This window comes from Suncus etruscus, chromosome 15 (assembly GCF_024139225.1).
Source record: "Suncus etruscus isolate mSunEtr1 chromosome 15, mSunEtr1.pri.cur, whole genome shotgun sequence".
Lineage (NCBI taxonomy): Eukaryota > Metazoa > Chordata > Mammalia > Eulipotyphla > Soricidae > Suncus > Suncus etruscus.
This window is the reverse complement of record NC_064862.1, coordinates 16,573,776-16,862,133: the sequence shown is the minus strand read 5'-3', so window position 1 is coordinate 16,862,133 and position 288,358 is coordinate 16,573,776. Positions and strand designations below refer to the sequence as shown.

The following is a 288,358-nucleotide window of genomic DNA, read 5'->3' as shown; positions in this document are numbered from 1 at the left end:
TTGGGACATTGGTGGTGGGAATGTTGCACTGTGAACGGGGAGGGTTCTTTACATGACTAAAACCTAATCACAATCATTTATGTAATCATGATGTTTAAATAAAGGAAAAAATAAAAAAAATAAAAATTACTCTTAGCATGTGTATCTTATTCTTTTTTTTTTTTTGGGGGGGGGGGGTCACACCTGGCAGTGCTCAGGGGTTATTCCTGGCTCCAGGTTCAGAAATTGCTCCTGGCAGGCACAGGGGACCATATGGGGCGCCGGGATTCGAACCGATGACCTCCTGCATGAAAGGCGAACGCCTTACCTCCATGCTATCTCTCCGGCCCCGTGTATCTTATTCTTACATTAAGAAAAATTTCATTTACATTTTATTTCTGTTTCTAGTAACCTGTAACATTTGGAAGACTTTGGTGTTTCTTTATTCTCAGGAGGCATTTATTGTTATTTTTTCTGATTTATGCCGAGCATTCTATGATTGAACCATAATTCTCAAGGTCATTATATAAAATTATGTAAATTATCCATAAAAACAGTAATAAAAGTTTTTAAACTTCTTGACAACAAACTAAAAAGAAGGAAAAATAAATGAAGTCATGAAATTTTCCTATGCATGGATGAACATGGAAACTATTATGCTGAGTGAAATATGTCAGAGAGAGAGAGACACAGAATAGTCTCCCTCATCTATGGGTTTTAAGAAAAATAACAGACATTATTGTAATAATACTCTGATTAATTTTCTTTTTTTTAATATATTTTATTTCATTTAAACACCTTGATTAGATACATGATTGTGTTTGGGTTGCAGTCATGTAAAGAACACCACCCATCACCAGTGCAACATTCCCATCACCAATGTTCCAAATCTCCCTCCTCCCCACCCAACCCCTGCCTGGACTCTAGACAGGCTTTCCATTCCCTTCATACATTATCATTATTAGGACAGTTCAGAATGTAGTTATTTCTCTAACTAAACTCATCACTCTTTGTGGTGAGCTTCATGAGGTGAGCTGGAACTTCCAGCTCTTTTTTCTTTTGTGTCTGAAAATTATTATTGCAAGAATGTCTTTCATTTTTCTTAAAACTCATAGATGAGTGAGACCATTCTGTGTTTTTCTCTCTCTCTCTTGACTTATTTCACTCAGCATAATAGATTTCATTTACATCCATGTATAGGAAAATTTCATGACTTCATCTCTCCTGACAGCTGCATAATATTCCACTGTGTATATGTACCACAGTTTCTTTAGCCATTTGTCTGTTGAAGGGCATCTTGGTTGTTTCCAGAGTCTTGCTATGGTAAATAGTACTGCAATGAATATAGGTGTAAGGAAGGGATTTTTGTATTTGTATTTTTGTGTTCCTAGGGTATATTCCTAGGAGTGGTATAGCTGGATCGTATGGGAGCTCAATTTCCAGTTTTTGGAGGAATCTCCATATCGCTTTCCATAAAGGTTGGACTAGACGGCATTCCCATCAGCAGTGGATAAGAGCTCCTTTCTCTCCACATCCCCGCCAACACTGCTTGTTCTCATTCTTTGTGATATGTGCCAATCTCTGTGGTGTGAGGTGCTACCTCACAGTTGTTTTGATTTGCATCTCCCTGATGATCAGTGATGAGGAGCATTTTTTCATGTGTCTTTTGGTCATTTGTATTTCTTCTTTCTCAAAGTGTCTGTCCATTTCTTCTCCCCATTATTTTGATGGGATTAGATGTTTTTCTCTTCTAATGTTCTGTAAGTGCCTTGTATATTTTGGAGATTAGCCCTTATCTGATGGGTTTTGGGTGAATAGTTTCTCTCACTCAGTGGGTGGCTCTTGTATCCTGGGTGCTATTTCCTTTGAGGTGCAGAAGCTTCTCAATTTAATATATTCCCATCTATTAAATCTCTGCTTTCACTTGCTTGGAGAGTACAGTTTCCTCCTTGAATATGCCTGTAGTCCCAATGTCCTGGAGTGTTTTGCCTACGTGTTGTTCTATATATCTTATGGTTTTGGTACTGATATCGAGGTCTTTAATCCATTTGGATTTTACCTTCATACATGAGGTTAGCTGGTGGTCTAAGTTCAATTTTTTTTGCAAGTGGATAGCCAGTTGTGCCAACACCACTTGTTGAAGAGGCTTTCTTTGCTCCATTTAGGATTTCTTGCTCCTTTATCAAAAATTAGGTGATTGTATGTCTGGGGAATATTCTCTGAGTATTCAAGCCTATTCCATTGATCTGAGGGCCTGTCTTTATTCTAATACTATGCTGTTTTGATAACTATTGCTTTGTAGTAAAGTTTAAATTTGGGGAAAATAATTCCTCTGTATCTAATTAATTTTCTATCTGCTGACTCCATATTGTTCCCTCAGTATAACATCACACCTCTCCTTTTTGTATCCTGAAATTCACTCAATATTTTCATAACACCAGCTCTCTTGAATATAGTCTTCTTTGACAAGTTTAACAAGTTTAATGAACAAAAAATATTTTTAAAGCTCCATGTCTTAAAAAAACATAGTTGCTAGAAGCCAACCTTTGTGTTCTTATATTTTGTATATAATATATGATGGCTACCTCCTTAAAAAATCTACTCTGGGGGCCAGTGAGGTGGCACTAGAGGTAAGGTGTCTGCCTTGCAAGCGCGAGCCAAGGAAGGACCGCAGACCGTGGTTTGATCCCCCGGTGTCCCATATGGTCCCCCCAAGCCAGGGGCAATTTCTGAGCACTTAGCCAGGAGTAACCCCTGAGCATCAAATGGGTGTGGCTCCCCAAAAAAATAAAAAAACAAAAAAATCTGCTTTGAAGACCTTATCAATTTGTTCATTTTTTATATGTAGTCTTATCATTGAGTGTTTTTTTGGTAATTAATTGGGGGAGGAATTTATTTTCTAAATGTAGTTACTATTTTGAAAAAGATTTTTGAAGGAATTCTCCATTAATAAGGCACAAGGGTGATATCTATAGTCATAAAGATATTAAATTTGCTTCTGGCAAAAAATGTATATCTCATTGAAGTGTGTTATGAACTCTGTTCTGACAGATATCAATCACCCTTAAACCCTAAAAATTGAGACAAAGGAAGACCTCCAGATCAGAGGCTGCCAAGTGAGAATAAAGTTGGGGCCTGGAAATTGGGTGAAGAGAGATAATACTTAAAAACTTCCAGATCTAGAATAAGTGGGGAGAATGTTAGGCACTGCAAGGTAATTCTAATTTATTACACTGAATACTTCTGGCCTTAAATATTCTCATCACAGGGGAAAAAATGGAAAAAGTAAGGGGTCTGAGAGATTATTCAAAGGGATGGCACTCAAGGTCCTGAACTCAATCCTCAATATTTATGGGTGCACACACTGGTCCAGATAGCACCAGGCCAAATCTTTAAATCATCTGATGATCATCTTGACCTTAGTATCACTGGGATTGGCCTCTAACAGCTCTAACAGCCCCCTCCAGCACTCGTCAGTAAGTCCCCCAATGACTTTGTAACACCCCAATCTCTTTAGGACTTGAAATATGCAACATACAACACCAAGTTCATCTACTTCTGTTCATTGAATTACAATTTTATTTGAAATAAAGACTAAAGACTAAAAGTTAGTAGGTATGAGTGAAAACATATCCCATATTTAGCTCCATAGAAAGATAGATGGTCACCTGTACTGACAGTCTAAAACTTACTGTGAACAGCTGGGCTCAAATTGTGGCACCCATTAAGATGGAGGTAAGTGTTCATTGCAGGACTGGTCCTCTGCCTGCACTGCAATTCAAAGCTTGCCAGTCAGCCTCTGCACCAGGATACTGGGTTAAAATTAAGAATGAGGATGGAACTCAGAGATATGCTTTTATTTTTTTTTAAAGATTCATCCTTAGTGTTTGGAAATTACTTTTGTAATAAGCAAATCTGCTCATTGGCGATCTAAATGAGAGATCTCATGCTAAGGAGATCAATTCACACTCAGTTTTCAGCCTCCATTACAAGTCACATATAAAATTTATCATATATTCTACATGATTTGACAAGTGTGCCATGGACCAGAGAAAAGCTTCAATAATTTCCCTGGGGTTATAAATATGCGCAGGTCAAAGCCAGAATTCGCAGTCACCGAATTTCTAGCCTGCTTTATGAGTGAGATCTGCTGTCATCCTTCATCCCATCTCTGGATAGTCAAGTGGAATAAGGGTAAAGAAAAACAGAAACACTGAGTTCCCTCTGGTAGGTTTTAGCCTACAACTTGCAATGAGCTCTGAGCCTAAGGAGTGCTTTAAAATGTTTGAGTCACAATGCAAATACTGAGACTATGAATTAAAAATAATTACAGAGCAAATGAAAGACCATAATAAGAAAAGGCACCAATGCTTGATTATCAAGCAAGAAAAGTGACAGTTTAAGTTTAAGCTAACAACTAATGACTAGATACAATTATTGGCCCAGAAATAAAAAGACAATAGTTGAGCAAAGGATGGATCATAAAAATAAGAAAATTTTCAAATCAAGCATATCCATTTCACTTTCAAAGAGAAAATATCCAGTCTCTGCACTGCTAAAATGAAGAAACTCTTGTTTGTCTATATGTGTATGGACATCTATATATATGTTCCATGCAATATATATACAATGGGATCTAACTCCCTCCATTAGTAAGATTTCTGGGAGACAATTTCAAATGTATTTAATTGTGAAACAAAATTTAAGGAATAAAAGTGCACTTGAAGTTGGGGCAAAGGACAGAAAGGTGGCAGAGCCAACTCTTGGTTAGAGATTTGGCAGAAGATCTTGAGAGAAAAGAAATAAAAAGAAATGCAAGAGTCATAGGACCAGAAATGTCTGTAGGGCTGTTGCAAAACATTTATCTGTCAAGAAATCTGCCGTAGTGTCTGGCAATTCATATGAAGGTGTACTAAGGGTTTTCTTGAGTCATGTCTTCACAGTCCCCAAGTCCACTCTTAAGGCTCAGACCTCAAGGGGGTGTCACAGTAAGGAGGGTGGAGCCACCCCTGGTTAACCAATCTCCAATGAGTGGTCTCCCTAGGGCTGAGGGGTGGAGCAAGCTACCTCCATTTAGGTGGACTCACTAAGGGCTGAAGACTAGGCCACCAACAGATTGTTGGGAAAGAAATTTAAGAGAAGCAAAGAAATCTATTAAGGGTGGGATGAAGATTACGGATCTAGGCTTACCCAAAAAAAAGGTCATGGCTCTGGCTTTGGAAGAGCACAAAGTAAAGAAAAGGTGTCAAGTGTGTTATGAGGAATAGAAGAGGGATGGACAAAGGAGAAAAAGAGATGGGTTTGTGTTTGAGGGTATATGTTTGGGGGTGCATGTAGAAGAAGATGGGGATGTGCCATGAAGGGCCAGTATTTTACCAATGTTCTATGCACTGGGGGCCAAATGCAGGTAGTGAAAAAGTCAATGAGGATAAGTGACTTTATCTTTGATAAAGACTCACCCTAAAAAACAAAAGTCAGGTGGGGTTTTTTTCCTTCAATAAGGCTCACTTTTAAATATTAGGTGTGCAGTGTGAGTTCCACTGAGCTCAAATTTCACTCCTCTTCATTCAGGGCAATGCAGCCTTTGACAAGAATTCTATTGGACCGTGGTCATCAGAGGGCCAAAGTACAATCTGTGCAGATTGCTCTCTGGGCAGCTGCATTAGAAAGAAGCCCATCAATCAGAGACAGAATGTGGGAAGTCAGCAGAAGCCAGTCTCGGCTGAGAGATCCGAAAGCTCGACAGTTTAGAATAGATGTCAGAGTCCTGAAGAGGCACAGTCAGGCACTGAAATGCATCTAATGAAGGAAGTATTTTTAAAGGAGTAGATGTCACCTCCTGAAGATAAATCAAGATTGTTGTACTTTTAAGGAAAGAGGATTATAGAAACCTTTGTCTTTATTCGTTATCTAGACCCTGTGAACTACTTTCCATTACCATTGAGTGCAAGAGAAAATGTCTTCCTGCTTTAATGGACATGAGGTACATTTTTTTCTCCAAAAAAGTTATTTGGCTTTCTGGGAATAGTCCAAGAATTTAAGAATTTTGCTCTTTCTCTAGAGAAATGCATTTTATATAATTTCTCTATATTTATAAATGTGAGAATTGGACTCAATTTCCTTTAAGTATTAAAAAAGAGCTAGATGGGGCTGGTGAGATAGCACAGTGGCAGGGCATTTACCTTGCATGTAAGGACGGACAGTTCTGGGTCAAATTCTGGCATGCCAGATGGTTCCCTGAGCCTGCCAAGACCAATTTCTGAGCACAGAGCCAGGAATAATCCCTGAGTGCCACTGGGTGTGGCCCCAAAATAAACAAACAAACAAACAAAAAAACTGGGAGGACTTCGTCTAGAAGTTATAAATATCAATTTAAATAGAAGAAAGGGGAAAAAAGAAGAAAATCATAGCAAAGAAGAAAAAAACAACACACACACACACACAAAAAGAAACCAACAACAACCACCAAATAGACAAAAAAAAAAAGAAACAAAAATCAAACAAAAGACCAAAACCAGTAACTACAAAAAGCACCGCCACAACAAATACAACAATCAAACAACAGGACACTTCCTACAGTATGGAGAGTTACAAGTGGTGGTCTGTGGGAGTCATGTTCTGGTATGTCTGTAGGCGGACTGAGCCCAGGACATCCCACGTGTCAGGAATGTGTTCCTATCTTCTGGCTATCATCGTCTCTTCCGCAGACTAAGTCTCAGAGAGAAAAAGGCTTATTCGGGCACGCGTAAACCAAACAAATAAAATTGAATTGTACTTAGGATAGAAATGTAGTTATATTTTTTCTGTCATAATGAAAACATTTTTTAGAGTTGCTTTGAACAGTGCTTAATTTTACCATGATCAACAAGTACTTTTATTTCAATGTTTGAACTAAGTAATTATAGTGACAAGAATGTTGGCAATAGACTAAGACAGACCAGCCATGTGTTCTGACTCGGGCTAAATTTGCTCTTGATCTCGGAGGAGTCAGCCCATCACTGGCTCCTTTCTCACTCACAACAGAGATGAAAATGATGGTTATTGACAAAGATTCTGGGTAGAAATGAAAGTACCAAATTTATTTTTAGCCACATGTCAGCATGCTGTCCTTTTAGCTCCTTGATTTTTTATTCATGTTCATTTGATTTCCTGTTTCCATCTCACAAATTAATCATACTTGTCATAAGCAAAACAATATAAGGGAACATCACGACTATTCTGGAATATTAGAACCTTTGTGTTCATAATGAAAATGTTTGTTTTTGCCAAAAGTCAAAGCTACTATAGTCATGACTTGCTTTGCCACAGTTTACAATCTTTATGGGCATTGGTACAAGTTAAGCTTGGACAGAGATCTCATTTAAGTCTTAGTTCTTCATAACATATGTGACTTATAAAATAGAATGTGATCATGCATGCTTTTTTAAAAAAGAAAAATAAAGCTGTTTCTTTTTTACTTGTCATTCCACTTGTCTCATCTTTCATTTAAACACAAGGCCTTCATTGCACTCTATCATATGTGATCTGAAATGCAGCATTTGTTCACACTTTTATGTCTCTGACATATCAGTGAATCTTAAGTCTCTGGGGTAATGAAGTATACTATTCATAGCTATACTGGGGTTGTTTTCCCTCATTTGTTGCTTTTGAGAAACAGGATTGTTCTATAAATTATTTTCTGCATCTTTCTTCCTCTTTTACTTTGTGCTACTCATTCTAAGGAACATAACTCTAATTCTTTTTTAAAAATAGGTTTTGGGGCCACACCTGGCGGTGCTCCGGGGCAACTCCTGACTCTGTGCTCAGAAATTATTCCTGGCTGTATAGAGGATGTCAGGACTGAACCCAGGTCGCCTGTGTACAAAGCAAATATCCTATCTGCGGTGCTATCGCTCTGGCCCCTAATTCTTTATAAATATACATTTTTTTAATATAGCCAATATTGGTGGTGAGAGGCCTCACTCTTATTTTTTTCTCTTAGTTTTTCTTTTTTATATCCTGTGATAAGGCTGCAAGAAGCCCTATTATTTATGTACCCTAAGTAATGGTCATCTTATTTCCTCAAGACAGGTTCAAAGAAGAGGAACTCCTGATATTAAGAGTGTTGCAGAGCCAGAGAGATAGCATGGAGGTGGGCATTTACCTTGCATGTAGTAGAATGGTGGTTTGAATTCCGGCATCTCATATGGTCCCCTGAGCCTGCCAGGAGCGATTTCTTTCCTTTTTTTTCTTTTTTCTTTGTATAGGGATTGTCAGGTCTTCATATTTTTGTTTTGCTTTATTAATATCTTTATTTAAACACCTTGATTACAAATATGATTGTAGTTGGGTTTCAGTCATGTAAAGAACACCCCCCTTCACTGGTGCAACATTCCCATCACCAATCTGTACTCTAGACACTTTCCTCATTCATTCACATTGTTATGGTAGTTCTCAGTGTAGTTAATTCTCTAACTGCACTCACCACTCTTTGTGGTGAGCTTCATGTTGTGCTGGACCTTCCAGCCCTCCTCTCTTTGTCTCTGAGGATTATTGCAAAATGTCTTTTATTTTTCTTAAAACTCATAGATGAGGGAGACTATTCTGTGTCTATCTATCTTCCGCTGACTTATTTTACTCAGCATAATAGATTCCATGTAGATAGATACCAAATAGTTTTCTGAGCTTAGCGCCAGGAGTAACCCCTGAGTGCTGCCTGTTGTGACCCCAAATCCCAAACTTCCCCCCCAAAAAAGAGTGTTACACAGTTTATTTAAATAGTTTCACCAGGTTTCTTTATATTATGGGAGTAGCAATTCACTAATTCACTCTTCTGACTGCTCACTGCTGCATGACAAGTCACTCTACATCTTAAGTACTGAAAAAGAACTCCAATCAATTACTTTACTCCCAGAACCATTGATGTGAATGGACTTCATATGGGGATGATCAGCTTTACTGTTCCACATGTTTTTGGCCCTACAGAGAGGCTGACTTACAAGGCACAGAGCTGGCCAAATTTCTCATTGCATGGTTTCTCAGGACTTTAACACATCAGTTCTACAACAGGGGTCTCGACAATCAACCAGTTTCAGGGCCCAAGTGGGAATTACTAAGCTTTTGATAACTCAGCACCTTTATTTATTTAAACTTGTAGTGCCAGGTATCAAATCCTGGGCCTCACATATCGCAAGGTAGTTACGCAACCACTCAGCCATATCCTGGGCTTCAGATCCAGCCTTTAAAACCCTTTTTCAGTTTTTGAGCTGAATCCATTTTTCAAATTAAGATCTGCTGTTCAGGTCAGGAGGAAGTTGAGGAAGGGGCAAACTGACTATAACCCTCATTGAGATGAACAATGCCCTCATTCCTGAATCGCCACTGTCAGACACCTAATCATGTATTTATTTGTTTGGAGTTATTTTCCATTTAAAAAAGTAACTTGCAGGAACTGATAGTATATTAGAAATGTCACTTCTGATCTTGTCATATTTGAGTCAAATAGTTTTTCTCTACATGTATAAAACTTGATTTGTTTTATGATATTTTGACTTTATAATAATAGTATATATAGTTAAATATGTTTGTTTATTGATTCATGGTCTTAGTTTCCTTTGCTGTTTAGGAAAAGAAAAAAATCACCCCATACATATACATATTTAAGATGTTCTTATATATTTGTGTTTTGATTATTATTGTTTGGTTTGGTTTGGTTTGGTTTTCCTGGTAGGTTTGGTTTGGTTTACCTGGTAGGCATACTCCCGGTTCTCCACTCAGCTATCATTCCTGATGGGGCTTGGAGTAATATTTGATGTGCTGGGGATAAAACCCATTTAGGCTGCAAGCACATTATTCTCTACACTAACTCTCTAGGCCCTTATTGTTTTAATTTAAATTTAATTCAAATCTATCTGACAATTATAGCTTTCCCCATATATAATAAGTTCCAAACTTTCTTACAGAGATGTAAGACAGTGAAAGCATTGTTGATAACTCAAATAAACAAAATTTTAAATTATTTTATTTATTTATTTTACTCCTGGCTATGTATTCAGAAATTGCTCCTGGCTTGGGGGACTATATGTGATGCCGGGGATAGAACCCAGGTCCATCCTGGGTCAGCCATGTGCAAGGAAAATGCCCTACAGGCTAATGCTCTGGACCCAGACAGATTTTTTAAAAAATAATATCTTTATTTAAGTACCATGGTTACAAACATGTTTGCAGTTGGGTTTCAGTTATAGAAAGAACACCTCCTTTCTTCAGTGCAACCTTCCCACCACCTGTGCCTCCCCTTCCCACCTCCTGCCTGTATTTTAGACAAGCATTTTATTTCTCTCACTAACGACCATGTCATAATAGTTGCTAGTGTAGTTATTTCTCTAACTACACTAACCACTCTTTATGGTAAGCATCACATCATGCTGGTCCTTCCATCCCCCATCTCTATTATCTCTAAGTATTATTACAATAATGTCTTTTATTTTTCTTAAATCCCACAGGTGAGTGAAAATATATTTTCACTGTCTGTCTCTCTCCCTCTGACTTATTTCACTCAGCATAATAGTTTCCATGTCCATCCATGTATAAAAAAAAAATCCATGACTTGATTTTTCCTGATGGTTGCATAGTATTCCACTGTGTAAATGTGCCACAGTTTCTTTAGCCATTCATCTGTTGTTGGGCATCTGGGTTGTTTTCAGATTCTGGCTATTATAAATAGTGCTGTGATGAATATAGGCATGAGGAAGGCATTTTTGAATGGTGTTTATTTGTTCCTAGGGTATATCCCTAGGAGTGGTACAGTGAATCATATGGGAGCTCAATTTCCAGTTTCTGAATAATCTCCATATTGTGTTCCCTAAAGGCTGGACTAGACAGCATTCCCACCAGCAGTGAATGAGAGTTCCTTTCTTTCCACATCCCTGCCAGCACTGATTGTTCTTGTTTTTTGTGATGTGTGCCAGTCTGTGGTGTGAGATGGTACCTCATTGTTTTGATTTTCATCTCCTTGATGGTGTGCTTCTTCAGGAGCCTTTTGGCCATTTGTATTTCTTCTTTAAAAAGTGTTCATTTTTTGTCCCCCATTTCTTTATGGGGTTAGATTTTTATCTTGTTAAGTTCTGTCAGTTTCTGTATATCTGATATTAGCCCCTTATTTGATGGGTATTGGGTCTTTTTTATTTAAAACCCCACTCTTCCTATGGCATTTTGGTTGTTGTAGAGTTAGGATTGAACAAGAGAGTCAACTGTTGTATATGTAAACATTTTATGGGATTATTATGTTACTGCCCCTACCCTAATTGGTGATTGTGCCCTACCCGAGAATGTGACCTACCATTGGGTAGTATCTGATTCTGGGGGATAAAAGCAAGGGTCTGTGGAAGGCGGGGGGCTTTTGGCTGGAACTGATGCTGAGGCTTTGGACTTCAGTCTTGTCCACTGAATAAAGCTAATATTTCCACAAGCCTGACTGTCAGCGAGCTGTTTACCCACCGCTTCACCTCAGAACCACTGGCTGAACAGGGTGACAGATGCGTGCTCCAAGCTGGAGGGGAAAGACCTCATCCTCCATCCTTCCATCATTCAACCTCTTCAGGGGCTGACTTGCAACATAATGGTGCCCAGACAGGCTAAACCTGGACCCTCAATAACTGTAAGTGAAATACTTCATTGGAAATTTCCTCTGCTGACCATTAAATGGTTTCTGTGGTTAGTCTTGTGGATTCTCTTATGCATTGGTTCTCTATTATACAAGTCGATTATTCCATTTTGTTTAAAACTAATTGGTTTTGATTTAAGGACAATCACTGCAGTTGGATGGCTGTGGTCTATATTTCAAATAAAAATTGCATTGTCTCCAGCCATCATAGTTGTGGAATTTCTGTGTTGGCTCATGTTGTTACTGTGAGCATAGTTATTGGCTGGTATTTAGGAAATAGAAAGTGTAGAAATGGTGAGGCTAAAACCAGTATGGATAATAAGGAAATCTTTCTGATGAAAATTCAGACTAAGGTTCAGGCTGACAAATCCAGCTCCACCATCAACAATATAGGAATTTTTGCTGTAAGAAAAACAACTCTGAAAGTTAAGCCTGATTCTAGCAAATTGCATGACACTAGTGACTCAGACAATGATCAACCTCCGGTGCTAACTCCACAAGTGAGGCCTGATTCTATTCACAAAATTGAATCGCACAACAGTACAGATTCAGATTATGAGCCACACTCACGGCCTCAGAGCTCTATTCAGAGTAATTTTGTTAATCCAGCCTCATCCCCTTTACACGAGGTAAATGTTTCTAACTATGTACCATATCAGATGGAAGAATTAGATCGGCTTAAAAAAGCATGTAAAGAGTATGGTCCAAAATCACCATACAGTGTGGAGTTACTAAGACTTTGGAGTCATAACTCATCTTGGACTTTGTATGATTTTAAAAGAATTGCTTAAATATGCCTGTCATCTAAACAGTGAACTGAATGGGAAATGTACTATTCAGAAGGCGTAAAAGCCAAATTATATAGCCCGGATGGTACAAAAAAACAAGTGGCAGGTGTTACTCTATCGTATGAATTATTGATGGCAGAAAATCAATTTGCAAATATTCAGACACAAGCAGCTTTACCTAAAGAAATCTTAAATTTAATTAGGGATTTTGCATTGTCATCATGGGAAAAGACAGATTCTAACAGCATTGGTAGAGGAAGCATTTTAAAAATTACTCAAGGCCCTTATGAGTCATATGCAGAGTTTGTAGGTAAGATTAAAGATGCTCTGAAGTTACAAGTTGAAGATGAGGAGATGTGAAACTTCCTAGTAAAATCTTTGGCTTATCATAATGCAAATTCGGCCTGTAGATTAGTATTGAATACATTAAATGAAAAGGCAGATGTGAATGATTTCCTTTATGCCTGTTGGAATGTCTATGGGGAAGCTCAACCCCCACCCCACTTAGACTCCGTAAAAACCTTCCTAGTTAACAAGGAAATGATGCTTTACTCCCCTTGGAGACAGGGCACTTTCTGTAAACCAGGTCTTTGCCCAAAATGCAAAAAAGGTCGCCACTAGGCGAAAGATTGCAGATCCAGAAACCTCATTGATAATAACTTAAGTAGAGGTTTCAACACAATCCCCAGGAGGCAAATCACCTGTTACCATTGTGGAAAACAGGGGAATATCAAAAGAAATTGCCATTTCCTTATAAATTCAGCTTCTCAAGGGCACACATACAAGATGTGGGAAACGCCCACAGGGCCTCCCCACAGGCCCTTTCAAATCAGGGGCAAAGTTCACATACAATAATCCTTCCAAGCCCAGCCCAAGAAATTCATCACGATAAGGGAATTAATTCACTCCACACCAGGGAGTGCCAGATTAGACATATTATGCCCAGAGGACATTACAATTTACCCAGGAGTATGCCCTTACATGTTAGAAACTGACATTGTGGGCCCGCCACCCCCAGATACTATGGGTTTGATTCTTGGCAGAAGTTCCCTCAACATAAAGGATATATCAATAACCACTGGTGTCATTGACTCAGAGTCTATGGGAGAAATCATTGTAGTTATTATTGTACCAGTTACATGGACCTTTAAAAAAGGAGAAGCAGGGGCCGGGCGGTGGCGCTGGAGGTAAGGTGCCTGCCTTACCTGCGCTAGCCTTGGAAGGACCGTGGTTCGATCCCCTGGCATCCCATATGGTCCCCCAAGCCAGGAGCGACTTCTGAGCGCATAGCCAGGAGTAACCCCTGAGCGTCACCGGGTGTGGCCCAAAAAAAAAAAAAAAAAAAAAAAGGAGAAGCAATTGCCCAGATAGTAATAGAGCCTTATGACAAATTTGGGACTTCAGATAAGACTAGAATTGGAGGTTTTGGAAGCACAGATCCGGGTGCTGCTCAAAACCCAATCGTGGCTCTGGTTGTTAAATTTAAAGATGAACACCCAATGATCAAACTTCACTTGGAAGGGCAACCCTTTGATGGCATGATAGATTCGGGTGCTCAGGTTACCATAATTTCTGATAAAGAATGGCCAGAAAATTGGCTTCTTCAGAAAATCCCGTATTCACTAGAAGGAGCAGGAGACCTGAGCTCCTGTCTGTTGAGTACAAGGACTATGATATTTTATGACCCAGAAGATAAAAAAGCAATAATCAGACCTCATGTGGGCCCATTTTCATCATCCCTGTGGGGCCATGACCTAATCAAACAGTGGAAAGCAGAATTCCACATCCCATTAGCTTCAGAAGAGCCCGAATCTTCTTTTGATTTAAAAATCCAAAATTTTTAGTAGGGGCCACTACCATAAAAACACCAGCACCAATAAAAATAAAATAGAAATCTGACGAAACAATTTGGACTGGTCAGTGGCCTCTTAAAACTGATAAATTAAAGGTGCTGACAGAATTAGTGGAGGAACAGCTAAGTTTAGGACATATTGAACCATCTTTTTCTCAATGGAATTCACCTATATTCACTATAAAAAAGAAATCTGGTAAATGGAGATTTTTGATGGATCTTAGAGCTGTAAATTTATCCATGATACCTATGGGCAAATTGCAGACTGGTTTACCATCACCTGTAGTTATTCCAAAGGAATGGCCACTAATTATAATTGATCTGAAAGACTGCATCTACCATATTCCTATCCACCCAGGTGATAAAAAACGTTTTGCGTTCTCAGTTTCTTCTCTCAATAACACCCATCCCTGCAGACATTTCCAATGGACTGTTCTCCCCCCAGGCATGCTGAATTTCCCAACAATGTGCCAGTTTTTTGTAGATAAGGTTTTGAGCCCTGCTCGTGAAAAATTTCCTCAAGCCATGATGATATTTCATTATACAGATGATATCTTGCTCACAATGAACAATGAAACAGATTTACAGGACTTATACTCTTATGTTATTGACTGTTTACAAACATCAGGACTGAAAATAGCTTTAGAAAAATACAGATAATGCCACCGTATCAATATTTGGGTTTTATTTTGGACCCGACGTCAATACATCCATAAAAAATTTCTATCAAAAAAGAAAACCTCAGAACGCTTAATGATTTTCAGAGACTTTTAGGTGATAGATAGCCCGAGAAACTTAACAACAGCTGCCAAAAATGAATTGGACATCTTCTTGAGCAGATTGCAAAAATAGTTTCTCTTAAGATTCATCCCAGGAGAAAAGGTATTTCTGTTAATCTTCCCTACTATAGAAACCCTCACAGGGCCTTGATGCAACAGACAGGACCTTTGGAATGGGTGTATTTACATAACAAACAGCCTCACTCAGTTGTTTCCTACTTACAACTGATTTCAGAGATTATTATCAAGGCAAGACTCAGATCTATATCTTTACTAGGTTTTGACCCAGATATAATAGTTTTGCCAATACCAAAAAAGGAAATTGAGTCAATATTGCCTCTTAATGAATCTCTACAAAAGGCCCTCTCAGATTTCACAGGAGAAATATCCTCCCATTATCCAGCAGGAAAAACTTGGGACTTTTAAGAAAAACTCAATTTGTTATTTCTCAGTTTGTTATGGCATGTGATAGCCACTGCTTCCCTTAATGCTAATAACCCAATCATACAGAACTTACTTAAACGATTACAGCAGCTTCTTCAAAAACGAACTGAGCCCATCTTCATCACGCATATTAGAGCCCACTCAGGTCTTCCACGACCGATGGTTCAAAGAAATAGAACTGCTGACTTGCTAGCAATGCCTATATTTAAATCACCTGTAGAGGAACATTCAGCCCTACACACAAATGCTCACCGTTTACATGTGAATTACCAAATTCCATGGAGGCAAGCTAGAGAAATTGTAGAAAACTGCAACATATGTGCACCATTAACAAAAAAGACTCACATAGCAGGAACAAACCCAAGAGGCTTACAGTCTAACAAACGTTGGCAAATGGATATAACTCAAACAGATTTATTTCCAAGAAAACCTTATCTTCATGTTGTGGTAGACACTTATTCTTGGTTTATGTAGGCAATTCCTATATCTTCTCAAAAATCTAAGGCTGTTTGTAGTTTTCTTTTACAATGTGATGGGTATTCCATATTCTATAAAAAACTGATAATTGCCCAGCCTATGTTAGCAAAACTTTTGAATTTTTTTGTAAAGAATGGCAGATAATACATCTGAAAGGAATTCCTTACAATTGTAGGGGACAGGCCATTGTAGAATGGACCCACAGAACCTTAAAAACTCAATTACAAAAAAATAGAAAAAGAGATTTACCACCAATGGATTTGCTATCTTTGACTCTTATCATACTAAATTACTTAAACTTACCCCAAGGGGAAAGTCACACTGCAGCGGAAAGACATTTTAAAGAAGATATTCAGAGACAAGAAACAACCAGTAAACCTATTTGGATCAAGGAGGATGAAAAATGGATAGCTGGATATCTTCTCCTGAGAGGAAGGGGTTATGCCTATGTTTCTACAAATGACAATCCTCCCAAGATATTTTGGGTTCCATTACACCTTGTTATAAATTGGGCTAGCACAAATGATCAGGTTCAGACTATAAACTCCCCTTCAGAGCAAAAACAGAATACTCAAGACATTAACAACAGTAATATTGCTGTCTCTGGGTCAGGGAACAAGGATTTAGCTGTCACACACCTTACATTGAGTGAGACTGATGGTAGTGATAAACCCATACACTCCGAGATGCAAAAGGAAAGACAGGAACCTGTCTTAACTGGGCTACAAAATATTGGAAATTCTTGCTACATGAACTCAATATTGCAATGCTTGTATAATATTTCAGATTTGACTCAGTATTTTCATCACGATCATTATAAAAAAGATATTAACAAGAAAAATCCAATGGGGCATGAAGGTAAATTAGCCAAAGAATTTGGTCGGCTCATCAAAACCATGGGAAATGAATTTCATAGATATATTAACCCTGAAAGCTTCATAGTAACAATTGGTTTACTTAATGACCAGTTTGCTGGACACAATCAGTAGTACCTACACGAACTACTGATGTTTCTAATAGAGGGACTACATAAGGACTTGCTTACTGTAAATCGAATGACAGACAAAACTACACATCTTATGGAAAATGAAAATTATGAACAATTTAGTCCAGAACATCAAAAGATCACAAATATATTATTTATGATTTCTTTGAAGGACAATTCAAATCTATACTACAGTGTCTCACATGCCACCAAAAGTCCGAGGTTTATGAGACATTTGTTCATTTGTCTCTAGCTGTTAAATCTACAGATAAATGTACATTACAGGAATGCCTCTCTGAATTTTTAAAGAATAAGAGTTAAGAGATGACAACAAAGTTCAGTGCAACAGCTGCAAAACTAGAAGAGATTTTTCAAAGAAAACGTTTTTATGGAAACTGCCACCAGTACTTATAATACACTTGAACGTTTTGCTTTTGATGGCAAACAAATAATAAAATTGCACACTTATGTGGATTTTTTTTAGAAGACCTCAATTTAGTAGAATTCACTTCAGAGAATAAAAGCAAGATTAAGAAATATAACTTATCATTAGTGTCAAACCATTATGGTAAAGTTCACTTGGACACTGTACTTCATACTGTAAAATTGCTGCAAAACAACATGGATCAATTTTGATGACAAAAAGATCAAAAAAGTCCCTAATACATTGGTGAAATCCACAACAGCATACATCCTGTTTTATACTTCTTAAAGATCTACAGTGAACACCAGATAATCATTTCACTTCCTTATCGGTTGCTATTAATGCTCTATGATTCTTTCCACAGCATGATCAATGAATATGATTAAAAATCATGGACCCCCAATGTGTTTCCTTGTATGGTGGATTTATGTCTTAATTTTATTATTGCTCTAGGTCTCAGTTAATCATAAAATCTTACAATTTAACTTAGTCAAGGTTCACCTGAAAGAAAAATTTCTCATCATATTAATGTTTTTCTTTCTAGATATACTCATTTAACGACTTTCACTCTTTTTATTTTAACATCATTGCTTTATTTCCCTCAATTTAATGCTGACACAATGATAATTTTAGGTGGACTTTCTTCACAGTGCTTCTCACCTATGATTGACTATCATAGAGTTAATGTTATACAATAACTTTGTATATATACTGTTATACACTTATAGTAGAGTTTTCCATGTTTGTATTATGCATGAAATTCTCTTTCAGATCTGCTCTTCTCTACCATTAAAATTTTTTTGAATTTGAAATGATTCATCTAAACAATTACCGGCTATTACATTTTAAAGTGCTTTTAGTTGATTCAGCTGAATTCTTTTTTCTTTTGCTCTATTTTGGATCCTTTCCAACAAATATTTTTTGGTATGAGTGAGTGTTATGGCCATATTTTTTGTGAAGTCTGTATGTGTATGTCTTGTTCAGTGTCTGTATGTTTTGCATATTTTGTATATAGTTTCCTTTCCCCTAACTTTATCTTCCCTAATTTAGTTTTCCTTATCCTTCTTTCTCTCTTCCTAGTCCTTAAAATTTAATTTTCAGGATTCTCTTCACATGTGCAACTCATCTCCTTCACCCACAACTACAAGCCTCCTGATCTCAGCGTGAGGAAGAAATCTATGACTGTTGGAGTTTTGTACCATGTTTGCAGCAAGCTTGTTGGAAATGAAGCCACCTGGAAGTTGTGTCACAATATAACCCCAGAGAAAAGATCCATGAATAAGACCCACTGGATCCCAGTTAAACTGTGCTATCTAAATTTCTGTTTTTCCATCCACATACACAGTGCTATTGTTGACCATTTCTACAATGGCTACCCCAAGATTGCACTGATTCCAAATGAAATGTAGAAGCTCAACCAACTCATGATGGTAATAATGTAACACTTGGGGATGCCCCAACACATGGATGACTGTACTGGCCTTTCTTCTTCATTCAGCTTGATGTTATCTTCTGTATCAGGCTTCAACCTGCTTTTCCAGACCCATCAAGTGCCTTTTGCCAGTCTTTTCGGAGTTCCAGACCCCTCTATCTTTACAGATTGGTATTGGACTCTGTAGAAATTTCACCTTTTGTATTTTTCTTATAATTATAATCCTTTGAATTTATATTTGTAACTACACTTCTTTTGACTATTGTAATTAATGTTTTTCTATTTTAGTTTTTAATATTAGGAATTGATGTTGTATTACATTAGGGTTTTGCTTTCTTGACTTTAGGTTAGTGGGTTAAATATTGTTGTCTATAATTTCCTAAATGATGTTTTTGTCTGTTCTTAGGGTTTTTTGCGTGGGCACATCATAGGCAAAATACTAGGTTTATAGGAGGTTCCACCATTTTGGATGGATCCTCAAGTTGTTTATTTACACAGGGAGGGTCTCTGCCTTAAACATTTTGTTTTGGTTTGTGACTTAAGCTCACATCTATAAATAATTGACCCTATTGGTACATCAATTTCTGACATCATATGGACTTCAGCCTGGATTAAGAACTTGGATTAAGTTCAGAAGCCTATTGATCATCATTGCAGTGGCCCCACACTGTGCAGGGGGTATATGCTTCTTCCTCCAAAATAAGGGACTAATTTAATGCCCTCAAAGATGGGCTTTCTGTTCTACCTAGACTTGAATGCAAATGGGTCCGGAGAGATAGCATGAAGATAAGGCATTTGCCTGTCATGTAGAAGGTCATTGGTTCGAATCCCGGTATCTGCCAGGAGCGATTTCTGAGCACAGAGCCAGGAGTAACTCCTGAGCACTGCCAAGTGTGACCCAAAAACCTAATACCAAAAACCACCACCAACAACAACAAATAAAGAAAAGGTGCTTTTTCTTGCCTGCTACACAACCTTTCTGGCGTCTCTTCGAAGGATCTATGTACATCTTAGATTTATCTTCTCAGGAGCTTGTAGTTGATTCCTTGATACATGTTTCTGGTTTTAGACACCCTGTGTTTAGATTAGAAGTTTTTCTTTACATTTTCCTGTGATGCGCTTATGCAAACAGCCGCTCTTTTATTATTGACTAGTTTCCTTTAATAATTGTAGACAACATTGTTTTTTTACTAAAAACAAATGGGGGAATTGTTGTGTATATAAACATTTTATAGGACTATTATGTTACTGACCTTACCCTGATTGGTGATTGTGCCCTACCCTAGGATGTGACCTGGCATTCTGCCCCCACTCTAGGGTGGTACCTGATTCTGCTTCCACCATTGGGTGGTATCTGATCCCACTATTGGGTGGTACCTGATTCTGGGGGATAAAAACAAGGGTCTGTGGAAGGCAGGGGACTTTTGGCTGGAACTTATACTGAGGCTTTGGACTTCAGTCTTGTCCACTGAATAAAGCTAATATTTCCACAAGCCTGACTGTCAGTGAGCTGTTTACCCACCGGTTCACCTCAGAACCGCCAGCTGAACAGGATGGCAGATGCGTGCTACGAGCTGGAGGGGAAAGACCTTATCCTCCATCCCTCCATCAATCAACCTTCTCAGGGGCTGACTTGCAACATAATCTTCAGGGGCTGACTTGCAACACCAACTTCCTGTTTCTATACTCTAATATGAAGAGTTAAAAAAGTATTCACTTTCTTATAATGAAGGTGGAAGCCTTCATTACTTCTGTGATGATCTTATGTCTAAGGTGATGCCCACTGTAGGACCATTTGAAGGGAGTGATTAGCTTATGTGGGTGGGCCCTCCATGTTAGTGTTTTTTCTTTGCTTTTCCTTTTTGGATTTTTGGGCCACACTGGATGGCACTCAGGGGTTACTCCTGGCTCTGCACTCAGAAATTGCTCCTCACAGGCTTAGGGGATCACATGGGATGCTGGGGATAAAACCCAGGCCCATCCTGGGTTTGCAGCATGCAAGGCAAACACCGTATTGCTATGCTATCTCTCTGAGCCCAGAGTTACTGTTCTTATCAGAGTCTGGATTTCACATCAAAACCCCTTTTCAGATATGAATATACAAGTAGGTGGCATTCTGCTTTGCTGGAGGGAGGGCTTGCCCATGCTGAGCCCTGAACTTGGACTTTATAGCTTCCAGAACTGTAATAAATAATTTCTGTTCTGCTTAAGTCAACCCACTTGTGAACTTCAGTTGAAACAGACAAAGCAGACAAAGTTAGTTCCCTTCTAGCAGGAGAGATATGTGTTAACAAAGGAAGGAAGTGAACCTGTCATTTGTAAGGTAAAGAAAGAGGACTGGAAGGACTCAATCATAGCAACTAGAAAAGGATATGGTTAGAATTTAGAGCAGAAGGATGCTAAGTAAGGGTCAGACCAAGGGATAAGGAATTTATCTTTTATTCTAAGTAGTTTGGAAACCCACCTGGTGTTTTATTAGGGAGTGATATCACTTTATTTAAAAAGTATACACTGCCTGCTTCATAGAGAACAGACACTGAAGAGATGAGGGTGGAGAAGGGAATCCTTCAGGCCATAGAAGACAGAGAAAATCTCAGGAGGTGAGAGAGGTTGACAAGTGGAGGAGAAACATTAGAAGTAAAAGAAATGGCAGTTACTCAGGATTTTGATTGAGGGAAAGCAGTGCATTTAGAAATATATTTGTGGCAGAACATTGAGGGAAGTCAAGGTTTGGCTGGAGGAAGAAAATGAATGTTCTGGGTTTTCAAATTATTATTGCCATTAGTGTCATTAAATTATCACCCAAAGAACATGTAATTAATCTTTTAAAAGTCAATTACTTGTGTGACTTTACAAGACTGTGTGATGACAACCGCTATCTAGTTTTCAAACACCAAAATTTTGCCATGAGCATATTAAATTTGTGATGTCACACAGACAACTTCAATGTCTTATATGATGCTCCGTTTTATGGAGAGATCTTGGCTGAAGAGAAAGTTTTGAGTTGTGGTTTTGAAGCTATCAAGCCATGTAGGATTCCTTGAGGAGAGGGTGTGTGAGTGGGAAATGTGTCCCACATTCTTTGGAGAAGAGGCTTAAACAGATGATGAAGGGGAGCAGCAGGCTTCAAGCCAAAAGAGTAAAGTGAGCGCTGCTGAGTGCAGAGTCCATTTGCTTGTCCTGGACATCACAGAGACAATGGTGACCTTGAAGGATTTTGAAGGTTTAAAAGAACAGAAATGAAAGCAGCTTGAGAAAGAAGGTGTGGGGCAGTAGAGGCTGACCCTGTTGACCTCCTTTTGTGACATGGTGACATCACTGGAGAGGCAAAGGCTCAAGGCTGGATTTGTTCTAAATATGGGAGAGGTGAAATAATCTTTATATGCTGGTGATAATGAGTCAGAAGAGTGAGATGTGGAGAATGACCCAGAGGACAGAGATGTGGATGCAGGACAGAGAGAGGAACATCAAGGACAAAATCCTTAAGGAGGTGGAAAGATGAGTTTCACCTCTTAGGGTCTGTTGAGGAAAGGGAAACTCAGATAACCATGAGACACAGTTTTAGTCTATGGTAAGATGTTGGGAAGGTGTCATCTCCTTGTTGCTTCTTTCCACAGAAAGAAGAAGAAGAGGGGTGATGGCCATTTTATTGGTAAACTCTGAGTCTGGGAATGTGAGCAGATAGAAGTAGCACCAAACGCAGGGGCAAACATGAGGTGGGTCATCAGGTAACACAGAGCCTTGGGAAAAGTAGATATGAGTGCAAGCAAACATGAAGAAAGAGAAGTGTGTGCACAGTGGTGTGCAGTGTGCCCTATGGCCATGAAAGTCCTGAGTGATCAAGTATGGCCTGAGAATTTTGGAGATAATGCAGACCTGGATTTGCCATCTGGTGGCAACCAAGGCATAGAGTTGGTGGATACCTGACTGTTAATACAGAAGCAGGATGCCGTCTTGCCCTTGGCAAGCTCTCATTTGAGTCCGAGCAACCCAGATAGTTCCCCAAGCATCCCTAAGAGTGATTGCTAAGAACTGATCTCAAGATAAGCCCTGAGCACTGCTGGGTGTGGCCCAAAACCAAAAACAGGGACAAGTGAAACCTTGGTCCTGTGTGAGCCTCAGGGAGACAGACAAGGACTCAGCTCCATTATAGGGATGCAGCCCGGTGGGAAAAACTCCTAGTGACACAATACTCTTCTCCGAATGCCCTGCTTAGCGGGACTGCAATGGCAAGGGCTGCAGACTCTGTGACTTTCAGTGATGAGAGGTTGGATGCTCTCAAGTTTCTCAGTTTTGGAATTCCTGACTCAAAAACTGTTGACTCTTTGTAAAGTCTGAGATGTGGCCAAGGGTCTTTGGGAGAACTTCCAGTAGAGTTGGAACACAGGAAAGCCTTTTTCATACAATTATTTCAAATTCTCTGTTGTTAACCTAAACTGTGTGTGTGTGCCTGCATACTTGTGTGCACATGCACTTGTGTGGGTAGGATAAGGTGTTTTTGGGGGCGGAGAGGTGGAGTGTGTGTAGGGATAAGGTGCTGTGTGTTTGTGAGTAGGGAGAAGGTGTGTTTGTGTGTGTAGGGGAAGTTGTTCTTTTGTGTGTAGGGGGAAGGTGTTGTGTGTGTGTTTAGGGGGAATATGGTATATGTTTTGGGGGTGGAGAGGTGGTGTATGTGAGGCCCAGTCCAGAGAAATATTGAGGTTCCCTCTAAATGCTGCCGTTGCTTGCTACATTACCCCAGACAAAGTCCTAAGTCATTTTCTTTAACCTTTCAGTTTTCTTGCCTATTTGGTGACTGAATTCTCTTCATGTCATTGAGGACTGAGCTCAGTGAGCTGGAGTGTTGCTTTGCATGTGGAGAGAGACCCAGATTCAATCCCTGGCACCACACCGGATCTAGAGAGCACTGACTGGAATCACTCTGAAAGCAGGGTAAAAAGTCTTTAAGCTCTACTGGTGGTTGTCTATCACCACCCAATTAAGTATTAAGTAAGGACTTTAGTAAGTACCTGCTATTGAAAAACAGATGAGTTTGCTCTTCTCTGTTAGAAATATGAAAGCATCATTTGCTAAAAATAAGGAAAAAAATAAAAAGTTGGACATAAGACATGTTTTTCTATGGCTGTTGCTTTTAAGCCAGGGGAATGTTCTGTAATGAGCTGGGCAGTGGGGAGTAGAGTTATTGGGAGCTGCTGGTAGGAAGGGCAGAGGTAGGAGGATGAGTAATAGGACTAGGGAAGCATGAAGGAAGTGGTACTGGAGAGGTAATTGTGCAAAGGAAACAAAACACACACATATTTCAAACCATGGCAATTCATTTGGGAAAGTGGCATTGAAATGGGCCAATGTAAAATATTAAGGCTGGGGTAACAACTCATACCAGAGAGGGAGGTTCAATGAGGATGAACACTTGAGCTCAAAGTCAGAGTGACTGTCTCCTTCCTCCCTCCCTTCCTTCCTTATTCCCTCCCTCCATTCTTCCCTTCCTATTTCCTTCCTTCCTTCCTTCTCTCCTTCCTCCCTTTCTCCCCGTTCCTCCCTCTTCCTCCCTTTCATCTTCCTTTTCTCCTTTTCTCTTCCCTCTTTTCCTTCCTTCCTTCTTTCCTCCCTTCCTTCCTTCCTCCCTCTCTTCCTCCCTTCCTCCCTCCCTTCTTCCTTTCTTCCATCCTTCCTTCCAGACCATGTTTCTCTTCCACCTAAACCTGATTCATTTTCTCTCCTATTGCCTACTCCTTCCAGAGTTTCACACCCATCTATTTGATAGGATTCTTTGGCTTCATTTGGGCAAAATTAGTACTTAAGTACAAAAGTTAATTCAAGAGAAAATACGCACTATGTTCATCACTGCACTTAGTATAATGGTCAAGATTCAGAATCAATCCAACTGTCCAACTATGAATGAATGTACCAAGAATTTGTTATTATATGTATACAATGAAATACAATGTAGATTTAAGGAAGAGTAAAATCCTGTAATTTACCATGACATGTATGAACTAGAGCATATCATGCTAAGAGAGAGCAGTCAGAAGGAAAGAAGTGGATATAGAATGATCTCTCTCATATGGGGCACTTAAAGATAACAATAAAGGGTCAAAGGCAAAACAAGAGAACCAATCCACAAATGCGAGTTAGTATGGGGGAAGGTGTGAAAGGGAGAGAGGGACATTGTGTTCCAGTGTGGTGCTGTGTGTGCACCACAATCATGTAAATCAAAGCACCTCATTCAATACAAATAAACAGAAGATGTCTTTCAGTCACGTAATTGCTAAGCCATGTACCAGATTCTGAACTATGGCACTGCAAATTAAAGAAAGCAATGGCCACCACCACATCTGTGACTTTAGGACACATGCAGCATTTGGCCTCCACCATAGCATGCAGTTATCATGGTCAGGAAAAGCAGAGTATTTAAATCCCTTTCCATTTATTTTTTTTAGTGTGCAGAGAGTAACAAGGGACAGGACAAGTGTGCTTCTTCTCATGCTTCCCATTTTTGCAGATGAACCAATGGCTTTGAGATTACATTTAGGCATGTGGGCTGATGCAGGGGTTGAACTGACAGCTTCTTATCTGCAAGGCAGAGTTATGTCTCTGAGTCACATACTGGGTACTATAGGGGTGTAGATTTTAGAGAGGCCCAAAACAGTGGGTTTGAAGTGAAATGAAATGTTTAGTTACATTCTATTTTGTTTTCTTGGCAATTTTTTTAAAGAAACACAGATTAAATGGAGGTGAAGAGTCAATTCTTTAGCTCTTTAAACTTCCTCCCTTCACTCGTCTTTTATAGTTGAATCATATTCCATTATTCTTAATAATGAAAACAATTAAATGAATTAAATATTAAACACATCACATCTTTTTTATTAGATCATGGATCAAAGGCACACCAGTAGCCTCCATCATTTAGCTATTATAAACATTAAGGCAGCTATGACTGGGTGGATGCAACTGATACATATTTAGAAGCTTTTATGATATTTCTCTTTTGTATATGTTTTTCTGCTTGCTTTCCCACCTATGACCTTTCAGGTACGAGACAGTATTTGGATCTGAATAAATAGGAGTAAAGCTGGGAAGATAGGGTCCTTTGCAGCAGGCTAGCTAGCCCTAGAGTTTGGAGCAGCCAGTGGGATGGGAAAGGATTTTGTATCCGACCTTCTTGCTTCATTTTACCCTCTGGCTGTGTGGATTATTTACTATGGATCTATACAACTGAAACTGCTTCCCCTGTCCTACTTGGACAGGGGAATGGGAATTGCCTTGGAGCAATCTCTTGGAGATTGATAAAAGTTTGATTCCCCCCTATCTCCCAGAAAATGTGACCCTTCAGTAACTTAGAATTTCTTCGAATGCTTTCTTTTGATTCTTCAGACTTTTATTATTACACAGACTGTTAGATCTTATCTTTGACTTGCTTTGTTTTGTTTTATTTTGGGGTCACACCCGGCATTACTCAGGGGTTACTCCTGGCACAGGGAACCATATGAGACACTGGGATTCGAACCACCATCCGTCCTGGGCTGCAAGCAAGGCAAATATCCTACCACTTTCCTATTTCTCCAGCCTCCCTATCTTTGACTTTTAAGGAAGCTCTAGTGCTTTTTGATATTTATTATTTATTTATTTATTTATTTATTTATTTTTGTTCTTTTGGGTCACATTCAGCAGCGCTCAGGGATTACACCTGACTCTATGCTCAGAAATCACTCTAGGCAGGCTTCAGGAACCATTTGGGATGCCAGGATTCAAACCACCGTCCTTCTGCATGCAAAGCAAACTTCCTACTGCTGTGCAATCACCCCAGCCCTGTTAGTCTTTTAAAAAAAAATGGTTCTACCAATTTATGGTATCACTATTGGTACAAAAGAATTCCTCTCCAACTCTTACTATTTGAGGGTGGGGGTCACACCCTGTAGATCTGAGGGCTTCATCCTGAATCTGCTCTGGAATCATTCCTGGTGAAGCTCAAGGCAACATTCTTCGAGGCCAAACTGATACCTTACATTTAGACTGTATTGTGTTTGCTTCCCTATCTCTGTCAAAAGATTTCTGATTCCATGACATCAAAAGCTCCATCTAATTGACCTTGTGCTTATGGCTGAATGTATTGCTAATTGCATATTGCTATGTCCATGTATTGTTGAGTTATAGGTGAATAAACAAGTAAAGAAATTACTCTGGCCATGCAGCAGATAGCTGGCCAATATCAGGAGGTGAGGGTGGGCCAAGCATCTACCCTGCTAAAGTCACTCTGCTGCCTCCAGAACCCAGAACCACTGTTTTCCTGATGGTACTGCCTCAATACCAACCCATTATACCTTATTTATTCGAGTATAACACACATCCATGTATAATGCGCACCCCTAATTTTTGATTAAAAATCGGTATAAAATTTTGTTTCACGCCAAGCATTGTAATTCACACGTTGTTGAACACGTGTGGCCATGATAAAAATAATTTATTGACCACATAAACTGGTATAAACACAACATCGAAATAAAATTACTGGTAACAATATTTATTTAAAATGCTTCCAAGTCATATTCATCATCAGATACACTAAAGAGTTGCTCCCATTTTTCTCGAGTTAATTTTTCAACAGTGTTCCAGTTGGCAGGAACATCTGTTTCTCCAGTTTCTTCACTTTCTTCTGAGTCTGAAAACCACAGCAGGTTGTCTTCTGTGCTGTCCATTTGATCGCTGATGCCTGTCTCCAAAAAACTCTTGATGATCATTTATTTTGGTATGTCATCCAATGATGTTTAACCCAGGATGCCACGAGAGATAGGCCAGGTTTCTTGAGGTTGCAGCCCGGAAAAGGCACAGTGCAAACTCACAATTCGCCTGCGCACTCATTGGACCGGCTGCCACTGCCACCCACCACACCCCTCAAACTTTGATTTCTTTTATTGGTAGAAAATTTTGTGCATTATATATTTCTCTTTCTTCAACTTCTCCTGTTTTGGTTCTGCTTGGTATGAAAACCTACAAGAAAAAAATCTTGCCTGAGATAAAAGCTCAGCTCAAAAACAGGAATAGAGATTGGCTAGACTATTATGCTATTTTTTATGTAATAATTTTTATTTTGACCAAAGTGGATTACATATCTTTTACAGTAATATTTTAGGTAGATATTAACATTGAATCAGGGGAATTTCCATTACCAAAGTTGTCCTTCCTCCACCCCCATCCCAAGCTTGCTTCCCAAATCCCCTACCCTGACCTCCCGGGCTGCTAGTATAAGTGGTCCCCTCTGTGTCTAGCTTACTACTTAGTAATCATACAACTATTTGGTCTTGGTACTCTCCATTATTTCCCCCTCAATTTGAGAGGTGGAACTAGATGGTTCAAGTTATGTGGTTCTGTTTCTTCAAAAGAAAAGCAATAAAATGGGGTAAAAATCAAATAAGCCAAAAATGGGTGGAGTCCTACTAGAGGCTCTCAACATCAGTTTGAGAGAAGGGAAAAAGGAAGAGAGATCACAACAATACAAAAAGATCAAACAAAAAAAATCTAGTGATCACTATAGCAATAAAGACAAGCACCACATAATAACCACAGTTCTGAAATAAAAACAAAACAGAGTGCGCACACGCACACACACACACACACACACACACACACACAACAACTGGAAACAACATATCAAAACCGAAAAAAAACCTAGCTATCCCCATGCTTTTTCATACTGGAGAGGGAGGCTACAGCTGAACCCAGAAGATCCCACATGCCAGGATTCCTGCTCCTCTCCTACAGGTATGGCTGGGAATCTGGGCAGACAGCTGGCCAATGGCCTCCTGGGCTGACCGCTTAGTCCAGGAGACCGAGATCCTCTCATGTGAGACTGGTCTTCAGGGCCAGGTCTGGCAACTGGGCTCTGGGGGGAGAGGGGAGGAAGGAAACTCCAATCCCATGTTTTTTCAAACTGGAGAGGAAAGCTGCAGCTAGACCCAGAAGATCCCACATGCCAGAATTACTGCTCCACTTCTACTGGCATGGCTGGGAATCTGGACAGATAGCTGGCCAAAAGCCTCCAGGACTGACCAGTTAGTCCAGGAGACTGAGAGCCCCCCATGCCAGGCTGGCTTTCAAGGTCAGGTCTGGCATCTGAGCTCTGGGGGATGGGGAGGAGGCAAGCTCCTCCCCCATGCTTTTTCATACTGGAGAGGGAGGCTGCAGCTGGACCCAGAAGATCCCATATGCCAGAATTCCTGCTTCTCTCCTATGGGTATGGCTGGGAATCTAGGCAGACAGTTGGCCAATGGCCTCCTGGGCTGACCTCTTAGTCCAGGAGACTGAGATCTCCTCCTGTATTCATACTGGACCTCCTGCAGCGGTGTCTTTTCTTACTAATACTCATTTTAATGAGGAATCAGCCTCAGCTCAAAGACACTATATGATCTCGTAATGCAGCAAAGCATCTCTCAAACTCAATTTTAATGCCTGTGAATCAAAAAGTACCTTGGCTTTTACTTCCCACAAGAATATATCAAAAGACCTAATTGGGAGTCTTATATTGCCTATGGAAGCTCAATACCTGTATAACAATACATCTTAAGATTTGTATTCCTAAATATACAAGTAGCCTCCTCCACTACTTGTTTTATTTGAATACCTTTTCTTTTTAACTCAGTTTTATTTATTTGTTCTATTTTAATATATACATTTTTCTCTATCCTTACCATTTTTGGTGCTGCTTGGTACAAAAAGCCTTGACTGGAATAAAAGCTCAGAACAAAACCAGACGACAGAGACTGTGTGTGCAACCTGTCATCCTTACCCAGAATAGCACCAGCAACACAGTATGACACCATACGTTTTTGTATGGCACAGTAAAAAAAGGGGAAACCATAGACACAGATACAAGATCTTATCTTCTAGGGATAAGAACTTACTTTTTATAGCAGAAGGGTGCCTCCCATCCTGAACATGTGTCATGTGGATACAACGCAGTCCCCAGGAGATTGGACAGTGTTAGTCCAACCTGAAACCCCAGATCCCAGACGTAGAAATAATACAGCTCCAGGCAATACCACCAGGAACTAAGCTCCATTGGGAGATTTATAACACTGCTCTGGTACCAACTTGTGCCAGTTTTGATATGACAATGAGGAAAGAAAAACTTAACCTAAGACCAGGCTGTCCTATCACATCACCTAACACTAAATGGAAATCAGAAGAGATATCGTCCTTTGAACTGTAAAAAATAAGAGCATCAACAACAGAAAACTGACTTTGACAACCATGACTTAACAGGACCTACCTTGGGACTAATAAGGAAAACCCTACCCTAGGCTGTAGCCCAGGACACATAAAACAACAACAACAACAACAACAAGATGTCTTATTGCAGAGGTCCAACTTGGACAACAGAGAATGAGCAGAACCTTTGGATCCATAATATCCTAGGCTTCGGCTTAGGGACTGAACAAAAACAGGGAGCAAGTGTTACAGAAGACTGAACACAACAACAATGATGGATAGGAACCTCTAGAACCTAGAGACTCTATCCTAGACCCTGACCTATAACCCACGCAAATATCAAGATCGCTAGCTACAAGGGCTTGATTTTCTCACACACAGCCAAGAGGAAACTTTCCTGGCATCACAAAAAAGCCTTTTAGGATGGGGTAATGAGTATATATGGAGCTAGGGGTTGATCCCATGATGGTATGCTACAAGGATGGAGAAACTCTGAATTTCTTAGGCCACAGGAATTCCCTTTCTTCCCCAATGCTTACTGTGCCTATGCAAAAAAAAAAAAAAAAAAAAAAGTGGGGGGAACGCCAAACCCTGCCACTCCAGCACCCATACTTTTGTTTTGTTTTGTTTTGATTTGTTAGTTTTTGACTTTATTTTCCTTCTCTTTTTTCTTCCACTTTTCTCTTTCTTTTTCACTCTTGTGGTTATTATTTATTTATTTTTATTTTTATTTGCTGGGTCCATTTTTTTCTTTTTTCTTCCTTTTTTTTTAAATTTTACATCTTTTTTTTCTTTTTTCTTTCATTTTTCTATTCTTTTTTCCCCCTCTCTCTTCTTTCTTTTTTTGGTAGTTGTCACCAAATATTTTTCTCCCTTTTTTCTTATCCCTTTTATCTCCAATGGCAGTGGAATAGATGCTCAATCTACAACAAGCTGTAAAGTGGAGTCCAGTTGCACTAGCATTCTGGGGGGTAGAGGAAGGAGATATGGGATGCATACTGGGAACAGGGGCGGAGGGAGAACAGCACTGGTGGTGGGAATGTCCCTCATTCATTGTCACTATGTACCATAAATGATGCAGTGAAAGTTTTGTAATGCACTTTGGTCACAATAAAAATTAAAAAAATAACTAGCTAAATAAATAGATAAAAATAAATAAGATGATTTTGTGCTGATTTTTTTTCCTGCATAGGCACAGTAAATATTGGTGGCATTAGAAAGAGAATTCCTTGGCCTAAGAGATACAGGGTTTCTCCACCCTTGAAGTATACTGTCATGGGAATAACTACAGACTCCCTACATGTTCACTTACTCTCCCCTAGCTGCTTTTGTGGTGTATGGAAGACTTCTGCTTCGTGATGGGTGATCAAATCAGACCTCTGTATCTAGAGATCTTGGTATCTGCACAGGTCAAGGAATGGAGCTTATAATGAAGTCTTTCTTTGCGGTTCTAGAAGTTCTGTTCCTTCACTGTTGTTTTAATCCGTCTTCTGTAGTTGGTGGTCTTGGTCATTGCGCTGATCCTAGGATGGAGCCTGGGATAGAGTCTTTTGTTATATTTTCAGAAGACCCGTTCAGTTGCAATTTTCTCAGTCAGACCTCTGGAATTAGGGATCTTGGTTGTTGTACAGATCGTAGGCCAAAACCTAGACTAGAACTTTTTTATTGGTCTCAGGATATGTTCTGCCTTGTCATAGTTGTCACAGTCAGTCTATCATTCTTACAGCCAAATCCACCAACAATATAATATGACACCATCCCCTTTTGCATAGGTGCTCTAAATAAGAAAAAAATCTTATGCACAAAAACAAGCTCTTATCTACTAGGGATAAGAAACTATACTTTTTATAATACAGGGATGCCTCCCACCCTGAACATGTGTCATGTGGACCCAACTTAGACTCTCAGTGGCAGCCCCGAAACTCGGAAGAACACCCAGACCCTACCAGCACTTGGGATGGGGGCATCCCCACAACATTATAGTTATTGGCTGAAGCAACAACCTGCCCTCCCACACACTGTTCTGAAAGCTTCTGGGAAATCGAGGGTGGTCAGCAAGTCCCGCCAAGGCCCCCTAAGCCCTCTGGACTCTCATAGTGATGACCAGCCCATGAGCCCCCTAATATTCTGCTGAGCTGGGTGGTCAGAGAAGGTGAAGCCCAGTGGTCAGAGACAGTGATGTCTGCCTGGCTGTCCTTTATAGAAAAGCATCTTCCCCAAATCACTATTTGTGCCTTTTTTCCAGGTCTGGTCCCATCACTGCCTGGTGTCCTCTGGCCTCATCCTCTCTCCTTCCTTCCTTCACCATGGGCACCGCCCCTGGGACCAGGGTGCTGAGGTGGAGGTGGAGGTAGGGCTGGAAATGGGGCAGGGGCTGGTAGGTCCTGCCAAGAGACCTGCCTGCTCTGAGCAGAGGCTGTGCTTTGCTGGTTTAGGTGCCCCAGGAGTTCAAAGGCAGATGCCCTGTCAGGAGAGTGAACTGAAGGTCCTACTTGCAGGCAGCTGAAGCCCAGACTCCTTAGGAACCAGCCTTAGAACAGCAAACAAGGCCTTCTGGGGAGCACCCACATGAAGTGAGAGCTGGAAGCCAGTGTGCAGTTTGGAAGAGCCCCCTCCCACCCCCCTCCCAGAAGTCCCCTTCCCATTTTCACGGGGCAATCTGGTGCCAAGAAGATCCAGCACATGGCACAAGCGAAGCCTCAGTTTGAGGTTTCCGGCAGTTTCCTTTGGAAGACTCAGAAGGGATTGTTTATGGAAACAGCTTCTGTTCATCCCAAAGGGTTGACCAGTGACCCCTGCACAGGCTCAGGGATGCCAGAGATGAAACCCAATTAGTATTGTGCAATGCCTCTCGTTGGTGGTGTCCTAAGGCTCTGGTTGTTAGTTTTTGGTCCTATTTGGGATCATCCACAGTGACTCCACACATACAAAAGGGTTTTGCAATGTATTAGCACAGAATTACTTATTACATTCACTTAAAACATGATGTATTTTTATCCTCCAGAAAGAATACGTTTTCTAAGACCATAAATGGTTTTGGACCAGACTTGGGTGGTTCTCAGGGTTTACTCCTGGCTCTGTGAATGCCCTGAAAGCTGACTGTGAAACTCCCATCATCGGTACCCAAGTGATAGCATAGCCGAAGGACAATTTGCCTTGTCCATGGCCACCTGGGTTCCAACTCTGGCCTCCCATATGGTCCCTGGAACACCTCCAGGAATGAATCCTGAGTGCTGAGTCAGGGAGGAACCCTTGAGGACTGCGGTGTGTGTCCCAAACACAAAACCAAACCAACCAAATCACAGCTGCTTTTCTGAGCACCCTGTCATAGCTGGTGGCGCATGAGCTGACTGGGAGGGTGAGCTCTTCGCTGACAGGGCAGAGTCTGAGCATCTCCAGTATCAAAGGCCATGCCTGCCCTAGTAATCCCCCTGTCTGTGTCCTCTTCTCAGCTGATAACTCCTGAGCAAAGGGGTCAAAAGCCCCCTGGCCCCCAAAACAGCTCTTTCGAGGCCCTCAAACAGGGTGACTCCTGAAGCCACATGGCCAGAGGGAGGGAGGATTCCTGGCCACTGGCGCTGAAAAGGGATGTCTCAGCCGAACTGGGATTCCTCAGGGCACTGGGGCCCTACCAGGTCTTTGGGCCCAAGCAGGGTCCCCAGAGACTGTGCATAAGGAGGGTGGGCCTGGGGCTCCTTGTCTATCAGTGAAATGTCTCAGGCCCATGCTGGGAGAGAAGCTCTGGGGTTGAGTGGGAAATGCCATTAGGGAGAGTTGAGCCTGGGGAGACAGAGCCCCAACTCTCCACCGTCCAGCCCTGGGGAATGGGCTGGGAAGCAAGAGCCAGGGGGTGTGGGCGGGGGTAGGGGGCCTCCCGTGACATTCTTTTGGTTGGCTCTTGATCGTAGCCAGAATCCCCACAGCGCCTGTTGTCCCAGCGCATCTGGGGACGGATGTGGGATGCATCCTTCATTCCCCAGCTGCTCTCAGGATTCCAGGGCTCCCGTAGTCTCTGGCTTGTGCTGCAGGGATCCCGGGGTCCATGTTGTCAGCTCTCCAAGCCCCAAATCAGCTCTTCTGGGCTTCTGCTGTTGGAGAGAGCAGCACAGACACCTGGGGATGAGGAAGCCTTTCCCAGGGAATGTCGGTCTGCATCTCCCACCTCTACTGCTCAGGCCCCCCTGAAGTTCACTCCTCTTTCCTCAGAGCCCAGAGCCATTTCAAGTCCTGCTGACTGCCCATCCTCGTAGCTAGCTCAAGGGTCCTTCTGTTGTTGCTCCTGGGACCAGTTGGGGATTTTTCAGAACCAGGGCCACCCCAAGAGGTGCTCAGAGGCCCAGTGCCAGGATCTGGGCTCAGCCCACTCAAATGCTGTAGGCTTAGAAACAGGGTGGGTTCGTGGCACCCCACAGGCACCTGCCCCCCGCCCCCCACATTCAGAGGGTCCGACTCAGAAGCACCACTGGGGGCCCAGGAAGCGAGGTGGTGTGTTTGTCTTACATTCTCCTACCCGGGATCTACCCTGCATCCATTAGGCCCCGAACATCAGGCAGGGGCCAAGAGTGATCCCTGAATGTAGAGTCAGACTGCTCCCTGAGTACTGTCGTGGCTCCCTACTAAACAGGCAGCTGATTGTCCTGAGTCCCAGAACTGGAGCCTCACCTGCTCCCCACTGAGCCCAGACTGCTGCACAGGACAGAACTTGCCAGGACTCAGCTCTCAGAGGGAATGGAAGTTGGTCCCATCCCTGACTGCCCCCAGCAACCCCTTCTATGAAAGAGCACCCCGTGTCCAGAAACAGGTTTCCTTGAAATAGCCCAATAAAAACGCAGACTCTCGTGAACAAGGAACAAAATGATCTTTACTGGAGCAACGCATCAGAACAATCCTTCTTTAATAATGCTGTGCATCAGGTCTGGCGCAGTGGGACCCTCGGCAGGTGCGCCCGGATTGGGCCCGTAGTCCCTGATCTCCTGGCACCTTCCTCCTCCTCCTCCCACAGGGGTCCATGATGCAGCTAGGTGCGTCTCCCGGGCATTGGTCTCTCACATGGCATGCGGGATCTGAAACGGGGAAACTTTCCAAGTCCTGGAGGTCCAAGGAAATAGTATGTCCCTGCACAGCCTCCAGAAGTCTCCCTACATCCCCCTAGAACAAGAGGGTCCTCTGGGAGTCCCAGGAGATTGCTGTCATCCAGTCTGGGGTACTTGGTGCTGGGCATCCCGGATGGTGATCAGAGGGACCAGCGAGGGGGTTGATGACTGAATGGGGAGGGCAATGGAGCTCACGCGGGGCCCAGGGATGAATGACAGATCTTGGAGAGGAATCTTTGTGTTTTGGGCAGGCCTCGGAGAGAAAAAAAACGAGTCAGTGGCAGTCTTGGGTGTGAAGCTTCCCTGCCTGGGGTGAGCACCGCACCCTATGGATCTGCCACTCAAGTCGAGTGGATCCATTAGATCTGGGGGTGAGTCCAACAACAGGGAAAGGACCTCCTGGGGCAGGAGGCCCGAAGCCCCATCATTCCAGGGAAGGAATACGAGAGTGTTGGGACCCTGAGCTGGGCTGAGGAGGGTTTCTGTTGGGGCATGAGAGGCTGAGTCTCAGCTCAGGGTGCCCAGGATATAAGCTGAGGAGCAGCAGGGAACCACTTACCTGCTCAGGTCCTGCCCTCATGCTCTTCCCCCTTCATGACCCAAATGTCCAACTGTTCCCCCCACCCACCTACCCCCGACCTGCTGTCTGTACACAGCTCAGACTCAGCCCTCAGCCCTGTGTCCCCAGCATGTACCTGGAGGGCCAAACAGCTCTTTTTCCATCTCCAGACCTAGGGGGAGCCCCGAACTGCTTATCTCCGGGCACTGAATCTCAGGTCCCAGCTCCTGCCCCCTGTTGGCCATGTGGCTCCGGTTCTCCCAAGGCCTAGTGCTCCTTTGTCAGTAGCTCGAGGCTTGAAGCTCCTTCCACCAAATGAGTGTTGGAGGCTCTTTGGCCTCAGACCAGAGGCTTCTGTTGCCCAGCAGCAACTGCTAAGTTCTGGGGCTCTGGGACCCTCCAATCAGGGCCTCCGGAATCCCTGATGTCATCATAATCCCCTGGCACTGACCTAGCAAAAAGTTTAAAAATAATCAACCAACTGTCTGTGGAGGTGGGGACCAGAGTGGGTGTGTGTCATGTGTCTGCACTGCTCTGGGTGACCCCCAGACCAGTGTTTATGAGGGTACTTTACCAACCCTGTGAGCCTAACACCCCCAAACCCATAAACTCATGGCCATTGCTGAAGTGAGAGTACACCAGGTGGTCTTTACCAGGTGTGTTTGTGAGGGTCAACTCTTCACCCCTATGGTCTCCTAAATCTTCCTGTTAGGTTCCTGAGCACATTATAAGAAGGACATTCAAAGCACTCTATGGTGTGTGTTGCCCCTAAATGAAAATATATATGAGTAAGTCGATCAGGAGGAGATCAAGAGAGAAATCAATCCATCGGCTAGAACGAAAGCTCTCTTCTGGGCTCAGGTAGCCAATAGGCCAGTTCCCTACACTGATGACCTGGGTTTCACCTTCTTTACCCAAGTCTGTCTTAAGGAATCCCCAAAGATATGGTAAGGAATATGCCCAGTGCACCTTTGGGCATGGCCCCAAATCCAGAAATAAAATATTAAATCAATCACTAAAGAGAGAAATAGAACAATCTATCCAATGGAAAAAATGGAAAGCTCTCGAGCTCAGAGAGTTGGCTGAAGGTTCCTGTCCACGCTGGTCAAGGTTCAGACTCGTTCACCTTCTATGGTTCCCTGAACACTGCCTAAGTCATTCATGAGTGTAGACCAGAACTTAACCCTGAGCATTCCTGTGTCTTGCTCAGAAACCCAAAGAAAGGACTAAGAACTCCCCCTTCCACCTCTCATGATGCTGTGAACAGTCAGTCACCATCCAACGGCCTCCGTCTCTATCACCATCTCATGCAGAAGACCCTTTTATTTTCCCCTTTTCTTTAAACATCGTGATTACAACGTTGTTCATGATGGCATTTCAATCTTACAATGTCCACCACCCTTTCCCATAAACATTTCCCACCCCTAAAGTCCTCAGTTTCCCTGCACCATTCTCCCTTTCTGCCTCTGGGCAGGCATTTAACTCCTCTTCCTCCTCCTCTGCTCCTTTCTCTCTCTCTAGCTCTCAAGTACATTCTTTTTATTTTCAGACACTGGTTTGCACGAGCGTGAATGGAGGGAATGCCTACTGTGCATACCACATTCTCTTTGTCCAACACCAAGTTATAGCCCATCTCTGTCCTTCTGGTTTCTTTCCAGCCCCAGCTTTTAGATCAAGCTTTCTACCATGGACTGGTCCTCCCGGCACTCCTCTGTATTGTCTGTGGAGATTAGTACCACATTATCCTTGATTTTTTTTTTGGGGGGGGGTTTCCAAATAATGAATACGATTATTCTGTCCTTCTCCCTCTGACTTATTTCACTCAGCATCATTCCATTTCCTCATGTCCATCCATGGAGAAGCAAATGTCATGACTTCACTTTTCCTCACAGCTGCTTAGTGTTCCATTGTGGAGATGGACCACAGTTTCTTTAGCCACTTGTCTACTCTCTAACACTTGGGTTGTTTCCAGATTTTGGCTATCGTGAAGAGTGAGGCAATGACTATAGGAGTCCAGAGGCCTTTTCTGCATGGTGTTTTTGGACCCCTAGGCTTCATTATTAGGAGTGGTATTTTTGGATTATATGGAAGCTGAAGTTTTATTTATTTTTTCTTTGTTTTCTCAGCCATACCCAGTGACACTCAGGGGTTACTTCCTGGCTATGTGCTCAGAAATTGCTCTGGCTTGGGGGACCATATGGGATTCTGTGGGATTGAACTCCTCTCTACCCTAGGCTAGCACATGCAAGGCAGAAGCCTTATGGCTTGAGCCACTGCTCCAGCCCCTCAATTTCTCTTTTTTTTTTCTTTTTTTTTGAGGAATATCAGTATTGCTTTCCAAAGAGGCTGGGCCAGTTGACAATCCCATGATCAGGGAACAAGAGTCCTGCTCTCCCAACATCTAATTCAGCACTGGTTTTTATTCTTTGTGATGTGTGCCAGTCTCTGTGGTGTGAGGTGATACCTCATAGTTTGTTTTTGACTTGCATTTCCCAGATGAGCAATTTTGTTGGCTATTTGGATTTCTTATTTGAGGAAATTTGTATTCATCTTATCTCTCGATTTTTCATTGTGTTGAATTTTTTTTCCTTTGCAAAATTTTACCAGGGCTTTATGTATCTTGGATATATCAAGATATATATCCAATATATATTTTATTGTGAGTGGTGTGCAAATTTCTCCTTTTTCATGGGATGTCTTTGTATTCTGGTTTTCATTTTTGTTGAGTTACATAAGCTTCATAATTTAATGTAGTTCCATTTGTTTCTGTTGGATTCCACTTGCTTGATCAGAGCATTTTATCTTTACAGATGCTTCTAGTTTCAATGTCATGGAGAGATCTGTGTTTTCCTTATATGCCTATGGTTTCAGGTCTGACGCCGAGGTGTAGAATGCATTTTGATTTAACTTTTGTGCATAGATAGCATCAGGAAAGAGGCCCAAGTTAATTTTCTGCATGTGGCCAGCCAGTTTTTCTTAGAATCACTTGTTAAAGAGGCTTTTCTTTTTTTTTTTATGGAGCAAATAATTTTTAATGATCTCCTTTATATTTCAGATAATTTCAGCAATGAATGTCATAATTGGCAGCAATCTTTGTTATTCGAACCTTGCTTCTAAAATAACAATCAATTATAAAAACAGTGAAAAAAATCAATGGGAAAAGTAGGTCTCATGTTCAGGAAAACCCTTTAGGCATGAACTAAAAATTTATGTCAACCCAAGAAAAATGGTGCTCTCTCCAACAGCACCATGTTGAGTTTTGAACCTTCCTGAGTGGTTGCAAAGAAGAAAAAGACATCTGATTCTGTCAGTTCCTTCCAATCACTGGGATGTTGTAATAAGTCTTCTGTAATTAGTGGTCTTGGTTTTTGCTCATATCCTAGGACAAAGCCTAAGATATAGTCTTTTGGTATGGTTCCAGAAGTTCTGCTCAGGCACAGTTGTCAAAGTCGGACCTCTGAAATAGATCTTGGTTTTTGTATGAATCCTAGGCCGAGGCCCAAGTTAGGAACTTTATCATTAGTACCTCTATAGGTTATTTCCAGTCCATGTTTGTCAACGTCAGTCTTGTGTAGTTAGAGATTTTGGTTTTGCAATAGAGCAAAAGATGACATATTTGTATCATACCGTTAGGTGATAAGATATTATTTTGAATATATTTAAGACACACAAGGGGCCAGTGAGGTGGCGCTAAAGGTAAGGTGTCTGCCTTGCAAGCGCTAGCCGAGGAAGAACAGTGGTTCGATCCCCTGGCATCTCATATGGTTCCCCCAAGCCAGGGGCAATTTCTGAGCGCTTAGCCAGGAGTAGCCCGAGCATCAAATGGGTGTGGCCGAAAAAAAAAGAAAGACACACAAAAGGCTATTTCTTATGTATTCAGCATTCTCATCTCATTTATGCCTGTACAATTTCTACTTCAATATAGAAATGGCCCCAAGGGGCCGGGCGGTGGCGCTAAAGGTAAGGTGCCTGCCTTGCCTGCGCTAACCTTGGACGGACCGCGGTTCGATCCCCCGGTGTCCCATATGGTCCCCCAAGCCAGGAGCAACTTCTGAGCACATAGCCAGGAGTAACCCCTGAGCGTTACTGGGTGTGGCCCAAAAACCAAAAAAAAAAAAAAAAGAAATGGCCCCAAAGCACTAAAGAGAATATGAACAGGAAATATTGCTTGTTTACATACATTCAAATTTCTAGTTTTATTACAGTATCATATAAAGAAAGGAGTTTTCTCATAAGATAAAACAAGCTTAAAATTTTAATTAGATCAATTAGAACTGTCTATGTAGATTTTTAATTTCATAGATGAGGAATTTGAGACTGACCCATTTTTGCAAATATTTCTGAGTACACATTTTCTCACTTATTTATATGAGCAACTGATTCTATCTATAATAAACTTTCACATATATTACTTGTTTATTTTTCTCAGTAGCCTTTATAAAGAAACATTTGTTGTCCCTGTTCTAAGGATGAGAATACAATTGGTGGAGCATACCGTAGGTGATATACCCAAAACTCAAAGATCTTTTGTCTTTTCTTTTGTTTTTTGGGCCACATCAGGTGATGCTCACGGGTTACTTCTGGCTTTGCTCTCAAAAATCACTCCTGGCTTGGGGGACCATATGGGACATGGGGTATAGAACACTGGTCGTCCTGGGTCAGTTGCTTGCAAAGCAAATGCCCTACCACTGTGCTGTCTCTCCAGCCCCCAAAGATCCTTTTTCTAATTCTAAGTCCAGTGCTCTTTCCTATCCCAGTTAAACTGGATCCCATCTCAGGAAGTCTGGGTTCTCTCAGTTCATTCAGGAAATGGATGTCCATGTGCCCGACTGACCCTACTCTGGATTTGGGATTACAATGGGGAACAAAATAAATAAAACCCTGAAGTCAATAGACAGAAGAGGTACATTATAGAAGAGGTGCATAAAAACAAAACCAATAAAGGAATAAACAAGACCATTTAATTTTATTTATTTAAGGAGGGGGTTTGCCATACTCAGCAATGCTCAGAGATTACTCTTGGCTCTGCACTCATAAGTAACTTCTGGCAGACTCGGGGGACCATATGGGATGTTGAGGATCAAACCTGCATCAGCCACTGGCCCCAAGGATGAATTATTATAAAATACCAGATTCAGACCCTGACGTCAATAAAGGCCTCTTTGAGAAGACGTTTAAATTGAAACTTCAGGCATGTGAAGCTACAGAACAAGAGTGCTTCTGGCAGAAGGTTCAGAACATGTCAAAGTGCTGAACTGGAAATAAATGAAATAAGGCTGGGATAAGGGGCTGTTGGAACAAGAGCCTGAAGTGTATTGGGATTTGTAGGCCACGATAATTTTGGACTTGGTCTAAGGAGTTTTAAACTTGCCTTTTTTTGCTAACCTTGGTTTGTTACAGACTGGCATTTTACTCTGAGTTCTTTTGACATCAAACTTTTCAAGACCAGAGTTTTAAGGAAGGGTATAAAATATTTCTACTTGAATCTGGCTCATAGACTAGAGAAAAGACCAGAAAAAAATACCAAAATGGTTTTATTTGTAGGTTACCCAATACTAATTTTTCACCTAAAAAGTCACATTTGAATGTTCTGAGAAATTGACTATTGTGAAGCAGACTGAGACATTCATTGCTCACTTCAAGTTTTCAGGCCATTAGCGTCACATTGCCTGGATTCTTGCCTCTAGTCTTATTAATCAGACAAGCAATCTTATGTCACGATAGATGTGCAGCAGAATGGGTTACAGATTTAAGAATAAGCTTGACTGTGTTGCAGAGTTAAGTAGGAGCTTTCAGAAACTGATCAGCTTTTAGAACCACTGGAACTATAAAAGCCTTTAAATGGAATATTAGTCCATTTAAAATAAAGAACAACTTTGCATTTATGGACCGATTTCAAGGGACAACTCATTAGCTACTGAAAGTTTGTGGCAGAAATAGAAAGTAGATAAAATGTGCATGTATGTAACGTGGTCGTTCTGGCATCCATGTAAATTATATATATGTGCTTAAGTATTTATATTTCATAATAGAATTTTGTAATTTATCAACAAATATTCCTACCACCTCTCTGGCAGCTATGAGGTCAGAAATTGGTGTTATCAAGGTAAATAAGTTTTTCTAGAAGTTTCTTCAGAAGTTCACTATATTGAGGGGAGTTGGGTACCTGAGCCCTTGACTAGAGCACAGTGTGCTAAGAACCCAGTTGCAGCTATGAGGAAATAGTTATTGCAGCAGAGGAGAGAGACTGATGAGTTATTCCTGGAGAAAAGAAAGATTTCTAAGAGTAAGGACACTGTCACAGAGCCACAAAGGACAGTTGACATAATGAAATGAAAGCATTGACCTTCACTCAGGATGGAGTAAGACAGCAAAGCTTCAAGAACAGCTTCATTGGAGCTGGAATTGAAATTCCTGGACAGGAAGACTAGAACAGGGACAGCAGTGATGGCACACTCAGTCAGAAATAGCTGAAGTATTTGGAAAAGGTGCTTAATAAAATTAGTGTGAGATGAAGTTGTGATGTCTTAAATGAGGTCTTCCCTCACCTCTGGGACCTTATCTCTGTCCCTGCTCAGGGAGTGAAGGCACATCCTTGGCCTGCCCTATTCAGAAACAGGACTAGATCATGGGTCACTGCATGAATATCCCAGGGCTATATTATTCGCTGTTAAAAAAAAAACCACCCGAATAGGACATATCCTAGAATGTAATAATTGTAGTTTTTTTTAAAGTTACCATTTAAATTTTTTAAAAACTTATAGATTATGGGATAGACAGGAGGAAACAAAAGCAGATGAAACAGAAGGAAGGAGTATTGAGTGAATAAAGAACAGCCTGGCTCTTCAGTTAAACATCAGGAGATGAGGTTTGACCTCAACTGGAATTGTCTGGAGTGGCTTTCCTTGAAACTAAATAATCATTTCCTAAGAAACATAACAAGTTTATGAGCTTATATGGAGATCTTGACTCCAAGAAGAATATAAGTGTGTCAGAATTCTTAAAAAAAAATACCTGGACAATCTAGGAGTAAGAAGACATGGGAATCTCTTAGCTCTGGGAATTCAGATTTGCTGCCCATCAGATGGTATGCCCAATGGGTTGGCTCTGTTGGGGTCTGAGAACTCCTCACAGGCCCCAGACCCCAGAGCAACACATCTCACCTGAGACAGAAGGTAGGAAGCTTGAACACATTTTTTTAATTACATACCTGGAGCCAGAGTCTAAGGAGAAAGCAGCAGAGGGCATAGTAAAGTCCTAGGCACTGGAAATCTTTGGAGTGACATTACAAATTCAAAAGGAAACAGATCCCAAGATGTGTGCTGTGGGCTTCAACACTCACTCTTTTAACATCTTCTGCGAGAACTGAATAAAAAAAATATATTTCTTCTCAATTTATTTATCATGTGCTTCCGGAAACACTGCTTTATTTATGGGGTAGTTTATAATCATGGTGAACAAGACTGAGGTGATCACACGATCACGACTTGTCTATGGGGATGGGGTTGGAGTGAAGTATGGTAGGTAAGATGTTTGCCTTGTATGCAACCAATCTGGTTTGACCCCCACCAACCTATATGGTCCCCCTTAGTTCCATTAGGAGTGGTTACTTCCTGAGTATAGAACCAGGAATAATCCCTAAGCACACTTAACTCCAAACCTAAACAAACAAAAAACAACCAAAAAGACTCATGTCTATGAAAGTACTTCATGGGAACCTTTTTAGAGTCTCTTTTCTACACATTAATTATGTGTGATTAAGAGCAGATGGAGGCAGTCTCTTAAGTCTCTCGTTTCTATTTCAAATGGTAAACATTTGAGTGATTACTACCATGTCTCACTAATGATCATTTCACAGTTTGTATCTTAAAATTAGACAATCTCCTTAATAACAAAATATAATTTACTTAAATTATGATTAATTGCATCAATGGTCTATCAGTGGTGTCTTAGCATAATGAAAAATTGTATGGATTAAATCTGATCCCGTGCATCCCCGATACAGTAACTTAATAATCACTATTGCTTTACAGAGAAGGAAACTGAGGCATGGGAAAGTTTGTCAGCCTACTTGAAGGCCATGAAGAGCATGAGGACAGGCCTTCAAAGTGGACTCTGACTCGTGCTCAGGGTCTATACTCACAGTGAGTCTCTGCTGAGTTATGTTACTTACATTGCTCCAGAGTGATTTTCAATCTACCTCCTATATGGGGAAAGTAAAATAAAACAAAAAAAGTTAACTCAAGGCTGGAGAAATGGCATAGCGGTAGAGCATATGCCTCGCAAGCAGCCAATCCAGGATGAATGGTGGTTCAAATCCTGGCATCCCATATGCTCCCCTGAGCCTGCCAAGAGCAATTTCTGAGGGCAGAGCCCGGAGTAAACCCTGACCAATGCCCGGTGTGACCCCAAAACAAAACAAAATGTTAACTTGACTTAAGATCATATTATTGGTAAAATTATTGACTTGGCCTGAGCCTATCTTTTTTCCCCACTGGTCAACTAGAAACGAAGTTTTAGAGATTATTTGTTCTGTGAAAGAACATGAAAGCAGTGTCTTCGGTTCTGACAATTTTTTATATTTATGGATTTATTTCATGAATGATCTGTGAAAATATCTAACTTGTAAAATATAAGTTAACTACACCATGACTGAACACCACAATTTATATCAGAGAGAAAAGCTAATCAACATTATAAATTTCAGTGTATTTGTTAAAATAAAACAACCTTGCCAAACACTGGGATTCTGGTTGTTTTATTTTTGAAAGGAAATTAAGTGTTGATTTTAGGAAGAATTTATACATACACAGATGATAGTTGCCATAAACATAGGACACTCAATTGGTCCTCTCAAGTACTGTGCCACAAAGTTCAATATTGGAATTCAAGATACTAAGAAAATGCAAACATCTTATTTCATTTCTTTTATTTATTTATTTATTTATTTATTTATCCTGATCTTAGCAGATTTAATCTTAATTTACTGACCCCCTAAATTAGAGTTGCTACTAGTTTTCCCTATTCAAGTGTTTACTTTATATATCACAGTGCTTTTGTGAGATTCATTTTTAGTATCGTAAAAATTGGTGTTCTAACGTTCTTTTCTAACTCTTTTCAGAGGTTATTTTAGTGTGTTCCAACAACTACTCTTGAGCTAAGGTAAAGTCAGTATTAATTTCAAGTTACACACACACACACACACACACACACACACACACACACACACACACACACACACAGAGGAAACAGATAAACGGGTAGAATAGCTTGAAAAAGGTCACAGGATCAATTAAATTGAAGAATGTAAAAACTGGCCTTCATACCGATATGCCAAGTCGGCTGAAAGATAATGTCCACATTTAAGTCTCAGAATGAAATACCAGACAAATCTACTTCTCAAACAATGGGATCATTTATTATGTATTGAATTTGGTTATCAGAAGTAAAAAATTGTTAAAATAGATTAACTCTTCTACCATATCAAGAAAAATTCTTGGTTAGAAGAACCCTAGTAGATATATAGTAAGGCTAGAGGGCTACCAGCAAAAATTTCTGAAGATGGCTGCTCACTCTGTCATTCACTCCACCCTCTTCAAAAGTATGGGTAAAGCTGAAAAGGAAAGACCAACTTTAGGAAGCATGCACTAGCAGTCCAAATTAGCAGTTCAATAGTGTGGGCTTCTTTTCCATATTTTTATGTATTCATGGTATTCAAGTATCTTTTTGTCCTTTTATTCTTTTTTCCTTCCTTCCTTCCTTCCTTCCTTCCTTCCTTCCTTCCTTCCTTCCTTCCTTCCTTCCTTCCTTCCTTCCTTCCTTCCTTCCTTCCTTCCTTCCTTCCTCTCTATCAAGTATCTTTTTGTCCTTTTATTCGTTTTTCTTTCCTTCCTTCCTCTCTCTCTTTCCTTTCTTTCTTTCCCTCCTTCCTTCTTTCTCTTTCTTTCTCTTTCTTTTTTTTTTTTTTTTTGATTTTTGGGCCACACCCGGTAACGCTCAGGGGTTACTCCTGGCTATGCGCTCAGAAGTTGCTCCTGGCTTGGGGGACCATATGGGACGCTGGGGGATCGAACCGCGGTCCGTCCAAGGCTAGCGCAGGCAAGGCAGGCACCTTACCTCTAGCGCCACCGCCCGGCCCTCTTTCTTTCTTTCTTTTCTTTTCTTTTCTTTTCTTTTCTTTTCTTTTCTTTCTTTCTTTCTCTCTCTTTCTCTCTCTCTCTCTCTTTCTTTCTTTCTTTCTTTCTTTCTTTCTTTCTTTCTTTCTTTCTTTCTTTCTTTCTTTCTTTCTTTCTTTCTTTCTTTCTTTCTTTCTTTCTGACATTTGGTTTTTAAATTACTAAAAAAGATGGATCTTGGAACTGGGCTTATTTTCTAGGCAGTAGTTCACATGGGAGAAGTGGAGAATAGTTTGAAAGTTCAGAGCTAGGATGACCATCCTGAAAAGGTTTCCAATACTTGGAGAACTTTTTTTCTTGATCTTTGGTGTGTAGCTTATAGGATTTACTTACTGAAATCCATTTAAGCATTATAAATCACATTTACCTCAGCCCATTGGTAGACCAAGATATCATGTTCACTTTAGTGTATATACAAGACCCATACATTCCATTAGATGGTAGAACATGCCTGAAACATATGATCCAAGAGCAAGCAGCTGGGCTCTATGTAGGGTCTGTGAACCACATTATCAGCAGTACTTAAATTTTTGGTTAGATTTTGTAGCCGTGGGCCCCACTTGAGTTATACAATTAAAAAAATTTAAAAAAGCTCAAACTCCAGTTTATGATCTAATAATGTTTCCGAACATTTGAGAACCATGACTTAGACCCGTGGCATGAAGGATGCAACATTTATAAGAATGGGCTAACCCCCACCACGTGTTAATACTTTCTAGGCCTCTCCTCTTCATTTGAACAAGACCTCAGCCTCTCATCGGAAACACTGGTGCAACAAGACTGTGCTCCGGCTGCCCACACCTTGACAATGTCATCCTGCTTCAGTGCTCACTCTGAAGGCCTCTACCTCAGTACAGGACTTCTTTTCTGAACTAAACTGCCTTTTTTTTTTCTTTTTTCTTTATTTGCCAAGAGTTTGAGAGGAAGAGAGGGAAAGTGAGAGGGGTAGACAGGGACAGAAAATCCATCCCAGAGTGATGTTCAGAGGAGTTTTGGAAAGAAGACAACTGCACTCACTTTTGAATAGCAGAAGTATTTTAGGGCTTCCACTGGAAACAGAAATTTGCAACAGATGATAAAAATTACAATTTGAGTTTCATAGTTAAAGGAGGCCTCAAATTTACTTTCTTCTACGAATAACAAATTTTGTATTATATAAATCTGTTTCTTTAACATCCTCATGGCTTCTGAAAGCAGTACAGAAACAGGTATTATTAGAAGAAAATTCACTTCCTACATTGTGAATAAACCTAGCACATAGCCAAGCAGATTTTCTCTGCCAACAGTCATATGATATGCGAACCTTAGGATATTCCAAGGACACAGGAGAAAAATCATGTAATTGTTAATGGCGGGGTGGGTTGGAATGCTAAGTCTAAAGCCCACTGTAGACCTTCATGATTAGAAAAAGGTTGGGGACCATGGATATTGGTGGTATACAAATTAAATTCACAAAAGTAAAATGATTTAAGTCTTTCTTCTTTCAAAGAACATCAATAGAAAAGATGGGGGGAAGGGAGTGCAGTTAGAGCAGAGATGACTATGACAAGAACAGATGGCAATGACCACTAAAGACAAGAACTGGATTCTGAAAGGAAGTGAAATGCATGGTCCTGTTGTTAGTAACAGTATTGTAAACCCTGGTGCCTAAAAGGAAAAAAGAGTGGGGTAGGGGAGAGAAAGAAGAAGGGGAGGAAGGGTGGTGGTCAATGAACATGGCGAAGGAATGGATGGTATTGGAAATTATAAATTTTTGGAACTTGGTAAAAATTTGCAAATAAGTGTTGGAAATTGAAACTCCACTATCAAAACTTTCTTAACAGTGATTTAATTATAATTAAAAAAACCATCTTTGTAAGAAAAGTGAAAAGAGCAAAACAAGGCAATCATGTTATCTGTAAAGTAACTGGGGAAAAAAACTGAAATCTTGCATCGATCTCATGAAAAGCCAGTGAAAAATTTATTTCCTTCCAAGTAGTGGAGGTTGATGTAAGAATTACACAGAACACTTCCTCATTTAAGGTCCTTATAAAGCTAACAGAGATAATCCAATCTTTCTTATAAATTATTCTATAGTTATAAAAACCATCTCATCTCCCCATGCTTATACTTCCTGGAAAAAAAGTGACATTAATTTTGAAAATAGATCCCTCTCCCCTCTTGCAGTCTAGGAAGGTTGAAAACCACCGATTTTATTCCTTTATGACAAAAAACTGAGTTAGATGTTTTTTCTGTTCCATATTTGCCACAAACACTTCTCTAGATAAGTGCCAATCCTAAAAAAGAATGACAAAAGATGTTGATTCCCATGTTACCAGCCTGCTAGCACAATTAGTCTCCAACCAAGTGAGTGAGGCACGACTGCCACCATGTGGACAGCAAGGTCATAGCTTCTCAACATTCAAGAAATCGATTAGTGAGTTCCCAGTCCTTATTCCGAAGTACAGTGGAAACGGTCATAAATGAGCACTGTTTGGTCTATTGGGCGCTGTTATTTTAGATCCGTTAAAGTGATGCTCATTTTGACATAGTAGTTGGGACACTGATACAAAACTAAAAATACAGAAAAATTAAGTACAGCTTTGTTACCTCAAAAAAAAAAAAAAAAAAAAAAAAAGCAAGCCCACTCACTTTTAAAGTAGGAACTGTTAGAAATGTCCAGGTATATTCAAACAGTAATGGTTAAGAACGGACTCTAGTGAACTCCTAAAGCCTTGCACTCACTTTCTATTACACCCCTGATTCAGTGCACTCTTACGTAAAAGACCCATTAACAAATATATCATCACCTGCCTTATACTTGAACTACGTGATGAAATGGAAACTTTCCCTTCACAAATGTAGAAGCAAAGTTGGTCCACTATTTACCTTACTAGGTTAAGCCAATGGATTAATTTCACAAATTCAGAGGAAAGGTTAAAAATAAAACAACAAATTTTCCAGAAAAAAGGGCTTGTTTAGTTTCAGGAGAGATTAGAGTATTTTATTTTGCCCAACCAGAGCCCTTCAGCATAAAGAGACATTCATATACATATATATGAACATTTTCCAGAAACATTAATTTAGAATACAGTTTTAAAATACCAGCTTAAAGGTATTTATTTACAAAAATATTTCATTACCTAATTTTAAACCTTTTGCTCTGATGACAGTTTGTAAAGTACAGGAATGCAAAATAGCTACAAAGTTGAACACATTTTGTGTTTGCAATAGTGCTTTTTTTTTTTGTCTTGTTTTTGTTTTAAACAGAACAGTACACAGAAATGTCTTCTTTAAACCATATTTAAAATGCATATGCCAGCAAGTATCATTGAGATAGTTCCTGGACTGAACAAGTCTTTAAAAAACTGAAGTGCAGCAACTGAAAACTACATCTACAGTTCAAGATATACACGAGTTAGAGCTCTATACCAAGCATGCTTGCCCTGAAGTGGACAATGGTAGAAAAACGTAATCTTGCTTTTTTTCATATTGTATCCAGTGATGCATTTACAGTGAACCAATAGTATTAATTAGAAAGCAAATTTTTATTTTCTGATTCTAACTACCATGATAAGCAGAGGTCACACCTAAAGTACTATAGTACCATATATTTACAACAAAAAAAATAAAAAAAATTTAAAACATGATTTACCCTCTTTGCATTGCTATTGATATGTTGAATATTTTCAATGCCTTACATTGCCGTATGTTGAAGTGAAGTTTAAAATGAAATACATTGTCAAAATAGGAAATGAAACTCCCAAATAAGTTCCATTGTCATTAGCCTATATCCCTTTTAAAACGCCTGAGTCAAACCACCCACCATAAACTAATACTGGTTTATTTGCATCTCATACATGATGAAATGTTGGTTTAAGTTATGAGCCTCCTTGAGAACTATTGGCAAAACTGACATAACATCTCTGATGTAAAGAGGGAAATAAAAAGAGCGCCTACTCATAGCCCTGGACTACTGTACTCAGTTGATAAATTAACTGTGCTGAATGATTTGAGACTAAGAACGGTAAGTGAACAAAGCAACAGTATGATCCTGGCAATTGGGAACTTATTAAAACCAATTCTGCAGAGAAAGGTAAGCTGGTTTGATCCTTTAAATTTTTGTTGTTGTCACAAAAACTTATTTTCTCCCCACAGAGCTGTTAAAACTTCTGTGGCAGTATTAAGATCATTAAATCTCCAAAGCACTTTGTAAAAAATTGTACAGAGTGGTGAAAACTGCACTTAACTAGAACTGTAAACAGTGATCTACACAATTCCCAATGAGAGAAAATGATCTATGGGCATCTATTTCATTCCAAGAGAACAAACACCCTAAGAAGGAAAAGAAAACAGGGAGGACGCTTAGGATAGAGGACGGTTGTCTTTTCAAAGTAAATACAGGTTAAAAAGTCTAGGAATATTGATCAAGTATCAAACTGATAAGGAACAAATTCTATAAACTACAAAATAAAAACCTTCATTGACAAAAATACATAAACTCTGTTTTTATTTTTGGAAATTTATTTTTTAAAAAAGGTAGAAGAAAATACCTGGAAAACTATTTGAAATATATATATGTATATTTTAAAACAATAGTTAAGGTAGGCATCTAACAGCAAGCTGCAGCAATTGAGAACGCTCTTGCAATTAATGTTGTGGGCATTTTCCCCAAATTAAATTAGTATCTGAAAATGCTCCAGAAAGGGTTCTTGAAAACCATAGTAATGATAATCCTCCTGCCACATGTGAAGACTTCTGAATGACGGCTATTTTCGATTAATTGTATCTCGATATGAGATATGAATATTTCTTATTATAAGCGTTGAACATAACTTTTTGTATGGATAATATACATACTTTTTAAGTACTCTGACTTAAACTTAACAAGTTCACCATTTTTTAAATTAAAGAATACATTTATAAAAATTCCATTTCAAAACTAAAAGTATATTCTCTAGCAGTATGTATAAATATAACGTTACTGTATGATCTGAAACCAAATCTGAAAGTGTTGCAATAATTTAAGACCTAGAACACTGAAACACGGAGCGAATAAGCCGACTGTTGTTTTTGAAGCCTGGAAAACTATATAAAATCCTAGTAAGGTCTTGAAGCTTATGATCAGTGTACTGGGTTTAAGGTACAGCTAGCAGCATATTCATGGTTTTGGTATGTTTTATACATATGTATCACTTGAATCAAACTGAAAAAGTGGATTAAATGACAATAAAAAGTTTTCTTTCCCTAAAAAAGTGCAGAAAAATTCAAGTTTAAAGTTCAGTGCTCTTTATTTTGCAAAAAACAAATGAACAAAATCCCCAAAGTTAAGATGTAAAATAAACATTTGCCACAAAAAATTTACCTTTGGATAATAGCTTTTCTAATGTCACAAGAGGAATGCCTTAAGCTAACACATAGAGAATAGAGAACTCAGGGAAAAACCTTGAACTCCATGGTGCTTTTCCTCATGCTTTTCCTCTCGAATGTGTCTCCACCCCCTAAAACCAAAAAAGTAAGTAACACTTTCAGACTTGTTTAAATCATTCACATATCTACATGAAATAACTTCAGCGGAACCTATAATTACAAACTTCTGAGCAAAAAAAAAAAAAATTAAATAAGAGCTTAGATCTTTACCTTTAAAACTACTGTAGTTAATTGCAACACACTACATGTAACAACACAAACAAGTAGCAGCATTTTTTTTCACATCCACAAAAAACAAAAATTTACTAGTAATAGCTCAGTGAAATGATAACTTTTCTGGAAACACACTGTAGAAGTGAAATGCAAACCAAGGGGGTTAAGATGATGCAAAACGTCTAGTGAGTACAATGTATAGAATATATGAATTCAGATAACTTCCTAAGCAAATGCAAATGAATTTTAGTTTGAAGCATAAAATGAACTAGGCATGCACCACATTTCCTATTGACAAACTGCTAATCAATTTGAGCGCCAAGGACAAGTGCGGCAAACAGAATGCTTGAGGATATGAAGGAAGCACAATAAAACCTTTCATTTTCTAATATCTTCTATTTTAGACTTTTTTTTTTTCCTGAAATCTGGTTTGCTGGTGACTATTACTTTTGTGTTTAAAAAGAAAATAATAGAAATGCTATCTCTCAAATAACAGTAAATTTCCCTGGGTTAGTTATTACTGCAGACTGTCTCTTATCTACAGACTGAATCAAGTATAATTCTGGAAACTTAGTTCCTATTCTTAAAAATACTTCAAGCTTTCTAGTTCTATGTGAGTTCCTAGTTTGTGCATACTTTGTAAATTTAAAAATGAAAAAAACTCAAAATATTGATTTCAGACTTTCTTATAAAATCCATCTTTGTTAAATGTATTCTTCTCTATTTGAAAATAATTACAATTTGATTCATTTTATATACAACAGTAAAAATGAAGTCAATATACAACTAACATAAAATAACATCAAATTAAATAACTGGAGTTAATATGCCCTTCCACATGAACGGGTAATCTACCAGTATATTATTTTACTAAGTGCTTCTCAACTTGAATCTGAAATTGCTGAACTTATTGATGACAATCACAGAACTGCGTCTAAAAAAAGGATCTTATACTTCCTGTGATATATAATGAACAATGGATTTATTAGGCTATACGTAATTCATATTAAACAACTTGTAAACTGCTGAGTATTCATCATATAACTTAGAACTAAACAGAAACATGTCACTGATAGGTACTTTAATCAAATTCAAACTTTTCAAAGTAAAATGTTTTAAATATGTCTTTTTGCTTGATCAATTATCTAGATCCCCTACATGTGATTCCCTACCCACTGATATTTAAAGCAATCGGAATGTAAACGTTTGTAACCTGTAGTGCACATTATAAAATGTAAACATAAAAGCATTATTACTTAAAAGAGGAAAAGAGGGAAAGCTGGACAATGAGATGCATGTGTCCAATATACCATTAGCGAACTAGAAAAACATTCTATGAACTAGAAAAACAACCATGGCTGCTATCAATTTGTACTCAGATTATCTCTTAATGAAAAATAAAACTTTAAATTTGGATAGAAGAAAATATTTCAATTTCATTAATATTAATTGTAATGCTTCTATTTTCCCCTCCTTGTTGCCTTAAGATCAATAATTCCAGATGAGCCTGTATTATGAGATTAATTACTTCCATACTGACCAAGTGATTCCTCTTTCTGCAATGCTATTCTAGTGTCCAGTCATTCACTCTCCATTGATGGCCTCAAAAGCATTAAATTCCAATACAGAAAAAATTTAGTTACCCAAATGCACACATTCCTTTTATTTTGGCTTTAAGAAAAACACCTTGAAAGGACATGTGCAATAGATTTCTACAGAAAATATTGTGTATGTTATCAGACTAGGCTCTTAAATAGATAATTATTGACAACAGATGCTACTCATTTCCCATGCGACAGCATGTACACTAAGATTTAATTGGCTCATCACCTGAGTGTACTAGAAGTGTTAGCGAATAAAGGACATTTTTAAAAGGGAGCTGAGCATTTTACTGAAATGAAATATTTTTTAGCAACTTTAATTAAATAATGCAAAGGTACAATTGGTTAAACATTTTATAAAAATTCAAGCCAAAAAAACCCATAAAACCAACCGATTTCAACATTTCTACAAATGGAACCAGCAACTGTTTGAGTCAAAATCCATCTTGAGCTGAATTAATGAGGACAAGGGACACTGAAGAATTCTCCTCACCACAATGGAGGTTTTTTTATACCCACTTTCCACATTGCTACCACTACATGGAAACTTCCAGAACAAAGAGCAATTCATTCATGCTCTGCACTTTTCTTCTCAATGAAAAGTGGTGTTTTGCCTTGTGCCTTTGGACAAAATATGGACTAAACAAAAGTGTACAATAACAAGAATCCGAGAGTAGCCCATACACAAATGAACTATGTGTATGCTGATTTTTTTTTAAATAATTTAAAGCCCACCGTTCAGCTTAATCTATCTAAATGTAGAATGACAATCAGTTTGTTTCTTTTTCACTAATGATGACCAGTCAGTTTAAGGGAGGGAAAAGTCCAGGACAGCTGTTATGACACAAACAGAGCTATTTCAGCTTCAGGACTTCAGACTTATTGCCTCTCCCTCAAAGAGGTCAAACACTGATGGCAGATACAACAGCACAGAATCTTTTGGCATATGAAAAGCTTAGTACAGGAATGATCCAGGAATAGTCTTGCCATGTGTCCTCCTAATCACCCTTGGTTGCTTGTTCTGTAGCAGGTGGCCTGCTTTAGTTCTCCAACTGTCAACTCACAGCAGGTCCACGCCATTGACTCCAGTTTGAGTGTATGAACACCCCTCAGTTAAAGCCACATGACTGAGGTAAAACAGTGCATGATTGTGCTAGGAAAGAACAGTATCCAGTGGTGAGCCTCCTTTAATGTTAACTTTCCTGAATTGAAATAAACAAGGAAAACATTTTTTCCTCGGACTGAAGTTGAACTTCCTAGGATTTCTGGTCGTCAGAACTGGTACCACTTCTTATCTTTGTATTTCAACATCATCTAAAGGGAGAAAAGATGAAAAATGATTTATTTTTTAAATACCAGGACAAATTTAACTGGTTTCTCTATTATTTCAAAACATTTTATCAGTCTCAAACTTTCTGTATAGTGTCTACTACAAAATCTGTTTTAAAAGCTGTCAGAAATGTTACATACAGAGGGAGAAACAAGCCCTTAACTATTAAGATCTTATCTCCAAAGTTCCTACATTTCTTACCGACATTACATGGATAAACACTGATTCAGCACTTATTTTTTGGTGAACTAATTTAACAATCTGTAAGTAGCAAAATTTTCATAATTTGAAACAAAAATAATGCTTAAATAATCAGGGGAATTTCAGCCAATTATTACAGTCACCAGCACGTTGCTGAACACTTACTCTGAACTTGGGCTATAAATACACCACTTGCCTACAGGATTTCATGAGGCCCTCAGAACACTGTGTAGAATTCCCTAAGACATCTTTCTCCCAGCTTTGTAAAGAAAGAAAAGGAGGAAGGAGGTTGGAGCAAAAGCAAAGTGGGTAAGTCATTTACCTGGTATGCAGCTGACCCAGGTTCAATCTCCAGTATCCCATATGGTTCTCTAAGCCTTCTAGGAATAACTTCTGGGCACAGAGCCAGAAGCAATCCCTGAAAACTGCCAGGTATGGTCCCCCAAAACAAAAACAAAAACAAAAGAAATGGAGGCTTGAAGGAGGTGATCTGAGGTAATTGGTATTTGGGCTCAGGTAGCCTAACCAAAGAAATCAGAACATTATTTCCTCAGTGGATGGCTGTCTTCCCTGTTCAAATGTGGTTCAAGAATTACATGTGCCACAGAGACTGGCACATATCACAAAGAACAAGAATAATCGGTGCTGGAGGGGATGTGAATAGGAAGGAACTCTCATTCACTCTGGTAGGAATGCCATCTAGTTTAGCCCTTATGGAAAACAATATGAAGATTCCTCAAAAAACTGGAAATTGAGCTCCCATATGACCCTGCTATACCACTCCTAGGAATATACCCTAGGAACACAAAAATACAATGCAAAAATCCCTTCCTGACACCAATAGTCATTGCAGCACTATTTACAATAGACAGACTCTGGAAACAACCAAGATGCCCTTCAACAGATGAATGGCTAAAGGAACTGTGGTACATATACACAATGGAATACTATGTAGCCATCAGGAGAGATGAAGTCATGAAATTTTCCTATACATGGATGGACATGGAAACTATTGTGCTGAGTGAAATAAGACAGAATAGTATCACTCATCTATGGGTTTTAAGAAAAATTAAAGATGTTTTTGTAACAATTCTCAGAGACAATAGAGATGAGGTCTGGAAGGTCCAGCTCACAATATAAAGCTCATCACAAAGAGTGGTGAGTGCAGTTAGAGAAATAACTATACTGACATCTATCATAACAATGTGAATTAATGAGGGAAGTTGAAAGCCTGTCTCAAATACAGGCAGGGGTGGGGAGTAGGGAGGTGAGTGATTTGGCGTATTGTTGATTGGAATTTGCACTGGTGAAGGTGGATGTTCTTTATATGACTGAAACCCAACTACAATCATGTCTGTAATTAAAGTGTTTAAATAAGGATATAAAAATACATAAGAAAAAAAAGAATTACATGTGACATAAAGGAAACACTGTGTGAGTTTCAGATTGGTATCATTGCTAAAGATTTCATGATGATATATTCTAAAACTGACTTAAGTGATTCATTATTGGGTACAAGGATTAGTCAAAAAAGAAATCTGGACTAAAGTAAAGGTCATTCACTGCATTCTATCTGAGGTCTTAGATGGTTGATTTTGTACAAATAGTCACTCAATAGGTCTCAGAACCTCTCTGTAGCACTGAAAAAACTTTTTTCTGGTCTAGTAATCTTTTGCACAAATGCTCGGTGTTATAATTCTTGAACATGATCATGAGTGACTTTTGACTAAAAAAATTTATAATAGATTAAAATCTAAAATATAAAAAATAAACAAATTGATTTCTTCAGACAAGAAAACAAACCCCAAACATCCTCAAGGAGTGTCAGACAGGCATGCCAAAACTAAGAATAGGAATTCTCTTGAAGGTCATCAATTCAGTTTATTAGGCTTGTATGATTGTTAACTTATTTATGAGAGGATCAGTCTAGAACTCCTAAATTTATATTTGTTTTATTTAAATTTTTTGTATTTTAATTGTATTCTACTTTCCCCATGTTTTTAGGAGGAGCGTATCTATTGGTGCTTTACTCTTGGCCCTAGGTTCAAGAATCACTCCTGGTGGGGTTTGGGGGGAGTCAATTGTGGGGACTGAATCAGAAATGGTTGCATGCCAGGCAAGTGTCCTACCCATTGTGCTCTCGCTCTCTCTCTTTTCAGTCCTTGTACTTTATTTTTCTAGTATAAAACCATCACATTATAATTATATTAGATAAATTTTATATAACTATAGTTATATAAGTCCATCGTTATGAATTTCTAACTCATCAAGATTATTTGACAGCAAAAACACACCTGGCTATTCCTCTGTATGAAATGGTGTACAGACAGACCTAAAGTTACTTACTTTAAGATAAATTTTTGCTACTTTTCATTATTTAGATCTACCTAATAAAACAAGAGAGGCAAATTATTTTCTTTTTTCAGAAAAATTTGGTAGAATTTGAAGACCTTACACAAAATTACCTGTTATTGCATTCCTGGAGGAACAGATGCAAAGGCAATTTTAAAATGACTCAAGATAAACTTGTTACTTCACAAAGTGTAAAACCTTAGTAAACCCAAAAGCTGCTGAGACAACATTCCTATATAATGGTTCCCTCTGGTGGCAAAACTCAGGAGTTTACATTTGTATAAAGGATATAAGAATAGGCCAGCACAGGGGCCAGAGAGATAGCATGGAGGTAAGGTTTTTGCCTTGTATGCAAAAGGTTGGTGGTTCGAATCCTGGCATCCCATATGGTCCCCTGAGCCTTCCGAGAGCGATTTCTGAGCATAAAGCCAGGAGTAACCCCTGAGCACTGCTGGGTGTAATCCAAAAAACAAAAACAAAAGAAAAGGCCAGCACAGAAATACAACTCTAACAGTGATTTTCATTCTTATTTGACTTATTTTTAAATTGTACACTTAAATTTTTATTAATAAGGTTTTCATAGGGTCTTGTGGTAGATGTCCCATTTTACAATTATATGATGTTTGGTTTAGGGCCACACCTGGCTGTGCTCAGGACTTAGCACTTGGCTCTGTGCTCAGGGATCACTCCAAGGTCAGAAGCAAGGCAAACAATTTAACGTCTTCAATCATCTTTTGCAAATTAATAACAAAAGTACTAAACAAAAATTCAACAGGACATCCAGATAAATGTGAATTATTCCTAATTACCTATGCAGATAGAAGGCTATTTTATAGAATATCATACTGTTAGTAAAATTATTGATCTGAAATAAATTATCTATCTCCTTACTTATTTTCCCCCCTGACTATGTGACTTGTTTTGCAGAATTTGCTTGTAAGATAGCTGGAAGTTCATTTATTTTCAAATACCATATTATAATTTCTACCAAGGTTACATCCGTATAAACTGAGTATTTTCTGTTTTGAACACACATTCATGAAGAGAACACTGCTGACATTATGTATCAGCTAGAAATCAGAATGGGGAGAAGAAAATCACCTCCAAGGACCATCCCTCTAGGATTTGGAGAGCTAGCTGACAGACATACCTCATGAGCATGCTTAGAAAATGAGTCTGCACTGGATAGCATTGCCGCCGTTCTCTCTTCCAGGTCACTGAGCTTCTGGCCTCGCTCATCAAGGGCCAACCGGGCTCGAGCTAGCTCGCCAACAACTCCAGAAGCGGCTCCCTTCACACCTTCAATGCCACCGGGGCCAGGGATGTGTTGGGCAAGACTCCTTGATGCCTTTCCTGAGGCCGATTCTCCAACTGAAGAAATTTGAAAAATAAAGATGAACTCAAAGAATGATCATTTCAGTGTTCCAAAACCCTCTCTTGTATGCAGCTGGCCTTGGACACACACACTTCTTGGATACCCCCGTTGTAATGACTGTTGAACCTGGAAATGTCCCCTTGTCATGACGAGTATAAATAAAAAAAACTTGAAAAACATTAAAAAAAGAAAGAAAAACTTGGACTATTGTAGAAGAGGGCCCAAAATAGTAACCAGAGAAGTACCTGCTGGACCCTGCGAGCCAGAGATAAAGCATTGGAGAAATGCTGCCTGCTTTGCAACTATTTGCTTTTATATCTTCTTTGAACCCTGGCCTCCCCTCGCCACTTCTGGCTGTGAATTTCCATCTAATTGTCTCTCCCTCTTTGAAACCCCTGGTCAGTGGTAGCAGGCCTCAGGAGGAATAAAACATATACTTGGTTTCTTCTCTTCTCTTCTCTCTCTCAGTCCCTGATGGGCGGTAGTTTCAGGTTGGCTTCTCTGGGTGGGCAACAGGCTCCACCCAAAAGCTGGGCCCCACCAGCCTCTGTAAGCCTTGCGGCACCGGGTCCTGGCAGCTTTGGGCCTCTGGAGCATGCAGCCCTGCAGCCCGGGGAGCTGCACTTCCTCAATGTGAACATGGGAGGGAGGAATGAATTAGGTGGCAAATTACATGCTTATATTTTTTGATCCGATAGCGTGATAAATTTTAGGTACCTTATCAAACAAGCTAAAGCAAGTTAATATTCTACTCTACACTGTTAAAAGTGTAGTGTAGACGTGTGCAGAATTTGTGCAAACAGGGAACTGATAATTCTATGCGATGGTCATAGTAAGAATCAAAATTACTCTTCAGAGCTCAAAAAGCTAAACATCACTTATCCTAAAATATTTAAAGTGGCATTAGGCAGTTTTAATTTAAATATACATATGTAAGTTTATTTACTCCACACTTTCTCCTAATTAAGAAAAATCCTATACGGCTATGCTTAGAAGAAAAACAAAACTTACTTGGAATTCCATTTCAGTTTCCAGAAGCTGTGGAAAGGCTGAACCCACCATTTACTTAATTATTTTAACAGTTATCAACTAGACAAAAATCCTCCATTGTCAGTGCTGATCTGCTCAATATGGGCCCAAGCTGCTAGAGTCCATGGGGCCTTGAAGGCAAGACTATGAAAAATCTCACAGTCTTATTTATTAGAGAAGCCCTGAGGCCTATGACAAACCCCTAGGCCAGCAGAGAGAAAAAGAGGAAGAGAGAGCTAGGTTGGGACTATCCCACTGTCTCCTCCAATTGCCAAGGAATTCTCCCCAATTGTCTCTTCTAACTGCCAACCATGAGGAGGGTTTTATGGACTCAGCAGTCAATCTGATCAGGCATTTTATTTAAAGGGGGTGGACTTCTTTTATGGATGGCTGGTGCTGGACTGTAGGACTAGACCCCTGCATAGATCCCAGTAATTCATTGCTTTCTTTCTCTTTGTAAGCCAGACCCTACTTATGTGACACAAAGATTCTTCTAAATGTCCAACATTGTATTCAAGTCTGATGCCAGTTTCCTTCTTCCCTTAGTGCTCACTTCTTTAAGAAAACGTATTTCACTTATAATGAAACATGCCTTTAAATAAAAATTTCTGTGACTTTTGCTTTATTAAAAGGGATGTAGAAACAACTGTACTCCCCTAAAGAAAACCATGCTGTTACTTCTCAGCCCTTGGCATCATTAGCTCTCTATCTCTACAAATCTAAGCTTTTTGTATAAATGAATTCGAACGCTACGTAGCCCTTGGTATCTGACCTCTTTCGCTTAAAATGTTTTCAAGCTACGGTTAAGTGGTAGCACATGTCAGCATACTTTATTCTTCTAATGACAATGATTTTCCACTGTCCACATACATGCCATATAGCCTATACAGTCAACTTGATGGAAATCTGGGTCATGGGTAGCTACTATCTAGCTAATAAATAATAATGGTGCAATGAATAGCTATATATGGTTTTTGGTGAATGCATTTTCATCCTTTTAGGTATAATTCAGGAGTGAAGAAAGGTTGAGTTACATAGCGATATCATGCTTAACATTTGGAGGTAGTGCCAGTGTTTACTAAATAAAGTTTTATCATTTTATATTCTTACCAGCAAAGTCTGAGTACCTATTTTTCCACATCTCTGCTAACATTTGATACTGTTTTGATTAAAGCTATACTAGTGAGTATAAAGTGATGTTTTATTATGTTTTTGATATATGGTTCCACTGGCCATTTAAAAAGGTGACAATCTGGGCTGAAGTGGTGGTGCAAGGGGTAAGGCATTCGCCTTGCACACGGTAACCTAGGACTGACTGCAGTTCGATCCCCTGGTGTCCCATATGGACCCCCAAGCCAAGAGTGACGTCTGAGTGCATAGCCAGGAGTAATCCCTGAGCGTCACAGGGTGTGGCCCAAAAAACCAAAAAACCAGAAGAAAAAAAGATGACAATCCATCTTTTTCTGTTAATCTATATGACTGAAGTTGTTTTAGTATTTTAGTACTGAGTTTTAGGTACAATTAAGTGTTCAAAATATATGAACAATTCATATGTATTTCACAAAGTAGTCAATACCAGACATGTAACCTATAAATACATCTAAAATAAAAATATCAATATATCTAAGTATATATATGTATGCTTTCTTTGGGGGGCATGTCATACCGAGTGGTGCTCAGTGCTTACTCTTAGCTATACACTCAGAGATCACTCCTGGTAGGGTTTAGGGGTTCATACAAAGTGTAGGAATTAAATCTGGGTCGGGGTATGCAAGGCAAGCACTTTCCCCTACAAACCATTTCTCTAGCTTCACAAATTTAAGTATTTTATATGATCCTAGGTATTATTTTAACTTTTTCCTTCTAGCTACATTTCTTGTCCTTCTTTACATTTTCTATATAATGTTCTTCAAGGCACAAAATCTTAAATTTTGATAATATCCTATTTAAGCATTTTAAAAATTTGATCGTGGCTTGTGTGTCATGTCTCAGAAAGCATTACTTTATTTAAGGTTACACAGATTAAAATCTGTGTTTTCTTCTTTTGTCATTTAAGTTCTTACATTGAGGCCTTTGCACCTTTTGAATTAATTTTTGTGTATGGTTTAAAATCGGGGTCCAACTTCATTTCCTTTGCATTTGGATATCCAGTTGTCCCAATACCATCTGTTGAAAAGACCATTCTTTCACCATTGTTTCCTTGGCATTTGAAATTTAATTTGGTATAATGTATGGGCTTCTTTTGGACTCAGATTCTATTTTATCAGGCTATATATTTGTAGTTATGTCAATACCACCCCAAGTACAGATTTACAGTGTTTTAAAATTGAAATATGTATATTTACCAGCTTTTATTTTTAAAAGGGATGTGTGTGTGTGTGCGCGCACGTGTATTCTGGATCCCTTGCATTACTACTACATGAGTCTTAGAAGCAGTCATTTCTTAGATATAGTTATTGTTTCTTGTTTTTGAAAAAAAAAAGCAGCTAAATTTTTGGAAGCGACTGTACTGAATATACAGATCAATTAGACAATGATGATGCAATATCTCATAATCCATAAATATGGGTTGCTGATTCTTTTATTTAGATTTTATGCATTTCTCAAATGGTATTTTCAAGTTTTAGGATATGCTATATATTTCTTTTATTAAAAATTCTTAATTACTTTTTGATGTTATTATAAATGATATTCTTTGGCTATTCGTTGCTAGTATATAGAAATGCATTTGATTGAGTTTGCATTCTATGGTCTTGTTGAACTGATTCATTAGCTCATCATTTTTCTTTGTAAGATTTTACAACCAACTGTTAGATATGACTAAAGAGTTTCACTTTTCCCATTTTCAATTTATATCTTTCATTTCCTTTCTTTAACTATCCTGTGTCCAGAATAATGTTAAGTATAAGTTAAATGATGTAATGTTAATACAAAATGGGTGAGAGCCTTTTAATTTCCATTTATTTTAGAACAGATTTTGATAAAGATTTTATTAAATACCTGTCAATACTCACATATTATATGCATATCTATTTATGATTATACACGCATGTAAAATAATGTGATACATATTTACTATCTTTCAGTGACTCGACTGTATAAACTATGTCCCAGCCTATCATTTATACTAACCCTTTATCTTCAGTTTCAGAAGTCTGTTGTTGACTATACAAAACTAATAATGTGATAAGATTAGTCAGAAGATAAAATACCAGATGTTTCCATTCATCTGTGTTATATACACAGTAACAGAAGGGAAATGAAAGTTATCAAGGTAGGAAAACCTTTAGTGCAAGATTATGAGATGGGAAGAGCAGGGAAGAAGAGAAATGGAGCAGGGAATCTGGAGGGGTAATATAGAAGCAAGAATTAGGGACATTGGAACATATCAATGACATAGAGGAAGGTATTCTGAAATCATTAGAGCCAATACAAGTCAAGCATGGGACTCAAATTGCAATAAGATTAAAAATGCACTTGTTAAGGAAATGAACTACATGCCTGAGATTCTAGTGTTGACAACTTTGTAAATCATAGTGCCTAAATTGAAGAAAAAAATAGTGCTCTATTTTTATTTTTTGCAGTGTGGGTGGTATCAAACCCAGAGCCTTACATATATGAGGCATACTCGACTTTTGACCCCTATCCCTTGCCCCTACAGTGAGATATTTTGAGAAAGAGGCCAAATATTTATTTAATATTTTCATACCTTCTATTATTAACATCCATTATTATTGTTGATCTTTGATTGAACCTAATTTTAACAGCACTAGTGAATCATTCTGATGCCAAACTCCGAACAGGAGACAGTCCTGCTTCAAGTCATTAAGTTTGTGACAATGTGTTACAGCAGACGGAGAAAATGAATACTACTACTAATTTATTAAACTTTGCTTTGTTGTAATTAATAAAGTTACTTTATACTGCAGTGATAGCAAGCAAATATACTACACAGGCTTTTTTTGTTTGTTTGTTTAACTATAGTTACTTTTTGGTTTTCTAAATATATCAGTATAGTAATTTTTTTGCCAAAAAAAAGTTTCGTTTTCTCTTTTGTATTATTGTACCACTGAATAATGTTCCATCTTTCCTTTTTTTCCCTCATTCTTGAGGACTTTCAATCAGTATTCTGAACATTTGTAGAAACAGACACACATTTCTATGCCTCACTGGAAGGGGATAACAGTATTTTTTTCTTGTTCTTTACTAAATGTAATCTAACCTTAAAATTTTAGCAGTTAAATCCTATATAACACTCTGTAGCCACAATTTATCTCCTAGGAATCATATAATGAATGACTACTGATATTTTTTTTGTTTGTTTTTAATTTTGGGGCCTTACCCAGCAGTGTGCTCAGGGGTTATGCCTGGCTTTGCGCTCAGAAATCGCTTCTGGCAGGCACTAGGACCATATGGATGCCATGATTCGAACTGGAGTTCTTTCAGTGTTGGCTGCGTGTAAGGCAAACACCCTATCTCTGTGCTATCTCTCTGGCCACTAAATACTGAATTTTAATTTTTTTCTTGCATTTTTTGAAAAAAATCAATTTACTTTTCTCCTTAAATCTGTTTTAAATGTAGTGATTTTTTTTTCTTTTTTACTGCTAAACCAGTTTTGAATCCTTGACAGGCTCAAACTTGGTCTTTGCATAGCATCTGAAACATACATTGATGGACTAACTCTAGTAGCATACCATTTGTAACTATAATCATGTGATATTTGCAGTTTTCATTTCTCATACTTTATTCATTTTTGGTACACAGCTTGTATGATCTACCTCTTTATTTTCTAGAGAATATGTGTAAAAGAAGAGTTTTTCCCCTAATAAATTTATTAGTACACATCTAATAACACCCAATTTAAACTAACTGTTTGCTTATGGGTAGGCTTTGAATGGCAGCTTCTAACATCTAACAACCATTCAGATTTTATATCTCCTTTGTCATTTTGATCAGTTATATATTTTTAGAATTTATTTCATCCATATTTTCAAGTTTACTGTAGTTATGACATTTCTTTACTATTTCTTTTCTAATGGCAGCAGGTTCTTTAGTGAGATCCTTTTATCACTCCTGATGGTGACTTGTGCTTAGCTTTTGTTTTCTTGTTCAATTTTACCAGAGATAAATCAATTTAATTGTACCTTTTCAAATCTTAAAAAAAATAAATCTATTGTGCTCGCTTCGGCAGCACATATACTAAAATTGAAATGATACAGAGAAGATTAGCATGCCCCTAAAAAAGAAAATCTATTTTGCAAACAGTAAATTCCAAAATTAAAGTCTAAAACAAAGAAAACAAATCCCAAAACTCAAAACTATTATAAAATTAACTACAAACAGTTTATATTTAAGTCAAATGTACCATCACTTATGTCCCACCTGTCTCCTATTCTTGCGCTTCCTCCTACATTGCCTTCTTATGGAAGGCAATTATTTTCTTGCTGTTCCACCAAAACTAATGTACTACCTTTCTGCAGATGTCTTCCAGGAAACTATAACATGTACTTGTCTTAATTTTCACTGCCAACAAGTACTCTAAGAAAATGATGAGCTGCTAATGATCTCAAACCCATGTACCTTTAAACCCCACTGGATCTGTGATTTTTATCATGTTGTTTATGTGTGTGGACACACATAAGAATTTGCATCTCAATTTATAAGTGTTATATTAATCACATTTATGTATATATACTATTTTACAAATCATGATTTCTGATAATGTCTGACAATTTATTTTGAATTCTGGGGCCAGAGCAACAGTACAACAGGTAGGGCTTGCCTTACATGTAGACGACCTAGGTTCAATCTGTGGTAATCTATATATATTCCTCTGAAACCTGTAGGAGTAATCCCTGAGCACAGAGTCAAGAGTTAAACCCTGAGCATTACTGGGTATGACTAAAAAAACAACTGTATTTGTTTTCCCTCTGGGTCAGAGAGATAGAACACTTGTTTTACATGTAGCCAACCTGGGTTTGATTCCTGGTAACACACTTACTCCACTTCTTGAGGTGTGATCTCTGAGCACAGAGCCAAAATTAAGCCCTTACAAGCAAGCACTCTCTGGTGTAGTCCAAAATTAAAAAAAAAATTTCCTTCCAACTTAAGTATATGTTCAAATTCATTTTAGTGTAATGTCATGTGTTACACTTTGTATGTCTAAATAGCATCTTTTGTTTGAAGAATAGATTGGGCATACTAAAAATATTGTATTCAAGATATTTTGAGCATATCTGCATGTACTGGAGATTCTAGGACTCTGTAAAATGGTTAGCTGATTGATTTCTGAACTTTAGATTTCAGTTCAATCTCAGAAACCTGTGAGAGCTAATTTATTTTTAGTTCATCATTATTTTTAAGCTATTGCCTTGGGGTTCTTAGAAAGAAGAGGAACTATTGTTCAGGGTTCTCAACAGTTCCATTTCTAGAGGCCTACTTTACTATGAGCCATCATGCAGTTTATCAGCTTTGCTTTCTATAGATTAGCAAACGCTTGTAAAAGTGGCTTCAGACTGCCCAGGTGAACTCTCTAATTCCCATCTTTCCAAGTGGACGTTATTCTTACCACATAAGTAGTTCTTTGAGGTGCAAATATTAAACAAATTTTTGAACCCTATATTACTATCAATTAAGTTTAATAAGAAGATTTACAAAGTATCAGTCCCCCCATGACTTGAAGAACAGTATTTACTTTAAAATTTAATCCAAAATGAATCTAAATCATGGACCAATCACCCAGGTAAGTACTTAAACTGAAATTGAACTAATAGCACTGTTACATATTCTTACAATTTTTCTAGTCAATAAGATGTGAAAATTCTAAAATGTTTTAGTAAAATACAAAAATTAAAATATATTCAAGGATGGATATTTCATATCTTAAATAGAATCATATTTACCATTTTATTCAAGAACAGTTACTAATTTTACCATTTATGGGAAAGGCAGCAAATGAATTTAATTTTTCAATTTTAAAAACCTTCTAATACAGTAAGAATAGTTCTAGAAAAGATTTATATGAAAAAATAAACAACTTAAGACTTTAAAGAAACTATTTCCCAAAGTTGACGTCTCATATAAAAGCAATCACAAAATAAAAATAAAAATAATTACATTACAGAGTAATAAAACTACTGAAATTTTAAAATTGACATCATATAAAGTTCCTTGAAGCTAATTCATTTTGGTTCTTTGAGAAAAATATTCTCCAAGCCAAATTAGATGATAAAAAATGCTTTTATGTAATGCAAAAACATGCGTACATTAAACGTAGTGACAAGAAATAAAAAGTGAGGATAATTTACACATGTAAAATTCTATGACTCAGAATGGTTCTTTTATCATTGTATTATCCAAATTAAATAAATCAACTTACATAGTTCTTCTCTATCAAGAGATTGTGCACCACCTCCAAATAAGCCTTTAAAGAATCCCCTGTTTGGTGCTTCGGGTGTTTCTACAGGAGTGAAGAGTTCACCCAACATTTCCTTTAAAATCAAAACAAATCGCAATTTTTAATTGAACCATAAAACTGCTACTATAAGTGCTTCCATTTAAGTATAAAACATTACCTATTGATAATAAGAACTACAAAGAATATTTTAAGATCAGATCCCATAGCCTCTTAAGGCTAACTTGTTACTTTACTTTTCAAGTGAAGGAGAGAATCCCACTTAACCTGTAAGAAGATCTAATATTGATAACAAAATTTCATACATTTTATTAAGAACTAGCAATGAAATCAATAACGGGGACTTTTCACACAAGGAAAAGGATAACTACTAGAAATTTGAGAAGTACAGTGTAACAGAGTTTTCAAGCTAAACCAGAAAATTATTAATTCAAAAAGGGATACTAATTGTTTCATAAATGTATGCTTGAAACAGAAATTTGACATTTTTTGGTTTTCATTACAGAAGCTTTTCATATTTTCATCAGATCATCTCAATGTATGTAAATGATATTTTACAAGTCACTATTTCTGAATGCTCATACCAATAGAGAAATAAATTTAGTTTTACATATTATTTCATATTCTTCATTTGATTGATCTTATTATTTTTAGTACTATTTTGGGGCAAATTTCATTAAATTTCCAGAATAGATGACTATTTAATATGTGAATAAGAAAAGGTTTATCTTTCCAATGAAAATGTCTTTTTCTTTACTTTTTTAATTATTGGAATGTATTAACTAGAATTCTAAATATCTAAATATTAAGTGTTGAAAGTGAATATCCTTTTCTAGTTACAGATCTTAAAGAAAAAAGAATACAGCAACTTAATCCTAAAATATTATGCAGATGCAGAATTTTCTTTGTAACCCCGCCACTGAACACCTTAACAGTGTAACTGACGCCCTAGTATAAGCTAGGAGCATAACGTGAACATTGACTGCTGTGTTTGGCTCAATTTCCTAGGTAAAAAATGTTCTTAGTTGGGGGTAAGAGAGTACAGCTGGTAGGGAATTTGCCTTGCATGTGGTCAACCTAGGTTCAATCCATGGCATTCTATATGGTGCCCACGCCCAGCCAAGAGTAATTTCTGAGGGCCCAGAGTGATAGCATAGCAGGTAGGATTTTTGCCTTGCACGGTCAACCCAGATTCAATCCCCAGTATCCCACATGGTCCCCAAGCCTGCCAGGAGTAATTTCCAAGTGCAGAGCTGAGCACTGTGGGCTATGGCCCCCAACAAAAACAAAACAAACAAAAAAGGAGTAATTTCTGAATGCAGAGCCTAGAGTAACCCTAAAACACTGTTGGGCATGGCCCCCAAACAAAATAAAATAAACAACAAAATATTTTCTTAGTTGTCCTAATTTAAGTCTCATGTCCCTCAGGTTCACTGAAATTTATTTAAGAAACAGGAATGGGGGCTGGAGCGAGAGCACAGCATTAGGGCATTTATTTGCCTTGCACATGGCCGATCCAGGACAAACCTTGATTCAATCCCTGGTCCCCCGAGCCAGGAGTGTTTTTTGAGCACATAGCCAGAAGTAACCCCTGAGGGTCACCGGGTATGGGCCAAAAAGCAAAAAAACTAAACAAAAATGAAAAACAACAACAACAAAAAAAACAAAACTCAGGAATGAATATGGTATCTTTTTCTCATTTTTTTTTTTAGTTTAGTATGGTGAATTGCTGGGAGTAATTAATTTATAAGTGCTAACTCAGTCCTCCTACTCTAGATCAAATTCAGCTTGGTCATGATGAATTACCATGATCAAAATCATGCTTCTAATAAAATGAATTTGCCAAAATATTATTGATCATTTTATATCTATGTTTTTCTACATTAATCTATATGTAAGTTTTTCTCTTGTAATATCTTTGGTCTGCAATCATGGTTTTAAATTGGGGTTTTAAATTTAAAATTTTAGAATAATTACATTGTAGTAGAATTAGAATGAAAATATTCCTGATATGCTGAGAGAATTAAACACTAAAGCAATCTGGGCTTCCCTCTGTCCATGATTTCTAACCTCAAATTTAATTTTTAAACAAAGTACTCATAAGGTTAACAATTTTTTAAAAAATCTGCTTTAGTAATTTGCATTTCCTAAAAAATTTGATTATTGAGGGTCCGAATAGTAAAGGGGTTAAGATGAAGGGCCTGCTAATGGCATGTTTTGAGTTTTAGCAATATGTATAGTCCCTAGAGCCACCAAGCCATCAACAGTCCCTAGGCAGAACTAGGTATGGCACCAAATCATCTCCTCAAAAAGGGAAAAATCTAAATTTTTCATTGTCATAAAGTTAACAATAGTACCTTATTTATTTTAATATCTGTTGAACTATAATAATGTCACCTCTCATAACTAGTCTGGCTTGAGATTAATTTTATTGATTACAGGATCAGTTTTTGGGGCCAGAGATAGCACAGTGATAAGGCATTTATTTGCCTTGCAGGTGGCTGACCACATACAGACCCGAGTCCGATTCCCAGCATCCCATATGGTCCCCTAAGCCTGCCATGAGTGATGTCTGAGCACAGAGCCAGGAGTAAATCCTGAGCACTGCTGGGTATGCTCTCCTTCCCCCCCAAAAAAGAACTAGTCTTTGGTTTCACTGATTTTTTTTTCTACTATTCTTCTGTTTTTTATTATTTGTTATTTTCTTTCTTCTTACTCTGGATTAAACTTCTTTTCTGTTTTTTTTTTAATATTAATAAATTTTATTTTGACCAAAGTGGATTACAAATCATTCATTCACAGTAGTATTTCAGGTACATAGTGACATTAAATCAGGGGCATTCCCACCCCCAATGTTGTCCTCCCTTCACCCCTGTTCCCAGCATGCATCCCATATCACCCCTCCTTTGTTCTCTGGGCTGCTAGTGAAACTTGACATTAATGATTTGGCAATAAGTTATTTCCCAGTACAAGTTTTTAGTACAATAGACTTTCCAAATCTAAATACTCAAACTGTTTTTCTTCTATTGCTATGCTTTCCAGTTACTTTCTCTCTTCTGCACTAATTGTTGTTCATCTTATATATCTAGTAATATTTTTTCATTTTAAATATTGTAGCTTTTCATCTCTACAAATTAAGTTTTGTTATTCTTCTATCTCCATGTTCATAAACTTTTGAACATATGGAATATATCTTAAAACACGGAGTTATAAAACTTCAATGTCTTGCTATCTGATTCTAACCTCTGTATATCAGTTATGTTTGGTTCCTACTGATTGATCCTGTAATTATCATATTTTCCTGATCTGGATGCAACATATTTGGATTTTTACCTTTTTGGGTGTTGAAAAAAAATTTTTTTTTGGTTTTTGGGCCACACCCTGCGGTGTTCAGGGGTTACTCCTGGCTGTCTGCTCAGAAATAGCTCCTGGCAGGCACGGGGGACCATATGGGATGCTGGGATTCGAACCAACCACCTTAGATCCTGGGTCAGCTGCTTGCAAAGCAAACGCCGTTGTGCTATCTCTCCGGCCCCGGGTGTTGAAAATTTTCACATGTTTTCAATGAGATTCATTCTAGGAAGGCTGGAAACATTTCGGTATATTTTGAGGTCCTGCTTTTATGAACTGTGTAGCCTGTGTAGTCTGGAGTAGTGCTGAATGTCAGGCTGTTTATTCCTCACTAGAGCAAAGACCTTTTTGATGTTGCTGTTTTCCAGATGTAGATGGATAAATATTAGCCAACCAAAGTCAGCTCTAAATATCAGAAAGCCAGTCTCTGGAAACAACCAAGATGCCCTCCAAAAGATGAATGGCTAAAGAAACTGTGGTACATATCTACAACAGAATATTATTAAGCCATCAAGAGAGATGAAGTCATAAAATTTTCCTATACGTAGATGTACATGGAATCTATTATGTTGAATAAAATAAGTCAGAGGGAGAGAGATAGACACAACATAGTCTCACTCATCTATGGGGTTTAAGAAAAATTAGAGACATTATTGTAATAAGGCCCAGAGACAATAGAGTTAAGGGCTGGAAGGGCCGCCCGGAAGGATCAGCTCACAACTTGAAGCTCACCACAGAGTGGTGAATGCTGTTAGGGAAATAACTACACTAACAACTACCACAACAATGTTAATGAGTGAGAGAAGTAGAAGGCCTGTCTCGAATATAGGCAGAGGTGGTGTAGGGGGACATTGGTGGTGGGAATGTTGCACTGGTGAAGGGGGGTATTCTGTTTATGACTGAAACACAACTACAAACATGCTTGTAATCATGGTGCTTAAATAAAGATTTAGTAAAATATATATATATATATATATATATACAGATATATATATACAGATATATATATATAAATATATATTAAATAAAGATTTAGTAATATATATATATACAGATATATATATACATATATATACATATATATATATATCTGAAACCTACAAATGTTACATTGTAAAGAGAATAAAAGCTCTGAGCAAATGTGATTACATTATCTTGTCATAGAAAAATTATCCTGAACTGTCTGGATGAGGCTGCTTTTGGGGGAAGCCCACCTGGCAATTCCTGGTCAACTGGACCTGAAGTTCAACGGAAGGGGGTCAAGGCTAAGGAGTTGCAAGTATCCTGCAATGCCAGACATTACCTGGGCCTCCTGAGATTGCATCCAATGATGCATTCAGTTTCTCAGAATGCTTGGGAATCTATGTATTGTCAAGAATTCAAAAAGAGTTGACCACATTAAAGGCAGCTCCTTACTCCCTATACTAACTCTCTGGCCCATAAATAGACATATTAAAAGATGAAAATAAAATGATCATTTTCTAATATGCATGCAATGCAACACAAATATTTTTGTTTTATATGTATAGAAATTTAAAGCTTCTCACACATTAGCAAAAATATTCAGAGGAAACCTCCATAGCATTTTTCTCTTGTAAGTATGACTCATGAATAGTCTAGAATCTACTTCCTATAAAAGATGATTGGTTTTCTGTACTACGAAATGCATTATAGAGGGGTGGAGGCTCCCTCTAAAAGCTGTGGCTGTTAATGCTTAGACCAGGCACTGTCATCTTGTAAAGAGCCACCATGGCCATCATGGATACCACAAAGATATTCAGGGTTTCCAGCCAGTCAGCAGTGCTCTTATAGTCATCAGGGGTCTTACAGTTCCAGGGATCAAACAAGGGGACCTGAATGTGCTCCAGCTCTTTGAACCATCTCTCCTGCTTCAAAGATGTAATAAATTTTACAATATGCCTCTTTAAAAATTAATCGTGTTTAACAGACAATTATTCCATGTATTTACATAACAGTTCATGTTTCTTTGTCATCACTGAGAATATGGATTAAAATAAATTCTTATGGTAACAATCAAATGAAGTCACTTTTCTATGTCTCAAGAGCATGTGCTCTGAAAGTATGATTAAAAGATTCTGTACATAAACTCTACACAGAGGCTCGTTGGCATGCACCAGTGTGTGTCAGAGACAGGCAATCTGGGATCTTTAAAGACTATTTCACAAACTCCAGGAATGACAAAATTATTCTTGTGATTTACCTGAAGGTTTTCACAGGTCTCTTGACTGTAAGTGAGTCTCTGTATTTCTGTGGGTGACACAAGATATAACGCCTGTCCATTGTTGGTGAAGCAGAACGTTCTGGCTATCCGCATATTAGTAAGAGGCAAGTAATATACATCCAACAGAGGCCTTAAACTTGGCAAACTGAAGCAAAAAATTAAACAATGTTATTAATACAAATAATTTTTAGTCTCGAACAAAGTATTACAAAAGGCTTGGCAGATTTTATAGACTATGATTTAGCTGAGTTGAGTGGGTAATATAATTGATCGGGATTCTCATCTGTTTATCTTCCACCAGACTGAAAAGAAATTCAGAGTATAGTATCATTATTACTGCCAACTAGTAAAAATATTTTTGAATAGATTCTGTAGTATAATTTAGGGTAGAAAATACTATATTGGTATTCACAAAAATGTAATCCTTACCTAAAAGTCATAATATGTCCATTGGCACAAAAACAAGCAAGGCAGACACTGTTACTCAAAGCTACAATATCTCCACGAAGCACGAATGAGGTTTCTGTAATGTTCTGCTTATAAGCACAGTTCTGAGTTGGCAGTGAGATTACTTTTGCCTGCTTTTCGGAACAGATCACTGCATACTGGTTTTCACTCATTTCCTGAGAAGAAGAGGGGGATACAGATACAGGCCGTCGTTTCTTCAATTTTTCCTTTTCATCTTTTTCTTCAGCAACATTGGGTTCTCTCCAGGGTTCATAAGCAGGTGGTACTAAGCAGCCGGTGGTGTCCAGGAAGGCCATTCTCAGGATTGCCCCTTTTAACCTTAATATAGTACCTAAGACACGGAAGGTTAGCAGACATAAATCTTAAATCTACAGAACAGATTTTCATTCCATTTTGTCACATATTAGAGATACAAAAATAAGTATTATATTGAACTGAAATTGTACACTGGCTTACTGATAGGATTCAACTTTTGGAATGATATTAGCATCTTAAAAACCCTCACATGTTATTTTCCAAATAGATAAATGATGCTGTATATGGAACTCTAACTTCCTTCATACTTGGCAAATGTCCTCCAGGAAGTATGAGTGTGTTGATGGTAACTACTATGTATACTACAGAGTTCTTGAAATCTGCTTCTTCTAACAAATTAACTGAGACGTGTCGTAGAAATATGTCAGATTTGAAAGTTTAGTACAAAATATCTTTTGAGTTAATATGTAATATGATTCTCTATTAAATCACAGACTGTTATTTCATTTCTTCAAAGAATCAACTTTTGCTTTCATTGACCTTTTGGATTATTTTGTGGGTGTCCTGTTCATTAATTTATGCTCTAAGTTCTATTATTTCTTTTTTGTTTGTCTTGTTTTGAGGGGCCACACCTGGTGACACTCAGGGGTTACTCCTGGCTATGCGCTCAGAAATCGCTCCTGGCTTCGGGGACCATATGGGATGCAGGGGATCGGAACCGCAGTCTGTCAAAGGCTAGCGCCTTACCACTCTGCACCACCACTCTGGCCCCTTCCCACCTGCCTACCTTTGACTCATTTTTGCTGATCATTTCAGGTTAAGCTGTGTCATTAAATAATTTATGTAGGCCTTTTTTTCCTTCTTGTATTTCCTTCTATACATTTCCTCTTAATACTACTTTTGCTGTTACACTGTTATTTTTTGACTTTAGACATTTATTGATTGATTGATTACTCATTTATATTTAAAATAAAGAATTTTTCAAAGAATTAAATAAGTAATGTGTAGACTGTTATTTTAAAATATGGCTGACATACTGAGATTATAAATATTTTGAACAACCAGGGCACTTTGTATTATTAAATTTAACTTCAAATGTTCTTTACTTTTAGAGATATGGCTTTTAGAAAGACTTTAATGTGATTCTAATATGTGGATAATGTTATGGTTTTGCTTGGTTTTTGTTTTTGGATCATGCATGGTATTATCCTGGTTCTGACTCAGTCCCAATCCTAGTGGGTTTGGAAGTACATGAGTGCTAGGGATTGAATCCAAATTGGCCTCATGCAAAGCAAGTTCCTTCCCTGCTGTACTGTGTCTTGGGCCCTATGGATTATAACATTTTAAATAAGCAGTATGAACCCAAAACAACAATGAAATAAAATTTCCACATCTTTCTAAACATTACTTTGAAAATATTAATTTCCTTTTAAAGTATTTATTAATACATGTCCGATATACTAAAGGCATTATTTTGAACAATTTGTCATCTTAATTTAGAACTTATATGTCTTTACTTCTTTTAATTAGTAAAAATCTTTTTCCCTCACCATCCTTAAAAATGTAAATATTCTTTGGACTCATTTATAAGAAAGGTAACAGATAACAGTAAGGATTTGGAGACCAATGGAAGGGAAATTTATTTGAAGTTCTAGTTCTTACATTTAAAGTTTTACTATTATATATTTAAATTTAATATTTTGCTAAAAAGTTTTTCTATTTACTATTTTTCTTTTATTTATAAGAGAATTTCTCTGTATTCCTTCAAAATTTCCTTAAAAGAAAAAAAATACTGATCTCTTTAAACATACTTACCTATTTGTGTCAATGGTAGGTCAGCCAGATAAAATAAAGGATGGCAGTTAAACTTAAGTTTTAGATAGTTAACACTTTTGGGGGTATAAATTAGGAACAACTACTGCATGGGATATTCTTATATTAATATCTGTTATCTAAAATTAAATTATGATCGGCTAAATTAGGTAACCTTAGACTGTAGGCTCTATGTAGACAAATTATTTTAAGCAATTTGTTATAGTTTATATTAATATAACTGTTGTTTAAATATAAACTTATAAGAATTTTAATACATATTCAAAAATACATATTTACATGTAAATAGCAATTAAGTATGTGATTTTCCAAAATATATAAAGATAACACTGAAAAAATACTGTCCTTCAAATTTTCTAGTAGACAGGTAGATACTTGGCCCCTTCTCATGAAAAAATAAATAAAAGAAAACATGCAGGGCCAGAGTAATAGCTCGCCTTGCCTGTGGCCAATCCAGGTTTGATCCCTGGCATCCCAGGAGTGATTTCTGAGCAGAGCCAGCCAGGTGTGGCTCCCAAACAAACAAACAAACAAACAAACAACAATAAAAGAAAAAATTCAACCACTGAGGCAAAATTTATTTCTATATCAAAGTTTATACTAAAGTAATTTTACTACAGGTTAGATAATACATTTTATGTTGTCAATATGTTATGTATATTTAATCCTCACTTTAACTGGAAACATATACATTGTTATTATAATATTATATTAATTCTAGAAACTGTAAAAGCTACAAATCAGAAAAAATAAGTATTTCCTCAAACTAACTACTTAGTAATCATTATTTATTAAGATTTTGATTTTTATCTTCTAGATTTTTTTGTATACATATTGGTTGCTTACTAATAAGTAATGAAATTAACAGTAAGAGCCTCTGGAAGCCATTTTTTAAAAATTCTAACAAGTTGACATATAATTTGTGAAGTTGAAGAAATCAATTAAATTGCTTCCTTTGGGAAGGTGTGTTGTATGGGCTCCATCTAGTGGTACTCAGGACTGGCTCTGTGATCAGGGATCACTGCTAGAGGTGCTTGGGAACCATGTGTGGGATCAGAGATCAAATCAAATCAGAGTCAGTCACATGCAAAGCAAGTTCATAAACTCTTGATAATAGCTAATAGATAATAATAGCTCCAGGCTATTAAATGGCTTCTTTAACATAAGGTATCTCAGAAATGAACATTAAATCGTAACTAATCTTAATTCTAAAGTTCTAGTACTATTTAAGCCACTATATAAATAAGAAATATGATAATAAAAAAATCAATGGGCTGGTGTGTCTTTTGACCTTTTCATTTTGTTTAATTGGGGGAGAAGTCATACTCATTGATGCTCAAAAATTATGCTTGGCTCTGTGCTTAGCGGTCACTCTGATAAGGATCAGAGGACCATGTGGAGACAGGAACTGAACCTAGGCTTCCCGCATGCCAAGCATGAGATGTAGCCTTTGCTACTATATTCTGGCCCAAACTAGGTATTTTTCTAAATCAACATAAATCAGTTATGGAAGCCAGACTTTTCCATCATTTCCAGATTTAAGAGAATCTATACACATTTCATAAAACTCACAATATTTTTAATTATTGTTTTTTATAATTTATTAATTTTTCTTTGTACTTAAGATAAAAATAATAATCTTTTGAAATTTCATACTTAAGATTAAAAATGACCAAATATAAACATTTAGAAATATGTTAATTCTTCTAAACACAGCTCCTTTTATTTGTGGAACATCATATTTTAAGATACTCTAGAATGCTCTGCTAGAACAAATTATTTTTCTCATTTTCTTATGTTGTAATCAATCTGGACATAATCTTAGGGTTTAAAAATAAAATAGAGAACCTGAATGGCTCTATTCGATGATATCCTAAAGTCTTATACCACAAATTCAATCCTGCATTAAAAGCACAGGACTGGAACTATCCTCAATGAGTTTTCCATGTTAAAATTTTCAGAAAGACACTCCCCCCAAAACCAAACAAACAAAAAAAGAAAAGCAGAAGTTGTTCATCCATTTCAGTAAATCACACCTCGAATGTAAGTAGGCATCAGGACATACGTACCACTTGGAGACACAATCACTGGCTGAAGAAGCCTTTGCTCTCCTCCTGGGGGGAGGTTCAGTGCAATGACAAGCACAGTACCCAATGTTGTACCAACCCACAAACAGGGAGAAGGTGATGTATCTGCCTTTCGAGTATAAGTTTCACAGAAATGAAGAGCAGAGATAGCTTCCCGGGTTTCTTTATCAATGCTGGTTACACTTGAACTTCGTGATCGACTAAAAGAATTATCTTTTACATCTGAAATAGTTAAAAAAGTTGTGGGTTATTTCAATTTATAAAGTATCACACTTTGGGATGTGCTAAGGTTTGGTCAAAATTTTTGCAGGAAGATATAGCATACTTAATTTTTATATCCTTTTAACTGAAAAGAAAAATAATTTAGATTTAGACTTAATTTCTCTTTATTTAAATATGAAACAAATCACACACACACACACACACACACAACCAAGATCAAGACAAAAACCAAAACCAAATCCCATGGAGAAATCACTATTGCTCAGCACTTGAGCTGGGAGTGTCCTGGGATAATTCTCGTGCATTGGATACATGATCTTCACTGTTTTAGGTGCAATTCTATGTTGGTATTTTTACTGCTTTTCTAGTCTTGGCCACTCACACTAATTTCTCACTGTTGTTTCTGTTTCTTCCTTCAGTGATATAACTAATGATGATGAAGAACCAGAACACTTGGCATTCTTAATAGTCTGCATTCAGACAGTGTATTTATGGTACTCTGATTCCCCTTCACACTGACCAGAGGAAGAACTTTTATTTTCATCGAATTTGTTAATTAAAATGAATAAAAACAACCTTAGCTCGGAAAATTTTCACTTTCAAGTTTTAAATGCAATTTTAACTATATCAGTTAAACTAAGGCATTATTAATTAAAGTGCATAATATATTTCTGGCTCAATGGTCCATTACTGTAACAATGCCCACAGACAATAGAGATGAGGGCTGAAAGGACCGTCTCACAATATGAAGTTCATCACAAAGAGTGGTGAGTGCAATTAGAGAAATAACTAGACTGACAACTATCATAGCAATTTTAATGAATGAGAGAATTAGAATGCTTGTCTTCAATACCGGGGTGGGGTGGGAGGAATGGAGGACACTGATGATGGGAATGTTGCATGGATGAAGGGGAGTGTTCTTTATATGAGTAAAACCCAACTACGATCATGTCTGTAATCAAGGTGCTAAAGAAGAAATACAAATGGCCAAAAGATACATGAGAAAATGCTCCACATCACTATTGAGGGAGATGCAAATCAAAACAACAATGAGGTATCATTTCACACCACAGAGACTAGCACATATCACAAAGAACAAGAATAATCGGTGCTGGAGGGGATGTAGAAAGGAACTCTTATTCACTGGTGATGGGAATGCCATCTAGTTCAGCCCTTATGAAAAACAATATGGAGATTTCTCAAAAAACTGGAAATTGAGCTCCCATGTGATCCTCCTATACCACTCCTAGGAACACAAAAATACAATACAAAAGTCCCTTCCTCACACCTATATTCATTGCAATGCTATTTACAATAGCCAGACTCTGGAAACAACCAAGATGCCCTTCAACAAATAAATAGCTAAAGAAACTGTGGTACATATACAAAATGTAATATTATGCAGCCAACAGGAGAGATGAAGTCATGAAATTTTCCTATACATGGATGTACATGGAATCTATTATGCTGAGTGAAATAAGTCAGAGGGAGAGAGATAGACAGAGAATAGTATCACTCATCTAAGGGTTTGAAGCAAAAGAAGACATTTTTGTAATAATTCTCAGAGACAATAGAGATGAGGGCTGGAAGGTCCAGCTCATGAGTGCAGTTAGAGAAATAACTACACTGACAACTAACATAACAATGTGAATGAATGAGGGAAGTAGAAAGCCTGTCTCAAATACAGGTGAGGGGGGGTAGGGAGGTGGGAGATTTGCGGCATTGGTGATGGGAATGTTGCACTGGTGAAGGAGGTGTTCTTGATATGACTGAAACTCAATTACAATCATGTTTGTAATCAAATTGTATAAAGATATTAAAAGGATATTAAAAATAAAATAAAATTGCATTTAATAAAATATAAAAACATTAAATTGAATCTTATTAGCAGTGCTCATAAAAAAAAAAGAAATAGTCCATTTCTCCAAAATGATTATTTACTTGAATGACATCCTGATATCTTAGTTAACAATACTTAAAATGACCCACATTTTTGGTCATTACCTTTTATTTACTTGTGTTATAATATTTCTTTTCTCCTTACCAATGTTATTACCTCTATATTAAGTGCTTTATCACTTTTTATCTAAATTAATGTCCACTTTCCATGTCATCTTCTTGTCTTCATCTCTTACTATTCTTTTTATTGGAGTGGGGTTGGGTTTTGAGGTCACACCCTGCAGCGCTCAAGGGTTAATCCTCATTCTGAGCTCTGAAATCGCTCCTGGCAGGCAGAAGGGGGACCATATGGGATGCGAGGATTCGAAACACCATCTGTCCTGGATTGGCTGAGTGCAAGGCAAATGCCCTACCTGTACACTGTCTCTCCAGCTCATCTCTTACTACTCTAACACAATTCAGTTAAATTTTATTAAGATGCAGTTATAACTGCCCCTTCTAATTTTAAAATTTTTCAAGAGTTATATAATCTTGTATTCAAGTTTTTAAGACTTTCTATAAAGTATCTTTGACTTGCCTACCGAGCCTTTCTTCTAAAGGAACCATATTAGGTCCCCCATGAAAACACAAGCAAAATCGACCTTGAACAGGAAACCCTACATTTTCCTCCTATAGGTTGTACTTGTGATTTCTGTTTCAATGAATGCCCACACTTCACTTTTCTTTACTTAAAATGTCTGTGCTCATTTCATATCAGGTATAGCAACTACAATGAAGATTACCATGATTTCTAATACATTTGCTTGAGATGTATTTTCTCTTATGATTATTTATAACATTTAAAAAATGCTTTCCACTTGCTCTTAAAGCCTATGTACATGTCCATCCATATATGAAAACTAGTATGCTGAGTGAAGTAAGTCAGAGGGAGAGAGATAGACATAGAATAGTCTCACTTATCTATGGGTTCTAAGAAAAATAAAAGACATTATTGTAATAATGCCCAGGGACAATAAAGATGAGGGCTGGAAGGATCAGCTCCCAATATGAAGCTCACCACAAAGAGTGGTAAGTGCAGTTTGAGAAATAACTACACTAACAAATACCATGACAATGTTAATGAGAGAAGTAGAATGCTTGTCTGGAATACAGGCAGGAGGTGGGGGAGGAGAGATATGGGGCATTGGTAGTGGGTATGTTGCACCAGTGAAGGGGGGTATTCTTTTTATGACTAAAATCAACTACAATCATGTTTATAATCATGGTGCTTAAATAAAGATATTATTTTAAAAAATAAAATTAAAAAATTAAGCCTAAAGAAATAAAGCCTATGTACAATTCCCCTTTGAACACTATTTCATTTGCTTGTCTCTATGTCTCTTTGCTTTTTTCCATTCTGGAGAAGCCTTATCCATCTCCTTCAGTATGTGTTCCCTTTCTTTTACTCCCCTCAGATCTTCCTAAATAAGTTTTGTTCATAAAGTTGACCCCGTCCCAGTGTTCCTCATACAGTGTTCTGTATTTCTGATTTGTCTTAGGCCTTGCTTAAAAGAAAATTTCTTTTTGGGGGGTGTCCACACCCATCAATGCTCAGGAGTTATTTCTGGATCTGCACTCAGGGATTACTCCTGGTGGTGTTCAGAGACAATATGGGATACTGGGGATTGAACTCAGGTTTGCTGCGTGCAGGGCAAAAGCCCTACCCATAGTGCTAACATTTGATCAGCACTTAAAAGGAAATTTCTTGAGTGCAAAGTTTGTGTCATTTTGTGGACCTGAAGAACTTAACTCAGCACAATGATCTTTGCATGTTGAAATAGTTAATAAGTACTTATTAATATTAAAGATAAATTTATAGTTGAGAGTAACTTAACTATGTTTCTGCCAGACCATGAAGATTTAATAAAATTTTGAGTACTTTCTCCTAATTTCTAATTGTTCATATTATTACTCAAATCAGTTTTTAATGCTACTATCAAAATGTCTCTTATGTGACAAACAATAAAACACACATTGAAGTTGTCTCGATTGTATTTTGTTAAACAAGTTATTCATATACCCTTTAGTTCCCCCAAATCTTTCTGCAGTCTAATTCAAGTTAAAGCTTAAAAATAGTTCCATGTAATAATTAGGTAAAAATAGTTTCTAATATCATCTGAATACATTAAAGCTACAAATATGACAATCAAAACATCAATGAGGTATTATCTAATGTCACAGAGACTGGCACATCTCACAAAGAACAAGAACAACCAGTGCAACCTATATTTATTGCAGCACTATTTACAATAGTCATGAAATTTTCCTATACATGGATGTACATGGAATCTATTATGCTGAGTGAAGTAAGTCAGAGGGAGAGAGATAGATGCAGAATAGTCTCACTCATCTCTGGGTTTAAAAAAAATTAAAGACATTACTGTAATAAGGCTGGAATGGCCGGAAGGACCAGCTTACAATTTGAAGTTCACCACAAAGAGTGGTGAACACTGTTAGGAAAATAACTACACTAACAACTAGCATGACAATGCTAAAGAATGAGAGCAGTAGAATGCCTGTCACGAATACAGGTAGGTGAGGGGGACGTGGGGGACATTAGTGGTGGGACTGTTGCAGCTGGTGAAGGGAGGTAAACATGGTGCTTAAATATTTTATATATTAAAAAACAAACAAACAAACAACCAGTGCAGATGTGACGCAGAAAAAGACTCCCATTCACTGTTGGTGGGAATGCCATCCAGTCCAGACTTTCTGGAAAATATGGTTATTTCTCAAAATACCCATATGGGAGTTGAGTTCCCATATGATCCAGCAATACCATTCCTAGGGATATACCCTAGGAATACATAAATGCACACACAAAAATGTCCACTGTACTCCAATGATTATTGCAGCATGGTTTTCAATAGTCAGAATCTGGAGGTAATCCAGGTAACCCAAAATAGATGAGTGGCTAAAGAAACTATAGTACATCTACACCATGGAATACTATGCAGCTATTAGGAAAAAAATAAAATCATGAAGTTTGCTTATACATAAACGGACATGGAGATTATTATGCTCAGTTTTAAAATGAGAGGGAGATGGAGAGACAATGAGAGAGAGAGATGGAGAGACACAGAATAATTTCACATTTTTATGGGATATAAGAAAAAATAAATGTCAGTATGGTAATAATTTCCATAGACATCAGTGCTGAGACTGGAGGACCAGGTCACGCTAAGAAGCTTGCCACATAGAAATCACTCCTGGCTTTGGGGATGCCAGGAATAGAACCCAGGTCCGTCCTGGGTCAGTCGCATGCAAGGCAAATTGAAATATGTGACTCCTGAAAAGCAAAGTGGAATAGCAATAAAAGGAAAGGGAAAGATTAAAATAAATTTTGTATAAAGTATGACACTGAAAAATAAGGACAGTAAAATGTAGATAGGTTTAGGGGATGTTACTGCTATTATTTCTTTTAACTGAAATAAAAAAGAAAAATTTGGAAAAATGCAAAATTAATGTATCTATGGTTAGACATGAATATAGTTGGTACCAATTCTACATATTACTTAACAAATTTAGTTACTGCTTAAGAAGTGGTTAAAAGTCACAATATAAATGACAGAATTGTTATGATAAATTTAAAATGTTTTATATTTCCTTAAATTCCAGTAACAATGTTACCAAATGCATTACAGTTACCAAATCCATAACATAACAAGCGAAATTCAAGTTTCACTTCTGGATCTTAGTAATACTTTAAATGGTTATTGTTAATTCCAGTTGTTACTTTCTTAACAGAGCAATTTCCCTAATTCAAAAAACTATCACATTTTAGTAACTTAGTAAATTGTATGTCATTAAGTTTTTGAATGGTTACATGAAACATGAAAATCTTTAATAGAAATTAACCTCTATTGCATGAATTTAATACTCAATTTTCTTTAGATATAAAGTATAGTTGTGTTGAGGATTAAATATAATGTTTTGGCTTACATGAATTTAAAATATAATTATCTTATATACAGATGTACCTTAAAGTTATCATTCTGTAAACATTTTACTAATTTAAAATTTTGTTTTTGATAAAAATTAGCCTCTAGGTATTTAAAAATCTTTTTTTTTTTTTTACTTATCTCCCTATTGAAGGAAGCTTACTAATTTTTGGGTTTTTGTTGTTGTTGTTGTTTGTTTTCTTTTGGAGATGCTCAGGAGTTACTCCTGGTTATGCACTCAGAAATCGCTCCTTGCTTGGGGGACCATATGGGATGCCAGAGGATCAAACCACGGTCTATCCTAGGCTAGCACGCACAAGGCAGGCGCCTCACAGCCTGCGCCACTGTCCCAGCTACGCTTGTTACTATTTTTTACTGATTTATTTTACTTACCTAAATCAGGCTTTAGGTCAGTAGGCAAGCTTAACTTCCTTGACATCTTTGCTGAAAAATAAAATGCATTTTTTAAATTCTGAATAGTATCTTCTCATAGTATTAAAACTAATCTTCAAGATAGAGGTGAATTTATTCATTACTAAATCTGGATGCTATACAATGGAAAGAATGTTAAATGATATTATGGGTGGAAAGTAAATCTTGCTTTCAACTTAACATCTACTTACTTCACATAAACTCTGTGTGTTTGAAACTTTTCAAGAAAGCTTTTTGAGTTCTGTTAAATTACATTCTTACTGGAAAGAGGTAGGCTTTTCTAAGAGAAGCAAGGTAATTTCTGAGAAGGAAGGTGTTACAGAACAACAGAATTATAGATAAAAGTTTGAGTAGGCCAGACAATAAAATCTTTCCAGTTACCCATTGTCCAAGCCACTGGCTTGCTATTTTTAAGTCAAGTTCCAGAGTACAGGACAAAACCTATATCCACAGTCCAATTAAAGTACTTGATTATATCGAAGTCATGTGGTTTAACATTTTTGACATGCTGTCACCATTTTCTGCATTTTAGTGGAAACAAAAGTATTATTCTATCATTATAATATTTACAAGAAAATCTGAAGAGCAGGTGTTTTCATTTCTATTTAGAACTCTATGTAAATTTACTGAAATTCACTTTCCATCCTCAAAATCAGTCATTGCTTTAACTGAAGAAGTGATTTAAAGTTAGGAGTTGCTCAACTATAACTATTATGTTAGTGATAGTGCATGCTCAACGAGAGTGCTTCCCATATGAAAACACATTTACATGTTAATACATGAAGGTATATATACTGTGTTACACTTTCGACTGTTAAAAGATATTGAAAGCACAGACCAGACCCTGCTAGTCCATAAGGGCGCCATGTAAACAAAGAGAAATCCAGTACAAAACTTCCACATCTAAAAAAATGACAAATCCAGCATTAAGAAATGGCATTAGGCAAAATGGGAAGAAAGGGTATGGGGAGCGGGGGGGGGGGGGGGTGTCAAGTCCTCACTTCTAAGTAGCAAGAATCTAATTACCATCCTTAAAAAAAAAATCAATGGGCCAAATGTGGCAATCAGTCTTATACCAATTTTATCAAAACTTTTCTCTCAGTTAAAAGATAAAAAGCAAAAATACATAACACAGGCAAATATGATTTATGGCTCATTATACATAACTGCATTTCTGCTACCTATTTCATGTTAGATTCTCTTACTATCAGAAAATAACACATAACCAAAGAATTATCCTATGAAATTCAGTTAACTGCTTTAAAGAGGTATGAGTGCTTAGACCAGGGGTCTCAAACTCAATTTATCTGGAGGCTGCAGGAGGCAAGGTTGGGGTGACACAGGGCCGCATAAGGGATTTCACAAAAAAAAAAGTCCTCAAACGTCATTATTAACAGTTTTAATTATTTCTTCTGAACATAAATAGAACATTGAGTGAAGATCATGAACAGTTCTTCTGAACATGGCATCTTTTGCCTATTCCTTGCTGCCAGAGACTTGACAGCGCTTCTTCTCACAAATCTGAACCACGTTTGGCTTTAGAGAGGAAGCAGTTGAGACCATCAGTATGGCTTGAAGATGACCAACATTAAGTCTAGACCTGTCCTTTGACTTATTGAAGTTCATGTGGAGAATAACTTTTCACACAAATATGTGCTCCCAAAAAGGCACATGGTGCACTTAAACATTCGGGAAAGCTCAGGGAAGCTGGGGGGCAATTCTCTCAAAAATTGCCCATGCATGTCTGCTTTTCCACTAATCTCCCTGAACTTGGCTTTGAGATCAGAGTTGCATTGCAGGTCAATGAGCTCCATTTGAAGCACAGGAGGGGCATCTTGCACATCAAAGGAAAAGGGGTCCACAAAAATTTGGAAAGTGGCTCTGTGCTTTTTGAACTCTGCAAATCTGTTATCAAATTCCTTCTCTAGCTTAAAAATAGCATCAACATATTTCTCACCACTGATTGGTATGCCTGCATCCACAAGTTCCTTGCATGCTGGGAAATGGCAAAGGTTTGTCTGAGAGAGCTGGGATTTCCTTCCCACAAGTTTTGTGGAGAATGCTCTCACGTTGTCATAGGCAGCACTGATAAGCTGCCCCGGGCCTTGTAACATCTTGTTTAGTACATTCAGCTTATGTGTGATGTCAACAAGAAAAGCTAAGTCCATGAGCCATTTGTGATCACTCAACTCAGAAACAGCATTCACATCCTTCTTCATAAAGACTTTCACTTCTTCTCTCAACTCAAAAAATCTTTCCAGGACATTTCCCCTGCTCAGCTAACGTATCTCGGTGAAATAGAGCACATCTCCATATTCTGACACCATTTCCTCTAAAAAAGCACGTAACCTCCTGTGCTTTAAGCCCCTGTACCTGATTTGGTTGATGCATTTCACAACAACAGACATCACATTGTCACACGGCAGGCATTTACTGCAAAGGGCCTGCTGATGGATAATGCAGTGGAGAGCAATGGCCTTCTCTACATCCTCCTCTTCAAGTGTTTTTTTAAACAAGTGCACCAGTCCATTTTTCCTCCCTGTCATCAATGGCGCTCCATCGTTTATTACTCTAAAAACCTCTTCCATGACAAACTCTACATTCTCAATGGCATCACACAAATGCCGAAATATCTCATTAGTGGTGGTCTGGCCATGCATTGGAATTATTGTAAGCAGCTCCTCTGTCCATTCAAAATTGCAATCAACACCACGGACATAAATTGTGAGCTGCGCAGTGTCTGTTATACCTGTGCCCTCATCAAGAGCAACTGAGTATGCATCAAAACATTTGTCTTTCTCACACAGTTGATGATAGATGTCACTTGACATGTCAGAAATATGCTCTGCCACAGTGTTGGCAGAAAGGCTGATTTTGCTCAACTGACCTTTTCTGGACAGATAGTACTTGCAGCCTGTAACATGCATTTTTTTTTTTAAACAAACTCTCCTTCTGTGAATGGTTTCCCTGCCTTAGCAATCATCTCACTAACCATGTAACTAGCTTCGACTGATGCAACATTCTCTTTGGTTGCTTTCTTGAAGAAATCTTGTTGCCTCATTAGACATGCTTTAAGACTGGCAACCCACTTGGCTCTCTCATTTACTTGATATTTTGCACATTCCTCAGCATGTTTAGTTGAATAATGGCATTTCAAGTTGTATTCCTTGTGCACTGCAACTTTCTCTGAACAAATAAAACATGTGGGGATGTCCCTGTGCTCAACAAAGAAATACTGTGTCTCCCACTTTTCCTGAAATTGTCTGTGCTCGTCATCAATCTTTCTCTTCACTTCAGGCTTTGATGAAGTCATGATGAAGATATGACAAAATCTAATTCTGTAATAAACTTCTCTCCCTTCTTTCCCTTAGGCCTCTGATAATGCAAGGGACAGCGGGCAGGAGCAACGGAAATGATGTCTGTGCTAGGCACAAAGTATTCGCGATTATTCGCTTACCGAATATTCACAATAAAAAATCGCATTAGTAAGAAAAAAAATCGCAAAAAATTGCATTAAATATTTGCATACCCTGAACGATAAGTGAATAATCGCGAATACTGTGATATTTGAAGACCGGCTGTGGGCCACAAAATATTATATGGAGGGCCGCAAACAGCCCACAGTCCGCGAGTTTGAGACCCCTGGCTTAGACAGATAGTATCAATACAACATATATCTATAAGAATTAGAAAAATGATCTTGAATAGTTGAGACTCTTTAAGAATCAGATGATGTGGAACCAAATCTCTTTTTCTCTCTCTTTGGGGTCACACTAGCTGGTGCTCATAATTACTCCTGACTTTGTGCTCTGAGCAGGTTCTTTATTGCTGTGGTATTCCTCAGGACTGTGACGACTCTCTTGACCCCACTACCTGATATGCCGAAATAAATGCCTTCAGGACCAAATTTTCTCAAACCTGAATGTGAGCACTTGTTACCTTGAACCTAATTAAAAAGTACAGTGATTCTGTACTCCCGAATTTGATCTGAGAGACTACACAGGCACCCCAGGATGTCAATGCTTATGGATCACACTTTGTGGAAGAAATGCTACAGTGTTGTGAGGATTATATGCAAATAAACAAAAGAATGTCAATGAGTGAGAGAAGTAGAATGCTTGTCTCAAATACAGGCTGGGGGGGAGGGAGATGGGGGACATTGATGATGGGAATGAATGCTGTACTGGTGAAAGGAAATATTTTTTTTGTGACTGAAACCCAACTGCAATCATGTTTGTAATCATATATATTGTAATCAATATATATATTGGTTTTTGGGCCACACCCGTTTGACGCTCAGGGGTTACTCTTGGCTATGCACTCAGAAATCACCCCTGGCTTGGGGGAACCATATGAGATGCTGGGGGATCGAACCTCTGTCCTTCCTACGCTAGCGCTTGCAAGACAGACACCTTACCTCTAGCGCCACCTTCCCCACCCCAAATAGAGATATTATTAAATAATGGGAGGCATCTCATGTTCATGTCTTAGGGGTCCTCAAACTTTTTAAACAAGGGGCCAGTTCACTGTCCCTCAGATCATTGGAGGGTCTGACTATAGTAAAAACAAAACTTATGAACGAATTCTTATGCACACTGCATATATCTTATTTTGCAATGAAGAAACAAAACAGATACAAATACAATATGTGGCCCGCGGGCCATAGTTTGAGGACCACTGTAACATTATTAAAATGGCCAAATAAATTGAGGGAATAAAGGTTGATGGTACCAGGAGCAAACAACAGCATGAACATTGAGTAGAAATAAAAAAAAATGAACAGGCCTAAACACCAAACCCAAAGTCAATGACAACAGAATCAAGATAACCCAATCTACAACAAGCTATACACAAAAGGGACCTGTTACACTAGCAGTTCAAGGAATTAGGGGGATGTATGTGATGCATGCTGGGAACAGCGTGGAGGTAGAAATGGCCCTAAATCACTGTCACTATGTACCTTAAATATAACTGTGAAAGACTTGTAATTCACATTGGTCACAATAAAAATTATTTTAAAAAAAGAATAAACGGGACGGAGAGATAGCATCGAGGTAAGGCATTTGCCCTTCATGCAGAAGGTCATTGGTTTGAATTCCAGCATCCCAGATGGTCTCCCGAGCCTGCCAGGAGCGATTTCTGAGAGTAGAGCCAGGAGTAAGCCCTGAGCGCTGCCGGGTGTGACTCCCCACAAAAAAAAAGAATAAACAAAGCACTGAGTATACTATCTGACAAAGTACAGATTTAAAAAGTGTTACAGTAAACAAAGTATCATTTTCATAACTATAAAAGCCATTAAGTTGAGCTATTGCTGAATTTTTTCTTTTAATTTCAAAAGTAATGTTCCAAGTAACTGAAAAGAAAAACATTTAAAAAACTTTACTAGCAATGGTCCTCAAACTACAGCCCACGGGCCACATATTGTATTTATTCCCATTTTGTTTCTTCACTTCTAAATAAGATATATGCAGTGTGCATAGAAATTTGTTCATAATTTTTGTTTTTACTATAATCTGGCCCTCCAACAGTCTGAAGGACAGTGAACTGGCCCCCTGTTTAAAAAGTTTGAGGACCCCTGCTAAAGCATAATAAGTACAGAATAGAATGCACCACTTTAAGATCAACTTTTATAAAAGTTCATTTCTAACATGAATTTCAATAAATAGCTAAGTTTAGCAATGAAGAGAAGTAATACAAGTTTATCCCTTATTAAATATGGTAAATATCTTATTAATTATAAATACATCTGACAAAGCTTTTAATAATTATACATGCACATATTTCTGTTGAAAAGGCTCCTCTCTATCACCTTTTCCCTATCCAGTTCTTGTTTCCTTAAAAACAAGAGAAATTTAAAACAACTGAAATACATTCACAAATCTTAAGTATTTCCTGGGTGGTCCTGATTGTCCCCAGCATGGCAGGGTCTAAGCAGCACCACATCCTTGGACCCTAGCACAGAAGCATCAAGGCAATAGGTCAATCACTGCAAGAGAGGCTCAGAGGTCTATTCCCCCCAAGCCACACAAAAATCACAAGCATGAAATTCTTTTTGAATTATGCCACAAGTGTTAATTTCCCCATAAGAAATCTAAAAATTTTTATGACTTCTAAAATATTTTTAAGAAACTAAGTTTATTCTTTACATAAATTTTACCTAATACTATCTTACTTACTGATTGGAGGGGGGTACAATTGGCTCTGCTCAGGGCTGACCCCTGTGCTCAGGGGTCACTCTTGGGATTTGGAGCACTACAAGGGATTGAACCTAGGCTGGCTGAAAGCAAGGCAAGCACTCTACCTGCTATACTATTGACCCAGGTCTTGCCTACCTAGCACACTAAAAAACTGAGTATGACTAAACAGCTCTAAATATTTTTTACTTTGTCTAATTTCAACAATTAAAATTTAACACTGAGAGGTTAAAGTTACCTACAATAATAACTGGGTATATCATGTAATTATAGTATCTTTCATATAATTGTCACAAAATAATTAACAAAGTCGATTATTTCTTCATGAGACACTTTCCTCTTGACCTATAACCCAATCAACTCAGTGTTCAATAAAACAATACTGGGGATAGAGTGATAGCACAGTAGGGCATTTGCCTTGCACACAACCGATCCAAGACTGATGGTGGTTCGAATCTCAGCATCCACTATGATCCCCCATGCCTGTCAGGAACCATCTCTGAGTACAGAGCTAGGAGTAACTTCTGAGTGCTGCCACTGGGTGTGACCCAACCCCTATAAAAAACAAAACAAAACAAAACAAAACAAAACAAAACAGAAACATAAAAATAACCCGTAAGCACACTTCTCTGACATATGGATACCAAGCAACCTTAAATATACAGAACTCAAAATGACAAAGGTGGTTGACCTTTTTCAATTTGTGTTTGCTTATTACACCTAAGTTTAAAAAGAGAGATAGAAACAAGTGTTTGGATGCATAGAAAGTTTTGTTACATGAAGAGATGATTGCTTATTGGATCAGAAATTTGCTCCCAAACAGATATTTTCAGATCTCCAAGAGCTCCTTGCCCATTGAAGGAAGCAAAAAATTGAACAAGCACTACTAACAGATTAGCACAAGGTACTGATTACACTTGATTTGTACCTATTTCATTTTTGAACAATTATCAAAAACTTTAATATGAAGACAACAAAGATTCCTTAGGCATGTTATATATTTGCAAAATAAAATGTTGTATATTTTTTGTTAAGTTATTTTATATCTTGAATGTTTACTCACTGAGCTTTGATAGTGCATGGATGGATTTAACTCAAACCCTCAGCAAGATATAGAACTTTATCATCATCACCATCCCTGAGAGAGCAGACTTACTCCTTCCCAATCAAGCCTTGCCTTCATTCCCAGAACAATTTACCATTGTTCTGAACTTTGGCCAGCATCAATGCTTTTTTTATGCTAAAACTCAGAAAATATAAAATGATGGTATAAGTGCTTATGTACGGCATTTTTTTCCTCAGGATGATTTAAATTTTTCCCCTAATTTATATACTAAATTTTTATAATTCCATAACTGTTCTTTTTCATTGTACATAATGAGAATTAATTTTTGGACCACACTAAGTGGTCCTCAGAACTTACTCTGGGCAGTATTCAGGAATCAAACTTGGTGGTGACATAACAAATGATGTCAGGGATTGAACCCATGCTAGTCACCTGTAAAGCCAGTGCTGTCTCTCTAACTCAGAGCAAGAGAATTTTTAATGAAAAAAAAAAATAGTTTCCCGAGAAGATCAGACTAATATTTTCCTTTTCTCCATATACCTATTTTAAATTTTATTTTCTTTACAGAATACTGCTTTGCAGTTTTATTTAGTTAGAAATAAAGTCTATTTTTACTTAAATAGTTCTGCTACAGTGGAGGAGTGTTTGCCTGGCATGCAGTTGACCCAGGATGGACCCAGGTTTGATACCCAACATCTCATTTGGTGCCCCGAGTCTGCCACAAGTGATTTATGAACACAGAGCCAAAAGTAATCCAAGTGCCACTGAGTGTGACCCAATCTCCCCCCAATAATTGTGTTAAATGTGTTTTGTTATTTTCTAATATTAAAACAAGCATTTTCCAACTTCAACTCTAAGAGTTTGGCCTGTATAAATGAACACAGTGATCAATAAAGTGTTTTCCAATTTTCCTAAACATACAAATATAAACATAAATATATGCATATATTTTAGATTATATCCTCAGAAGAGAGTTCCATAGCAAGCTATCATTGCCAGTACAATGTGTGTACTGTGGGGAGGGGGGGTTGGGCCCACTCAGCAATGCTCAGTGGTTACTCCTGATTCTATATGCTGAAATTACTCCTGGCAGTGCTTGTGGGGAGAATATGGGATGCCAAAGATCAAACCCAGATCAACTGTATGCAAGGCAGATACTTTCCCTGCTATACAATTACTCCAAACCCTATATATATTTTAAGCTTAGAAGGTATAAAAACAACCTTACTATATAAACACTTTTTTTGAAAACAAAATACACCCATGAAAAACTTTTTATATATAAAAGTCCTAGCTTACACACATATACCTTCAAAGTTCAAGTTGTTCTATATACTTCTTGTATTAACTGTAACTGAGTGATGAGAAGCCAGATTACCTTTTACTGTAATTTGCTCATGGGAAAGGAGAAAGAAAACTAAGAGGAAAGCAAGAAGGGAAGAGAATTTAAATCCTTGATATTTATCTATTCCCACATTTCCAAAGTCCTCCTGCTGTCTCTATTCAGTAATACTAAACTAGTCCAATAAATTTATCATTAGTCACTGAAACTTTAGTACTCAAGTTTTTATTCTACTCATTGTAAAAGTCTTGATATTGGGCCCGGAGAGATAGCACAGCGGTGTTTGCCTTGCAAGCAGCCGATCCAGGACCAAAGGTGGTTGGTTCGAATCCCGGTGTCCCATATGGTCCCCCGTGCCTGCCAGGAGCTATTTCTGAGCAGACAGCCAGGAGTAACCCCTGAGCACCGCCAGGTGTGTCCCAAAAACCAAAAAAAAAAAAAAAAGTCTTGATATTACCTGATATTCTTCATCTGATCACTAATGGCCTCTTCCCACCTGTGATTATAGCAATTGCTTTAAAATTCTTGTCTGCTAATTTCAATGCAGACATCATTTTAAAGTATACACCAGTTGAATATTATTGGCTATGATTTTCACTTCCTACTTCTGATGAGTTGTTTCACACACTTTACAGAACTTCTGATCAAATTTCTGGTAACCACTACTCTTTATAGTAATGATTATCTTGATCAGATCCCGTCAACCTTTATAGGAGACAAAATTTACTATGCACTCACCTAATTTTTCCTGAACAGCCCTGTACTACATGTGTTGCTTTATTAGCTAGAAAGAAGTATCTCAAACATACATTTGACCAGTTTGATGTTGGTATTGTTTATACATACATACATACATACATACATACATACATTTTATGTGTGTGTGTGTGTATGTGTGTGTTAATTTGGGGGTAACACACCCAGCAGTACTCAGTGGTTACTCCTGACTCTGCACTCAGGAATTATTCCTACTGGTGTTCAGGGAACCATATGCGATACAAGAATCAAACCTGGGCCAGGCAAGTGCAAATCAAATACAATACCCACTTTGGATTGTCAGGCTGGCCCATTTGATGTATGTTTTTTTATAGTTTAGGATATACAATTAGTATTACCATTTATGATTTTGACATGCAAATCACAGCATTTAACTACCACTGAGGTGTCCATGACCATCCATCACCACCCTATTTCCTGTCTAGTCTATTCTTCTTCCCTTCCTCCACTACTGGGTAATCTCAGTCTTAAAATACAAAGCAAAGGGTTGATCATCATTTCAGACTTTCGACTCTCTTATTCTTCTCTATATACCACAATCATGACTAACATCATCCAGCAGTGTTGGTGCTCTGACTTAGTTCACATGACATACCTCAGTTCCATCTAAGCTCCAGTGAACTTCAACATTTAAGTTTTAAAGTACAATATTCAAGTGTGTGTGTGTGCCTACATCTCAACTTCTTTACCAATTTATTATTAGACATTCAGAACGATTTATTATCCTGACATTATAGTAAATACTGAAGTGAAAAGGGGACTGCATATACCTTTTAGTGTCTTTTTGGCGCGATAGTTGCCAAGAAATAAAATCACTGAGTTGTCTTGCAATTTTTGGGGGGAGTGTTAAAATTTTATGTCCAAAGTCTAAAGCTGAAATTGGGCATACTTTTGAATCTTTGTACTTCTGGAAATACACTTATTTTTTTTATGTCTGTTTACTAGATCCACAAAAGGTAGCTCCACCTCTGAAAAACCCTTTAGTCAATTCGCCTGGATTCTACGTAACATTGTGATAAAACTTCCTAATGTACTAGGCCCAACAAACTTCTGATGCTCTTAATTTTACTTCTCAGGAAAAACAGGTTGACTCATCCATCTATTTAACTTGTTAGGTAATTTTATGACATTTATAAAGAAACTTGTCATCATACTCTGAAGTTATTCAACTTCCATTTAGGCTTTCAAACCAAAGATAAACTATTTAAATGAATTCTCAAAAGAAAAATTACTTTTTTTTTTATCCTCCTCAACTGTGTATCTTTCACCCTTGCCTCTTGCACTTAAGGTTCTCTTTGTGTCAAACTCCATCATTTTTCAATGCTGAGTATAAACTTGTTCTATGCTTTTATCCACAGAAGAAACAACTGGAATATCAAAATAGATATCACACAGTGAAATGACATTTCAAATGTCCTGAATATTTGAAATACTTTGAAAGATATGTTCCAGCAAACTTTTATCCTGAGTCTGTTTAATCTTCTCATAATTCAAAATGGGGATTTCAAATTGATTGCATAAAACAGCAAAGAGCTAATTTTAGCTTGTAGGTAATGAAGTAGCTCTACCTGATCACAGCGATCTTGCCTGCAAAGGCATCTTCAATGCTTAGAAGTATATTGTTTAAAAGAAGCAAATCTCAGGGAAAGAAGATACTTGGACCTTTATACCATCTGACAGTGCTAAAATAATTGAAGCTTTCCAAATTCCTATTCAAAATGGAGAATGCTTTGCAATTATGAAAATTGCTATAGCTTCTTCAAAATAAACAGCTGTGCAAAATTATTAGAGGGGGATCCCATGAAGTGTTAGTGGGGATCCGGGACCCCACTGATAATTCTTGGCCAACTGGGTAGGCAGTTCAATGCAAGGGCCTATGGATACAGAGATGCTCAGGCTTGCAGAGCTGGGAACTACCCAGACCACCCAGATGGTGCCCAGGAGCCTCCAAGGGCACACCCTGTGGTGCTTGGGACCCATTGTTGCCAGGAATGAACCTGGGCTGGGAACACACCAAACTACTATAATACTTCCCAGCCCCAACACTTTACATTTTTTTTAAATAAACTTTTTTTTGTTCTACTGTTATACTTCTTAATTTTCTAAGTAAAACTTCTTAAGACAACGAAAACACAGAACCACAACTTATGACTTTTAGAATATGATTTTTATAGAAAACATATTTATAAGGAAAATATTTATTATAAATCATTCAAAATGATCTTTGTTTTTATTGAGACATTATTATCCACCCCTTTTCTCACAACTTGCAGATATGTATCATCCCTTTTTGCAAGATAAATGTAGAAACATATGCACATTAAAATAAAAAAACAGTGAAAAATAAAAATACTAAAAGTCATCTTTAAGGATATGGCCAAGTGAGAATATGGGATCAGCTTAATATCCTTTAGAGACAAAAATTATTATCTATCTCTCATGTTCAGCCTAAGTTCCACAGATTTAGAAGTAGAATATATATTATAAAATACATCAAAGATACAATGTCTCTATAATATGACTAGTACACATAATGTATATTTAGTATATGCAGCAAAGAATAAATGAACAAAATATTTATTCCTGTACAATAAGCTAAACTTCTAAAATAAATTTAAAAAAGAAAAAGGACAAATTAAGTATTATGGCCCAATTAATAAAAAAGGATATCATTTGGAAATAACCACATTATGCTAACTAAATGGAGGTAATCTTCAAAGAGAGAGCAATAAATGGTAAAGATTGAACTATAATAAGTTCTCTATCTTCTCGAACCTTTAGAGCTTTCATCTTTTATATTTTTCATATTTCAACTTCTCTAAATCTTCTTTCCCTAAAATGTTAACATCTGTCACCATAATTCAACTTTGCAAATTCTCAAAAGTATTTCCTATGGTACAAAAGATGTCACATGAACTCAAACAGGAACTGTTAGACTTGTTCAATCCAACAAGTCCTAAAGTCTTAAGTCTTAATACTTCAGAAAACAACTTATTTGAAGGTAAGCCTTCCATTAGGTGATTAAATTATTAAGGATATTAAGGTGGGTTAAACCAAATCAAAGTACTAGAGAGATAAATAGTACAGTGGTGAGTAGAACGCTTGCTTTTCAAGATACCCCACCCGGTTCGATCCCTAGATGGTTTCCTGAACTCTATAAGGAAAATTCCCAAGTGCAGAGCCAGGAGTAACCCCTGAGCAAATATCACACACACACACACACACACACACACACACACACACAATCCAATACATGAATAAGTAAACCCAATTTACCTACACACACACACACACACTCACACTCCCACACACACAATCCAATACATGAATAAGTAAACCCAATTTACCTAAAGAGAAGGAAGGACATACAAAGGTACAGAGACAATGGGGCATACATGCATTTAAAAAAAAAAAAAAAAACAGGAGAGGGCACAGTGAGAAGGTAACCAAGCCCTAACTCCGGACTTCTAGTCTACACAATTATTCTAGAGAAAATAAATTTGCTGTATAAACCATCCAGTCTAAATTATTCTATTATATATTATATATGCTGGATCGACAGTACAGTGGGAAGAGTGCTAGCCCTGAAAACGAGTCAGGGGTATGTCCTCAGCACTGCCAAATGTGACACTACCTCTCCCAATTTTAAAAAAAAAAAACTGTTATGATTGGCTTAAATACATACAAAAAAATTAAAGCAAAAATTGATACATTTAGTTTTGTTCTAAAAACAACTGTCAAAGAAATTTCAATAATGTAACTTTAACTAAACTAATGTCTTTATACTAGGAAACAAACAGCAAGTTATTTCTAAAAAGATCACTATAAATCCTTCAAATGTAAAAATGAGATGATTTGATAAATGAATAAAAGGTGTTATGATACAAAAACAGACTGCTGAGCAGACTTTATTATGAAATTTAATGGAAATACATTCAGAAATAGAATCAAAAACTAATATACAACATTTTATTTTCTTCAGATTTGAGTCACCCTAAAAAAGAAAGAGAATTTATTAGACAATCTCAGGCTTTTATGTTTTAAAATACTAGACTATAATTTAGTTCTTGACCCATTAAATTTCAAAGCAGAAAATAAAAAAATTACCTTAAAAATGGTGTGACTGCATACAGGACTCAACTTTTCTTTTGGATAAGCTTCTTTCAACAGCCACATTGCAGATTAAATAAAAAATGAGAGGCTACACCCATGTTATCGTAGAATGTTGGGGGATATAAACCAGAAGTCTCAATACAATTTGGAGTTTGAAAATAAAATTAGAAATACCTAATTCAAATTTCCACTTAAATTAATATACATACCTTTTCATACATAATAGGTCCAAATCCAAATAAAACCGTAAGAATTTATTTTTCACTTTATAAATGAACTGTGAATATATTACAAGGAAAAGACACCACATAACATAAGAACAGAATATTTTACAGATATAAAGAACAGAATTTGGTCCTGGTTAGGTCAACACCATGAACCATTCCAAGGGTCTCAAACTCGGGGCCGCAAACAACATTTTGTGGCCCTACCCTAGAGGAATCTTTTTTTTTTTTTTTTGTTTAGTTGTTTGGGTCACAACCTCCAATGTTCAAGGGTTACTACTGACTTTGCACTTAAGGAGCACCCCCGACTTTGCCTCCTGCGGCCCCCAGGTAAATTGAGTTTGAGACCCCTGAAAGGCAATACAACTTAATTTCCCTTAGGCTCAGTTTCTCCATTTGAAAAGTTAGAGGGTTTGAGATGTCTTAAAATTGTATGATTTAATGCACTGCTGACTTAAAACATAACGACAGAAGAGCCTGAAGCTATACTAGATGACAAACTTAAAAAAAGAAAAAATTAAGGACTCATATGAGAACTAATGTGACTCACACATCAGAGAACTAGAGAACAGTTCTTGGATGAATGAAGAAATTATTCTAATTGAAATTCAATTCAGAAGTTACTTTGCCATTTGTTATAAAAAGAAAATCATTAAGTTAACTACAAAATCAAAAGCTGATAAATATCCTGTATTTAAAAATGTCATATAAAATATCTAATATAGTGCGTAGATCTTAGGAGAGACCCATTATACTGAGCTGTTATTTGTATGTTTTGGAACAGCACCAATTAATTCATCATACTTTTGAATGTTTTGTACTTAAACTTCCAATATCTCTCTCATAGGTCCCTGTAATCCATTTGGTAATCATTACTTTTACATAGAAATTAGTGATTAAATTGGACATGCATGAAGCTGTAGACTATTTGTCCAGTTAGGACTCTAGTTTCAACATGATGCAGAATAAAATAATTTTCAGGATAGATGGGCCATATAATTTCAAAATCTATCAAACAAATGCTATAACGAGGACCAGAATTCTTGTAGAGATCAGAAAAATTTCACTAATGCTTGGTTGATAAAAGATATATGTACTAGGATGACTATAATGCCAAATAAAAATAACAGAAATCTTTACCAGAATCTTATAAACAAATAAAAACATACATAATATTATTTTTGAAAGGAATTATAAAAGATGCCGATGTTGGGGCCGGGCGGTGGCGCTCGAGGTAAGGTGCCTGCCTTACCTGCGCTAGCCTAGGAGACGGACCGCGGTTCGATCCCCCGGCGTCCCATATGGTCCCCCAAGCCAGGAGCGACTTCTGAGCGCATAGCCAGGAGTAACCCCTGAGCGTCACCGGGTGTGGCCCAAAAACCAAAAAAAAAAAAAAAAAAAAAAAAAAAAAAAAAAAGATGCCGATGTTAAAGTTACCGCTCTTTCAAATAGGATATTTCAAATAGGACATTGAGAAACTGTAATCAGGTCACCAGGATATAAATTCTAGCTGTCATTTGCTTGCTGTAGAATCAATAGGTATGATGTACTCAGTTTCCTCATCTGTAAATCAGGGGTTAATAGTAACTGGCTCACAAAAATTAGTTAAATGCATTAAATAAGAAAAATAAATTTATAAAGGGCAAGCACATTGCCAAGAATATTGCAACTGCTAACTACTTTTTCAAAATGTTACTTTCTCAGCTCTCTTATAGAGTTGAACAATTAAAGAAAGATGGTGGGGACTGATTTTCCAGGCTTGGGTTTAGGCTTATTTGTTAAAATAGGATTGATAAATTGCATGTTTAACCCTGTCCTAATACAACATTAATTTCAAAGAATTAGGGGGAATTTAGGAATAGTTTCAGAGGCAAGTCAGCCTCTGTCAGCTTTATTAAGTTTCCTTACCAAGTTAATGCCTTTTTTTTTAGTCACACCTGGTGATGTTCAGGAGTTACTCCTAGCTATGCACTCAGAAATCGCTCCTGGCTTGGGGGACCATATGAGATGGTAGGGGTTTGAACTGCGATCCATCCTAGGCTAGCAGGCACAAGGCAGACGCCTTACCATTTACGCCACCGCTCTGGCCCCCTTTTTTTTTTAACACTTTTAAGAATAGCTGAGGTAATTCAGTGATAATATTGTTAACAGTTGTGATGCACACAGTCACTGTGCCTACTACTATCCTTACTCCAAGCCCACCCGTTAATTTCCTACCATACTTTTGTCCCAGTACTTGGTAGCCTCAATTTTGTAATTCAAGGTCAGGGGTTTGTCATTCTTAAATAGTTTGTTTCCTTGTTTTGTTTCTTTGTATACCACAGAGGAGTGAGACCATCCATATCGCACAATTAGTTCCTATGTCCTCCCTGTTAGGTCACTGCTTAACTGTCTAAGCAGGAACTCTAAGTGGTTTCATATTGAAGGAGAAGTCAAAGTCTTAAGAAGTTCCTGGCACTTCAGAACAAGGTCAGCACTAGACATAGGCAGGAAAGACTACATTTTGTTTGAATAGGGGGCCAGGGAGCTGAAGCACATGCTTTGCATATGAAGCCCAAGTTTGATCTTCTACATCATGTGGTCTTCTGTATAACAACCCCTACAATATCATAAGCCTTCACTAAATGTCATTGATAGGTTTGGGTTTTTTTTTGTATATATATATATATATATATATATATACATACATACATACACATACATATGTATATATATACAGAATACTCAGAACACTAATAAATTTTGAGAATATCAACATAATACCAAAAAATGTCAGCCACAATAGCGAAGTCCTTAGGAGATCTATAAGTTATTTTTGCTGTCTCATTGACATTCTGCTTTTGACTAGTATATTTTATACTACATCTTATAACAAAAGTAGGAATTAACAAAAACAGTGAAATAAATGTCTCATATTTTTTAACTTTTAGCAAAATATTAATGCCTAAAATGGGGCAGTCTTTGAGTGGGTCTACTTTTGGGGATCTCCACAAAATATAAAATATTAATTCAGAAAGAAATATGCACACCTAGGTTCATGTGGAATGACAGATAAGCAGGTATAGGAACAACAATATATTTTCAGAACAGAATATTACGCATCGACAAGACAAAATTTCACAGTTCACTGGAACTTAGCTGAAACTACAGGGTATATGTATATGTATATATATATATATATATATATATATATATATAAACACATATATGTAATGTTAAACAGAGGGAGGATGAATATGGAATTATCTCATCTGTGGTATATGAAAAAACAAAACAATGGAATAGTACTGAACAACGATAAACTAATGATAAACACTTGGTTTTTGATTATGAAACTGGCATTGCCAAGCAGTGTGGGGAGGGAGTAAGGGTGGTCAAGAAGTAACATAAGAAAAAGTGGTAGAGACTCTTTGTTACTTTTGTTTTAGTGGTGGGGTATATGACATTGTATAACACCACCATAAACATTAATATTATCATTTTCATCTTATCTAACTTTTTTAATAAATAAAGAAAAATGGAAAAGTGAAATTTTCTGCAATATAAACCTAACATTTAAATCCCAGGATATAAACCTTGGACTAAATCCTGGGATTTTAAACACTGAAAAATTCTAACTGAAAGTAAACTATACACATATATGTATGTATGTCAATATACAAATACAATAGGAATTTCAACAATGATCTCTTTAGGAAAATATCATGTATACCTGTTCATAATAAGTATCAAAAGATGACTAAAGTTAATGCTTTTTGAAAAATATGACTACAGAAATTTGCATGAAAAAACTAAACCTTTACAGTAACACCAAGAAAATTTTTAAAGAACTGCCATTCAACAATATCTTTCAACAAAAGTCCTAATAAATATGTACATTGAGTCTTTCAAATAACCAAGTTTAAATATTCCATGTCACATAAATCTACACAAAACAGAAATAATCAGGAAGACAGTTTATAAATTTACCAAAGCAAATAAAATCCCAGGATCAAAAATCAGGTATCATCTTAAAAATGTTAATCATGTGCTCAGTCTCTTTCATGCCAGATACTGTTCTTAGCTACATTTTTTAGTTCTTTGGTATATTTAAGTAGAAGTGTCCTTTTTAAGGTTCTATATCCAATGATGGCAATCTTTAAAGAGCTATTAAGATAGATGAGATTATTAAAGAATGTGACTGAAAAACTATTAAAGAGTATAGTTGAAAAACTATTTTGGAAAAATGCTAGCACATAATTAAGGCAATTTAACTAGTACCAAATGATTCATTGAAAAAACCCACAGATACAAAGAGATAAATGACTGAGTCTCCATAAATAGAGATCCCTTTGCCAAAGAATAAGACACATTTTTTTTTAAAATAAATGACCAAAGGCACTAACAGCCAATGTTAATATAACTCAACAGGGTTCAATTTATAGCACATAGTAAAAACTGATGTTTGTTTGGGCCACACCTGGCGGTGCTCAGGGGTTACTCCTGACTCTGTGCTCAGAAATCAATCCCAGGAGACATGGGGGACCATTAGGGATGCCAGGATTCGAACCACCTTACATCCTGGGTCAGCCATGTGCAAGACAAACACCTTACCACTGTGCTATATCTCTGGCCCCCCTGATGGTGCTTCTAAAAATATATTTGAAATTAAATTTTATTGCATAGTAAACTTATCAGTTAAAAATAAAAAATATTCAAATAATTTAAGAGGACTAAAAATTCTTCTAATTTATACAAGTCAGGTACATGTGGTTAGGAAATTGGAGAAAAATAATATATTAAGTATGGAACAGTAAATTAAAATTAAAATTAATTGAACTTGATAATAACTAAATGTATTCTTTTTTAAAAGTGGGTTTTTTAAGCTTTGAAAAATCTCTTAAGAATATTCCATTATAATGCCAAAATTTGAGATATATTATGTTCTCCAGTCTAGTTTAAGAACCTTGGGCATGTTTGGTAACAGCAATTGTGAAAAATAGTAAATAAAAAGCATTAATTAAAAATGCTTTTCATGCACTTATTTTTACACTGGGTAGGAGGTCCTTAAACAAAAAAAAAAATCACAATTAAGGGCTGGAACAACAGTACAGCATGTAGGGCATGTGCATTACATGTGGCTGACCTATTTTTCCCACCAGGTCTGATTCCTGAATGTAGAGCCAGAAATAACTCCTGAGCACTGCCAGGTGCGGCCCCCAAACAACAAAAAAAAAAATTCATTTGAGCCCAACGGTGTGAGGATTAAAGAATAAAGAGCCAGTCTTTTAGCAAAAACTAATTTCTTTAAAAATTGAGATCTTAAGCATATAAAAAAAAATAAAGATAGAAAAATAATCTAGGAAGAAAATGTTTACTCCACACTTGGGAACAGGGAGTCAGAGAGCGAGCTGAGGAAGAGTGTCAAATGCAAGAAGTCCAGATTTCATTATGTCTTCACGGGGTCCCCTGCACATTGTTGGAGCAACTCAGAGTACTTGGAGCTGCTCCCAAGCATGGCCAGGTGTGGCCCTATAACCCTTACAAAAAAAGTTCCTCAACAAAACCAACTGACAACATAAAATCATATCACTTATGATATAAATTGAACCTTGTTTTATTTTAAACTAAAGCAAAAATAAAAATAAGTAGTGGAAAAAGTCACATTGTAAGTCAGAGAAAGAGCTGCAACCCCAATTTAACCCATTTTTAATGATTGCCCCAATGAGTGAAGAAGAAACACAGCCCAAGAGATTATTGCTTAGCAAAGGATAACAAATTAATATACACAAAATGCAATGCATTAGATAATTTTCTGGTGTTGAGTTAGCATTGCATAGAGCAAGAATTAGAAACAAAATAGAAATTTCTATTTCCTACCTATATCACTGGCTACCATCTTGGAAAACTTTCTGCTTTTGGTCTTCACTGAAAATAATATTTTGATATAAAATGTCAAAATCTAATAAAAAACTAAATAAATTTAACATAAATAAAGTAAATATTTTAAAATAAATATACTATACCCTTTTCTATAAAATTATTCATTTTTTGTTCATCATCTGAATTGTGTGGTGATGAAGAACCTACACAAATAAAGACAATGAAAGGAACAGACACAGTCAGTCACAGACACAGGGTTGTTGCGGGGTAAAAGTACAAACACAGTCATCAGGTAACATGAAATACATACATTTCTAGGTCACTGGTGAAAATAAAAAGCCATCTAAGTAGCTAACAAAAATTCTTACGAACAATTCGTATAAGAATAACAATCATCTTGAAAGACAGATCAACTCATAGTGCATGTGTGACTGCATATACACAATTATTCCAATATAATTTGTCTTTAAATTACAACCAATGAGAAATTATATCTCTCTATATATATGTTAGAAAACAGGCTTATCTATTTTTATGTACACAGTAATGAATTAGCAAATAAATTATGTAGTGAACAAATATTATACTGGTGATTCTATTCTTGAGTTAACTTTCTAGCTATAATCTTTTTTTTTTTTTTCGTTTGTTTTGTTTTAGGGTCACACCAGGCAGCGCTCAGGTGGTTACTCCTGGTTCTATGCTCAGAAATTGCTCCCGGCAGGCTCAGGGGACCATACAGGAGGTCGGGATTCGAACCACCATCCTTCTGCATCTAAGGCAAACACCTTACTGCTGTGCTATCTCTCTGGCCCCACTATAATCTTGAAAAGTAAATACAAATTCTCTACTAATAGATACAGTTATTCATATTCTCTATATAATGCTTTAAGGATAATGCTTATTTTATATGTGTTTAAATATTTAAGTTTAATGAGGTAAAATGTAAACTTTTACTCTGGTTGTGTTAAATTTACGTGACATTGTATCTCATAGTTGAATTATGATTATATTAATCATAAAATTATACAATGTAATTGTACGATACATAATTAGTATATATATATATGTTTATAACTATAATTTTATAATTATACCTAATAATTAATATTCAATAGAATTGAGTTTTACCTATTTTTCCATGGTCCCAATTTACACAGTCATTACTAAATTTCTAACATAAATATTCTATTATAAATGCAATTTTCAACAGTATTCTAGCCCTAGTTTCTTAAAATGGGTTGCAACTCCACAAGGAATCACATAACTTAAAACAAAATTTTGAAATAGATTTAATTTTTTATTGATAAATGATTTGTATACCTATATACTGAGAAGTACATTAAAGTTTGGGAGGTGGGGAGTCTGAATGGAAAAAAGTTTAAGTACTGTTCTAGGAGGTAACTTTTTATCAACAAATATATTTTCACAGCACACAAATAATACTTTTTACTTTTTTCACAATCTTCTTAGTTATAATCGCCTTCATGACCTTAACTGTAATTTCCTTGGATGATGCTAACCACCTAATACTTTGCATTTTATGTTTACATAGAACAAATCTTTTTCATTGAACTTTAAAAAGCTGGGCTCCATCTAATTCGGCTTTATATCTTCCTTGCATTCAGTGGATTGTTTGCAGGTGAAAATATTGGAGTAAACTTCTGTTGAATGAATAAAGCTTTTGACAGTAAGTTAATACCTAGAACATTGCTGAAATCAACTTTGTTTTTCCTGTATATTTCCCATTGTTTATCCCAGTGAAACCACTAAATTGTAATGAATAAGATCCTAATTTGGATTCAACTCCCCTCATCAAAATGGCACTTTCTTAACTTTTGACAAAATAGAAAATATTGCTCAAGTGTATCTTCAGACAAAATAAAGTCTGTCTACATTGGTGGCTCCAATTACTGTTAGTATGGTCTTAAAAAACCTGTTGTTTAGGCAGTAAGGCATCTGACTTGCAAGCAGCAACCCAGGATGGATGGTGGTTCGAATCCCAGCATCCCATATGGTCCCCCATGCCTGCCAGGAGCGACTTCGAAGCACAGAGCCAGTAACCCCTGAGCACCACTGGGTGTGACCCCCTCAAAAATGTAACAACCCCCCCAAACCTGTTGTTTAAAAACCAAAATATTTTTGCTTAACAAAATACAAGTCCTTTTAAATCCTTATGAAGAATCTATTAAATTAAGTAATGTAGAATACAGTAACATTTTCAGGAAAATAGATGCATTTGTTTTTATAAAAATAAACTATTTTAGGAAGATAACTGCTAATATTCTATCCACTTATAATTTCACCTTAAATTACTGGGGGAAGTGTTACAGTAGTGCTCGGAGCTTACTTCTGATTGCTCACTGATCACTCCTGCTGAGAACTTAGTGAACATATGGGGTCCCAGGGATTGAATGTGGATCAGTCACATTCAAGGCAAGAACCTTAACCATTGTACTATCTCTCCAGCCTCTCCATGTCCTTAAAAGTCACTATGGATTCTTAATATCAGCAAAGTGATACACAATTTATCAATAATTATTTTCTTTAATATATTTTGTAATACATCTAAATAAGAATGTAAAAATACAATATCTAACATTCAACATTTTCAGCAGGCAATACGTTATACCTATAAGTAAAAACAGCAGATTTATTTCTCTTCTCACTGAAAATGCTGATCCTTGGTTGCCATAGCTTCTGTGAAAACTTACAAAAAAAAAATCAGAAATTGTTCTTATTTGAACATAGCTAATTGTTAAGATTACATAAACACAAAAAATGCCTACTGCTTTTAATTTTATTACATAGGATATGTCTATTTTAGAGAAATCTCTCTATCTCTAGAATATATTTAATCTTCGATGAAGTATGTAATGAAGCAACATGCATTCTTTGAAATAAAAATCAAACATTAGTAATTGAATTTTCAAGCAGATTCAAAATAGTACTATTAATTTTCTATTACAGGTAGATTGTCCTTAAAAAAACTGAATAGGTATATCATATGCTTTTATTTTCTTAGGCTATTTTAAAAAGAATTCTTACATAAAATTGTTTATCTTTTAAGATCTCATATCATGATTATAAAATTTCAAAGTTTTTCCAAAAAAATTTCTCTTTGTTTTTAAGCATTATTAAAGAGCATATACCTTGATTAAATTTCCATAATGTAAAGTTCATTCCCCTCCTTTCAACTTAAAAGAGTATCACATAAACTGCTGGTGAATTTTCTAAAAGCTGTATTTGTGTACTGATTTTGTTAATTTATATTACTTCCCTTATTTTCTTCTATTTAGACACTGCAGAATGCATTTTTTTTTTAATATTTGTTTCTGTTTTGTGTTGGGACCACACTTGGCATTGATCAGGGATCACTGCTGGCAGGATTCAGAGGACCATGTGGAAGTGGAGGATGAAACCTCGGCCAGCTACATACAAATGCTCAACCTACTATTATTTTTTGGGCCCTGCAGAATGATTTGAGACTGGTACTCTCATTACGGCTTTCCGCGGTTTTAATTATATTATTTTCTCGAGCTCTTCTAATTCATTTTGAACTCACCCCATCCATATTTATTTATTTTGAATAATCTAAGTTAGCTGAACATGCACATATAGGGAAGGAGAAATAACAAATTACGCCTTCATTTTCCTACTAGAATGACCAAAGACATTCTAATATGATCAAAGAAAAATACAACTTTGCAAATAACAACAAAATTGCCCATGGAAAGTAGTGAATATTAGTAACAACTAATTTTAAAATAACATTAAATGAGCAAAAGGTACAAATTTTATATAAAGTGACAAAAGGATAACTTTCTGAATTTTAGTCAAGTTTTTAATTAAATGCTACATTTCTTTCTTTATTGAAAAATAAATGAATTTTAAATAAATTTTGTCCACCAAAATCAAATTTATTTTTTATAAAAGTCACATTACTGCTATGCAGTAATGAATATAACTTTAAAAGTAATGAGTAATTTTTAAAGCAATTCTTGAAAAAAGTCTTATACCTTTCATAGTTCAACCAAAGATAAACTGGTTTTTCTAAAGATAAAAATTTTCAACTTATCATCAATAATTCTTAATGTTACAAATTTTCACTCTGCATTTCAAACTCACAGAAAGAAACACTGTGTTAACTACTATTCTAAACTTCTGCAACTTAAACTTTTTATATGGGCAAAAATGCACTTTTTATTTAAAAATATTGAACCATGTTTGAGTTTTGAGAGTATTAAGAAGAATTTGAAGGGGTTTTGTGTCTATGTATATATATGAAATTAAATACATATGTACATATCTACAGTTTTCTACTGCTATGCTATTCAAAAATGACAAATAAAGCTATGAAAGTTTTGCTTATGATGCAAAGAATAATTACTTCATTTAAACTAAATCTTGTTATATTTTTTTTGTTTGTCTTTGGGCCATTCCTGGTGACACTCAGGGGTTATTCCTGGCTATGTGCTCAGAAATCGCTGCTGGCTTGGGGGGACCATGTGGGACAACAGGGGATGGAACCATAGTCCGTCCTAAATTAGCACATGCAAGGCAAATGCCTTTACGGCTTGCACCACCACTCTGGTCCCCTTGTTACATTTTTGATGGTAATAATAACCCTGTTCCATATTATGTATTATTCTACCAATGTTCAGATTTAATGTTAGTTGCTAATTATGTGAGTTTTCTTTATGTTGCCATATGTTTTATTAACTTAATGAGTGAATTTAAATAAGGAATTTGAGAAAAACAGGAAGAGAAATTAATTTAGAAATGATTACCTTGTGCAGTATCAGTAACATGTAATTTTAAAACAAAAGCTTCAAAAGCTAATAAAGTACTAAAGAAAATATGAGAAAACTGAAAAATGTGCTTTTCAACATTTCTCACTCTTAAGAACTGTTTTATGCCATTGAACAAGTTATAGAAAGATCAAAATCTAAGGACAGTGTTCATTTATGCTAAGTATAATGGTAAAGAAAATTCTCAGCCAGAATAATTTAATAAATAAGGTAATTAAGAAAAAATAAAGTTTTGTTAAACTGGAGGGAGAGCACTGTAGGAGGAGCAAATCTTCATTATGAGAGGGGAGAGTTGGCCATACTCAGAAGTGTACTTCCGACTCTGTGCTTACTCCTGTTGGTGAGGGGAGGCCTACAAAGGGTTCCAGAGACTGAAGCCCCGTAGTAGATATACACACAGAAGCCAATCAGGTTGGTACCTTCAACTTCTGTCTAGAGGGTTCAGTTGCAAAAACATATCCAGGGAAGCGTTCCCAAATTATGAATTAGCCTAAACAGAACAGAACCAAGGGCTCTTTGGCCTTTTATCAAGCTCAAATTCCATACTCCCTCCCACTTTATCTCCTATGTTCTATACATGGTGATGGGTAAGCACAATGAACAGAGAAAGACTGATAGTGCAGCTGTGGCATGGGAGTGGGGTCCATAAGCAATGCCTGGAGGCTAAAGGAAAACTTGTTTTCCTTCTCACCTAGTTTTCTCTGCAGGGCTATCTAGGATAGGACTCAAGTTCTGTTCTCTCCCTGACCTGATTTTTCAGGATGATGTTCATATCCCAAGGTCTACAAATAATGGCAATCTCCCACAGATCCAGGGCCAACCATGTGCAAAAAAACAGCTGTCCACACTAATAATAAGGTTGTTTTTTAAGTCAACCTTATTAAAGATGAGCAATGTTCAACCTACTAAAGAGAAATTTCTAGTCACCATTAGATTGTAAGTGTTAAAAAATATTTTCATAACATTTTAATGGACAATATTTAAAGATAAGCAGGCTTTTTCTCCCCAAGATCTGACCTGGAATGGCTAGAACAATGGTGCTAACTATATCATTTGATCAAGTGGCAAGTAGGAACATTTACTGCTCCCTCCAATATAAATATAAGAAAATCAGATCAACATTTACACAGGTGCTAGTAATGAATTTTTAAACCTTAATAGCATTGGATTTTTATTTCTTTAACTTAATGAGAATGCAAATAATACACTGATTTTAAAAATAAACATACCTAAACTGACAACTACCATGACAATGGTAGTGAGTGAGAGAAATAGAATGCCTGTCTCGAATACAGGCAAAGGTGAGAGAGGAGGGAGATGGGGGACATTGGTGGTGGGAAGGTAGCACCGGTGAAGGGTGCATTTTTTTTAACTAAAATGCAACTACAAACATACTTGTAATCATGGTGCTTAAATAAAGATATTAAAATAAATAAAAATAATAAAAATAAACATGTGGAACAAACATTTCCTGTAAGTTTATCTTAAACTATTGGTCTAGAAATTCTATATGGGATTTTGTAGAAACATAGTCAAAAACAAAATAAAAAAAAAGTTACCAGAAGTTGGAGATTTGCAGCGATCCTCTGGGACTACAGTTCCTTCACTAATATCACAGAGACCTGCTGTAAAAAAATAAAAAAAAATTATACACCACAAATTTAAGTAGCTTTATTTATCCTACTAACAGGATAAATTCTACTAACATGCATCAAATTATAACCACTAGAAAAAGAACAACCACTGGAGCTCCAAATTTGTTCCAGTCACAAGATGGGTCATTTCATTTAATGATGAAGTTAACTTTATTGGGGAGAAGTAATCACCTTTTAGAAATTAGGACTCTACATGTCAGAATATTTTCTTCTGTATTTTCATACACATAAGGACTTAGCCAAGATCTGTCTGAATCGACAAACCTCAGAGCCTAAAGGAATATTATTGGAAAATAATAAAGGAATTTATTGGAAAAGAATATCCACAGAGGCAGTTTTCTGTTCATTGTAGATATAATACCTATTTATAATCTTATCATAGGTCTAAAGATCATTTTTGTTCTATTTTGGGGCCCTACTTGATAGTACTTAGGAATTACTGCTGACATTGTTTAGTAGACCCTATGTGTTATCAGGAATAGAATCTGAGTCATGCTAGACAAGCGGCATGCTAGACAAGCACCTAAACTGCTTGCACAAACTATTTTTCTGGCCAAGAGATCTCACGATATCAAGAGATTTATACTGACAAACCTCATTTCCTTTAAGTTGTGACTCCTTCTTAAAAATTCCTTTATGAATTATTACGAAGCCAACAAAATGTTTGCCCTTACATGGGGCAATTTTGATAAGCAAACCATCATTTTCAACTGTTTAAATAATTTACTCAGTAAAGTCATATTATTCAACATAATATATCAATTAACTGATAGCAAAATGAACTGATAAGGTCACATACTAGCTCACTAAATTAATCCAGGGGATGAAAAAATGCTTTCTATGAAAACTCAAAATGCTTTATTTGAACCTTATCTATCCCAACAGCTTAATTCTAGTGTCACAGTATAAAAACAACCATAAATAACACATAGCAAGTAGGTCTGGGTGCTATAGCAGAAATGTATATACAAAAGTTGACAGTTTAGATAGAGAGCAGTTTTCTGGCTCCTGGAATAGTTAACTTGCCCTCTTTAAATAAGCACCTTAAGGTAACTCTGATCTGTCTAGTGTCAAAGACAAACAACAATATTAGTTTCACCATTTGTTTTTAGTTATCATTTCAAGTTATTAATTGAGATGAAAATTCTTAAATGTTTTCAATGTAATTAAGCATGGTTTACTATCTTTTCCCCTTTTGGTAAATAAAACAATTCAGCAGATTATTCATTTGCAAAATGATTTCATTCATCCTATATCATACTTCTTATTTTGTCTGCAGTGACTTGGCTTCTTATCACACACAGACAACACATTTCAAAGAATACTAGACTCTGTAAGTATTCTTGTTCTTACGTCTAACTGAAAATACTTAAGATTTGAAAACAGTTATAATTTCATAGGGAAAATTTCACTTTTAGAGTCAGAAAGTCAGCTCAATGGGTTAAGTCTGAGGGTCTGCCTGAGGGAATTCCAGGTTCAATCTCTGGCACAACAAGATCCTTTAAACACAGCCATGATCAATCTCCCAACATAGACACAAAGAGTAGCTGAGTACTACTGTGTGCAGTCCAAACCACCCACTGAATAGTCCCATAATTTTTAGAATCTTCTCTGATTTCTGGCCATATTTTTCTTAAAGTCTAGATACTTTGGACCTCTAAATTTACTTCATCATGATAAGCTTCTAAGATTAAGCAAGCCCCCCTTACATTATTAATTGTATTTTGGGGGGAGTTTATAAATATATTCAAAATGAAAATTTCCCTTCTTGTACATTTTACTAAATGAAAGCTGATATATATATATATATATATATATCTGTAAGATATGTAAGATATATGAAATCACCTTTTCCTCTTAGCAAAATTTAACTTTTTGCTGATAAATTAGCAGTAGAAACAGTTTATCACTACTTGTCCCTGTAAGTTCTTTTTTTGTAAGTTTAATTTTTAACTACAAAAATATGGTACAGTTTTAGTCAATAGATAAACTGCATGTTCATGTGGCTTCAAAATATTAAACCAAATAATATTTTTATTATGAAATATAAAACTATTGTGTTACACTTCATACTCTGAAAATACGTTAACGTTCTTTATTTAAGTAAAATATTCCCTATTTTTAGGACATTGGTGGTGGGAATGTAGCACTAATGAAGGGGGAGGTGTTCTTTACATGACTGAAACCCAACTACAATCATATTTGTAATCAAGGTGTTTAAATAAAGATATTAATTAAAAAATTCTCTATTCAGATAGATTTAGTTTTATTCTTTTTGTTTTTGGTTTTTGGACCACACCCAGCAGTTTTCAGGGGTTATTCCTGGCTCTACACTCAGAAATCGCTCCTGGAGGGCTCTAGGGAACATATGGGATGCTGGGATTCGAACCACTGTCCTTCTGCATACAAGGCAAATGCCTTACCCCCATGCTATCTCTCTGGCCCCCAGATAGTTTTATTTTTAAAACTTAAGAACAATTTGATAGTAATTAGGCCATATTTCAAAAATATAAAGGACAATCATTAGACTGCCAAAGTTGCTTATCATTGCAAATAAAGATTTAAAGATTTTATTACTAATTCACTCATGTTTTAATATTTAAAATAAAAACAATATTTATAACTAAGGTAAAATACTATTATTTTACACAGCTACAAAGTTATTCATAATTGAGTTTAAGTCATACAATGCCCAATACCCATCCCTTTACCAGTGCACATTTCCTACCAATAACGTTCCCAGTTTTCCTCCTATCCTCTCTATTGCCTGACTCTGGCATTTTTCTTCTCTCTCTGTCTTTCTCTGTCTCTCTCCTCCTCCCTCCTTGTACTTGTCCTTTTAAACACTGCAGTTTGCAATACTGTTACTGAGGGGTATCACACATATCACTTTATCTCTGTTCAGCACCCAGTTTTTGTCCAGAATGATTATTTCCAACTATCATTGTCATAGTGGTTCCTTCCGGGTGATGAATGCTGCCTGCAGTTCAGAATATTCACCATGTTTGTGTCAACCCTGGAATGGACAGGTCAGCACCAAGAGCACTGAACAAGAAACCAGATGGAGTCACAGGAAAAAGTGCATTTTGGCCAGGGTTGAGCAGCCTCTTGAATCTTACTGAGCTAGCTAAGCTTCAAGCTCTCTGCTGCTTTCTCTGCCACTTTTATTAGAGTTTAACATAAATCACCTCAGGGGCAGGATAGACATGATTAAAGGTACTTGTTAATTAACTCAGAAAAGGTGAAAAGAAAAAGTGAAATTTGGGGAGGAGGGCACATTCAGCTACACACAGGAATAACTCAGGAATAACTAGGGGACCATTATGGGATTCCAAGATGGAACCTGGGTCAACTGTGTGCAAAGCAAATGCTCTATTCCCTACTGTGGTATCATGGCAGAAATAAAATAAATTCTTAATTGATCTGGGTTTATACTGAATAAGGACTATATGAGGGCACTTTAGTTTCATAGTATTCAAATTCACTTTTGCATCTACACTTCTTTCGATATGGGGATTCATTACTTTGAATTAAATAGTTAACACACAGCCTTTCAATATGTAAGAAATACAATTCTAAAATTAACTTTACTCATATTAATGAGATAGATTTTTGTTTGTTTTTGATTTTGGGCCACACACGTTTGACGCTCAGGGGTTACTTCTGGCTAAGTGCTCAGAAATTGCCCCTGGCTTGGGGAACCATATGGGATGCCGGGGATCGAACCACCACGGTCTGTCCTACGCTAGTGCTCGCAAGGCAGACGCCTTTACCTCTAGCGCCACCTTCCTGGCCGCTAATGAGATAGATTTTTAAAAAATCTGACACTGTTATTTTTCCAACGTAATTTATAAAAACAGAAGCAAAAACTACCAACAATCTAAAACCAAAATTAAGACTCATATTTTAACTATTCTTTAATAGTTTATATAAACTAAACTAGGCAAGATATTTACCTAACTTATACATACCAAATGGACTCGGCATTTACTCCCCCCCATTTTACCTCCTGAAGGCTGCCGAGATTTACGAGGAGATCGAGGTTCTCTACGATAAGGATCATTGGAGCCATATAATTCAATAGTGCCCAGGTTGAGGAGGACAGCTTTCTGAAGGTAGTCTACCAACGCAATGCCATTACAGTTGCCAAAAACTACCCTAAAACCATAAAAAGTCAAATATTTACCACAAATAATTACATGAAAATATGTTATCTATAAAACAGGAAGGTGGATTTTTCCAAAAAAATTTTTCCAAAACTAACTTACAGATAAATGTAAATATAAACTACATATGGCATCAAATGAAGTGTGCAGATCTGTTGACGGGGACTAAAATTCAGTATCATTAACTAAACTACTTGGTATAGGAGTTGAAAGATCAGTGAGGAGATTCTCCCACACTAGGAAATAGATGTTCTCGTTTTCTTACACCTCTGCTCAGGAACAAGTCCTGGCAGGTCTCAGGGGACGACATGAGATGCCAGGGATGGAGATACCAGATTGGTAGCATGCATGGTAAGTACTCTACCCATTATAACATATCTCTGATCCTATAAGGAAGAATTCTTAATAGATTCTGTTTGCATTTAATCAAGACTCTCCAGTAGCAATAAAATTTCATAAAATTCAAGTTCACTTTCGCATCTACTAACCCCTCTTCCATTTCTTCCTCAAAAGTCAGTATTTTCTGGTTGAGTTGAAGTCTAGCTAATCTTAAAAGGCATTGACAGAGCAGTGTTGAAATCTCTAACACTAATGTGTTGTTATGAATCTCCTTCTTCAAGTCTATGAGCAGTTGTGTTAAGTCTTCTGCTGGCCTCTTGTAAGATCCACATATGTTTAGAAGAGTGAGTTCTTCCTGAAGTTTATATCCCCTTCACCATTAAAAAATGACATTCTGGGGCCAGAGTGATAGCACAGTGGTAGGGCGACTGCCTTGCACATGGCTGACCTGGGTTTGATCCCCGGTGTTCCATATGGTCCCCCCCCTCAAGCCAGGAGCAATTTCTGAGTGCATAGCCAGGAGTAACCCTGAGCATCACTGGGTGTGCTCCCCACAAAAAAAAATGACCTTCTCTGTCTTTTATTAGTATGGCCACCCTGGTCTTTTTTAGGGGTTTGTTTATTTAAAGAACATTCTTTCAACCTTTGACTTTGAATCTATGTTTTCTCTGATTATTCAAAAGTTGTTTTTTGCAGGCATAGGCACATTAAAATGGGAAAAATCTTACACATTGAAAGAAGTTCTTATCTAATAGGAATAGGATTCATAAATTTTATATTGCAGGGGGGCTTAAATCTGAACATTTGTTACAGTGACTTGGCTTAAGCTTCAGTTGAATAGAGATTGGCTGTTCACCTCAGAACCTTAGATCCCATCTTTGGAACTGGCATGGTTTTCTGTACCAGCACTAGGTATCAGGGAAGGCCTCATGCTGCTCTGACATTGAACTGCTCCAGAGAGGGTTCATATGACATTCTGACAACTTCGAAACAGTAACAACCTGTTTTCGGGACAGGGTTCCCTGCATTGCCAGATAAAACCAGAAGACACTCCAGGACACCCTGACACAGGATATGTGCAAAAACCAGGATCTCTAACTACAGAAATCTGACTGCACCAACAGTGATTGAGAAGAACTTTTACTGGGATCACAAAGACATACTTTGGGGTTAGACAACTTAGTATGCATGGAACCTGCAGTTGGTATTATGGCAGGATGCTTCATGGGTTGGGTGTCACTGATTTTAAGCCAAAGGTTTTTCCTTTCTATTTTCCACATCTTTTCCTGTGTACAAAAATTTAAAAAAAAATCTGCGACACACACAACCTTTTTTTTTCTTTACTTTTCTTTTTTTTTTGGGGGGGGGGATGTGGGCTTGGGTCACATTCAGTGACACTCATGGGTTACTCCTGGCTATCAGCTCAGAAATTGCCCCTGGCTTGGAGGACCATATGGGATGCCAGACGCCTTACACCCTGTGCCACAGCTCCGGCCCCCTCTTTTTTTTTTCTTTTATCGTTTAAATAGGGGCTCCCACCTTTTTCATAGGACCTTGGGACACAGATCACTTTGTTTTGCCACATATTTCTGTATTTTTCTATAAAACTAAGAAAAAAGGAAAAAAGAAAAAGAAAGGCTGCGGGCCAGAGGCCAAGTGGTCTCAGCGCACTGGTGGTGAAAAAATAAGGATAGAACTAAATAACCAAGCCAAAGTCAATGACAATAGAATGAAGAGAACTAAACTTTAATAATAAAAACTTAAAGGGACCTATTTACTGGCAGGCCAGGGAGCAAAGGGTGGTGGTATAGGATGCACTCTGGGTTCTTTGGTGGAGCGAGGCTGACATGGTGTTGGGAATGGCCCTTATTCAGCATATATCTGAAATTCAACTATGAAGGACTTTGTAGATCACAATGGTTTCAATAAAATAGAATTAAAAAAATAAGTTTTTAGCAGGCAGAAGCATATTGAGTTCCATTTACTAAACCTTTCAGCCACTCCACGTCTCAAATAAGTGCAGTTACACTGTTGCCACTTAAAGAAATTACTGTCAAACTTTTGGTAGAAGATTGGCGTGTTTATGTATTGTCTTAAAGTAGCCCTTTGGTACTCCCCACCCTTCATATAATCCAGCATTGTCTTCAGGTCTGGAGACTCTCATTTAGTAAGTCCACTGTAAATCTTAAGATTCTACTTTGTGGGGCTGGAGAGACAGCACAGCGGTGTTTGCCTTGCAAGCAGCCGATCCAAGACCTAAAGTGGTTGGTACGAATCCAGGTGTCCCATATGGTCCCCCGTGCCTGCCAGGAGCTATTTCTGAGCAGATAGCCAGGAGTAACCCCTGAGCGCCACTGGGTGTGGCCCCCCAAAAAAGATTCTACTTTGTACGTGATTTCCTTCTTTAGTCTAGCTGTTTTCAGTATTCAGTCTCTTTGGTTTCATTAGTTTTATTGGGATGTGTTTTTACGAGTATTTTAAGTTGGATCTGTTTTAGGTGGTACATGTTCTGTTCAGCTCTGACGTTCTTATCAAGGATGATTTTAACTGTTGCTTCTTCATAAAGGTTCCTTTCCTGGCCTTCCAAGACCTCGATGGGTGATTTTTATGTTGTTCCTCCTGAATTCACTCTTAAGTTCTCTTGTCTGTATGCATGTATTTTAAGTCTCTTGAAAGTCTTTCTTTCGAGTAGTTCAAAGAACTGTTTCAATTATAAATGAGAAACCGCATACCAAACAAGCATGAAGAAAGAAGTTTTATATTTTAAGACCCCCTAAGACACTAAGTTAAAGACTAAAATGTGAAGAAAAACAGCACAAGCCAATTTATGAAAAATCTCGTAAGAGATGCAAGTTCCAAAAATTCACAAATACATCCATCTTTAGGCAGAAAACTCTAGGGTGACCTAGGGTGTGTTAGGGGTGGGGGGTGGCCTAAATCCCTGCCCTGCCAAAGCCACAGCAGCCATTACCCACATCTCACTACCACTGTGACATAAACTCACTAACCCAGTTTTAAAGATCCTGGATTAAAGATCTGGAGTTCCCAGAGCAGTAGTGGTGAATGTGCCTCATGACAATTCTAAATTCTTCAATAGTGACACTCCAGTAGGAGCACAACAAATTAGATGGGAAAGATATATCAGTTTTCTCAAATTTCTTTTCTTGAAGTATTTTTTTAGTAATTCCATTAGACATTTAGTTAACAAGCAATATGCACAAATTATTTTGTTACTGCCCAGTAGGGAGGCATAAGGATAGGGGGAAACTAGGACAATAGTGGAGGGAATGTTACACTAACGGTGGGATTGGTGTTAGAACATTGAGTACCATAATAACTTGATAAACCACAGTGCTTAAATAAAGTATAGAAAATATAAAGCATATTGCTCAAATAAGAATTGGTACATGAAATAGTTAATTTTGTATCAGGAAGCATATTCAGAGTAAATCACTCAGAACAGAAGTACATCCTAAAAAAAGGCACTGAATATAGCATGGAATTAAAGTTACACAATAAATATTTTTGTTTTATTTTAATAATTCTTTTTTTGATTCACCATAAGATACACAGGTACAAAGTTGTTCAAGACTGAGTTTCAGTCACACAATGTTCCAATACCCATGCCTTCACCACTGCACATTTCCTGCCACCAATTTCCCTAGTTTCTGCCCACTAGTCACCTCCACCAGCCTATATCTAAGGAAAACATTTTTCCTCAGGGGTGGCGAACAGGATTTTGACCCTCACTCAAAATGGAAAAATGCAATATGTGTTTAATATATTATTGTTAAAATTTATATATATATTTATTTAAACACCTTGATTACATACATGATTGTGTTTGGGTTTCAGTCATGTAAAATTATATGCTTTTGTGTGAGTGTTTGTTTTGGCAGGTCACTGTGTGGTGTGGCTCTATGACTCTCTCAGTTTAAAATTTGGGCTCTTTGTGTCGAATTTGTTCGCCATCCCTGCTTTACATCCTTTTAGCACCCATTTCTTGTACAGAGTGACCATTTCTAACTATCATTGCCATAGTGGTCCTTTCTCTTCAATAACTGTACTGTCCTACTCTCTGTGGCAAAAGTCCTACCATAAACCTATCCTCCTGCTCTTCATTTCTAAATGTCTCTGGGTATAATTACTATAGGTATTATATATATTGTAATTGCTTTTTATATTTCACAAGTGTGATCATTCGTGTCTATCCCTCTGCCTGATTCATTTCACTGATTCCACTCAGAACAATACTCTCCATTATCTATCCATGTGTTTCATAAATTCAATTTACCTAACAGCTATATAGTATTCTATTGTGAAAAGGTGCCGTAATTTCTTTTTTTTTTTTTTTTTTTTTTTTTTTTTTGGTTTTTGGGCCACACCCTGTGACGCTCAGGGGTTACTCCTGGCTATGCGCTCAGAAGTTGCTCCTGGCTTCTTGGGGGACCATATGGGACGCCGGGGGATCGAACCGAGGTCCGTCCTAGGCTAGCGCAGGCAAGGCAGGCACCTTACCTCCAGCGCCACCGCCCGGCCCCAGTAATTTCTTTATCTACTCATTTTTTCTTAGGCACACGGATTATGCAACAATTTTTAAAATGATACAATTTTATTATATTGATTCTTTTGCCTACTTTTAAAGATGAAGTATGGCACATTTTGAAGAGAAGCATAAATTATACTTACAATCCATAAGAAGAATTGACTGCCAGGCTGGTAATTTGTTGTGGTGGTTCTCCACTCACCCATACCAACTGAATAACTAGTTCTGTTTGATAACCTGGAGACTGTTTAAGTGGTAAGCTTTTAACTCTATAAAAAGAAAAAGCAAAGATGTTAACTAATATTCAATGATCTTGTTAGCTATTATAATAACAGTCATACATATTAAACTTAATAAATTAATTACATGTAAAATTCTGTGGTATAATATAAAAAATAAAACCTCTAGAAATATTCAATCTAGTCAGAGTCAAATATATTATGCTCAACAAAATAACAGAAAATTATAAATTCCACATACAATGTATAAGGGAGAAAAAGAAAAGAGAAAAGAAGTGAATGTAAAGAGGTTGGGGGAAATAAAATAACCATCAGCTTAGAATTTCACAAAAAGAAATGTGTATTACGTGAGAAAATGTGAAAGCTAGAAAAGCAGACTGAGGGGGCCTGGAGAGCTAGCACAGCGGCATTTGCCTTGCAAGCAGCCGATCAAGGACCAAAGGTGGTTGGTTCGAATTCCAGTGTCCCATATGGTCCCCCGTGCCTGCCAGGAGCTATTTCTGAGCAGATAGCCAGGAGTAACCCCTGAGCACCGCTGGGTGTGACCCAAAAACCAAAAACCAAAAAAAAAAAAAAAAAAAAGTAGATTGAGAAAATGATTGAGGATGGGGAGGAAAGCCTAAGAGATGGAGCACAGGTTTAGAACATTTAAGGCCTTGACTTGATATGGATCCCTGAGCAGCACACAAGTTTGCTATGGTTGGTACCCCAGCCAGTACCAGCTTTATTATCACCACTGGGATAGTGGGCTTAACTACTGTAAACAAGCATAGCTAAAATTAAGTGAAGAGTAATTTATTTGTATAAATGCTTTACTATAAAAACAAAATCTATTTTGATGGGGTATGAATGTAGCTCACATAGATATAGAACTCAGAAAATTTACCATGCATGTGACATGTCCTGGGTTCAATTGCAAAACAAAATAGACCCTCTCTAGCACTGAGAGCAACTTCCAAGATGAAAATAGTCCCTAAGAACTACAGCTATGCCACCTTCTCTTGACCTTTCCTCCCAAATCTAAGCTGACTTGACAGATTATTTATTGTATAGACACTTTCCCTGTAAGCTCTGAACAGTGCTAAAAAAATGTAACTTTTACAAAATAGTAAAGATGAAAATGGAGTAGAAAACCTGTATTCCAAGATTAATAAGTATGTAAATTTGGTCAGAGTGGAAGGTATGTCATAATTGTGATAAACCAGAACACCAAGATAGGTCAGAGTGATACTCTGGAAGGTCTTCACCTTTTTTTTTGGGGGGGGGGGAGCCCACACCCGATAACACTCAGGGGCTACTCCTGGCTATGTACTCCTAGCTTGAGGGACTGTATGGGATGCAAGGACTCGAACCGCTGTCAGTCCTGGGTCAGCTGCATGCAAGGCAAATGCCCTACTGCTGCACCATCGCTCCAGCTTCTGAAGGTCTTCAACTTCTTGTTTCAAATATTTGATGCTGGCAGAAAGAATTCAACTTCTGAACCTGGACCTGTTACTTTCTAGCTATGTTCTAGTCTATATTATGGAACTATCATCACCACTGTTCAAGGAATTTGTGAGTACCAATAAAATTTGTGTAACTGGGGGGGGAGGGGAGGAGGAGAAAGGAAAGAGAGAAAATAGCGGAGAAGAGAGACAGAGAGAGAAAGAGTATGTGTGGAAAGAGAGAGAGAACAGAAAGTAAGGTATTACAAGACATGTAGTAATGGCACTGAGTATGGACCCACAAGCACCTTCAGGTGTAACCTCTAAGCACAAACCCAAGAATAAATCCAGAGTTTCACTAGATATTGCCTAAAAACCCCTCAAAGTGCTTTTAACTGGATAAAGTATGAAAGTATACTATGATTTTGCATTAAATAATTAAAGGCATAAAAGGTTTATTAAAAAAGTTTGGATAAAACTTATTTAGCTGAAGAATGCAAGAAGCAAACCCAAGAATATGAAGTAAGAAATTCTGTGAGACTTTGTTGTAAAATAATAAGAAAACCATTTAGTTATGAAGATTCAAAGACAGATAGTTCCAGGAAGGAAGAAATCTTACTGCTATTTTAAATACGTGAGTTTACAGAGTCTTCAATATTTACTGAATGAATGATATGGGAGATCATTAAAAAAAATAAAAGAGTAAAAAAGACAGTGATTCTAAGTTCCAAAAAAAAGGAAAAAAAAACAGGAATGGTCAGGAGAGGGTAGGATACCAGCCTTGCTCACAGCAGTTTGTTCTCTGGCACCACATCTGGTCCCTGAGTTCTAAGCTACCAGGATTTCTAGCAGTAAGCAGAGTCAATATTATGTCTTGATTACAAGGGGTATGATCCCCATTGCTGGGGGGGGGGGAGAGGAGAGAGAGAGAGAATTGAAATTTAGACCTTTAAGACAACTTGAAATGTACATTAAATGAAATAGGACAGAGAATGAAGTGTCAGGAAACAAAGCAAGACATTAAACAATATCCAATAAAAATAAACCCTTGAATTCTGACAACAGAATTGATATTACCAAGTTAAGAGAATATTGGGGTTAAAAGGGATGGGAAGGCCTAAAGTGACTTAGTAACAGTGATACAGGGTTTCTGGCACCTTATGGTATACAGTACTTTGTTGCTAAAAACATAAATGTCAAAGATATACTACACATCAACCATAATAGCATAAAATAAACAATTTTTTACAGACTCAGAAGACTTAAAAAATAAAGTGGAGGGGTCAGAGCAGTGGCACAGAGGTAGGGCATTTGCCTTGCATGCAGTTGACCTAGGACACACTGTGGTTTGATCCCCCCGGCATCCCATGTGGTCCCCCAAGCCAGGAGTGATTTTTGAGTGCATAGCCAGGAGTAACTCAAGCATCACTGGGTGTGGCCCAAACCCACCCCCCCAAAAAAAATGTAGGGGTTGGAGTGATGGCATAGCTGTAGGGCGTTTGCCTTGTACATGGCTGAATCAGGACAGACCATGGTTCGATCCTCCAGCATCCCATATGGCCCCCCAAGGCAGGAGCGATTTCTAAGCACATAGTCAGAAGTAACCACTGAGCATCACCGGGCGTGGCCCAAAATCAAAAATCAATCAATAAATGAATGAATAAATTAAGTGTATTTGTTATCGGTGCATATTTGAAGAGATGCCTAAGTTTTCAAGTAAATCAACTGTAATAGCATAAAATTAATAACAATTTTAACAGACTCACAAGATCAAATCAGTGTGTTTAAAGTATGGCATATTTGAGGAGATGGCTAAGTTTTCAAGTGAAATTCTCGACAAGAATTTAAATAAGCTTCAAACCCCACTTACATGGAAAGATCACAAGAACTTTATGCATCAATTTATGTTATTTGTCTCTATGACTTTCTAAGAAATTGTTACTCAGCTATAATATAGTACCTAGTGTATCAGTAACCTTTAAAGTGAAATTGGCACAGAAAATTCTTAAGTGAGCGATTTATTTTCATAACTACATTCCTATTAAAAAGACCGACACTGCTACTGTGACTTTAACGTCAGACTTTTTTTTTTATCACGCAGTCTCTGTCCAATACATCCAAAGCCAGGTTACTTCAAAAAGGTGCAGAGGCACCTGCCTTTAGAGAGACCACATGAAAGAACAGCAGCAGATGGCTCCACACTGATTCTCTTGACCCGTGAGCTCAGAGGTCAATCACCTACTTAGCCCTTCCAGTGAAGTAGACTGCACTTCTAATTGTCCAGGCTCTTTTTTAGGTAAAAGAGTCATGTGGCTCCTCAGACCTCCAGGCCAGCCTGAATCGCAAGGAGCAGGCCTGATGTCTAAATTCAACTAGAGTGACTTCTCCCTGCCCAAGCTCAATAGTAGTAAATTACACTGCACATAGGCTATGCAGAACTTGAACAGGGCCAAGAACAGGGCAATATCCAACTCATCGGCTGTGATAGTACATCTGGAGATGCTGACATTTAGGCGAAGTGGTATGTCCTCTCCAGCCTGACTCAACCTTTACTCCCCGAGGTTGAAGAGCGTGATGTGCTCTTTTCTAGCCAGGTTCCTTCTGGCATCTTTAATGTACATTTAAGATGTACGTTTAAGATGTACATTTAATGTACATTTAAGCTAAGAGCCTCAAGAGGAGGAACAAGCATTTCAGGATAATTTTAGAAGTCGCATATATAGATAGGATCATTAAGACTTGTTTTGTTTTGTTTGGGGGGGGGATACACTTGCCTGTTCTCAGGAGACCATGAGGATGCCAGGGATCTGAACTCAGGCTAGCTACTTGTAAGGCAAGCATCCATCCCACATGCTCTCTTTATCTCTGTACTCAATTCTCAGTTAAGACTTAAGCGACAAAAACAAAAAGAACTCAAGAAATTCTTTTAGTTATTAAAAAAATATTCTTTTTTTTGGGGGGGGGGCACACCCGGCGGTGCTCAGGGGTTACTCCTGGCTGTCTGCTCAGAAATAGATCCTGGCAGGCACGGGGGACCATATGGGACACCGGGATCCGAACCAACCACCTTAGGTCCTAGATCGGCTGCTTGCAAGGCAACGCCGCTGTGCTATCTCTCCGGGCCCTAAAAAAATATTCTTAAGCAAAATTCAGTGGCTAAGATTTTCTGTAGACTGTCTACTGGTTAAATATTAAGAAATAGATCTTCCCAACAGAAAAACAGCACAGGTTGGCCACCATTTCAGAAAGAATAAGGGCACTGATACTTCCTAGATTTCTAGGTAGACTGGTTTGGACTAAAATCACTATAACTTTCTCAGAAAGAAGAGGGTAGATATCCCTTTGTGCATAAACCACAACAGACCAGTTCCAGCCACCCCTGAGACCCTCCAAAAAAAAGGGCCTAGTTCCATGAATTAGCCCTGTCCAATTTCCAAACCATGTAATTTGTTTCAGATCTATAAAATCCTGGACCCAACACCTTACTATTCTGTACTGTCAGCCAGTAGCATTGAAGGAAATTTGATGGGTGAGTGACAAAATCCTTTACCTGCTTCCATAAGCCTAATCAGTGGCACAATCTGGCTTCTGTCACAAACCCCCATTGTTAAACTGAATCTTCCTCAAATATTATGTCACTCTTCAATGATCAAACTGACTTCTCTGTAATTCTAGTACATGTTTTTCCTCATTTTTTTTTTTTGTGTGTGTGTGGGGGGGGGGAGGCAAGCTCGGAGGCTCAGGGGTTACTCCTGGCTCTGGACTCAGAAGTTACTCCTGGCAGGCTCACTGGACCATATGGGATGCCAGAAATTGAACTGGGGTCCATTATGCGTGACTGTGTGCAAGGCAAATTCCCTACCACTGTGCTATTGCTCCAGCCCCTTTTACCCCAGTCTTGAAAAATAAGCACTCAATGAAATTCGTACAGCAAAGAAAAAATAAATAAACTTGATTTATTCTTCCATAAAATGCATTAAAATCTTAAATACAACAATAAAGGTATTTAAATAGATACAATAAGGCTAGAAAAGATTCAGAAAGATACTAAAAAGTAAAAAGGAGTTACAAAATTACTGAGTCCCAGAAGACAGGCAAACAAAACCAACAAAGTGTTTCAGAGTAGTACAAAAGGGTCTAAATATATTTTATTCACATATAAATTCAGACTAAAATTTAAAAATGGATTCTGATGAAGATCTGTATTTCCAGGATATTGAGAAGTCAAACCTTATTGTAAATACAAAAAGATATACAATCATATTTCTCTTAATACCACAGTAGAAAGAGCTGGGCTACCCTGGTCCGAGCAACACTTAAGTGATCCTATTCTGGAGCTGGAGAGATAGCACAGCGGTAGGGCATTTGCCTTGCACACAGATGATTCAGGATGGATAGTGGTTTGAATCCTGGCATCCCATATGGTCCCCAGAGCCTGCCAGGAGTATCCTAAGAGCCCCAAATGTGGCCCAAAAACAAACAAACAAAAAAAGTAATCCTATTTTATTTTCTCTAATACAAGAAAATATTATTATCAGTTACTATATTTTTATCCTGATTTAAATAAAACATCAACACCCAAATGTGTAGTATTTCATAACTTACTTTAGACACGGGACATTGTCACGAAGTCCATCAGATGAACTACTACTGGTAGATGGATGAGACTGAGGAGGGATGGGCTGAGGGTTGGAGCCACCTACTGGTGTTGGTAAAGGTGGAGCCTGTTCACTTTCTGGGGTTTCCACGTCATTGATTTCATACAACAATCGAACTTCAAGCATCTGTTGAAAAACAGTCATTTTTAGAAGCTCCTATTTGTTAATTATCCAATTTGTTATGCTCAGCGTATACATATAACATACATATGCTTCAGTAGAAGAAACATTTCAAACAGTGATATTTCAGTAAATTTTTCTCTAAGTTTGAGCAAAGGGGGGAAAAATGACTCAGGCTGAATTTCTAAAAATGTAAGTACATGTGTTTGTAAATATACACAAAAACATTTTTAAACATATTTTATGATTTATTCAGTATTTTCTAACACCAGATTAAAGTGCACCCATACTTATATTAACTTTCCACAGTGGAAACATACAATGTATTTAAGGATTTAAATGCTCGATACAAAGACTTACATACAAAATTAAGCTACTTTTATAGTTTTCAAAACTTCAGTTAAAAAAAAATACTGAGGTGTTTTCAAAGTTTTCGAGCAGAAATCACTGTAAATTGCTTTCTTAAATAATTCACACACTTTAAAATATGAAACATCCGACACCGAAATAGTGAAAGAAGTATTACCGGAATGACTTCTGTAACTACTTCCTGTTTGCTAAACTTATAAATAATGACATGAGCTGAAACTCCTGCGATACACAGCATCCTGCTTTCGGGACACCAGGAGATGATCTGAATGGCGTACGGGTCCTCGTCAACAATATCTGTGTTTGGCCTGTCATCCTTATTTCTTGATTTCTCAAATACTTTAGATGTCTTTAGCTTATATAATACTTGCAAAGTTACTAGAAAAAAAATTAGATGTTTTAATTCAAATAAAAGTCAATACTAATCAGTATCAAAGAAAAATAAGTCTATTTATTTTAATTATATTTTCACTACTAGGGGCACAGTTCTCTTGTGTTTTATTTTTGTCAACTAAGTCATTGTATTAGTTGACAACAAATGCAATTACTTTATTCATTTAAAAATGATAATCATGATTTAGATAACCTGAAAAAATATGCAAGAAAAACATTTTAGAGGGGCCGGTGAGGTGGTGCTAGAGGTAAGGTGTCTGCCTTGCAAGCGCTAGCCAAGGAAGGACCGCGGTTCGATCCCCCGGTGTCCCATATGGTCCCCCCAAACCAGGGGCAATTTCTGAGTGCTTAACCAGGAGTAACCCCTGAGTATCAAACGGGTGTGGCCCCAAAAATCAAAAACAAGAAAAAAATTTTTTAGAATAAATTTTATAGTTAAAATAAAAATGATCTTTATCAAGTAATTTTCTGTGCCTTTTCTACAAAAGGCAGAAAATTTTCTAACACATTTGGATTCCTATTGAATCTTTGTTCCGTATGTTTGCAAACATTATTCAAAAATTAGTCAAGCTATTCTTTCCTTTCCATCATGTAACCACCACATATATTTCACAAAGAAAAAAGAGGTGTAGGAAATAAAAAGAGGAGAAAAATAAAAGAAAAAACAGGTGTAAAATCATATGCTAGCTAAAACTGTTATTGATTTTCACTGATTTAGGATACATTCCTGCTTTTCATATTTCTGAATCAGTCAGGAAAGTCTTAAAACAATTTAAAGCAAGAATTCTGGTAGTTCCGTTGAAATTATTCTCATTTACTTATAGATAGCAAGATTATCTTTAAGATATTAGGAAAACTTAAAAATATCTTAAAATGTTAAGAGTAAGAAACTAAACTCAAAAGGCTCAAGCTTTGCAAGCAGGAGGCCCAGATTCCATCCCTTGCACCAAATGGGCCTCAGAGCACAGCTGGAAGGAAGCAACTCCAAACAAGATGTCTGGAGTAGTCCCTAAATACTGCTCCCTGGTCCAAACACAGAAACAAATTTAAAAGAATAAAGAGGAATAGTTTTTATCTATTAAAATTTCAAACCTATCTGCTTGATAATCTGCTACTAAATTTATGCCCCAGAATTTCCAATTAAAAGTTGGCTATGACATTTTACAAAACAAGATGTATAAAAGTAATGGTTATGTAACATACACAAACACTATCCAAAGTACTTACTTGCAGAAGCATCCCAAAACTTAAGTGATCCATCAGCATGCCTATGAAAAGTAAATGAGTTAAAGAGATGATAAAATAAAATAAAAAATATAATATTTTTCTATCTGTAAAATATATTGCTATTTATTAAGATATTTCAATCTCCATAAGTGAGAAGTTAAATATTAACTATTAAAATAAATGGGCAGATTCATAAAAATAATTTATTTTTACTCACAGTATAAAGGAAAAGTACTATCAGTATAATCAATGTGCATGTAATCTTATTACATTTATATTACTGATTTTTTTAGTAAAAAGAAACTTACCCTGTAATAATTATCTCTGGATAACTTTGAGCACCCAAACCCCAATTACCTCCATTGATTGGCCATTCCTGTATGAAAAGATTATTATAAAACTAAGTATTAAGTTGTATCATTCTACTTCTTACTTATCATGAAAAGTAGTAAGCAAGATATTTTGTTTCCAAAATGGGTTATCAAATACTCCAAAGTAATGAACAACAAAAACACCTTAAGATGTAACACTGAATACAAAAAATTGTGTTCAATACCTTTTTGCTATAACCTTGACGCTTCTGTCTAGCTCCAACAGAATAAAGTGCAGGAATGAGGTCCACAGGACAATCAGCAAAATATTCACAACATGTAACAGGAGATTCATGTATTGTCAAAGGATAGGGATTTTCAAATATAGGATATCTGTAAAAGAAGATAACTATTCAACAATTTAATGAATTATAATGAATAACAATAATGATTCTAAAAGAATGGTAGAATGAAAAAAATTTAAGTTTGATCATGAAGTGAGCATTTGGGTAAGATTCACAAGACGTTTTCTGAGTTTATAATTTAACTTTTAGAACAGTTGGAGAGAGGGAGGAGGAAAGGAAGAGAGGGAGGAAGGGAGGGAGGGAGGAAGGAGGGAAAGAAGGGAGGGAGGATGAAGGGAGGGAAGAAAGGGAGGAAGAAAGGAGGGAGGAAGGAGGAAAGAAAGGGAGGAAGAAAGGAGGGAGGGAGGAGGGAAGGAAGGGAATAAGTTGGGAGAAAGGAGAGAAAGAAGGGAGAGAAAAAGGGAGGGAGGGAGGAGGGAAGGAAGGAAAAGAGGGAGGAGGGAGAAAAGAGAAAGAAGGGAGAAGGGAGGGAGGAAGGAGAAAAGGAAGAAAGGGAGGGAGGAAGGAAGGAGGAAAAGAAAAAGGGAGGGATGGAGGGAGTAAGGAGGGAAGGAAGGAAGGGGAACAGAAGAGGGAAAAGGGGAGAGAGGGAGGGAGAGAGGGAAAGAGAAAAGGGAGGGAGGAAGGGCAGGATGGAGGGAGAGAGGGAGGAGGGAAGGGAAGAATGGAGGGAGGGAAGGAGGAGGGAGGAAGAATGGAAGAAAGGGAGGGAGAAACTCTTTTCAGAAAGTTAGGGAGGGCGGGAATAGAGGGAAGAAGTAGGAAGTTAGGGAGAGAGTGAGGTAAAGGAGGGAGGAGGAGGAAGAAAGAAGGGAGGAGGAATGAAGGGAGAAGATAGGAAGGAGGGAAGGAAGAAGGGAAGGGAAAGAAGAGAGGAAGGGAGGAGGGAGGAAAGAGGGGGAGGAAGGAGGTAAGAGGGAGGGAGAAGAAAAGATACACAGTGATAGCAACAAAGGGTCAAAGGCAATATAATTGGAAAACTGATTCATAAGATTAAGTTGGAGAAGTGGAAACTGGGGTCTGTGGGGGATGAAAGGGGTGCACTGGTGATAGATACTGTGTTGAAATTATGTACATAGAAAATTATCATTAACAGTACTTGTTAATCTATGGATTGTAAATTGCAATCAGTAGAAAAAAGTTTGAAAAAGAAGAAAAAGTTGCAGCAGGAACTACATACCATGAATTTTACACCAGACTAAATGCTTTATATCTCTATATTTATGTTACTAACAACATCTTGCATCAAATTTATGATATACTTTATCTAATGAAAATTTCAAAAGATTTACAGACAGCAATGTGCTAAATGTATTCCAGGTAGCAAATAAGAGAAAAACAATTTACTGTGCTCTTAATCACTAAACTAGAAAGTTCCCAATGAATAATTATCTCATATTTGTATCAGTAAAGCTAATGCAATTCTTCTTTTCTCTCCATCAATTCAATACGTAGTGGAGTATTTAATTTCAAACCACTACTTTATTTTAATGATAATATAGATATATTTAGAGCATATATTCTTTATAAATAAAATTTTTTAACTGGGGGCCGGTGAGGTGGCGCTAGAGGTAAGGTGCCTGCCTTGCAAGCGCTAGCCAAGGAAGGACCGTGGTTCGATCCCCTGGCGTCCCATATGGTCCCCCCAAGACAGGGGCGATTTCTGAGCGCTTTAGCCAGGAGTAACCCCTGAGCATCAAACGGGTGTGGCCCAAAAAAACAAAAAAAAAAATTTTAACTGAATATATAATGATAGTTCTTTCTGATTTTAGTATCTTCAGAATGAATAATGATTATTTAATTATATGGAAAAGCAGAAAGTAGTTTAAAAGATTCATAAAACACTATATGACCACAGTGCAAATATAGGGTGTACTGATCAGACTACTACTAATATTTAACTATCGGAGAAGGGTCTGAGAGAGGGCTCAAAAGAAGAGCTCATGTTAGATCCATTTTCGATCAATAACACTGCTCACAGGTACCTCCCTCCCCCAAATACCAATTCCAGAAGCAGTGAGTATGGCTTAAGAAACCAAAATTAGAGGAGAAAATTTTCAAACTTTCAAAGACATCAAAAAGTATTTTTGAAAGGCCCACCATTTCATCTCTATTTTAGTAAAAGGAAGAAAAAAAAACTCAAGATCTCTTTTAAAAATAGGCACGTTTTTCTATTATAGTTAATTATTTAAGCAATGGTACACACAGATTAAATATTTTATGAATGAAATCATAAATGTATCTAAGTAAAAATTCTTTGATGCAATTTTATGTTCTCTCAATTCCATTCTCTCTCACTCAACTTTAAGACAACTACTTTCCCACCAAGTTACTTCCTTTTCTCCTACATAGTATTTTCTTTTACTAAAATATATACCAACAGGAAAACATGTGAAAAATCTCACTATTTTAAAGATGAACATATCAAGAACACGTTACTCTAAAACTGCCATTTTGAAATAACGTGGTAAAATTTTGTTTTAGAAAAATTACTTTGATTTACATACACATAAATCAAGTAGCTATTAGAAATAGCACATATTACATTGCTGTGAATTTAATAACATCTTACGATAAAGTAAATAATACCATGCATGTGTCCTGTAGGGATTCCCAATCTTGATACTATTGTGATTCAGAACAGTCAGTTCTACAGTTCTTCCTCAGAAATGTTAACACCTGCCAGTCCTCTACCACTAGATGTCAGCACCACCCTTCTTCTCAATCAAAAATACCACAGATTAGTTTGAAAGAATCTTGGGGAAAGTGAGGGTACTAAATTACCCCCACCTGAGAACATTGAATGTTTGTAAAATCATCTTTAATGAGAAAACCTCAGGTGATGCAAATAAGTACTCCAAAGTTCTTCCACTCAAAGAACTTCTAAGTAAACATACAGTAGAAACATAATGATAGAAAAAGCAGAAACTAGACATCATATCAAAAGTTGAGAAGAACTGTGGTCTGAGAATGGACATATTAGATATGATATATGTAAAGAATTAAAAAAAATCTTCCAGAGGAAAAGGAGAGTGACATTTAAAATTGGGGCTGAGAATAGTACAGTGAAAAGGGCACTTGCCTTGCACCTGGTCAACTAAGGCATCACATAGGATTCCCTGAACCCTACCAAGATTCTCGAGCACAAAGCCCTAAGTTTGACCTGAGCACTGCCAAGTATCCCCCAAAGCAAAGCTGAGTTATGTGACTTTTTGATGGCAAAGAAATAAGTGAAACATTTAAGTTTCTGGGAGTTATTTGAGAAAAAGACATGGAAGGAAGATGTCTACTTAACAGTAATTTTTTTAAAGGACCAAGGCACCTGCAAGGAGAAGAAAGTTCCTCAAATTTCTACTATGTAAATTAATTAAGTGTTTTGAAAATGGAACACCATGGGATAGAGCAGAGTAAAAGATTAGTGGTGCACATAAAATTAATCTGGCAATAGTATGCAATAAGGATGGGAGTCTAGAGGTAAGTGCGATGTGGTTTTGGATCAGTTTTGATTTTGAGTTCTTCCAGAGTAGCCAAGTATCATGAATTTCAGAAACTCAACAGGTCTTACTTTAAAAATATTATTAACATAATTAAGAAATCTGGCACACGTGTTTATTCAGAATCCTAAGCAGGTCAAGGTCAAAGATAAAAAATTTAATTCCTCAAATAATGAAGTCAATCCTATGCTACCAGTTTCCAATTAGCAATAATCCAGCATCAGATAAGCCCCATTGGTTGTAATGCTGCTACTGCATAAAGCTCTATGATAAAAGTACTCTGTGCTAAAAGAACAGTTTTGGCACAAACTGAATTCATTGTTCAGCAAATCTTCTTACCCATTTTGTGCAAGATCTATAAGTACTAAATCCTTTTCTAGAAGAACAACAACAGCATACGGTTCTTGAAAATCTGGAAAAGCAAAATAATGCATGAACAGTCATTTCAAAAATGCAAAAGGATAGCAATTATTTCTTGCTTGATGTTTATTTTATTTGGGTTCTTTCTCTAAGCATTTATATTCTGATCTTATACTACATAAAACTTATAGCTAATTTACAACTATTCTCTTTTAAACCAGATTCATCTACATGAAGACCCTTACGAGTTTTACTTCAATGTAAAAACCAAGATAGAAAGCTCGATAGTATTGCAACTCATGGCAAGGGAATGGGCAAAAGGCCCTTCAATTTAAATCTGAATATTTGTAAGATCAAATTTCATTACTGGATCTCAAAGCAACCTAATAAGAAACCACAGAAGGGGCCGGGCGGTGGCGCTGGAGGTAAGGTGCCTGCCTTGCCTGCGCTAGCCTAGGACGGACCGCGGTTCGATCCCCCGGCGTCCCATATGGTCCCCCAAGAAGCCAGGAGCAACTTCTGAGCGCATAGCCAGGAGTAACCCCTGAGCGTCACAGGGTGTGGCCCAAAAACCAAAAAAAAAAAAAAAAAAAAAAAAAAAAGAAACCACAGAAATACTACTTTGCCTTCATTATTTACATAAACCTGCAGGGGCCAGAGCAATAACACAGCAGGTAGGGTATTTGCTTTGCATGAGCCAATCTGAGTTCAATCCCTGGAATCCCACATGCCTCCCAAGCCAACTAGGAGTGATTCTTGAGCACAGAGCCAGGAATATTCCTTGGGTATGGTCCACACACCAAAAACAAACAAAAAGAAATGTTGTGGAAAATAAAATAATCAATAGGACTTTGCATTAGATGGGATTTGACTGTGTGGTCAAATCATTTATAAAACTTATCTCTACATCTCGAAGAGCTTCAAATTAAAAAAATAATATAAATTTTTCTGAAAATATTTTTATAGTATTTTCCTAACTGTGATGGTTAATTCTATGTGTTAATTTGTCTTTGCCATGTACCCAAATATTCATTTAAATACCTATGTATTTAATGTTGTTAAATGTTGTTAAAGATGTTGCTAAAGGAAGGCATTTTATTTGAAGGGATCAATAGATATATCAATGAACTTCAAGTAAAGCACATAGCCTGTATAATCTGTGTCTCATCCAATCACTTGTTGGCCTCAGAAGCAATTTCTATCTGAGACAGCAACAGAGCAGAATTCCTGATTTTCACCCACAGAATCTGACTTGAGTACAACAGCAACTCTTGCCTGCATAATCTGTCTGATGGCTTACTCTATAAGTTTTAGAGTTACTGGCCTCCACAACTGTCATTCCATTCCTTAAAATAAATTCTGTATCACACTGTATGCATATATGTATATATGCATATATATACTCCTATTTATAATTTTCCACCCAGAAACCATTAAGTTTCTGTTTCTATTTACCTAAAGACTCTAATATACGAATATTTTAAAATTTAAAAAAAAATCTCATATATGGACAGTTTTATCCTCCTAAAGCACTTATAACTAATTTCAGATACTAAAGCATATTAAACAAAATTAACCTCTAAAAAACAGCAAAGTCATCAAAACAACATAAGCAAATGACTTCTATACCATTCAAGGCTTCTGCACTGAATAACTGGTAATTGTATAGAATGAGTCTGAAAGATACAATTCTTACCATTAGGGTATGGTGTTTCACAAAGTGTCAAAAAGTCGACAATTGAATAGTCCATCTCTAGCACAGCGGTACTTTTCCCATGCATAACTGTTAAGCAAGGTCTTCTTCCAACAGTATCATAGGACAAACCTCCTGATAAAATGATAAAAGGTTCCCTGGAAATAAAACACATACCTATGGTTATAAATAGTATTGTGGAGACATTATTTGCTTATTATGCTAGCCTTTTTTTTTATTTAGTCCAATAAATTTAAATTCGAACATCTTTATACATGATTTGATTGAATACTCATGTGAGAATTTTTAATGCATTAGAGACAAATGATTTGCTGAATATTATTTTACAATAAAGTAAGAACATTAATGGCCCACATTTGATTATCTTACCTCCCTCTTGGCCCCTAAAATATTTTCCTTTATCATCTTTATATATATATGTCAAAAATATATATTGACAAATATATATATATATGACATATATACATGTCAAAAAAAGTCTGTGTTTTTGCTAGTATTTCTCCTTGATTACTGACTTGAATTTGATCCTAGAAAATATGAATTTTCAATAAACGTTTTAAGAGAGGACATTGATGTCCAAAGGCATTCACTGTATATAATTAATTTCTCAGGGTATGAAAAAAATTATACTAGATTGTCCTCCTGTCCTTACTGTATTAAGAACATTATGAAAGCAGTCAGTTAAGTCATTTTAATTAGTGCTGGGGGTGTTCTCCCAATCCATACCTGTCATGTACTGCCAGCCTGACTCTTCAACATAGTCCTACAATTCTATTAGTTATTATTAAATCTATCCAGCTCCACTTTTAAACACTGCATTGTAAACATATTTCGACATGTTTTGGTCTATGTATATTTTGTATGTTTCAGTATACTTGTACCTTTCATGTGCCTGTTCATATTTCTTCATATTTTATAGAATTAAAAAAATCATTTTCAAATTGATTTGTGCAACTTCTCTGTATTAAATAAACTAGCTGCATATGCGTCCACATTTCTTGATGGGTAATTTACTTACAATAGAGGATATTATAAGTTTTGTAGAACATTTTTTAAATCTTTCATTCATACTTTTCAAATAGTTTAATGTGTACTCTAGCCTGATAGGGATCCACCCACCCATGTACTAATCGACGCTCCCATCCATCCATTAACCATTCACTCATCCCCCCCACCCTCACTGTTGCTCATGTTTATTCTCTTTTATCCCCATTCAACTAATTTAAAAGTATTCACATCTAGTATAACCAATCTGTAATAATATGAAATGGCTAGAAGTACTAGCTCTGAAATGAAAATTCCTATATTTAATCAGCTTTGGATTTAGATACTGTATAATCTTGGAAAGGGTGCTTTTCTGTGGCTCTGTTTTCTGCAACTCTAAAATGTAGCTATAGTAATAAACATATACTTTCAGATAGTTACTGAATTAAAATACATAAAATGAACTAAGTACTAGGTATATAGCATTAGATAGTATTACCTATTATCATTATTATGAAATAATGAGGATTTCAGTATCATAATAGTTATAATCCATTATAAATTTTTTCTTATAGTAATGCATAGAAAAATCAAAACTTCTAAAAATAATTATTTTTTATCTAAAATGACTAAATAAGCTCAATTAAAAATTATTTAAGAGGGGCTGGAGCAATGGTGAGTGGTACATTTGCCTTAAACACAACTGACCCAGGACGGACCGCGGTTAGATCCCCCAGCACCCCAAATGGTCCCCCAAGCCAGGAGCAATTTCTGAGCACATAGCCAGGAGTAACTCCTGAGCATCAATGGTTGTGGCCCAAAAATCAAAACCCCCCAAAAAATCATTTAAAAGTAATAGCAATATAACTTGCAAATACAAATGCTAGTTTCATGACTGATTTATTTTTAATACTTTTAACCTTTTCTTTTAACTTTTAACTTCTTTTAACTTTTTCTTAACTTTTAACCTTTCCTTGCCATACTACTACTTAAAACACCATAATTACAAGTACATGTTCTAATGTGAATAGTATTTCCAATTTAAAACTGTGTCTCGTGCAGTCCTGTGTTTTCCTCCTAGATTATTTTCTTCATGGCATTTAATGCTAAAAACTAATTTATTTAGTTTATTTTTTTCCTCATGAAAAGACAGGAATTTGTCCATTCTTATAAAAACGCTATGTCACTTCTTTGTTTCTACTTTATTATCAGATAGGTGTCCTACCAATTTCTCACCATTCGAGTGATTTGGTCAATCTTATTTTTCCAGCTAAAACACAGTGATTGAAAATCATAAATGCAATTTAACTAGATAATGACTGTTTAAATCTCATGCATACCCATATTACTATGTCTGTATTCAGAAAAGTATACTTAATTTTCTTTCACTTTTTATCACATGTAATGAACGAACTGAATGTAATTTCCTTCTTTCCTATTTGCAATATAGCATACCACTAAAGTATGAAAAAGAATAAATGGTCCAGCATTGAAATTTTTACAAAATAGGAGGCTTGGACTAAATACTTTACATGAAGCTTTCTAGTGAGTGGCCAACCTGGGTTCAATCCCCAGAAACTATTTCTGAGATCCCCTGAGCATCACCAGGAGTGATTTCTCAGTGCAGAGCACTCCTAGTTATGGCCCCAAACTCCTCTTCAAATAAAATAAGTCACTTTATTTTACATCCATTGGTAAAAGAATTACTGAAATTACAAATAAACATTCCAAAGATTTAATGAAACAGCATACAAAACCTTATTGTTTATAAATCAGATTCTATATTATTAAACTTTCTTTAAAAAACTAATTCTTATCCAGGTTTGGGAGAGTGACAAAGGGTATTTACCGATATTTAAATTTTCAGCATATCTTTGAAAAGCTGAATTTTCTTTACATACTTCAATTAAAAGAATTTATAATAATAGCCTGTGGCAGCAGATCCAATTAGAGTAGGATTACTATTGAATACCAGCGTTCCTGAGTGTGGTAGTGACACTGTCCACCAGGAGGCACAGGAAAGCTACAGAGGAGCCTGCCACTCTTCTGTAGCATTGCTTTAAGAAATTAGATGGGGCTGGAGAGATAGCATAAAGGTAAGGTGTTTGCCTTGCATGCAGAAGGATGGTGGTTCGAATCCCAGCATCCCATAAGGTCCCCCGTGCCTGCCAGGAGCGATTTCTGAGCATAGAGCCAGGAGTAACCCCTGAGCGCTGCCGGGTGTGACCCAAAAAAAAAAGGAATTAACTATCTTAACAAATTGAATAGTTCATAAATTGTCATAACCTAAGAAAAATTATAAAGCTTCCTAATAGCCAATAAGACCTGATCATCTTTAGAAAAGCCTATATGATAAAGTTTTTTCATCAATGGCTTTTCTCAAACTCCATTTGTTTCATTTTCAGTAGTGTATATGTATACATATATAAACTATATAAATTAGTTATATATACTAACTAGATATATACTATATGTCGGTATATATCTAGTTATATATATATAAAACTGGATATATATAACCATTAAAATTTTACACAAACATATAAGGTTTGGAATTTCAAATAATTTTATGATATGGTGTAATTTTACGTATACATAAGCTAATTAAGGGCACACTAGCAATTCATATTTGTCACTTATTTTGAGTTCTATCATAAGAACAGAATTTAGCATATAACAACTAGACCTTGTTTCAAAACTAAATTTTCAATGTAATAATTCCATTTAAAATAAATTTATGATTAATTTAAATGAATTTATAAAGATTAAACATTATAAAATTAATTTATAAATAGTTCTTGAGTTTCAGTGTTAGAAGTATGATTTCAAAATTTGTCTGAGAGAACATAGCATATTGTCAAATCATATACTAAAGACAAGCTCTTACATGAATTAGATCTAAGTCCACTAGAAAGATATAATCTTAATTGTATATGTTAATATCAATATATAAACTGTTAAGTAAAGGTATTAGAACAATTAGGGAACCATCACCAATGGACTGTCTACAAATACAAATCACAAGTCAAAGCATCTTTAAAAAATGAAAAAGTACAGGTTCAGATGAATAATTATTGGGCTTCTATCATTAGCTTATTAGCTTGAATAACAAATATGATTCTATTTAAGTATATGCTGGAGAACAAATTTAGGTGATGTTGTTGTTAAGGTTTCGAGGCCACAATTAACTGTGTTCAGGGATTACACCTGGCTCATCTCACGAATCACACCTGGAGGTTCAACCAAATAGGGTTCTGGGGATAGAACCCGGATTAGCTGCATGCAAAACAAGAGCCCTATCCACTGTACTAGCTCTCTAAATCTAAGACAGGACTTTACAAATAACTGTGGCTAAGCTCAGAATGAACTTCTAAATAAGAATAATAAACTTGTGAGGCCGGAGCAATAGTACAGTGGGTAGAGCATTTGCCTTAGGCACAATGATCCAGAATTGATCCCCACTACTCAGTATGAGCCTCAAGCCTGCCAGGAGTGATCCTGAGCACAGAAGCAGGAGTAAACCTTGAGCAACACTGGGCATGCACCCCAAATGAAAGAAAACAATAATAAAAAGGATAAACTTGAAACAGTATAATATACGGATACAGGAGTATCTTAAACAAGTCAGAAAGATTTAAAAATAAATCTGAAACAAATCTGACTATAAATAACATTCAAAAGCTCCAGTATTTGAAATCTGTCTTGGGACTTCAGAAATAGAAGAAAAAATTGACAAAGTAAACATCAACTACAACTAATATACACTAATTTTATAAAAATCAATCAAATGATTTCTGGATACAGAGACAGAGACAAACATATAAATAATTCTGGTCCCTGCCAAAACACAAATGCTTTCCTGGATGATTGCCTGCAAAAAATAAAATTAAGTTGGAAAGTTTCTATGAATCACTGCTGCTTTGCATGCAGATATAAACAAATTTAATTTCAATTCCCTATTATCACAGCAGGGAGCCTTCCCAGTAACAGCAGTCATTTCGAAGTTCAGATTGTGGCAACAGAGCTCCTTATTCAAAAGCTTCAATGATTTTTTTTTACAGGGGCCTCCATTCAAGCATCCGTGGGGGGACTGGGGCCACGCAGGACATGTGTGTTTCATAGTGTGGCTGCAAGAGCTGAGACTCATCTTTTGGTACAGTAGCATTAAAGAGAAACAAGGAGAAAGGTGATTAATATTATGCCTGAGACTAGACTCTCCCTTCTTTAACAGAATAACTTTCTGCTATAAAATATCAGCCACGTAGTCTACCAATTTTAAGTCTTTTCCATATTTGCCACTATACTCTGCATATTAGTAGTGCCAAATTTTAGTTGATGTTGAAATATTTCTTCTTCATGTTTATGAATTCATGTTTCTATTAGGACAATAGATCAAATATGCCAAATTAAGTGCTTAACCTGGGCCGGTGAACTGGCCACTATAGTAATAATTAATAATTATAATTATTTGCCAACAATTAATTATATAGATTATTATATAATGATATATATATATGTATCTACAATTAACCATTCATTTGGGGTCCTATGTAACACACTGTTCAGGGCTTACACCTGTGTTCAGGGACCTTATGTGGTGCTGGGGTTTAAATCCACATCAAGCAACTACCCACTGTACTATCTCTGGCATCTCCTAAATCTTAAAACTCTTCTTTTTTAAAAAAAAATTTTTGTTTGATTTTTGGTTTTGGGTCCTGGCTCTGTACCTAGGAGTTATTTCTGGTAGGTTTGGGGGATGATATGGGCTGCCGGGAAATGAACCTGGGTTGGCTAAGTGAAGGTAAATGCCTGACATGCTGTACTATATATAGCTCTGGCCCCTAACCTCTTTCTACTTCACTCCATTTATCAGCTCATGATCACAAACTGCTACTTTGCTTTATGTCATCAGCAATATTACATTTCAGGAAACTCAGCTAATCCTAATCAATCATAATTCTTCTATTTTTGTGTGTATGTGATGTCAAAAATATTTCTACAGGGGAAAAGAGTGATAGTACAGTAGGGAGGGCACTTAATATATATATATATATATATATATATATATATATATATATATATATATATATATATAACATGGTTGACCTGGGATCAATCCACAGCATCCAATATGGTCCCAAAGCATTGCCAGAGTCAGAAGTAAGCTCTGAGCACTGCCAAGTATCTCCCCCACCCAAAAATAAAAATCTCCAAGAACATGTCTGTATCATATAAACACTTGGCATTTTTGCTATTTAAAAAGAAAAGCATTTTAGATGGGTATTGGACATTGTATGACTGAAACTCAATCATAAAGAACTCTGTAACTATTTCAATGTAATTCTATTCAAATATGTATTCTGAAAGAAAAGTAAAAGAAAAGAAAAAAAAAGCTTTTTTTTTAAATATGGAATGCTTCACAAATTTGCGTGTCATCCTTGAGGCCAGGTAGGGTACTTGCCTAGCATGTAGCTAGCCCAGGTTCAATACCCTGAACCATATATGGTTCTCTAAGCACCACCAGGAGTGATTCTTGAGTGCAAAACCAGAAGTAACTACTTAGTCATCCCTAAGTATGGCCCAAACACCAAAACAAAAAAAATAAGAATATAAATTTTTAAATTGTTAAAAAGAAAAGAGAAGATTTTACTATTTAAAGAGAGATCTTCTCTATCAGTAATTCTGATTAAACTATGAGAAATTCATTCTAAAACTTTCTTCCAAAATTATTCACTTTTCAAAGCCAGTGTTTCCATCGTTTTTACTTTTCTTTGTTTGTTTGTTTGTTTGTTTTTGGGCCACACCCAGTGACACTCAGAAGTCACTCCTGGCTATGCACTCAGAAATCGTTCATGGCTTGGGGGACCATATAATATGCTGGGGATCAAACCCAGGTCCATCCTGGGTCAACCACTTGCAAGGCAAATGCCCTACCGTTGTGCTATTGCTTTGGCCCCAGAGTTTTTACTTCTCTGTCTTTAATTATCAGGTCTTCCTCCAACACTTAAAAAATAAAAACTGTAACTTAATCTTCCTGATGACACATAATTGCTACTAGATCTTCACTGAATTTATGGATTCTGTTAATCCAATATTTTATGTTGTGAATCCATTCTGTTTGCTTGTTTTAACATTTCCTTACATCCCTAGCTCATATTAGAAATGATGTTAGCAATGTTTGTTTCAAAAGTATATCATTTTCATGTAATATGTAAGTAAATAACAGCTTTGTTATAGACATCACTATTTTAGATAGTTTTTTTCCTGTGGTGCTCATCAGTGCTGCTGAACAATTTTCTCATTTTATCCACATGTCAAGGACATGATATAACAGGTTTTACCCTATATCACTCATCCTACTCTTAAACTCTAATCCTTTCCTCATCCTTATTTTGCTGTCTTTCAAGAAAAAATTACCAGATAGCTACCAGATAGCTCTAAACCATTCTATATATGCTCCTTTTCGTTATCATTCAACAGCATCATTTCATTTACAAGAACCATCTCAACCATGCCTCAATTATTTCATTTCAACAACCACCTTTGTATGGTATGTGAGCTGGCTCACTGACTACAGCATATACTTTGCATGTGGGAGCTCCAAATTTAATCACTAGAACACCCTTGAGCACTTCTAAGAGTGATCTTGGTCTTAGCACCAAGTTGGAAGGAACTCCCACTGAATGTGGTCCCAAAAAAAAAAAAAAAACAACTGGGGAGAAGAGAAACAATCAGGGTTAGGAAGCTTGTCTTGCATGTAGCCTACCCTGGATTAATTGCTGGTACTATATATATGGTTTCCCCAAGCACTGCCAGGAGAAATCCCTGAACATGAAGTCATGTGCAAGCCATGAGCACACTGATGTGGTTCTAAAATCACACTGACTGCCCTTCCCTCCCAAAAAGATCCAGAAAATTGTTCTCATTCAACACATGTTTTACTTTCAAATAAAGTTTAACAAGTCAAACTTGTCAATCATGTAAAAAAATGGAGCAGTGTATCAGAAGACTAAAAGAAATATGGGATGTGTTTTTATTTAGTAGTATAAATCAAAACTAATATAGGGGAAAGATTAAAATAAAGTGCTAAGTTTTATCTTAATATTTCCTAACCGAAACTAATATAGGGGTAAGATTAAGATGGAACTTAGCACTTTAAATGTAGAAAACTCTTTTTGGATAAATGTTTAGTGACTTTTAAGTGAGGTACTTAATAGTTAAGGCCAGGGGCCGGTGAGGTGGCGCTAGAGGTAAGGTGTCTGCCTTGCAAGCGCAAGCCAAGGAAGGACCACTGTTTGATCCCCCAGCGTCCGTCCCATATGGTCCCCCAAGCCAGGGGCAATTTCTGAGCATTTAGCCAGGAGTAACCCCTGAGCGTCAAACGGTGTGGCCCAAAAAAACAAAACAAAACAAAAAAAAATTAAGGCCAAAAGACGGAACGCAATAGCTATTAGTCACCATTTTCAAGCTATTTATGATTATGCCAGAAAAGAATTAAAACATCAAAAGCCAAATCATATCTTACAATCAATAAAGTGATTAACTTCAACTTCCACCTAGCAATTTATTTTAGTTGAACTTTAGACAATGAGACTGGGGGTTCAATTTTTGAAAAAATATATGTAAATCTAGGGAGATTCATAAGAATATCATGATAAAGTGAGAATGATCCACAAAGAAAAAATAGAATGGAAACAGGGATTTCTATCTGCTTAGGCATTTGAAACATTAACAGCCCATCCAGGGGTCTCAAACTCAATTTACCTGGGGCCGCAGGAGGCAAAGTCAGGGTAATCCTTGAGTGCAAAGTCAGTAGTAAGCCTTGAACATTGAGGGGTGTGACCCAAACAACTAAAACAAAACAAAACAAAACAAAAAAAGATTCCTCTAGGGCAGGCCACAAAACGTTGTACAGAGGACAGTTTGTGGTCTCCAGTTTGAGACCCCTGCAAAAGGTCTCTCTCTCCAATTAGCTTCAACTAGGTATGTAAATCTACAGACTTGTCTGAAAAAGGTATCAAATCAATCGCCATAACCACAAAGAAATGCCATGAAATACAAACATAAGTGTCATCAGATTAGAAATGAATCTGCAGCTTAAAGTAATCTATGAAGGTTTTTAGTCCTTAAAATAGCTACAGATCTTTGCATGAAGTTACCAAGTTTCTTAGCACAGAGGGTCTCCCCTCAGTTCATATTAATGTGTTTATTTATACTAAGCATACTTTAATTTTAATTTATGTTGATGAACTGAAAAACTAAAAAACTTAAAAGGAAAACCCAGTTCTCAGCAAACTGAGCTGTGAGTCATTATTAGGATGGCATTATCCTGACCAATGATATCTGTGCAAAGGTTTAGAGGACTGATTTAAACATCCAATGATGTAGTCAACTGGGCTTAAATTCCAGTGTTCTTGCTTCTTGGAGCAAATTAACTTGTGTTCTTTAAGACCCTTTAATACAGGAGAAAAAAGTAACCATTTCACAGATCTATTACGAGAACTAAGAAAAAAAAGTATGTTTAAATTGGATAGCAGAATACCTGGTATTTACTAAGTAAATAAATGTCATTTTTTGTTGTTTTGTTTATAAAAGAACATTTTATTACTTTGGTACTGATTATGTAAGTCTCATATTCCCACATATCAAAGCCCAATCTCCCCATTACCATATTTCTTGGAATAATTCGTTACACAGGTCCCCCCTCGCTTCTGGTAATCCCCAAAGTTTTTTTTCAGTCTTAGTTTTTTTGTTGTATTTGCTCAACTCATATGTTTTGGTCATTGGAAAGAAACCATCCATTAATCATTTCACTTGGCAGTATTACCTCAAGAGCCATCTCTGTTGTTGCACAAAGTTCATCTCCATATTTTTTATCTGGGGGGAGGGGAGGTACATGTGGCAGTGTCAGGAGTGCCCCCTGTCTCTACATTCAGGAATCACTCCTGGCTGTCTCAGGGATGATATGGGATGCCAAGGATCAAAACATGATTGGCCCCAAGAAAGGCAAAAGCCCTGCCCACTGTCCTATTTCTCCACCACAAAATTCAGATTTTCCTAATGATATAGTAGTAGTCCCTGAGTTCATGTTTTGGCTTTTGTGAATCATGAGGCTCCTACTGTCAGACTTTAATCTCTGGGACCATAGCATAGGGCTTTGTGGCTGGTCATTATTGAACGACCTGTTTCTTCCAGGAGAGCAATGAAGGAATGTCATTTATCTCTTTTGTCTCATTTTTGTTCTTGGTGCTTAGAAATTAAGCCATTTAAGTAAAAGTCTTAAATTTAAGAAGTAAAGTACTATTTTTCAAGTAAATATCTTGAAAAAATATTAAAAAGTATCTTAGGATTTATATCTTAGCATAATAAAAGGAAAATATTTTGTGTCTTAAAGTGAGCATAATAGTATCCAAGTGAGTTTTTGTTGTTGTTGCTGTTGTTTTGTGTTTTTTTGGGGGGGGGCACACCTGGCAGTTCTCAGGGATTTATCCTGGCAATAAATTCCTGGCACTTAGAAATTATTCTGGTGGGCTTAGGAGACCATCTGGGGTGTTGAGGGTAGAACCCAGGTTGGACATGTGCAAGACAAGTGCCCTACTTGCTACACTATCACTCCAGGCCCCAAAAAAGTTTTTCTTGTAATTATGGTTCAGCAAGAATTGGGATGCAGAAGAAAATGAATATAGAAAAGTCTGTGACTCTATACACTGTTCACAATAGAAAAAAAAATAAAAGTCTCACTAATAATATATATACATCATATGTATAATGTATATATAGTCTATATATAATGTATATGTATTATATAAAATGTATAACCTGACAGTCCTCATCTGCAGTTTGAGTAAAAAGTTTAGAAAAGCAATTGTGAAATCTGGTTAGGTTGACTATGATTTATCAAAGGTCAAATGCGATTTATATGACTTTAGATAAGTTATTCCTTCCCTCTACTACAAATTCTTCATCTCTAAGACAGGAGATAGGGTTATTGCTAAGAAATAAATCATGATTGTTAAACACTTAAAAAATAGTCTGACGCATAACTTTCGCAATTAAATATTAGAAACAATTACTTAAAAAATGTAGAGTTAAGAACAAAAAACTATAGAAGATGGGCATGTTTTTAGAAAACAGCAACTTTGGGCACAAGTAATTTAGAGATCTTAAGGAGTTTTCTCACTAGAATCAAAGTTTGGGTAGTGATGGGGATAACACAACAGTAAGCTGATATGCTCTGTTAAGTATCAGATTCTGAACATCACTCAGGGATCATCACAACTTGGTATGCAAGGATATAGGAAAATAATCAAATAAACAATACTTCACTTGCTAAATTACACTGTTTTTCTGAGTAAAATGATTCTCAATCTAAGGGAAACAGTACTATGGTTCTTTAAGAGTTTTTTTGCAGCTTGTACAACTTTCCTTTTAAAAACAAAATAAGAGAACAGCTGCATTTCATATGTTTGTGAGGTTATCAAATGATGTTTTGTAACAAACAGTGTATGAGACAACTGGTTTGAGAGTATTTTTAAGAGCTTTGTATGTATTTAATAACCAAAACAACTCTGTTAAATGGGTATCTCTGGACCAGCTTCCAGTAAAAAGCATTCTGTAATGCTTCATTGCTTTGCCCAAGGTTGCAGAACGAATATAGAGCTGAGGCAGGATTCAGACTCGAGTGGCCTATCTAGCTTCAAAGTCCCTGTTCCAAGTGTCATAGTCAGAGAACTTCAGGGCTGGGTCACATGCATTTTTCAAAGATACAAGTTTAGCAAACTGACATTTAACATTTAACTTTTTAAGGCCTGTCCATGTACAGAATAACTCCATCATTATTTTAAATAGTATTACAAAATGCTACCATAACTCTATTGTCACAGTTTTCTCTATATATGTTTTATGATAAAAGTTGCTTTCAGACAATTCAAATAGAATTAAAAGTGTAGAGACAAAATCTCAGGTATACAGACAGTTCATTTTCAATTAAAGGAGCAAACAGTCTGAAGTGGAGCAAAGAATGCCTCAACAAATGGAGCTGGGAAATCCGGTTGTCACATGCAAAAAAATAAATTCAGACCTATTTTTGAAATTATGCATATAATTCAAATCAAAATGAATCAAAGACCGTGATTTCAGATCAGGATCCAGAGCTTACTTACATTGAAGAAAATACAGATCTGACACTGAATCTTGAGGTACCTTCAATAATCCAAGGCTGCTGGCCAAAAGTAAGTGGGACTACATCCCAAACTAGAAACTTACATACCACATAAGGAAACAACATATCTGGATAAAGGGTGGCTACCCAAGATATCTAAGGCTCTGGTAGAACTTTATAAGAAAAATATTAAAACAATATCACCCAAAAATAGGGGAAAGAAATGAACAAAACTTCCTCAGTAAATACTTATCGAATAGATGATGAAAAGGGGCATGTAAAAATGTTATGCATCATTTATCAACAGGAAAAATCTAACCAATGAAATATAATCTGACACAAATGAGACCGATACACATCACAAAGAAAAATAAGAACCCACATATGCATGGGTGTGAGGGAAAGGTACTCTCATTCAATTCTACTGAGCCAGCCATTGTAAAACAACATGGACCTTTCTATAAAAGTAGAAATTGAGGGGGTAGAGCAGTGGCACAATTGGTAAGGCATCTGCCTTGTGTGCACTAGCCTAAGATGGGCCACGGTTCGATCCCCAGGCATCCCATATGGTTCCCCCAAGCCAGGAGTGATTTCTGAACGCATAGCCAGAAGTAACCCCTGAGCATCACCATGTTTGGCCCAAAAAAAAAAAAAAAAAGTAGGAATTTAAAAAGTAGGAATTGAGCTTTCACTATGACCCAGATGTCCCCTTTTGGCATCTACCATAAGGGCGCAAAATGTCTATTCACAAAAGACATTTTTCATACCTATTTTCACCATAACAAATTCAGAATAGCCAAAATTTGGAAGTCCAAGAACAGATAACCTGAGTAAGAAACTATCATATAGCCAGCATCAGCCACCAGATATAACTACTATCTAATTATTATAAAATGATACTTGGCTTTAAGAAAAGATAAAAATCATACAATCTGATGCTTCATAGATGAATCTAGACAGAATGATAGTGAGTGAAGTTGTAAAGAGAGGAACAAACAAAGAATAATCTTCCTCGCATTCTGGATATATAAGTACAAATAAAGAAATAACAAATGTTCAAAGGCAACTGAAACTTAGACCTAGTCCCCATTAGGAAGCTTACTGAAGTGACAGGGGTTGGAGGGAGGAGACCTACATTGGAACACTAGTGGAGGGAGGTGGACATTCTACTAGAGGTGTATGATGCTGTAATGTTTGATGGATAAAACCCTATTTTTGGATGGATAAAACAATTCTGTAAACAATGGTGCCTAAAATAAAATTATTTTAAAGTTACACAAATATCTTGATGCCATTTTTGTAAAGTTTCCTTTGCCTCAGAACTCAACTATACATTTTTCTTATATATAATTTTTTATTTTAATAGTTTTTGTTTTGACCAAAGTGGATTACAAATCATTATTAACAGCTAACATGTAATTCTTCTGCTATGACTTTATATACACCAGCTTATTTTCCTCATATTCAGTAGAACCATAAGAGAAGTAGAAAATAAGAGAACTATGTCCCAGACTTTCATTAAGCAGAAGATTTAATGGGAAGGCAGGCATCATAAATAATTTCATTGCTTAAGACAGGCATAAACTCTAGAAAAGAAAAATTCAAGCTGCTTTTAGAGCAGAGGTCTCAAACTTGCGTCCTCCGTACAACATTTTGTGGCCCTGCCCTAAAGGAATCTTTTTTTGTTTTGTTTGTTTTAGTTGTTTGGGTCACACCCCTCAATGTTTAAGGCTTACTACTGACTTTGCACTCAAGGATCACCCCGATTTTGCCTCCTGCGGCCCCCAGGTAAATTGAGTTTGAGACCCCTGTTTTAGAGTATATTACTTGGAGACTTAACTGAATAACTGTGGCAAGATCCCCTAAAAGTTAAGGCATAGATTTGTATGTGATAAAATATGTTCTGCTGCCTAAAATGACTTCAAAGTAGACAAAAGAAAATGTGGAAAAACTTGAGGCAGGAAAGCTGGGCCTTCTAATAAGAACTTGTAATTTGCCATCAGAAAGTGACAGGATATTTACTGATGTCATCTGCTCAAGACTCTTCTGAGAGAAGGAAAACAGGAAAGCTATTAGTTTCGCAAACAGAAAGATTATGTAGGAGCTGAAAGAGCAGCAGAAGTTTGTGACAAAAAACTGTGTGTGGGTGGTGGTGGTGGGGCATTCTGAAGGTCAGAAGACATCAGAGGTCATGGAGTAAGAAGAACCCTAATTTGCTGAACGTCCTATTCCAAGTGGAAAAAAATAACAAAATAAAACAAAACAAAAAACCCACCCTGGAAACCAGAAGAAGACAACTACTGGGGGCAGCCTACAGATCTATTTAGCAGCATCTACAAAAGCTGACAAAGGAGTTATACCTTCCTAACGCCATTTCTAATCCTCTTAAAAAGGCAAAAACCTGCTGCCACTCCGAAGAGACCTGGAATTCACATGTACACCCAAGATAAGAATAAAAATAAAATCAGCAAACAGAAAAAAAAAATCCTTCCTAGACTTCTGCCTTTTCTTGCAGTTCAAAAATTTATAGATAAAAATTAAGAAAACAATCAGAGATGTTAGTTTGTGTTAATATTGTATTACATATGGGTTGTGCCCCTCCCTTTCACCTTGCCAACACACCACCTCAGTGTCTGCTGCCATGTTTTATCTATTCACATTCTTGTGACACAGAAAATAACAAATACAAATAGATTGTTTGTAAAGGAAATTTTTCTTGTAAAAGGAAAGGCAACCATTTATAGAATATGTATTTTCCATAACTCACTGTGAGAAATGTTTTGACTGAATGATTATCTCACTTAATCCATCATAGCAATCTCTTGACCTATTTAGTACATTCTCATAGATGAGGAAATGTGGCATAAAGAGGTCAAATGACTCTGCCACAAAGATCATACAGCAAGGGATGCCACAGTCAATTAAACAGATGCTACTACTCTCAGACTCCATTTAACCAATTACCTGAACAGACTCTATCTGCTGGATCCCAGGGGTAGGTTAAGAGGATCAAGGAAAAACAGCAGCAAGCTTAAGATTCTTCAGCCTACTTCTGTTTCCAAGTGAGAGGAGGGCTGCCTCAGATTGGGAGAAGAGAAGATAAAGAAGGGAAGTGATCAATTTTAATAACCCGGTGGTTTCAAACTTTAGGGAACAACAAAAATCTCCTGTGGATCTGTTTAAAATAAAAAAAACAGCTTGGACTGCTGAGGGCTATTCAAAGGAAGCCTTTAGAAGTTAGTATATCTGGGGTCGAAACTGAGAATTTCTACGTAAGAGTTTGCAGTTCATACAGCAGACCCAGATGTGTCCAATGACTATTTCAGAACCACAGGATTAGATATACGATACATGCTACCTAAATTCACTGTCACAGACATACTTCAAATAAAACCTCAATTCTCTTTTTCTCTAGAGAATAAAAATATGAAGAAAAGAGCTCCTTCAGCAGTTAGCAACAGGCGATTTTCATTGAAGTATTAAACTTATTTCTTGATTATTTAAGACATAATACTTGATACATGCAAAGTATAAATAAAGTATATAAACTGTAACTGATTCATTTTTCATACCTAATTCATTAAGTGGTAAACACACGTCTTCAAAGTACTGACAAATTTCCCTTAATAGTAAATGTATTTTTCAATTGCCACCTATCTTGAAATTAAATTTTGAAGTGTGATTTAAAAAAAATTAACCTTTCCAAGATAAAAAATAAACATATTAAAGATAAAACTCATAAAGTATTTTACACTAAATTTAGTCCTTCTGGCAAATAATAGATAAAATTTAAATAGAGTTAGATGATTCCAAAGTAGATTTTTGATAAATAACACAAAATAGTTTCCAATATGATTTCAGAAAAAAACAATAAATATTGTCAGTGAAATAAAATCTTACCCAGATCTAGTCGTTTTGAATTCCACCTTGAGGATAGGTTTGCATGGTTCTGGCTTCTTCCCATCCTTTAACTGTTTTCCTAAAATATATTTTCCCATGTTAAATTCAAAAATTCTTAGTTACTCTAAATTCTTATAATGATAGATTATAACACAAAAGTGACTTATCATGAAACTCAATATGAAACATTTTTGAAATAACTACTTGACACATAATAAGATATCTTAAATGAAGTAAATTTCTTATTTGAAATTCCATGCTGAAAAGTAAATAAAGTGAACAATTTAATTTCAACATATGTGTAATAGAACTAGTAAAAGAAATCATGGTCTTCCCAATGTTCTCATTTGCAGATAAGTGCAACAATTTCAATGAACTAAACAAAGTTAAGTTTTGAACTGGCTATATTTTAAAAAGATTAAAAGCATGACTGCTAAACTCTGCTAATAAAGCCATGTGTCTTTACTAGCATAACTTTCTCTGGTAAGTCTGTTTTCTGTAAATTTTAATGTTAAGAAAAAACAAAGATCATTAAGTTTTTACACTTTCTGTTAACATGTTCAACAACATAAATTAATTATATGACAATGACTAACAACTGGCATATAAATGTTGCTCAATGGTCACTTTATTGAGTAAATAAATAATATTTCCCTAGGTTTAATTCCTAAGAAAGAATATACAGGTTAAAATATACTCCTGAAAACTTGCTCCAATTTATACATCTATCAGCTATATAGGGCCAATTTCACAATATCTTACCTGTTAAACAATGCTCATTTTACAATGTGCATTATACTTTTCTAATAGCAAATGATTTGGGATTACTAGTCATCTGCATTTCTCTTTTTAAAAATAGTTCACATTCTTTACTGAAGCTAAAATATATTACCTTTTTTGGATTTGAGAATAAATTTAAGCCTTAAAAGTGGCTGATCCCGGTTTGATCGACAATACCGCATATGATCCCTAAGCACTACAAGGAATGATCTCTAAGCAGAAAACCAAGAGTAAGATCTGAGCACTTCTAACTGTGGCCCAACTATTCTCCCAACTAAATTTAATATTCAAAGGTTATTAGTAGTTTATAAGTATTTTCTCTAGTAATAATCCATGATAGAAATCTTTCAATGTTTTAAATGATACAGATAGCATTTAAATAAAGTATCATCTCATTGCCTTTGCAATTAAGGAAACAAAATACAATTCTAATTAAGTTGTATTAAATTTTGATTTTGACAGAATGGCATTAAAGTGGTAGGGCCCAGTATGTATAAAGGAATAAGTATCACCCTGTTTTGTTTTTGTTTTTGTTTTTTAAAGATAAAATCACACAAATTGCTGGGTGGATCTAGAGAGAATCGTGGTGACTGGAATCAGTTGAGAGAGGGAAAGAGATAGAATGATCCCTTTCACAAGTGTCATATAAAGAAACAAAGTAGGAGTACCCAAAACAGTACAACAGAAAGAGAGAACTGGTCTTTAGTATAAAGAATTACCAAAAGGGAGGAAAGATGGGGAAAATAGGATGAGGAAAGGAACATTTGAGACAATGGTGGAAGGAATTAGACACTCTGGTGGAGGGCATGGTATAGAAATGACTTCTATGTGAAACCCTATCATGATCAGTATTGTAAACCACAGTTCCAAAAATAAAATTTGAATTTAAAAAAGAAATTGGAAATAAAATGCCATGAAACTGGGAATGGAAGGAAATTGACAAAGTGACATTCAAAATTCAGACCAAGATAAGCTCTCTGGCACAAAAGCAAGTAAAAAGAAATGTAAGTTCAAAGACATGTAAGTAAAAAAAAAAGTCAAGTAATTGAAAACTCTGGAAACTCAATGAAGTTACAGAAAACAAGTTATGGCATTCTGGTGATCTCTCCCATGCTCTCATTCCCTAACTCCTGCTTTCAGTATCAGTCAACAGAGAACTGAAAAAAAAAATTTTTGGCAGTCCTTCAAAATTGGCATCTCTATGCCACAATCAATATTTAGTCCCAACTAACAGTTCCCTGGAAAATGTTCTATTTTTTTTTCCAGGATGTGATGGTGACAGTATAATTTGACATAGTTCTGGTCTCTATCATATGAACACCAAGTCCCGTATCATATAACACAGAGCTCAGTGAAACAAACAAACAAAAAAAGCCCATCTCCAAGGCATTAAAGAAAGACACAGATCAATCACTGGCAATTTTGTAGCTTGATGGTCAGATGAATTAAAAAAAAAAAAAAAAGAACTGGAAATAATGCTAGAGATGAAGGAAAGTCTAAAAATCTTCCAAGCTTTTGTCTTTCCCATAAAAGACTTTCAAAAGAAGTGCCAGTCAATCATCTGTGGTCAACCTTGAGAACCTGAACAACTAAGGACATTTTAATATGAGTAAAACGAGCTCTTACACCTATTGCTGGCAGGAATGCTGGGAAAGAGGCGCTCCTACAATTGGGCAGAAATGATAGACTTTCTGAAAAGAAATTTGAAATAATGAAAATTCTTGATATAAGCCAGAAGGATAACTAAAGGATGATGTCACTTATATGTGGTATTTAGAATAACTACATGACAGAATACAATGGTTTAGATGAGGGTTGCCTAGAACATTCTTGGCCCCAGAGTACATAAAGAAGAAAAGAAACAGAGTGGAAGAGGAGAAAGACAGATGTGAAATAATGGGAAAGAAGTTCCGGTACACTGGTGATATTAAGGAAAATGTCAATAGCACTGAAATCATGAAACCAAAATTTCATAACCAAACTTTAAAGGATGCCTGTCAAGATGGCAGGCTGGGGGAAGGGGAAGGTATTGGATGGTTTCCAGAAACATTGGTTGGCACTGGTGGTGAGTTTGGTACTGAAACATTGTATTCTAAATACTCAACTATGAATAACTTTGTAAATCATGGTGCTTTATATTAAAAATAAATTTAAGGTAAGAAAAGAAAACTCTTGCATGAGGACTAGCAATTCTAAGCATTTGTTCCCCAAAACCAAAAGGACTAATTTTTGTGGGAAATGTATAGGATAAGCAATTTCTGTTATGATTGATAACTGAAAAGGTAAAGAAGGAATATAGGCCCTGTATTGATCCTCAGCACAGCATGGTATATCAATAGGTAATGCTGGAGGCCACAGTAATTCTGGGTATGGTCATGGCACCTCTTTATTCTAATCCCTGTACCAAAGAGCCTACCAGCACCACATCCTAAGACCACTTTGAACTGCTGGCCCAATTGGTAAAAATGCACTGAGAGGAAAACCCAAGTTTTCTAAGTAGTGTCTGGAATCCCAACACTCCCCCCCCCACATACACACACACACACACACACACACACACACACACAATTCAAAAACAAAATGAATATCCATTCATTTTAAATGCCTGAATATACTGTGAAATTGTTGAAATAACTACTTTTATGAGCATTAAAGTAGAGGAACAGGGCTGGGGAGATAAGTGGAAACACTAAATGAGGAAGTCCTGGAGTCCATCCCTAGCACCACATGGTGCCTCAAGCAAGAAGAATGCGAGCATCACAAATAGGACCAAAAGTAGTCTGTGAGCTGCAGCTAATTGTAAACACCCCCCCAAAAAAGTAAAGAAAGTAGGATACTGAAATATAACAAACAGCACAGGGCTTTTTTCCTAAAATATAGTGAGTGGATTATAAAAATATTTTAAAAATTATTAACACAATCCTATTTTATAAAAACAATGACCAAATACTCTTGGATTTTGTGTGTGTACATGTGCTGCCACATGTGATTTTGGAAATCACATATAATTTGACATCACTTACCCAATGGGACAAGTAAGGCAAATGCAGAAAAAGTGGACTACTTATTAATCTACTTATATATAAAATGAAGTTTGTGTATGACAATTATTACCTGTTAGTTCTGGCTTCAATTTCAGACAGAAGTAATTCATAACAAAATATACAAAATGTTTTGTAATCCTAAAACTGCTTTATAATTCATTAAATTTACTTGATATCTGAAATATATTTTGGCATAGGAGCGGTATTTTTCTGCCACTCATTAAGAACCACACATATTCAATTGCCTTCCACTGAGTCATATAATTGCCACTCAGTAAAGTACACACATTTAAAATATAGATAATGTGACAAGTAATAGATACTGTACCTGTATCATAGATAACATGCCTATAATATAGGCCAGTATTATTGTCTGAACCATCACACATTGCCAATGTTAATATTAAATATAAATTTCATTGCATGAAGTTTTAGGCTCTGTACCTAAATTGCAGATGATATGCCTACAATATAGACCAGTACTACAGTTTAAGCCATCATACATTCCCAACTTTATTATATAAAATTTTTACACACAGTATGTCAGTATTATAGCTGTTAATCCTACCACAATTCCATATTTCTTAATTTTTGCCTTGCACAATATTTCTATCAGCGATGTTCTATTGTATCTAGCATTTAAAATTATAATGAAGTCTAAGACCAGGACGCTTTATACTTTTATACAAGTAAAATTTTTTGCCCTTGGCATAGTGATAATAGGAAAGTTTTATTATATATATATATCAAATATAGTGTAGTTTACATCAGTGTTTTTCAACCCTTTTGTGCAAAGGCACACTTTTTTAGGAAAAAAATAATCACGAGGCACTCCACCATTAAAAAATGTTTAAAAAATTTAACTCTGTATCTATATTGACTACATATAACATAATTCTCTTGAATAGGAATCAAATAAACACAAAACTTATTTTATAATTACTTTATATAATGAAATATTTTATAATTGTTCATATTTCTGTTTACTCAGTGCGAAACCTGGGCCTGTTTGGCTGAACACAAAACTGATATTCTGGCAGGAATCCAAGAAAAACACACACACAGCTCTTCGTCAACAGCTGTCAGTCTCTCTCTGTTTTTAGTTTTTATAGTCTGTAACATGCGCTTTAGCTCACAAATAGACCAATCATGCTGAAGCCATGTTACGGATGAAATTGGAATTTTTCCCATGGCACACACTAATGTGCCACGGCACAGTGGTTCAAAATGCTGGTTTACACTCATCTTTGCATTATTATCCTGCTTGGAAATTAATCTCTTAATCTGCATGCAACTATCACTTCTTTTTGTTTGCTTGGGACTTTTTTTTTTTTTTTTGGTTTTGGGTCACACCTGACAGTGCTGACAGGTTACTCCTGGCTCTGCCCTTAGAAATCGCTTCTTGCAAGCTCAGGGGGAACATTTGGGATGCTGGGAATCAAACTGGGATCTGTCCAGGTTTGGCCATAAGCAAGGCAAATGACCTACTATTGTGCTATCTATTCATTTTTTAACTAAAGTTTTCAAAATTGTATAATTCAGTATCACTATGTTTTAAAAAGTTGGATTTATTCTATAATCCTATACTAATCACTTTCTATATTCTGTTGAAGAATAAGACACTAGCTGTGATTGTATAAATCACATTAGAGAAGGATGTTCAGAGGACCAGTAGATATCACCACTAGATGCTCTTTCACATTTAACTGCTATGTCACCGGGTAGCAAATATCTAGCTGTCCCTTTTTCTTTTTATCTCATAAATTATTGTGTAAATCTTAATTTTTAAAAGTTAGCATTGAAATAACACTGGTTTGTAAATGTAAGAGATTCACGTTATTTGATAACCACAAAATAGTCTCTGATACGAGTTGAGGATAAAATATATAACACTATTTAAATAAAATGAACTAGACAGAAAGATAAACACCTACAATTTAATACATTGCAAATATAGTTTAAAATGAATAGGCTTAGGGCCGTATCGACAGCACAGCAATAAGGTGTTTGCCTTGCACACGGTCAACACAGGATGGACCCCAGTTCGAATCCTGACATCCCATATGGTCCCCCCAAGTCTGCCAGGAACAACTTCTGATCTGAGCGTAGAGCCAGAAGTAACCCCTGAGCACCACCGGGCATGACCCAAAAACAAATACAAACAAATAGGCTTTTTCTTTCAATTCCCTATAAATTGCAATCAAACTGCTGAAAATACCGAACTGACTTAAATCATATAAACTTCCACATTATATCTGGCTCCTTTTCTCTTACTATATCTTGCTTCCTACTGTAAATTATTCAGCCAAAAAATTTAGTCTAAGTTCTCTTTATTTTAATCCTTGGAGCATATTCATTTATGCCTTTTTTGTTTCTGTTTGCCACAAATGAAATCTTCATTAGTTACTATTTTCTAAAGCAAAAGCTTCTTCAGTGATCTGTCTCTTCTCTTCCCAATTCACTTGGTAACAAGAAGCATTTCCAAAAAAAAAAAAAAAAAAAAGGCATTTCCCAAATATATTTTTTACATTTCTCCCTGAAAAAAATCTTATTTACTATGTCACCTCATCATGAAATCTAAGTTTCAGCAAACGACACAATATATTCATATGGTTCTGTGTTTCAATTACTACCTGCTCAAAGGAATTTTAAAGTCTGACCATATTAAACTATTTGCAGTATTCCATTCTGTTTTTAAAGTGTCGTTGCACTTTATGATAAAATAATCTTGCTCTGATGTTTCCTATCACATGAATTCCACTCATGCTTTAGACAAAGCTCATTTATTTGGAATAGTTAAGTTATGCTTCAAAAATAACAGGGTAAAGCATCACAAGAATATGCATTTTTAAAGTTGTTTTTATCTATCATTAGTTTATAATACTATATAACCTTCTAGCTATATCCTTTATCAAATATAGTTCTTGCCCTTTTTATTTTAGTTCTTGTTATAATATACTTTATCAGTTTATAGATAATTTTTCTTCACTTGACTATGAGTTCTTCAAGGGTAAAATTTTCACAATATTTAATTTCTGATATAAGAGAAGAGCTCAAGTGCCTATTGAGTAAATAAACATACATTAAGAAGTGACTTAGTGGGGACCTGGGAGACAGCATGGAGGTAGGGTGTTTGCCTTGTATACAGAAGGTCGGTGGTTAGAATCCTGGCATCCTTATGGTCCCCTGAGCCTGCCAGGAGCAATTTCTGAGCATAGAGCCAGGAGTAACCCCTGAGCACTGCCTGTATGACCCAAAACCCAAAAACAAAAACAACAACAAAAAAGAAGTGACTTAGTGGAGATATCTATATTTTTTTGTATGTTTATTTCCTTAATAGTAAGAGTTGTAGTTTGTTTATTTCCAAATGTAGAGATAGACTGCTCCACCTGCCCCCCCCCCCTTTTTTGCTTGTTTTGGTTCTGTTTAGTAAGAAATTCTCTTAGAAAAGTTTTGCTTGGGATAAAAGTTTAAGTCAAAAGCAAGACACAGAGATTGTACAGTTTGCCATTTTTATCCCCAAATACACCAATAATAATGGCATCATTCCTTATTGTATAGACACACTAAAATGGAGAAATCTTATATATAGAAACAAGTTCTTATAGAAACAAGTTCTTAAGAGGCCATAAATTTTATAATACAAGGGCACCTTATACCCTGAACATTTGTCATGAAGACTCCACTTAGACCTCACGTGGTCAGAAAATGACCATCCAACCCTGAACACCAGATCCCAACCTTAGAACTAGCACAGTTCCCTGCAGCAGCACCAGGAATCAAAATCCCTCAGGGTAGTCCCTAATACTGCTCTGGCACCAACTTGTGCCAGGGTAGGTTCTAAAAGCCAGTTGCGGGGGCCGGGCGGTGGCGCTAAAGGTAAGGTGCCTGCCTTGCCTGCGCTAGCCTTGGACGGACCGCGGTTCGATCCCCCGGTGTCCCATATGGTCCCCCAAGCCAGGAGCAACTTCTGAGCACATAGCCAGGAGTAACCCCTGAGCATTACCGGGTGTGGCCCAAAAACCAAAAAAAAAAAAAAAAAAAAAAAAAGCCAGTTGCCATACCGCATCACCTAACGGTGAGATGAACTCAGAAGATACTCCATCCTAGGATCTGTGCAAAAACAAAGATCACTGATTATGGAAGACTGACTATAACAACCGCCACTGAGCACAACTTTTCCTGGGACCATAAAATAAAACTTTATCCTAGGCTTCGTCCTAAGACTGTGCAAAAACCAAGATTTTAAATTAGAGGGGACTGACTTTGACAACCATGACTGAGCAGAATGTTTCCTGGCACCATAAAGACCTTGTAATTTGATAAAGAACATGTCAAGAGTCTATAATTGTTCTCAAGACAGAATGCTTCAAGGGTGGAGATACCATGTATCTCTTAGGTCATTGGAGTTATCTTTCTAATTTCCCGAATAATTAAGTGTAGCTATGCAAAAAAACAAAAAACAAAAAAACAAAAAACCTTGCCATACCTGTACCCTTTTTTCCCCCTCGTTCTTTTTAAATAAATTTATTATGCTCAAAATGAATTACAAGTCTTTCATAGTAATATTTAAAGTAATTAGTGACAAAGAATTAGGGCCATTCCTACCATCAGTGTTGTCCTTCCTCCTTCCTCCACCCTTATCCCAGCATGCATCCCATATCTCCCCTCTTTGCTCCTTGGACTGCTAGTGTAAGAAGTCTCCTTCGTGCATAGCTTTTGCAGATTGAGTATCAACTGGTGTCGTTAACTTTGGGTTTGATGCTTAAATCTGATCATTCTTAATTTCCATTCAATGTTCATATGATGGGTTGTTCCTGATACCATCCTTTTTTATTTCCCTCAAGTTATAAGGGAGAACAAGATGATTCAAGTTCTGTGGTTCTGTTGGAAAAGAAAAGAAAGAAAAAAAGAAAAAAAAACATTGGGGGAATCCATCTAGAGGCTATAAATATCAATTCAGAAGAAGGAAAATAAAGAAAAGGAAAAACAAAAACAAACAAAAACAAAAGCAAAAATAAGAACAAAAAAAACAAGTAATGACAAAAAAAGAGCAGCAGCAACAAAAAAAAAATCATCACAAAAAACATAACCACAGAAAGTAAAGAAAAAAATAAGAAAAGAAAATGAAGGGCTGATATGGCAAGGCTTTGCCTTTTTTTTTTTTTTTTTTTTTTTTTTTTTTTGCATAAGCACAGGAAGTATTGGGGAAGTTAGAGCAAATTCCGTTGGCCTAGGAGTACAGTTTCTCCACCCTTGAAGCACACTGTCATGGGAACAACTATGGGCTCTATACACTATCATTCTCGAGCCCCAAGGTCCAGGAAAATTTCTGTTCAGTTGTGAATGACAATAGCAGTCCTCTGTAGCAAGAGATCTTGGTATTTCAATGGTTCATGGGACAAAGTCCAGGTTACAGTCTTTCATTATGGTTCTAGAAGATCAGTTCCATCACTTTTGTTGTAGCGAGTATTCTGTAATTAGTGGTCTTGCATAGATCTTAGGTCGAAACCTAGGATAGAGTCTTTCCTTATGGCTCCAGAAGTTCTGCTCAGTCACGGTTGTCAAAGTCTGAACTCTGGGATTAAGATCTTGGTTTTTGTACAAATCCTAGGCCAAAGCATAGGCTGGGATCTTTCTTATTGGTCCCAGAAAAACTTATGCCCAGTCGTGGTTGTCATATAGTCCATCTTTGTAATTAGTGATCTTGGTTTTTGCACAGATCAAAGGATGGCGTATCTTCTGATTTCATCTTACTATTAGGTGATGTGATAGGGCAACCTTTCTTGGATAAAGTTGTTGCTGTTTCCTCATTGTTAGGTTGTTGTATCAATCTGTCACAAATTGGTCCCAGAGTGGTATTAGGGAATTCACAGGGGGAGTTTCGTTCCTGGTGCTGTTCTAAGGAGTTGTGTTGGGTCTTCTTTCAAATGTATATTTATAGCTCTAGAAAGGGGCTCCCACCTGCTTTCTTTCTTTTCTTTGCTTTTTTTTTTTAACAGAACCATGGAACATGAATCATCTTGTTCTGCCTCATATTTCTATGTCTTCCTACAAATTGAGGAAAAAATAGTGGATGGTATCAGGGGCAAAGCAGTCTCATGAGCATTGAGTGGAAATAAAAAATAATCAGACCTAAATAACTAACCCAAAGTCAACGACAAGAGAATCAAGAGATCCAAACTACAACAAACTATATACAAAAGAGATCTGTACACTAGCAGTCCAGGGAGCTGAGGGTGGAGGTATGCGATGCATGCTGGGAACAGTGGCTGAGAGGGGTTCAACATTGGTAGTGGGAATTGCCCTAATTCACTGTCACTATGTACCTTAAATGTAATTGTGAAAGTCTTATAATTCACATTGGTCTCAATAAAATTATAAGAAAAAGAAGTAAAAATCACTTATAAAACTAAGCACTACCTAATTTTTTATTTTGTTAATTAGAATACAAACCACATTCGATAGCTGTTTTGCATTATAATTATGCTCTCAGTAAAGAAAAGGGTTATCAGTAAAAGCAGCCATAAGCACCTAAAACGTGGCTAACCCAAGATAAGATCTGCTCTAAGTATAAAATACAAGAATTCCAAAAAATTTAATACATCTCAAGGTTGTATATTGATCACATATTAAAACATTAGCATTTTGTATGTTTGAGGTTGACTATAATATTAAAAAATAATTTACCTGTTTTTTATGAATGGTATTTATATTATTAGAAAAATTACATTTACATGCAGTTTGCAGTTTATATTTTTCTTGAACCATGTAATTATAGAAAATCAAATTGGAGAATCATATTCTTATTTGTTTGTTTTGGGGGCCAACCTAGAAGGCTTCAGTTGTTGCTCCCAAAGGGGTGGGAACATGTGGTGTAAGAAATCAAACCCAGGATTCTTGCATGCAATGCCTACAGTTCAGCTCACTGGATCATCCCTGGGGCTCAAGTCAGAAATAGAAAAGAGGGGCCGGAGTGGTAGCACAGCGGTAGGGAGATTGCCTTGACGAGGCTGACCCAGGACAGACCCGGTGTTCGTCCCCAGCATCCCATATGGTCCCCCATCCTGCCAGGAGCAATTTCTGACCACAGAGCCAGGAGTAACTCCTGAGTGTCACCAGGTGTGCCTCCTCCCCAAAGAAAATAAAAAGGAAAGATTAGGTGTACTCATCTCAATGTGTATAGAGACCAAAGGAATTTAATACTAGATAGAAGGCATTTATAAATATTGGTGTTTAACTTTTGGACAAGAGACTAGGAACCTATCATATTCAAGTTCCAAAACTTCTTGGATGACCTTTGGTGTCATAATTTTACTAATGAATGGCAACTGTTCTAACCGGTTTGGCGCACCAGGCTTCATGATTTAAAGTCTTCCTGAGAGGCCTGGGATGTGAGTGTGTAGTCTTATGAAGAACAATTTAAATCAACTTATGGTAATTTTCTCACATAGTGTAAGGTAATTTAATAGTGCTTAGCAACATGGTTGATGGTGACTCATTTTTAGAAAGTCTTCATTTGTGTGTCTGAAATTATTGATGAGGTAATTTTTGATGAAAGTGCATAGTCTGCATTCATGAGACATGAGTTCAATTGCCTGGTATTAAAAAAGGAGGGGGAAATAAAAACAAAAGATAATAAAATCCCTTTTGGAGAGTTTCTTTAAAAACCTCAAAAGAAAAAACTTGGCGATTGGAGCTGGAGACTCAACACAATCCTTATATGAGTAAGTATTTATGTGAGTTTCCTTATGGGATATCTCACAAGACTTAGCTGAATTCATTATCTCCTGCTCTATTGTATTCTTTTCTTGAAATAAAAGCCTTATTTGAGTATCATCTATGGACTCTGATAAATCTTTCAATCATATAAACTAGAAAATAAACAAACTTATAATGAGCCATATATTAAAGTAAAGTATCATTTTATATTTACTAAATATTTTATGCTTCAGGTAAATACTAAAAAGAAAAGTGATAGAAGTCTTTATACATCATACCCTTCAAGTATTAAATTGACTTTTACTTAGTGAATTTTAATTTTATTTTTCCTTCAACAAACCTTGACAATAAAAATTCCCCCAATCTTGGTTTATTCTATTAAGTGCATTGGTTGTTCTAATATAAAATAGCAGTAACTTTTAAATAAAAAAAAATCCTTTCTGATAATGGATACTATTGATTCTGCTAGCAACTCCATTTCCTTTGAGAATTATCTTATTCTTCTGAAGAAAACAATATAAAAATCGTGCTTGGCAACATACACATACAGTGCTATCACTCTTTTCTCTCTCTCTCTCACTCTCTCTCTTTATCACTTACTCGCTCACTTTCAATCTCTCTCCCCTCCCTCTTCCACACATATACATCAAAACCATTTCCCTTTTCCCCCTTCAAACACACATACACAATGAAGAGATCCTCGGAGGCCCTGGACCGGCAAATCATTTATTTAACTATGACTGCTTCAGTATAGGTATGTGAGGCCTGCCAGAACTACCAAATAATTCACCAAATAATTATTTAAATTAAGAAAATTAGTTACTGTAAAATGCAATTAGGGACAATAAACTAAATTATTTGAGCTCTACCTTGCCAAATAATTAACATATCAAGGTTAACAATCAAAGTTCTTTCCTCCTAAATAATAAAAACTTATCTACCACAGGGGAAAAATAGAGCCAAAGACAGAAGCTTACCAAATTCCCTACAGTCACCACAGAGAAATACAGAATTTATGAACAACCAAATCTCTGCAAAATTAAAACAGAGAATCAAATTTTATCTTTCATTTCCACAAATTCATAATGCTGTATATACCTTAAAAATCATTTCCTGGGCCCGGAGAGATAGCACAGCAGTGTGTGCCTTGCAAGCAGCCGCTCCAAGACCAAAGGTGGTTGGTTCAAATCCCGGTGTCCCATATGGTCCCCTGTGCCTGCCAGGAGCTATTTCTGAGCAGACAGCCAGGAGTAACCCCTGAGCACCACCGGGTGTGGCCCAAAAACAAACAAACAAAAAAATCACTTCCTGAAATCCTAATGAGAAGTGCTGGTTACAGGAATTTTCCCCACAAGGTATTTTTTGCATTTTGCAAAGTTGAAATTAAATTTCATATTGTTTGAATGCTATAAAAATGTGACCAGATTTTCATGAAAACAAAATTAAAGGGAACTAGCATGTCTGGTCAAATATAACCATTTGAATAACTTCAAATATCCAAATGAAAACTTTCTTTAAAAAAAGTACAAGCACCAACCAACCATCTTGATAAATGGCATTAAATCATCTTATATGCCAGAAAATAATTGTAAATTAATTTCTTTTTTTCTAGCTACTTAATCATTACTCTCTAGAAACGTCAATTATCCCGCAGTCTATTATCAACTAACTTCAAAGAAAATGTCATTCCTAGATAATAACTGAACATAGCCAACAAATCTGGAGAACTGCCCTTTAATTCAATTATATTTCAAGATCCTGACCATTATTTATCAAAGTGCATTTCATGAAAATTCAGATGTTCCATGAAAAAATACTGAAGCCAATTAAGTTTAGAATAGTCACATAAAATAAATATACAAATACTCATAAAATAATAAACATAAGCATATATATGAACATATAATCATTTTTTTTTTTGTAGACTGAGAGAATGCAGCTAAGTTTAAGAAGTTCTACAGTGAGCTTTTCCTGGCAGCATAAAGAAAGACCTTGTGGGGGAGGGGGAACAAAAAAAAAAAAAGAAAGACCTTGGGGCTGGACAACTAACATGCTTGGAGCCTATAGTCGGTCTTACGACAGTATGTTTCAAGGGTGGAGACACCCTGTATCTCTTAGGCCAAGGAAATTTCCTTTCTAATTTCCCCCAAATTTACTACACCTATGAAAAAAAAATACTGCCATATCTGCCCATTGTTTATTTTATTTATATCTTCTAGATAGGGGTTCCCACCTTTTTCATAGAATCTTAGAACATGAATCATTTTGTTCTGCCTCTGGAGGTATGGGATGCATGTTAGGAACTATGGTAGAGGGAGATCAATACTGGTAGTGGGAATGACCCTAATTCACTGTCACTATATGCCTGAAATACAGCTGTGAAAGAACTGTAATTCACAATGATCTCAATAAAAATTTTTTTAAAAAAGTTCAGCAGTGAAGAAATAGCTCAACTTAATTTGTCATTTCCTGAAGTTCTTTGATCAAATTTTTTTCACCAAATAATTATTTAAATTAAGAAAATTAGTTATTATAAAATGCAATTAGGGATAATAATCTAAATTATTTGAGCTCTACCTTGCTAAATAATTAACATATCAAGGTTTATATCTATAGTCACATACATGTAGCACCTAATTTTTTTCCAGGTACTGTCACTTAAACTTGGCTTATTTAATTGAAAGGATAGAACAATGCTTTATTATAGTGTAAAATTCCAAAATTTTAAATGACTTTCACCATAATCAAAGAGCCAAAACTCCATTTTAGGATGATTTAATACTGAGTTTTGAGCAGATTTTTAAAAAGCATCTTAAAATATACTTAACACTAAATATTCAAACATTAAACATCAGAATAAAGCACTGGCTGGCATCTTAATATACAGTTGGTCGATGCCTCTCAAGATACTGATTATACTGCTTAACTATTAGATGTGATTAAATATTTAAAAGAACAGAACTAAAAGTCTATTATATTTAACTGATTCTTCTCTCTCATTTTTATTTTATTTTACTTTGTTGGCCTTTCTGGATTATAGCTGGCTGCAGTCAAGGCTCATTCCTAGTGGTGCTTAGGGCACAGTATGTGATGCCCAGGATTAAAGCAGGTATAAGGCAAACACCTTAACTCCTATACTATCTCTTTAGAAAAATTCCAGCACATTAAAAGAAATTAACTATTACTTTGCCAGAAAAGAAGAGACTTGACAGGTAATGGTGATGAGAAAAAAATAAAGATTCAATTTATCAGAATGGTTATATGTAACATATATATGATATACTGTACCATGGTATGGGGAACAAAACTGTATGCTTTAAAGTAAAATGCATTTTGTTTGTCTTAACATAAATTGAACACTAACAGTAAACATTACTACTTTTAAAAATAATTTGTATTTTTAAGTAAAGAATGATTTTGAGCCTCTACATTTTTAGGCTACTATGCTACTGAGAGACACATGTCACCCTACTTAATGATAGCTAAAATAAAGAACATTTTTTGGTTCATAGTTTTATTTTTAAAAACAATCAAATAACCTCTGTTTTTTGCTTAAAAGTAAATTTTGTTTTGTTTGTTTTGGTTTTGGGGACCACACCCAGTGGTGCTCAGGAGTTACTCTTGGCTCTGCACGCAAAAATCGCTCTTGGCAGGCTCAAGGGACCATATAGGATGCCAGGAATCGAACCGGATTCTGTCTGGGTTTGGTTGGCTGTGTGCGAGGCAAATACCCTAACGCTATGCGATCACTCTGGCCCTTAAAAGTAATTTTAATTTGTGAATTACTTTTGTTTTTGTATCACAAACTTAGAAACTTGTTTTGCTTCTGAAAACTTTCTCTCAAATATATAATTTGTTTTTATAAAACTATTATTAATATTAAATAGAATAAACAGTATTTGGTAACTATAAAAGTAATACTTAAGCAAGAAATGTTAAAACCACAGGTTGAAAATTTAAATTGAAGCAGTATATTTACAATCTCACTGCATTCCATCAAATCAAAATAACCACAAATACAGAGAAAAATATCATTTTAATAGAAAAAATGTCTGATATGGGGAGAACTGGCAGAGAAGCTTAATCAAGAAACCAAATCTAAGAGATGACCACTATAGAACAAACTGAACAAGTCCCTCCTAAGATGATGCAAAGAAAACAGGAACATCATTATTGAAATGACTAATCTCAATCTAATCAAGAAAAAAAATGAGACAAAATCAAAAGCACTTTTTATAGACTGATCTATCATTTTTAAAATTTGTTATTTATGAAAAATCAACAAGATTCTATAGCTGTTCCAGTTTGATGGAGACTGAAGAAACATTAAATCTAATCAACCCCTCTGCGGCCCCCCAGGGACTTCAATCCCAACCCGCGGGAGAGGCTTGGAGACCACAACAGTTATTCACGATTCACGAAGTGGATTCCAGTCTGAAAGAAAAAAGAGGGGTTTGGGAAGACAAAGGAGACTCAAGACGAAAAGCTCCGATCAAGAGTCCATTTATTTGGGGAGGGGGACGCCTTTTATAGTCAGGCCAAACAAAGAGAAAGGGGCAAGGCATTCTTGGAATAATTGTAACTTTCCACAGGCACATCATGTTTTTTCAAAATTAACAAGGCTGTACATCACGAAGCTGGTATTCATCAATCATGAGGCCCAAGTTGTTAGAGCAATAAAGTATAAGATCTAATCTCTGCCCAGGCCCACCAGCCTCTATTTTTATGGGGGCATCTTGGTGCCTGTGGCTGACTCCCCTAGCTCTGAGGAATGCAATGACTCCCCTTTTCTTTAGGTCCAAGGGCAAAGGCCACATTTTGCTACCTGCTCAGGCTGGCAGCCTGCTAATTGTCACGTAGGCACTTGTGCTCAGACTCTCAGAGACTCCATTTTGATTTTAGAATAAAGGGCTTTTAGTTATGCCAAACAGTCTCCAACAAACCCCTTTACCAAAAGATCAAATGTGATGAAAAGAAGAATCTTGTTGCATAAAATAGATATTGGAGTGCTGAAGACATAGTAGAAGGGTTAAGGTACTTGCCTTCCATGTTGCTGACTTGGGTTTGATCCCCAGGACTACATAAGGTCCCTTGAATACCATTAGAAGTGACACCTGATCACCATTGGGTATGGTCACTTCAATAAAAAATTTGTTCTCCTACAGATCTGATGACATAGTTTAGTGATAATGAGAGCAAAGGGAGAGAACTGGGAGGAAGCAGGTTCAATTTCCAAGGAATCTTCTCCCACCCAGTAAAGCAATGGGACAAGCTGAGTTTCTTTAATAATGAGTGAAATAAGATGAATCTCACCACAAAAAGTGAGTTAGAAAAATAACTACACAATCATACAGAAATAAAAACTATCCTGGTAAAATGCCTGTGTCAAATCAGGCAGGGTTGGGGAGGAGGGAGATGGGAGGCATTGGTGGTGGGAGGTTGCAATGGTGAAGGGGGATGTTCTTGTTATGACTGAAACAGAACTACAAACATGTTTTAATCATGGTGCTTAAAAAAAGATCTTATAAAAAATAATAATGAGTGAAATGCGTGAAATGGTATCTACCAAGGAAGCATACTTGAGCCAGTAGTCAAGAGTTACTACTAGAGCTGGTTTGTGGGTGTTCTTTGCTTCAAATCAGAGCAAATTCCAGATTCCCAGAAGGAAACCATGAGTACCATTTTGTGGTGGGCTGGGAGAGAGGAGTGCTACATTCTGATAATTTAATTTAAAATAATTTCTCCATTGCAATAAGTACTTTATGTTTTCTAATAAAATAACAATTCTTAAAGTCACAAACTGAAATACTTGGTTAGCATCATCTTCTGGAAAAGTCCATACTGTAATTTGTTACAAATCTCAGAGAATAGTTCTAAGAATTATAGGTTTCAGATTTAACATTTCCCGCCACAATCTCTAGTCTTGAGACATCTCCTAAAATCTAAATTCAAGAGAGTTCTCAGTAATCCCCAACTCGGTCAGATGTAGAATTGCAGAAAACCCAAAAAGTGAATGATTAAGTTTAGAAAGTTTATAGTTCCAGGTATCACATACACTGTTATACATCAATAAACAAAGAACTTAAAATAAATAACTTTAAGATGAAAACCTAAGTCAGAACTTATAATACTTACAAAGTTATTTATTCTTTGAACTATTGGAAAACTAATACTTAATAAATAATATGGCCCCCTGAGCCTACCAGGAGCAATTTCTAAGCATAGAGCCAGGAGTAACCCCTGAGCGTGGCCGGGTGTGACCCAACAATCAAAAAAAGAAAAGAAAGAAAGAAAATAACGAATGCCACTTTCCTCTAAACTTAAATTTGAGATTTTAATTATGAGAATAGTTAACTTGAGATGTAATTATTCCTTATTAAATATAATTAATATAATATAATGTAATATAATATAATTAATATAAAAATATAATATAGTAATGTAATATATTTAATCCATCATTAGGAAATAAAAACTTACTTTCAAGAAAACTTTCAAGAAAAAACAAATCCAAATGCAAACTCAAACAAAGGTACACAGCTCAAAACAACTGATATAAAATTCAAAGAAGATATATTCTTACCATGTGGGGTGATTGTCTGTACAGGCTTAGTAGGGGCCCTCACATTCCAAATAGTCAAAGTGCCATCTGAATGACTACAAATAAACTGCTTTCCTTCATGATGCCAAGCAACAGAATGAATAGCCTAGAGAGAGGAATGAAGAACTCCATGTTATAAAGAAAATGTAAATATCATAGCAGTCATAATTGATCCTGTAACTAATATTACCTAAATATTTTTGTCTCCCAAGTTAAAAATCAAAACATGCGTTTTCATTCTATGCTCTATATTTTACAACCTATGTTATATTTATATTTACATTCCACATCAATTCAGCCCTCTAATAATATTCATAAAGTAATTTGATATTGACACTAATTTTATGGGTTTTTGTTTGGTTTTGGGGCCATACCTAGCGATGCTAAGGGAACCCTCTGCGATGCCAGTGATGGAAACCGGGTTGGCCATACGCAAGGCAAATGAAGCCTCAGCCACTCACTATCACTCTGGCTCCTGATGATGGCACTACCTTAATTCTACTAGATTTACTAAGTTGGCAGAGGAAGAAAAATAGTATATATGCATTTGTGACATATTTGTAAACAAGTATATCCTTATTTCTTAGAATAGTAATTTATCTAAACATAATTTGTAATTATTTCTAAACATATATGATCTTGTAACTTTTCTGAAATAAACAAACTATCTAAAATTAATCTTGTAATTAATCTTAACATAAACACATAACATAAACACATTACAATGTGGTAATTACAACCACATTCTGTCAACAAAACCCAGCTGCGCTAACAAATTAAATAAACTTTTAAAAATTATTTCTATATAACTAAAGTTCTAAGAACATACTAATTACAGGGATCAATGGTTTACAATTATTCTTAGAAACAGACAGTAACAACAGAAAATATTCCCACATGGTGGTGGAATTAGTTTTATGCCTAAAATACAACTATCAATTAACATTATAAATCACAGTTCTTTAACTTAAGAAAAAAAAACTTAAAATAAAATTGGGGCCAGCGAGGTGGCGCTAGAGGTAAGGTGTCTGCCTTGCAAGCGCTAGCAAGGAAGGACCACGGTTGGATCCACCAGCGTCCCATATAGTCCCTCCAAGCCAGGGGCAATTTCTGAGCGCTTAACCAGGAGCATCAAACGTGTCTGGCCCAAAAAAAAATAAAAATAAAAATAAATAAATAAAATCACCAAAAATTATATTCCCACAAAAAAATAAGCACAAGCTTTTAGATGCATTTTACACAATATTTTCTTTTATTCCTGTGCATGCACCCATTTACACACACACAGATTGGAATATTCCATATAGTTATATGAAAGGATAAATCTTGTCTTTCCCTGAAAATTGGGTGAAACTGGAGGGCATCTTAATAAGCAAAACAAGGCAGAGGTAGGACCAATACATATAGAGCTCACCTGCGAGTGAGCAACAAAAAAGGAAAGGGACAAGAATAATGACAAACGCTTGGCACTGCATCACAAAATCAAGCAGGGAGCTGTGTGTGTGGGGAAATCATGATGTGAACTAAATTAATCTCAGGACCAGGGTAGAAGTTTGGTGACAGTGAGGTACAGTAACTGTTCATCACAAGTCTAAATGTCTGCGAACTGAAGAGATAGGATGATGGTACAGTACTTGCTTGCATATGGCTGACCCAGATTTGATCCCCAGCAGTTCTTATAGTTCCCTGAAGTTATATGGAATGATCCCTAGGAATATATCCAGGAATAAGCCTGGAGTATCCACAGGTGTGGCCCATAAAACAAAGAAAACTATAAATGCTATGTCACCTAAATTATCATAATAAAAAGGAAATTAATCGTATATTTAATTTTTAAAGAGGCAGAAGGAGCAGTAAAGATCAGAACAAATTGCAAGGAGAGTAGCATAATGAATGAGAGTTAAAGGAAATCTACAGAGTAACAACGTGAATCAGAATAGAGAAAAAAAAACAGAACAAAGATGATACAGTTTGTTTACTTTAACATAAAGGAACAGCAAAAAAAATTCTAAAAGTTCTCTAAAATATAAAGTATTTTATAAGAAGTCATAAAGAGGTCCCGGAGACATAGCACAGCGGCATTTGCCTTGCAAGCAGTCGATTCAGGACCAAAGGTGGTTGGTTCGAATCCCGGTGTCCCATATGGTCCCCCGTGCCTGCCAGGAGCTATTTCTGAGCAGACAGCCAGGAGTAACCCCTGAGCAACACTGGGTGTGGCCCAAAAACCAAAAAAAAAAAAGAAGTCATAAAGAGCTCAAGCAGTACTTGAGCATTAGGAGGCTGACATTTTTATTTCTGATAAAAAAAAATGGCCTTTTTGGATACATATCAAGAAAAATGTTTATTTCTTAAAGTAAAAAAGTTTCACATGTGTTTGGGCCACAGCAGTGGCGCAAGGGTAGGGCTTTGCCTTGCATGCACTAACCTAGGACAGACCATGGTTTGATCCCCTGGCGCCCCATATGGTCCCCAAAGCCAGGAGCAATCCCTGAGTGTGTGGCCCAAAAAAGCAAAAAATATAAATAAAAATAAAAAAAATTCACATGTGTAGCCTGCTCACCACTGCTGAACACTATTGCAAGGGCTGCAGCCTGACCATCACTGTGGGTTTTGAGACCAACCCCCGCCCAGAACCCCCTGCTGAAGCTGCGGAGCAGAGTAAACCAGAAACGCCAAGCAGGGTGGGATGGAGCCAGAGTAGCCCACATGCATCATCTAGCCAATGAACTCCACCATATCACGTAAGAAAAAAACACACAAGTGTGAGAATGGGGAAACAATGCAGGCGAACCTCAGGCATAGAGAATGAAGATGGCAGCTCTGATGACCCAAAAAGTGCCAACCACCTACCATATTTTCTGGCGTATAAGATGACTTTTTACCCATGAAAAACTACTTAAAAGTTAGGGGTTGTCTTTTCCACTGGTATATGGCATGCTGAAACATGCTAAAACTTACTCGAGCTTCAGGGAAGAGTAATCCACTCTTACTGCTGCATCCTGTCCAGCTGCCAGGCGTCATCACTCAGAACTCTGCTTATCCTGACTCATCTTTCAGGGCACACAGAGGAGCTGAGCTACCTAGTGCTGCATCCGATCTAGCCACTGGGTGTCATCACTGGTATGCAGCTTTCCAGTGCTCAGGTTCAGCGTTTTGTTTTTTGTTTGTTTTTTTGTTTTTCTGTTTCTTTTGGGTCAGACCCGGCAGCGCTCAGGGGGACCATATGGGATGCCAGGATTCAAACCACTGTCCTTCTGCGTCTAAGGCAAATGCCTTACCGCATTCAGCGTTAATGGGAGAAAGAGGAGGCGCACCGTCTCCCTCTAGTGGTCCTTTTAATCATTGTACTCCAGCAAGCTGCTCTTGGAGGAGCCCCCTCTCCCTGCTCTCAATGTAGATCACAATTTAAAAAAATCAGTCACTCACTACAAATGACAAATGTAAAATGATCCTTGGCATGCCAAAGTCTAGCTTTATTAAACATATACTGTTAACCATTGAGGGTTCTACCCTTTGTCTCTAACATTTTTTAATTTCCATTAAAAGACAGGTGGTCTTATACAGCAAATACAGCCCGAATCCTATATTTTAATAGGAAAAGCACAGGATCATCTTATATGCCCAGTTGTCTTATATGCCAGAAAATACAGTAATTAGACTCTCAGATAAGAAGTTTAGAGAAGAAATATGAAATAGAAATCATAGAAAGCATAGAAATCAAAGAAAGCATAGATTGAGCTGAATGGAATAAAAATAAGAATCAAGAAGATATGAATGTAGAAATCAGAAAACTCCAAACTTAGATAACAGGTCTGAAAATTTTAGCAGACAAAATAAAAACCTCAATGAAAAACCTCTCAAACACAGTAACAGCAACTGAGGATAGAATGAGTGAGATGGAAGATGAGATGCAGAACAACTCCATACAACAGAAGAGCTAAGAAAAAAAGCCTGGTCTCACTCATCTATGGGTTTTAAGAAAAATGAAAGACATTCTTGCAATAATAATTTTCAGACACAAAAGAGAAAAGAGCTGAAAGTTACAGCTCACCTCAGGAAGCTCACCACAAAGAGTGATGAGTTTAGTTAGAGAAATAACTACATTTTGAACTGTCCTAATAATGAGAATGTATGAGGGAAATGGAAAGCCTGTCTAGAGTACAGGCAGGGGTCAGGTGGGGAGGAGGGAGATTTGGGACACTGGTGATGGGAATGTTGCACTGGTGATGGGTGGTGTTCTTTACATGACTGAAACCCAAACACAATCATGTATATAATCAAGGTGTTTAAATAAAATATAAAAAAGAAAAGAAAAAAGCCTTAAAACAAATGATCAGACAATGAAAAGAGTACTTAAAGAATGTGAACAAGTGCCAGAGTGATAGCGCAGCAGTAGGGGATTTGCCTTGCACTCTGATTCAGGACAGACCTCGGTTTGATCCCAACATCCCATATATAGTTCCCCAAGTGAGGAGTGATTTTTGAGCATATAGTAAAGAGTAACCCCTGAGCATCACCGGGTGTGGCCAAAAAACAAAGAAGAATGTGAACAGATGAAAAGTCTTTGATAAACTGAACAGAAACAATCTAAGAATCATTGAAGTCCCAGACAACCAGGAAGAAAATCTCCAAGAAGAATCAACAGTCAAGGACATCATTGACGAGAAACTACCAGAGCTAAAGACTGCATCCAACCAAATCCTGCATGACCGAAGAGTACCAGCTAACAGATCCAAAGAGAAGCAACTCAAGACACATCCTAGTCATAAAGACAAATACCACAGATAGGGATAGAATAATGAAAGCAGCAAGATCAAAAAGGGAAATTACATTCAAAGGAGCATCCTAAGATTGACAGAAGACCAGTCACAAGAAACCCTCAAGGCCAGAAGGCATGGTGGAATATAGTGACAAAACTCAAGGAAATGAATGATTTGCCTAGAATACAGCACCCAGTCAGACTCACTTTCAAGTTTGAAGAAAGTATATATTGCTTCATGGATAAACAACAGCTCAGAAAATTTACAGACTCAAAACCAACCTTAAAAGAAAAACTGAAAGGTCTACTTTAAAACAAGACAGACCAATAGACACACCAAACGTTTACACAGAGATGACACTAAATCCCACGACAATTACATCTCTCAATGTCTATGCACCAGTTAAGAGACAAAAGTGGAAAAATGGATCAAAAAGCTGAATCCAACATTCTGCTGCTTACAAGAAATATGTGTGAATAGTCAGAACATACACTCAAAATCAAAGGTTGGAGGAAAATCATCCAAGCAAACAACTCCCTTAAAAAAGCTGGAGTGGCCATATTAATATCAGATGACACAAACTTTAGACTCAAAACAGTTATGAGACAAAGATGGACATGTCATAATAATCAAGGGATATGTACAATAGGAAGATTTCACACTCCTAAGAATATACGTAACCAATGAGGAACCAGCAAAATATTTAATATAATTATTGACATATATAAAAGACATCAATAGCAACACAATAATAGAGAGAGGCCTCAACATTGACTTGTCAACCCTTTGATAGGTCAACGAGGGTGAAACCCAACAAGAATATACTACCTCTGTAAAGAGAAATGGAATAAAGTGGACTTGTGTATATAAAAATATAAGCTAGTATATAGTGATATGTCTGTAAATGTATATATACATATATATCTCTATATGTCTGTATTCCACCCCCAGAAAACTGGATAAACATTCTTCTCCAATGTACATGGGTCATTTTCCAGGATAGACCACATGCAGGCCCATAAAACGTTATCTTCATAAAATCAAGAGAATAAAACTCATACAGATTACCTTCTCAAATCACAAGAAATTAGAAGTGAACTACAAAGGGACACAGAAGAAAAACTCTAACTCCTAGAAATTAAATAGCACACTACTCAACAACCAATGGGTGAAAGATGAAATCAAAGAGAAAATCAAAACATTCCTGGAAACAAATGACAATGAAGACACAAATGATCAGAATTTATGGTACAGCAAAAGCAGTACTAAGATGAAAATTTATAGCTTTGCAACTACACATTAGGAAGAAAGAAAGTGCCTACATAAATAGCTTAATGGTACATATTATATAAAATTAGAAAATGATTAACAAAAGGAACCAAAAATAGGTAGGCAGAAGGAAATAACAAAGCTTTAGAACAGAAATCAATTATGTGGAAATGAAAAAGAAATCCAAAAGATCAACGAAAGCAAAAGTCGGCTCCTTGAAAAAATAATCAAGATTGATAAACCACTAGCAAAATTCACAAAGGTGAGAGATGTAATAAACCGGATAAGAAATGAAAAGGGGGGCCGGCAAGATGGTGCTAGAGGTAAGCCTTGCAAGCGCTAGCCAAGGAAGGACCCCGGCATCCCATATGATCCCCCCAAGTCAGGGGCAATATCTGAGCGTTTAGCCAGGAGTAACCCCTGATCATCAAACAAGTGTGCCCCCCCCCAAAAAAAAAAGAAATGAAAAGGGTAGATCACTACAGATATTGCAAAGATTCGAAGGGTAATCAGAGACACCATGAGAAACTCTATGCCAGGTAACATGAGAACCTGGAAGACATAGATAAATTATTGGACTCATATAATCTTCCACAATTAAAACAGCATGATCTAGCATATCGAAACAGACCCATCACTACAGAGAAAATTAAAATGGTATTCAAAAGTCTTCCAAAAATCAATAGCCCAGGCCCAGATAAATTCAATAATGAATTCTTTCACACCTTCAAGAGGAACTACTAATCTTTCTCAGGCTCTTTCATAAAATGGAAGAAACAGTAACACTGCCAAATAGTTTTTGTGAAGCTAACATCACCCTGATACCAAAACCAGAGATGCTTCAAAGAAAATTACAAACCAATATCCCTGATGCATACAGATGCAAAGACCTTCAACAAAATCCTGGCAAATAGGACCAATGCCTCATCAAGAAGGTCATAATAAAGACCAAGTAGGTTTCATTCCAGGAATAGAAGGATGGTTTAAAATATGTAAATCAAACAACATAATACACCATATCAACAAAAATAAAAATAAAAACCACATGATCATATCAATAGATAGAAAAATTTGATAATGTCTAAAACCCATTTTTGATAAAAACTCTCATCAAGATGGGAATGGAAGAAAGTTTCCTCAATATAATCAATGTCATCTACCAAAAGCCAATGACAAATGTTATTCTCAATGGAGATAAACTAAAAGCCTTTCGTCTGAAATCTGGTACAAGACAAGGCTGCCCTCTCTCACCACTCCTATTGAACATAGTGCTGGAAGTTCTGGCCATAGCAATGTGTCTCCATTTTATTGTGTCCTCTTTTATTTCTTTAAGCACTGTTTTGTAGTTTTCTTTGTATAGGTCCTTTCCCTCTTTAGTTAAGTTGACTCCAAGATATTTGAGTTTGTGTGACATAATGTGAATGAGATTTTTCTTGGGGGGGGGTCACACCTAGCAGTGCTCAGGGGTTACTCCTGGCTCTTTGCTCAGAAATCACTGCTGGCAGGCTCATGGGACCATATGGGACACCAGGATTTGAACCACAAACCTTCTGATTGCAAGGCAAATGCCTTATTTCCATGCTATCTCTCTGGCCCCGATTGTTTTTTTTTTTTTAATGTCTATTTCTTCTCTATCATCATTGGTGTATATTTAAGAAGGCCATTGATTTTTTTCATGTTAATTTTGTAGCATGCCACTTTGCTATATGAGTATCTTGTTTCTACAAGCTTTTTGGTAAAAATTAGCGTTTTTCTAAGTATAGTAGAACGTCATCTGTGATCAGTGAGAATTTGACTTCTTCCTTTCCTATCTGAATGCCCTTGATATCCTTTTTTTGCCTAGTTTTCATGGACTGGAAAGATTAAGATCATTAAAATGGCAATACTCCCCCAAAGATTTGTACAGATTTGATGCTATCCCTCTAAAGGTACCCACAACATTCTTCAAATAAGTGGATCAAACACTCATGAAATTCACTTGTAACATTAAACACCCACAAATAACAAAAAGGAACATTGGAGGCATTACTTTCCCCAACTTTAAATTGTATTATAAAGCAATACTCATTAAAACAGCATGGTATTGAAATAAAGACAGACCCACAGATCAATGGAATAGACTTGAGTATTCTGACAATGTTCCCCACACAAATTAATCTTTGATAAAGGGGGAAGAAATCCAAAATGAAGCAAGAAAAGCCTCTTCAACAAGTGGTGTTGGGACATCTGGCCAGCCACATGTAAAAAAGCAACCAGCTAACACCATGCAGAAAGGTCAAATCCAAATGAATTAAAGACCTCAATATCAGACCTGAAAGCATAAGGTATATAGAACAACACAGAGGTAAAACCTCCATGACACTGAGACTAAAGGCATCTTAAAGGAAGATACATCACTCTCCAAGCAAGTGGAAGCAGAGATAACCAGATAGGACTATATTAAGCTGAGAGGCTTCTGCATCTCAAAGAAAATAGTGACTAGGCTACAAAGGCCACCCACAAAATGGAAGAAAGTATTCACCCAATTCTGATCAGATAAGGGGCTAATATCTAAGATATTCAAAGTACTGACAGAACTTAACAGGAGAAAAACATCTAACCCCATCAAAAAAATGGGGAGAAGAAATGAACAGACATCTCTTCAAAGAAGAAATACAAATGGCCAAAAGGCACATGAAAAAATGCTCCACATCATAATCATCCAGGAAATGCAAATCAAAACAACAATGAGATATCATCACATGCCACAAAGACTGGCACACATCACAAAGAACAAGATCAGTGCTAGCTGCGGGGATGTGAAGATAAAGGAACTCTCATTCACTGCTGGTGGGAATGTCATCTAGTCCAGCCCTTATGGAAAACAATATGGAATTTCCTCAAACACTACAGAGGGGATACTATTCTCGGAAAAATAAATCCCAGGCACTGCAAGAAACAAACAGCACTGTAGCCTCAGGCTCCTGTATGAAACACCAACCTGGCTGGCTGAGAGATAGTGGGTAAGTCACTGGGCCTCTGCACAACTGCCTGAGGGCTTCATACCTCTCAACATACAAACTCAAGTGGAGAAACTTTAGGTATTTTAGTCTCCTGAATACTGCTTTTTTGTAAAGGCTCTAACCCCTCAATAAATATCTCCAAATATAAGATATACATTAATATAAATATATAGCCATTGCACTAAAAAAGTATTAATTGCTAAATAGTAAAAATAAAAATACCTGTCTTAAAACAAAATGATGCTATTCCACTTCTTCCAACACTTTGGTTATGATAAAAATAACATTGGTTTTGTTTCTTAAGTTTGGTTTGTGGGCCACTCTGCCATGCTAAGGCTCTGTCTGTATTAAGGAATCACTCCTTACTGGTGACTTTGAGAGACATATGGGATACTGAGAAGCAGATTCAGGTCAGTCACCTGCAAGGCAAGTGCCCTACCCACTTGTCTACAGCCAAAAAATACAGATTTTTATGGAGACTTATAGCTGGTTAAAATAATTTTGCATAAACTGAGGTATCACAGGCAGAAACTTACTAATTGAAAAATAAAGGATATTTCCCAAGTATACACAATATCTATCACTTAGTCATCAGGTAAAATCAAAAGAAGGACCATGGTTACAAAATAAAAATAGGTTAAAGGCAATGTGAAATTTCTCTTACAACACACATCCAATATCTGTACCAAGTAGAATCTTTTTAGAAATGCTCTAAACTGATAATAGAATTCCATTAAATATACTTGTACAAATGTAATGAATTTGACTGTAATAACAATCATTAAAAGGAATGTAAGTATTTAGGTGGAAAGGATAAGTGTAGGAAAAGTCATTTGTGAAAATCTTAAATTCCAAACCCTCACTAAAAATTAAAAATATTTCTTTTTATTGTTGTTGCTTTTGTTTGAGGGTCATACCTGGTGGCTTACAAGGAACCAAATGCAGTGCCAGTGATTGAAACTGAGTCAGCAATGTGCAAGGCCAAACCTTACTATATGAGCTAATTCTTAAGCCCTAAATATATTTTAAGTATACAAGTCTTAGCTTATATACTTAGAAATATGTGTGATCTGGGGGCAAAAAGATAGCACAGCGATAAAGCATTTGCCTTGCATGCGGTCAACCTGGGAGGGACCTGGTTTGATTCCTGGCATCCTATAAGATCCACTGGCCTGCCAGGGGCAATTTCTGAGTGCAGAAGCCAGAAGTAACCGCTGAGCACTGCTCGGCCCAATCAATCAATCAAACAAGTTAAAAAAAAAAAAGAGGGCCCGGAGAGATAGCACAGCGGCGTTTGCCTTGCAAGCAGCCGATCCAGAACCAAAGGTGGTTGGTTTGAATCCCGGTGTCCCATATGGTCCCCCGTGCCTGCCAGGAGCTATTTCTGAGCAGACAGCCAGGAGTAATCCCTGAGCACCACCGGGTGTGACCCAAAAACCAAAAACCAAGAAAAAAAAAAAAAGAAAGAAAGAAATATGTGTGATCTGTTTGGCGGTGTCCAGGACAGCGTTACGAGGCAGTGATACCCACCAACAAGGACTAAGGCAGAAAGGGACATCTGTTTGGTGACACCCAGGACAGTGTTGCGCAACTTAAAATGGGAAAATCTCCAGCTTGAGCTTAGGGAGTGAGACAAGCAAGAGTGAGCCACCCCACTTCGCCCTGTGGCTGCACATTTCTTTCAGTCAAGGAATTGTACCACAACACTTAATAAGAGTATCATACATTGAAGTTCACCATGGGAAAACTATGCAGAATCTCACCACACCTTATGACTGAACAAGCTAGTTCTGTAGACCAACACCTTCCATTTACATACTTCTGATCAGGACTTAAGTGAACGGACAATTAAAGAATAAGCTGAATAGAAACAACTTGGAATCATTGGGGTCCCAGAGATTCAAGAAGAAAACCCCGCTGAAGAATCAACACTCAAGGATATCATGACTGAGAGATTCCTAGAATTAAAGAGTACATACAACTGTATTGTGGATGCTTGAAGAGTACCAGCTAATAAAGATCAAAAGAAAAGAACTCCAAGGTACATAATAGTCACAATGATGAAAACCACAGATAGGGATAGAAGACTGAAAGCAGCACGATCAAAAAAGGAAATTATATACAAATTATATACAAAGAGGCATCCTTAAGATTTATAGCAGATTTATCATAAGCAGCTCTCAAAGCCTGAAGGCAGTGGTGGAATATATTGACAAAACTCAATTAAATGAAACTTTCCTGAGGATACTTCACCCAGCCAGACTTTCATTCAGGTTTGAAAGAAGGATACACAGCTTCATGGATAAACAACAGCTCAGAAATTTTACAAACTCAAAACCAACCTTAAAGGGTCTACCAAGGCAGACACAATAAACAAAACAAACTCCTAAAATAAAGTAACACTTAATCCCATGAAAATCATCTCTTTCAAAAGCAATAGACTAAATGCACCAATTAAGAGACATAGAGGGGCTGGAGAGAATGCAGAGGTAAGGTGTTTGCCTTGTAAGAAGGAGGACGGTGGTTCAAATCTGAGTCTGCCAGGAGCAATTACTGAGCGTAGAGCCAGGAGTAACCCCTGAGCGTGGCCGAGTATGACCCAAAAACCAAAAAAAAAAGAAACATAGAGAGGCAAAATGGATCAAAATGATGAGTCCAATATTCTGCTCCCTACATGAAACACATCTGAATAGTCAGAACAAACATAGACTCAAAGTCAAAGAAAGGTGGAAAGAAAATCATTCAAGCAAAAACTTCCTTAAAAAGACTTGCGTGTCCATACTAATATTAGACAACACAGACTTCAAGCTTAAAAAAAGATTCTAAGAGATAGAAACGGACATTTCTTAATAAGCAAAGGATATGTTCAACAGGAATAAATCACACTTGTAAATAGATATGAATGCAATTGAGGATAGCAAAGGAATTTTTAAAACAGTTGCTAATAGATTTGAAGAAAAATGTCAATAACAATACAGTTATAATGGGAAACTTCAATACTGCCCTGTTACCCCTAGATAAGTCAACCAGGATGAAACTCAACAAGAATACACTGTTTCTTAAGAAAGAAATGGAAGAAAGTGACTAGGTACACACACACAGACATGCACACCATCAACAAGTAAATTTCAACACACCACACAAGCACACACATATACACACAGACACACACCATCAACAAGTACAGTTCATCCCAGACATGCAAGGATGGTTTAACATATACAAGTTAAACAATATAATACATCATATCAACAAAAGGTAAAACAAAAAAACATATATTAAAAGATGCAGAGAAAGCATTTGACAAGTTCTAATACCCATTCATGATTAAAAAAACTCTCAGCACAATCCGAATTAAAGAAACTTTTCTCAAGACAGTCAAGGCCATTTACAACAAGCCCACTGCAAATATACTCAATGGGGAAAAACTAAATGCCTTTCTTCTAAGATCTGTCACAAGACAAGGTTGTCCCCTCTAGATACTTCTATTCAACCTAGTACTGGAAATATTTGCCATAGCAATAAGGCAAGAAAAAGATTTCAAGGGCATCCAGATAGAAAAGGAAGAAGTCAAGCTCTCTATGTCTAGGTGACATGATACTATAATTAGAAAATCCTGGGCCCGGAGAGATAGCATGGCGTTTGCCTTTCATGCAGAAGGTCAATGGTTTGAATCCCGGCATCCTATATGGTCCCCCAAGCGTGCCAGGAGCGATTTCTGAGCGTAGAGCCAGGAGTAACCCAAAAACAAAAAAGAAGAAAGAAAGAAAGAAAGAAAGAAAGAAAGAAAGAAAGAAAGAAAGAAAGAAAGAAAGAAAGAAAGAAAGAGAGAGAGAGAGAGAGAGAGAGAGAGAAAGAAAGAAAGAAAGAAAGAAAGAAAGAAAGAAAGAAAGAAAGAAAGAAAGAAAGAAAGAAAGAAAGAAAGAAAGAAAGAAAGAAAGAAAGAAAGAAAGAAAGAAAGATCCTAAAGACTAACAAAATGCTTCTAGAAAATATAGATTTGTATAGTAAATGGCAGGTTACAAAATGGTCAATCAAAAATTCATGGTGCTTTTATATACAAATAAGAGAAAACAACCCTATACACAATTGTGCCTCAAAAAATCAAGTACCTTGGAGTCAATTTAACTAAAGAAGTGAAAGACCTATACAAAGAAAACTATAAAACACTGCTTCAAAAAGTAAAAGATGACACAAGAAAATGGAAACATATAACCTGCTCACAGATTGGGAGGATTAATATCATTAAAATGGCAATACTTCCAAAGCATTGTGCAAATTTAATTAAATCATGACATTTTTCAAAGAAGTGGGTCAAACACTCCTGAAATTAATGTGGAATGATAAACACCCACGAATAGCTAAAGCAATCCTTAGGAGAAAAGGGGTGGAAGGCATCACTTTCCCTAACTTTAAATTGTACTATAAAGCGATAGTAATTAAAACAGCATAGTACTGGAATAAAGACAGACCCTCAAATTAATGAAACAGACCTAAGTATTCAGAGAATAAGCCCCAGATAAACAATGAAATAATCTTTGATAAAGGGGCAACAAATACATGATGAAGCAAGGAAAGCCTCTTCAATAAGTGGTATTAGGAAAAACTGGTCAATTACATGAAAAAAGTTGAACTCAGACCTCTCTTTAACCCATGAAAAAAAGTCAAATCAAGATGGACTAAAGATCTTAATAGCATATCTAAAACCATATGGTACACAGAAGAAAACATATGCAAAACACTTCATGACATTGAGACTAATCTCATCTTCAAGGGGGAAACACCACTGTCCAAGCAAGTGGAAGCAGAGATGAACAAATATTTTTCTTAGCTACATTAAACTAAGAAGCTTCTGAACTTCAAAGGAAACAGTAACTAGAACACAAAGGCTACCTATTGAATAGAAGAAACTATTCACCCAATATCCATCTGATAAAGGCTAATATCTAAGTTATATAAGGTAGTGACAGAACTCAACAAGAAAAAGTCATCTAACCCCATCAAAAAGTGGGGAGAAGAAATTAACAGACATTTCCTCAAAGAAGAAATACATGGCCAAAAGGCACATGAATAAAAGGCTCTATACCATTAGTCATCAGAGAGACGCAAATAAAAAACAAAAATGTGGCATCATCTCACACCACATAGAATGGCACATATCACAAAGAACAAGAACAACCAGTGCTGGCCTGGATGCTTGGACTGTCATTCACTGCTGGTGGCAATGCCCTCTATTCTAAACCTTTCTGGAAAACAATATGGATATTTCTTAAAAAACTGAAAATGAGCTTCCTTATGCTCCATCAATACCACTCGTCAGGGATATCCCCTAGTAACACAAACACACAATACAAAAATGTCCTCTGCACTGCTATGTTCATTGCAGCACTATTTATAATAGCCAGAAACTGGCAACAACACAGGTGCCCAACAAGAGATGAGTGGCTTAGGAAAATGTGGTATATGTACACAATGGAATAATATGTAGCATTAAAAAATGAAGTCATGAATTTTGATTACACATGGATGCACATGGAAAGTATTATGAGTCAGAGGAAAAGGTGATAAACAATCTCACTCACTGAGATATGAGAAAAATAAAAGACAGTGTGAGGATGATATCCTTAAGGTGAAACTAAGTAAAAGCCTAAACAAAGGTTTTCCCCCAACTTCCTCCCCCCCACCCCACCCTCTTACTTTGAGATGTAAAAGCCAAGTGGATAGTTGCTTTTGTACCTGACTTAACCTTCCCCCAACTGGAATTGGAAGTTGGACCGAATAAAGAAAGGAAGGTGCTGGCTTTGGGCTCCAGAGAGCAGGTGGCTGAGAGAGGCTATGAAGTAAAAGCAGGCTAACTCCAAAGAAACTTTTGACTGGCTTGGTATTATTTCTCTGCTGCTACTCTGCATCATCAGATCCCTTCGCCTATGGGTTAAAAACATGATGCCTGATGCCTGGGGCAATCTCACCCAACTAGTGGATTGTTTCTTGATTTTACAATATCCAGAAACAATAGAGATGAAAATCAGGACCATTGCATGGTGGCAGATTGCCACAGAGTGAGGAGTTTGCAATGAGAGTAGAGAAGGTCTAATATGGAAAGGACATTCATGGAACTTCTTCATTTGTAGTAAGTAGTACAAACCAGAATGTCAGAAAAGAGGAGAATGAGAGAGAGAGAGAGAGAGAGAGAGAGAGAGAGAGAGAGAGAGAGAGAGAGAGAGAGTGAGTGAGAGAGAGAGAATGAGTGTGTGTGTGTGTGTGTGTGTGTGAGAGAGAGAGAGAGAGAGAGAGAGAGAGAGAGAGAGAGAGAGAGAGAGAAAGAATGAAGTAAAATGCCAGGGAGAAGCATTTTAAATGCAGGAAAAGTGAGGGTGGGAGGGAAAAGGGCATCAGAGAGTGTGAGAGTGAAACGGTTTACAATGATGATGGGAAATGCAATTACAACTATACAGTAACAGGTATTTAACTTAAAGTTCTAGTTGAGCAACTGTATTGTGAACAACTTTGTAAATCACAGTGTTTACATAGTTTCAAACATTAAAAAAAGATGTAATCGGGCCCGGAGAGATAGCACAGCGGCATTTGCCTTGCAAGCAGCCGATCCTGCACCAAAGGTGGTTGGTTCAAATCCCGGTGTCCCATATGGTCCCCCGTGCCTGCCAGGAGCTATTTCTGAGCAGACAGCCAGGAGTAATCCCTGAGCACTGCTGGGTGTGGCTCAAAAACCAAAAAAAAAAAAAAAAAAAAAAAAAAAAAAAAAAAAAAAAAAAAGATGTAATCAAAAAACCTTAGTCTTTGAAATATACTATCTTAAACAAATAATTGATCAAAAATGATTGATATAAGGAAGGAATAAGTTATAGCAGAGGCCTAAAGTTTAAGAAATAAGACTTATCAATTATTATATGAATAGTAAAGCAAGCAAACTATAACTGCCAACATTATCATTTGCAATGAAATTAGCAAGAAAAATGATTAACTTGCATTATGAAAGCCTAGAAAAGGAGGCTGCCAGAAGTAAACCCTGCATCATCAGATATAGCCAAAAACAAAAAAATAAAGGAAAAGTAAAAAGAAAGCCTAGAAAAATTAATAGTATCTGGTAAAAGAAAAATTAGATGGCTCAGTAACTGGGGTAGTAAAAATATTTCAATATTTGAACAATGTGAGTATACAATTTAATTGTATTATTGAACACAATTATTTCCTAAACTAAATTAGTTATTTCCTATACTAAACCCACCAAATAAGTTCTTAGTGAAGTTGCTCTAACCTAGAGAAATGGCAATAGCTTTTGATTAGCAAAAGTGTTCTTACCTCATCATATGTATATCTGTAGTCTGCTTTCTTTGATTTGAGGTCCCACAGCACTACTGTCCCAGATTCAAAGCCAATCAAAAGCTGTAATAAAAAAACATTACCTTTATCAATGTTAAAAAAAATTTGTTGACACACACGAAAAGTATCATTCATATGCAAAAACACAAAATTATAATGAAATATCTGTATATTAAGTAATCACATGAACAAATAATGAGAATCATGCATTATATGTGTATAAGTCTTTGAGGATTAGCAACCAAATAAAACAGTCAATTCATATCTTGAAAAAAGAAAAGAATGCCATTTAGAAGTTCTTAGCATGCAGGCTTATTAATATGTGGTAAATTATTAATATTTACAAATATTAATAATATTTCAAAATACTATTAAAATTTACAATTTTTTGGGGTTTTTGGATCACACCCAAAAGCGCTCAGGGGTTGTTACTCCTGGCTCTAAGCTCAGAAATCACTCCCGATAGGCTCAGTTGACTATATGGGATGCTGGGATTCGAACCAATGACCTTCTGCATGAAAGGCAAACGCCTTACCTCCAAGCTATCTCTCCGGCCCCCAAAATTTACAAATATTAATATTTACAAATACATTAAAATTCACAAACTTTTCTAATTCACTATATCATCAATCTCATTTACTTATTAATATATTTATAAATTGGTTCCATACTATGTTCATCCTAGACAAAGATCATGAGATTCAAACTTCTAATGGTAGTATTATTGTATTTTTCTTTATACTCCTTCTAGGTATTTTCTGTTGCAGACCATATATTAAGCTGATCATAAAAAAACCATAACTCTAGTCTCTTCCCTGACAAGAAAAAATATCAGTGAGTCATTTTTAAATTCTTTCAATATCTAATTTATTTTTGCCTCCTTTTAAAATCTCTGGTTTTCCTCAGTAAAATGAATGACCTGTTGTCTGATCTCTGCTTGTCCTAAAGTCATCTCTGATCATGCACCTCCAAAGCAGCCCACTGTCATTTTCCAATTCGTGCTCTCTCTCTTATTTTATGACCTGGAACATAATCTGGGACATTTCATTCAAATGTCATCCTATTTTTCTTTGCCACGCGTGCTGTATGCGTGCATGCATATGTGCGTGTGTTCGTTCATTCTTCGGCCATACTCAGGACTCACTCATATGTGTGTTTGTGTGTGTTCATTCTTAGGCCACATCCATAAATGCTCAGGATTCACTGTGTGTGTGTGTGTGTGTGTGTGTGGACACTCTGGGTGTGTGTGTGTTTGTGTGTGTGGACTCTGAGTATGTGTGTGTGTACACTCTGGGTGTGTGTGTGTGTGTGTGTGTGTGTGTGTGTGTGTGTGTGTGTGTGTGTGTTCATTCTTAGGCTACATCCATAAATGCTCTGGACTCACTCCTGACTCTGTCCTCAAGGATCAATCAATCACTCTTGGTGGTTCTGGGGGTGGGAGGAATATATTGAGGGGCCAGGGATTGAACCCAGGTTGACCAAGCAAGTGTAAAGCATGTGCCCTATCCATTGTACTATCATTACAGCCCCCATCAAATGCCATCTTCTTTTGTTTGACATTCCTATTAAACCTCATATTGTTTTAGGTCACCATATCCTCCAGGAAGCCTTTTAGGACAATTGTAAGTTAAAGCCCATTCCTATGTGCACAACAGCAAACCTTACTTCAATTTTTTTAAAGTAAAAATAGAGGCCGGAGTGATAGTACAGTGTATGGCGTTTGCCTTGTACATAGCCAACTTGGGACAGACCTGGGTTCTATTCCTTGTATCCCATATGGTCCCCGAGCCTGCCAGGAGTGATTTCTGAGTACAGAGCCAGGAGTAACCCCTGAGCACCAAGAGTGAGGACCAAAAAACAAAAATTAAAGGAAAAAAAAGGTATAAATAAAGGAGTAAAAATAATTCAAAAACTGTTTCTACCAGGATTATCAGCAAATCATTGGAAATAGTTTGAATAAGCCAATGAATAAATAAGTAGCCTTGAATTCTATTTACTGAGTTTTACTTGTTTAAAGACATTTGTTCTTTAAAAATGTCAACTCCTACAAGGCCAGGTGTTAGCACAGTGATAGAATATTTGCCTTGCACGCAGCTGTCTCAGGTTGAATCCCAGGCATCCCATATGGTCCCCAGTAGCCCTGAGACACCTCCAGACCTGAACACTGAAGAGACAGGCCCACACAGCTGTCCAGGCTGCTTAGAGCTGAGCTTACCCCCAAGCTAGAAGTGATTTCTGAGTGCATAGCCAGGAGTAACCCCTGAGCAACACTGGGTGTGGCCCAAAAATCAAAATATATATATATATTTTTGTTTTTATTCCATATCTATATGAAATAAAATATTTTATAAATAAATTTTTATTCTATATATATGAAATACATTTCCAAAATAATTCAGATTAATTTAATTGTTCTTCACAGTACATAAATAAGTATAAAAAATATATATATCCTTTGTTAGTCATCTTAAATTTACAAGATATAGCTCAGATAATAGCCTGCATATCTAAGTACCAAAAGTCATGTGACTCAAGTAATAAAATCATGTTTTTAAAGGGGAATAAAACTACCTTTCCTTCATCCATTGGATTATCACTTATATGGACAACAGGACCTGGGTGAGATTTAGATGACCTAAAGAAGAAAAACAGTAAATATTTTGGCTCAATAAAAATTTTATTACATACTTTTAATAATAATAATAATAATAATAATAATAGAAAATTAAATTATATCTTGAAAGGATGAAAACATTCTAATAAGGAAATAACATATATACGAACAAAATTCAAAATAGAGAAACAAATAGGAATTATAGACTCAAACAATAACTCTCAAATCGATGTTAGGCAGCAAGATTTACAATTAAGTATGCTTTCTGCTCAGGGAAGAATACTCAATTTAGAATCTAAGTACAAAAGATCTGCTCTCTTGGCAGAATATCATTTAATATTTTCAAATAAAGTAGAATCTATACCAGGAATTTTACTCATTCCTACAATTCCATCTAGTTCCAGAGTTCACACCAAAAATAGATAAAATTTTGCTTTCAAAAATACTAAAAGAAGCAATACCTATACTTGTGCAAGGGTGGGGGGAGAGTGCTATACAGCTAGAATGAGGTAGAACAGATGCTTAATATAGCACCTTATCTCATTAATATTAGCACCTTATCTCATTCATCAATCTCAAGGGAGTGTCAAAGTCCACACTTCAGAGTCATCGCGAAATCATGGTGTTATCCTGACAGCAGAGAACAGACTATTGTGATCACCTCCAAGAGCAACCACTAAAAGTCATGTTTGTAACAAGGGGCACAGATATGATAATCATATCCTGGCCACAGAAAGGAAACCAAGGCTTAATTAAAATTACAGCTGTACCAACACATACATTTGTGAAGCCACAATTTATCCTTCTGACATAGACTTAAAGAAAAATTCTGTGGAGTGCAATAATGAAAATTCTTTCTAAAAGCAAATTAGGACAAGAGAGATAGAGAATTCAAAGGAATGGATTACATATCTTGTATATGACAGCCCCCACAGTTCAATCTCTAACAACATTTCTTTGACCTCCGAATTACTGTCAGGCCAGCAGCAGTGGCCCATGGGTACAGAAACACAAATGAGGAGCCCTCCCTTACTCAAAAGCAACAGCAAAAATTAAAATAAATTCTGTCAATACGAGATGAAAATTTTATTTCAGCATCTAAATAAGAATGAAAAAGAACATAAAGAGAAAGTGAGTCAAGCATAATTTCCTTAGACAGTACAGATTAGCATGAAAGGTACATAGGATACTTACTGCTCAATCTATTATTTTTGTTGCTAATTTTTAAATCAATCATTATTATATAAAATTATGAAAAAATTAACTAAAAACTAGCTGCAGCAAGATATTCATCAGTTAGTAAAACCAAATAGGATTTTTGTTTGTATGTTTTGGCTTTGGCCAAAACTAACTCCTGAGCCCAATCCTGGCTCTATATTCGAGGATAATTCCTGAATATTGCACAGAGGACTATGCACAGTATTAGGAATGCACCTTACCTGCTGTACTACCTCACCAACATCAAATAGAGTTTTATTTATTTAATAATTTTGGATTGGGTACCACATCTAGTAGGACTTAGGGTTTAATCCAGATTTTGCACTCAGGAATTATTGCTATCAGGCTCAGGGAGATGGAATCTAGGTAAGTCCATGTAAGACCGTAGTGCCCCTCTTAGCCTCAAATAAGGATTTAGGCCAATGTTTTCAAAAAACTGATGGCCACCTAATGAGAGATTATTAAACAATTTAGTGGTACACAATTCACATTTGAAAGAAAAATTAGAGATTATTTTTATTCCTAATTAAACTTGGCACATTTTTACACTAGTAAACAGATACATATATTTCATGTACATTCAGCTATGCACATACTAAAAATAATCTGCTTAAATTTATAAACTGCTGGGGCTAGAGCAATTGCACAGCAGGTAAGGCATTTGCCTTGCACACTGCCGACCTGGGTTCAATCTCTGGCATCCCAGATGGTCCCCCAAGCCTGACAGGAGCGATTTCCAGTGCATAGCCAGGATTAACTCCTGAGTGCTGCCTCTGTGCCAAATAAAGCCATTTACAAACTACTGATAGAGCAGTGCTTACAAAGGACTAGCAAATCTATATTTAGTAAAAACAATATCTGAAATAAATTATATATAAATTTACCAATAATCTTATATACTATATTACACATGCTACTGATATTTTCAGATACGATTATCTGCTCAAACTCACAGTTCAATGGCTTTATTCCACATAATGACGTAGCCTGAGAGCGTGAAGGACTCCACATTGACAATATGTATATTGCCTCGTTCAGTGCCCACATAGAGCCACTTACTCTGGAAAGGCAGATGGCAAAATGTAACCCTGCAAGACAAAATATTTCCAGGAGAAAATGAAATGCTGAAATACTGTCTAGTAAACTATAGAGCTATAGATATGATTCTTTTTTGTTTTTTCGGCCATACCCAGTGATGCTCAAGGGTTACTCCTGGCTATGTGCTCAGATACCGCTCCTGACTTGGGGGACCATATGGGACACTGGGGGATCGAACAGTGGTCCGTTCTAGGCTAGCGCACACAAGGCCTTACTGCTTGTGCCACTGCTCTAGCTCCTGTATAGTTATGGGGTTTCTTTTATGTATGATGTATATAATTTAGGAAAAGCAAAAATGATATACAACCATCAGGTTTATGTGCTCATTGTGACAGACAGCAAAGCATGATTGAAAAGAAGATGAGTTTTCAAGTTAGCAAGTGTTTCAAATCTGGTGAAATCATCAGCTATGTTACTGTGGTTCCATCCCAGATTTAACCACTGAATCACAAACTACAGGTTCAAAACCCACATTATCCCACACTCTATTTTATTATAACTATTCTCATTCTCAGTAGTCATTTTGTATCAAATTAATACCAGTACTTTATATCTTCATCAAATCTGAATTGTAAAAGAACCACCTTCCTCACTAAGTTGTAAGTTCTTTAAAAGTTAGCAGACTTTTAAACTAAGGTCTAGATTTCATGAAATGTACTTGACCTATCTCCTTCTTGATATGACAGGGTTTCACTGACATATTAAAACTTATATACATGTATTCAGTTCTATTATCATTCCAGTACTTTTAAACATTTTAAACATTCGACTTCTAAAAGAATGACAAATTATCTATCCTTTGGTAGCACTTATTTAGTTAAAAAAAAAGTATGAAGTTATACAGCAATATAATGTTTTTTTTCTACAATCCACATGTCTCTTACAGTATTTCATGTTTCTATGAAATAGAGGTCAAAAGAACACGTAATAATAATAATCACAATTGAACTGTCGACACTAATTCAATAATGAAGCAAGATAAAACATCTAGAACAACTGCTGTTCCCATTAACAACTTCATTCTGGATATTCAAGAAGAAAACACGGACCAACTAAATACACATGCAAGCCATATTCTATTTCCTAGAGGAAATGCCCATTTAGACAATTACTTAAGGTTCATCATCTGTATTTTCAAGTAATTTTAAATGGCAAGGTAATTTTTCTGAAGGACTCATTTAAATGTACTCTACATTTTCTTCTTTTCGGTGTTATCAGGAATAAAACTAGGCCTCGGATGAAGCATGTGCTCTTTCACTGAGAGACACTCTCTGTCTTAACTAAATACTAGAGAATAGAAATATTTATTGGACCAGAGAAATTAGCTTATAGTATCTTATGACTTCACAAATATAGCAAGTAATATGTGTCTTTTGAACAATTAAAGCAACAGAAGCTCAGAATTCAGAAATTGCCCAAGATTTGAGTCACTAAGTAAGTACTTTTATATTATCAAAGGAGGTACCACCTTTCAAACACATAGAATATTTTTTAGATATAATATCTACAATTTTTTCAAGGGACATCTAGTTGTCATTTAACACTAATAAATTTTAGTTGTACAATATATTTACATACTGGAAGATAATCTCTACCAAAAGCCTAGTTAGCAACCCACAGACACCATTGTGCTCAGGGATCATTCTTGGTGGTGCTTGGGAACCATATGGGATGCCAGGGATTGAACCCAGGTCAGCCCCATGCAAGGTGCCTACTCACTATACTATTATTGCTCCATATATTTTTTCTTGTAATGAAAACTGAAATATTCCCTTAGCAAATATACACATGGAATTAAATATATGTAAATATAATCTCAAATATTAGTTAACAAATTATAAACTAATTATTAACTTCAGCTTCTCAAAAGAAGTTAAATATTTATCACCAGGAATGAATTATTACATTCACCTACATATTTATCCATCAGAAAGAAAACCATATTTCAATAAAAACATAAAAGTTTATAGCAGTTTTCTAATAGTCAAAAACTGAAAACAGTCAAATGTCCATCAAGAATTGAAACAAATTGTGTGGTATACTTAAAGGAATAAACATGCAATGGTATCAGTGATTCTCAAAATCTTTTCAAGTGAAAAGAGCTATACTATAAAAAAAATAGTTATTTCGCTTAAAAAATAAAAGATAATTCACAAATTAACAAAAGAGCTATATTAAAATATTTATTCTAATATTTATTTCTTTTATATGTAATTTAGATGGTGTATAAAGACAAGCCAGTCTATTACAGGGGAAAGATCAATAGTTACCTAGATATTGTGAAATAAAGGCTAATAACAGAAGACAGAAGGGATCGCCACATGGAAATATTCTGGGGGAAGGGGAGGTTAGTTATCTTGGTCATGTTGTTTCAAAGGTATATACAAGTGTGTCCAATCTTATCATATTGTACACTTCAAATATGTACACTTAATCTTATGTCAATTATATCTCAATAACTTTTTATCATTTCTTATACCTCAATAAATTTTTTATCATTTCTTGCTTTCAGGTATTTGCAGATTAAATAATTATGAAAACAAATTATTATTCTGATTATTCTATAGGCACAGGCTCTTCGAAACAAGACTGCCAGGACTACATTTTCAGCTCTGTCACTCACCAGTTTACCACCTTATGTAAACCACTCAATCTCTCGGTCTCAGTTTCTAAGCAGTAAGCACACCTACCTTACAAGGGTCACCTGAAGAGCAAATATGAGAAAACACAGAAAGCTTAAAATAGACCTGACATAGGTTAAGTGTTCAATAAATGTTAGCTACTTATTGTTAATACAAAACTGTATAAAAGGTAGTAACAGAATGCAATAGATTAAAAAAAAAGAATTAAAATAGAAAATGTAATAAACATCATAAAAAATAACTCACGCCAAAGTTTCCTTATAAAAAAGAGAAAAACATTTTGAACATTCAAAAATATTTTAAAATAAGCAAAAATATAATGTAGCTCCCCACAAAATGAGAAATGAGAAATATGATTCTTCATTTTGCAAAAGCAGTAGCTAAACTTTATTAATACATTTACATTAATTTTCTCTAATACTAACAACATTATCTAAATAATGTGCTTAATAAAATGTAAATGTAACTTTTTCACAGTCCCTGAATACAAATAATAAACAAATGTAGCTCCTAAGGTTAAGTATTTTGTTATATATCATACAATATTATCTGTTTCTAATGTAGCAGCACCATACTACAGTTGGTTCTCAAATATTTAAAAGATTAAAATCTTCATTGTTAAAAAAAAATCAGAAATTTTCTCTTGACTGATTCTCAATATTCCAAGAAGTTTTCTCAATTAGCTATAAAACCAATGTATATTGCTGAGAAACTGCAGGCATTTTATATACATTTATACAAGCTTTCCAAAATAAGTTTTCTTTTAGAAAGAAATTCTAAGACTTCTAATATCTAAAATGTTCATTATTCTTGGCACCAAGACTTTAAAATGGTTCCTAGAAACAAAAAAAAAAAAACCACAAATCATAGAAGTACAAATATTTAAGTACCACCAAACTTAAAATGTATTATTCTCATTATTTAAGTAAGTTGAAAGGAAGTAAAATAATTTCTACAACAACTAACTTAAGAACTCCTTAATGCTAGCAAAATTTAATATATCTGAACTTGTGGGAATGAGTAAATTCTACAACAAAATAATAACATAGCAGCAATTTAGAGAAAGGTAACATAAGAAAATGTGGATCCCTAAAATATAAAACTAGAAAAGAAAATCAATGGTACCAGAGTGATAGCATAGTGGGTAGGACGTTTGCCTTCCACATGATCAACCCACGTTTGATCCCTGGCATGCGATATGCTCCTCCGAGACTACCAGGGCTGATTTCTGATATCAGAGCCAGAGTAACCCTGTGTGATATCAGGTGTGGCCCGAAAATAAAAACAAAACAACAACAAAAAACTAAGACACTAAATTATACACAATTCCATGTCCTTTAATTATTAGTAAGATTTTGTATAAACATGACTTAATTCCCTCATCTTCAAAACAAAAGTCTTAGCCATCTTTGTAGAAACTTTAAAGAATAATAACTATACAATTTTACATTAATAATTAGTAGAAAAATTATAATGATTACTTAAAAGGAACATATGCTAGGAGCTGCTAAAATTATAATGTGTATGTGTGTGCACTATATAAAGAGACTGAGATATACTATTAATTAATGACTAAGAGAATAATCCACATTAGAAGCTATTCATTTTTAATAACAGTTATAAAACAGAGGGCAATGAATAATCTGGAGAAAAACTGATTTTAACCTTCAGAGTTCAGATCAATGGATACTAAAACCACTGACTCTAAGTAGAATGTCTCAACAAGAAATGCATGCAGCATTTTTCCCCAATAGTCACAAACCTATCGTCTTCCTCTACAACCTAGGAATTATGTTTCTCACAGTGGCCAACAGAACGTTTGCAGTTATCTCACAAGCAAAAGTAGGAAAACTATCTTTACATTTAAAGTTTACTGTTTCATTTGCTCTTGAAGTCCTTGTGTTATTTGAGGAAACTTGGACTAACCTGGTAAAGATACTGCCCAATCCACTGCCATTTTGTAATCAAAAGGCATGTGAATAAGCAAACTAGAATTCAACCAAATTGGACAGTAAATCTTTCTCTAAGTGACTGAAGGAGAAGCCTGTCATGCTGAGCTCAACTCAACTTGCTGACCTACAGAAATGTAAATAAAATGGTTCATTTTTCTTCTTTAAATCTAGGGATGCTCAGAAATAACTTATATTATGGAATGTAATAAATCCACTGAACTAACACTGTTTCAAGAAAAGTTATCCAAATCATAAAAATTGAATTATTTTTTAGATTTATACAACTGCTTAAAAAACTATTTAGAAATACCCTGTATCAGAAGCTAAAACAATACTTTGGTGGTATAAACCTATGTTCATTTACAGCAATATTTATGATAGTCATGATCTGGAAACAACCCAAATACCTAATGACAGAAGGAAGAATAGAGGAAGATATTATATATATATAATGTAATACTTAGCTACAGTAAAAGAAGAAACCTTGTCTTTTGCTACAATTTGGATCGAAGTAACGATGACTGAGTTAAACAAATTAGTAAAAGAAGGAGATAAATGCCTGATGATTTCATTATATGGTATATAAAGAAAGAGTGTCAAAATGCAAATAAACCCTTGGACTTTGACAACAGAAGTTAGGTTATCAAGTTGGGGGGTGGGAAGGAATAAGTGGGAGAAGGGAGAGCCATGGTAGATGAGAAGAAACTTAAGAATAATGGAGAAGAGTTTTTTAGCACATTGATGGTGTTGTGGCACAATCACATTATATGCCAAAAACTATTATATGCCACTACTATAAACCATATTACCTCAATAATAATAAAAATTATTTAATCAGGGTCTGGAGTTACAATATAATGAGTATAATGTTTGCCTTGTAGGTAGCCAAGCCAGGTTCAGTTTCCAGCATCCCATTATAGTCCCTGAGTAGACTCAAGTGAGACCAGAGTTCAGGGACAGCAGTAAGCCCCAAGCACCACTAGGTGTGGCCCAAAACACCCAAATAATAGTAATCTAATCAAATTCATGATTACTGTTTATCAAACACTTTTACTAAAAAAGATGCATTTTAAGATGATATGGATCATTAATGATAATAAGCAATACTACTAAGAGGCAAAGTTAATTTACTATGTGCCAACAAATTAGTAAAGGCTATGCTAAAAATAGTATTAATGCACATATTCTGACTTCCATCAAAGACAAAGCAAGCATCAAGGATATATATTTTCCTACTACAGAACGGAACGTTCAATTGTGCCTGCCAGCTTCTGGGGAGCTAGTTTAGTAGGATGCAAGTGCACACCTGCATGCACAGATCTAGGTTCAACGTGGCATAAGACAGGCTCCCCACTCCTCAGTCAGCACCAGCAGCACTGACAGCTCCAGAATTTGTGAAAGACCCCCCAAAATAAAAGAAAATAGAGTGACCCTGATGAGGGGCCTCAAACTAAATGTGCCAATGAGAAGATTGAAGCCACATGCTTGCTTGTTTGCTGGCTGGCTTGGCTTGTATGGTTCTCCGAGCATCACTGATAGGAACCAACAACAGCAACAACAATAAAAAAAAGATCTACTGAAAGGTCTGACATGCCATCTGTAGAGCACATGGCCATATGACTAATGATACCCTAGGTAGCTGGAGTGGCTAAAACACATGCATTATAGAAATACATAATGGAAAATAAAAATAAATGAAGAGTGTATGAGGTTATAGGGAAGCATAGAAATTTTTTGGAAAAGTGCTATGGTCTTAACAATTGCATATGACATTGTACATACATGCGTGCAAATATGTTTTGTGTGTCAATTATAATTATTTTCATAAATGTTCTGGAAAGCAGAATAGTCTAAATACACCTGTATATTTAAGTGAACCTGATTAAGAACAATATATATTGTAATACCTATAATGGAAAGCACTTCATTTTATATGTTATGTGATTTTTTTTGATTTTGAGAATAGGGAAAAAGCTAAATAAAATACAGAAAGTACACTATAAGCCTGGGGCTAAAGACAAAGTTACATCAGAAAATACTTACAATATATCTGCTTTTCTAAAACAAAGCCTAACTAAATCAAGCTCATTGTGTTAACAAGACCCTTCTTATGACCTTTAAGACCATTCAATGACATGACCATGAAGGTTGAAGGGCTTTGAATCTACACTTAACTGAGAAAGTATATCTGACAGAGTTTTGAACAATTTCATAGTTTTTAACTGTCCAATAAATCATATGAGCATAGAAATATTAATAATTTTGTTTCTCTAAAATTAAGAGATAAATTTAAAAAAAGAAATATGTAATGAAGCTGAATAGACACAATGTGCCACTAAACAGAATTGCATTTTTAAACCCTGAAATGAAGTTAAGCATAGTTATATAGTTACGCATAAAGAATTTTCTATACAAAGTATTACTGGAAACACAGTAATTTGTTTAAAGAATTAAAGAAACGTACTATCAAGTGGTAAGCAATGTGATACTCTCTCCATTCAATATAAAACTATTATCCTCAATAGCAGTCTGTCAAACATTATGCAGTCAAAAGGCACCAAATTTGCAAGACTTTACTACTACTTTTGTTCTTTAACAGGAGAAGATGCAGAGCCTCCTGAGAAATACTGAAGTCAATCATCTTTACACAAGCTTAAAGTACAACAGAGATGATTAAAATTTTATAATTTAACTCACAGGAAGGAGTAGGAAGCAATAAGCCTATTTCATCACCTTGCACCTAATAAATATTCATTAAATATCAGTCAAATAAACAAATGGACAACAAATGAGAGAATTTATCAGATTAATCAACAAAACAGGAAGATATTCCTGACTTGCTTCCTCTCCATACTCCGTCTAACTTAAATCTTCCTCTATTGTCAAGTCAATTCTAAGTAGCCACAAGACATCATTTCAAAAGCAAGAAAGATCACATCATGGCCTTACTTGAAGGAATCTAAATGTTTCCTATCTTCTAACAGAATGCTTAGTAAGCACACTTTAGTAGAACCTTGTAGACTGTACATCAAAGGAAATAATGTGAAATGATAAAGTGTGTTGGATCTTGTTATCTGGTACTCAGTAGTCTTTAATACTCTTCCTAGGTGCCTTCTGGTGCTGCTGACGTTAGACAGCTATCCTGGTTCCCAGTCCCAGTTCCTGCTACTTGATGAGATTAAAGATCTTTTAATAGGATATTCTTGAAATGGTTCATCACAAATAAGGCAGAGACCATTTTTCTGTGTTGCTTCTTCTGACCAAAATGTCCAGAGGCCTGAGCTGAGAGAAATATGGACCAGACATAACATGTTCAAATCTGCCCTGAATGGCACATGATGAAAAGCATTTGTATGACAGCAATAATTAAAATAGCACCAATTTCTTTTTTTTTTCTTTTCTTTCTTTTTCTTTTTTTGGTTTTTGGGTCACACCCAGAGGTGCTCAGGGGTTACTCCTGGCTCTGTGCTCAGAAGTTGCTCCTGGCAGGCACAAGGGACAGACCAAATGGGATGCCGGATTCGAACCACCATCTGTTCGAATCAGCTGTGTGCAAGGCAAACGCCCTACCACCATGCTCTCTCTCCAGCCCCACCAATTTCATATCCTTGAAAAATAGAGACAATATGTTCTAAGACTCAAAATACATCCAAATATATCATCAAATAACTTGAACTAAGTTCCTTTATGCTTAAAATATCAATTGTGGTTTCTGTCCCTATATTGGATCTTGACTAACACAACAAAGTTGTACCTATACTTCAATTTATATAATAGTGACCAAAATAATTCACTTTCAAAGTATCTTGTAAAAAATTATGTTTTGCTGTTGTTGCTGCCCAATATTGGAAATGGTCGAGAACTTAAGTGGTCTTTAATGGTCTTAAGTGGTCTTTAATGAAGTGAACCTTTACCAAATTGATGCACAAGATCTAATCTGATTTGGTACCCTAAACATATCACAATGTGTATCTGAACATAATAGGATGTCCCTCAACTTTCTGTGAATGTAAGAATTTCCAACTAATCCTGCGAATCTTTTCAGAAAGATGTTTTTAAAATACTTGCCCAAAATTTTTGCAAACTGGGTATTACATCATAACATTCATATATCATATTTCCTATTGCATTATAATTTGCTCTTTCGTTTATCATAAACAATTATAATGCCCACATATCTCCAGAGATTATCAAGGTTCTGCATGAAAGAAAGCCTCAATTAAAATTTATCAAATAAATTACTATGCAAGATATAAAGGCATGAATTCATACTTCTGTAAAATTTATTGTACCTTACACAGCTATTATTATATGAAAATTTAAGTCTGCATTACTGAACATGAGGTATATTAAAAATAACAGCAGCTGCTGAGTCTAGAATGTATGGGGGACCAGATTCCAATCCCAGCCAGCACCACATGGCCTCCCCACTCCATCATAGGTAGAAAGGGCCGTCATCCAGCAACCTCCCCCACAAAAAATCAGCAAAGTAATAGCTACCAAGTACTATTTATAAGTCTCTTTGAAGAATTTCTCTTCTATCTGTAGTTCCATATATATTTCCTGGTAAACTGTCATAGCTACTTGAAAAAGATCTTTATTGTTTCTATATCACAATACAGGACTACAATAATCTCTACAATAGAATATATTTAATATCACACTCAAACATTCTAATCTTAGTATAAATATGCCATGAATGCATTCAGAAAAGAACAGGGAGAGAAGGAAAAGAGAGAGAAGGGAGAGGAAAGAGAAGAGGAGGGAGACAGACAGGTAGGGGAGGGAAGGAAAAGGCAAAAGGGGGAAGGGAAGGAGAGGAAAAAGGGAACAAAGAAAGGTCATAGACTTCCTAGTCTACCATATTAAGTCTGGTAATAAAAAGCCTAAACCAGCAAAACTCTGCATGAGGGGAAAATGACTAAGTGGTCTTAAATGAAAATAATTCCCAAATGAATTGTGACCCACTTGAAGTCAAAAGTCTCTCCAGAATATATAAGCATTAATTTACTTAGTCTTCTAAATTACACCAGCAGAACAAAAAAAAAAAAATACTCTCTCTTACTAGATTTCTACTTACTACAATTCAGGTAAAAATTAAGATAGAATCTGGAATGGAGTATCTCCTTGCCAACCAGAGACTCCAGATTTCTGGTTTCAGATGACCAGGCTTAAACTGGAGGTTGTACCTCCTCAGGAGAAAATTCCTTAGGACCAAAGACTCAGATAAGACTAGTCTGATATACCACTATGATCTAATGCCTTAGCAGAAACCCATCTCTGCAAAGACCTTCAAACCTAGGCAGCTTCCAAGATACAAATAATCAGCTTTCTCTGGAAACTTGGTGCACTCCATTCCAGGTTCACCTATTTCCCAGCTGGCTGCATACTTTCTTTTCACTTTAAATAACCCTATATGGGGTTATATGCATACATCCTACTCAGAGTATAATTGGGGTATATAAAAATCAAAAGAAGCATCTCTCTGTCTCTGTCTCTGCCTCTGTCTCTGCCTCTGTCTCTCTCCCCCCATCTCTCTCTTCCTCCCTCCCTCCCACTCCCCCCACTTCTGCTTCAATGTTTCCTCCAAATATTCTTTTCTGCAATAAAAGACCAGAAAACCTGGAGGACAGGGAATGTTTTCTTTCTTGACTTTCCTGAAACAGGAATCATGTCATCTAAGCCTGAGAAGCCCAGATCCCCAAAAATATGGTGGAAAGAAACTCCTTCCTACCAATGGATCAAGGGCATCTTAGCATCAACTCATGGCTGCTGCCTAGTGAGACTGGCAGTATTTCTGGTCCCGCACTGCACCCGACAAGAGCTGGCACAGACACCTACCAGCTCTGATCTCCCCAGCACTCACTTCACTGGCAACATCTGGTAGTTCTATCTGCCATGGCTACCTCCTTTGGCTCTCTTGAAATCCCCTTTGTAATGGCAAGAGGCACAGACCCACAAAGGAACCAAAGACCTTGCCTTTTACCCCCCACTTCAAAACCACAAACTCATGTCCCTATAAACATATACAACCTGAAATTTGATAAAGAAACGGGAACTGTTCCATTTCTTTCCACGAATTACATACATCTTCCTTCCTTTCCCACTGCCCTTTTCCCTTCTTCACTTTTCATTCCTAAAATAGCAGCTCAGGAACCTGCCTCTGATCATCTTTTCTACAACTGACAATGTCAGTTTACTTCCCTCCATCATGCAAAATAAACATTCAAACAAATCAAAACCACCAACTTCTGAAGCGATTATCATCGATGAGGTACAAAAATTCCATAAAAGTATTAGCAGCTCAAAAACTTCAAATTTGGGGGCCGGAGAGATAGCATAGAGGTAAGATGTTTGCGTTGCATGCTAGTTCAAATCCCGGCATCCCATATGGTCCCCCAAGCCTGCAAGGAGCATTTTCTGAGCGTAGAGCCAGGAGTAACCCTGCACGCTGCCAGGTGTGACCCCCCCAAAAAAAAAAAACCCAAAAAAAGAAAACAAAAAAAACTTCAAATTTCATCATCTACATTACTGCAGATGAGAGTCTTGAGTGTAACCCATGAACTATAATTCTCAAGCATAAAAGCTTTTCAACAGAGGACCTATAAAACTAAAGAGATAAATGATCTACCCCTAACATTGCCACATTCAATTATGGGAGAGAAAAGTGGCAAAATACACTTCAAATAGGGCAATACTGGAAAGTTAAGTTTTAAAAATCAAGTTGGCAAATGCTGGGGCTTCTCTTAACTAAATTTCAAGACTTGGAAATATGCCTCTGTGGTACTCAGGTCCAGGCATGAAATCACCCTTTTTTCATGAAACATAACACTAATTTGTCATTGAGTTGTATTGCCCTCCTTCCTGTTGTAGCCTTCCTTTGATTTCAGACTGTCTCTCATCTCAACTCAAATTTTATATGAGAAGTTTCTACTACGGAATTTCCTCTAGAGGGCCAGAAAGATAGCATAGCAGTAGGGTACTTTCCTTGCAAGCAGACAATCCAGGACAAATGATGGTTCGAATCTCAGCATCCCATATGGTCCCCTGTGCCTGCCAGGAGCGATTTCAAACTGCAGAGCCAGGACACCGGGTGTGACCCAAAAACCAAAAATAAAATAATAATAATAATAATAATAATAATAATAATTTCCTCTAGAAATGTATAGGTCATAAATAAACTTCATTCACTGTCATTACATTAGATGCACCAGAAGCATCATAGCCACAAATCACTAAACAGTTCTCTGCATTTCCAAAATTTGTTCTTCTTCCCTCTGAACATACCCTGGCAAGTGTTCAAGGCCACAAGTCCTACAACATACCAATACAAAGCAACTGAGGTTTCACTATTATGCTCCTCAAACTTCTTCCCATCACTACATTCTCTTAAGATGGTCTCTACATTTTTACACATTTTTAATAGCATCCCACTTGTTAAAAAAAAAGATGACAGGACAAAGTGATCTTTCTTTTTTTTCTGATAACCTCTTTCCACTTTCTTCTGAAGTAGGAAAACCTGCCATTTGCGCATCTCTTCCTACTCTTTCTAACGTGCAAAATAGGATCACACCCAATTAATGAACCACTGAAACTAATGAACCACTGAAGCAGTCGATTAGACCCTCACATTTTTTCTAAAAATATTTAAAAGTATTTTCTAAAGTATACTTTTAGTTACCAAAATCAATATCAGTTTTTATCCCTCTGTAACAGTATTTCCACAAAATGAATGGTTTCAGCCAACATCATTGGATTCACTATTGGATTCTATAGGTGAGAAATTCAGTCATAGTAGTACTACACTTCTGCATCAATACTTCTCTACTCAGGGTCTCCCAAGATTGAAATCCAGATTACTGGTCACTCAGCAGTCCTCTTTTCTTAAGATATGGTGGCTTATCATTGTGTATCAGCACACAGTTCTTTACACTTAGAATTTGCTAGCTGACTTGTCACTTCCAATCACCAGTTTTCCTTGAGATTAAAGTTCAATTCACAATAAATCCCTCCCTGTCTTCCAAAGAGGCCTATCACTTAACTCATGAAATTCATTCCAACTAAATCACTCTTATTTACAATGCTTGCACATTTTATTCATTAAACTGCATTCAAGGAAAAAATATTGGCCAATATGATGCAATTACCACAAAAACTCTGATTCTAAGTCTCTAATTTTTTCTAATAGTACAATTAACTGTTTTTCTTATTAAATATGTGCAGTGAATTAACTCCCAATCTCTGAACCTGCAGAGATATTTGAGGGCTGGTATCTAGCCAAATACCCTGTTCATATACATAATGAGGAAATTAGAAACCTCAAATATGTAAATCTCAACATTTACATAATATCATAATAAGAGTGTAATAAGAGATTAGTTTTGTTTCCACATTAATTTTTTTATGCTACTAAGAAAACCTGATACTCTGGCAGCAGTTAACTCCTGAAACACCTAAAGAAGCAGCCCTTTCCCAAATGGAGAATTTACTGTCTGAGAAATAACTCCACTAGTCATATAATTTGCATTTCATATAATTTGCATTTCTTTGGGTTTCTTTGTTTTGGTTTTTTTAAAACACCATGGTTACAAGGTTGTTCATACTATAATTTTCCCCACAGATAAGGTTGTTCATGATTGAGTTACAGTCATACATCAGCACACACTTCCCTCCACCAATGTCAAGGTTCCCTCTCACCCTTCCTGATGCCCTCTTCTCTCCTACCCACCCTCCCCCGACTCTGCAGGCATTTTACTTCTCTCTCTTTCTCTCTCTCACTCTCTCTTTCTCTTCTCTCTTATTCTCACTCTCCTCTCCTTTTTTGACACTGTGGTTTGCACTACTAGTAATGAAGGGATGCCATGCATGTCCCTTCATAGCAGACCCTTCCCTTACTGTACTCTGCTCTTTGTGGCAAGCTTCCTACCATGGACTGGTCCTCCTAATCCTCATGTCTTTAAAGATCTCTATCTCTAAGAGACAGATAGAGATTCTTATTATAGGATCTTTAGGAGTTACAAATGAAGCTCTGCAACAGAGTATTTGCCTTTCACCTGTGATGTCCTGGGCTTGATCGTTGGCTCCAGGGAAGGGGAGATCTCTGAACACTAATATGCCACAAATAATGTAGTCAGGATGCTTGTTATCAATGTATTCCAAGGCATAATGTGTTGTCTGAATTATCAATTCAGAATGCATGAGTGTTTATTTTATTCTCTAAAAAATCTAACAGATGTATCCTTAGGAGAAAATGAAAAAGCTGTAAGTCAGTGTTAAAATAAGCTGTATACAGAGTGTTGAAGGTAAATACGCCTTTTAATAAATATAATTTTATAGAGACAATTGAAGCAACATCATGTATGTAGTAGGTCCTAGTCCAATATGGATGCTGTCCTTATAAGAAAAAATTAAGACAGAAATGTAGAAGTCCAGAGGCAGACAATGAAAGATAGGGGGAAAATGGTCATCAACAAGCCAAAAGAGGTTCTCAGGAAAACAAAAACAAGTCTACTCAACTAACAGGTGCTCTCAGATGTTCAGTCTCCAGAACTGAGGAAATAAATGTCTATCAGTTAAGTCATCTAGTCCTTGATAAGTGGTATGATATGCTATCCATTAACAGCCAGTGATTTTTTTTTACCCTCTGTAGTGAGTGGAAATACTATAATATGGTAAAGGTTGACAGAACCTCAGTCAGGATTCCAGATTAGAGGATTTCCAGTCACTACAGAGAATGAAAGAGATTGGGGTGTAATTAAAGCATTTAAAGGCTTTTAAAACTTCTGCCATATATGATAACACTGTCTTCCATCCTCATTTTATGGTTAAAACGAATTTCCACTATTTTGAGTTCTTAAGATTTTCATAGTATTTACTACAGCACAACCCAGTCTATCCTAAAAGGAATTAAAAATATATATAAATGTAAAACTGCTGTATAAAGAAAAGAATGGTTTCCTACATATGAGGAAGATAAGAAGGAGGACAGGATTAGAGAATCATGAAAAGACCTGAATGACAGAAAGCGTGGGTTGAAAAGTTTAACATGTGTATAGAGCTGTGGACAGACTAACAGAGAAAGGAGGACGCTTCTGCTCTTCATGCCCATCTCTGTCTGAAGCTAAGTGCTAAGAAAAACTAGGCTCCTTTCACATTAATCTCTCCCTCCCTGACTCTGAATGAAATTTTAACTTTGGTCTGGACAGAATATAAATAGACTTGTCTATGAAGCACCAGGCCCATTCCTTAAAGGTTTAACCGTTAAGTCCAAAGCTGCCATACAAGATTTCAGTCATCCCAGAGGACTTGGGCCAAAGAAGATATTCTAGTCCAGGTTGTCTAAGGGTGCTCTAATGAAAGAGGATGTGGGACTTAACCAATATCAAATAGTTCTACTCTTCTGAAGGGTACACTATTAACATAATTCCTAACTAGGTATTCCATCAAGCTCTCAACTAAAGAAGGTTTGGGAGAATTTTGGTGAGGTTATTTCTTACAAAGATCTTTTGTTTTCATTTGATATAAAGTTTTCTTCTAGTTTCAAGAAGGGAAGTGCTAACAGACTAGCTTATTATCCTCACCCACGTCAATCAAAACTTCTTTAAAAATCATAGGTAAAGGGACCTTATCAAAGAGACTTACTTTTCATCCACCTTCAATGACTCCTGACTCTAAATGTCTGATGCTTTTTCCATGAATACTTAGCATCACCTGCTGTGCTATACACAGACATATTCTGTGTCCTCATGAGAAATATACATGTGCCTCCTACAAACAAGGTATCCAAAGTATTCTTATGCTAAAATTCTACATCTGGGCAGAACCCTTTAATACATGATGGTGTAAGACAACTTTCACAGCACCACAGATATCAAAGGTATTCCAATGATATTATTTTTTTATTTTTGATTATTTGATATTATGTCAATAATAATGATTCTAAAGGTATTAAATTGTTTTAAACCACATCATTATCTTATTATGGAAGATATGTGCATTATTATTTAGTAATACTTATTTAATAACACTTATTTAGTAACATAATAGCATATCTGGACTGCTAGATATAATATTCAGGAACTCCCATCTGTGGCAACAGAAAGATTCCTTGCCATTGTCAAGTAAGTGCCCTCTGCAGATTAAACTGAACAAGTCAGTAACTATTCCGCTTGATATATACTTCCATCTAGCAGGGGTGTGAGACTGACAATACCGTACGACCTATGTTGGGACAACCGTGCCCATCACTACCTCCACTAGAATAGATGGAGGGGTACCATCCCCCGCAGACCGAACAGACAAGAAAATTGAGAATGTCAGCCCAGCAAGCAGACAGGCTGGTATAGTCCTATTACCAGCAGGTATAAACAAACTAAGGTTTGACTTTTCACTAACTCTTCCCTTCCTCCTTCCATCAACATCTTTATCTCTGGCCCTCTTCTAGAAGTAAAACCACAAACAATCTAAAGATACTTTTAAGTCACCTGAAAGAATTCTCTTCCCAGAAAATACATACAGTACAATAGCAAACTTTGCTAGTGACTTCATGCCAGTTCTCTTCCCTGACCACCACACAATAGAGACATCCCGAGCTGTTGACAAAATCAAGTCTGAAAAGCTATTTTTCTCAAATGACTCATTTTTTTTAGCAACTTTGTACAATGCACTGAAAATAGAAGCCAAGGGTCATAGTCTTTCCCATTTATAGAATCATAAATAATCACAGAACACGCTTGATTCTTGAACATGAATTAGACAGTCTAATGCCAGTCTTCCCATAGCTGTGGTTTCAATAAATTAATCCCATTACATGTAGATACTACCTAAAGCTCAATTTCTTTACTTCGACACTTCATATGCATAATATACAGATAAATTATGCATATAAAATTGTACTTAAATATAGTAATAGTGACTCATGAGCAAATGGAGAAAAGGAAAGGTCATTTCATGCCAAATGTTTCATATGAATCAAAGGTTGCAAGAAAAAAAGCAGGGTGAGTAACCCCTGAGTATTGCTACATGTGGCCCAAAACCTAAAAAATAATAATAAAGAAAAAAAGAAAAGTAATATATCAATAGTAATATAATAAAATGTGAGACTAATAATCTGAGCTAAATAGGTCCCTTCCAATCAATAACCATATAGATTTGTTTTATTCCTAAAATTGACCTTTCAGAGATACTTATGTGGAAAAATAGCAGATGCAACATAGTATCACAACAGAACAAAACAAGTAGCAGACTGAAAATGATATAAATGTCCATTAATAAAGGTTCAATTATCATACTTCCACAAAGTAGAATAATTGCAGCTAAGAAAATGTTTAAGATTTAAATATGCCTGGGCCGGAGCCATAGCGCAGCGATAGGGCATTTGCCTTGCATGCAGCTGATCCAAGATGGACCTCGGTTCGATCCCTGGTGTCCTATGTGGCCCCCCAAGCAAGGAGCAATTTCTGAGTGCAGGGCCAGGAGTAACCTTTGAGCATCACCAGGTGTGGCCCAAAAACAAACAAAGATTTAAATATGCCAATATGGGATAAACTTTCAGATATATCATTAAATAAAAATTATAGAAAGAATATGTAATACCATCCCTTTTATGTAACAAAGGAACTGTGCAAAAAGATTTGTTGTATGTATTCAGACTTTAAGTATTTTCTAGAAGGAAAAAAGAAATGGGTGTCTACATGGGGGTTATGGAGGGGTGGGCGAAGAGGTCTGTAAAGAGAATTTTCTTTTCATTATATACCATTTTAAGTTTTATTTCATAGTTTTGAGGTTGTACATACAGGTAGTAAATAAAATAGGAAAAATTTTTTTTTGAATTTTGGGTCATACCCAGCAGCACTAAGGGGTTAATCCTGGTTCTGTGCTCAGAAATTGCTCCTGTCAGGCTTGGGGGAACTATACGGGATGCCGGAAGGGAAAATACTTTGAATTGATAAAATCTCCTCTAAATAGAGGAATAGAGAATTCTTACCTTTCTCTGCAAAATTTAAGTGAATGTAGTATGGCAGGTCTCTTTTGACGTAAATTCCATAAATGTAAGGTATCATCAGCCAAGGCAGTCACAAGAGCTCCCTTAAATACAAGGCAGAGTATTATTCTGTAAGAATCAGAGTTTATAAATAGCCAAACAACTAAATTCTTCAAAAAATAATCCTCCAAATTTCAAAATTTTGTCAGTATTTTAATTTTGAGCCACAGCTGTCTCACCCAAATTCTAAATAGCAGATACAATGAACTATGTAATCTGTATGTGTACAACGTCCTAACTTCTGCATTCAAGTGGGATTGCAAGCCACCACTGCAATGATGGGAGCCTGCAGAGTCACACCTGGTGATGCTCAGAGATCTCTAGGATTATATGATGCAATGCTGAGGAATCAAGGAGGTACAAGATGGGGCCGGAGAGATAGCATGGAGGTAAAGCGTTTGCCTTTCATGCAGGAGGTCATCGGTTCGAATCCTGGCGTCCCATATGGTCCCCTGTGCCTGCCAGGAGCAATTTCTGAGCCTGGAGCCAGGAATAACCCCTGAGCACTGCCGGGTGTGACCCAAAAACCAAAAAAAAAAAAAAAAAACCAAAAAAAAAAAAAGGAGGTACAAGGAATGGAATCCAGGTCAAGCACCCAAAAAAGTTCTATTATCTTCTGGCCACAATACTAGCATTTGAAAAAGCACTTCCTTTGATAGTAAAAACAAACAAATTCATAGAATCATTGTATCAGTTTCTCTGAACAAATTTTACATTATGAAATTTACCATTTTTTGGGAGGTGGGGCACGGCACATTCAGAGGTGCTCAGGGTTTATTCCTGGCTCTGTGCTCAGGGATCATTCCTGGTGGTCTCAAGGGAGTGTAGATGGTTGGCCATATTCAAGATAAGTGCCCTAGCATATGTACGATTGCTCCAGTCCCAAAATTTCACTCTTTATATCCATTATACTCTTTTAAATCCTGTTATCAAAACATAAAACTAGATACATTTTTAACATACACTTTTAAATGTTCATGAACTTCAAAAATTCAGAAGACAGGAGTCAGAGCGATAAAACAGAAGGTAGGGCATTAGCCTTGCACACAGCAGACCCAGGTCCCTGGAAACCCATATGGTCTTCTGAACCTTTCAGGAGCAATTTCTGAGCACAGAGCCAGAAGTAATCCCTGAGTACTCCCAGGTATGGCCCCACCCCTCAAAAAAAATTTAAGAGACAAAAATAAATGTACACTACCTGTATATCTAAAGAATCTATATACCAGTGTGGTACAAACACTCTACTCACCTCATTAATCAGAAACTGAAGCTGGATGACAGCAGACCCACTCTCATGTTGGCAATAACATTCTACTCCCGGGCGACCAAAGCTGTCAGTAATTCAATTAAGGAGCTTGTGTTACATATTCTGATGACCTGATATTCAACACAGGTTATCTTTTCTGCTCACTCAGTGTTAGATTTATCAGATAATCAATCTAGATAATCAGAAGTCTCAAAAGATCACAGGTTCAAAAAAATACAATAGTTACTTCTAGAGGGAAGAAAGTACAGATAAAATTATTTTACATGCTTCTGTTTTTATTTTGTTTTGTTTTAGTTAAAATAAACAAAGGAAAGGAGCCTGAGAGATAATTACAGAAGGTAGAATTCTTGCCTTTCATGCTGCCTTCCTGAGCACTGTATGTGGTATTTTGGCCAGGAATAATCTCTAAGAACAGAGCAAAGGTAAGCCCTGAGCTCCTCTAGGTGTAATCCAAAAATTAAAATAAATAAAGGTAGTTAATCAATAGAGCAGAATAATAATTTTAATCAACAGTTAATAATCAATCAATAATCTCAATCAATAGTTAATCAATTTTTGCCCAAATCTGCAGGTAATTATAAAATACACAAATGCTATTTTAAATACTGTTTTTAGAAATGATAGTATTTTCATGAGCGTTTTTCATTCCTCTGGCATCCCTTTTAAATACTGTAGCATAAATATATAATCAAAAGCCAAGCAAATATGTTATATAATGGCATGATGTCTATGACAGTGATTTTCAATTTTTAACAAAAGTTTCCAATATGTATTTTCTAAAATCTTGCATAAACAATTTCAAACACACAGCATTTTTGTTAGGCATTATATGATAAATGTTTTCTCATTTTCTCTTTAGACTCCATAAGTAGTGTATTACCCTCCATATAAACATATAAGAAAACTGAAACATAGGCTGGGGCAATAGCATAGTGGTAGGGCATTTGCCCTGCACCAGGCCAATGCAGGAAGGATCCCATTTGATTCCCAGCATCCCATATGGTCCCCCAATTTGCCAGGAGCGATTTCTGAGCTCAGAGCCAAGAAAAACCCCTGAGCATCACTGGGTGTGAACACCACCCCCCCCAAAAAAAAAAAACTGAAACAGAAGAAAAGAAATTTTACACAAGTCAAACAGAAATAAGTAGAGCTAGAATCAAAGTATTTTGGATTTTTCCTTGATACAGGTTAGGTTTTAACTTAAGGCTAACTTAGCTATTCTTTGCTAGCTATAAATATATATAACAACATAAATGTGTGTATATCTTATGTATAATACAAATATAAACATATATAAAATTAAAATACAAAATTTGATAGGTCTTAAAAAATTATTCTCTATTAGTTTCAAAATGTGAAGGAGAAAACCACTAGCAAACAGTGGAAGGTGGAAAATAGTCTGAAAAGAAATGAAAAGCAGAAATAAATAAATAAATAAATAAATAAATAAATAAATAAATAAATAAATAAATAAATAAATAAATAAATAAATAAAAATGAACAGCAGACCAGAGAACTACCAGAATAACATAAGCATCAGAGTCTCTGAAGAACATGAAGACAAGTCAGGAGAGACAAGATTTTCTCAGAGTTGAAGATTACAGGCACCAAGATCTAAGAGACCCAATGGGTCTCATCAAAAATAGACTCAACAAGTAAAACTCCAAGACATATTGTATTTAAAGTGACAAAAATCCAAAGATAAGACACAGAATACTGAAAACAAGGATAACAAAAGAACTTACATACAAAGGAAAAATCTAAGATCTATAGTAGATCTATCAAATAAAACTTTGGTGGGGGAGGAGGGAAATGGGGGGCATTGGTGGTAGAAAGGTTGCACTGGTGAAGGGGGGGTATTCTTTTTTTATAACTGAAACTCAACTATAAACATGTTTTTAATCATAGTGCTTAAATGAAGATATTATTTAAAAAACAAACAGGGGGCGGGAGAGATAGCATGGTGATAAGGCATTTGCCTTGCATGCAGAAGGACGGTGGTTCAAATCCCAGCGTCCCATATGGTCCCCCGAGCCTGCCAGGATCGATTTCTGAGCATAGAGCCAGGAGTAACCCCTAAGCTCTGGCAGTGTAACCAAATCAAAAAACAAAAAAATAAATTAAAAAAGTAAGTACATAAATAAAAGGGACCAGAGGAGTATTAGAGAGATGTAGTATAAAAACTCAACAAAAAAAAAAATACTCTAGCTAGATTATCATTCAGCTCTAAAGGAATAAAACAGAGCTTCATGGACAGGAAACAGTTTAGTGAATTCAGTTTTGAGCCCAGTTTTTTCGAGAAGCATTAAAAGAGATTTTCTAAAGAACAGGACACTTACCAACAACACGTGGCATTAAGTACAGTCCTCACTAAGAGTGCATATAATTTTCCTCTACTAGATTAAGAAACATACGCCAAACTTGCTAAGGGATTTTACTGAATTAATATCTTATTTATATTGTTATTTGGTTAAAATCAATCATCATCACAAATTTATTTTTATTATTTTCTACTAATTCCATTTGCAATTCCTTTAAGTTTTGCTAGAGCAAACAATGGGAAATAAATTTGTTATATACTTGCCAAGGGCGGGGTGAGGTTGAGAGGAACCTGGAAACACTGAAATCCTGGTGGCAGGATTGGTACTGGAAGATTGTATGCCTAAAACAACTCTATTATGAACAATATTGTAAACTGCACTGTCTTAATAAAAATTTAAAGAAACAAGATTAATACAGTCTCTGAGTTAATTTAAAAGTAGAGATATTTGTCACTGGAAATTAGAATGTCAATGCTTAATTCTATCTGAGTTTTAAAAAGATTGTGTGGGGTCAAAAAGATAATTGGGGAACCGAAGAGACAGCACAGCGGCGTTTGCCTTGCAAGCAGCCAACCCAGAACCTAAGGTGGTTGGTTCGAATCCCGGAGTCCCAAATGGTCCCCCATGCCTGCCAGGAGCAGTTTCTGAGCAGTTAGCCAGGAGTAACCCCTGAGCAACGCGGGGTGTGGCCAAAAAACCAAAAGAAAAAAAAAGATAATAGGGCAGATAGGGTTCTCATATTGCCTGCAGTCAACCTGGGTTCAATCTCCAGCACCATATTTGTAACTGAGCCTTCCAGGAATGATTACTGAGTGGTTCAATCTCCAGCACCATATTTGTAACTGAGCCTTCCAGGAATGATTACTGAGTGCAGTTAGGAATAACTCCTAAGCACAACTGAGGAGTTGGGCTCAAAAGCAAAAAAAAAAAAAAAAAAAAAAAAAGTTGTGCACACATCATATTCTACTTTTAGAGATCATAATAATATTTTTAATTTAACTTTGAAAATACTATTTCTATAATAAGTCTTATAATCAAATTTGATTCTTTAAGAACTGGTTATCCCATTTTACAGGTAAGGAAACAAATTCTCCTTATCACTATTCTTATAAAAAAAATAAAGTCATGATTTTGAGAACCAAATTGTATTGTTTTGTGTAGTCTTTAAGATATTCTGAATTGGGGCTGAAGTGATAGCACAACAGTGGGGCATTTTGCCTTACACCTGACAACCCTGGAGGACCCAGATTGGATCCCTGACACCCCATATGGTCCTCTGGGCCTGCCAAGAGTGATTTCTGAGTGCAGAGCCTGGAGTAAACACCTGAGGGCATCCAAAAACAAAAACAAAAACAAAAACAAAAGAGATATACTGAATTGTTCTTTGTCTCCATCACCTGACCTTCCTTGCATCTCAATTCTAACTCATTATCAACTGCAGGCCTAGTGGTTGCTTTGACCTCCTTATTACTGAAATATTGTGAAGAGTACAGCTAACTCCAGGGAGAAAAGCTGAGACTTCCAACCTCAAAAAGAGGAGATCCTTATCCTGAAGATTTCCAGTTACAGCAGCCAGAAATCTTATTAGTTCAATAGCACTTCTATTAATTCTGTGATCTCTGTGCTTTTACTACAGATGTGTTAGGGGTGCCGGAGAGATAGCAGAAAGGTAAGGCGTTTGCCTTTCATGCAGAAGCTCATCAGTTCTAATCCAGCTTCCCATATGGTCCCCTGTGCCTGACAGGAGCAATTTCTGAGCATGGAGCCAGGAGTGTCCCCTTAGCACTGCTGGGTGTGACCCAAAAATCACAAAAAAAAAAAAAAAAGGGCAAAACTACAGATGTGTTAGAACAAGTTTGAATATAATTTTGTAATTTGTATCAAGCTACTTGGTGCACAGAAAACAGCACGGTCAGAAAAAAAAAATAAATAAAGACCAATTTCCAAGATCTGTGGTGGTGTCAACAAGTTCTTGGAAACAGAAAGCTCTCTACAATATAAAAACAATCTATAGAGCCCAGGCTCTGAGGAGAAACTGTAACTCAAAAGGAGGAAGAGAGATTCAAACACTGTCCCTGCATGTCTCCCCATGGGAGAGCCACTAGGAAAGATGTACAAGACAAAACCCATTTGGTTCTGGAGGCAGCACCTGGCCAAAAGCAGACAAGGGGAAAAGGCTTAGGGATGGGATTTTGTAAGAATTTTGTCAAAGTACTGCAACTATCCCGGACTTAATATGCCTCCTGGGTAACATAAATTTCTGAAGAAACTCAGTAATAGTTAGTCCACCTCATTTTCCCATCCTGGGCTTGTCCAAGAAACACAATTGATAGGGTTTTCAAAGCATAAAAAACAATTACAGTCCTCTCCTAGTAGAGGGTTCTTCTTAGAACCAATTCATCTTAAACCATGAATGGAGAGACAGCTCAAAGGACTGGAACACAAGCTAGAAATGCAAGAGGCCTCAACATTTTTTGTTAGCACTGCAGGGTGTGTCCCTGGGCACTGAGAGAATGGATGGCTAAGAAGACCTACCTCAGGGCTAGAACACTGGACAATCCAGCTCAACTAACTATCCCAGGGAGAGGGCCCTGGGGCTCTCAGCTCTGCCTGCTTCTCCCAAATAACTATGGCTGAAGCTAAATTCCTATTTTCTATGCATTTTTTCATCTGATTTCTATAAATCTTAATGATATGTATTTTCCATGAGGTAGTTAAATTGTTATAAATTTTATAAATGGCTCTTTAGCTCTAATATAATTTTATAAACTAGCAGGCTATTTAAACAGAACTGTTTAGCCTATCGATAGCACCCTGCTCTTTAAACACCTGGCATTTATAATAACAATTTACAATATGACTATTTCTATTATTATTGTTATTATTATTACAGTGGTAGTACTTTGGCCATACCAATAAAGCAAGTACAGGAAGGTAGATTTCAACCTATTATTACTGGCAAATAAAAGTACCAAATGACACAGTGCCATGCCAAATGAAATAAATGCCTACATTTCTGTTCATCAACTTAATTTGTCAGATAACAGCATAACTTCTGTTATGTTGTAATCTATTAGCCAGTAGAATTATTCTAATCTATCCAAACTATTCTTTCTAAAAGCAATTAGTGCATTCTACAATTCCCACTTCATGAGAATATAGTTAGAAATGTTTATATATCTGACTAGAATAGAATAATTAACATTTTTAATATAAGCAATAAATGTCCTGGAGAGATTGTACAGTGGCAAGTAGTAGCAATTGCCTTGTATGTGGCAAACCAGGATTCAAACTCAGTACCCCATTTTGCCCCATAAGCACCATTGGAAGTGAGCCCTGAGTACAGAGTTATGAGTAAGCCCCTGGGTACCACTGAGTGTGGCACAAAAACAAATAAATAACATTTTAGCTAAGGTGAAGAATAATAATTCTATAGTTATCATTTCATAATACATTATTTCTAATCTTCTTATGAGTCAAGCATTTAAGAATAGATGTAGGCAGTCACCATGTATGCATTTGGACAGATCAATATACTCACTCTACTCTAAAGAGCTGTAAACCAAACCATGAAAGTTTATAACCAGTCACACAGCTGAAATCTAGCAGTCTCAAGAGGAGAGGGTGGGTCAAGTCACACCCTACCAAAGCCATGCCTGCTGCACCTATCACTCACAATCACTGCTTTGTCTGTGACCCTGCTTCACTACTCCTCTATAGCTCTCTACAGAGACACCAATCTGACCAAAATTCAAGGTATGCTGGTATTTGAACTAATATCACCTGAATATTTTGGAGCAAGTGAAGGGACCCTTCCCCTTGTCCTCCTTCTCATACTTCAGGAAGCCCTGGTAGCCAATAACACACCCACAAAAGTCACAGTATAAGTAGCATTGCTTGGTTTTCCTGGAAAATCTGGCAGCACAACTCAGATTTTAATACTGTCATCCCAGTAGGAACACACCAATGTAGATTCCAATGTGATCTGAAGCCATTTAATGTTCAGAAACAAAAGTAACAGAATGATCAACTAGCAATAAGAAAAATGATGACCTCAGTATAAGATACAATAATTTTCATAAATTTTCTTGTTGCTGTACTTTTTTCTCTTCTTTTTTAAATAATGTTCCTACCTACCTGGAAACAGATGTTTTATGAGCAACTATGTCAACTATGTGATATATGGTCTTTATGTAAAGCTATTTGTATTTAAAAAAAAAGAAAAAGAAAAAAGAATAGATGAACAGGAGTAATAGCACAGCTGCAGAGTGTTTGCCTTGAACGCAGCTGACCCAGGATGAACCTCAGTTCGATCTCCAGCATCCCATATGGACCCCAAAGTCAGGATCAATTTCTGAGTTCAGAGCCAAAAGTAGACCTGAGCATCACTGGGTTTGGCCCAAAAACAAAAACAATGACAACAACAAAAAGAATGTATCTATTGTCTGAAATTTAGACTAAAATCTACAAAATATTGTTGAAAAACAGTAGACATCTCATATTCAGAAAATGAACTTAATATTGTGATATGACAATATTCTGATGTACATATGTACAAAGTGATACACAGAATTGTTCTGACAGAATTCAGCAGTCTCTATCCGAACACAAATTATTTGCAGAAACTGAAAAGCTGATCCTAAAATTCATATGAAAATGCCAGAGATTCAGAATAGGAAAAATAACCTTGACAACGGAGAAAAGAGTTGAAGGACTCACACTTTGCAGTTTCAAAAGCAACTCTTATATTACTACAATTATGGCAATGTGGCTTTAACATAAGGCTAGAAATGATGATCAGTGGAAAGAACTCAAAGTATAGAAATAAACATAAATGAACTACTTTTTGACAAAAAAAAAAAAATCTAAAAAAACGTAGGGCAGTGGCTTTGCTTTAGGACAGCAAGCTGAACAAATATATTTGTCCCAAGCACCAGAAACAATTTAAAAGATACACTGAAAGATAAAGAACTTGAAATTTATAATTAAAACATATATAAAGATTTCTTTATTTTAAAAAAATCTAATATCATAAGAAAAAATAAAAGTTCTCAAAGAAATAACAACAGTAGATATTCTTGATTTCTAAGGATAAAGGGTGGAAATACAATGGAAATACCGTAAGTATAAATGACCCACATCTAAATATGTCACTAAGTTTCCACATGAACACTTTTAAAAGAAGATCCTGGAGGCTGCCACCTTAAAAACACACACACACACACACACACACACAACAACAACAATAAAACAAATTAAAAAGGTGCACATCACAGAAATAAGGATCAAGTGGATAAAATTATTTCTAATAGTACTATTGCTAGAAGAAGTGAAGCAGTAGCCCAGAAATGCCAGGAGAGACATTTTCATTTAATAACTCGACATTCAGGGACTCCACTCACTCCTTTTGCATCACCCTTTTGCATCAGCCCAGGTGAAATGGACAGCGTCATGTTATCAACTCTGGTGGCCCTCCTATGTGACCCCAAACCAAAAGTTAAACTACCTAATGCAAATTTTTTATTGTAAGAATTTATTCAAGAAACAAAATTGATTAACATAATGAGGTAAACTAACATAACATAATATAGTGACATAACATAACATATAATTGATATAATAATAATACATGTAAGTCAAAGAAAGTTTCTGATTAAAAACACAATTTTTTCCATTATGGCTTACATATCTTTCACAGTAGTATTTTAGGTACATATTAACATTGAATCAGGGAAATACCCATCACCAACTATGTCCTCCCCCCATTCCAGTTCCCTTTCTATAACCCATATATCCCACCATCACTCCCCGGGCTGCTAGAGTAGGTGGACCCCTCTTTGTCTGGCTTACTATAAGTGATCACATATCTGTTTGGTCCTGGAACCCTCCCTTGTTTCCCCCTCTATTTAAGAGGCAGAGCTAGATAAATCGAGGTATGTGGTTTTGTTTGAAGGAAAGAAAAGCAATAGATTGGGGTACAAAATAAAGAGGAAAAAAAAAGAAGTCAAAAGTCACATACGCTGAAAATGGGCAGAGTCCCTCTAGAAGCTTCCAACCTCAGTTTGAGAGAGGATGTGAAAAAGGTAACTGAAACACAATACAGAAAGAAATATCGAATAAATAACCAGTGAGCACTATAGCAATAAAGACAGGCACCACACAATAGTCTCGGTTCTGAAATCAAATCATGCTAAAGTGCAAAAAGAAAGAGAAAGACAAGATAAAATAAATAAAATAATATTGGAGACATCAACCTTAATCTCCACACCAAAATAAAGACGTCAAAAAAATCGATCAATCGATAAATAAACATGTGGAAATTTTAATCCTCAAAATCCAAGTGCCAAATATGCTAAAAGATAGTGTAGACACCACTAATATAGAGACAGATTGATTAGAAAAGGTAAACTCATTCACAGATAATACCGTCAAAACTCAGTTAACTAAACGAAATAACTTAAGACTCCCTTGTCATACTCAAATGCATTACGTAATAAGAAAAATAATTTGAACAATATAAGTATTATTCATAGCCCTCTGTTATAAACAACTGAAAAGATCAATTCTTAAATAACTGAATGTCTAAAGCTCTACCATTAACATTCATAATATTCAAAGAACAATAGGGAAACAAAGGAACTCAGATGCTACACCAGACAGTAAGAGATCTTTAGGCAAAACCTCAAGCTCATCAAAACACTCCAGCCATAACAAAAACAGTCTTTGTTGGTGGGAATTTGGTGAAAAAAGAATCTGATCCTTTGCTGATGGGACTGTTGTCTGGTTCAACCCCTGTGAAAAACAGTGTGGGGAGTCCTCAGGAAACAGAATTGAGCTGTCATATGACCCATCTACTCTGAGGACATAAAATGTTCATTCCAAAGGACATATGCACACTATTACTCATTGCTTTACTTAGCTAAGATATGGAATCACCTAAGAGTTCAAGGACAAATGAAGAGCATGAAGATATGGTATATATACACAATGAAATAGTATGCACCTGCAAGAAATGATAAAATAATGCAATTTGCTTATAGCAATTTCTAGTTGGATCTGAAGACAACATCTTGAGTGAAGTATGATGGAGGAAGAAAAACCAGGATATCTCATTTATCTGTGGTATACATGATAACGAATGAGTAATATAATGCAGTAAAGGAAGAATGCCTAGATCACCTTTGGCCCCAGAGTGAGAACAGAGAAGAAAAGAAATAAAGGATTAGAAGGAAGAAGATGAGAAAGGGAAATAATGAGGGAACAGGGATCATGGTTTTAGTTATACCAATAATATGTAAGAGTGGTATAGCTATAAATCCAAAGCACACACTCAACAACACTGAAACATGAAATTTAAGCTGAAATCACTAAACTTGTAATGTACCTTTCAAGGTGGCAAGTTAGAGGGGAGGAATAATAAAGGCTGGGATAGGAATGAAAGGAGGAAAGTTGACATAGTTGGTAAAACTAGTGTTAAAATATTATTTACCTAAAATGCAGCTATCAATAACTGTAAATCATGGATCTTTAATTAAAAATATTTAACGAGGGCCAGAGAGATAGCATGGAGGTAGGTCATTTGCCTTTCATGCAGAAAGATGGTAGTTCAATTCCCGGCATCCCATATGGTTCCCTGAGCCTGCCAGAAGCAATTTCTGAGCATAGAGCCAGGAGTATCCCCTGAACGCTGCCAGTGTGACCCAAAAACTAATATATATATTTAAAAATTTTTAAATCTTCCCCAGCATAGTTAATGATATGTACTGCACTGGCAATGGAAAGTAAGCAACCATCAGCAGTGAAATTAAGAAATCAATTATACTAGAAAGTTAACTAACTCAAAAGAACTAATTCAGAGGATAACAGATTCCATACAAGCTGCACTAAAGGAACTAAACAAAACAACAGCAAGTCATAGAAGCAAGATTGCACATGTAGAAAACTATATAGACAATATAAACCCAATATACATGCTATCACTGGTAACTGATTTCATCTTACCAATAGGTGATGAGATAGAACAAACTACTCTTAGATCAAGTTGTTGCCATTTCCTTGTTGTCAGGATGTCATATCAAAATTGGCATAAGTTGGTGCCAGAGCAGTATTAGGAATTTCCCATAAGAAATGTGGTTCCTGGTGCTATTGCAGGAACTGTGTCTGTGATCCGGAGTTTGGGATTAGATGGTCGCTGTTTGATCATATGGAGTCTAAATTGGGTCCACATGACACATGTTCTGGGTGGGAGGTGGCCTTTATTATGAAATGTATGGGTTCTTATCCCTAGTAGATTTTCTATACATAAAATTTCCCCTTTTTTAGTATGCCTTTGCAAAAAGGAATGATGCCATATTATATTGCTGGTGCATTTGGGGATAAGAATGACAGACTACACAACCTCTGTGCCCTGGTTTTGACCTGAGTTTTTATTTCAGACAGGACTTTTTCTTCTAGTTTTTCATTCAAAGCAGAACCAAAACAGGTGAAGTTAAAGAAAAAAAATATATGTAGAAATATAAAACTTCATAGCCAATATTATCCTTTTTTTGTCAATATTATTCTTAATAGTGAAAAACTAAAAGCATTCCCACTGAGGTCAGGCACAAAGCAAGGATGTCCACTGTCTCCACTCTTTTTTTTTTTTTTTTTGGTCTTTTTTTAACCACACCCGTTATGCTCTGGGGCTATTCCTAGTTTTGCTCAGGACGCCTTCCAGGCATGCTGGGAGGCCATGTGGGATGCCGGTGACTGAACTCAGGTCAAGCGCGTGCAAGGCAAGCGCCCTACCCGCTTTTCTATCTCTCCGGCCCCTCACTGTCTCCACTCTTATTCAACCTCATATTAGAAGTCCTAACAACAGCAATCAGGCAAGAAAAAAAAAAAGGCAAAGAGATCCAATTTGAAAAAGAATTCAAATTATCTCTCCTTGCAGATGATATGAAAATATACATGAAAGACCATAGAGTACACAAAAAAGCTATTAGAAACAATAAACACACAGCAAAGTGGCCAGCAACAAAGTCAAATCACAAAAACTTCATTGTGTTCCAATATACAAATAAGAAATCAGAGGAAAGAGAAACCTAAGAGTCTATTCCATTGAAGTGTCCCAAAACATCAAATTCATAGGAATCAACTAAACTAGGGATAGAAGATCTGTACCATAAAAACATTAAACACTTAAAGAAATACAAGACTTTAGAAATCAGAAAAATATTCTACGGCCATGAATTAGAAGAATCAACATAGTCAAAATTACAATAATACCTAAACTACTACATAGATTCAATGCAATCCCTATCCCATTCACGTAACATTTGTCAAGGACTTGAAACAGTCAATAATAGTGTGGAATCATAGCCAAAACCATCCTGAAAAATAAACTAGGAAGTTTAAACTTGAAACTATACAATAAAACCACAGTGATTAAATCAATGTGGTACTAGAATAAGGATTCACACTTTGACCAATTGGTCAGTACAGTAGGTAGATTGCTTGCCCTTCATGCAGCCAACCCAGCTTCAATCCTCAAAATTTCCTATGATCCCCAAGCACACCAAGAGTGGTTCCATAGTGCAGAACCTAAACATCGTCAGGTGTAACCCCCAAACAAAACCAAAAATGAAAGTCCAAGGACAAAACCCCACATTTATGGTTAGCTAATTATGAGATGGAGTAAAGAGAGTGTCTTCAACAACTGATCCTGAGAAATCTAGATAACCATGTGCAAAAACTTAAAAGTGAATTCCTATCTTATATATCATATAGAAGACAATTCAAAGCGAATCAAAAATCTGAGATCAGATCAGAATAAGGCATACTGAGGAAAATATAGGCTACATGAACTGACTGCAAAGGTATCTTTAATAATATAATACCATTAGCAAAGTCAAGAGAGTCAAAAACAAAACTGATTATATCATCTTAAAAGAGTTACTGCATGGCAAAAGAAACACAGGCTAAAACTAAATACATGGGAAAAATATTTGCAATCAACACATCAGATAAAGGATTGATATACAGGATATATAAAGTACTCACTAAGATCAACAATAAAGAAAAACGAAAACCCAATAAAAAATGGGGAGTGGAAATGAATGGGGACTTCTTTGAGGAAAACTAATGGATGGCCAATAGTCACAATTATCAATATCATTTATTATTAGGAAAATCCAAAACAAGACAGCTATCTCACACCAGTGAGAAAAGCACATCAAAAATATTAGAAACAATCTGTGTTGGCAGGGATGTGTTAAAAAGGAACTCTCCTCCACTGCTGGAAGGAGTGTGGTCTGGTTCAACTTTTATGAAAAAGAGTAAATGAGACTGTAGCTGTGATATGACTCAGCAATTCTACCTACAGGATGGAAAAACATTCATTCAAAAGGACATATGTACACCATTATTCATTGCAGTACTTAGTTCAATAGCTAATTCATGGAATCAACCTAACGTTCTGATAGGTAAAGTGGATCATGAAGATGTGGCATATGGAATACACAATGGAATACTGAACAGCTGTCAGGAACAATAATATCATGTAATTCACTGCAACATGGATGGAACTGGAAGATATCACGTTAAATGAAGTAAGCCACAAAAAAAGACAAACACAGGATTGATTTTTACCTCACTTCTGCGTGGTATATAAAATAAATGGATGAGAGAATTCAATGTTTTAATGGGCATTGCCAAGACTACTCTTGGGCCCAGAGAATATGGAGAATCGGGGAAGAAGAAATAGAATACAACAGGAATTGGATTAAAGGGATTCAAGTACATAAGAGGTGTAAAAGAGTGATATAGCCGAATATACAAACCAGAGAATCAACAATGAAAACTAGAAATCCAAACTTGAACAAACAAACATAAAAGTGTATCTGTCAAGGAAGCGGTCTGGGGAGGTGAGTGAGATGATGGGAGAAAAACTGGAAATCCTGGTGGAGGAAATATGACATTGGTGATGGGACTGGTGTTGAAACGCAGTATGTTTAATTTCAACAATGAAAAACTTTGTCAATCATGGGCCTTTAATAAAATATTTTAAAAAGAATGCTTTATTAACAATTAAAAAAATAACAACAGAAGGATTTGGGAAGGACAATAAGTTTTCAAACATAACTTTCTTAACAAGCTAAAAACAAATTCCAAAGGAAGCAGGGGAACAGTTTAAAAAAAATAATAAAAGGAACAGCAATGATGTAGACCTAAGAAATACTGACTTCAAGGCAGAAATAGCATAAGGCCAAATCTAAGAAAGTAGCATTTGACACAAACAGCACTGGTCAAGATTGGAGAGGAACAATGGGTTGAGTAAGGACAGATTCATCAAAGCAAGGGCTCATAGATGAAACTGCAATTTTTGAAAAGTCTGAGAAATGTAAAAAGGGGATCAGAGCAGAAGAATTAAGAAGTAGAGAAAGACAAACTTTAGAAATAATTTCATAAAAACACTACTTAGATTTGAAATTTAGGTTCGCATTCTAGTAGAAAAATAAATCAGAAAATATTTTTAGTTTTTAGAATCAATCTATGTGGCAGCTCTGGTAAAGAAAAAATAAAAACAAAGTCAATCTAGGAAGAATAATGGGTTAATACTTTCATTCTAGAAAGTATTCAAGATTTACTATGTATAGATGGAACAAGATATTAAGAACTCAATTAAATATTATTTAATGAAATATTACTCAAAGTTACAAAGGTAATTGAGAAAGTCAGAAATAGTTAAGTGTTTCTAATAGGAAGGAACTTAGGAATCAAATATGTACCAAGGCAGGAAATTAATGGTATTTTCCAAGAGGATGAATTAAGAAACACTGGCAAACATTTTTTTTAAACATTTGGCTATGAGTAGAAATGATTAGAAATATTTGACTATGATTAGAAATAGTTGGAGATCACAGGCAGGTAGCAGCTCAGTAGAGAAAACTGCTGCTTTACATCTTAACCTTTTCAATACTACGTACTTTTGAAACCAGTGGCTTTCGTATCTTCACACCTTCAACCTGACACAGGGGCCATATTCAATATTTGAACAGGAATGAAAAACCACTTATCTTTACACATTTGGTTTCTTTTACTGTATTTTTAAATATAATCAAACATCTGCTCAGAATCAAACTGACCATTAGAAAAGCGTGCTTTAGGTTTCCTTCATTAAACTGTTGTATTATTATAGTCACATAATTCACAATATTATTAGAACCAGTAAGCCAAGAGTCTCTGCAGATCTATACAAGAGTAGAGAATCATCTTCATACTACCTTAGATTCTGGAAAATTAAACCACCTGCCTACTCTGTCCTCATGACCAGGAGTTTCTAACCAGATCTACAATTTTACATTCATGTTTTACATACTTTGATGGGGAAATTATGAGAAAATAAAGTACTATATTAAATATCTTTGTCTCCGTGTATCCTGTCCTATAGCTCTTAAGACAGGGGTCTCAAGCTAGTGGCCCGCGGGCCACAAACGGCCCTCCGTACAATATTTTGTGGCCCTGCCCTAGAGGAATCTTTTTGTTTTATTTTGTTTTAGTTGTTTGGGTCACACCCCCCAATGTTCAAGGCTTACTACTGACTTTGCATTCAAGGATCACCCGACTTTGCCTCCTGCGGTCCGCAGGTAAATTGAGTTTGAGACCCCTGTCTTAAGATGTAAAAATGGCAAGGAACTGAATGGCATTTCTTAGTTATGTTTACCCCATTCCTTTTTTCTTAATTAAGAACTTTAAAAAGAGCTGGGGTTATAAACCATAGTCCCTAATCTCAAAAGCTCTAAAACCTATGAAGAGATAGAATAGCAATTGAACAGTTAGATTTCACTGATTCCACCAACTACTGTTAATTTTTAGAACTAATATAGCTTAACATGAAAAGTTTTTCAATTATTCTCATAAACATGAGTTCATTTGGGCTTCAGCATGACCATAACCATACTAAGTCTATACCATTCCTTTTGTTTTCCCCTTATTTATAATAGATTTTATAGATACTTCCATGTTTACTTCAATAGGGACCATTGAACTGTGTGGCTGATTTGAAAGTCTTCAATATAAGTTAAGACTTTGGGTAAGAGGAACATTAACCTCATGTTACCCTCAGAGCCAGAATAGTGTTTGATTTAAAAAAAAAAAAAAAAAAAAAACAGGCACTGGATACATATGAATCCAATCAATGAATGAACAGACTTTCTACAAACCTCAGACAATGTCTCACATACCTTCTAATGCAAAAGTAGAATCACACTTCAGAAATGCAATAAAAATACAGGATAGTGGGGCCAGAGTGATAGCACAGCAGCAGGGCATTTGCCTTGCATGCAGATGACCCAGATGACCCACGATGGACCTGAGTTCCATCACCTGAGCCAGGAGCAATTTCTGAATGCATAGCCAGGAGTAACCCTGGATCGTCACAGGGTGTGGCCCAAAAACAATCAAACAAACAAACAAAAAGCAGTATAGTGAGAGCCTACTTATTCAATTATCCAACCATTTATTAGGTATATAATAAATAAGTGAGTATATAAGCAGATTAATAGTTCCCATTTCTGAAATTGCTACTATACTATCAGTAAAGAGTATCAATCTATCTACATTTACTAACCTACCTATATTTTGCTTCTAGACAAGTTTTCACTACTGCCACTATCAGTATTATTATATTTTGACAACCATAACATTATGAAAAATGTGACAATATCAGTACTGAGATATACTCAGTTAAACTGTTAAGATTTTCTTATTTTATTTTAAAAGATTATGTATCTTCTCAGAAAATCTGTCCATCAATTCCTGTCAACAACCACCAAAATAGGTAAAGAAAGTCTGGCATTCTTTCAACATCTAAAAATGTACTTATTCAGAGCTGGAAGAATAGAACAGCAGGTTGGATGCTTGCCTGTCATGTGACCAATCAGGATTCAATCCCCCAGCACCCTATATGGTCCCCTGAGTATCACCAGGTATATATCCCAAATAAAAAAATTTTTTTAAATGTGTTACTACCTCACTGTTTAATTTTAAGACATAAAATTCTGATTAAATCACTATGAAATAGTTACAAAGCTGTTCATGATTTCAGTCATACAATGTTCCACTCCCATTCCTAAACCAGTACCCATTTCTCACCACCAATGTCCCAGAGTCCTCCCTCCTCCATCCTTCCCTCCCTTCTTCCCCCTCTCTCCTTATTCCCTCCTAAACACCATGGTCTGCAATATTGTTATGGAAGGGGTGCCATACATATCACTTTACCTCCTTTCAGCACCCACTTCTTGTCAAGAGTGATCATTTTCAACTATTAATCACAGTGGCCCAGCCCAGTCTTTGCTCTAACTGTACTCCCCCACTCTTTGTGTCACATTTCCTAGCAAAATGTCTAGTCCTCCTGGACATTGTCTCTATTCTTTGAATATTAGCATACTATTTTTTTATATCCCACAAAGAAGAGAGATGATTCTATGTCCATTCCTATCTCTGACTCATTTCGCTCAGAATGTTCTCCATATCCATCCATGCTTAAGAAAACTTCACAACTTCATTTCTCCTTATAACTACATAGTATACCATTGTACAGAATGTACCTTAGTTTATTTATCCAGTCATGTTTGTGTAATATAATATAGGAAATATAAAATATAAAATATAATATAGGAAATATAAAAAAATAAAAAGCAATTAGAGAATGATGATATCCAATGTATTTTTTAGAAATACATTTATATTTTATAAAGTTCAAAGATAAAATGTGCACGATAGGGGGCCGAAGAGATAGCATGGAGAGAGGGTATTTGCCTTGCATGCAGAAGGACAGTAGTTCGAATACCGGCATCTCATATGGTCCTGAGCTTGCCAGGAGCGATTTCTGAGCGATTTCTGAGTGTAGAGCTCAGTAGTATAAAATAATAAAATAATAAAGAGGCCCTTTGGATGGGCTTGGATGGTGGTGGATGGTGATGGAGGCCTTTATCCTCCTGCCCAGGACCACGTCTGTGCACCCCCTCCAGCCAGTGGGTCAGCAGGTTCAAGTAGAGGTGAGGAAATAATCCACAGACAGGTTCAAGGAAATACCCGCTTTATTCATGCCCTAGCCAACATGTGTGGCCTATCATAACCATTTACACTGGATACTTATTCAGCCCTGCATCCTAACTTGTCTTTCAGCCATCTCTCCTCCTGCTACCTTCTCCATCCATGCAAATCCCCTTTTGCCCCTCAGGCCAAACCTTTTGTAACCTCCCCAAGACCCCTCCCAGGTAGGGTTACATGAAGAATGGGGGGATGGGGCTGCAGGAGTGACCCCTGAGCACTGCCGAGTGTGACCCAAAATCCAAAATAAAAATACAAAAAAAAGAAAAAAAATGTGCATGATATATACTTTTTATAAACTTTTGACTGTTAAATTTTTCTATAGTACTATATAGACATTTAATTCGACAATAGTCTGTGAGTGTAAATCTCTTTGAACATAGATATTCTGATAATAAAACAAGAATACTTTATTTTATTTTATTTTTTTTAACTCAGGGATAACTCTTGGCTCTGAGTCAAAAATCACTCCTGGCAGGCTTGGGAGAGCCATATGCGATGCCGGACTCGAACCCGGGTCTGTCCCGGGTCGTCCGCATGCAAGGCAAATGCCCTACCACTGTGCTATCTCTCCAGCCCCTTCAAGAATAGTATTTAAGGGAAAATTGTTCTTTTATTCCATAATATAAAACTAAACACATGAGCATCATTTTAATGCATTACAAACTCTGAAGATTTCCTCCAAGTTCTATTACCATTTCTTTTAAATACACTTTTATACTTTCAGCAAATGATAATTTATGCCTCAAAGTATTGTAGTAAACCTTCAAAGTATTGCTGAACATTAGCCTACCTACCACTGTGTGAATAAGTCAGTAGAGGATTTTTAGTTTTAAAGACCTAAGTCTTGAAAAGATTGATCATAATGTGATTATTTTTTCAAAAGCAACAAGAAAATCTTAAGATCAGCGTACTATGGTCAAGACAGAGTGATGAAAGCATTCACATAAGAATCAGATCAACACTATGTTGACTCTGTGAACATAAACAAGAAATCACTTAGCACCTGAGAGCTTTGCTATGCCATCCTGTTATGAGGAATAAAATTAGTTAACAAATTAAAAAGAGGACAGCATACTTTAATTCTACTCTAGAAAAACGCAACCCATCAAAAATATATTTCTAAGGCAGACTGTCAGAAAAACATATGAAAATATGTAAACTGATAATGTTATCAGCTTAAATGTTAAAACAGCCTATGCATCCAAGGTCTCATCTGTGAACACCTTTAGCAACCTGATGGAGATGAGGATTACCTGCATGTATAAATCTATACTCTAACCTCCTAATCAGACTATGTGGTCTTTTTTGTTTTGCTTCTACTCATGTCCAGAAATACATAGCTAGTAAAGAGAGACAATGTCACTTAATCCTAGAACCTAGTTCCTTTGCATTTGTATAGTATTCAGGCAAAAGTGCTTCATACCCTGTCTCAAAAGGCAATGCTAGAGTTAAATACCAGCAAATTTCCTCATGGAAAAATCACAAATTCGATCTAAAATCTGATGACTGCTTTAAAATGACAACCTCTCCACACAAGCAGCACTGAGTATGCTTATCTGCCACTGAACCCCCTAAGAATACTGCTACCAAGCCTGGCCTACTACACCAGTATCCCCTCTCAGGCATCAATATGTCAATAGAGTTTCAAAACAAACAAACAATCACAAAGAAGTCTTCATTCTAGTGAGCCAGAATCTCTGGAAAAGAAATCCACCCAGGCATATATTTATTTGGGCACTATCTGCAATTCATTGTTTCTTGTTAGATTATCTGTTTTTTTACCATCTCCATTAGTAATTCTAACAAAAAAAAAAGAAAAAAACAAAACTGGAAAACACTGAAAGCTCAAAGTATTAAGAAGCATAATTTCTCATAGATTGATACATATTACTCTTTAAGTCCCCAGACTTCCTTTTCTTAAATCAAATTATGACTCTAATTTCTCATTGTAGATCTTATTTTCCAAATTTCTAATAATTTAATACTTCAATCTTGAACTAGCTTCTTATAACTTGATAGGAATATATGTATAAGGAGAGCTCAGTGAATCATCATCATATAATATAATGAAAAATATTTTATTTTATGAGCTATAAATGAATTAATACAAAGCCTTTGTCAAATAATCATTTGGAAGTATCATTTTTCCATATCTTCACTTACTTAATAAACAATTATAAAGCCTTCATGAAAACACCTAAAAAAAATAGATGTCAAGTTTCTTGTTCAGAAAGAATGAAATTATGAAATTACCATTTTCTTTTTAACAAGTGTAAAAGAGAATAAGTTAAAGATCTAGAACTTTTCTTACATCCTTATAAGTCAGAAACTCTGCCCATCAGTTCCCAACAGTCTTATGTTTCCCGATGTGTCTCTGCAACAAAGATTTACAACTTACTCAGGAAACTAACCAGCAGAAAACCTCTCAGCAAGAAAGATTGTCTAAGTGGAAAAATTTATAAGTGATGAATTACAGGAGGGTTCAAGTAGATATAAGAAAGGGTCAGAAATTTCTAGGGAAGATGATACAGATTGGGATTATTGAGGTGGGGTGGGGGAAGGCTCTACGCTTTAGTAACATTACTTCCAAGAGCTCTACCAGGTTTTCTTGCAGCTATAGGAAAAAAATAACTATTCTGCTTCCAACAAGAAAAAAGGGGCAGCAAACTTTTTAAATACACTGAACATTCTTCTCTGTCCTCAGAAGAGAGAACAGAGCCTGAACTAGTAGAGACTGAACAGCCTGGGGATGATGGGATGGAAGACACTGAGCCCCAAACCTACTCAAGTCATCCAGTCTCACTCAATCAAGAGTAGTAGCGAGGGACTGAGGCAGTAGGAAAGCCCACAGTCCAAAAACACAGCTCACTGACAAAGTAAAATTTAATCCTTGGAGTTCAGAAGCATTTTCACTCTATGAACAGGTTATCAGAAAGGAATCTGGACAAAAAAACTTATACCCTTTTCACAAAAACAAACTCCAAAAGGGGCACAGACTGAAAGTAAAATACAAGAACACAGATTAAAAGTCAACAAAATACGTATGGATTAAAGACAATGATATCAGACCTGCAACCATAAGGTATATAGAAGAACACATATGTAAATCACTCCATGACACTGAAACTAAAGGATGCTTAATGGAAGAAATACCACTGTCCAAACAAGTCGAAGCAGAGATGGGACTATATTAAGTAGAGAAACACCTGCACTTCAATGGAACTAGTGACTAAAATACAAAGGCCATAGACAGCATGGGAGAAACTATTCAACCAATACCCATTGATATGAGGCTAATATCTAAGATATACCAGATACTGACAGAACTTAACAAGAGAAAACATCTAACTCCATTAAAAAATGGAAAGAAGAAATTAACAGATAATTTCTCAAAGAAGAAATACAAATTGCCAAACAACACATAAAAAAATGTTACACATCACTAATCATCAGGGAGATGCAAATCAAAACAATAATAAGGTACCATCACACATCACAGAAATGGCATAATTCACAAAGAACAAGAATAATCAGTGCTGTGTGGGAAGAATGGAACTCTCATTTACTGCTGGTGGGAATGCCGTCTAGTCCAGCCTTTATGGAAGGCAATATGGAGATTCCTCAAAAAACTGGCCGGAGAGAGCATAGAGATAAGGCATTTGCCTTTCATGCAGAAGGATAGTGGTTCGAATCCCGGCATCCCATGTGGTCCCCTGTGCCTGCCAGGGGCGATTTCTGAGCATAGAGCCAGGAGTAACCCCTGAGTGCTGCTGGGTATGACTCAAAAAAAAAAGAAAAGAAAAGAAAAAAACCCTGAAAATTGAGGTCCCCTATAATCCAGCTATCCCACCCCAAGGAATACAAAACACAATACAAAAATGCCCTCTGCAGGCCTATGTTCATTACAGCTCTATTTATAATAGGCAGAATCTGGAAACATCCCAGATGCCCAACAACAGATGTGTGGCTAAAGAAACAGAGGTCCATATACATAATGGAATACTATGAAGCCGTCAGGAAAAATGAGGTCATGAAATTTTCCTATACATGGGAAGACATGGAATCTATTATACTGCATGAAATAAGTCAGAGGGAGAGAGATAGACCCAGAATAGACTCACTCATCTGTGGGATTTAAGAAAAATTAAAGATAGTATGGTAATAGAGATAAAGTTTGGAAGGATAAACCAAGAATATGAAACTTACCACAAAGATTGGTGAGTGTGATTAGAGAAATAACTACACTAACAACTATCATGATGATGGTAGTGAGTGAAAGAAATGCCTGTCTCAAAGTAGTCAGGGATGCAGGAGGAGGGAGATGGGGGGGGGGGGGAGACACTGGTAGTGGGAAGGTTGCACTAGTGAAGTGGGAGGTGTTCTTTTTTATGACTGAAACACAACTACAAACATGTTTGTAATCATGGTGCTTAAATAAGTATATTAATAATACCAAAAAAAAGTCAACACAGAAAGAAACCAGAATGTCTCTGTTTACAGATCCTACAACAAAAGCTTGATCCATAAAACAAACAGCTGATATCCTGGACTTCATTAAAACTTAAAATGTTTTGCTCAGTATAAAGAACATGAGAAAAAAGAAATGGATTTGGAGGAAATGTCTGCAAAATACAAATCAGAGAAAATATTACCGCAAGTATATAAAGAACTCTAAAATTCCACAAGTAAGAAGACAAAATTCTGGGCCTGGAAAAAGCTAGGTGCATGCCTGACATAGTCACCAACTCTAAATGAATGCCCAGAATCAGATGGTCTCCTGAGGAACCCCAGGTGTAGCTCTGGAGACACCTAACCACTGGAATAACCCAGGTAATTCCCAGCACCAAGAGGCCTGAGCAGCAACATATCAGGGATTTGCCAGAGACAGTACGAGGAACAAGGCACTTGTCTTACATGTAGCTGGCCTGAGTTAGGCCAGTTTGGTATATGGTCCCCCAAGCACCACTGGAAGAGACTCCTGAACACAGAGCTAGGAGTAGATCCTGAGCACTTCAGGTCTGGTCCAGAAAACAAAAAAGAAACAAAAATCAGGGGTTGTCAGGAGTCACTGAGAGAAAGGGATAATTAGGGGAAAATAGGGAGAACTTTTAAGGAAAGGAAACTTTTCTACATATCTCACTGGGAATTAAAGAGCATTATCTTCAAAACCAAGGATAAAACCTAATGTAAATTGTAGACTTAGTATGACCATTATGATTCACTGCTGACTCATTGATTCTAACAAATGGATGAGCCCACTAAGGGAATACAGACAACAGAAAAGATATATTGTATAGGTACATGGGTATGAAACATAGGAAATTTAACACTGCTCCAAAAATAAAAATAATCAAAGTATGAGGCAGATGAGGGGAGGGGTGGCAAGAGGGTAAATGGTGACATTCCTGACAGGTGAAGAGATAAGTGTTGGAACACTGACTGGCTGAAACTCAATCATGAACAAATCTGTTACTATGTAGCTCATGGTGATGAAATTAAAAATTATTAATTAAAAAGCCTATGTGTGTTAAAACATTAATATATTAAGAAATGAAGCTAGCCTGTTTGAGATTATAAAGCAGACAGACTTAAATTTGCTAACTCACAATTCTAATGTTCAACTAGTATACTATGAAAGTGGAACTGGAATGTATATTATTTCTGCAACTAAAAGAAAAAAAATAATAAAATTAACTATGGAAGTATGTTTCTTAAACATTTAAAATTTCCTTTAAAAGGATATAGCATTTTTAGGCTTGCCTCCCAGTTAGAGGGGGAAATTAGGGAGACACCTAGACCAACCAGATGCAAGACTACTATGTAGTAGGATAGGTACATAGGGGACCACATATTCTAGCAGCCCTGGGGGTGAGGGAAGAGGATACAGGAGATAGGACAAAAACGGAGGTGTAGGGAGGACAATTTGGTGATGGAAATCCCCCCAGATGTTATGTAAATATTTAAAATATTATTGTCAACAACATGTAAACCACTATGATCAAAATAAAATTATATTTAAAAAAAGGATATAGCATTTTGTAAGAAATGTCTAATAGTATTTGAAAAATTGTCAGTCAACTGCCTTAATGTAAAAAATAAAAATCTAAACAAAATATTGCCACAATTAGATTAATATTTAGTCATTTTATTAGGTAGGCTGAAATATGCCTTTAGATATTTATTCTGCAACTACTCTAAATAAAAATTACCTCATTATTTACAAGCTAGGGTGGCTGAAAATATTCTAGTTTTGCAGTTAGGATTACCTCTGAAGGGGTCAAAAGGAACTACACCTAGAATTATAGTTCCTTATAATGACTTCTAATCTATCAGTCTATACATACAAGTATACTTTTAAATGAACTATTCTTGCTCAACATTGTCTTAAATCTGTAAAACAGGAAAAAATGCAATCTCACATAGCAAAATGTCTACAACTAAACAAGTTTTTAAGCCCAGCATCCATTATCAGATAAGTACTGACCAAGTTCTTTTCTCAAGTATGGCAAAGTAAAATTTTTTTAAAAATATGTATCGGGGCCAGAGCAATAGCGCAGTGATAGCACATTTGCCTTGCACATGGCTGAGCCAGGATTGGACCTCGGTTTGATCCCTGGCATCCCATAAGGTCCCCCAAGCCAAGAGAGATTTCTGAGCACGTAGCCAGGAGTAACCCGAGTGTCACCAGGTGTGCCCCAAAAACAAACAAACAAAAAATATATATATGTGTGTGTATGTATGTATATATACACACATATATATGTGTAATTATAAAATAAAGCACAAAGACTGAATACATGAAAGGCCTGTTCCAACATTTTTTCTTCTTTTCGAAAGAAAAAATAAAGAAAAAAACACACAAAAGGAAAGCAATTTAGGAGAAAGTACTGCAATGTGGCTGATACCACTAGATTTATAGTCAGCTTTGGCAGAGTACTGCTGTGGAAAAAAAAACAAGAGGTGCTGCCATACAAGAAAAGATTATACACTTTCAAGAAACGGCAGGAGAGTTAATCACTCGCCAACCGACAACCTCACCAGGAAAGGCTTCCAGAAGTTCGAGATTGCACTTACTAAAAAGGAAACAACACTGAAAGCTATAAAGCCTCTCCTATTTTAAAAAGAAAACCTTACTCCTTCACAATAACTACTGTGTAATTTCTAAGGCAGTGTTTTGTGAGTAATATGTGTTAAGCAAATCTTAATTTTCAAATAAAGATTATTGTAAAACCAAACTATCCATTATTTACTTGGCTCAAAAGCTCTTACAGTCTCCATTTTAAATGAATCTAAGTTATTTTATATCAATGCTCATTTTGGTGTGGAGAGGGGGCTCCAAAGTACTAACCAGTGGGACCTCCAACAATGACAGGTCAGTAGTTCAAAGCACAAGATGCAGCTCAGGCCATACAGTACCAAGGATACCCTGGGTCAGGGGTCAGCAACCTGCGGCTCTTTTGAAGCTTTGCCACAACTTTGACAGAAGGGCCTATAGCAGCGGGAAGGGGAGTGGCATCACTTAAATATTTTAATTGGCTATTAATTTGCACAAATATATTTACATTGTTAAGTGAAAAAGTTCTTTTTTTCCTTCAGATTGACAGCTAACTGCAGGATCCTGTATATAGCATTAAGATAAGAAACAATGTACACAGTGCTATATTTGTTTTAAATGTCATGATGGTTTTGCAGCTCCCTGGTTTTTTTCCTTGGAAAGGAGTCCAAGTGGCTCTTTATGTCTTAAAGGTTGCAGACCCCTGCCCCAGGCGATGCTAGGGAACTCCAGAGTCACACGAGGGTACCTCTCTTGGGCTACCAAGACTATCCATAAACCTGTGATGCTCAAGGTTGTGCTGGAAACCAAAGCTGGTCAAAATACTGTACTTCTCTCAGCCCGATATGGCCTTTTTCACTGAGTGAAATTACACGTATATATGTATACGTGTAATAGACATATATGTATATACACACACATGCACATATACATATATACATATGTGTGTAAGGCATTTCTATTCTATCAGATATATAAGAACATGATGTTGTACACAACTATAAAATTCTTTCAAAAATGAAATATTTCAATTTCCAACTAAAGCACCCTGCATATTCTTTCCAACAAGGAACAGGCTAAATGATCTACCTTTACGAAAGGTAAATGTGCACCTGATTTTGCTTCTAGAAGAGCTTCATAATATTTCATTTTTTAGTTTTTTCCCCACAGATGAAAATGAGTTACTTTCAAAATAAAGAAAAAGAAAAAAAATGAGTTACTTTCTAATCAAAATATGCATGCATCAAAGAAATCATAACATGCTTCTAGTAATGCCAATCTTGAAAGTAACTGAATAGATCTACCTAACTACTGATGAAAACATTTTTAAAAATCAAGTTTTAACTATGTTTTTAATTAAGACTTGCCAAACTGAATACTTCAATACTATCACTACCATTACTAACTATAATTTCAACAATACACAAGTCAAAAAATTAAGATCCTTACATTTAATATACAGATGTAAACCCATTAAGAATTTATTATCTTTCTAGAACATATCTGAGATATTTGAGAATATCTAAAAATGACTAAAAGGTTAACTTTAAGCGGATATGAGAATTTGCTTTACCAAAGGACTATCAAAAGGTCAGTAGTAATTCCTTCCACAATTAAGTTAAAAAGAGGGACTGTCTAAAACTAAAGTAAGGCACTGCTTATCTTTATAAAGTTTTACTGAAACAGATGCACTCCCTTCATTTACATACTGTATATGGAGGCTTTTATTACATAGGCAGAGTTGAGCTGTTCAATCATAGAATGCAGAAATTTACTCTAATTCTCTGGGGAAAAAAATCTACTGATTCATGAGCTGAAGATTTAGTTCTTCAGTACTTTACAAGCGTCTTCTAGATTCTCTACAGATGATCACAGAACAGATTAAATTGATCATTTAAGAACCTATATGGGGCTGGAACACAATCAGTGATGGTACACTTGCTTGCATATCCAAACTGTGGATTTGATCCTGGCACCTAAATTATCTTGTATGATCTGTACAATAGTACTGTAGTATCACTCTACAGTTGCTCCAGTCCTGTTCTGTTTTTATTTTATAATTATATACAAAGTGCTGTTTAGTTTCTGGACTCCTAATAAGGCAGAGTCTACTGACTAATCCTGCTTGTCATCTTTATCATATCTTTCTCATATACTGTAGACCATTTATTTAAAAAGATAATATCATTACTATAATATTTCAATATATAAATTTATATATTTAATATTTACTGGATATTAGTCATACAAAAATGGTTATACAAAAAATTAAATGTTAAGTGATTCGCGGCACCCCATATGGTCCCCCATCATACCAGGAGTGATCCCTGAGTAGAGCCAGGAGTTAAGTCCTGAGCACTGCTGTGTGTAGGTAGTCCCAAACCAAAAATAATATATGAAATAAAATCTATCTTAATAGGAGCTGGGCATTTAGCTCAATGGTAGAGCACCTATCACCTATGTGTAAGGTCCAGAGTTCACTCAAGGACATTAAACACACACCAAAACTACAAAGGCATTCAAACCTGAAAGTAGTATATAATAAAAAATTATTCTCTTTATGTAAATTTGTATATGTTTACACAGATGCACATAATTTAGGTCAAATTTAAAACATTTCATCAATTTGAATTCCAAAAATACTGAGTAAATCTTCTGGTAATGATATTGTTTCAAATTAGGACAGAGATTTCACATTTTAACACTATAAATCAAAACTTATACCACAAATATTAATTTTCTTCTTGTAAACTATGTGTCATTTCAGTACATGATGTTAAAGCTCAAACATCAAAGGATATCTTTTACTCAGTGATAGCACCATAGTTCAAGTATTTATATGTACATTTCCCATTATCACTATTAAATTTTTTATGCAGTTATAAAATTCAACTCAACATGCCTGCAATTCAAGGGAAATTGTCCCTATATTAAAAAGTCTTATAATAAAAACCAATAAAAAAGCATGTAATTAAGCAGAGAATTAAGTTATTTCATTTCCATTTTGCATCCTAATCATTAACTCCTAGAAATGAAAAAAAATTCTATGTATTTTTTAAAATCACAAATTTTCTATATCATGAGGCATCTCAGGTTCACCTAGATAGTGTAACTTAACTGCCAGTAATCTTTGCATTCAATATGAGTTCTGCTATTTAACAATGAAAAACGGTTGTTATTCCCCTGCTTTCTGAAGGTCCCTTTTATAAATAAAAGTTAACATTTGCATTCATTGACTTGAGTTCTGAATGTAGTTGACCAATACACACAAGTTCAACACTTCATCACCTTTGACAGGGACTCTAACCAACCAATCAGATCACCTTGGACAGGACTGACCCAAAACATCCCCAAATCTGCCACAGAAAAAAAAAGTTCTAAATCTTAGAACTTGAAAGTACTCTTGAAAATCATGCATTCCAATTTCCTAATTTTACAAGAATGGAAATTCAAGCCCAGAAATTTTAGCTGGTTGAAGCAAGTTAGCCTAAAGTTGAAAACACAAATCTTGGAATGGAATCCCTTTCTTCTTAGGACAGAAAAGTCAGGTGGCAATTTTAAAAGAAAACTAAACCACAAAGGAAGATGAAAGACAAAAAATATCCAACAGAAATAAAAAAACCACCTTAATAAAAGCAGAAATACCAATCAAACAGGTGCGGTTCCCTAATAATTAACATAACCTTTTCCGTTCCTTCATTTTGCCTCAGAAATGACTCCTAGCAGAGCTTTGGGCGCCATGGGATGCCCATGACTGAACCAGGTAGGCCCCATGCAAGGCAAGCATACCATCTCTCTGGCCCCAAATCCTTTGTTTTTCTATCACAGCTTGCATCCCTACGAAAAGAAATCCAATAAACATAACGGCTTCCAAAAAGATACCCTTTCCTTGTAGTTTTTAAAATAAATATACCTAGAGCCTCCCAATGCAGTCATTTATATAGGAGTCACAACCTATCACCAACATATTACACTCTCCTTTCACACAAAATTCACTTCACAATGAGGAGCAAAGAATAGGAAGTAAAAGTAATTCCAAATCTCCTTTTCTCTTCTCTATCTAGAATTCCAAAGAACTAGAATTCTCCCAGTGACTTCTATGAACAAAACAGAAGAAAAGTAGGTAATGTTTTGATGGCAACTTCTAGCTAAACTGTTCCACATTTAACTACTTTGAATAAGAATCCTACTTCCAAATCTTTTTTCCAAAAATATTTTTTGTAAAATAATAAGCATCAAGTCAAACATTCTAATGTCCTCTGACAAGTGAAAAATCAGTAATCATTTATTTATAAAGTACTAATTATAAAAGCTTCACATGTACTATTTTATTACATCTACACAGCAATTTTACACAGTACAGTCAGAAAGAACAAAACCATTTTAAACACACTATTTCTTCAAAGACTCTATCAGCTGCCAAAAGAAATAAAATTAAGGATTCCCTACATACTGTCTGAAAACTAGGTGTCTCTATGATTTTCTGGAAAAAAATAAAGGACATTAAAATCAGAACCAGAAACTGCCATACTAGTAACTACCATTCATCTTAATAAGAGGATCATACACAGAATGTTTCCAAAATCATCATCCAACTTTTTAAAAGCTACACATACAAGTGATTGTATTTGTTCAGATATTAATTTCATTAATATCAGCATCCTCCTACTTAATGGGCAAAGAACTTGGGCTAAGTACAAGTACATCTTCTAGAATCAACTAGAAGATTCAGGAAAAAACAGCGAGATGTGTGTATATGTGTGTGTACATATTTGGGAGAACATATGTACACAGGAAATGTGTGTATGCATATTAAGTGTGTGTACATGTTTAAGTGAATGTGTGTGTACATAAGTATGTGTGCATTCAAGAGAATATGAGTAAACAAGGGATGTGCGTAGACAAATTGTGTGTTTACACGTATATGAGAGCATGCGTAGGTAGACACATAAGAGTGTATGTACACAGAAGAAAACTGTGTACACATATAATAGGAGAGTGAGTGGATGTGTGTAAGTATATATACATACATATGCAGAAGTGGAGGAGAGGACATTCATGCTGCCTTACAGACCGCATAAAGAACTCTAGCATTCCTAACGGGTAGGGAGCAAAAATATTACACAGGCTACAATGTGTTGATTATCCAAGCCAAATGATAGCCACCATGATAAATTATGAAATCAATGGTAAGTGAAGGGAAAAAAAAATCAAGTGACTTGAAGCAAGTATCATTCAATCAAAAATACAGGAAACTACCAAGGATTTATCGAAAAGGACAACTGATGTAAAACTGCATCAATTCTCATGTTAAAATATCTAGGCTACCTGCTCAAAATGGCAATATGACAAATTGAAAGATGATATAATTCCAAACTCACCAAACCTCTATCACTGTCTCTCCAACATTTTAGTTTGTCTTTGTTAATAGCTTCCATGCAATATATGCAAAATACATCCTCTTCAGTCTGTTATTACTCTCTCCAGCTCCCATTCTGCTACTCCCATTTTGGATCCACATTACTATCTCTTTATATTATAGTCCCCCATGACATTTCTCTTGGTCTATTCTTTTCATTCATGACATCATGTCCCGCCAATCATCCTAAAAATTATACTTTCTCCCATCAGCATTTCCTTATAACTGCAAAGATTCATCACTGAAAACCACCCAGAAAGTGTAGGTTAAAATCACAGCTCTCCAGGATCACTATTCCAGTCAGCATCTTAAAAACTCTACCAGAACTACCAGAATGATTCCCTTTCCTCTTCTTTAACCAAAAGTTTATGTTGGGCTAATTTCGCACTTCTTCCATGACAAGCTGAGTCTCAGCAACTGATGTGCGAAAATGGCATCAAATAAAATCAAGGAACCTGCGATCTGACTTGCTTAATAATTCTCTAATTTTGCTGATGTCATTCATTCTGATCCATTAGGACTGGAGACACTGAAAAGAAGTCTCACATTTCCATCTCTTTTGTGTACTCACCTAGAATACACAGAAAACTACTCAGAATCAAAGAATTTTTCCCTGAAGAAATCATATAAAAATGCCCTTTGTTTTGAAAAATAAAAACTAATCCAAGGGCATATCATTCTTCAGTGGCCAGAATGTAGGGCACAATTTATCATCTAATGCAACACTAAAGTGCAAGTTAAATGAACCCCAAGATACAGCCTTCACTTATAAGTCTCCATTCATCGAATCCCGGTGTCCCATATGGTCCCCCATGCCTGCCAGGAGCTATTTCTGAGCAGACAGCCAGAAGTAACCCCTGAGCACCGCTGGGTGTGGCCAAAAAAAAAAAATAAGTCTCCATTCAGCAACATTACACTGCAATCTAAAATTGCCCATGCCCGGTCAAAGCAAAGACTGCCTATTATACGAAATATTCCACATGTCCAACACATGATAAATGAGATTCTTTGCTAATTCTAATAAAAATGAATTCATTAAATTTAAAACTCCATTTTTCTGCTTTGTGCCTGAAATATCCATCCCTCAAAATATGACCTCATCGTGTTTCAATAAAAATACTGTGTGTGTGTGTGTGTGTATGTGTGTGTGTGTGTGTGTGTGTGTGTGTGTGTGTGTGTGTGTGTGTGTGTGTGTGATGCTTGTAGCTGACTCAGGTTTGAGCACCCAAACCATCAAGTGTGGCACCAAAACCAAAAAATAAAAATTATATTAAAATGAACATGAAAAAGTTAATATACTCCATAGCTAGAATACAATACAAAGCAATTCAAAATTATACTAGTAAGTCACAACTGCAGATAAAACCAGCAGCCCTTGCTTGAAACATTATTCTATAGTTAACTTTTATTCAGATTTCTGGTCAATACCCAAGGGTGCTCAGGGATTATTCTCTTCTCAGTATTTAGGGGTCACCTCTGGTGAGTCTCAGGAGACCATGCAGTACTGGGGACAGACTCCTGACTTCCTAAATGCAAACTATTGGTGCAAAGTCTGCATTCAGACCTACTGAGCAATCTTGTGGCCCAGTGGACTTTTGTTCTTTTACATATCCATGAGAATAGTTAAATCAAATTATCCCAATAGGTCAGACCTCCAGATTACTCAAATGAGTCTATTTACTCTGTGGCCCAAAAATCATAATAATGTTAACTACTACATAATTTGGTCTATAAAATTACACTTGTCTCTTGCCCATCCATCTTCCTATTCCCACCAGAAGTCAAAAAGATTGAATCTGAGGCAGAATTTTAATGATATAAGCCAAATGCTATGCATTATATTACTACAGTACATACATAAAATTTTTCCCTCTGACTATTAGCAAAATGTTTTTTCAGAATTCAGGTTTTCATCAATTCTTATCCAAAATCATTTATCAGATAAAATTTACTCATTCTTTTTGCCTGTGTTTTATTGTAACCTCAAAGCAGACAGACTGATGAGAATAGTCTACCAACATTACTAAGTCATCCTGTTAGTCAAGTAAAATAGTCTTTTTGGAATTCTAATAGTCCAATCCTACCTTTCGATTGCCTGCTTTGTCCTCTGCAGTTCAATGAAATAAAGGATTTTGGATCTAGATAGTATTTCTGCTCTAAAACATCCTTTGTGATCAATGTATGAAAGATTTCACGAGTCTAACAGGAGAAAACAATGAAGACAGACCTTTTGGTCTTTTTCTTTTGAAACCAATTGTTAGATAGAAAAAATGTCCAAATGTTAAACCAATATGGAGTACTAAAATTAGAATCTATAAAATTTAGATGTCCAAATATTTAGATTACTTGGAAAGTAACAAACAATAAGGTAGAAAAATAGGGTAGAAAATATGTATTTTAGATGTTGAATATAGTGTTGAATATAAGAAAGAACAGAGTAAATGAACCATATCTTAACTCAAATACGTGGAAAATCACATAAAAATAAAAAAGACCTTAGTCATTTTCCATAAAGCAGAGCCATCATAAACCCAGCAAGTCTACTTAAGCTTAACAAAAGGAATGATTAGGTGGTATTAATGGTAGGCAAACTAATTTACCACTCTCATTTTCATATAAATCTCATAAAAAAATAAAGAAAGAAAGCAAAAAGGATTTAGTAAATATTTTTCCTGATTTCTTCTAAAAAGATATTTTTTGCTGAGAGTATGATTGTAAACTACAACTTATATTCATTTTCAGTCAAATGGTTTTAACTATAAAAATATGTAAAAGGAAAAATCACATAAAACTGATCATTTTGGACACCTAATTACAGATTTCATTGGGCAGCAGGTATTAAGCTTAACCTTTAGCCCTCCCTTTTGTGTCAAGGGGTTAATTAACAAATGCACTGAGTTAAAAGTACTGCTTGAAATACATATTTGGTTTTATAGAATGAAACTTTCTGGTGGTCCTCACAATTATATTAGATCAGTGGTTAAAAGAAGGTGAAAAAAGTTATTCCCCGTGAGAAAAATTGAGACTATATTGAAAAAACAAGACCAAATAAGAAGGGAGTTGGGGGTGAAGCAATTTAAAAAGCAAAATATTATAAGGCAATTCAACTTTCATTTTTAATCAAGTGTTTAAAATTCTCTTGATGGGATAAAAACTATGGATTCCAAACAACACAACTAGATGCAGCAATGAACAACTCTTGTCACCCACCAGTTTCCTTGACTACAGGGCACCCACTCTAAGGAGATTAACCTTCCTCCTGTCTCCACAAGGTTAGAGCAGGAACCCTAATGTAGAAAGGATTGATCATGAAGCTTAAGAGTAAAAATTTCTCAGCAACTGAAGCCTAAGAATATTTCTCTCAAAAGCCCTTTACAAATACTGCCTTGGAATTTCTAAGACTTAAGACTGAGCCTGTTCAGATTTTACCATTAGAGCTAAGAGTACACTACTTAAATTTACAAGCAATGGGAGATTTCTCTTAGTAAAGTTCAATGACCCAGCTGAAAATCTTTATTAGCGATATGAAAATAGCACACTAATTCACAAATGCAACTGGAGGCATGTCTTGAGACTATATAGTAACTCTTTGAAAAGATTTTTCAAAGATTACCAGGAAAAGGCAAGGCACATGTCTTCGCACAAATTCTTTTCCCCTCCCTCTTCTCAGGAGTCAGGTAAGTCTAAAATGGAAACCTCTCTCATTTTGTCATTTTTCTTTTTCTTTTTTTGACAATAATAATGCCTGTGAGATCATCTTTTTTTTCTCTTTATTACTAACACTAGCTCAAAATAGTTAAATATCATGGTTAGTTATATCAATGTCAAAATAAAAGCAAACACGATTTTTCATGATAACTAGATCAAAAGAATACGTAGTTTCTACTTTTCAACCAAAGAAATAAAATTGAATGACACAGTAATTTAAAAAAATATTACAAAACTAGTTCACGCATAAAAGGAAAGATAATTTTACTACACTAAGAGTATACAAAGGTAACCTAACCATATATATATACACACATAGATATTCATTTGCAATATATTAACAAAAAGTTCTAAAACTTCTAGAAATAACAATACTCCCACACATTTATGTGAAATTAACCAATGGCATCTGTAGTTTGCGTATGATTTTCTAGAGGAATGACAGAAATAACCAAAGTTAAATTCAAAGTCCAATTCACCTAAATAAATCGATGACAAATCCATCATCTACCATGAAAAAATATTCCTTAAAACACTACGAGGAGCTCAGTGCAACCATGCTTAAACCTCATCCAGTAACATTCCATTCTGACTCTTAAGGATGTTCCTTTAGAAACTTCTAGCTTCCTGAAAAGAGTAGTGACTAGAGCAAAACTCAACACCTTTCTGTGGGTACATGTTTCACTACTAAAAACTGAGAGCTGAGAAACATCACTGAAACGTAAAACCTGAAGCAGCTCTGTAAAACCCAGGGATGAGGCAACATCACATCATTTTTAACCTAATCCAAGACTTGTTCGGACCACGTACTTAAAATTAAACAGGAAAAGAGACTCATTGGCAACACAGCGTTACTGGGAAGAATATATATTGATAATTGTTCAAAGATGCCATGAAAGGATACAGCCTTAAAGCACCAGTCTGTGTTCCTACTGCCAGGATCTTCTGTACAGGATCGAAGGCCAAGGCTGAGGGTTGATAGGGAAATCCATGGCGAACAGTCTAGCGATGGGTGGTGACATCACAGCAACCAGGACAGCAAGCAAAATTTAAAAACAGAAAGTCAATAGGGGCATAAGACTCCCGGGTCCATTAGAACGGATACCAACAAATTCACAGGCACTGACAGCTTTCAAAGGCAACAAACTTGCAATCTACCTAACAAGTTGAGAATAAAATAAAAATTAAAAAAAAAAAGTCTCGTATTAACACTTTCCTTTCCACAACAGCATTCTACTGAAGAAAAAGTGTCCTATTAATTTTCCACAATAATAGCTCCGAGACCAAATGAATACGTCTGCAGTGGTCCAAAATTTTATAATTTCACTAAAAAATTGCAAATCATGCTTTGTCCCTCCCCACCCCACCCCCCCAAAAAATGAGTGATAACTGCATTATTACTTTATACAGGTAGCAAATGCAAGACTTCTAAGGAAAAGCTATCATGGTATTATTTTAGTCAAGAATTTAGGAAAGAAATGATCAGATGTTCTAAACCCAACATTTTGTATTGGTACCAGGATGAAAATAAGTGCAGAGTGTGCGTTGCTTTTTACTATTAAAACCCTTAAAAGACTGGCTATGAGAAAATAAAATAGGTGCACGCTTTAAAAAAAAAAAATCCGATATATAAGAATCCATAGTATTTGGGGTGGAAAAGTCAGGTGAATACTAAGAGTGTTTTTCTCCCTGAACAGCTGGACAATCATCAATTCGCTGCATCATTCTTTGGGAAACACAAACCAGGCGCTATGACACCTGCCCTGCCGTTTAAATAGGAAAAAATTAAAATTTAGAAAAAAAAAAAATCCCAGTGCTAGCTTTTTGAATTCGAACCTAACTGTGGCATATGTCAAGGCTCCCAGAACTCCCTCTGAAGAAGAGCCAAAGTGCTGAGCCTTAAAAAAAAATGCACACAGGAGTGCCAGCCAGGGTGGGCTTTCCATAAAGTTTCTGAAAGGCTGTCATTCCAGGTATTTAATTCTCTTTGCTGCAAAATCCCCTTCAGAGGCTTGGACTGGAGGAGACTTTCCTTGGGCGATGTAGGATGCATTCCAACTCTACCTACGAGGGGCATCAATGAATACAAGAGCGATGCCAACAGCATAGAGGGGCGCCCTGGGGGTGGGGTCAGGGTTGGAGGGGAGGAAAAATGGAAAATAAAAATGGAAATGATCGGTGCTAAGTGAAAAAAGGGGGGATCCCAAAAAGGATCGAAAGAGGAGGAGAAGGAGGAAAGGGATGGATGTCAAGCTGCAAAATGAGATGAAATAAAAATGCAATGCAATGAAATGAAAACTACAAATCCCCACGTCGGTCGGGAGGAGGAGCAGCACCTCAGCCCCAAACGTGGGGTGAGTCGAGGCGAGGCACCCCGTTCTTCACCGCCGCTCCTCGGCACCCCGGCAGGGCAGGGCAGGGCAGGGCGACCCCGACCCGGCTCTCTCCCCCCCCCCTCCCCGCCCCGCGACGCGCCCGCTCGGGCCGGCGGGCGCCCACCTTGCAGAGCTGGAAGTGCTCGGCCTGGAGCGTCTCGGGCACGTCGGGCTCGCGGGCGCCGGGCGGGTGCGCGAGGTGCGGCGCCTGCTGCTGCTGCTGCGCCGCCGAGGCCGCCGCCGCCGACGACGAGCCGGCCGTCAGCCCGTCCAGCACCTTCCGGATGTTGAATTTCCGCATGGCCGCGCGCGCCGGGCCGGCGGGTCGGCGGCTGTCAGGCGCGATCGCGGCCGGGCGGAGGGTCGGAGTGCGTCTGTCAGTCCGTCAGTCGGGCGGGCGGGCGGCGGCCCCGCACCGCGCCGCGCCCAAGCCCGAGCCGAGCCCGAGCGACGCGGCTGGCGGGCGGCTGTCTGTCTGTCTGTCCGGCTGGCTGTCAGGGCCGGGGCGCGGAGGAGCCGGAGCCGGAGCCGGAGCCGAGGACCCGCGCCTCCGTCCGCGGCCGCTGCGCGTCTCCCGGCCTCGTCGGGCGGAGGCTCCGCTCGGCGCCGCCCGCCCGCAGCAGCCTCCCTCGTCTCCTCACCTGGCGGCCGGCGGACTCCGCGCCAAGCCGCCGCCGCCCCGCCTCGCCCCCATGGCCCGCGCGGGCCCCGCTCCGTCCCCGCGCCCGACGCGACGCCAAGCGCTCCCAGCCGCCTCCCCGGCGGGCCGGCCTCCGCCGCTCGTCCGGCTCTCGGCCTCGCTCGCTCGCGGTCCCGCTCCTCGCGCCTCGCGCGGCGCCTCCCGCGGCTCCCCGACCGCCCCCAGCGGCAGCCGCGCGCCAGAGGCCGGCCGGCAGCGGAGCGAGCGGCAGCCGCGGGGTCCAGCAGCGCCCGCCGCGGCTGTGCAGGAGCAGGAGGAGGCGGCGGCGGCGGCGGCGGCGGCGGCGGCGGCGGCGGCGGCTGGGCCTCGGCTGGGCCTCGGCGGGCGGGCGGGCGGGCGGGCGAGCGGGCGGGGGCCGCGGCGCGGAGTGCGCATGCGCGCTGCGCTCACTCACTCACACATAGACACACACACAGTCTCTCTCCCTCCTGTCTTCTCCCTCCGTCTCAATCGCAATCTCTCTCAATCTCCGCCTGTCTCAGTCTCTCTGTTTCTCTCCCAATCTCTGAACCTCTCTCTGTCTCTCGCAATCTCTCCTCTTCTTCTCCCCTCTCTCTTCTTTCTCTCCTCTCTCTCTGTCTCAATCTCTCAACCTCCCATCTCTCTCAACCTGCCTTTCCCTCTCCAATTTCTGTCTGTCTCAGTCCCTCTGTTTCTCTGTCTCTCTCTCCCTCAATCTCTGAACCTCTCTCAGTCTCTCTGTCTCTGTGTCTCTCAATCTCTCTCCTCCTCTTCTCCCTCTCCTCTCCTCTCCTCTCTTCTCTCTCTCTCTCTCTCTCTCTCTCTCTCTCTCTCTCTCTATATATATATATATATATATATATATATCAACCTCCCGATCTCTCTCTCTCAACCTCTTTCCCTCTCTCAATCTCTGGCTGTCTCAGTCTTTCTGTCTCTCAGTCTCTGTCTCTGTCTCTCTCTCTCTGTCTCTCTCTCTCTCTCTCTCTCTCTGTCTCTCTCTCTCTCTCTCTCTCTCTCTCTCTCTCTCTCTCTCTCTCTCTCTCTCTCTCTCTCTCTCTCTCTCTCTCTCTCTGCTTGGCAGCTGGCGCTCCCTCCTTGCAGCTGGAATTGGGGAAATGTGCACTAGCCACGGGGTGGGAAAAAAAGAAAAATCATCCTAGCAAATGGTCACTAAAGAAGGTGCTAGTGTGTGTGTGTGTGTGTGTGTGTGTGTGTGTGTGTTGGGCATGCGTTGTCACCTCTTGATGAGTAGTAACACACACACACACACACACACACACACACACACACCTGCATACTGCCGCTGGCCGATGGTGGCAGTGGGATTGTGGTCGACTTTGCTTGAATTTTTCGCTTTTGCAAAGCAGAGGGAGACCGACCCACAGTATGGGGACTGACCGGGCTAGAGGATGCCACTTGGGGACCAGGAAAGGAAATCCGCCTCCTTCCTCCAGGGAGGCGAGGCGAGGCTAAGAGAGGGCCGTGCAGGTTGCTGAAGCTCCCTCGATTCCAACAGTGGCCTCCTTGGTGGCCTCGGCAGGCAGGGAGGGTGTTGCTGGGATGGAAAGGAAAAAGAAAAAGAAAAGGCTGCCAAAGGAGACACGCTCCGGGGCTAGGTGTCTGCTTCAGACCCAGCAACTTGCATGGGAGAGAGAGGGTGGAAAGGAAAACCCGGCTCTGACACACACACACACACACACACACACACACACACACACACACACACACACACACACATTTTCTGCAAAACCCGAAATCCCTGGGAATGCTGATGAGCTACTGAATCTGCCCGAGTAGCTTCTCCACTCTTGCTAGGCGAAAGCAAGGTGGTGGGAATGAGGTTTTTTTTGGTTTTTCTGCTTAGACCTTTCCTAACACCATCTCCTAATCATGCTTAGAAAAATTCTTGCCTCGGAAGCCCTTCGGGAGGGTGCATCCAACAAGGAAAGATAGTGGGGAGAGTACCTGATTTGGAAAGATGTGAAAACTGGGAGGTGAAGGGGAGGGGATGGTACTGAAGGAGGGGTGATACACAGAAGGATTCTAATTCTTGGGGCACAGGGGGTGCATGCAATGGAAAACTCCTGGGCTAATGATTCACGCCCTGGAGGTCCTAGTAGGGACCAGAAGCGCCGTAAAGGTGTTTCTAGATTGGGGGAGGAGGGTGTTTGTTTGGCTGGATTTTCTTTTCTTTTCTTTTTTTTTTAATTCTCTTTTGGAATAGGAATCAGAAGGGCCCGCCTTCTTCTTTATGATTGGCCAGGGCTTAGGTAGTCTCTGTTATTATTGGTTGACAGCAAAGTCCGTCAAAAATATAAACCAATCACTACGACCGTGGCTCAGGGATGTCGGGAAATGTAGTTCTCCGCGTGCTTCCGCATCTCCTGAACAGGTCTTGCACATCATTGAGTCCCTGAAACTGGAGTTGAATATTTATAGAATGACTCTGTTTAACTACTGGGGATGTTTTGCAGTGAGATAAGTATGAGGACTTTCTTTTTTTGTTTTTTGTTTTTTGGTTGTTGTTTTTGATTGAGGTGGGGGGTGGGGTCACACCCGCCAGCGCTCAGGGGTTAATTACTCCTAGCTCTATGATCAGAAATATAATCCTGGCAGGTTCGGGGGACCATATGCGATGCCGGGATTTGAACCACGGTCCTTTTGCATACAAGGCAAACTCCCTGCCTCCATGTTATCTATCTCTCCAGCTCCATGAGAACTTTCTTACGCTGTTCACAGGTAGCTTTGAACTTTTTGTCTGCTAATTTCATGTGAAATTCTGAAGACATAGTAAATTGAATTCTTGTTTTTGAAATACTAAATACATAGTAAATTGAATTCTTGCTTTCAGCCAGCTCTCCACAGAATAAAAAGGGTAACCCTCATTTGATGAGTCCTTTGGTAGAATTAGAGAAGAGGAGGACTGAAAGAGGATTGTGTAGCAAGCCTAGACATGATCACACACCATAGTTGAGCCAGTAGATTAGGAGGTGAGCAGGTGAAAGGAGAGACATTTTCTAACTAATTATCTAGGTGATAATAAATCTACTGACTAATTTTTTTTATCACAGGATTAGAAAACTAACCTAGAACAAACGCCTTACTTATTCCTAAGGACCAGGTTCCAATATACAATGTGAAAAAACAAACAAAAAGAAAAAAAACCTCCTTTCTTCCTAGAGTTTTAGAAGAGAAAATGGAATATTTGCACTACATAGATTAACACTCAGAAATGTTTCTTTTCTATCAGAGCCTTTGATGTAAAAAAGTTTGAAGTTAAAAGAAAAAGTTTAAAGAGATCACTAATTCAAACCAGTTGTGTACTTTTGACTTCAGAAGTTTTATTTTGACTTCCATTCCTGATCACTCTCATCAGATTATGAAGTCATTTACTTCATAAAGTAAAGACATCAGAGAAAAATATAGGATGAATACAAGCTAATTAATGTTAGGGTCATCCTGTCCAAACTCTGGGAGACTCAAGATTAACCAGAACTTCCATTATGTAACAAAAACAATGATCCTTAATGGTCCCTTTATGTTGTCAAAAACAAATGCCAACATGCCCTTTCTGTCCATTTCAATTGATTAATTGACTTTAAAATAGAACTTTATTAAGATAGAATTTCAGGGGCCGGAGAGATAGCATGGAGGTAAGGCGTTTGCCTTTCATGCAGGAGGTCATCGGTTCGAATCCCGGCGTCCCATATGGTCCCCCGTGCCTGCCAGGAACAATTTCTGAGCCTGGAGCCAGGAATAATCCCTGAGCACTGCCGGGTGTGACCCAAAAACCACAAAAAAAAAAAAAAAAAAAAAAAAAGATAGAATTTCAAAATAGACTTTAAGATCATTTAGCCATTGAAATTAAAATTAAAGAATTTGGCTTTGGAGCTTGGAGAGACAGCTCAATGCCTGAGCATATACTTTGCATTCAAAAGTCCCAGGTCTGATCACATTTACTGCTTGGTTCCCTTTGGGGCCCTTGGCTCCCTTGGTTCCCTTAATCTTAGAACAGTGAGTAGCCTCCCAAGAGTTTCGTTCTGTGTGGTCCAAAATAAAATAAAACAAAAACAAAAGTTTAGATTTGTAGTTAAATTGAGAATATCAGTTTTATTTGGAGGGAGGATTTACCATACCTAGCAGTGTCCAGCTTACTCTGTGTTCAGGGATTACTAGTGTCATTGATCAAGGACGCAGCAGAAGATCAATACAGGGTCAGCACCTGCCAAACAAATGCCTTATCCTCCATCATCTCTTTCAAGCCCAAAGAATGAAAAATATAACAAGTTACATTATTCACTTTGAAAACTAGCGCCTAGGGCTGGAGGGATAGAACGGAGGATAGGGCATTTGCCTTGCACGTGCCTAACCCTGGTTCAATCCTAGGCACTCCCATGTGATTCCCTGAGCCAGCCAGGAGTAAACCCTGACTCCAGAGCCAGGAGCAACTCCTGAGCACTGCTTCGGTGTGGCCCAAACAAACAAAAAAAATTAACATCATATAGCAGAAAGTTTGACCCATAATCATCTCTTAACATTTTATTTCTTTGTTTTGTCTTCATGAATGGTTTGCTGATTCAAAGCAATTCAATACATTTCTGCCTTTGGGCAATTGACATTCTGCCAAATGGCTTCTTTCTTACCTGCTTATTGAAGAATGGACCAAGAGATGATGACATAATCGCCATTATCGGACAACACTGACAAATTTAGATAGCTCTATCTGTTACATTTAGCTGAGTCAGAGCAGCTCTAAACAATATCAGTTAATAAAAAGTAAAATGAAAAGAAATAAAATACAATTGACCTACCTAAAGAAGAACGACTCATTAATTAATTGGTATAAAGAGTCAGAGAATGAGTGTATAACTTTTCTGAATCTAGCTGTTCTAATTATCTGGCTTAAAGGCTCCATGGCTAGACGAGGCTCTATTGTTGATCTCATAGGACTAGCTACTTGAAAGGAATAAAGTAGATGCTGAAAAACATTAATGAGAGGTCCCATTACTGGTGGCAAAAAAAATTTTTTTCTGCAATGTAGACTGACTCTATCTTATCTGCTGGCAGCCATGTACATGGGCTTATTTTCAGTTTAGTAAGTCCTAGAGGAAGTGTGTGACAATAATTGATTCACTACAATATTTAACAGAATACTGCATTTAAAATATTTGTCAGTTGCAGGGGAGGTGTTAATTAGTTAGTATGCCTACTCAGGCCCCCTTTTAGGAATTCATCTTTGGATATTTGCTGAAATATTAAGCCCTAATAGCTATGTTTTAGTTTTTACCTTTTTTTTAAATTAGGTCATCATAGGGCCAGAGCAATTATTAGCCAGTAGGGTGTATGCCTTGTATGCAGCAGACCCTAGTTTGATCTTCAGCATCCCCAAGCAATGCCAGGAGTGATTCCTGAGCATCTCTAGATGTGGCACAAAACTAAATCGAACAAAATAAATTAGGGCATCATGATTTATAAAATTGTTTATATTAGGGTTTCAGGCATAAAATATTCCACCACCATTCCACCACCATAATGACTTTGGTTTCACTGGTGTTTTCAGGTTCTGTTTTGCTCCCTAGCCTGCCTCCTTGGCAGGTACATTTTTAAGTTTGGTAACTGTGCTTTAAAGAGGGTGGTCCTGTACTTTGACCCAAACTGATTAATTGGATCACACACAGATAGATACCTTAAGTAAGCCCAGCCAAGAGAGCATCTTCTTCTAGGAATTTGAAATTGAATAATTGTGCTGCTGATTAGTTTTATTGAGGGAGCCATGTAGAGCTGGAACTGGTGTCATGTCCTTTCTTACTTAACTGGAACAGAGGAGAATATGCATATAAACTTTGGACAAGTCATTCAAGGAAGGTAGAGAGTGGAATCTCTATTCCTGAATTTCCAGTTCCCTGTCATGATGCCTTATGAAATCTGGTTGTACTTCCTTTCCTTCTTTGTTTTAATCGTTTATATGGGGTTCTAGTTCTTGCAATCCAATATTTTGGCATAAATTTAGACACATTCTGAGCCCAAATGTAAAAGACTATAGAGTTATTAAAATCTTCTTTCACTGATACTGTTACTTTTATTTTCCAGTCTCTTTAACTCTAATCTAGCAAGTAACTGAGAGCTGGACTAGAAATGATTTAAAGTGCTCCTTGTGGTGAGAAAGGGTCTATAAGATGGTATTTTAGTGGTGGAATCAAGAGGCATACAGGAATCAGAGAAAGAAAAGAAGCTGGGATTCTGGCTTGGTCTGAACAGTTCAAAGAGGAATGCTTCAATTTAATTTTCACATTTATGACTCTTGGATAAATTCCAGTTACTATTTGTACCTGAATAGACTTGACAAATATCATCAACTAAGTAAGCAAATCTTGTCTGGGAACAAACAAGACCCACTACTTCGTGATCTTTCTGAAGCTCTGTTCTTTCTTAAAAAAATAAAATAAAAAGAGAAAGAGAGAGAGAGAGAGAGTGAGAGAGAGATATTAGTGAACTTCCATTATTCGGTAGATGCCTCTGTCACTATTTAATATTATCTGTTAGAATATCATTAATGGGACTCGAAGAATAGTACAGTGAGTAGAGTACTTGCCTTGTACATGGGCAACCCATGTTTGATCCTCAGCATTCTATGCTCTCCACTGAAAACTTACAGGAGTCATTCCTGAGTTTGAGTCAGAAGTAACCTCTGAGCACTGCTGGGTGTGACAAAAAAAAAAAACAACAAAAAACCCACAAAAACAAATAAAAAAAATAGAGTATCATTAAACTGTAGGCAAAAAAATAATAATAGTAGGGGACCGGGAAGGTGGCGCTAGAGGTAAGGTGTCTGCCTTGCAAGCGCTAGCATAGGATGGACCTCGGTTCGATCCCCTGGCGTCCCATATGGTGTCCCCCCCCCCCAAACCAGGGGCAATTTCTGAGGGCATAGCCAGGAGTAACCCCTGAGCATCAAATGGGTGTGGCCCAAAAACCAAAAATAAAATAATAAAATAATAATAATAATAGTAGAAAAGAACCAAAAAGTTCAAATGAAATGTTCAGAATAAAACTAATCAAACCAAATGAACATTTATATGTAAAACTTGAGACATTACTTTATGTGATTTTTTTAACTTGTAAACTGATCTGACAGTCAGGAAATCCTCAATAAATTATTGCCTCTCACAAATAGCATGGCCACTATGGAAATAATACTTCTATAATAGGAACAATATTTTAGATAAAGAATAATGCTTCCTATTTTTTATATTTTATTTTTGATCAAAGTGGATTACATATTTTCATAGTAAAATTTTAGGTAATGCTTCCTATTTTTATTTCAGTATGTATATATTTTATTTAAATGTGGTTACAAGTAACTTGAGAATTATGACAAAAATGTCTTAGGAAAAAGCTGATTTTTTCCTGAAAGAATTCTTTAAAATATTATTTATGGACTGAAGAACTATAGACAAAAATCTGCTTTGTTGTTCTTCAGTTGCTCACACTTATTATAAGCAAATGAGTTCTGTAAAAGTTAATATTTTGATCCCAGGACCTCCCCACTAATTTCTTCTGGTTTACTCCACCAATTTTTCCCACACAACTACTAATACTATTGTACCTGCATTAAAAAGAGAGAGACTAGATAACATGTAAAAATATGCATTAAAATCTTCCTGAAGGGAAGATCAGCATACAACGTGTGATTTAGAGCCAATGTATAGGCCTCACTTAAAAACAAAAAAAATTGAATATTCCTTGTAAAACATCAGTCAATAAGTGCTGACATGCTAGTATTAAATGGGAAAAGTGAGTGTCACTCTAGGAGAGTTGCTTCACAGAAAAGCCCAGAGAGATTGTGTCACTGGAGGCTGACTAAGGGTAGGCCTAGAATGGTATCTCATCTTTTGGTCCATAACTGAAGAAATTAAATGGGGGCTATTTTTAATAATCAACCCAAAAGTTATGGTATAAAAATAAATATATCAGAAAGCTGAAGAATTAAAGCAGAAATCTCAGCAGAAGAAGAATGGGAGCAATCGACTCTCCCAGGACACATCAGAGCCAAGAGAATTGAACTATCAAAACAAACAAGAAACACTCATTAAATTTCGGAGGTTTTATGTAGAAAATGATAACACATCATTTCGATATATACATGGGGCAGATTTGCTCAAAACAGAGCCAAGTATTTAACTTTGAATGCAGAGTAGATTTCCTTTCAGGATTTTCACTCTTTTCTGTATCCCACCCAGTGTACATACAAATCTCTGCATATCCACATTCTGCAGTTCCAGGTCAAATATCTTTAGCTTATAGGTAACCTCTCATTTCCTGACCAGCTGTTCCTTTTATGCCATGATCTTATCCTATGTTCACACACATCAACTGACACAAACTAAGACTAGAAATAATTTTTTTATTTTGTTTCTGGGTCATACTTAGCCATACCCAGGGCTTGTCTCTGGATTTGCATAAAGGAGTCAGTCACTCTAGAGAAGCTCATGGGACAATATATTTTACCAGAGATAGAATTTGGTCTGCTGTGTGCAAGGAAAGTGCCCTCCTCCCTGCTTGCTGTATGATCACTCTTGCCTTACACAAGCAAATAATAAATGCAGTCTCTAGTACTAAATCTCCAAACATGTTAATAGAGCATGATCATTAGTCAAGTGAGTATAAAACATATGGAACAAGGTCTACATAGGACAATCTTTCTATTCTTTTTTTTTTTTTTTTTTTTTTTGGTTTTTGGGCCACACCCGGTAGCGCTCAGGGGTTACTCCTGGCTATGTGCTCAGAAGTTGCTCCTGGCTTGGGGGACCATATGGGACACCGGGGGATCGAACCGCGGTCCGTCCAAGGCTAGCGCAGGCAAGGCAGGCACCTTACCTTTTAGCGCCACCGCCCGGCCCAATCTTTCTATTCTTAACAAAATAGAGTTTATGGAGGGACAAATGCACCTTCACACACCCAAGTATGACTCCTAAAGCCTTGCAAAAACAGTTTAAATCTTTTAGAATGATTTAAGATAACCTTCAAGCTTGAAAGAAGATAAAAACGCTTAGCAAAAGAAAACTTCTTCAGAATGCTATTCAACATTAGTTAGCACCATCACCATCTTCTTCCCAAACTCAATCTCCTTAGGAAGTTGAGTCTCTGGTCCTTGCTAGATATCTTACTTTTCCCAAAATTTTTGCCTTAAACCTCATGCAGGGGGTGGGGAAGGAGGGAGATGGGGGGCGGGCATTGGTGGTGGGAAGGGTGCACTAGTGAAGGGTTTCATAACTGAAACCCAACTATAAACATGTTTGTAATCATGGTGCTTAAATAAAGGTATTATTTAAAAAAAAACAAAACACAAAAAGTTGTTCTTCTCTGGAACCAGAGCAATAGCACCACAAGGAGAGCATTTTGCCTTGCACATGACCCACTGGGTTTGATCCCAGGCCTCTCATATGATCCCCTGAGTCCGCCAGGAGTGATTTTTGAGTGCAGAGTCAGGAGTGACCCCCTGAGCACTGCTGGTGTGGCCACACCCAAACACATACACGCACATATGCACACACTCACACACACACACAACTACAACCACAAAACAACCATGAAGAGAAAATGCATGTACCCTTCTGTGTTGGGGAGTCAGACAAGAGACATTTCAATAAGGCACCCAAACTGCTATGACTATGCACCAACTGGATCACAGCTATGGTCTTGGGTTCTGGGAGTACAGAAATAAAGTAAGGGACAACCCAGCACCACTGGTGAAAAAAAATGTCTTCTGTATAATTCCTTGTGTAACATCATTTCTTCTCTGATAATCAGCAATATCTTTAACTAATAAGTTAAAGGTGAGATAGGGGAAAATATACAAATGAATAGCCCAGAAGTCCAGACACAATATTCTTCACAAGGAAAGGATGAGATGGGATATTTAATACATGAGAAGTTCAGTACCAATTCAACCCATACACATTTCTAGAAAGATAATCATCATGATAATGTGGACCACATTTATAAAGCAAGAGAAACTAGTGCCACTTCACAAATAGAAAATAAGCATCAGAATCCTAGTGTTCAAGTTGATCTGCCAGCAAGATGGCCATTATTCTTTTATCCTACATACATTTTCTCTGTGTACATCATGTGACTGATATTTGTGGAGAATAAAAGCATGAAGCAAATTGGTTATGACAACAAGATGGCAATAAAGTGATAGGAAAGTAAACCCTTAAAAAGAAAAGATAAGAACATGCCAAAGGCATTTTACTTTATTCTCTCGAGGGTTATTAGCATATATCATTTCAACCCTTCCATAGCAACAGGGTCCCCCTGGGTTTGTGTTCATCATCATGATACCTGTCCCAAAGGATCAGCCTCCATGGAAGCAGCTCCTGTGGCTGGGGAACATGGAGATGGAAGAGAAAAGACACTGAAATCACTCAATTTCCTATTATTCATCACAAACCGCTAGCCACTCCCCTTGCATTTCCTCCAGACCAACAAGGTCCACATTATTTCCACCAAGACTCAATCTTGTTCAACAGGCCCCCAAAACAACTTCCCTTCCTTAATTTCCTCATAACCGTCATGAGGGTGTAACCTTAAGGTGTGGCTTTATGTTGGTCAAGTGGAGATTCTTACATTCTGCACACAATTTAGTTCCTATGTACTCCAAACAGGAACAGTGTGCATCTTGCATCTTTTAAGTTTTTGGGGGGCCGGGGGGAGTATGATGGTGAGGTTAGAGGTGTTAGAGCATATACAGCAATGCTAAAGCTTTGTGCTGAGGAGTCACTCCTGGCAGTACTCCTGTGACCTTTAAGCTCTCACTCAATATACTATCCAAGATATTATCTTTTAATGTTTTTAGAGAAAATTCAACAAAGTTTTTCTTTAGGTGAGGTCTATAGGAGAAAAGGGAAGACAGATACTAGGCTTGCATGGCTTGGCACTATTTATTAGTCACGAAATATGAACCTGAACCTTCAAAAACTTCGTAGAAACAATGTAGGTGGAGGCCATCAGTTGACCAAAGGAAACATTGCTTTCAGAGTTAAATGTCACATGACTAGGATTTTAATGAGATGGGGGTCATAGTTATTGCTGAGCATTCTCTATCTCCATTTTCTTCCAAATGATTCACACTTAAAAATAACAAATGATTCATAATCAGTTTTCAGTCATGAGGTTTCTTCCCTGACTTAAGTAAGGTTTGGTCCATAACTTAGAAACATCACATTCGTCCAAAGTCTAGTACGTGTCATTGATGCACAAAGTATTCTGCAGTGGCAGTCTTTTACTTTGCTCTCCAACTAGAAATGTTCTGCTTACTCATGATGAAAGAGTTTGTTCGATTCAGGAAATTGAGAAGGAAGTTCCATGATGGCATTATCTCTGCTCACCAGCCTCGTGGTTTCCTTAAAGAACTGTCTCACGCAGATGAAACTTGGAGCAGAGATACCCATTTAGTGGTAATTTGTTAGCACTGTTGTGTAACCTACTTGGATAATTTGTTCACTTCTTTATTAAACTCTTGTATATAAGGTCTTATGTCAGAAAGGAAAAGTCTCAGACCCTTGAGGCAGGCTGATCTGTACTCTGGGACTAGTTAATTAGCATCAGATGGGTCACCTAACATTTCCGTTTTCATTTCCTTATGTATAAAATGGGTGTACAAATACCTGTCTAATTAGAGAAGTGTACGGTTAATGACAAAGAGTAGAAGATATCTGTCTCAAAACCTGTTCCCATATATTGAAATCATTTCAGTAACCATTTCATTCAGGATCCCTAATGTCTGCAGGCATAGTTAAAATTTTTTTTCTATTCTTGTCACTTGTATGTGATTTAGCATTGATGATTTCTAAATGTATCTCTCCATTTCACACCTTTCCCAGAACTCCAGGTTTGATTTGTGTGTGTCTTTGAGATCTCCACTTGAATATTCCAAACATGTTTAAAATTAAGTAATCAAAATGAAAGTCTGAACTTTCAAATCAATCCAGACTAATGCCTTTGTCTGGTCAATGTTTGTTTGTATCCATTCTGTCCTCACAGACTTTCAGGTCCACATGAAGAAAACCAGAGCATCACTCTCCTCCCTCTCTAAGTAACACATACATTAACGCCAAATTCATCCACTAATCCCATGATTATAAATTGTATTATTTGACAAATAATCCACAATTCCTATCTTCATGTCTTAGTCCAGTCAAAAACTTTAAAATCCAGTGGTTGGTGGACCTGATGATGCTGGGGATAAAACCCAGGTCAGCTGCATGCTTAGCCATGCTTGAACTCTCTCCAGTCTCTAGAAAGATTGCCATTCATTCATTGTTATTATTATTATGGGTTTTTGGTTCACATCCTGCAATTATCAGGATTTATTCTTGGCTCTGTGCTCAGTGATCACTCCTTGGGTTCTCAGAGGACCACATGTAGTGCCAGGGATCAAATACGGGTCTGCCCTGTGTAAGGCCAGCATCCTACCTGCTGTGCTATCTATCATTCCAGCCCAAGAGTGACATTTTAAAATGCAGTAAGAATATGTCACTTCTGGGCTCAACCTCTTCCAGTGGTTTCACTCCCGGTAAAGGTCAAAGTTCTTTCAGTAGCTATCAGGGCTCTACCGGATCTCCTGTCCTTACCTCCCTTCCTTCTCTCTGTTTACTCCACTTGTTTCCTGCTCTTCCTGAATGTGACAAGCACTCTCCTGGCTTTAGGTTTTACATTAGTTGTTCTCTCTGAATACCTGGACTCAGCAACCTTTTTCTTTAATGAACTCCACAGTTAATACATTTGGGGAACTACATACAGATTCCTCCTTGTTGCATCATCGTTCAGAAAAACAGATAATTACACAGAGGACTGAGGTGGCTGCACTGCCATGAAAGTTAGTTTATTTATTTGTTTTGGAACTGTATATATGTACTTATACATATATACTCTTTGGGGGGGGGGCTTTGATAAGTAAAGCATGTGCTCTAGTTCCAGAGTTATCTCTCTGACTCCCCACTAAAGATTTATTTTTAAGAACAGTTGGTGGATAAGATTTGGTCAGTCCCTGGCCAATATTTCTATTTCCCTGTGATTTGTGTGATCCATTTCTATATTTCCTTCAAATCCATGCCTAATTGTGACAAATATCACTTTATCTTTATAGCCTTCTTCACTTTTTCCTATAAAAAGGAGCACATTTACCAGATCCCCACCTAAATATAGCGCACACACACACACACACACACACACACACACACACACACACACTTTGCTTCCCCTCCCTTTTCTTTATTCTGCCTTACTTGCTCCATAATAAAATTCCTGCATAGTGTGTCACTACCTGATAAGCTATACATTTATTTGCAAGGGAGTTTGTTTTCTTGTTAGCAGTGTCCCTGGGGTATAAAACAGTTGATAGAGAGAATGAATCAATAGTCTCTGAGCCAGAAGGCAGGAGTTCCTTCTTCTAGTGTAAGCTAGAATAGCCCTTTAGCAGACACTTAACCCCTCAGGATATAAATGCCCCTTTGTAAAGTGGGGAAAAATAAGATAGTCCACAGAGATCAAATGGGTCAGTAAATGTAAAAAAAAAAAAAAAAGTCTCCTAATAAAAAATTTATTAAAAATATTAGAAATAGAAACAAAGCAGTAATAAAGCAATTACGGAATTTGCCTTGCACGCAGCCAAACCAAGATGAATCCCCAGAACTTCACAAAGTTCACTTCCCTTAACCTCACAACGGCTTATTCTTTTTTTTTTTTTGATTTTGGGCCACACCCAGTAACGCTCAGTGGTTACTCCTGGCTTGGGGGACCATATGGAACACTGGGGGATCGAACCGTGGTCCATCCAAGGATAGCGCAGGCAAGGCAGGCACCTTACCTTTAGCGCCACCGCCCGGCCCCAACAACAGCTTATTCTTGACCACCAAGCCAGGAATAAGTCCTGAGTATTTCAGGGTGTGACCCCAAAACAAACAAAAAATTAGAAATATGTCTGTCCATGAAGCTCACCACAAACAGTGGTGAGTACAGTTAGAGAAATAACTACACTAAGAACTATCATAACAATGTGAATGAATGAGGTAAGTGGAAAGCCTGTCTGGAGTACAGGAGGGGGTGAGATAGGGAGGAGGGAGACTTGGGACATTGGTGGTGGGAATGTTGCACCGGTAAAGGGGGTTGTTCTTTACATGACTGGAAACCCAACTACAATCATATTTGTAATCAAGGTGTTTAAATAAAGATATTAATACAAAAAGAAAAGAAATATGTCTCTCCATTTGTTTAATAAACATTTTCAAAATCATAAAATTTCTCCTAAGCAAAGATTTGATTTAAAGTTACAAATTAATATCCTCTAAATGCATTTTTTCTATTTTAGTGTGCATGAAGAGGAAAAATATTGGAATTTTTAAAAATTATTTGATGCTTTAATCTCACTTATTTTCTCTTTCCCAAACATTTCTTTTTTTTTTTTTTTTTTTTTTTTTGGTTTTTGGGTCACACCCGGCAGTGCTCAGGGGTTACTCCTGACTGTCTGCTCAGAAATAGCTCCTGACAGGCTCGGGGGACCATATGGGACACAGGGATTCGAACCAACCATCTTTGGTCCTGGATTGGCTGCTTGCAAGGCAAACGCCGCTGTGCTATCTCTCCGGGCCCATAGTTATTGTATTTTAATCAATGAAACCTAAACTATCATTGAACCTTCTATTTTAGTAATTTAACTTGTGAACTATGGTTTTTGGGAATAGAGTATTTAAAACAAACAAACAGAAATGCTAGTATATATTGCCTAATCTTTATTATTTATAGCTTCTGTGGATCCATTCTAATTCAAAAAATTTGTTCTTGTTCATTCTAAAACTATCAAGTTTCAAAGAAAGAGAATATTCTTTCGAAGTGCCAGCCCTCCTCTTCTCTCAGAGAAAAACTTTATCATCTCCAGATTGAGTGGGATGGATGCTTTGAATATCTGGGTGGATAACTGAGGTGTGATTAGCCAGAAAAATAGCTTCAGGGGTTAGGGAACTTGGAAAGCAAGAGTGAGACTAACCAAAAAATGGAAGCCAAACAATTCTGGTAGAATAAAGCCCGGAGCATGAATTGTTATATCTAATTAGCAAACATAGGATCTGAGATTTTCTTGGCTGCCTTACAGTTCAGATCACTGCTTAGTGGCAGCCAAATAATTATCTGGGAGCATATTTGGGAGAGGGACAGAGCAAATTTGAAACATGATTATAGTAGCAGGTACACAGTTTACAGTGTGCTAGACATGGAACTTCTTTCATCTTCAAATATAAAAATAAGTGTCTGAGATGAACCCCTCCTCTTTCTTTTTTCTTATTTTTAACCTGAATTAGGATAGTTTTCTTGTTCTTTCTTTCTTTTTTTTTTTATGACTACCCAGGTTCAGTAGTGCACTTGCCCCCCTTGGGACTTATTGCACTACGTTTTTTTCTTTATTTAAACATCTTGATTACATAAATGATTGTGATTAGGTTTCAGTCATGTAAAGAACCCCCCCCTTCACCAGTGCAACATTCCCACCACCAATGTCCCAAATCTCCCTCCATCCCACCCCACCCCCACCTGTATTCCAGACAGGCTTTCCAGTTCCCTCATTCATTCACATGATTCAGGTAGTTCTCTGTGTAGTTATTTCTATAGCTGCACTCACCACTCTTTGTAGTGAGCTTCATGAAGTGAGCTGGTGTTCCAGCCCTCCTCTCATTGTCTCTGAGGACTGTTACAAAAATGACTTTTATTTTTCTTAAAACCCATAGATGAGTGAGACTATTCTGCATCTCTTCTCTCTCCCTCTGACTTATTTCACTCATCATGATAGATTCCATGTACATCCATGTATAGGAAAATTTCATGACTTCATCTCTCCTGACGGCTGCATAATATTCCATTGTGTATATGCACCACTGTTTCTTTAGCCATTCGTCTGTTGAAGGGCATCTTGGTTGTTTCCAGAGCCTGGCTATTGTGAACAGTGCTGCAATAAATATAGGTGTGAGGAAGGGGTTTTTGTATTGTATTCTTGTGTTCTTAGGGTATATCCCTAGGAGTGGAATAGCTGGGTCCAATGGGAGCTCAATTTCCAGATTTTAGAGGAATCTCCATATTGCTTTCCATAGAGGTTGGACTAGACGGCATTCCCACCAGCAGTAGATTAGAGTTCCTTTCTCTCCACATCCCTGCCAACACTGATTGTTCTCATTTTTTGTGATGTGCGCCAATCTCTGTGGTGTGAGGTGGTATCTCATCGTTGTTTTGATTTGCATCTCCCTGATGATTAGTAATGAGGAGCTTTTTTTCATGTGCCTTTTGGCCATTTGTATTTCTTTTTTATCAAAGTGTCTGTTCATTTCTTCTCCCCATTTTTTGATGGGATTAGATGTTTTTTTCTTGTAAAGTTCTGTCTAGGCCTTGTATATTTTGGATATTAGCCCCTTATCTGAAGGGTGTTGGGTGAATAGTTTCTCCCACTCGGTGGGTGACTCATGTATTCTGGGCACTGTTCCTTTTGAGGTGCAGAAGCTTCTCAGTTTAATGTATTCCCATCTGTTGATCTCTGCTTCCACTTGTTTGGAAAGTGCAGTTTCCTCCTTGAAGATGCCTTTAGTCTCAATGTCATGGAGTGTTTTACCGACGTGTTGTTCTATATACCTTATGGTATTAGGTCTGATATCAAGGTCTTTAATCCATTTGGATTTTACCTTCGTACATGATGTTAACTGCAAATATCTTCACATTTAAAGAAAATCTTCAATCTTCCCACTCTAATTTGAGTTTTCCCACACCCACCCACCCCCATTTGAGGGACATAAAAGGTACTAAATCTTTGATAAGACTTTCTTCTACCAGGTGCATATCCTAATCTTAAATTCTCTTTTGTAATAAAGCAATGCCCAGGACCAAGGAGCATTTAGGAGAGAATGACTTTACCTTATCCTACAGAGAATTGCTTCCCCAGCCTGAGGTGTGCAGTTTCCAAAAACCCAGGAGGCTGGGACTTATTTTCAAGTTCATTATCAAACAGCACCAAATGCAGCTTAAGCACTGTCAGGCAGCTAAGGCAGCCTTAACTTCCTGCCAAGACAGGACCGAGACTGTCCTGTCCTGACCAATTACACTTCATTTTTGTAAAGGGGGCACAGGGAGAAAGAAGAGAATTAAAATGAAGATGCTTTTAGTGGTGCTCTTCGCCAATATTCCACACTGGGGAAAGAAGTGCAAGGCATAGGCTACATTCACATTGAGCCATTGTATCTCTTCTGCCTTTATTTCTCTTCTCAGATCTGTAGAGAAGAGATCAGACAGAATGATTTAATATTTGCCATAACATAAAATTTTCCTATTTAAAATTTAAGTTTGAAACTGGAGATGTTGGGACCAGAGATATAACTCAATGGTAGGGTCTTGCCTCGCATGTGCTAGGTCTTTTCATTCATGTGTATGTACACACACATTATTTGTCTTGGAGTTCCCTGTATCCAGAATGAAGTTCATAATTTTTAAGGAGTCAGACTATAGTTCAAAGGGCTGGTGTGTATATATATGATATATATGTGTGTACATATATACATACTATCATAATCTGAATTTATGAAGCTAGACATTTGCACAGTCTGTTGCTAAATATCCTTCTAAGATGAGGGTTAGCCCCTGCCTGCAGCCTCTCAAGGATCCATCTTCTATGTGCCCTGGGCAGAATTGGTTGAAGGAAATTATTGATTCACGTCGGAATGATCAGAATATATGGGTTGTTGAAGTGTGAACTCAGGAATTTAGCACTGCCTCTGGCTCAAACCCACTTTTTCTCTTTGTCATCAAACTGCCTTTATACTTAGAATTTCAAAAGCTTAGCACAGCTGAATTCAAAAGTGATGCCAAGAAACATTGTTATGCCAACAAGAAAAAGATCAAGAAAAGAAATAATGTCCATTGACTGAACGATAAAATAATGTAGCCAGTACCTTACTTGCATATAATTTACAGTTTTAAAAGACTATTATGTATTTAGTATTCACTACAATGCTTATTTTTCATTGTTCTTATTTTAGTTTTGACAAGATAAAGTTCAGGGAAGAAGAGTGAGTTTTGAGGTTCAATGACTGGTGAATGATGAGACCAACAGCTTACAGAATCCTCTCCCTAGAATCCTTTGTTATTTAACAAGTTACCTTTGCAAATAGACCATATGGGATGCTGGGGATAAAACTAGGGTTATCTTCATGCAAGGTAAGTTAGTGCCTTATCTGCTGTACTATTTTTCTGGCCTGGAAATTGAACTTTTGCATTGCTTCCTATATCTTGAAAACTCAAAATGCATTAAAGTTTTTAAATAAGAAAATGCCAGGACTAAACATTGTCAATAGATTTGATTTCTTCTACCATGTAAGGTATTCTTCAAGAATATGTAAGTGTTTAATTATTCAGCCCATGTTAAAAAGAATTAAAACCATGTCTGGCACAAAGAATCAGTTAAAATCACATATGGTTTTTGTTGTTATTCTTTGCATACAATAGTTGTGAGAAAAGAAATCTCAGGTCAGATCACTTAATATTTAAGAGTGTACTCAAAACTCAGTGACAATGTTATATTGTCATTTTAACCTGTATGCAAGAAAATAAAATCCCTAACTTTGAGTATTCTTTAAAAATAATTCTTTATTAATATTTACACAGAGTAAAAGAAATCCTACCAAATGACTATTTCAAAACCATAGATTGCAAAAGCAATCATACCCCTACAGTTACTAATAGTGAAGGTTATTTGATTGTATTCATGAATAAGCTCATTGTATCAACATTTTGGTGACAGAAATACTGTTGTATGTAAACTGTTTCAGAACCATTTATTCTTTTGTTTTTCAATCAGTTATAAGAGCTAGGTGGAAATATTTTTGTTGTTTAAGTGTTCCTCTTTTCTCACCTAAAATAGAAATGTATTTTTAGTTCTCCAAGTATGCATACTTAGGCACATTGTCATCATTACTTGAAAATTGGAAACTTGCAATACAAATGGCTATATTCTAATTAAGATTGGAAGAATCTATAAAGCAATAAAGTGAGAGAAGTTAGTTTTATCTAATAAACCACAAACTATGATAGTTTTACATACACCTCCAAATTTAGAGTTCAACTTAACATTTACTATAATTGAGTCAGATGTTATCAATAGTCTCAATCAAAAGAACAATCCATTGAAAGTTTTATTATGCTCTCTACTTTAAACTCAAATATCCAATAGATTGTCTTTCCTACAGCAAGTAGACACAATTTCCTTTATTAGATTATTTCACTCCCTTCTTAAAATCTTCTTTCAAGTTTTCATTTTATATGAAAAATTCTTATATTCTTAGAAATCTTAGATCATAATTCTACACCTAAATTTTTTTCACATTCACTAAACATATTCATTTATTTATTTGTTTTTAAAATAATTTTTATTTTGACCAAATGGATTATAAATCTTTCACAGGTAATATTTTAAGTACATAGTGACATTGAATCAGGGGCATTCCCACCACCAATGTTGTACTCCCTCCACCCCTGTTCCCAGCATGCATCCTATATCCACCTCCTTTGCCCCTCGGGCTGCTATATTAGTGTTCCCCTCTGTGTCTAACTTGTTGTAGATTGGGTATTGATTCTGTTGTCGTTGGCTTTGGATTTGGTGTTTAAATCTGATCATTTTTTATTTCTACTCAATGTTCATATGACTGTTTGGTCTTGGTACCCTCCATTATTTCCCCCTCAATTTATGAGGCAGAACAAGATGGTTCAAGTTATGTGGTTCTGTTTGAAGGGGAAAAAAGGGAGGGCAAAAATCAAACAAGCAAAAATGGGAGGAGTCCTTCTAGAGGCTATAAATATCAATTTAAGAGAAAAAGGGGAAAAATAAAGAAAACATAACAATACAAAAAAAATCAAACAAACAAACAAAAATACCAAAAAGCACCACAGCAATAAAGACAACAACCAAATAATAACCACGGTCCTGAAATAAAAACAAGGCAACAAACAAACAACAACAATAACAAAAATAATATGTTCTCTTTTTTTTGCATAGGCACAGTAAATATTGGGGGGATAAAAATATTGGGGGATTAGAAAGGGAATTCCCTTGGACTAAGAGATACAGGGTTTCTCCACCCTTGAAGTACACTCTATGGGAATAACTACAGGCTCCGTACATGCTCTTTTACTCTCCCCTAGGTCCTTTTGTGATGTCTGGAAACATTCTGCTCAGTCGTGAATGATAAAATCAGGCCTCTGTAACTAGAGATCTTGGTATTTGCACAGGTGATAGGACAGAGCCTAAAATGCAGTCTTTCTTTATGGTTCTAGAAGTTCTTTTCCATCACTGTTGTTGTAAACTGTCTTCTGTAATTGGTGGTCTTGGTTTTTGCACTGATCTTAGGATGAAGCCTAGGATAGAGTCTTTCATCATGTTTCCAGAAGTTATGCTCAGTTGCAGTTGTCTCAGTCAGACCTCTGGAATTATAGATCTTGGTTGTTCTACACCTAAATTTTAATGTCTTTAATGCTTTTGTTGGTGATTTGTAAGAGAAGGCTCTTTCCTTATATTTTAGTTTGCTTCCCAATTTGATAGTTGGAGTTTACAATTTCTCAAATCCACAATTATAATGGGCTATTTATACTGCCTTTCAAGGGGAAATTTATTGAAGTGACAATCGTGGATTAAAAAGAGTTTTAAGGACCAGTACTCTCAGGTTGAAGGATGGAGGAAGGTGATGTTACTGTGAAACTGGTTCTAATCCTGATGTGTGGTCTCTTGAGTACTTTATGAAAGATTTACACACAAAATTCCAGGTGTTTGAACTTGTAGTTCATCATACCATTTTTCGTAGGTAGTTCTAATCTCTCCCCATGTCCGAATATTGCTCTTTGGCCCATCCATACTGTCACTCATGAAACCCCTTTGCTTCCCTCTCCCTCCGGTGTATGAAGACTAGGCCCTGATTCTCGCTATTCATAGTCCTATGCTTCTGAGTCTGAGGTCTGTGGCTGGAGCCTTGTCACCTATGCCCTCTTGCTAGTGCCCGCTACTGTATTCTGTCCTGGGGCACTGCAGACTGCCTCTTATGCTTTGTAGCCTAGTAGCAATTTGTTCTTTTGTCTTTTCATTGTCTCTAGTTACATATGTGTGGTTTGACTTTAGTTTCTCTGGCCACATGGGTATGAGTAAGAACTGTTGCTTTCTTGCCTTTCCTGTGGGCACAGATGAGAGATCATGCAGAAGTTGCCATCTATCAGGGCACGAGTGTAAGCTCACAGAGGAGTTGTCTGACTCACACTTTTTTTTCTGTACTATTTTTGTCCCATCCCATGCACTATTCCCATCTTATATTTATCTAACTAATCCTCAAGTTGAAGATATTGAAAAGGAACAATGAAAGAAACAAAATTATCTGGCACCCATCTTCTCCCTCCCTTCTGCCAAAATAAACAGTGAACTCAAGTCCTCCAAGTTGCTAAAGTAGGGAGTCCTCTTGGGGACCAGGAGTATTGACACAAAGTTCCATGTGACTTTCAAAAAGTCAGAATGAGCTCCAGGCCACTAAGAATCCACAAAAGGACCCATCAAGGAACAATTGAACATTCCTGTCTTGATACCACGTTAGCAACAGACCCCAAGGAGGAACCGCTTGGAAAGATCAAAATGGCCAACTATGGAAAGGCTCAGTAATGACTCTCCAGCTTGTCTGGTAGTCACCTGAATCTGGTCTCTGGAATTATTGCTTTTATTTTATTATTCTAATACTATGGGCATGTCCCATAATATTATCCCCATAATGGGAATGCTCCATTTTTGAGAGTCACCTGCAACCCAGATTGGCTTCCTGTGCTTCAACACCTTCTTTTCTTTTAGAGAAGACCCATCCTTCGATCTCTCTCTTCCTTCCTCCCTCTCTCCCTCCCTCCCTCCCTCTCCCTCCCTCCCTCCCTCCCTCTCTCCCTCCCTCCCTCCCTCTCTCCCTCCCTCCTTCTCCCTCCCTCCCTCCCTCCCTCCCTTCCTTCCTTCCTTCCTTCCTTCCTTCCTTCCTTCCTTCCTTCCTTCCTTCCTTCCTTCCTTCCTTCCTTCCTTCCTTCCTCCCTCCCTCCCTCCCTTCCTCCTTCCTCTTTCTTTCTTTCTTTCTTTCTTTCTTTCTTTCTTTCTTTCTTTCTTTCTTTCTTTCTTTCTTTCTTTCTTTCTTTCTTTCTTTCTTTCTTTCTTTCTTTCTTTCTTTCTTTCTTTCTTTCTTTCTTTCTTTCTTTCTTTCTTTCTTTCTTTCTTTCTTTCTTTCTTTTTCTTCTCTTTTTGGGCCACACCCAGTGACACTCAGTGGTTACTTTTGGCTATGTGCTCAAAAATCTCTCCTGGTTGTGACCGGAGGAATGATTACTGACTGCAGAGCCAGAATAACCCCTGAACATTGCTGGTGTGTCCCAAAAACTAAAATAAAAAACCAGACAAACCAAAAAACCACTTAGATGCATGGCCTCAAACCATAGAAGTACACAGATAATAAAGGTGAAACATTTCATTAAATTAGCATTAGAGATGTTTCTGGTAACTAAGCCCTTCCAGCAAGAAAAATGAAATAAAATGAAATATTCTTTCCAATAGTTTAAGTAGAGAAGCAACTGAAGTGCTTGTAGAGGATGACTGGATCAAGAGGCCATGGTTCCTTTATATAGCAAAAGATGATTCAGATATTTATAAATGAAATTTTGCCACTTGCAAGGAAGTGGAACGAACTTAAGGGAATTATATGGTGAGAAATAGGCCAGAATAAAAAGACACATATTGAACATTTTTTGTATGTGCTTGCAATATAAAAATACAAAATTGATGAGTAGACAAGAACAAATAAAATGAAAATAGTTAGGGGCATCAATCCCCCACCCAAAGTCTTGAATAATAGAGTCTGGTTATTAGGATGGAGATACCTAACAGAAAGAGATTTCTTCATCAAGTTATGAAAGAAATAATTTCCTCTTCCTTTCCCTTACTACTGTTGTAATGACTGGGTGGTCACACATAGCTAAGCTTGACTGCATTGCTTGTGCATTCGGTGGCAGTGCTTGCTGGGGGTTGCATGTTTTAGGTGAAGAACTGGATCTCATCCTTCCTGAAGTCTAATTGCAGAATTAATTTGCAGAAATTCTTGTTGTAGAGCTTGCTGGGGTGTGGGAGATGCTCCTGTGATAGTGGTAAGGTCACATATGTCGTTATCAGTAGTGCTTAATGGGTATTGCACAACTCAGAAATGTTGCTCACACACACCTGACTGAAGTGCTCTGGAGTTTTCATACTTAAGTGTGAAGTGTCTGAGACAGGAGAGTCGAGGGTGCATGTGGGTAACACCAGGAGTCAAAGAACATGTTTTCATACTTGGAAGGCATGAACTTTTCCCCCTGGAGACAGAGTGTTTGGTTTTGTTTGTTTGTTTTTTTGGGCCACACCCAGTGCTGCTCAGGAGTTACTCCTGGCTCTGTGCTCAGAAATTGCACCTGGTAGGCTCGGGGGACCATATGGAATGTCAGGGTCAGCAGTGTGGAAGACAAATGCCCTACAGCTGTGCCATTAGTCTGGCCCCTAACAATGAGTGGTGTTTTGTGTGTTTGTGTGTGTATGAGTGTGTGTGTGCTAATATATCAAGATTCAGAACAGTTTATGTGTTTTTTCCATTTTTTTTGGGCCACACCCATTGCTGCTCAGTGGTTACTGCTGGCTCTGCACTCAGAAATCACTCCTGGCTTGGGGGACCATACGGGACGCCGGGGAATCGAACTGCAGTCTGTCCTAGACTAGTGCTTGGAAGGCAGATGCCTTTCCTCTAGCACCACTGCTCTGGCCCCATGTTTTTTCAATCTTGATGATTTTAAATGCTCATTGTGTTCAAACCCAACCTTATCCATGTCCTTAGTACATGCACAGACACTAGTGAAGCATCCTGGGGCTTGAGCGAAAAACTGAATTCTGGCTTTCTATGATTCCCCAGAATAGCAGTTGAGAGCAAAGAATTTCCAGAAGAGAAGAAACTCGGTTTATATTGCTCCAGTGTTCTAGCAACATGACAGGCTGCTTCTCTTGCGAGATGCTCCCTCAGTCATTGTGTGGCCTCATCACAAATACAAAGAAGTCGCAAGTATTGAGGGTGCCCTGTTCCTGGCCAGCGAGAAGTTAATGATCCAAATACCTAGCTGGCACCTGAACTTTTCCACATGGCTATACACCACAGACGCTTTAATTCAATAGCTCTAAAATTGAACCGCTTACCTCTTCCCTAGAAAAGCATAGATCAAAATTTTTTTTAGAATCTCTGACTAGTCTGTTTTGTTTTGTTTTGGGGTCACACCCACTGATGCTCAAAGGTTGCTCTTAGCTCTGCACTCAGAAATTACTGCTGGCTATTCTTGGCAGACCCTATGGAATGCAAAGCAAGCAACCTACCTGCTCTCCATCCCGCTTTCTGTCTGTTTAGTGACCAAGCCAGAAGGACTGGGCAGTTATTTTCTAGATTTCTACCTTTTCAATCACTCTGAATCGGTCCCTCCCTCCCTCCTCATTATACTGCTCGTCCTAGCTTGGGATCTTGTTTTTACTTTGATTATTTCAATATCAAGATTCCTGTTCTCAGGGTATAATATCATCCTGTCTTTAGCATGGACCATCTTCTTGCTACCTAAGGATCATTTGTCTATAGTAAACATCTGGTCAGGTCATGTCCTCATTAAAAACTCTCCACTCCTATTTCCTACAAAAAAATGTTTACTCTCTGTCTTCTCCCAAAGATCTTCCCTAATTATTTAGTTTATTGTCACCAAACATCTTGCATTTTGTTTTCTAGAAACTTTGCATACCTCCTTTTCTTCCCCAATCCTACTGTGATTATACACAGAACACATACTTTCTTCATCCTCATTTGTCTTAGGCTGGAAGATTATGAAGCCTACATTACATATATGAAGTCACTTATGCTCCATAGACCTTTTCTTTGTTTTGTTACCTTTTGTTTGATTTTTAGTTTTTGGTTTTTGGGCCATACCCGGCAGCACTCAGGGGTTGCTTCTGGCTCTACGTTTAGAATTCATTCCTGGCAGTGTTGTAGGACCATATGGGATGCCAGGAATTAAACCCAGGTCAGTCCTGGGTCAGCTGCTTGCAAGGCAAACGCTCTACCGCTGTGCTATCTCTCCTGCCCTTGTTTTGTTACCTTTTATAAGGTTGCTAAGCAGCTCCAACTTGAAGCTCTTGTCCATTTTCTAGTTTACTATGTGAATAGCTCTGCTAAAGTTCATACAGTTTATTGAATGCAAATCCGTTCGGAATGGCTTGGATAAAAAAAAAAATAGCAGACAAGAAAGAAACTCAAGGGACTAGGTGTCTCCTTTTGCCAATATGCATCAAATAAATCAGGATCAGAAAGTTCCAACCAGTTACAGGCTCTCTAAGGAAAAGATTTGGTGAGTCATTAATCAAGGCACACTGACTAGTATGGAATAGTTATTCAGCTCACAATCACACTTATAAATTAAAATTTTCTATAAGCCTAAACATATTCTAAAAAAAATTCATTAAGTAAATGATAAAAAGTTTAATTTAAATACAATTCTTTGATAAAATTTAGCAGATCTCTCTAAATAAAATCACCGATAGACACTTAATTGATTTAATTTAATTTGGATTGCCTCAGTTCAATATGATTGAATTAAGATTTAGGTAATTTTTAATACAAGCCTTCAAATTTTATGAGTAGAGGGAGATTTATTTTAAGGGAGTATATGTATTTCTATATAAAGATGATGATAGGTTGAGAAGAGCTAGGTAAAGATGTACATGTGCATAAATTTGCCTCTTGACCTGGGTTTGATCCTTGGTATCACATATGGCCCCCCAAATCTGCCAGAATTAATCCTTGAGCACAGAGCCAGCTTACTCAAAAGCAAAACCAAACAAGATATACACATGTGAATGGAAATATGCTAGAATATTTGTTAATATATTACCATTTGGTTTATTTCCTTCTGACATTTTTTCTTGTCTATAGGGGTATACATATAATAAATATATATGTATATTATACTGTTTAAATAATTGTTTTTTTAGTTTTTGGGTCTCACTGGCAGTGCTCAGGGGTTACTCCTGGCTCTATGCTCAGAAATTGGTCCTGGCAGGCTCAGGAGACCATATGGGATGCCGGGATTCGAACCACTGTCCTTCTGCATGCAAGGCAAATGTCCTACCTCCATGCTATCTCTCTGGTCTGATAATTTTTTGTTCTTTAGTATGAAGCATTATATATTATTCCATTATAATTTTTAGAATGGAGTGAATATGTTAGATATGTCAGAATTTATTGAAATGCTTTCTATTATTGTATTTTAAGTTATTGTATTTGTGTTTGTGTCTTAGGACCTACATTTTGTTTTTGTTTTTGTTTTTTTGTTTTTATGGGCCACTCTCGGTGGTGCTCAGGGGTCATTCCTGGCTATCTGCTCAGAAATAGCTCCTGGCAGGCACGGGGACCATATGGGACGCCGGGATTTGAACTAACCACCTTAGGTCCTGGATCAGCTGCTTGCATGGCAAACACCTCTGGCCCCTACATTTTGTTTTTTAGTGTTGATTTTCTTTTCAATGCTTGGTATGGAGGTTAGGGCCTCACATACGTGGGACCTGTGCTCTTCTACTAAATCATATCCTACTTCACTCCTGCAAAGTTGATTATTTCTTAGGGTTAGATATCTGGAGAAGCACTTCGAGGTGACCACCCTCCTGGTTCTTTATTTTATTTCTTCTACCTACCATGTAATTTAAAAATGGTACTTACAAAGCTCAAGTCCCAAAGCAAGTTCTTACAGGTTTTATGAACTTAAGAAAGGTACTCAAACAGTTTTCTATTTTTTTTTTGTAACACTTGTAAAATTTTTTGAAATGTCAATTTATTTTCATCTTATTTGTAGGATTCTTCCTAGGTTAAATATATGAATTATAGCTGTATCATTATTTAGTGATGAGTAGAGATGAGTTCTGACTACAAGGTTGATGCATTTGTTGTTCATGAATGTATTGTTCATTAAGGCAGCTACAGCCTAAGGATGAAGTTACCCAAGAAGTTGTGACACTGATGTCATATTTTTAGTTTATATGGGATCACCCTTAGTATCTTTAAAAACATATCCAATCAGAGATGGCTGCTTGCATTACTCTTTGAAATTTTATTATGGAAAGCAGTCCGCACACAGATGATATGATCTCGCTGGTATGGGTTAAAGTTGTAAGCTATAGCAAGCAATAAAGAATGACTGTAAAACAAAAGACTATAAAATTTTTCAGTTTTTTCTTTGACTGTGTAGATGGCAGCTCCTATATTAATGTTGAGAGATATGTTTTGTTGTATTCAGAACTATTTACCAGATTCAGAAAATGAGCTATTGATATTTACATGGGTCAGATTCAAATGTTTCTTATGTATGTAATGTATATTATTTTATTTTTTAAAAATATTTACTATAGTTAAGGTAATGCTTTTACAATAGCATTGATATTTATGGTCTCAGTGCATAGTTATCTCATCTCACCATAAACAAATTAATAAACTTCCCAAGTCCCCATTATTTCTCCATACCATCATCTCTTACTAATTAACTCATGGTATATATGCATGGCAAAAAGGCTCTATTGCTTAGGAAAATTCTTAGGCCTTTGATGATCTATGGGTTTTGAGAAAAATGAAAAACATTTGTGCAATGATTCTTGGAGTCAAAATAGAGGAGGACTGGAGGGTCCAGCTCCTGACACGAAGCTCACCACAGGGATCGTTTAGTGGAGTCATAGAAATAATTACACTGAGATCTATCATAACAAAATGTGACTGAATGAGAGAAGTAGAAAGCCTGTTAGAATACAGGCCAATGTGGGGTGGGGAGGAGGGACACTTGGGATATTGGTGATGGGAATGTTGCACTGGTGAAGGGTATATATATATATATATATAATCAAGAAAAAAATAAATTTAAGAAATATATACATTTATACATTTAGAAACTAAGAGATGAATTAATTTTTTGATCTTCATTATGATAGCATATAATGAATCCTTTGGTAATGCCTATATATACACATACACATATTACATGCAATATGTATAGTTTTGCTTTGTTTTGGAGGAGTACATCCAACTGTGCTCAGGACCTAACTCCTGGCTCTGCCTTGTGGGATCACTCCTGGTGGTACTGAGGGATCATATGGCATACTGTGGATTATGACTGTCACATGCAAGCCAATTAGTCTACCTACTGTATCATCCCCCAGACACTAAATAATATATATTAGGTTATTTTTGGGGGGCTACACCCGGTTATTCTCAGGGGTCACTCCTGGCTATGTGCTCAGAAATTGCTCCTGGATTGGGGGACCACACGGGATGCTGGGGGGTCAAACCAGAGTCCATCCTAGGCTAGCGCCAGCAAGGCAGATGCCTTACTGCTCCACACCAGCTCCAGCCCTCTAGATAATATATTTTTGTAAAATAAAAATTAATACAAAAACTTGTAAAATTCAATATTTACAAGTTAAATAAATGAATATATTTTAATTTTATACCCTAGTTTTTGGAACCACAAGCTATTGGGTTTTCCAAGTAGGACTGAATAATTTTACAAGCACATACATAATTTATTATATTATTATAGGTCATTTAGTACAACTACTAGCATGAAAAAGGATCCACCAAAGAATGTGAAGTATAGACTTAAGCATTAATTCTACTCTTTGACCCAGAATGGACTTTGAAGAAAGGTTAATGATAAGAAGTCTGAAAATGACCAGGTGTAGAAATGTGGTCCCAGGTGTAGAGTTTCACAGTAAATCATCTCCTCGCATTTTAATAACACTCTAGTTATTTAAAGATTTGATTTCTTGTATTTGTCTCTTGGGAAGTGGGTTATTACTTCTATTCAACTCTTGCTATATATCATCAATTCAGATGGGATTTCTTTGTACTTTATTTTCAAAAATTTTTTTGAATGTGAGTGTTTAACTAATGTTTAATGAATTGTAGAGTCAATCTAGTACAAATTTGGAAACATTTAAACTGCTTTACTTGGTTTATTTAAAAACCTTTTCACAAATATTTGCAGAGAGTTGCTACTAAAACCCAAACTAAACATAATGCTGAGTAAAATTCTTGGACAATCTCAAATGTGGCTATAATTTTATATGATAGTATAAGGGTATGGAGAAATATACGATAAGTTAGTGCATTAGGAATCCTAAGTAGATTCATTCACTTACATAGATTGGTAGTGATCATTTAAAAGAGTAATTCTTTTTTTTTTTTTTTACTCATGGTAAGAATGAATCTTTTTTTTTTTTTTATTTAAACACCTTGGTTACATACATGATTGTGTTTGGGTTTCAGTCATGTAAAGAACACCCCCCATCACCAGTGCAACATTCCCATCACCAATGTCCCAAGTCTCCCTTCTCCCCACCCGACCCCCGCCTGTACTCTAAACAGGCTCTCCATTTCCTCATACATTCTCATTATTAGGACAGTTCAAAATGTAGTTATTTCTCTAACTAAACTCATCACTATTTGTGGTGAGCTTAAAATTATGCAGCTGGCAGGAGAGATGAAGTCATGAAATTTTCCTATACATGGATGTACACGGAATCTATTATGCTGAGTGAAATAAGTCAGAGAGAGAGAGAAAGATGCAGAATGGTCTCACTCATCTATGGGTTTTAAGAAAAATGAAAGACATTCTTGCAATAATAATTTTCAGACACAAAAAAGAGTAATTCTTAACTTAATTACCTAGACTTCATATTCCAAGAGAAATGATGCTAAGTTTTGAGAAATTAATTTTTGTAATTGTTCAAAATATATTAAATATTGACTCAAAGATGGAGAAATCATAGATATAGTATACTGAAAAATAGAATGTTTTTAGAATATTCTAACTAGTAAAATATAATTTAGAATAATAACTGAGATTGAATAGTTACTATTTACAATACAACTCCAGTTTAGTAAAATTTAATATTAATGAATGATACATGCTAGAAATATAATCAGCAGAAGTTTTTTCAACAAATTATGAACAAGACAACAATGTTATATATTCATTTTCAGAAAAGAAGGAGAAAATTTCTCTATAAAGAAACACTGGGCATGCACCTTTGAGGATATACCAATTATTGCTGTTTCAAATTAAGAACATTTTTGTTCTTAAAATAGTATTTCAAAATAGCCCCAAATGTACTCACATAGTACACAAAATCCCAGGCTTATACTGAAGGATATTAATGAGAAATGGTGGCTGCAGGTGAAGGAAGATAGCCACACTTGAGTTAGAATTCTAGAAGTTTACCTATGGGTCTTCTCTATTTGAAACCATTTCCTAGTTTAATGTGTTTTAAAGCTATCATACTTCTAATTTGATGTACAACTTGATGTCTAACCTATATGAATGTGCATTTAAGTTATTATTTCCCAAATAACAGAAAAAAGAAAAAATTAAAAGGGTGTGAGACATAAACATTATCTTCAAATGATAGCTCCTAAGCTAGTCTTTGTATCTGAAATGTCCAAGCCCAGTTCATACATTCTCTTTTCAGAAACATGACAGGATCAAAGGTAGATGTATTTAGGTTTTAAGTACTGTATAGCAGAATGCAACTACAAACACCTAATAGAAGCTAAGTGCTTTCATTGACTTAGAAATATGATTCAGCCTTGGGTGAATCCTTAAGTTTAAAAACCACATAAAGAAATGACCGAGGGGGCCGGAGAGATAGCAAGGAGGTAAGGCGTTTGCCTTTCATGCAGGAGGTCATTGGTTCGAATCCCGGCGCCCCACATGGTCCCCCGTGCTTGCCAGGAGCAATTTCTGAGCCTGGAGCCAGGAATAACCCCTGAGCACTGCCGGGTGTGACCCCCAAAAAAAAAAAAAAAAAAAAAAGAAAAAAAGAAATGACCGAGTGAAAAATCACTGAGTGAATTAATGTAAAAGCACTATTATAATTTAGAAGCAGAGAAACTGTGAGTGCTGCTTGTGTGTGTTTGTCTCCTGTCCTGTCTCCTGAACCTCTTGGGAGTGGGCTGAAAAAGACCCAGAAAATTTGCTCTTTCAGAGGCTCATTCAAGGGCCAGAATGCCAAGGAACTGCTTCCAAATGTGAAAACCAGCTATAAGCAGTACTTTGCAGAAGGCAGGTCCCCTGTTTGTGACGTCAGATTGGGAAAATCTATGAATTTACGCCTGCCCAGTGGGGCCCGACTGTGAGAAACTGTGAGTGCTGCCTATGTGTGTTTGTCTCCTGTCCTGTCTCCTGAATCTTTTGGGAGTGGGCCAAAAAGGACCCAGAAAATTCACTCTCCCAGAGGCTCCAGAAGAGAATAGACACTCTGCTTCACTTATGCGGCCATGCACTCTTTCTAAGGAAAGAATGTCACTGCAACAAGGAGAAAAAAATCACACTAAGAACTGTGCTAGATCACTGAAGCCCAGCATTTCTCCCTGGACTCAGGACTAAGTTTTGATCCTGTGTGAGGCTTCATCCACAGAGGACTCCCTTTCCTTGGAGGCAAGTTGACCCACCCAGAAAGGGTGGAGCCAGAGAGGCGTGGCCACATAGATCATTTAGCCAATGAATACTACCACAACACGTAGAAAAACTCACAATACAAGTGTGACAATGGGGAAACAACACAGGTCAGCATCAGACATAGAGAATGAAGATGATAAAGATGATGACCAGAAAACAGCCAACCAACTAATCAATCTCTCAGATAAGGAGTTTAGACAAGAAATATGGAAGATGCTCAAAGAATTCAAAGAAAACATGGATCGAGTTGAACAGAACACTAATAAGAACCAAGAAAATATGAAGACAGAAATCACAAAACTCCAAACTGAAATAACAGGTCAAATAACAGGCCTGAAAAACTCAGTAAATGAATTGAATGACAACATAGATAAGCTCTCCAACAGGGTAACAGAAGCTGCGAATAGAGTTGGTGCTGTGGAAGATGAGATAAATAACAACTTCATATAGTGGAAGAGATTGGGGAAAAAACTTAAAGCAAATGAACAGACAATGGAAAAATTAGTCAAAGAATGGGAACAGATGAAAATAGAAGTCTATGATTAGCTCAATAGAAACACCTGAAGAATCATTGGAGTCCCAGCGACCCAGGAAGAAAATTTTCAGGAAGAATCAATGGTCAAGAACATGATTAAAGAGAAACGTCCAGAGCTAAAGAATATATGCAATCAAATCCTGCATACCTGAAGAGTACCAACCAAAAGAGACCCCCCAAAAATACCCCAAGACACATCCTAGTCACAATGACGAATCCCACAGATAGAGACAGAATTCTGAAAGCAGCAAGATCAAAAAGAAAATTACATTCAAGGGAGCATCCTTGAGATTTACAGCAGACCTGTCACCAGAAACACTCAAGGCCAGAGAGCAGTGGTGGGACAACATAGTGATAAAACTCAATGAAATGAATGCTTCGCCTAGAATACTGTTCCCAGCAAAAACTCACTTTCAGGTTTGATGGAAGAATACATGGTTTCACAGACAAAATAAAATAGCTCAAAAACTTTACAGACTCAAAACCAGTCTTAAGAGAAAATTTGAAAGACCTAATTTAAGGCAAGACTGACCAAAAGACACACCAAATTTCGATATAAAGATAGCATTAAATCCCAGGACAATTCTTTCTCTCAATGTCAATGGATTAAACGCACCAGTTAAGAGACACAGAGTGGCTAAATGGGTCAAAAGACTCAATTCAACCTTCTGCTACCTACATGAAATGCACCTGAATAGTCAGAACAAACATGGACTCAAAATAAAAGGCTGCAGGAAAGTTATCCAAGCAAACAACACCCATAAAAAAGCTGGAGTGACCATATTAGTATCAGATGATGCAAACTTTATACTCAGGAAGGCTGTAAGGGACAAAGATGGACATTTCGTATTAATCAAGAGGTATGTACAGCAGGAAGAAATCACTCTCCTAAATATATATGCACCTAATGAGAGTGCAGCAAAAATATTTAATACAGTTGTTGACAAATCTGAAAAATAATATCAATAACAACACAATAATTGTGGGGGAACCTCAACACGGCTTTGTCAACACTGGATAGGTCAACCAGACTGAAACCCAATAAGAATATACTAGACCTGAGAAGAGAAATGGAAGAAAGAGGTCTAGTACATATGTATGTATATATGTATATATATATATAGGACACTCCATCCCCAGAAATCTGGATACACATTTTTCTCTAATGTACATGGAACATTCTCCAGGAAAGACTACATGCTGGCACATAAAACAAGAGGATAGAAATTTTGCAGGCTACCTTTACTGACAAAGGCTCTGAAATTATATGTGAATTCCAAAGGGACACAGAAGAAACTTTAACACCTGGAAGTTAAACAGCCTTATACTGAATAACCAGTTGGTCCAAGATGAAATCAAAGAGGAAATCAAAACTTACCTGGAAACAAATGATAATAAAGACACAAACTATCAGAACTTATGGGACACAGCAAAAGCAGTACTGAGAGGAAAATTTATAGCTTTGCAAGCACACATCAGGAAGGAAGAGGGGCCTACCTGAATAGCTTAATGACACAGCTCATAGAATTAGAAAGTGTTCAACAAAAGGACCCAAAAATAGGGAGACAGAAGGAAATAACAAAGCTGAGAGCAGAAATCAATGAAGTGATAATCTAATAAACAATCCAAAAGATCAACGAAAGCGGAAGTTGGCTCTGCACTCTCCAAGCAACTGAAAGCAGAGATTAACAGATGGGAATATACTAAGCTGAGAAGCTTCTGCACCTCAAAGGAAATAGTGCCCAGGATACAAGAGCCACCCACTGAGTGGGAGAAACTATTCACCCAATACCCATCAGATAAGGGGCTAATCTCTGAAATATACAAGGCACTGACAGAACTTTACAAGAAAAAAACATCTAAGAAAGAAACATCTAAGAAGAAATGGACACACACTTTGACAAAGAAGAAATACAAATGGCCATAAGACACATAAAAAAAGGCTCCACATCTCTTATTATCAGGGAGATGCAAATCAAAACAACTATGAGGTACCACCTCACACCACAGGGAATGGCACACATCACAAAGAATGAGAATAAACAGTGTTGGGGGGGATGTGGAGAGAAAGGAATTCTTATCCACTGCTGATGCGAATGCCATCTACTTCAACCTTTATGGAAAGCAATATGGAGATTCCTCCAAAAACTGGAAATCGAGCTCCCATATGATCCAGCTATACCACTCCTAGGAATATATCCTAGGAACACAAAAACACAATACAAAAATCCCTTCCTTACACCTATATTCATTGCAGCAGTATTTACCATAGCAAGACTCTGAAAACACCAAGATGCCCTTCAACATACGAATGGCTAAAGAAACTGTGGTACATATACACAATGGAATATTATGCAGCTGTCAGGAGAGATGAAGTCATGAAATTTTTTTATACATGGATGCACATGGAATCTATTATGCTGAGTGAAATAAGTCAGAGAGAAAAACGCAGAATGGTCTCACCTATGGGTTTTAAGAAAAATGAAAGACATTCTTGCAATAATAATTTTCAGACACAAAAGAGAAAAGAGCTGGAAGTTACAGCTCACCTCATGAATCTCACCACAAACAGGCATTAATTTAGTTAGAGAAATAACTACATTTTTAAGTATCCTAATAATGAGAATGTATGAGAGAAATAGAAAGCCTGCCTAGAGTACAGGCGGGGGTTGGGTGGGAGGAAGGAGATTTGGGACATTGGAGATGGGAATGTTGCAATGGTGATGGATGGTGTTCTTTACATGACTGAAACCCAAACACAATCATGTATGTAATCAAGGTTTGTTGAATACAATGTATATAAAAAATCCAGAGCACACACACAAAAAAAGAATTTATAAAGCAGCTATCTCTCTTTTTTAAGCAACTATTTCTCAAATCAAACTATGTGGACTTCAGAATTTGAAGCACATTCAATATAAATGAATGAAGGATGTTGTTATCTATTTGAACAATTATATGCATTAGTGCACATAACAGATATCAAGTAACTCAAATCATGATGGTACCAATAATCTCAATTGAGAAATCAAACTGCTCTAGACCCAATTCTAAATCCTGTCCTTATACAGTAGTTTAGGGGAAGTTTTGGGAATCTGTAGTTTTTATAGACATCTGATGATTTTGAGGTAAATTGTCTATTAAAGAATTTTTTTTAAGAAGAGAGAGGGAGGAAGGGGGTGAGGAGCACCAACGGGATAGAAAATGAACTAGAAAGGAATCTATAGTTAATCCCATGACAATATACTCCAAGGATGGAGAAACCCTGTATCTCTTAGGCGAAGGAAATTCTTTTTCGAATGAACCCAATGTTTATTGTGCCTATGCAGGAGGGGAAAAAAATAAAGAGAAAAAAAGCATAAAATAATCATTTTTTTAATTCTATCTAGTTTTTGTTGATTTCTTTGATTTGGTGTGGATATTGAACTGGTTGTATTCATTTTTATTTTTTTCTTTCTTCTTTTCTCTTCTTCCATTTTGTTCTCTGTTATGTTTTTTTATCTCAAGAGCATGGCAAGTATGTGTTGCCTACATTTATTGCTGCAGTGCCCATTGGATATTTTATTCGATACTCTTTTTATACTGTTGTGGTGTTTCACCTTCTTTTTTCCCTTTGGTTCTTGAACTGCGTGAGAGCCTCTAGAAGCACTCCTCCCATTATTGGCATATTTGATTTTTACCCCATCTTATTACTTTTCTCTTCCTCAAACAAAACCGCATAACTTTAACTATCTAGTCCCGCCTCCTAATTAGAGGGGGGTATAATGGAGGTACAATGACCAACCAGTTGTAAGATCACTAAGTAGTTAGCTAGGTACAGAGGGGACCACTCTTTCTAGCAGCCCCGGTGGTGAGGGTGGAGGCTATGGGAGGCAGGACTGGAACGGGGCGGGGGGGCAGGCGGAGGGAGGACAATTCGGTGGTGGGAATTCCCCTGACTCAATGTTAATAATGTCTAAAATATTACTGAGAACGATATGAAAGCCACTATGATTAAAATAAAAATTATAAAAAAAAAAAGAAGAGAGGAGGAAGGGGGTGAGGAAGGTTAGAGAGGAAGAGAGAGAGAAGAGAGAGAGAGAGGCCTGCTTGCCTGAGAGAGAGATGCTTCCCAGAGGCAGGCAGGGGGCAGAGTGGGTGAGAGAAAAGAGGGAGAAGAGAAGAGGCATCAGAGAGGATTAGAGGGAAACTGCGAACTTGGTGGCGAGAAATGCGCACTGGTGAAGGTTGTTGTACATTGTATGATGTAACCCAGTCATGAACAATTTCATCTGTGGAAAAAAACTGTAGTGTAAGCAACTTTGTAACTATGGTGTTTAAATAAAAATGTTTTTGAAATATGAAAAGAGAATATATAGTTATATATTGATTCCTATATGTATTTATATATTAATTCTAATATATATATATGGATAGGTTTTGGGGTCACACCTGGTGGTGCTCAGGGTTAGGCCTGGATCTGCATTCAGAAATTGCTCCTGGCAGGCTAGGGGGACCATATGGAATGCTAGGGGTTAAACCCAGGTAGATTGCATTTGAGGCAGATGCCCTTCCCGCTGTGCTATTATTGCTCAGGCCCAGGAAATGTGATTTTTAAGTTGTTAATCTCTACATTTAGTATACTTTTAGAAACTTAAGTCATATAGCTCAGAATAAAAAAAAGGTGTTTTCATTCATTGGTAATATTAGTTTTGGCTTGTAGCCACACACTACTATCCTATCACTATTTGCCTATCACTTTGTTCTTTGAATTCAGGCTGTGAACGGTTACAATGGAGCTCGTTCATGGAGTAGACCTCCTTAATGTGTACTTCCATCCATATGGGCTGCTTTGGCACATGCTCTGGGTTTGAGTTTTATATGAGCATATGGACACTGTCTAGAAGTACTTGTGAGATAGGAGTGGAAGGAGATGTTCTTGTCAATCTTAATAAATTCAACCAGAATTATTTTGGGGAGTTCATAATTTAGTAGAATGAAAACATGGTGGGTCTAGCAATTTCATTTGAAGGAATACAGGAAATGAAAGTTATGACATCTTTAAAGGGCAGAAAGTATCTTGGATTTCATGGTGAGCTAACTGAAAATAAACTTTATGTTACCAATTATTATGTGTAAATTATATGATTATTTCAGTAGAATAGATAACTTACACTTTAACTTGTTTTATTTTTTCTATCTAAACATTAAAAAAATGAGGGTGCCTAGAAAAACAAAAACTTCACAAGCATGTAAAGTGAAACTGTGAATGAAATAGTTTGGCAATCTATATGTTGCTCAAGAAGTTTTATGCTTCACTCACCCAAAACAAAACTTTCTTCGATTTTTTTCTGCTCAATTTTGCAATATAATATTTCTGATTTAAAGATGGTCAATCTTCAAACTAGGAAAAATATAGAAAACTTGATGTAATAATCATTAGCAGATTTAATATTACACTGTTTGCTATATTTCTTCTCATTGAAATATAAAATTATGACTTGTCCATGAAGCGACAACAACTGGTGGTAAGGAGAAAACAGTTCTTGTATGGGCTGAAGAGATAGTAGAGCAAAAAATTGTTTGCTTTGTCCAAAATGGACAAAGAAGGGTTTGATTCTAGCTTTACATACATTTCCCTCAACTTTACGAGGAAGGTCTCTGAATACACAGCCAGTAAACCCTGAGCAAACTTTGTATGACACCAAACCGAAGAAGGTTTGCTATGATTCATGACTAATGATAGCAAATAATTAAATAGTAAAATTTAGATATATTAAGTATTAGCTATGTATGTATACACAAATTCATCTATATTCATCTGGTTGTGGTTACTGGAGCCACCTTCTTTTTGCATACATGAATAAAGTCATGAGGAAATCATTGCTTCTAATTCAGAGAGATAGTACAGTGGGCAAGACACTTGTCCTGCATGCAACTGATCCAAGTTTGATCTCCAGTACCACATCTATGGCCCTGCTATATGTTCATGCCAGACATGAATAGCACAGAGCCATGAATAAGCCCTGAGCATAGCCCCATAACTGGAAAGAAGGAAAGAAGGGAAGGAAGCAAGCAAGGAAAAAAATGAAGGAAAAGGGAAGAAAAGGAGGAAGAGAGAACAAAGGAAGGAAATTAAAAATAAAGTTAAGAAATGAAGAACCATGTCTGCATTTGGCCAGCTCCATAGACTTACTCTATTCTTTTTTTTTTGTTTTGTTTTTGGGTCACACCCGGCAGTGCTCAGGGGTTATTCCTGGCTCCAGGCTCAGAAATTGCTCCTGGCAGGCACAGGGGACCACATGGGACGCCGGGATTCGAACCGATGACCTCCTGCATGAAAGGCAAACGCCTTACCTCCATGCTATCTCTCCGGCCCCAGACTCACTCTATTCTTGAAAGAGATGTAAACCGGGCTGGCGAGGTGGCGCTAGAGGTAAGGTGTCTGCCTTGCAAGCGCTAACCAAGGAAAGATCGCTACCGTGGTTCGATCCTCTGGCGTCCCATATGGTCCTCCCAAGCCAGGGGCAATTTCTGAGTGCTTAGCCAGGAGTAACCCTTGAGCATCAAATGGGTTGGCCCGAAAAACCAAAAAAAAAAAGAAGAAAGAAAGAAAGAAAGAAAGAAAGAAAGAAAGAAAGAAAGAAAGAAAGAAAGAAAGAAAGAAAGAAAGAAAGAAAGAAAGAAAGAAAGAAAGAAAGAGAAAGAATAGAAAGAAAGAAAGAAAGAAAGAAGGAAGAAAGAAAGAAAGAAAGAAAGAAAGAAAGAAAGAAAGAAAGAAAGAAAGAAAGAAAGATGTAAACCAAATTGTGAAAAATTATGGGCACACTGGCACACAAATGAAATCTGGCAATCTCAGGAGAGGGTGAGCCCAGTCCCTCCCTTGCTGAAACTATGCCTGCTATACCCATCACTCACAATCACTGCTTTTTCAATAGCCCTGCTTCACCACTCCTCTACAGTTCTCTGCAGAGACACCAATCTGATCAGTACTTCAGGTATTCTAGCTATTTGGGCTGACAGTACCAGGACTTTTTGACCACCACTCCTCCTTCCTTCTTGTATTTCCAGAAGTCCTGGAAGCTGAAAGCATGTCCCACAAAATCACTAATGTCAGCAACAGTGCTTGGAATTCCTAGTCAATTCCCATTGTGTAATAACTCTATTTTTAAAAATACTGTTATCCTCATAGGAACATACCAATTTCTACTCAAATATGTATCTAAAGGCACCTAATGTTCAGAACCAAAAGAAGTAACAGAATGGTAAACTAGCATTAAGAGCTTACTAAACCTTCTGACAATGACAATGACCTCATTGCAAGATATAATAATTTTCACAACTATTCTGTTGCTGTACTTTTTTCTTTCTTTTTCTGTTTTAGTAATTATGCTTTTATTTATCTGGAAACAAATGTATTATGATCAACTACATACAGGGCCTTTAAATAAATTAATTTATATTAAAGAAAAGGAAGAAAGGAAAAAGAAAGAATGGAATAATGAAAGGAAGGAAGGAAGGAAGGAAGGAAGGAAAGAAGGAAGGAAGGAAAGAAGAGAGAAAACCATACAAAGGAAGGAAGGAAAGTAGACTAGTAAGAAAGTATTGCTGGTCGTAGACATCTGATACCCACCAGGGGAGTAAATTCCAGAGTAATTTAACTAAAGGGAGGAGTGAGAAAGGAGCCTTGAGAAAGGAATCAATTGCTTCCCTTTTTACCCTTCTGGGTCACCTTGGGTAGTGCCTGGGAAATTTGGACTGATTAAAGTCTGCGATGAATTCCTACATGGTATAGACCCCATAGTCCTCATTTTTACCAGCCTCACATAGCAGCCTTTATTCTGTTCCTGAAGTACACTTGTTTTGTAGGGTGTGGGAGCCAACAATTGCCTTTGATTCTTTATGAAGCTGTGTACTCAGGCTGGTGTAGAAACTGCTTTTTGCAGGAAGGGACAGTCAATCTTAAATCTTATCCAGGAGGTAGGTAAAGAGAGAACATATCTCCAAAGTGGAAAACGCAAGACCATGTCCCAAGCATGTGCAAGCCGTTTCCCAAGAATGGGCAAATGAGCCCAAAAGTACGCAAGAACGTATTTCAGGCAGAAGGGCAGTTTTACAATTGCATTTATGTTGTCATTACTGAAAGCATTCCTGGACTTCTTGAATGTGATTATTGCTTCATTAGAAGTCAATGCAGGCAGGGGGTGGGGGGGATAAAGGGGGCATTGGTAGTGGGAATGTTGCACTAGTGAAGGGGTGTGTTCTTTTTATGACTGAAACCCAACTACAATCATGTTTGTTATCACGGTGTTTAAATAAAGATATTATTATTTTTTAAAAAAAGAAGTCAATGCAAACAGAGGGTAAACTTCCCCAGTAGCCTCAATCTGGCCATTAGAAAATGAAGCACATTGTCCCCCTGATTAGATACAGCCCACAAACATGTTTTGTCTGCATTTTTTGGCCCGGATAATGCTATACATTTTAATTAGTTATCAAAATAAACACAATGTGATTTCAACACCTTATGTATAAATCTGAATATTTGCACTCAGAACATTGAACCTCTGATTAAATTTGGCACCTCTCTCCATGGCCCTCATTATTTATGTGCCATAAAAGCTGGGACTGAGGGTTACATCCCACTTTCCACATTAAACTCATTCTATATTTGTGACACTTGAACAAAAAAATATACCTTTCAAGGAGAAATGAAAATGGGGCAATGATTAAAGCTTGAGAAAGCCAACTTAAGAAGGTTGGCTATGAGGCCAGCAGGACGGTTTGTGAAGAATTAATACAGAACTTTCTTCTGAACAAAAAAACACTAGGGACAAATCAAATCTTGAGCCATATAATTTGGACTTTTTCTTAATTTTTCTATATTTCTCTGAGAATGTCACTCAGCTTTCATACTGAATTGCTGTTTTCCATATTCTGGGCACTATTCAAACTATAAAGTGATGAACATAAATATTTTTCTTTGTTTGAAAATTGCAGTTGATGCAGTGTGAATTACACGACTTTGAACATTTATGTTTTGGTGTACAAAGTTACCGCACCTAGGACTGGAGTAATAGCACAGAGGCTGACCCAGGGCAGACCTGGAGTTCAATTTCTGGCATCCCATATGGTTCCCCAAGCCAGGAGAGATTTCTGAGCACATAGCCAGGAGTCACCCTTGAGCGTCACTGGGTGTGACCCCCCCAAAAAAACAAAACAAAAAACAAACAAACAAAACCAAAGTTACTGCATCTCCAAAGTCCCTCCATCACTGTCCTTCTGCCACTTTGTCTCCTTTTTTCTTTTCTAAATCCCCTTCCTTTACCACATGGTAACTTCAATTCTATTGATAAAGATCACATAGGTAGATATTTTATGCTGAAGGAAATAAGTACTTTGTAGAAGAAAAGTGAATGCTAGTCAAATAAATAGAAGATTTGAAAGCAGTATTTCAATAACCTGTATCTGCCAGGGGTAATCCTTGATTATTTAATAAACAGATCCATCAAAATAATACAAGAATAGACACTAATTTGGTAAGGTCTGAATGTGTATCTCTAATGTGTTTTTATATGACACAATCAGGAATATGTAAACCAAGAATTCTTCCAAACAAAAATTCCATAACGTAATCTTTGAAACCAGGATTATAGCTCAGTGGTAATACAAATGGCAATCCATATAGATTAGGTGGTGGGTTCAATCATTAGCAATGCAGCTAAGCAAAAAAAAATATAAAATACAAACATTTTTTGGACTATGTCTTTATAATGTGTCCCTCTCCATGAAGCATAAAATTCTTTTATGATATTTTGTGCATTGGAGGGAGGGATGACTCACACTGTAATACCAGGCTTTACTCTAGTTTTTGCTCAGAATTCTCTCCTATCATTATGCAGGGGACCACATATGGTGCAATGAGTTGAAATAGAGTCAGCTACATGGAAGGCAGGCACCTTAACCACTGAACTATCTATCCAAATCTCCTATAATTAAAATAAAAAACCCAGCAGTGATTTTCAGTGGAGCTAAGGATGCCATGCTGTGCCTGGGATCAATCTCAGGAGCCTGTACCTTGAAAGCATGGATTTAAGACTCTATACTACTTAACCCTGCATTGTCAGTATTCAGGCAGCCATACAACCAATGTTCCAGTTATTTAGTCTTAGTTCATTCATGCACTTATTTGGAAGATGCATACAGAGTGCTTTCTAAGTGTCGAAGTTCTCAACTACATTATTTTAATTCACACCCTGGAACTTGCTTGGGACAATGAGGGATAGTCAATGCTATTATGGAGATGGAAGATGCTCATTGTGGTTTGTATGGGGATTCTGATATTACTGTAGAGGTACTCCTTCACACTTGGCTTACATTAGTATTAGCAAGGTAGAAAATATTTTAGCTTAGAAGATGCTCCAGTATCTGTGACCTACACTAGATGGGACTCAGTAGTAGTTTAGTGACTCTTCATCATTAGTTGACTGGCACTGTAGAGAAAGTGATGATGAGATTTTTAAGTACTTGCTATTTTTCATTGTGAAAAACAGTCAGCCTGAGTTCTTCCTTTCTACCATTTCTCAAGGCCTGTCTCAGAGTCTTTGGAGTGCATTTGCATTCTGCTTAGTAAGTTAAATTATTCAGCCCATGCTGTTTATGTTTCTCTATTTTTCTTGGACTTACCCTTATTCTATTACAACACAAAATATTTTAAAGTATGCCTAAGATTCCTTTGTAGGATACATAGATGAGGTTAGTATATATTTTAAAGGTGTGTAATATATGATTTCTTCATTTATACGTATTTTTCAATTAGAGTATTTAAGAAATTGGTCCTAAACTTACTCTTTTTTTTTTATCCCAATGTTAAACTACAGTTAGCAGAATTTTTGTTATTGTTGTTTTTAGACCACACCCGGTTTTTCTCAGGACTTCCTTCAGGGCTTCCTTCTCTGCACTCAGAGGTCACTTGTAGGGCTCAGGGGACCATACAGAATGCTCAGTATGCTTGATATTGAATCCAGGTTGGCTTGTGTAAGGCAAACACACTACCTTGTACTATCTCACTGATCCTAAATTAACTGTATTTTTGTTTGTTTGTTTGTTTGTTTGGGACAATACCCACCAAGGTTAAGGGTTACTCCTGACTCTGCATTCAGGAATTACTCCTGGCAGGAGATAGCCATATTTTGAACACTTGTGCAGGTTCTAATTGAGACTACAGGGCAGAAGCCTATTAATGTCCTAATGAGAGCAATTTGTATCAACTAAGTTGCAGTGAAAAAGCAAGAGGGGAATAAAAGGGATGTCTTATTAAGTGAAGTAAACACTGTAGCTTAGTTTTTCCTGAAACTTGGGCAAAATTTAGAAACACTGATTAGAAATTACACTGATTAGAAATATTTTCAGATTGTTTTATGCTTTTCCTCCTATGTCTTAGCACATGCCTATTTGAAATCTCTATTTCTATTTTAAAGTTCAAATGCTTTTAATACAGATCCAGGATATATCTGAATTAAATGGTAAAGAAATGACTTTATGCATGGAGTTGACAGAGTCCAAAAGAGAAGGTACTCAAGAACACCCTAAAGACCCCTTTATTATCAACCATTTAACCAAAGAATACATTTGAAGAATATGCATTAATTTTTTTGTGGTAGTTGTGGGGCCTCTCCCAGTGGTACTTGGGGGTCCAGAGTAGTGCAGGGAGAGGAGCAGAAGAGCAGATCATGTTCTATCAAGTTGAGTTAATATTGCATCATAATATTCGATATGTTTGACTTTGCATCATTGAAAATCACCACACAGTCATGGTACAGTAAGTTGTTAAGTTTACTACTTAGAAAATAATTTCATTCTTGATCATACATTCATCTCCTT

General features: G+C 37.0%; 1 protein-coding gene and 1 non-coding gene across 2 annotated transcripts; one reads left to right on the top strand and one right to left on the bottom strand.

Annotated features, from left to right (window-relative positions):
- Positions 1-53,115: 53,115 nt before the first annotated feature.
- On the bottom strand, positions 53,116-243,966 carry STXBP5 (syntaxin binding protein 5). The gene is made up of 26 exons (XM_049789323.1): positions 243,787-243,966; positions 242,192-242,289; positions 207,672-207,753; positions 206,366-206,466; positions 188,642-188,776; positions 186,428-186,491; positions 183,836-183,919; positions 167,467-167,590; positions 149,338-149,416; positions 133,275-133,429; positions 131,558-131,630; positions 127,605-127,752; positions 127,357-127,424; positions 127,049-127,089; positions 125,586-125,806; positions 124,887-125,065; positions 118,762-118,887; positions 113,574-113,725; positions 109,472-109,537; positions 83,488-83,538; positions 76,976-77,215; positions 72,780-73,149; positions 72,330-72,495; positions 66,722-66,833; positions 58,090-58,310; positions 53,116-54,370 (listed from the first exon to the last, which is right to left on the bottom strand). Exons 1-26 carry the CDS (start codon positions 243,961-243,963, stop codon positions 54,329-54,331), a joined length of 3,375 nt encoding a protein of 1,124 aa, XP_049645280.1. The 5' UTR covers positions 243,964-243,966; the 3' UTR covers positions 53,116-54,328.
- Positions 64,519-64,623, top strand: LOC126031847 (U6 spliceosomal RNA). Its single transcript, XR_007503662.1, has one exon. It is a non-coding gene; the product is annotated as a U6 spliceosomal RNA (small nuclear RNA).
- Positions 243,967-288,358: the final 44,392 nt, after the last annotated feature.

Coding starts and splice junctions, on each gene's coding strand:
- STXBP5 (XM_049789323.1), bottom strand. CDS start 243,963: ATGCGGAAATTCAACATCCGGAAGGTGCTGGACGGGCTGACGGCCGGC. Junction 186,492..188,641: donor TGGAATAAAGCCATTGAACT/GTGAGTTTGAGC, acceptor TTTCTTCTTTAG/GTCATCTAAATCTCACCCAG. Junction 125,066..125,585: donor TAGTTACAGAAGTCATTCCG/GTAATACTTCTT, acceptor GTTTTTCAACAG/ATGCTTGAAGTTCGATTGTT.